Source organism: Archocentrus centrarchus, chromosome 6 (genome assembly GCF_007364275.1).
Source record: "Archocentrus centrarchus isolate MPI-CPG fArcCen1 chromosome 6, fArcCen1, whole genome shotgun sequence".
Lineage (NCBI taxonomy): Eukaryota > Metazoa > Chordata > Actinopteri > Cichliformes > Cichlidae > Archocentrus > Archocentrus centrarchus.
This window is the reverse complement of record NC_044351.1, coordinates 34,833,916-35,119,820: the sequence shown is the minus strand read 5'-3', so window position 1 is coordinate 35,119,820 and position 285,905 is coordinate 34,833,916. Positions and strand designations below refer to the sequence as shown.

The following is a 285,905-nucleotide window of genomic DNA, read 5'->3' as shown; positions in this document are numbered from 1 at the left end:
TGAAATGTCCCACTGATATCGTCCCGACTCGCTTATTCAGGGACGTTTGGGACTCGATCATAAACTGCAGTCTTGTTTCTGGTGTTGTTCCTTCATATTTTAAGCAAGCAGTGATTAAAAAAAAAATCTTGACACCTCAGTACCTCCAGATAGGAACGGTTCCTCTGCACCACTCCTATCTGGAGTTCCACAGGGTTCTGTTCTGGGGCCAGTTCTCTTCTCTTTATAGGATTAATTCTGAAAAGAAATATCTCCTTCCACTTTTACCCTGATGATTCCAAAATCCATCTGCCACTGAAAGGAAATGACAGCAGCTCACTAAAAGTGAGCAAGACTGAAGTCATGATACTTAGATCCAGTAGTTCTAACAGTGATACAGAACTGGGCCTGGACCCTGGACACTTATGTTAAGCCTGTTCTAAATAACTTTGGTGTGAAAATAGACTGTGATTTAAAACTGGGTGGGCTGCCTGTTGACTCTGGTTCTCTGAGGCTCTTTGGCAGTGAGGCTCCATCTGGGACCTCCTTCTTCCTTCTGCTGGGGTGGGAACGCAATTGTGATTGGAACGTGTGGACTCGGAGCTTCAGTATTCTTGGAGTGCTTTGGCATTGCAGGCATTACTAATTACACTTGTACTAATGAAAAGAATGATAAAAACATTCAATGCAGAAAAGAAAAGAAAAAATAAAACTTACAAGTGGAGCCTTTTTATACTTTACAGAACTCCTCTTGGCAAAGCAAATATGTTTGGCACAACACGGCATTCAGATCATGATTCCTATTTGTGAATGCTGGACAAGACAGGATAAAAAAAAAAAAAAAAGACTAAGATAGCAGATACGTGCAGGGAAAATTTGCTTCTCAGGAACAGTGTCAGGGACAGAGAGCCGTGAGCATGTCAGGGTCCTCTTGGGTCCGAGTCATGTGAATTTCTTCATCAGGTGGTAAACATGAGGCTCCAGACAGATGTTTTCCTTCCAATTTTTCTGCAATTATCCGTGGTGTCTGCATCTGTCTGTGTCTGCAACAGGATATAATTCCCACCGTGGAGGTCGAGTGAGGAGCTCAGTCACTCAGCAGGGCCTCCACACAGGACAGAGTGGAGAGATTATCTGTCTTGTTTGGTTTGGGAACACCTCATATCCTCCCAGAAGAGCTGGAGTAGGTGGCTGGGGAGGGGGAAGCCAGGGGCTTATCTGTTTAGACTGCTGCCCTGTGACCAGGACTCTGATAAGCAGCAGAAAATCCATGGATGGAAGGACAGAAGTTCCTGGCCAAGGTGGGGATTTGTCGCTGTTCTCAATAAATGTACTTAAACTTAAGACCAGTGTTGGGTAACAGTACTTTTAAAAAAATGGTTTAAAATTAATTTAACATTACCACATTGCTGCTGTTTAAAGTAGTGTCCTGAAAAGTAACTCATTAATGGTAAATGGACTAGTTCTTATATAGCGCTTTTCTACTCAGTATGAGCACTCAAAGCGCTTATACAACCTGTTTGCATTCACCCATGCACTCACATTCATACAAGCATTTTTATGAAGCTAAGTGCTTTTAATTAACTAACATTCACTCACATTCATACTCCGACAGAACGGTCGGAGAGCAACTTGGGGTTAAGTATCTTGCCCAAGGATACATTGGCATGTAGCCCGGAGTAGCCAGGATTCGAACCGCTGACCTTCCGATCAGTAGGTGACCTGCTCTACCTACTGAGCTACAGTCCTGACAATGCTTCTGCTTTGTCAGGACAGTAATCGTCCTCTGTCCCTGACATCTGAATGGAGCCGTGCTGTGCTGTGGTTGCCCTTATCAGTAAGTTGAGCCTTGCTTGTGGGATTTTCTAAAAGGCAACACTAAGTTTATGAGTTGCTGATTGAACACATGTTCAGGCTAAAGGGTTCAGTGCATAAATCATGAACCTACGGGATTCTGGGAGCTTTCTCTCTCTCTCTGTTTGTCTGCCATGCTGCCATACACTTTCCTTCTTCATATTAACTCTGACAGCCCAATTTATGTGACAGGAGCTAATCCATTAGAAAACAGGGCTGGCGAGGGCGATGGGCGTAATTACTGTTTCAATGATGTGAGGAAGTTGCCTCGTTGATTAAGAGCTTTACAAGAACAGGAAATTATACAGTTTAACCTGGAAGTGCACAATGTAGTTATGTGTGAACAAAGGTGAGGAAGCATCATCACCATCATCAGTGTTCATTGTGAAAAACACAAATCACTGACTGATGATTCAAAGTACTCAGAGTAGGAGTGGCTTTATGAATGGGAGGTGATGCAAAGCAAAGCTTATGAATACATTTTTGCCAACTGAGATCCAAACCCGCAATTCATGATGTAGCTCTGCTGGGTATTTCAATGATGGACTTGAACTGATCTATAAAGCAGTTTTGGTAGAGCGGCCCCACAGAGCATGCCAGCTTCCAAATCATTTTCTCCATATAGCCTAAAATCACTGGAAAACCAGCACTGATTAATATTTTCTTAAAAAAAATGAACAGCTGGATGATTAATTTATTTGATCCTCTTTGTTCTGGAAAGAATCCAACACAAAGGCCACTAATTATGCCACGAACACATCTCTGTACTGAAACCCACTAGATAATGGTGGTAATGTAAATCCCACATTTGATGGTGATTTGTGCAATTGGCTTGAAGTTGGCCTCTAGTGTTCTCCACATCCAGTTCCTGATGAAGGCTCTCAGGGTCCTGTTGATCTTGTATGGTTCTAGGCCTACCGGGATCCATGCATGAGGCACTGAGTCACGGGCTTTCTTGTAATCAATCCAGGTGGTGCACAGGTTGGTCAGTCTGGTCTTGAGTGACCGCTCTGTCTACCAGTAGCTGGTGTTTTGCTCCTCTGGTGTTTCTGCCTATTGCTTTCTGGGCCCTGTTCAAGTATCGAGGAACGCACCTGCTCATCATAGCTGCTATGATGCCTGACAGCCATGTTGTACTGAGGCAGGTTATTGACTGGTAGTTGGGTGGGACCAGTTCTTTCAGCTGCATCTCAGACTCTACAGGCCTCAGTTAGCATGGTAAAGGTTAAAGTTCATGACAGTAAAATTAGAAAAAGACTGAACAAGTACAGCTTGTTCGGAAGGATTGCCGGGAGAACATGGTTTGCAAAGCTGCATCTGAAAGAACCACAAGACGTCTGGAACAACGTCCTTTGGACAGACGAGCCCAAAGTGGAGATGTTTGTCTGTAATGCACAGCAGCATGTTTGGAGGAAACCAAACAGCAGATCAACACAAACACCTCAGAGCACCTGTGTGGTGGAGGGCTGATGATTTGGGCTTGTTTTGCAGCCACAGGACGTGGGCACCTCGCAGTCACTGAGTCGACCATGAACTCCTCTGTATACCAAAGTATTCTAGAGTCAAATGTGAGGCCGTCTGTCCAGCAGCTAAATCTTGGACCAAACTGGATCATGCAACAGGCCAATGATCCCAAGCACAGCAGCAAATCTCCAGCAGAACAGCTGAAAAGAATGAAAGTGCTGCAAACGGCCCAGTCCGGACCTCAGCCTGCTGTGATGGGATGTGAAAGCCTGCAAAGTTCAATGAAAGAAAGAAGAGGGGCCCAAAATTCCTCCATGATGGTGTGAGACTGACAGTCATACAGAAACAGTTACTTCAAGTTATTGCTGCTCAACAAGGTTCTACAAGCTCCTGAATCACAGGGTGTACTCAGTGTTTCTGCATATGAAAATGTAAATATTATTTTACTGTTCTCCAGCAACACTATTCCCAATCATGATATATATTCCACCATGATATAGCTGTTCCATTACAGCAGATAACAACATTGCATATCCCAAAAGGTATTAGACCATGATAGCATCTTATAAAAGGAGCTCTAATTTACTCAAGAAAGTAATTTATTTTGAAAGCGTTGTGTGGTGTGATTGTATTTTGAAATCCAATGACACTAGCTTATGATTTGCACATTTAATCTATTGTATGATGAAACACTGTTTCATTTAATAAAGAAAGATAACGAGAAATATTCTGCAAGTGGCATCAAAAATGAAAAAAGCAGTGCAGCACTGAGCGCCGTGTTTCTATCAAAATACTCCTAATTGTTTCCTGGAGGCATTTCTCCATGAAAGTTATTTTACCTGATCCTCTTCAAGGTTGGAACAACTCAGCCGTGAGTGCAGAAACACATTCCTGATCTCTTCTTTTCAAGCTTGACAAGAAAAACTTTCCTAACTGGGTTACATGGTGTGTAGATGCTGCGTCTCCAGTCTAAATCATCTTCATCCTGACGTGCGGTTCATCGGCCCCTCCGATGATCAGACACTTTCCTTTTCTTCTTCTACACCTTTAGCACACGATTACATCCAGGTAACTAGCACACCTTCCTCCTACTTTACTGCTTTGTATAAATTCAACCTGACGGGTCATTAGAGGCGCTGGTTACCATGGTAACAGTGATGGCACAGGCAAAATATTTGAGGCTGAATATACTTTAAGTTTCTTTTTTTAGCAGATGAGCATTTGTAAAGTGCTGCCTTTTTTTTTCCACAGAGCACATGACATTTGATTTGGATCGTGGAAATTTCCCCTTCGGCGTAATCCGCTCCCCGGGGATCCGCTCACAAGGTGCGCGTCATCTTTGGCTCGACATGTTCTCGATCTGTGAAGCGCTGGGTGTTGGTTTATGTTTGTGGAGGTGTGTGTGTGCATATATAAGAGCCGTATAGTTGAAAGTTCAGAGATGTGATGCTTCATCAGCTGGAAAGTCTTCCAGGCAGATTTTAATAACTTTGTGTCTCAGCTCTGTCCTTTAGCAAGAAGCCTGCAGTTCTTCTGTGGTCTCATCACAATGCACAGCTTGAATCTCCTTCATGTGTGAAAAAGGCTTTCTTAGCAGAGCACTGGTCCAGTAACAGTTCTTTTGTAATAATTAGAAATAATGACTGTGGTGAGGGCAGGATGCAGGAGAGCTTCTAATGCACTGGTGATAATGTTTTATTCACAAGAGCAAAGGAACTTCTCCGCAGCGTGACCTCACCGCCGGCCTGGAGAACAGATTTCACCCACATCATCAAACGTCTCAGAATGACTTCTAGAATTTCAATCAAACTCAAACTTGAAATAACCCAATAATCACAGAGATGCCACAAGCTCCTCGTCCTCACAGGCCTGCAAAGTGTGAAATGACTGCGCTGCAGTAATCTTTGCTGGAATGTGATGGCAGTTTTTCTGATATGTAAAAATGTGCAAAAACTATGAAATAAAGTATCTTTAAAACTTTGCACCAGTCAACAACAACAACAACAACTCACATTCAGGAATCGACCAACAGAATGTGCGATACACAAAGCCAAGATGAACACACTCACCACAAAGTTTCTTTGGTGTGAAAATGTGAGTCTGTGTTTGAGTTTTGCAACCAGTGTGACAACAAGAGAGCGACAGGCTCACTCTGCCTACCTACAGAGACATTTAGGGAAACTCTTCAAATACTTTGAGTATTGTGACTCCTTTCAAAGCCCACCCTTAAATGTAATACTTCAGAGTACAGCTGGGCGATGTGGGCAAAAATAATATCTTAATACTTTTTAGCTGAATGGCGATATATAATATATATCTTGATATTTTTCTTCCCAAAAGGTATAAAGGAAAAGCTACAAGTATGATTGTAACACAACATAGACTATATCGATCTAAACGATATTGTCTCATCTTATATCGTGTATGAAAATATATCGATATTTCCTAAAACCTCAATACATCACCCAGGGTAGAGTACCCTGTGAGTCTCTTGCCTGTAACAACTTCTAGTTTCTTTGTAATAGAGTGATATTAATAAATAAAACATTAGCTGAGGATAAAAGCTGATTTCAGTGTCTTTAGTTACTGTGTTCAGGCGTTATTACTGAGTTCAAAATAAAACCTGGAGGGGACTCAGATGGTGGGTGTCAAAGGTACAGATAATAACACAAAACATGGAATGGGAAATTATAATGTGACAACAGTGGAAATTTTCAAACCTATAATGGAAAAGCAGATAAAAATAAACAACCCGACGAGTCTTTTTACATTAAAACAAACTGTTTGCTTCAGAGTTTTTTTCCCTCTACGTTACACTCTGATGCCCTCCTGCAGACACCTGTGTAATATTAACATGTATAATATTAACTTTGCTAAAACAAATTCCTGCAGCACTGTAGCGTAGTAAAATATCTGTGGCCATTAGGGGGGCAGCAAAACAAACATGTTCTTAGTGTGTAATATTTGACTGCCAAATACTAGATAATTTTAGCCAGGTAGCCACAATTTGTATTGCAATTCAACTTTATTATTGAGAGATTTCTGAGACCAGGAGGTTTTCACAGCTGGTTCAGGGCAATCAGTGCAGAAAGAAAGTCTGCACAACAGAGGAGCAGGAGCTTCTCTGTTGTGCAAACTTTTTGCTCAGTTTTTGCTTTTGTTCCTGCACCCTTTTGAATTTTTTTTTTGGATGTGCGTGTTTCCTCTTCAGTGTTCAGACCAATCAGTGCCCAACTACTAGCCAATAGTGACTACAGACATGTTAGATGTGATAAGAAGTCAAGCTGCTAGATTTTTTTTCTTAGAAAGAAACTTCCTGCAGAAGAAAATGTAAACAGCACTGATGAGAGGGTCATATACAACTGCAGAGGTCTTTGAAACAACGAGTAAAAGGTTTGTGGCCATGAGCAGCTCCTATCACATCCCTCACTGTCATTTGATCCATAGGTAATAGAAAAATATTGATTAGTGCAGCTTCAGAGTAAGATGAAGGAAATTGAACTTGGTAGAAGGGCAGACTTTCACTGGCAGAAGAGATCGGTAGACATGGAGATGGTGTATATTAAAATGTAAATTCAGCTCGCTCCAGCCATGATGAGAAAATTCTCACAGACTTCTCAACTTCTCTTTTCAGCTTGCCAATCACTATTTCATCGCACCCCTGAAGAGGGAGAGAAACTGCAGTCTCACTGTGCAGCACTGTCAGCACTCAGACTACACTAAAAGATATTTCTACTGAATATGTTCATTTGACTTAATGATGTAGCAGGTGACCCATCACTCTAACCTTGATGAGTAATCAGAGTGAAGCCATAAATGAATGTATGTTCATGAAAGCAGCACTTTCATAAGCAAAGAAAACACAGACATGTTTTTTTTTCTTACTGAGGGGAAAGAGACAGGAGAGACAAGAGGTGAATGAAAAGAAACACAGTGCATCATGGGAAACCCCCCCCCCCCCCCCAGCAGCCTAGACCTACAGCAGCATAACTAAGGGAGGGTTCAGGGTCACCTGATCCAGCCCTAACTATAAGCTTGATCAAAAAGGAAAGTTTTAAGCCTAATCTAAAAATAGAGAGGGTGTCTGTCTCCTGAATCCAAGCTGGGAGCTGGTTCCACAGAAGAGGGGGCCTGAAAGCTGAAGGCTCTGCCTCCCATTCTACTCTTAAGTATCCTAGGAACCACAGTAAGCCAGCAGTCTGAGAGCGAAGTGCTCTGTTGGGGGTGATATGGTACTATGAGGTCTTTGAGATAAGATGGGGCCTGATTATTCAAGACCTTGTATGTGAGGAGAAGGATTTTAAATTCTATTCTAGATTTAACAGGGAGCCAATGAAGAGAAGCCAATATGGGAGAAATCTGCTCTCTCTTTCTAGTCCCTGTCAGTACTCTAGCTGCAGCATTTTGGATCAGCTGAAGGCTTTTCAGGGAGCTTTTAGGACAGCCTGATAATAATGAATTACAATAGTCCAGCCTAGAAGTAATAAATGCATGAATTAACTTTAAATAACTGGCTTCATGTTTACCCCACTCTGCATTTAATCATTAGTATTATTAATCTCTGTCCTCTCCCCCTCAGCAGATGACCCCCCCTCCCTGATCCTGGTTCTGCTGGAGGTTTCTTCCTGTTAAGTGAGTTTTTCTTTCCCACTGTCACCAAGTGCTGCTCATAGGGGGTCGTTTAGCCTGTTGGGTTTTCTCTGTATTATTGGAGGGTCTTTATCTTACAATATAAAGCTCCTTGAGGCAACAATGATTTAAGTTGTGTTTGTTGCTATATAAATAACACTAAAGTGAAACAATACAGAGATATTTTGGACATAAACTCAGAGTGGTCGTTTGTTTACATTGACATTAAAATCCTTAGTAAATTCTGGAAGGTTTTAAATTATTATTACATAAATTAATGGACACTAAGTAACTTTAATTACCTCAGAGAGGAAGGGACTCTTTTTTTCTTGCATAGATCAACCAATAAAATTTCACATCAGTTTCATCTCCTACGTGATCAGGTTGTGAATTCTTCCTATTACATCCAACAAGCAGCAACAAGCATTAAATGAATAATGGCTGTCAAGTTGACAAGTGACACTCAGTTAACTTAATTTACTCTGCAGTCATTTTACAGAGATGATAATAGCAGTCTGGATCCAGCACTTAAGTGACTGTGAAAAGTAGAATGACACCTTATGGTCTTCTGATAGATAAAGCTTTGGACATAACACAAAACACATTTTTATGACTTCAACAGTGTAAACATCCATCTTCATCCTGAATTGTTGGCGTCGTGTCCATCTGCCTCGTCTTTCAGAGCCCTCTGTCACAGTGATTGCGGTTGAAGCAGTCTTTCCTAATCACTTTGTGTGATTACAGGTGAGCCTTGATTAAAGGCTGCAGTCACATTTTTTTTTCTTAGGATATCTCCTAACTCAGTGACCCCAAAGTCTGTGTCAAAGGTGCTTCAGCGCTTTCTTACTACCTCCCTTAGCAGAGGATCCACTGGAGCATCCTTCATGAAAGGTAAGAAGATAAAGCTGTCGCACAACTCAGCCGCACACAATCAGGCCAAACTATCGAAATGACAGACAAGCGGCAGCGATCATGTAAATGTGTGTTTATAGTGTGTTTTCAGTCCGTGTCCTGATGTAACCTGTTTTTAACCTTTAAGCCACGTTAAACCAGTGAACATTAGCTGCTGCAATAAAATCTGTTTATTAAGTGTGATAATTAATACAGAACAGGTGAAGAGGAGACTCACAGGGAGAGGAACGGTTTATTAAATAATGGGTACTGAAGGGGAAAGGTGGAGGACAGTGGGGCAGGCAGGAGGGCTTTAGTCCAGGTAACTAAATAAGTACAAGAGGAAGATCAACACAAGAACCCAAAATCTGAACATGTTCTCACCAAAGAAGCTGCAACAAGCTGCCAGAGGACGGTGCTTCAGGTACAGGTGATACAAGGTGATACAAGGTGATACAAGGTGATACAAGGTGATACAAGGGGATACAAGGTGATAAAAGGGGAGTGAAGAGTAGACTGGAAGGAGGTGTGCCAGCAGGAGCTGATTGGAGACCACACACACTCACACACACACAGACACGCGCACACACACACACGCACGCGTGCGCCACACACACACACACACACACACAGCAGAGGAAGCAGAGAGGGAGGGAGAACAAGAAGAGAGGCAGATGGGATTTAAGGTAATTTGATTATAATATTGTTCAACTGATGAATGCAGGTTTAAAAACCCTAAACAAACATTATGAGTTACATTTAAACAGACTGAGTTTAAGGCTCACTGTAATTCAGTCTGCATTAGTCACGCTGTATTGCAGCCTTTAGGATTACCAGTCATTATTGTATCTGCAGTCACAGAAAGCCTTAATAAAGGCAGGAGTTACAGTGGATTATCTGTGCAGCAGGTGGACATACAGGTGGACAGGATGAGCAACTAATCTCAATGTGACTTCATTTCACTTTAGAAGATATAATTTCTTTCCTTTTAAAGTTGCAGCTTTGGTAATGAAGTAGTATTTTTCAGCAGTTGTTTTTTTTTGTATGAGCTGCAGGAAACAAAGAGCCCATGAAGAGTCTGAGCAGTTTGTAGCCAGTCTTCAGGACAGCAGAGCCTCATCAGCAAGTCTCCATCCCGCTCTGAAGGATCCTTGTGTCGGTGCAGCCGGACTCTGAGCGTGAGTCCTTATCAATTCTCTTTCCTTATCTCATAACGTTTTCCATCAAGGTTAAACCTCTGTCCCTCTCCCTGTGTGTGTGTCTGATTACTGGAGTGGACCTCTTGTGGGCTTTCAGCTTGCCAACCATCTGTAATCACCTCTGCTTTTATATCGAAGCCTCCAGCTCCACTAGTCACGACTAAAGTGGTTGCTAAGCCTTTGTCTTCACCATCCAGTCTACACCTGCTCTCATCTGCACCACAGACAGTATAAAAGACGGACACAGCCACCATGTCAGTTTAATATCCTCCCTTTATTATTTTCCCCTCCTTCATCTTTGTTTGTCTCCTCCGCCCTCATTAGTATCACCTGTGTTTAAGCAGGAGATGCTAATAGCAGCTCTTCACGTCCCAGGTACCAGATCGTGTTGTTATTACTGCTGCTTTAAGTTTAGACCCAGAAACTTTCAAACTAAATCCAAGTTGGCAAATTTCCTGGAAATCTTCAATTTCAGGAACACTGAATCCATTTGAGGTGGGAAACGCAGCATCAAGCATTAGTTTTCCAAGTGTTTTCAGAGGCGTTGCATCAATCAGGACGCCCCTGATTTACACCCTGGACTTCAGCTTCATTCAAAAAGGAGCTGGCAGCTCCAAGAATGACTGGGAAGGACTCCTGTAGACACAAACCGTTCACTGTTCACACAAAGAACTTGTTGGGTTTGGTCTTCATTTATCTCATTACAATAAAACAGAGATATTTTTATCTGATATTATGTTGCTGTTTCCTTTGCCTGTAGATTTTCAATGAAAGCATGCAACTGAAGGAAGAGAAAGATTTCTCATAATGAGTCTGCATGAAGACAAGATGAAGTATATCTTTCCTTGCTCGAGCTTCTATAGGATTTTCAGCTTGCTTTGGAGGGCCATGAAGGGCGATGTGTTGCATATTTATTTTATGGTTTTTGTTGATGAGCGGAGCGAGCTGGGATCAATCCACAGTGTAAATAAATGAACCGATTCAGTCTCTGAAAGGACAATCAGAGCTGTATTTTCCCTTGACAAAACTTTAAAGATTCCAAGGTCACTCAGAAAAATACAAAATACTTCCATTTATCATATTTCCATTTTTGTGATTCATAAAAGCGTCTGAAGAGAAGGAATACTAACCAAAAGTGAATTTATGAGCACTTGAACAGAGCAGATTATTAACCCACACTGACCCAACAAAACACATCCAGAAACAAAGATGCAAAGACTGAATGACACGTCTGTCAGGTGAGGCTGAGGCAGGAATCCATGGAGGGATGATAGAGGAGAGTTTGGAGCACAACGAGGTGAAGAGGAGGAACACAGCACAACTGATTACAAAAAGTGTGTTTAATGGTTACATTTGCTTCATGTACTTTTAGGTCTCATCCTTAGTTCTGATTTGCTTTAGTGTAATTCCTCTCTCGGTGTCTCCGGAGTTTTGTTTTGGTGTCCGTGGTGTTCCCCGTTCAGTTGTCGTACTTCCTGTTTTATTCTGGGAGTTTGTGTTCCTTGTGCATTGCCGTGAGCTTTACTTTCTTTGTCTCCTCTGCTGTGAGTCTGTTCAACAATGTTGCGTTCTCCCCTCCTGTATGGTGACCTTCTCTTAGTGTCTCCCAGATCCAGTGCTTCCCAGCCCTAGGGTGTGTTCTCGGTTTTTGGTTTCCTTTTGTATTTGATGTTTCACCTTTTTGCTAAATAAACGGCTCACTTTTTGTTAACTCTGCTGCCTGAGTGTCTGCATTTGGGTCCTCATCTCTACCACACATATGACAGGGGCACAAACACAATATTGAAAAGTAACAGCCGGTCTGAGAGGGAATAAATCAATCACAAAAAGATGGGAGGAGTCCTTTTTGCTCTGAGATGTCATCTGAGAAGAAAGGGCTGTCTGTGCAGGTGAAACTCTGCAGAGCAGCAAAGAGAAGAGTCAGAGACAGAAAAGGAAATGTTTCAGTGACCCCACAGTCACCTCACCTTTCCACCATCAGGCCTTTCTTTATGCATGTCGGGGTTGAGACAAAAATGCAAATGTTTCCATTTCCCAAGTTCTGCCTCAGTCATGTTCTTGCTCTCCTTAATGTTACTCTCTTTCATTTCACTTGGTTCTGTGTGTGCATTCGCGCGGCTTTAAATCCCTTAAACCTCACCAGGAGGTGGTGGTTTAATACCGAGGGCCACATTTCTGATTAAATAAAGGAGTCACCACTTCAGGCCTGACAGAGCGGCGTTGAGAGCTGTGAAATCTCGGTCGAGTGTGACTATCGCTGGGTGGCAGGAATCTTTGGGTTTAGGTCTTCAAGCCTGACTGTGAACGCACACTTCGCTCTGTCAGCGACCAATCGCTGTGTTTGTTTTAGGAAAAGCATCACACAAATATTGTTTGCATTAGGCCATATTAATTGGAGCTGGTTTGAAACACTGTAGTTCTCTGATGCAGAACATGATCAACTCTGATGTTGCAAATAATTCTCTGATTAATATTTGACAGCTCCAAATAATTACCACTGATTAGCACAGAGCAAAACTGCTGCATGTTAGCGCGCAGGAAACAAAATCACAACAGGAATTTACAAATATCGGTTATCAGCTGTTTGAACATCGCGCTTGCAAAAGGTGCTCCAATAATCCACTGAATTCAAATAAATTACAGTCAGATAAGAGGCTGTAAACGGTTTTGCTCCATCAGAGATTATTAGGGAGGCAGCAGAAGTCCATTTCTGTCCTCACAGGTCCTGTCTACACTGAAGTACCCCACACAGCTAATTATTGATTTTCAGTGTAAGCGCCGAACCTTTCTGCCTCTTTCCAAGAGGAAAAAGGAAAAGACGAGACACTGGCTGCAGCTGAATGGTCCGTTTTTCTTAGGAAGGTTCGTAACTGAGTGAAGTGACCCAGAAATATCTGTGTGGCAGTTTTTTAAGAGGGACAAATATGTTCTCAAGCAGTTAAAGGTATATTCGCACCATTTCACCTACATTTTTAGAAGCACTATCTGAGATGATCCATGTTCAGATATAAGCTAGGGAATATTGATTTTAGATTTTACGGCTTATTTAAGTTCAATGAAAAGTGTTGTGACCATGGGGGGGGTTGCAGCGTTTAGCCCATTCTGACAGTTTTTGCAGTGTTTGCAGTCTGAAAGAAACGCCAAAGGCAGACAAACAAGAACAAAAAGCAGAGCAGGACTGAAGACCGGTCGATACGGGCAGGACATTACAGGATCAGCCCAGCAGACACATCTGATTCTGTTTCCTCTCTCTCTTTAAAAGGTGCCACTATAGAGAAAAGCCATTGTTCCCCTAAAGCTACAATAAGATGATTCATTCTGTAGTTGTGAGTTCGTGGTAGGCACATATGCCAAAGTTTGAACAAAGTAAATATGTTTTATAATGTTTCAGATGGTGCGGCCTGTTGGTTCGGAAAGGCGACCGCCTCCCAGGTGGTGCTACTAAAGTGTGGCTCATTGGCTGGTGCAGCATCCTACTATTTTACTCAGCTTGCATTGAATTGTGATTTGAATACTTCTCCAACCCCAAAATCCCAAGGCTGGTTTTTTCTGCATTTCAGTCTGTAAGGCCAAACTGAGCAACCCTGGGGTCTATGATAAGGAGTTAACATGTGTCTCTGCCACGGCACACAGAGAGATTAGAAAAACTACATTTGCCGCATTAAAACTCTAAATTACAGAATCAATAACAGCCTAATAACTATGAGTCTTTCAACAAGATGGCGCCGGTGAGGTCAGCAGCCGTCGTACCTGCTCCTACGCTTTGTTTGTATATATTAGGTTTAGCTCTAATTCTGGACTTTATAATTCCGCCTGCTCTGTGTCATATCACGTATGACAGACAGACTCTTTTAATATCAGAATACAGCACTCTGGCTGTATTCTGACACCTTTTTCTCCCGACCCGGCTTGGCCCCAGGAGATACTGCGTTTCCAGTGGGCCAGCTCAAACAAAGGATGGCGTGGAGCACCCAGGTCACGGACAAGGCCCCGAGGGAAAAGAGCCGGCGTAAGAGAGAGGCTGAGGCGCAGAGCGCACCAAACGCCACTGCTGAGCATCCTGTTGGCTAATGTCCAGTCACTGGATAACAAGCTGGACGAACTCAGGGCCAGGATACAGTTTCAGAGGGACATAAGGGACTGCAACATCATCTGTCTCACGGAGACATGGCTGACCCCCCTCATACCGGACCACGCCGTACAGCCGTCGGAGTTCTTCAGTGTTCATCGCACGGACAGAATGAGTGAGTCTGGAAAATCAAGAGGAGGAGGTGTGTGCCTAATGATTAATAACAACTGGTGTGACAGTAGGAATGTTGTCCCTCTGAAACAATCATGTTCACCTAACCTGGAGCTCCTAACCCTGAAATGCCGCCCCCACTACCTGCCCCGCGAGTTTACTTCGGTCATCTTCAGCGCCGTCTATATTCCACCTCAGGCGGACACAAACACTGCACTATCCGAGCTACATGAGGCTATTTCCACCTATCAGGCTAACCAGCGTGATGCGGCTCTCATCGTAGCCGGGGACTTTAACAGTGCAAACTTGAAAAAGCTGATACCGGAATTGATTCAACACATCGACTGCCCCACCAGAGGAGAGAGGACCCTAGACCACTGCTACTCTCCTTTCAAAGATGGCTACAAAGCAAAGCCTCTTCCGCCTTTTGGGAAGTCTGACCACACCGCTGTCCTTCTCATGCCGAAATACAAACAACGGCTCAGGCAGGAACCCCCTGCTGTGAGAGAAGTGACACGGTGGTCTGATCAAACAGAGGCCGCTCTGCAGGGTGCGTTGGATTCAACCAACTGGGACATGTTTCGCAGCAGCGCGGGCGGAGACATCGAGGAGTTTACGGAAACTGTTGTGGGATTTATTGGGAAAGTTGTTGATGACACTTCACTTAGGAGGACCATCAGGACTTTTCCCAACCAGAAGCCGTGGGTGGATAAATCTGTCCGCGACGCCCTGAGGTCCCGCACCGTTGCCTACAACTCCGGCCTCGCCTCTGGGAACATGGAGGACTACAAGGTTGCATCATACAACGTCCGCAGAGCAGTGAAAGAGGCTAAACATCGCTACGGCCGCAGACTGGAACAGCAACTACAACAGTCTGACCCCAGGGGACTGTGGCAGGGACTACGCACCATCACGGACTACAAAGCACCACACACACACCCGGTGAGTGCCGACGCTTCTCTGGCTGATGAACTCAACATCTTCTTTGCGCGCTTTGAGTCGGGAAGCCGACAGCCCGCTGCGCTCCCGGCCGGAGGGGCGGAGACACTCACTGTGACGGAGCGCGACGTGAGGAGGGCGTTTAGACGTGTAAACACCAGGAAAGCGGCTGGACCAGACGGTATTAGTGGACGTGTCCTTAAGACCTGCGCTGACCAGCTGGCACCTGTGTTTACACTGATATTCAACCTCTCACTGAAACTGTGTGTGATTCCCACCTGCTTTAAAAAGTCCATCATAGTCCCAAAGAAACCACATCCCAGCAGCCCCAATGACTTCAGGCCCATAGCACTCACCTCTGTGGTGATGAAGTGTTTTGAGAGACTCATCAAGACATTCATCACCTCCTCACTGCCCACCACCCTCGACCCACTACAGTTTGCATACCGGCCAGACAGATCCACAGATGACGCCATATCCTTCCTCCTCCACAAGACCCTTTCACACATAGACACTGGTAAGGGGAACTATGTGAGAGTGCTGTTTGTAGATTACAGCTCAGCATTCAACACCATAGTTCCCTCCAGGCTGGTCTCTAAGCTGCTGGACCTGGGCCTGGGCCCATCCCTGTGCAGGTGGGTTCACAGCTTCCTGACCAGCAGACCACAGGTGGTACGAGTGGGTCACCTCACCTCATCCTCCCTCACCCTCAACACTGGATCCCCCCAAGGCTGTGTGCTCAGCCCTCTGCTGTACTCACTGTACACCCATGACTGCGAGGCCACGTCAGAGTCCAACGTCATCATCAAGTTTGCTGACGACACTGCTGTTGTGGGACTAATCTCCCACAATGAGGAGACAGCCTACAGGAGAGAGGTCTCCCGCCTGGAGAACTGGTGCCAGGAGAACCACCTCCTGCTCAACGTCAGCAAAACAAAGGAACTGATCGTGGACTTCAGCAGGAAGCAGCAGAGGGACTACCATCCACTTGTCATCAGTGGTGCTGAGGTGGAAAGAGTGGACACTTTCAAATACCTGGGAGTGACCATCTCACAGGACCTGTCCTGGACTCATCACATTAACATCACTGTGAAGAAGGCCAGACAGCGTCTCTACCTCCTCAGGCGGCTGAGAGACTTCAAGCTCCCACTCAAGGTGCTCAGGAACTTTTACACCTGCACCATCGAGAGCATCGTGCGTGGGAGCATCACCACCTGGATGGGAAACTGCACCAAGCAGGACTTCATGGCCCTAAAAAGGGTGGTTCGTTCAGCTGAACGGACCATCAGAACCACCCTCCCCAACCTGCAGGACATTTACACCAAGCAGTGCAGGCTGAGGGCCATGAAGATCCTAAAACAGCCCAGCCACCCCGACACTCTCTTCTCCCTGCTCCCATCAGGCCGGCGTTACCGCTGCCTGAGGGCTAAGACTGAAAGGTTGAAGAAGAGTTTTTACCCACAAGCCATCCGTCTGCTCAACTCTGAGCCCAACTGGACCATTATTGCACAATGTAAATATTATAATTTATAATTTATAATACCATGTAAAAGTGTGTATAGTGTATAGTATATAGAGTATAGTGTATAGTGTGAATTACTTATTTTTATTTTTATTCTTATTTATATGTGTGTGTATATAAGGTTGCAGGTACAAAATACATTTCACTGTGCATTGTACTGTGTGTAAGTAACCACAAGCATGTTTTATTGCAGCAAAGTGATTGTAGTTTTTCCACTTGAAAATGTTGTAAATTTGCAGGCTTCCGTGTATAAGCTTTTATTTTTGAAGTGCACTTCCTGTTTAGCGCAGTGAGCTGAATGTGACTGTAGCTTGTTTACGCTTCAATGCAACGGACACAGAGACACGGTTTATCTCAGTCATCTTCTCACTTGCAGCCCCTCCGAAGAGGCAAAGGTGAACTAATTTATAAGTTAAAATATGGGAACATTTTTTGCTTGTTCTCTATTTGTATGCATAAATGTAAGACTGCACTTTGTGTTTTCAGCTCTTACGTTGGTTGGTTGGTTGGTTGTTGTTTGACACGGCTATGGTGAAAGGTCGTAGCTCAATAAAAACGCCACAAACCATCAGTAAAGTCTCATCCTTGTTCGGGGGGCATGCTACAGTAAGAGCTTCACCTCAGCGTGCTACATCGAGCTGCCCATGAAGGCTAAGGACAACGGCAACGGCACAGGCAGCGAGCTGGAGCAGCTACGGTTAAAGGCTAACAAGCTAAGGCTAAAGGAGAAGGTGAGCTACAATAACAAGGAAAATGGACGGCATCGAAGAGCACACACATAAGCTACAAACAGAAATAAATGAATCGAGAAGTTTATTATGCAAAGGAGATACAGAGAGTATGTCACGGCAAGAATTAAAGGACAACATTGAACACAAAGAGAGACAATTAGCTGAGCTTAACAAAACGGCGGCTCAGTTAACACTGCCCAGGCATTCAGAGCGGCCTAGCGTGCTAACGGAGAAAATGCTAGCATATAATAAAGACGAACTGATTAAAAAGGACAGAAAACTACAAAGCCTCTATGATCAATGGAAAGTACTAATCAGAACATCCAGGGAAAGCCTCAAAACTGATTTATCCGAGCAAGCATTATGTGCTATGGCAGATGATATTGAAAAGAAATTGCAGGACATGATGAAAGTGTACAGTGAAATAAGGGAGCGTAGTACGCCATCTCCTGACACTAGACGCAGAATGGACTCTTGTGAAGCAGTAAATAAGGACATTATGAAAATACTTAATGAACGTATAGTAGCAATAGATGACTTTGATTCGGCTACAGAAAGGCAACGTCTTCATCAGCTCCTGACACACCAATATGCCCGCTCTATCTACGGTACTGCCTCTCAGTTAAGTGTTGGCAAACAGTCTGATACTTCAAGCATCGCAGCTAAAAGGATTGATGCAGCTGCAGAGTTAGCTGCAAAGGAAGCGGAATATAAAATCGTGCAAGAGGAAATTAGACAAAAGGAAAAAATAAGAGACATAGAGGAGCAACACAGAAAGGAATTGGAGGTACAAAATCAGAGCTTGAGCGTTTGAAGGCAGAAAAGGAAATGCAAGCTGCTCGTGCGAAACTTGAGACCTATGACAGAGAAATGAACGTGGATATGGACAATCAGCAAATGCAAATGATAATATGCTTTCTCTGTTGACCATCAATCCTTTCATGAAGCACCAGCACCCTCTAGTGGCTTACCTCGCTCATCAATGCCACGAAACAACGTGTCAATCCCCGCTGCAAACGATCCGAACCATCAAGTCTTCACTCAAACACCCCCCTACAGACATTTCCCAGTTAGCCCAAGCAATTCAAAACAGTATAGCCATAAACAGAATCCCAATACCAATGCCCACAGTTTTCAGTGGAGATCCAATTACCTACATAGAATGGAAGGCATCGTTCACTTCACTTGTGGACTGCAAAGGAATCTCACCTGCTGATAAACTCCACTTGCTAAAAAGGTATGTCACAGGCTCGGCACAAAAATGTCTAGAGGGCATATTTTATCGCAGTGATGAAGAGGCATATAAGGATGCATGGCAAAAGCTTGACCAACGTTATGGTCAGCCCTTTGTTGTCCAACGAGCTTTTAGAGACAAATTGTCAAAATGGCCTAAAATAAGTTCAAAGGATGCGGAAGGACTAAGGACATTTTCAGACTTTCTAAATGCATGTCTCCAAGCCATGCCCCATGTGAAAGGTCTAGAGATTCTAAGTGACTGTGAGGAGAACCAAAAGTTGCTGCAGAAAGTTCCAGATTGGCTGGCAGCCCGTTGGAATCGTCAGGTCACAGTTGCACTTATGGACGGCAAAGATTTTCCTTTGTTCAAGGACTTTGCACAATTTGTGGCAGTTGAGGCAGAAATCGCGTGCAACCCTGTCACTTCTTCATATGCTCTTCATTCATGCAGTTCATCCTACGAGAAGAGGACCACAAAGGACTTTAAACCAAACAGATCCACTCATGTCTTCACGACGCAAACTATGGTACAAAACAGTAAGGGAAGGACAACCAACACTAAATTAAAGGTGCCCTGCATGTTTTGCAAAGATGAAAACCACCAGCTGTTCAAGTGTCCAAACTTCTCAGAAAGGCCCTTAGAGGAGAAGCGCACATATGTTAAGGACAACAAGTTGTGCTATGGATGTTTAAAGGTGGGTCCATAATGCCAAAGATTGTCGCCACAGACACACATGTGACATTTGCAAGGGAAGGCATCCCACTTGTCGCACAATGACAATCACAATGCCAATGAAAGGTTTCCAAGCCCTGTCAACACAGCTCCTAGCACTCCACAAGAAACTACGGCAGTCACAGCTCTCAATGTTACTAAGGGGGGTCAGTCAAATGGCACATCCATGATCGTTCCTGTATGGGTGTCCACGGTTCAGAGCCCTACTAACGAGCAATTAGTGTACGCACTTTTAGACACACAAAGTGACAGCACATTTGTCAGTGAAGAAGTAAGCAACCAGCTACAAGCAGACACTCACCCTGTAAAGTTAAAGCTATCTACTATGCTGGGTGTCCATTCTATTGTTAAGAGTCACAGAGTATCTGGATTGTGTGTGAGAGGTTATGACTCAGACGTTCGCATCGATCTTCCCCCCCTCATACACCAAGGACTTTATACCAATTAACTATGACAATATACCCACCAGTGACACAGCAAAGCAATGGCCCCACCTGACAGAAATCTCTGATAAGATACCACCTCTTTTAAGTTGTGATGTTGGACTCCTTATCGGATTTAACTGTCCCAGATCTCTAGCCCCAAGACAAGTTCTACTAGGAGAAGGCAATGAGCCCTATGCAATCCTCACGGACCTAGGGTGGAGCATTGTTGGAGGCTCCACATTTGAGCTCAGTGAAACCAAGTCAAGTTTGTGTCATAGAGTCACAGTGAAGGAACTACCCCCTGTAACTCCCATGGATGTGATTAATGTGCTAGAGTCAGATTTAAGGACACAAAAGCAAGCGACAAAACTGTCTCACAAGAGGATCTCATCTTTTTGGACAAGCTCAAGGAAGGAATAAGGAAAATGAACAAGGACACTGCGAGATGCCTCTACCATTCAAACAAAGGCCACACTTACCTGACAACAGAAGGCTTGCTGAAATCAGACTTGAACACTTAAAGCGAAAGTTCAATAAAGACGAGAAATACAAAGAGACTACATAACCTACATGAAAGACATTATTGAAAGGGGTGACATCGAAGAAGTACACAACGAAGGAAAACAAGGTGAACAATGGTACATACCCCATCACGGGATTTATCATCCCAAAAAGCCCACTAAACTGCGTGTTGTATTCGATTGTTCAGCCAAACACAATGGTACAAGTCTAAATGATCATCTTCTTCAAGGCCAGACCTAATCAATAATCTAACAGGCATCCTCCTACGGTTTAGACAACATCCTATTGCTCTCATGTGCGATATAGAAAAGATGTTCCATCAGTTTCATGTCCAGCAGTGTGACAGAGACTACCTGCGTTTTCTGTGGTGGAAAAATGGCAACACAGAGACACAGCCACAGGTTTACAGAATGAAGGTACATCTTTTTGGTGCAGCATCATCCCCAGGCTGTGCAAATTATGGACTAAAGTACTTAAAGTACTCTCTTTCTTTCTTCCGGCGCCGCGCGAGCAGGCAGCCAGTTTCAGCAGCTCCGCACTAATTCCGTGTTTTTTCTCATTTTGTTTAGTATTAGATGTGTTATTGTGTTTCTGTATCTTATGCTCTTTTTCCTCATGATGGAGCAGACTTTTTTCTGGAAAACTTTGTTTTATTTACCCTTTTTATGGTGTTTATGTTTGGAGACTGCGAGAGTGGCCACGCTCCTATTGTTTACTCTCGGGACCAGCTGATCTCCATCGGGAGCTCCGCTGTGCCTACTCCTGCTGAACGCCTCGATATTCCCCGCGAACTGAGAAGGAAGAGACGCGGGAGACGTGCGGGCATAGGTCGTCGTTGCCAGGGGAGAAGGTACAGGCCCGTCATCCCGTCCATCATCATGGGAAACGTGAGATCTCTTCCCAACAAAGTGGACGAGCTGGCGGCGCTAACGCGACATCAAAGGAGCTACCGGGAGAGCAGCCTCATGTGCCTGACGGAGACGTGGCTAACCGAGCTAACCCCGGACTCACACATAACATGGACGGCTTTCATTTGATCCGTGCCGACAGAACCAAGGAGAGTGGTAAGAAGAGGGGCGGGGGTCTGGCTGTGTTTGTAAACGATAGATGGTGCAACTCCAGACATCTAACCATCAAAGAGAAGCTCTGCAGTAAGGACATTGAACTGCTCGCTGTTAGCTTGAGGCCGTACTATCTTCCTCGGGAGTTTTCACATGTTATTGTGATAACTGTGTATGTGCCGCCCTCTGCTAACGCTGCTGCAGCCTGCGATGTCCTCCATGCTACTACCAGCAGACTCCAAACACAGCACCCACAGGCCCTCTTTCTGATCTCAGGGGACTTTAACCACGTCTCCCTGTCCTCCACTCTCCCCACCTTCACCCAGTATGTCACCTGCCACCCCAGGAATACCAACACACTGGATCTACTGTATGCCAACATCAAGGAGGCATACAGCTCATCACCTCTGCCTCCCCTGGGGGGCTCAGATCACAACCTGGTTCATCTCCAGCCTGTGTACAAACCCTTGGTACACAGAGAACCAGTTGTGACACACACAGTGAAGAAATGGTCTGAGGAGACTGAAGAAGCTCTGAGAGACTGCTTTAGCTCCACTGTGTGGGAAGAGCTTTGTGCCCCTCATGGGGAGGACATCGACAGCATCACGGACTGCATCACTGATTACATCAATTTCTGCGTGGAAAACACTGTGCCCACCAGGAGGGTACGGTGTTTTTCAAACAACAAACCCTGGATCAACTCTGAAATAAAGGCTCTCCTGAAGGAGAAGAAGAGAGCCTTTAGATCAGGAAATAAGGAGGAGCTGAGAGCCGTGCAGAAGGATCTGAGAAGGAAAATCAGGGAGGGAAAAAACATCTACAGGAAGAAGATGGAGGACCAGCTACAGCAGAGCAACATCAGTGGGGTTTGGAGGAGTTTGAACTCAATTTCAGGCCACAAACCAAGCCCTAGGGTTGTGGGAGACTTAGAGTGGGTTAACAACCTGAACCAGTTCTTTAACAGGTTTGACCAGCCACCCACCCCTCCCCCAGCCCAGTCCCCCCTGCTGTCAGCCCCACCATCTTTAATGACTGCCAACCTTTCTTCTTCTTGGGACCTCACACCTCTCAGCTCTCAGCCATCACCCACCCCCTTCACTTCTGAGGACTCCATCTCACAACCCCCATCCCCCACCTCCATCTTGTCCCTCTCAACTCATCATGTGAGGAAGGAGCTACGTAAGATCAAGGTGCGAAAGGCTGCTGGTCAGACGGCATCAGCTCCAGGCTCCTGAGGTGCTGCGCAGATCAGCTGTGTGGCATCATGGGATACATGTTCAACCCTGAGCTTGAAGCTGGGGAAAGTACCACAACTGTGAAGACCTCCTGTGTGGTACCGGTACCAAAGACCAACATCCAAAGGATCTTAGCAGCTACAGGCCGGTAGCCCTGACATCGCTTCTAATGAAGACCCTCGAGAGGCTGGTCCTCAACCATCTACGCCTCATGGTGTCGTCTTCGTTGGACCCGCTGCAGTTCGCCTACCGGCCTGGCATCGGGGTGGATGACGCCATCATCTACCTCCTGCACCGAGCTCTGACCCACCTGGAGAAGCCTGGAAGCACTGTGAGGATCATGTTCTTTGATTTCTCCAGTGCTTTTAACACCATCCAGCCAGGACTTCTGAGAGACAAGCTGGAACTGTCAGGAGTGGACCACCACATCTCCGAGTGGATACTGGACTACCTCACTGACCGCCCACAGTACGTGAGGACACAGGGCTGTGTCTCTGACAGGCTGGTCTGCAGTACGGGGGCCCCACAGGGAACTGTGCTGGCACCGTTCCTCTTCACCCTCTACACTGCAGACTTCTCCATCAACTCCCCACGCTGCCATCTGCAGAAGTTCTCTGACGACTCTGCCATAGTTGGCCTCATCACAGGTGAGGATGACTCAGAGTACAGACAGTGGACTCAGGACTTTGTGGACTGGTGCCAGCGGAACCACCTCCTGATCAACGCCGCTAAACCAAGGAGCTGGTGGTGGATTTCCGCAGGCGCAGACCCCACACACGGACACCGGTGAACATCCAGGGAGTGGACATTGAGATAGTGGACTCTTATAAGTACCTGGGTGTTCACCTAAACAATAACTGGACTGGACTCATAACACTGATGCGCTCTACAGGAAGGGTCAGAGCAGACTCTACCTGCTGAGAAGGCTGAGGTCTTTTGGAGTGCAGGGGACACTCCTGAAGACCTTCTATGACTCTGTGGTGGCATCAGCCATCTTCTATGCAGCAGTATGTTGGAGCAGCAGCTTGTCTACAGCTGAGAGGAAGAGGATAGACAAGCTCATCAGGAAAGCCAGCTCTGTCCTAGGATGTCCTCTCGACTCAGTGCAGGTGGTGGGAGACAGAAGGACTCTGACCAAAAATAACATCACTGATGGACAAAGTCTCCCACCCCATGCATGAAACTGTTGCTGAGCTGGAGAGCTCCTTCAGTGACAGACTGCTGCATCCTAAATGCACAAAGGAGCGTTACCGCAGATCCTTCCTCCCAGCAGCTGTAAGACTTTATAATCATCACTGCTCCCAACAAAAACCACAATAACCTACACAATGTAGGATAATATATAATATACTGTAAATAGTCCGGCCTGTTAAGGTTCAACACACAGGCACATCATGTACATTGTATATAGTGTTATTATTAGTAGTATTAAGGTTAATATTGTTTGTTGATTTTATATATATTCTTTTCTTAATAGTGTGAATTATTATATCTTTATTTATATTTATAATAACTGCGGCTGCTGTTACACCCCAAATTTCCCCTCTGTGGGACAATAAAGGCTGTTTCTTCTTCTTCTTCTTCTTCTTCTTCTTCTTCTTTAGCAAAAGAACATGTCACACACACCCTGTGGGATCTGAGTTTATGGAGAAAGACTTTATGTAGACGATGGAGTGACAAGCACAAACACAGTTGAAAGGGCAATACAGCTTGCACAAGAGGCTACAGAAATATGTGCACAAGGAGGGCTCCGTCTACACAAATTTATTTCAAACAACCCTGCTGTCCTACAAAGCATCCCATCATCAGAATGTGCAATAGAGACCAAAACAAAAGACTTAACATTCAAAGACATGCCACAAGAAAGGGCCTTAGGCATTCAATGGAGTATCGTGAAGGACTGTTTCAAGTTTGACAACACTTTAAAGGATCAGCCACTAACACGCCGAGGCATCCTATCAACTGTCGCATCCATCTACGATCCCCTTGGCTTCCTGGCGCCATACGTGCTAATTGGAAAACAGATCCGCAGGAAATGTGCCACCAAGGTATCAACTGGGACGACCCCCTGCCAGAAGCACTGAGGCCAAGGTGGGAGAGCTGGCAACGTGACTTTGCCAATCTAGACAAAGTAAACATAACTCGCTGTTACCTCCCAGCTAGTTTTAGAGACATTAAAGGAATAGAGTTGCACCACTTTTCAGATGCGAGTACAAGTGGTTATGGACAATGCACCTATTTAAGAGCCATAAATGAGAAAGAGGAGATCCACTGCTCACTCGTGATAGCTAAAGCCCGTGTTTCTCCTACCAAGCTGACCACAACACCCAGACTTGAGCTCACAGCAGCTGTAGTATCAACGGCAAGTCAGTAACATGCTAAGAGAGGAACTCTGTTATGCTCAAGTCAAAGAGTATTTTTGGACTGATTCAAGGTAGTTTTGGGCTATATAAACAATGATGCACGTCGTTTCCACACCTTTGTGGCAAATAGAGGTCCAAAAGATCGGCAGTGCACAAGCCCTCAGCAATGGTTTTATGTGCCATCAGCAGAGAACCCAGCCGATAGTGCATCTAGGGGTAAAACTGCTTGCTTGCTCCAGCCTCTGACGGGGACGGTCGCATTCTATCTCTCTCCCTGCCCTCCCTATCTTTCCTGCTTGCTGCTTGCTGTGAGAGCGTCTCTTGCACACTGTTCGAATAAGAATAAGATTGAGAGCAATATGGATTTGGCAAACTGGGCCTTCAAGACCATGGATCGAATTTTTTCCACTATGAGATCTGGGAAAGGGGAGCCTGCGTGTCCGAGTGGAACAGACCCGGGTGGATCCGTCATCGACTCTTGGAGCTCGTGGAGACCTGTGTGCTGCTCGGCCCTAGAGGTGGAAGACGTGGAAGACGCTTACATATTTGGCTATCTGGTAGCGGTATCTTTTCTGTTTGGGCTTGGAGGATACCTGATTTACCGTGAAATCAAGAAAACCTGGACGGCAGTTCGACATCTGCAGAGGCTGCCGACCCAGGTGGATGGGCTGACCAGAATGGTACAGACTCAGACTCAAAGCCTGATGAACCTGAGCCGTAGACTTGGGGAGTAGCAGGTGAGAGGGGTTCGATCTGGAGATAAGGTACGGTTCTGCTCAGTGAGGACGGTAACTAATGAATTTGGATTATTGGATTTATTGAATGGTTTCCCAGTGAGACTGAAGGCTGTTGAAAAAACAAGCAGCCTGTTCCAAACAACACCTGCATTATCAGAATTCGGCTCCCTAGCCGGCCTTGGCTGGCAATCATATCTCTCCAGAACTATGTGTGAAGGCCGCTATCCCCCTCAGCCCTCTCTGTGATTTGTGAAGCTGGATCTGGTGTACCAAGGCTGCTGATGAACTTCCATCACTATCAGCAAACTGTTTGCCTGGGAGCTGGCATCTGGGCTCCACAATGCCCCCACCCTCTCGTCTCCGTCTGCGTCCCCTCCTGACCCTGACCCTACCCACCATACTGCTATCCCGGCTTTATATGTGCAATATGCTTTCTGCTGAGGTGTTTTTTGGAACCTCGTAAGGTGTTCTTTATGAACACAGTATGAGAGATTTTTTTTGAACCTAACTATCCCAATGTATCTCTTTCTGTCTCTCTGCTAAAGGTAGCGCCGTTGTGAAACGGTTGCATGACCTCAGACATCTGTCCCCCCCTGTCTGTGTTATGTTTTTGTTTTGGATGGATGTTCTGTTAACTGCAATTTCCCCATTTGTGGGACTAATAAAGGCATTCTTGATTCTTCTTGATTCTTGATTCTTGAACTGTCACTGAACTTCTCTCTTCTGACTGGTTCACTGGTCCTTCCTTTCTCTGGGAGAGGGACCTGCCCACAATACCAAGTATAGAGCTAGATCTGTCCATTGGAGATCCAGAGGTCCGAAAGACACAGACAATGTTAACTAAAGTTACAGAGACATTCAGCCTTGCAGAACGTCTGTCAAAGTTCTCGTCATGGTCTAAAGCAGTCAAAGCTGTAGCACGTCTCTCAAGAAGGGTCAGAAAGGTCAAATCAAATGCACCTACAACAGTGAATGAACAAGAAAGAGCGGCACATGTCATTCTCCAGGATGTACAAAAACAAACATATGGAAAGGAGATAAAGCTGTTAAGCAAAGGCAGTCAGCTCCCACATCACAACAAACTGTTCCACCTAGATGTTTTTGTAGACAAGGATGGTCTACTCAAGGTGGGAGGGAGACTTTCATCCACCAAAGACTCTTTCAAACATCCTATTGTTATCCCAAAAGAGCATCATGTGACCAAACTCATAATATCTCACTGTCATGACAAAGTAAAGCATCAAGGAAAGGCTTCACCATAAACAAAATCAGATCTACTGGTTACTGGATCCCAGGTATGAGCAGAACAGTTGCATCTTTCATCCGTCAGTGTGTCATCTGTTGCAGACTCCGCAGGGCTCCAGAGGGCCAAAGAATGAGTGACTTACCTGCTGAACGCTTAGAGCCATCTCCTCCCTTCACATACTGCGGTATGGACTGTTTTGGCCCGTTTGTTACCATAGAAGGAAGAAACAACATAAACGGTATGGACTAATATTTACCTGCCTTTGCTCCCGTGCCATTCACATTGAGTTATTAGACGACCTATCCACTGACACATTCATAAATGCATTAAGGTGTTTCATTGCTATTAGGGGATCAGTTCGTCAAATCCAGTGTGATCAGGGAACAAACTTTGTTGGCGCACAAAATGAGCTTAAAGCAGCCCTAAATGGACTAGACACCCAAAGACTGAGCACTTATTTGTCCCAAAAACAGTGCGACTTTGTGATGAATGCACCTCACTCCAGTCATGCAGGCGGAGTGTGGGAACGCCAGATAAAGACTGTCAGAAGTGTACTGAATACAACTCTGTCACTCGCCCATGGTAGACTTAATCATGCTTCATTAAGGACTTTATTCTATGAAGCTATGGCCATAGTCAATAGCCGCCCACTGACAGTTGATAACCTTAACGATCCTGACAGCTTAGAACCCCTTACCCCTAACCATCTGCTCCACATGAAATCCAGCGCAGCACTGCCCCCACCTGGTGCTTTCCCAAAGGAGGACCTCTACGGAGCAAAGAGATGGCGTCGTGTGCAGTTTTGGGCAGAGCAGTTCTGGTGCAGGAGAGGCGCGAGTATCTACACAACATTATCGCCAGGCAGCGCTGGCACTCACCAAAAAGAAACCTGAAAGTAGGTGATGTTGTGTTGGACATTGATGAACTGTCACCCAGAGGTGAATGGAGACTTGCCAGAGTCTTAGAGACCTTTAGTGGCAAGGATGAACTCGTGAGAAGAGTAAAAATCTTCTTTGGAGACAAGAGACTGAATAACAAAGGGCAACGTTCTAATAAGCTTTCTATTGTAGAGCGTCCAGTACAAAAGCTAATCTTGATATTAGAGTGTTCATAAGTTAATAAGTAGAAATGGTTATCTCTTGTTTGAAAATTATTCGTTGTTGTTCGGATGTAAACCAACAAACATTCATAATTTTGGTGGGAGTGTAAGTAACCACAAGCATGTTTTATTGCAGCAAAGTGATTGTAGTTTTTCCACTTGAAAATGTTGTAAATTTGCAGGCTTCCGTGTATAAGCTTTTATTTTGAAGTGCACTTCCTGTTTAGCGCAGTGAGCTGAATGTGACTGTAGCTTGTTTACGCTTCAATGCAACGGACACAGAGACACGGTTTATCTCAGTCATCTTCTCACTTGCAGCCCCTCCGAAGAGGCAAAAGGTGAACTAATTTATAAGTTAAAATATGGGAACATTTTTTGCTTGTTCTCTATTTGTATGCATAAATGTAAGACTGCACTTTGTGTTTTCAGCTCTTACGTTGGTTGGTTGGTTGGTTGGTTGGTTGTTGTTTGACACGGCTATGGTGAAAGGTCGTAGCTCAATAAAAACGCCACAAACCATCAGTAAAGTCTCATCCTTGTTCGGGGGGCATGCTACACTGTGTATAACTGTGCATGTGACAAATAAACACTATCTTATCGTATCTTATCTTATCTTATGAGTCAGTGGGAACTGATGCTGTTGAGCACCTTTAAAATACTCTGATGTGGAGCTCCACCAAATGGAATAATACATGTATGAGAGCCACAGTGATCCTCTCAAAATCACCCTCAGTCACTTAGGGGTTAGTAGGATACAAGGTGATTTAGTGTAACATCTTTCTGCACTGCACAGTAGACTGGTGACCTGCCCAGGGTCTACCCCACTTCTTGCCCTACGGCCTCCAGCCCCACTGTGACCTTAAACTGGATAAGCAGTTAGGAAAATAGATTGATGTCTAGATGTCTGGAAATGAGGGAAACTATCCCACCCAATAATAGCATGGCTGTGGGAGCTGGAGAGCTCAGGTCTCTGTAGGTAAGCCTGGTCCTAAGCTGGGCCCATCCTAGCAGCAGCAGCAACAGCAGCAGCAGATGGTGGCAAAAAGCGGCCGAGGCAGAACTGGACTTGCGCAACATCTGCACTGCAAGCACACAGAAAGGGACGGAGAGCTGAAACTGATAGACACAGACAGAAGCAGAGTGGGTGCAGCTGCATCTTTAATTAGAGGCTGAAACTCTTGGTTCTCCCAGACAGATCCTGTTGGCCAAAAGCCTCTACAGCTCCTAATCATTGGAAGGCAAAATCTAAATTAAATTAAAAATTGATTATTGGTTCAATAATCGATTAGTGTTTCATTATTGGCATACCAGCCTCATACTACAAATTAGCGTGAATATGAATAACATTTCCTGTGAGCCACATTTTGGGACTGAGATGCTAAAAAAGAACCAGCTTGATGAACTGCAGTAAGACGCTGGTTTGAATTCTGCTTTCTAGAAGAGACGGTGAGCCACTCACTTTGGTAAATGCTCACTGCTTCCACAAAACTGTGACATTGTTGCTACTTTCATGTTTGCTTCATAATGTCTTTGTTACTGCGTGGTATAATTGCTGTGGGATGTCACTGATGAGGCGAGAGAGGCTCTTGGAATGGGGTTTAGAGAAAGTTCAATTATCTCATGTTTACACGGTGTAATTAACTCATAACATCAGATACTGTCACAGATGCAGTCATTCTGCTGTCACTTTAAAAAGGTTTTCTTCTGCTTGTCACATTCACGGTGGCGTCAGTGTCCACGGTACGTACGCTGAGCCAAAGGTGCCCATTCTGCCCTCTCCTGTTTTTCTTCATCCCCGCCTCGTCTCTGGATGATTTGTGTAACGTTTGCTCTAAAGAAGGGAGTGTTTTCCTGTTTCCTTTAAAACTTCATTAAGATTGGCTCCTATAGACAAACCAACAAATGGGTGGGGCTTCTGTGCTCACAGCTAGATCTGTGTGCCTGAGGTGACCGTATATCTGCTCTCACTGTTAGCACAGCATACATTTGAAGTGAAGTCTGGCTCTGTCTGCTGCTAGTTGTGAACCGTACCTGGCTGCGGTTTGATGCCACACAGGTGTACAGTTTATCAGATCATGTTCGTGCCCTTAAATGAGTAACCAGCTTTTCTACAGAGTCTGTGGATGAAAGTCCTAAAGAGCAATGCTGCAGCTTCCAGAGATCTGTGCTTAAATACTGAGGAAGTTCAACCTGTCTGCAAGATTCCTTGAGGCCTTTTACCACTGCTGTCTGGAGAGTGTCCTAACATATTGCCTGACAGCACGATACGGAAACTGCTCAGCAGCCGACAGGGCAGTCCTGCAGAGGGGTCAACACGGTGCTGAAAATCATCGACTACCACTCCCACCACCGGACTTCAGTTACTGCTCGCGTGTTCACTGCAGAGCTGAGAGGATTATAAGGACTGCAGCCATCCATTCCACCACCTTTTTCAACTGCTGCCCTCGTGGGAGTCGCGACAGAGCCCTGAAATGCAGCACTACCCAGACTGAGGGCTCTCTCCACCCACAAACACCACAATCAGCCTCAACGCTCTGGAAATCAGTGATTTTTTCTCCACTTTTTAGGGAACATATACATTTTTATTTATTTTCTGTGTGCGAGTTTGTGCGCATGTATGACTGGAAGCTATTTTTCTTTAACAAGAGACGATAAATTACAATAAACACATTCATGCACTAAATATCACACCATGAATGAGGCAATACCAACACTGTAATAACCATGAACATGTTAGCCTCTCATATAGATTCAGTAACTCACAACACGCTGTAATGGACTATTGTATCGTCCACACTGAGAAATATTGATCAGATCACATTGTTGACTGTGTATTTGCATATAAGATTTCCATAAATGAAAATCCTGCACCTGGAAAAAGTGGATAAAGTGTAAATGCACGACTCCATAAAACCGAAAGAATAAGCCAAAGGATGACTTTTCTGTGATTAGCATTATGAATATTAACAAAGGGACCTTTGACTGTGTGTTTTGTATAGTTTCTACATAATAACACACAGTGCACAACAAACTGTTCTCTGGGATTCAGACTAGATGCTAAAGAACTGCAGTTAGACTTCCTGCCAAACTTGGAAAACCTCATTTAGAACGTAGAACTGTGTAAGATTAAAGGTTGATTAAAAATATAAAGAAGAGGGGGTTCTTATCAGGATTTCTGCACCAGGTCCTTGTTTTCCACCATGAGACTAGTAGCAACCCCTTCTGATAAGAAAATCATTGGGTTGTTGTGTCTCCACAGACACAGTGAGTGTTTGTTCATGCTGCTGCAGCTAGCTTCCACCTCCAGGTTACAGAAGTGAAGTGTGTGACATCTCTGGCGGTGACATCTTACTTCCAAAGGCTTTTTGATGGGACTCTGCCATGCTAAAGTAGCTAAATATCTCTCTCCTGTGAGCACTGAATACCTGTGTGTCAGTGCTCTGTACCTAATAGTTTTGCCATCTTTTGTCAGAGCAGCTTTGCTGCTGTGTCTCAAATGTACCTTTCTCGCTGCTGCTCCTTTATCACATCCTTTTCCACTCCTACGTATTCTGTGTGCGCCCTATCAGTATCCAGCAGTGAAGACTTCTACTGTCGAACGATCACAGAACTATGACAAATTTGACAAACAGTTCGTCGCGTTCTGTTCTCATCTGCTGGTCTTGGCAGCTCGTTGACAACACTTACCTTCTCCAGGTCGATTTTCAGCCTCCTGTGCTGTCAGCAGGTGTCCATTCCAACATGCAGTGAACTCAGCTCTCAGCGTTTGATGTTCGTCTCCTTGGAATGCCCAGGAAGTGTTTCTCATCATCCCCCACGCTGACTGCTTCAGTGTTCCTGTCATCTGGTCACCTGCAATTACACGTGTGTGTCAGCTTAGACCCCGCAGTGCTTTCAAAGCTGATCTCACACAATAACCTGCCAGCAGTGTGTACTAGTCACTTTATTAGGTACACCTCATGTTAATCTAATTCAGTCCATAAGACAGCTCTACCAAACGTTTCAGTTTTCTGCAGCTTTACATCGATCAAGCATAACATTATGGCCACTGACAGGTGAAGTGAATAATAGATTATCTCTCGCATGGCACCTGTCATTGGGTGGGATCTATCAGGGAGCAGGTGAACATTTTGTCCACAAAGTTGATTTAGAAGCAGGAAAATGGTCAGCGTGAGGATTTGAGCGAGTTTGACGAGAGCCAAACTTGCAAAGCTCCTGTGGGGTGTTCCCGATCTGCAGCGGTCAGTGAAGGTCCGAAGGAATCGTGGGTGACCGAGGCGCACCGATGCATGTGGCCCGTGTGGTCCGATCCAACAGACGAGCTACTGAAGCTCAAAGGTTCATGCTGGTTCTGATAGAAAGGTGTCAGAACACACAGAGCATCCCAGTTTGTTGTGTATGGGCTGCATGGCCACAGACCAACCAGGGTGCCCAGCTGACCTGTCACCCACAAAAGCACCAACAATGGGCACATGAGCACCAGAACTGGACCACAGAGAACAGAGGAAGGTGGGCTGGTCTGATGAATAATGTTTTCTTTTGCATTACATGGAGGCCGCGTGTGCATGCATGTGTGTGTGTGTGTGTGTGTCAGTGTGTGGTATCAGTGTTAATTTGACAGCAAATTTGATTTATCAAATTCAAATTTGATTCATCTGAATAGTCTTCGTTTAGTCGACTAAGTATTGTAAGAATATGTCGACTAAAATATAAAGGGTGTAAAAATGTGAATGCTTTTTCTTCAGTTCCCTTGAATTAGTCATTATACACACTTACACAAAATTAAACATTTATTAAAAGTTATGGAACATTATTAACTCTTGAAAGACCAACACACACACAAACATATTGACCAAGCAAATCTTTATGTACCTGACCTTGTTTATTGAGCATAACAATACATATTGAGGAGCAGGTCTGCTCGCCTGAAACATTCACAGCCTAGTGTGGCCTTCCTGGGTTTAGATCAAATTTGTGCAACTGGCGTTTGATTGGATGTTTTCCTAATGTCCCACCCTGTCACAAATTGCAGTTCTGACTGGATGTCGTCCACCACGGTTTCATCTCGTTTTTTCCTGACGAAAGAGTCGATATGATTGTTTCCTACTTGTCCCCCTGTCACAAAATTAAATCAGTTCTGACTGGATGTCGTCCCCACCAAGCATTTTCATCTCGTTTTCATTCACTGACGAAAGTGTCAATTAATTTCATCGTTTTTATCCTTTTAGGTAGTTTTTTAAGTTATTGTCTCATTTTTGTCATGAAGAAAAGGGTCGTTGACAAAAACTATGACAAAAATAGTTCGACAACGAAATTAACATTGATGTGTGTGTGTGGCATTTACCTGTGGAACACCTGGCACCGCGACTCAGTATGGGAGAAGGCAACCAGGCAGAGGCAGTGTGATGCTTTGAGCAATGTTCTGCTGGGAAATCTTGGGTCCTACCATCCATATGGATGTTACTTTGACAGGTACCACCTACCTAAGCTTTGCTGCAGACCATGCACACCCTCAGGGGTCTAGTGGAGTCCATGCCTCGATGGGTCACGGCTGTTTTGGCAGCAAAAGTGGGACCAATACAATATCAGTCAGGTGGCCGTAATGTTATGCCTGATCAGTGAGATCTTTAATTATGTTGCATACTGGACTACATTATAAACATTTTGTCCAGTGGATTTCAACACACAAATAATAGCAATGATCCCACTGGGAGCTATGAACCTTGACCATCAATGACTCATTTGTCTGTCCTTGGTTTATTTTTGGTACCAACCACCTCATATGGTCTGAATTTACTCCACTTCTTGGTAGGATGAGACAGACAGCCTAACCGTGTTGAATATGAGGATATACAGTGGAGAAATGAATCCTTTGAGTCAGTCTAAATTGTAAGAACTACTTCAGCCTAACCAAATATACTTAACATACACAAAACACAAACATTTGACAAAATAAGAGTCTTACAAGTTTTAAAGTTCATTAGACCCTACACTACAACCCTGAGGTGAAAGAGCTGTATTCCAGCTTAACGCTGGTTATCATTCAAAATGGACACAAAGTTATCAAGTTGTTAATTTTTTGTCCTCTCGGCCATATAACAAGTCATGTCAAAATACTCAGTGATTATTGCACATGAGAGATTTTCCTTATTGAAGGTAAACATGGTAGCAAAATAATACTTCGTGTATCAAATGCATCTTTTTCTAGACATTAAATAGCTGCAACCATTAAGAAAGTTAGCATAAATGCACCATGTAAATACTCTTACTGCTAACATTTAAGACAAGACAATAGTTAGCTTACCGAGACACATGGACCACCATTAATTACCATTTATCTCAGTATCCTGGAAGTCCTTCAGAAGTCCTGACTGACAGATTTAACTACTGATGTGTTCTTCTGTGTCGAGGCTTCGAAGCGTGTGTCGAGTAATCGAGGGAGATTTTTGTGACGAGCATATCGAGGATTGTGTCGGTGACGTGTGTGGTGACGTTCGAAGTCTCACAAGCCGGCCATACCACGTGACTGATTCAGGGAAAAAAAATTGCGGGTTTAGCGTGCGACTTTGTGGTATTGGGGACTATTGCGCATTTGTTTGCTGTTTATTTGAGCTGGTTTTATTGGCGATGGAACCAGCCAGAAAGAGGAGATTTCCGCTGTCTGGGAACATTTTGAGCTGATCTCTCTTAATAAGGTATGCACATAGTAATAAATTATTACTCATAATAAGCAGCATAATGTTAATAAATGTGACAACCTGTCACATGTATAAACTTGCTGTTGCTTTTCTCAGTATCCCAGCTTCATCTGTGCCCTGAATGCAACATCATCTAAAAAAGGAACCGCCTGAAGCCCAGCACTGTGGAAAAGATGTTATTCTAAAACAGAAATGAATAAAGAAAATGTCCCTAGGGACATAAGCACAGTTACAAACCAAGTAAAACAATCACATTCATATCACAACCCGCTCCCCAATTTGTTTCTACTTTCCCCTTTGACCCCACCATTGTATCCTAAAGACACACACCATGTTAATAAGTTCAGATTTTATGTACTGGCATCGCAATCATCATTCATTCATTTCTTCATTTCAAAGCTTCACACACCAAAACCACATGGTTATAATACTCTGCCTGTTTTACATTTACTGTCCACTTGATGGCGCAGTACAGCAAATGAAGCACCATGAAGCTTCGGCCCATGGGTTCACTGGAAAGCTTCAGTGTTTCATGAAGCTTCATCTCAGCACAGGGCTGGACGGGCAATCGGGCGTACCGGGTATTTGCCCGGTGGGCCGACAGTCCTCACGGGCCGATGCTGTTGAATTTTTTCTTCCCTTTTTTTTCTAAGATACAGGCCCTCAATTTAGAGGGGGCGGCCCATTGGCCCATCTCCAATATAGACAGTGGACGGAACCAATCAGGATATAGGATCAAAGCGGCCCCACCCTTTCTTTGCGTGGTGCAAAGCACTGAAACTACTCCCGCTCAGTGTTGAACGCGTGTGTTAAGAAGAGGCAATATGGAGAAAGTGGCAGAAAGGGGGTGCAGAGAAGTTACATGTAAAGAAATTTAAGACTGTCTCTGTAGATGCTACAAAATGTGGAAAGATCACAGACATGTTCGCTGCTGTAGCCTCCACACCTCTGTAACAGTAATGCTCCAGCAACAGCAGGCTGTAGGCAGAGCCGGCCTGAGGCATAGGCAACATATGGTAAATGGACTAGCTCTTATATAGCGCTTTTCTACTCAGTCAGAGCACTCAAAGCGCTTACACAACATGTTTACATTTACCCATGCACTCACATTCATACAAGCACTTCCATGTTTATACTAAGCTAAGTGCTTTTAATTAACTAGCATTCACACACATTCATACTCCGACAGGATGGTCGGAGAGCAACTTGGGGTTAAGTATCTTGCCCAAGGATACATTGGCATGTAGCTTGGAGTAGCCAGGAATCGAACCGCTGACCTTCCGATCAGTAGGTGACCTGCTCTACCTACTGAGCTACAGCCACCCCAATGCGGTGGCCTATGCGGCTGCATAGGGCCCCCTGACCACCAGGTAGATAATGGCATTCTCAACTCCCAGGCGGGGCTGGTAGGCGAACTGGAGGGGGTCCAGAAATGAGGCCTGTAATACTTGATGTCACTGGGTCGCGGCATCTTCAGGACAGGAACGATGCAAGATGTCTTCCACATCACAGGGAGGGAGGGTTCAGGGTCACCTGATCCAGCCCTGGTCTAAACTTGCATTAAGAAACTGGCAGAGAACCCTGAGAACAAGCTTCCTCTGACATTTTGATAGCTTTGGCAAACAACAGGCACAGAGCCGGGCGGTTCACACAGGTTTGACTCTTTTTACCTCCCAGGATCACTTTAAGCAGCAATGAACAGCACTGATCCAGCAGCCACACACCGTCACAGCTGTGACAATCAGGGAGACCTGGAAGAGAGGGCGAGAGAGAGTAGCTCTCTGTCACGAAGAGGCCAAAAGGTCAGTGGATGTAATAAATACTAGCAGTGGAAAAACACCTCAGTTTCCATCCTTTAAGGGTTTTTGTGTTTCTTGCTTGCCTTGCTGTGGGTGGTGTGTGGTTCAGGCCGAGGTTTGTGTTACTTCATTTGTACCCATCCAGTCATCCATTCTCACATGCACATTTTCAATACAAACACCAATAAACATAATACAAAATACTGAAGAAACCAATAAATAATAATAAAGGAGGACGAGAATCCTTCATCCAGGAAGAGGAAACTAAACAAAGGGTGTGAGTCACTAAGTTGAATGAACCAACCAGCTGTAACTGATGTACTGGGACGCTGCATTCAGCTGTGGTCGATGTCCTCATCAGTAAGAAGACTGTAACAAAACATATTCCCTCCTTCATATTTTCCAAAACCCTCCAGTGAGCTGGACCAGAGTCTTTGGTGGGCCAGTTGTGGCCTCCTGGCCATATGTTTGACACCGATGTGCGAGACGCTACAGTGAAGCTGCTATTAGACGAGTGCAGGATGAATGTAACCACAGCTCTAAGTTCATCCTAAAGGCCTTAAAACCACAAAAACAAACTGAATCTCACAGTCCCTCATTCTTCCTCCAGTCTCAGACACATCATCCACTCATTTAGAGACACTGATTTTTAGTCTGTCTTAATTTTTTAATTTTTAGGACATTTTTTAATATGCACTGGCAGTGATAAGGTCACAACTTTGATGCCTGGTGCTGGGTAAGAAATAATATTCCCTTAATTAACACGTGCTGAAAGAGTGAATGGTTTCAGAAAGAAAAGGCTAATAAGCCTTTTTGTCTTCATCACTTTACCTTGATGATAAATTCTATGCCACAAACAGTCTAAATACAGTAAATTGAACAAATCCTTCAAAGTTTTTCTCTCCTTTTCAAAGAACACCACTTTTACAAAGTAGCCCTCATTAGGAGAACGGCCCTCGTGAGGGAGCATTAGCCCTCACGAGGGCCGTTCTCCTAACTGCTGACTGAGATCAGCTGCTATTCTGTTGTAGATGGTGGCATAGTTGCTGTTGCCTGCTCAGTAAATCATATCATACGTGGATTTTTTCTGCCATTACTACACAGCTATTGTTATGACACAAGGTCATCGCTAATGGCTTCATACTTTAAAGACGATGAGTGCAACGAGGTGTTAAATGGTATTGAGGGCACTGAAGTTGTTGCTGAAATGGCACTGAATCTGCTTCTGCTGCTTTTATCTGTACAGTAAGTGATTGTTGATTAGCTGGATGAGAAAAGTCAGTCGGGGTTGTAAGCACTGCTTTTATTTGCTCAGTGACAAGAGGCACAGTACTTAAAGAGAATGAGCTCAGATGCAATAAGGGAACTTCTCAGTGTCCACTGCAAACCGAATATATCAAACCTCTTTGGTTATTAAAGCTCTGAATGAACCTCGACTGGACCATGGATGTGGTTTCTGTTTAAATTCAAACCTAGCTTCATTTTTTATGTTTACATTGTTCAGCTGAGCCTAATTTCATAGCTCTTCTTGGACTTCCTGAATTGTGGATTTGTGCAGCATTCCCTGTTTTCCCTGGAACAGACTAAGCTCGCAAGCCTGCAGCTGTGGTGAAGTCTGGACATTTGGATTCAGCCACAGATCTGCACAAACATGTTTGCAGGGGATGTGATGAACCTGCTGTCCACAGTCTGAATGACTCACATCGAGGTTTTATCTTCAAACTTATGGTCTTTTGAGTGCCACAGGCCCTCATTGTGTTTCTGTGCTGTGCTGCTATTTGATTCAACCAACAAGCACAGGTGTAATTTAAAGTACTGCATTTCATTCAGGAGAGCTGGTTGTGCATGCTGCTGGTCACTGCCATGGCTGACATGGACTGTAAATGGTACTGAATCGTTGTAAGCAAAAGCTTTGACTTTTTATTTTTGCTATAACGAGCCACGAAAAGGTCTGTTAATGTCAGATAAACACTGGAGCTCGTCTGCACACAAAACATGTTTTAAGTGCTTTAAAAGCAACAAGTGTGTGAACTTAACCGATCCTTTAACAGCCAGTAATAACTGTAAGAAGGGCCAGAAGAAGGGAAGTAGTACTCTCAGATGACCCAACAAACAATGCAACAGGTGGCATCAGATGTTAGCAATTAGACAAATGGAGAGGTGGCCTGGGCAGTGATTAATCCACCTCCTGCACGAGGCTGAATGCATAGTTGAGTAGTGTTGAGCCTCTGCCACCTGGTGGCTACTGTGGGGAAAAGCAGAATGGGCAGTGGACACAAAGCAACTCGAGAAAAGTCAAATGAAAAAGGTGAAACTGTTTGAAAGAGCTTGAAACAAATGACCCATTCCTTATTTTGAGCTTTCAGAGGCTGACTGTGCTGTCCAGGCCAAATGACGGATCCGTTCTGTAACTGAAGAGATTAAAGCAAAAACCTCCTTTTTAACAAGTGTAATCTCTGAGCAGCTTTGTGTAAGCTGTTAATTAGCTCTGACATACAACGATTCCAACCACATACAGAGGAGCAGTTTAACTAATTCAACTGTTTGGACTCAAATTGTAGTCAGAAGACAGACTCAGGAAATCGGCTGCAGTTTGAATGATGAATGAAAGAATGAATTACAAGAGAGAGGTCTCTCTGCAGGAATGTGACCGCGAGCTCCACCAGAGGAGAAAGGAGCTGTTCGAGTGGACAGCGTGAAAAGATGCAGATACAGACATACGTAAATATTTGTGACCTGGCTCTGAGACCGCTCCTGTTTGTGTCTTAGCTGGGAGGTCCTGAGAGGCTGTTGGCAGGCAGGCGGAGAATGTGGAGTTCAGTGATGGAGAGTGGACAGCAGGGTGGCTTACACATGAGTACTTTCCTTTGCAGACGCAGAAGTTGGCTTTCTAAAACATATCAAGTACACAACCATGTTTAAAATCTTACCACCTGTACGAAGGTGCACAGATGCACATGAGCTTGAACATTTCTGTACACCAGTTTCATGCTGATTAAACGGATTTTGATCAGCAGCTGATCAATATCAATTTTTCTGATTTCTGTGGATTTTGCTGTAATTTCTGGGATGAGGATCTCAAACCTGCAGCTCAGCAGTTGCATGCAGCTCGCCCCCATCTTCAGTGCCTCCTCTGGCTTTAACAAAGCTCGATGAAATTGAATATGGAAATAAACAATGATTGTTTGTAATCATTTTCAGTTGTTTTTATCATTGATGTAATTATTTATTTTCTCCAGTTATAAAAATGTGCGGCCTAAACACCACATTTAAATTAATTTGATGTCTCAGCCTCCTGATTGAGCTAAAGCCCATTAACACCCCCCCCCCCCCAACAGCCTTCAGTCAGGCTGAGGTCTGGACTCTGGGGGCCCCCGCATACGTCATGGGCCACTCAGTGACTGCAAGGAGCCCAGATCCTCCGCCCTCCTCCACCATGCTGACAGGTTTAAGGTATGAGTTGTATGAGCCAACATTTTCTCCAAATGTGCTGCTGTGCATTATGGAACAAACATCTCCACTTTGGCTCGTCTGTCCAAAGGACTCTGTTCCAGAAGTCTTGTGGTTTCTTTAGATGCAACTTTGCAGACCTGAGCCGGCTTTCTCCTGGCAACCCTTCCAAACAGGCCACGCTTGTCCGGTTTTCTAATTGTGCTGTTGTGAACTTTAACATTCAACATGCTAACTGAAGCCTGTAGAGTCTGAGATGGAGCAGCACAGTCTGACCTCAGGGTGAATTTTCTGGTACGTCCACTCCTGGAAAGACTTCCAATTATCTTGAATGTTTCCACTTGTTCCTCACTGTGGAAAGATGGACTTCAGACAGGTTGGAAATGACCTTATAACCCTGGGAAGGGTTATAAGGTCATCAGCAATGCTCCCCCAGGATCACTGCTGATGTGTTTCCTCCTCAGCATTGTGTGAGCACACAGCTGAAAGCTCCGACCAGCAAACTGCCAAAATAACTTCTGCTTTTACAGAGGAGCTCACGCTTAATCAAGTTAATCAAGCACGTCTGATTAGCAGCACCTTTTAATTCTGTTGAAGCTGTAAGGGTGGACTCCTGCATTTTAATAAATACATAATGACAGGTATGTTTTGCAGTTCACCTGATGTTGCACGTATTAAAAAGTATTTTAATTATGTTCCTGATATATAAAGGCTTATTTAGACTTTAAAGAATTTTCTCGTAACTTTGTAACAGGCTGTGTCGCCACCATTATGAGGCTCAAATGGTTCACGTACAGATTTTTCTCAGTAATGGCTGTTGTTAAGTAAAGGTTGCCAACACTGCACTGGGAGAAAGGGTGGATGTGGGAGCCTCTTACTAATAATGACAGATTGATTTTTTCAATGAGCCCAACTACAGCTGATTGGCTGGTATTTGGGCCAGATGGTTCACTCGTTCACCTTCTAATTCATGCACAGTTAGCTCTGGATAGACAGCAGCCCATCAGTCAGCTGATAGCAGCCCTACAATTTATCCAAGAATACAACCCTGGTTTCCTGTTGTTTCCAGCTCATTATTCTCTCTCTCTCTCTCTCTCTCTCTCTCCTCACACCACACACACACACACACACACACACACACACACACACACCACACACACACACACACACACCACAACAACACACACACACACCTCTGTGCTGCACTAATCTATAATCCGAAGTCCTCCTCTCTCAGACGGGTGTCCCATGTCGTATATCCCCCCGTGTGTCCCTGCCTCGCCTCTCCGAGAGCATACTTGACATTAAAAAGTTTGAGAAGCCTGTAATTCTGCAGCTTTCCGTCCTGATGACCATTCAGTGTGAAATGACATTTGAAGAGGCCCGGCTTCCTGGACAGGTGGCTCTTTGTCATCATTATTCCAGCGTAACACCCCCCTCAGCCCCGGCCGCTGCAGATGGTGACAACTGCTCAAGCTACAAAAAAAGGCACGAGCCCTCCCGTACGAGCACGCGCATATTGGATTGTTTGAATGAACACAGCCAGCGTGAGGATGAAGTCCTAATCAGTGGAGCAATTAGCCACCGAGTCAATGAGCGCTTTCTCGTAAATACGTAAACAAACATAAACAAAAGCACAAGTTTACACGCGCAGCATCTGAAAATGGAACAAAATGAGGTATTGATTGGCTGTCAGAGGGGGCAAACAGCATCATTTATCCACAGCGGGATGACACAAAGCACAGAGGAATCAATCCGGAGCGGAACGAGAGGGGAATACATATACAGACGGCAGACCGGCAGTAAACAACGTTACAATTTATAGTCACGGGATTTAGTGCGAGCTGCTTTACACAGGAAGTACCTCCAACCGGGCACGTCTATTATTATCTGCGGAAGTAGTTTATATTTCTGACACCAGTGCGTTCATTTGCATGTAATTCAACCTGCAAATAAAAACACAGTTTCCTTCTTAACATTATTATTGTTACCACATCGTTTCATATAGTCATAAACATCTCACTGATCCTTTTTTATGAAGATGAAAATGATGACTTAACATGTAACACTTTCAGCGCCCTTACTTATTAATTAATGAGAAGTCCATAAACAGTTTTAGAAACGTTTCAAGTTTTATTGGACTTTTTGTAATTACCTGCTACAAAATCGTTGGCCACCAGGGGGCAGCCTTTACCAGAAAGGTTTGGTGTAATTGTAGCAGAAAGAAGGAAACGCAGTCTTTGGTCTGACATCAGGACATCTTCTTCCTGTGCTTCCTGTGGACTCTAAACGGGTTTTAGGGGACTGGTTGTTCCTCTCACCTTATTACAGGTGGGACAGCCCCCCCCCAATCTGTGACCTCAGTCTATAAGCAAATGGATGGCTGTGTGTGCTACAGTGATGCCATCTTGTGGAATAAACTGGTATTCCATTAAATAAAGTACAGTTCATCCCTATTTCAACTTCAATCAATATCTCAGAGTGTAAATATTGTTAAATATTATTTACTGTCTAGAAGTGATCATTAGGACCATTTAAAGTACCTTTTATACTGATATCTGTGATACAGAAGTTAATCGTGTGCTAGCAGGCTAATGTGAAAAAAATATTTCAGGTGCCTTAGAAAGGAAAGAAGAAATATGTAGACTGCAGATTTACATGATGAAATACAATTTAAAACTATAAATCTGAGCAAATCTATCTATCGTATTTACTTATTTAATTCTGGAGGGCACATCTGATCTAATGTGGTTTGAAATTCCAGGTGAATTCTATACAGCAGACTCCCATGAAATGAATTTCAGAGCCTCTGGTGACAACATCAAAGCTCGTGTGACCTTATTCATGAAGTCGGTGCTTTTACTCTCAGAGCGCTTGTGGAAGACTGAAACCTGAGCTGGAGACACAGCAGTCCATCACATCCAAGAATAAATCATCTGTCAGAAGGTCAGATTTAAGGAAAAAACAAAATGTGCTTGCAATCTGAACAAAAGCTCGTTATTATCTCATTAATTTAATATCTGAATCAAACACATTAATAATTGTTACTCTGTGTCTCATAAATTGTGATTGGGAAGAAAAACAGTGTTTTAATGTATTTCTCCTTCATTTTATTACAAATTGGATTCCATATCTGCTGCTTTCATCTTAAAACACATTTATATACGACACAGTGATGGTGCAGGGATTTCAGTGAGGTGCTGATGGGTCCCAGTATGTTTGTCATTATGATGATGGGACCGGATCTTAGGCTTCACCTGCAGCTACAGTAAGCAGATGATGCTGTGCTTGTTAAATTCAGACCAGTTTAATCAGGCAGGAAGTCGCTGCTGCTGCTGGCTGCTGCTGCTGCTGCTGCCTTGCACCCTGAGGACAAACAAACTGGCAAAGAAATAAATAAGTAACAAGTCAACACCAGATCCATCATGTTAAGCTGGAACGGTGAATGCACAGCCCATCACGGCAGGAAAGCACAGCCGAGGCCGGAGTTCAATCTTCATGGCTCCGCCAGCTGGCTCGCCTTGTTGTGACTGGAGTACCAAACAGACTGTCGCATGCAAATTTAATTTCATAACATCTGAAGTCGTGCTCGTGCTCTGAGAGCAGCTGCATGGCTTCTTCACGCAAGGTGTGAACAAAGGTTTTAACGCAGTTTGTTGTCAGTTTGAATGAATGAATCTCATTATTCTGTGTGATATTGACACTGATACTGAGTGGGAGCTGGAAGCAGTTCAACATGAAGGTGTAAGATGAAATTTTGATTTGTTCACTCCAAATTTTGACTTAGATCTGCCAATCAGGAAGCTTCGTGAGGGTACGTCATCTCCTTGTTACCTGGAAGCAGGAGGCTGAAGGCATCACCTGTCCAACATGAGGCATCACTGCAGCTGCTTTTTAATCAGTAATCAGCACAAAATCCTCATTTTAAATTATTACATGTCAGTTTTAGGGATCTGGGATTTCTGTACAAGTTCATTTTAATCATTTTGTCATTTCATGTCACACACTTTTATCCACATTGTAAAGGAATGACCTTGGTTAGCCCCCACTAACTGCCCTGATACACCTCTGGTTCAACTTGCACACCTGCATAAATAGATGCTTTTTTAAGATTTGTGTCCCCATCATATCTGAAGTGCTGTTTGGTGCTGCAAAACAAACCATGTGGGAGATTCAGGGTCTGTACCAGCTCAATTCCCAGAGAAACATTTAGGAAAAAGGTTTTTATCTTGATTGCTCACAATCCAAACTTTTAATTAGTGATGTTACCTCCAACACCGAGGCTTCGAAGCACGCTTCAAACTCGCCAGGGTAGTTATGGTGAAGCAGTGGGCCGGAGCTTGCTTCAGTTGACGTCACTGATGACGTTCGAACCACTTCACTGCTTCATTCAGACTGAATCAGCTGACTGGTTTGATTTCACAGGCGGAGCTTTGAAACTTTGGCGCGATACTCAGAGTATTTAAGACGACTAAAACGCCGTTTCACGCCCTGTACCAAACCTGCTGTGCGTCAGTGACGGATGGTTTGTGTGAATTTCAAACTTTCAATAAGAGAGCCATCTCATTTTTCCTAAGTATGGGAATATTTTGATTTGGTGCCACCGAATAAGGTAAAATAATTTCAGCATGTCCATCCATCCATTTCTTTCCAATTATATAGGAAACTTGTGCAGGTAGGACGAGCATGGAAAAAGAAAAATGTTGATGCTTAAACCACATCAATAGCCCAAAAAATATAATGAGGTTACAGCCAATTAATCTCTCCGATCTCAGTCGCCAGGCAATCCGGCGTTGACATCGGAGCATTCCGGGAATTAATAAACTACTTTATGATCAACAAAACATGATGACACTAAGTAAGATTTAAATTAAAATATAAAATCATGCATCCACCTTTAAATTGGTGCCCAAATGTGCGATTAGCGGCCAGCGACGTTCAACGTGTCGAAAAGCAAACAGGTGAGCTCGAACAACGTCACTGGCCGAAGATGCAGTGATCACAACACACCTATTCAGTGTTTATTCAAATAATACTCATAGTGCCACATCATTCAAGAGGTGCTTTTCTTTCTCCCTTTCTTACTTCCTGGTCACACCAGCTTCTTCTGTTCTGTGTGAAAGGATGGTCTCAAAGGCTGGGAAGCTGTCCCTAAAAAGAGAAACCAGTGAAGTCCATCTACTGTGGAAACATTATTCCTGAATGATAATAAAAAACCGAGATGCAAAAGCACACATTTCCTGCACACCAAGCATAATAACAAAGGAAATAACTGTACACCAAAAAAAAAAATAAAAAAAAAAAAGGGGGAAACGGATCAATCTCACCTACTGACTCATTATTATTGAACATCTTCCCTGTCCAGTATGAAATTTAGAATCAACGACAAACCAAACCATTTTCCACATATATTTATTTATTATCATTTCATAGATGGAATTACTCAGGCAGATGATTTTTACATATGGGATACAAAGAACAAATACATAAAACAGGTCATTTGAAGAATTGTCCCAACACACGTTAAGAAGTGTTATTATACACATGAAAGCTGCGTCACATCTGCAGGGCTTCATTTGGCTGTGCAACAACCATTGTGGTCAGCAGATGTCCCCCAGGAGTACTGAATGAACCTTCGAGTAGCGAACCAATTTTTGACACAATGGTTCAAAAAGGTTCAGAGCTTCAGAAAGCCTCGTTTTGCCATCACTACTTTTAATATTGATCTCTAATTTACCACAACATTAAAATCTATAAGAATTTTTCACCTTTCCTGCATGTTTGCTGTGCTGGAAAAGGCAATAATGCATGAATCCATCCTCTCCAGGGGACAGGTAAGTGCTCTCTGCTCGAGCAATCACATCAAGTGGTCACACCTGTGGGGGGTGACCTGTTGGCTGCCTCAGCCCAACTCATTACAAATGCCTGACTGAAAACAGCTGCTGATAGGAAGGCCCCATAAAGACAACAGCATACACTCAGAAGGACTCAGATGCTCGGTGGTGTGTGGTTGGAGTAGCTGGTGTGAGTGCTCTGTGTGTTCAGCTGGAGAGTTTGAGGACACAGTGAGTGCAGCTGCAGCAGTCATGGCTGCTGGGATACTGACTGCCAGGTACTGCATCTAAGTGTGTTTTCACGGTGTGCAGGTCCATGTGTGAACTCTGTAACTGTATTTGTAACTGCTCAACAGGTTATTCCTGCTTTGTGTCCTGAGTGAAGTGAGCTACTCCTCATCTCTTCCAAGAGGTAAGTACCCCCACCCCAAAAAAAAGCCAGTCACTAATAACATTTTAGGCCTGTGCTGAAAGAATTTGCTCCACAGCGAGTTTATGCTAACAATACAGTCTTTCTGGCTGAGTCCTACAAACTTGTGCCTGCACACAGAACCTGCTCCATCTCTTTAGAAAGTACTTCAGACTTCTTTAGAGCTTCCTGGGGAAAGGCTGAAGGCCTCCAGTGGGTACACAGTATAGGAGATACAGCAGCTTGGGAGCATCTAATATACGAGAGCGCAGCATTAATAATTCAGAAATCTTTAAAAGCAGAGATTTTATAGTAACACTCCACAGAATTAATGCTATTTTAGATAAATATAGATATATAAAAAATTACTGCATAAAGTGTTTTAATCAGGCCGTTATCGTTAAACTTGCAGCCCTAACAGCTCTGCAGAGCTTCTTGCTGCATGTGCAGGGTTATCTGCTGCTAGAGGCCTGTTACACTGTTAAACCCTAATCTGAGTGAAGATGACGCTGACTTTAAAAGCAGACTGCATTTCATTATGAAATGGTCCTTCAGTTTAAAAGGTGCAGCGTCTGAAGCTTTGCTCTGAAAGTCCCTTAAATGAGTCCTGGCCCCATGAGGGAAGCACCCCCCCTCCCCCCCTTTAGAAAGCATGCTGTTTTTCTTCTTCAGATTTAGAAAAGGGAGACTGAACTCTGACATTACCACACAGTAAGTTTGAATTTCTGAGTGGACCAAGCTCATTTAAAAGTGACTCCTTTCCTCCTGTTAATGTCCCCCAGTGAGGAAACTGAGTTGATAAAAGCTGCATCTATACAGAACTGCCCCCCCCTTAAATCATTGTGGTCCATGATCTAAACACTAAATGTCTTCAGTGTGACCAAGGCGACTGTAGATGTATTCATGCTTATGTTCTCTCACAGTCGGACGTTCTCTGCACCCCCGAGCATGGCAGGATGGAAGAGGGGACCAGGATGTGCATGCAACTTTCAGCCCTTCCAGTACATGATGGCTCTGAGGCAGACAAACAGAAATCTGCACCCTAATGTGCACGATCAGGTTCAAGTCAGAGCCCCGAGGCCATATCAGCCTCGGTCCAGTGTTGCCACCAGAGGCCTGTGGAAACCTCTGTGCTCCAGCCTCGAACACACCGAAACGAGCCTCTAGCCAAGCCCAGGAGCTTTGATTTGAGCCTGAAGATTCCTTTCGCTCACGGACATCACGATCCTTCTCAGTACCGACCGAGCGGCTTTCATATCCACAACAGTTTTAACAATCCCCTTAGAAACTATGATGCTTCCAAGCCAGGATACCAGTTCAGCATCTCTGTTCCCGTTTCACACGCTTCACCTCCGCACCCACCCAGGCAGCCATCACTCAAGGCCACACAGGCCCAAGTATACTGGATGGGATCATCAGGCACAGCAGCATCTACATGTGCCCTTTGACACAAGGCCGTCCTCTCCATCTTGGCACTCCAGACGGCATTTTGAGCAAACTGGTCGTGAGGACCCCCGTGAGCAGGAATTCGCATTTCGGCAGCCGGGTGTACCAATCACCCATCAAGGCCGCGCCATCCTCCAAAATATGATCGTTACAGTGGATACCACAGCTCCCACAGAATCCTGCACAGCATGACTACTGGAGGCATTACCGGGGGCACTACCATGGACCTCACCGTGGTCCTTATCAGAGCGGTTGCAGAGCATTCATCCTCTGAGCCTTGGCCAGCTTCCATCGGTCAGACTGAGGATGGAGGAGCCAAAGTCACAGGTGGGTCATATAAAGTCTGCAGACTGTAAGCATGTGGTACGATGTGGGCTGTTCACAATGTCTTTCCTTCATTACAGAGCACGGAGGCTGACCTCATCTGCTCGTCTGAATAAAATGTCAAAGCTGGACTCTGTAGTTTGACTCTTTGTGGCTCAAAGAATAATTTAACATTTGGGCTGAGATTAATCTTAGAGCAGCTGATGGCTCAGCTTTGTTTTCTCCTGTGCCTTTGGGCTGCATCTGGCTCTCGATGCCAGGAGGTCATGCTCTCTGGCTCAGTTTCCTTTAGGCAGGCCACAATACAATTAGCTGTAACTTGCATTTCAGTTTTTCATACAGTTCAAAGATATTTGAAGTGTCCTTAAAATGGACATTGATTATTCTAAACCTGAGTTTTTTAATCTTGGAGTTTCCTGTAATAACACTGTAGCCTTTGAATGTGCTTCCCTTTAACCTTGACAGCAATGCTGTCTCAAAGGGCTTCATTTCTTTAGGCTGAATCAACACAACATCCCTCAAAGGCTGCTGGTATACATATTTACAGGTATTCCACTTTATGAAGACCTTACAGATGCCTTTAAATGGAAGTTATAATTCAGAGTTCCTGCTGTTAGCTCTTGGTCATGAGGTTCCCTTCAGTGTTGCCTTCCCTCACCATGAACATCAGTGTGAAGTCTCTGCTTCAGCATCTTGTGACAGATGCCTGCAGTCATTGTGGGTCCTTGCTACCAGCATAAAGACCCCAGCATAGCTTGACAGATGTTTGTTTGGAGGAAATTGTGGGTGTACTTTCTGAAGCATGAACACAAGCTGCTCCATCTCTACCACCCCACCCCCACCCCAGGCAGCCAGGTTTGTCATGTTGAAGTCTACAGAGACCTGAGAATATGGTTTTTGTTCAAAAATGGTTAAAGGAAGTCAAGTTCAATCCAGATTAGATCAAAATGACTTTTCTGAGCTCATGATGGTAATCTGGTATTTCTGTAGCCACATATGACACCACCTGCCGAGTCCACCACCATTCCTCAACACTCAGTACTACAGTTCCCAAATGAATCCACATGGAGCGACTATCAGGGGCATCTCACTGTATCTCACGTGTGAGTCATGTACAGCTGCATCTTCTAATCCTTGGACAGATTTTCAGGGTGTCAGATAAATATCCAACCTAATGAGTCCAGGCAGCAAGTGCGTTCAAAAATGGTAAATAAACCAAAACTACTGATGTCCACTAACAAACATGCTAATACAAAAGCAAGTTGTCCCAAATGTTAAGTCTGCTCTCAAACACCAAGTTTTTTTAATGCACGTGGCTGTGCTGAAAACTTGTACTTTGGACTCCAAGATCTGTTTGAAGTTCCAAACCACACCATGTGTTAACTAACGTACTGCTGCTTATCCTGACAAGGCCCCTCAATAACAGCCATGATGATCTGATGGGAGAAACAAGCTCCTGCAGCGGACTGAGTTTAACGATGAGCCAGTGAAGAACGAAGTATTCCAAATAGCCTTGCAACCTCTGATTTCATCACTTCCAGACATCAGTTTCTCTTCATGGAGACAAACAGATGTCCAGTTTTCAATTTTCTTTCAGGGAATCTGAGTTCCTGTCATTTCTCCATGGAGAGCTGAAGAAGGTGGACTGCTGCTTACTCAAGACACACCCCATGTTCTGTGATGGCACTGTAATGACAAAGTTTGTGAGGATGCCTTTTAGAGGAACTGGCTGACGTGTGCATGCACAGCAGTCCTTGATGCCTTTGCAGTAAGGGGGAACCAGCCACAGGGGACTTCTGCAGACTTAAACATCTGAAAATGTTTTCTCATGGTGGCTAACAAATGTCACAGCCTCCCTTTCTTACAATTCTGCAGCTGAACTGAAGCAGTACACAGAGGTAATCTACTGTTTGTCCAGATTAAGGTGCTGAGCTGCCCCTGCAGCTTGATTCACAACAGCTGCTGAGTTTTATCGAGAAATGGTTTTGCATTTGATACAATGAATTTAATCTGTCTTAGCAAGAGCTAACGAGAAGTCTGCAATCATGTCTCTGCTCTATTGTGCAAGAAGCATCAGCTTGTGGCTCGGTGAATACTGAGAATAATCTCATTTGGCTGAGATGTAGTTTGGCATGTAGTAAAATCAACTGATCATTTAATTTCAGTTTCAATTTTATTTATGTAGCGCCAAACCACAACAAACAGTCGCCTCAAGGCAGACCTGTTCTGCACTGTGTTTTGCTGGAGTGTGATATTTAACTGCTATCCAGTTTTCTAATAAATCTTTTTAGTCTCAGAGAGAATTTATTTCCAAAATATTCCAAATGGTTTCAGCTTTAGTCATCACACCTTCTAAGCTCCTTCCCATGTTGCAGCAACCTTGTAGCAAAAAGAAAAAACATTCTTCAGGTTGGATCAAAAGGTTACATCCTTCAAAAGTTGCCACACACGTCTGCAGCCGTGTCGCTGCGCAGCATAACTTCGCAGAAATGTTTCTAATGAATGTGTGATCAAAGGAGTTCCTCCTGTTAGAGGTTTGCTGACAGAAGTGTGATCATTTCAAAAGACGAGTGTATAGTGTGCATGTTGTGTTGCTGTCAGGACATGCATGAAGCTTCTTCTGCAGTGTTGCTTTTTCTTTCTGGTGCAGATGTGAATATAAAATGAGCTGTTTCAAAAACAGCAGAAACAAAGTCGTGTATTCTACAGGAAGTTGAGCTGCTGAGGTCTGAAAGGAGCAAAAACCTCCAAAAACACGAACGCGCACCCACTTGGACTCCTCATAAACTAGGAAGCAATCAGTTAGCAAAACACCGACTCACTCTTCTGTGTCTGTACGACTGATCTCGACCTGTCGGTCTGTCTGTGACCCAGTGTATAATTAAGATTCTCTGCTATTACATACAATAAAAATAAAAGTCTGTAAAAAATAAAATAAACAATAAAAACAATTAAATGGCATCAAGCAAATAATATAATTTCAGCGATCTGATGCCTTGATGATGTTCTTTAATATGGATCTGAGTTATGAATGTTTCATCACAATGTTTCATCATATGTTTCATCACTCCTCAGGGATGCAGATGGAGTTATGCATCATCCTGCCATCTTCTCCTGGCTGAACACAATCCTCTTCCAGCACGTGTTTCTTGTGGGAATACAATTTCAGACTCTTATGCTTCTTTCTTTCCTGCATCCAACACGCTGAACCCCATGTTCATCACTCACTGCTGTGCTTTCTATTTTAGAAATAAACACTGCTCGGCCATCACTGGGACATCCCTGACCACCGAACCCTGAGCTCAGATTTTGGTGAGAAGGAAAAAGTTGCTGAAAAAAATGTAACTGGTTCTTTATGCGTGGCACATGAAACACTAGGGAGGACTTTTTTTAAAGAGGATATTCAGTGAGCTTAGAGCTATCATCAGGAACGGTTTAGACCTCACAGGATAAAATACCAGTGTGTCTTATTCTTCCTGCTACCTTTTCTCCCTTTGGTGGTCTCCACAGCCAATCATCTGCCTCCATCTCATCCTATCCCAGCATCCTCCTCTCTCACACCAACTCTGCATGTCCTCCTTCACTACATCCATGAATCTTCTCTGAGGTCTTCCACTTTTCCTCCTGCCTGGCAGCTCCATGTGTCCAGTATATCCACCATCCCTCCTCTGAGCCAGTGTGTAACGGAAAAAAAAAACACTCCAGACTTTCAGGCAGATATTAGACAAAGTTCTTCTATTAATATTTTGAGCATAGCTTGATTTTTTTTTATTATTTAGAGCTGTATCCAGAAACTGATTAACAAACACTGTACATGTTGTGTTCTGCCACTTTACCGCTCTCTGTGCAGCTCGTATCTCTTTCACCTTTGACTTTCTTAATAAAATCCAATGCATTAAGACTCAGGTTCACTCGTTGTATATGTAACAGGCCTGCCTGTCCCCTGGCTCTGCAGCTGCTGGCAGACTGAATCCTCCTTCAGTTCAGGCTTTAGTTTGTGATTCAGGGGTTTCATTATCAGTGCTGTCAGTCAGGCCTTGGTGCTGGCAGGACCCACTGTGCCCTCTCCAGAACAATCAGCTGTATCTCAGTTATTTACTAAAAAAGAGAGCGTGTTTGATACCTCTGCCAAATTTATGCCCTCATTTTATTCATATATGATCTCATTTTAATGAAAAGCATTATTTCAAAGAGGTTTCTACTGTAGCAGCTCTGCTAACTGCGGCCCTTTTCTTTTATGTGTTTCATAGTCCTCTCTCCTTCATTTAGTGCACACACATGAACAGCAGAGCCCTGTCTCCTCTCACTGTTCCCCTTTTTAAGGTGTTTACGGTGAAAATTAGCAAAAGCATCACATTTAGCTCTGACATTCATGCTTTGTTTGGAGGTTTGTGTTTTGCACATTTGTGTGGTTTGAAAAATGTGTTGCAGACCACATCAGTGCATGAGCAGACCACCAAAGACCCCATGCTTCCTCTACAGGGTCCGACTGTCAGGAATTAAATGAAGCAAAATGTTAAAACGATAATATGTGTTAGATAACGTGCACTGAGAGAAGTTATTAAGTGGTGGATTGCATGTTTTTGTTTGTATTTTTTAAAACTCAGCACAGACAGACCAATGGGAGGCACTGCCTGGGTTTCTGTAACCATCTCCTGTCACCACTACCCTCCTGAAGGGCACATCAGCCTTAACTGTACGAGTTACCCTCCAAAGCATTATTCTTCATCTCCAGTGCATGACCATCAGCATGCTGCTGAGCAACCTCATCCCAGTCTGTAGAAGATCATGTAGATGTAGAGGATTATAGTTGCTATAAAGCCATCAAGCTTATTTCTCCACCTTCATCCACCCCTGGGCCACCGTTCACGTCTTTCGTGTAGGCGACGGTATTTTGCTAGCTTGACTGCTTTGTTGTTCTTTTTTCGGTGCTCTGAGCTCTTGTCAGAGGGCTCCATTACAAACTGCAGAAACATCTGCAAACCAGAACTGAGTTTGGCTTCAGCAGAAACTCTAAGAAGCTTCAGTAGATCAGCTCACAGCATGCTCGGCAGCAGCCATAACTGCATTTGTTTTCTACAAAACAGGGTTATAATAGTTTTGGATTTTACATTATAGTTTTAGTTAGTTTTTACTTTTTTTTTTCTCTTATTCAGTTAGTTTTAATTAGTTTTCAGAGCAGTTTTTCTTGTTTTATTAATTTTTATTTTTGGTTTCATGCTTAGTTTTAGTTAGTTTCAGTTAGTTTCAGTATTAGTTTGTATTTTCATACCTAATCAGGTGCAAGATTCAAGGCACAAAAGTGACTATTGTGTAATGAAAACTCAACAAAAGATACTGTTTAAAGAAATATATTCAACAACCACAGACAGCAGCACTACATGCTAAATGTGTGTAATATTAAGGACACACATGAACATCAACAGGGAGAAACAAAGAAAAACATGAACTCCCAAACTCAATAAATTCTACAGTAAACTCCACAATAAAGTTCAGCCTCAGTGCAGCAGATTAACAACAGCTACATGTGGTGTTTGACAAAAACAAACTCTTTGAAGGAGTCAAAGCTCAAATCCAGCTGCATCCTGATGTTCTCACCACCTGAAGCTGCTTCTGTTTTGGTGCTAGCTTGGTTAGATGCTCGCTGATTAGACTCGCAGGGTCTTTGCAGCCTCTGTACACAACCTACAGAAGTGTCCGACCTCATGTCCACATTTATGCTTGTGTAGCTGGTGTGTGTGTTAATTACCTTGTGGTCGTGTGCAGGTGTTTTATATGCGGTGCATGCTGGGACTTCTTTTTTGGTCCTCGCTCTTTGTGCTCAGTTTTTTGGCTGCAAACATATTTGTCCCTGTTTTTTTTTCCACTTTCTTCATTCCTTCACGTCCATCCTGATAGTTTCAGCAGTCTCCCTCCAGGAATTTGCTGACAGTTGTGAGTCCTTGTACTGCTGCTTTGATTATTAGTCCTGATTGTTATTCTCTCACTGATAAAGTAGCCGGAAACGCACAAGGACGCAACAGTTTGAGGTGGACTTTGATGTTGCTGGTTTTTCCTGACTGAGAAATGTTCCGCACATTTTTCATCATCCACAACAAGATTTTCGATTCTATCTGTGCTCTTGTACTCAAAGAGCCTCCATACGGGACTCTGCGACTCTCGGCGGACCAGCGCGGTGAGCGCACGCGCATGCGCACTCACACAGTTGTCCTGTGGCGCTCCCAGCTTAAACTCGGAGAGCGGAAACAATGATTTCATATCAATCCACAAGGTTTAAAAAAAAAAAAAAAAAAAAAAACAAAAAAAAAAAAAAACAGAAAATGAAAGTCAGTTTAAAAGAAATATAATAATAATACTATCGATAAGTTCAGTTAGTTTTAGTTAGTTTTGTAAACTCACAATTCAGTTTTAATTATTTATCGTTTTTTTTTGTTTTTTTTCCTTTTTTTTAATTATAGTTTTTATTTATTTCAGTTAACGACAATGTTTTTTCAATTTCAGTTTTCGTTATTTCGTTCGTTTTCGTTAACTATAATAACCCTGTCTAAAAAACAATAAAGATGGTTTAAAAATCAATGATATAATAGTGTGCTGTCAGAGCCCCCCCCCCCCCATCACATCCAGTTTCAGAGCAGCAAGATGGCAAAGAGCTTACATTTGTCTTTAATATGGGTGATATCTTTTACTGTGACCGACTCTAATATTGGTGTCTTATTGAACATCACAATCATGATCATCACAATCTAATTAACATGCATAAATTAAGGAACTGGGCAGCTATGACTGAGCAGTGTACTTGGATAATCAGTGAGCGAGTTAGAATAAAGTGTGTTCTTATTGATCACATCCCCTGTAGGGCATACATGCAGTCTCTGCCTGGCCAATCACATCAAGTGATTGCAGCTGTGTGAGGCAGAGTGTGCTTTGGCCCTCTTGGCTGCCTCAGCTCAACTTCTCATTAGGAAGTTGAGAAATACACACAAAGCCGACCACACAGCTTGAACACTTGACTTTGAGGACTGTGGGTGTTTGGTTGGAGCAGCTGGAAGTTGAGCTTTCTGGATCCAAGCCTGACAGGGCAGCTCTGCACTCGTAGCTGTGAGGGCACAGCAAGGCAGCTGCAGCAGTCATGGCTGCTGGCTTCCTAATTATAAGGTACCATGAAACCAAACTGCTTTTATTAGGTTCAGTTCACTTGTTTTTTGGGAATGCCTTGACTGTGTATTTTTAACTGCTTGACAGATTTTTGCTGGTTTGTTTGCTGAGTGAAGTGAACTACTCCTCAGCTTTTCCAAGAGGTAAGCCTGAATCACCTGTTGCGCTTCTGATTGATATATTGGCTGTGCAGCAAAATCACACGTTGTTAAAGAGGCCTGGAAATTCAAACCTGCTTTCCAGTCCCAAGGTTCAAAACTGACCCAACAACTGTACAGCTGTCCCCATGAGTGTAAGGCTAGCCTGCCATGCAGTCTTAAAACACAATCCTCTAGGATGGACACAAGGCCTACAATTGGATACACAAGACTGACAATTCAGGTTGTTGCTCCAACCAAACTGTGTACTCACTCCACTTCCAGACTTGCAGACAGCTGCTGGCCACAAGATGGCTCTAAAAACCTGCAATAGGCTAGCAGTTCTCAGCCAAACAGCAATCATTAGTATGCTTTTGCATCTATATTGATCAATATGGGCCAGGTTTCTAAATGTAGAAGCTCCTGGCTGACTTTCTTTCAACCTTGCACAAACATCACCACAGAGGCCCAAGAAATTGTTTGCAGCAAATGCAGGGGAGTTTATAACGGGGGCTTGAGGTGGCACTATCCCCCTGAAATATGATTAGTCTATGGATCTAATAAATGATGCAATATTGTCACCAGTTAAATGAAATGAAGTGAGGTGTTCATTAATGATCACTTATCACATGGCTATGAAGTGGGCCATTCTGCACAGAGTATTTTTGATTCAGTCTTTAATGCTACGTAATATTTCCACTTGAGTACAGGACCTCAATGCTACTGTCACACCATGCAAAAAACATGTGATATAAAACCAGATAACAGGCTTCTAATTATGCTGCTTAAATTGTTGCACAGGGAACAGCACAAGCCTTCTTTGTAAACCAGCTTTCAGTGCTGTTTATTCCTCATGTCCCTGCTCTGCTTCATGCTTCATCGTTGTTCCTCCCTGTGAAACCTCATTTTGAAAAAAACTGCCCAGATGCATCCTGAAGCTTTAAATTGCATATTAACTAATTAAAATGCTGATGAAATGGATTCTTGTCGACTCTAGAGATGCAAAATTTTTACATATCTTTTGCATCAAAAATGAACAGTGCAATTTGGATATCAATATTCATGTTTCCTTTCTTAGCCAGAAGTTTTGTGCAACCTCGAGCGTGGCAGGGCAGAGGAGAAGAACAAGTATATGACAACGGGAACTGTCACCCTCCCCATTACGTCAGTGGCCACGATAAAACCTTGCAAAGGCAGGAACGTTTAAGAGTCCATAGTCAGATCTGTAAACAAAATCAACACAGTGAGTACCACAAAGCCCCGAACCCCCTGCAGACATGGTCTGATGTTGCCACCAAAGGCCAAAGGAAACTGCTCTGCCCCAGCCACCACAACAGAAAAAACATCTATCACCCAAGCCCAGAAGCTATGAATTCAGTTTCAACATTCCTTTTGTCAACTTCTTGGTCAGAAATGAAGGATAAATTCAGCCGAAGGACATATGGTGAAAATGATGTCTCCAAGCCAGGCTTTCAGGTCAGCTATCTTTTCCCTTTTTCAACTGCTCCTCAATCTCCCAATGACCCAAACACCAGCCAAGCTGGGCATTCAGCAAGTCTACAAATCAGAAAATACTGATTTTGTAAGTTACAGTTATATAAAACCAGAAAACCCCCAATCAAGTTCAACCCTGATTGCATCAACACATCCCTTCTTAAACTCTGCTGGAACTGATTATACAGAAGCACACAACAAACTTACACACCATTTCATGTTGCCACCGCAATCAAGTTCAAACCTGGCTGGATCAGCAAGGCCTTTCCTAACTCTGGAACAACACAACAGCACACTTATGAGCCATATGCTGTTAAACCACAATCAAGCCCAAACCAGCTCGGATCAGAATGGCCTTTCCTAACTCTGCAGAAGCACATCAGACCTATGAACCAGATCATGGGAAACCACCAAGTTCAACCTTGGCTGGATCTCAATGGCCTTTCCTAAACTCTGCAGCAACACATCAGACCTATGACCAGATCATGGGAAACCACCAAGTTCAACCATAGCTGGATCTCAATGGCCTTTCCTAAACTCTGCAGCAACACATCAGACCTATGAGCCAGATCACGGGAAACCACCAAGTTCAACCATAGCTGGATCTCAATGGCCTTTCCTAAACTCTGGAACAACACAACAGCACACTTATGAGCCATATCCTGTTAAACCACAATCAAGCCCAAACCAGCTCGGATCAGAATGGCCTTTCCTAAACTCTGCAGAAGCAAATCAGACCTATGAACCAGATCACAGGAAACCACCAAGTTCAACCATAGCTGGATCTCAATGGCCTTTCCTAAACTCTGGAACAACACAACAGCACACTTATGAGCCATATCCTGTTAAACCACAATCAGCCCAAACCAGCTCGGATCAGAATGGCCTTTCCTAAACTCTGCAGAAGCACATCAGACTAGGGTTTAATCCCGGGATCCGGGATTCCCGGGAAATGCGATCAGAACCATTTCCCGTTTTCCCGGGAAACGTTAGACGGGAACCGGGAAAAAAGTCGCGCGCGTCGATTTGACTTTCAGAAAGAAAAGAAAGCTTCAGAATGTTAAATTTAAGGAAATATTGAGAGAAGGGTTCGTTTAATGCGAAAAGCATTACTCTTCATTTCAGGCACGTTCAGCCTCCGTTTAAGGCTTCAGCCTTCATCTCAAGCGTTTTAATAGAGGTATTACCCAGTTGTACTTTTTTCCCTCTTTAATTTGTTGAAATCGTAGGCAATGTGTTTACCCTAAGGTATTTTGTATTATATAATTCTATATTATTATATATTGTTATATTGCATTATATAGCCTATAAATATGCCTGCCCTGAACATAAGAAATATCTGTTTAACTTCGAGTGTTTCTTTTCCTCGTTTGCAGCCGCTACTAAACAATCATGAATTAGGATACGGGCCTAATGGGTGAAGAAATTATCATGAAATAGATTGCTTTAACATATTTCGCTTTTAAAATGGAGTTGAGTAAAATGTATATTTTTTAGGCTATAAGGATCAGCCAGTTTTTCAATAGACGATTCACAGCGAACCTACTTAAACCCTCAGACACGGTGTTATAAATTTGCTGTTGCCAGAATGGCAATGACCAAGTCGTGGTGCATTACTCAAGGCCCTGTGTTATGTCATATTATAGTGAAGTACGGTAGTTAACTTTTCAATGACTATTACAGCGTTCCACTGGTGGAGATATAGTGCAACAGATGTCGCCACGACAGCGTGGCTGAGCCTTTATCAATGCTGTGTGGAGATGAACCGTATTGTTTTGCACCAGCAGTTGTAAAATAGCTTGTTATAATTCCATGTACAATGGAGGAATATTCGAATTATATTTGTTAAGGGAGTGTTGAGGAACGATACAACACCGCATAGCTCGAGCACTCCAATGTCGAGATGTAGGTTTTATTGCGTTAATCAAGCCGACGTTGCCCCCTACTGGGCATAACAGGACATAGCTGGAAAGCTACCTCTACAATATCACAATAGGTTAAGGCCGACACAGGCTACAGAAGGCCTAATTAAAATAAAAAAATAAATAACTTTTTCCCGGATTCCCGGGAAATGGCTCGTCATTTCCCGGGATTTGATTCATGTCATTTTCGGGAAAAATATTAAACCCTACATCAGACCTATGAACCAGATCATGGGAAACCACCAAGTTCAACCATAGCTGGATCAGCAAGGCCTTTCCTAAACTCTGCAGCAACCATCATCAGACCTATGAACCAGATCACAGGAAACCACCAAGTTCAACCATAGCTGGATCTCAATGGCCTTTCTTAAACTCTGCAGCAACGCATCAGACTCATGAGTCAGATCATGGGAAACCACCAAGTTCAACCATAGCTGGATCTCAATGGCCTTTCCTAAACTCTGCAGCAACGCATCAGACTCATGAGCCAGATCATGGGAAACCACCAAGTTCAACCATAGCTGGATCTCAATGGCCTTTCCTAAACTCTGCAGCAACGCATCAGACTCATGAGCCAGATCACGGGAAACCACCAAGTTCAACCATAGCTGGATCTCAATGGCCTTTCCTAAACTCTGCAGCAACGCATCAGACTCATGAGCCAGATCACGGGAAACCACCAAGTTCAACCATAGCTGGATCTCAATGGCCTTTCCTAAACTCTGCAGCAACACATCATCAGACCTATGAACCAGATCATGGGAAACCACCAAGTTCAACCATAGCTGGATCTCAATGGCCTTTCCTAAACTCTGCAGCAACACATCAGACCTATGAGCCAGATCACAGGAAACCACCAAGTTCAACCATAGCTGGATCAGAATGGCCTTTCCTAAACTCTGCAGCAACGCATCAGACTCATGAACCAGATCACAGGAAACCACCAAGTTCAACCATAGCTGGATCTCAGTGGCCTTTCCTAAACTCTGCAGCAACGCATCAGACTCATGAGTCAGATCATGGGAAACCACCAAGTTCAACCCTGATTGAATCTCACTGGCCTTTCCTAAACTCTGCAGCAACACAGTTATGAGCCAGTTTGTGTTAAAATGCAATCTTTCCATCCTTGGCCAAATTTCCAACATATGCCAATGAAGTCTCCAATCCAAATAAGAGTTCAAGGAGAGGACTCTGCCAGAAACAAACTAGACAGGAAAACCAAATGCACAAACCCTTTTGACATGAATGGAAGTTATTGTCATGGCTAATATTTAAACAAGTCGGGCTCAACATGTTAAGTCCGCACCTGTGCAAATGTCCAAATCCATCCAACTTCAAAGTGCATATTGTTGCTGTGGCTTTTCACATGTTTTTCATATCCAGCTGCTGCAGTCAAACCACCTGATGTTCTCCTAACCCAGACTTTCCAATTTCATCACCACTGTGACAACCATATCAAGAACATCAGCCCAAACAATCTGACACCTCAACAGTTTATCCTACCTAATGAGACTTTAACAGCCTTGTTGATTTAATGGGAAACAACGGTCCTCCACATCCACTTACCTGAGGTTTAGGTTATGTCTTGTGAAAACTGATGGTATATCAGAATCTCTTGTCATACAGTTATGCACGTGAACCGAATCAGTGCTGATCTACTGTCTACTTGTCTGAATTAGTGTCCATGCTCCATCCTGTTTAATTCTTTTGATTGGCTGCTCTCAAGATGAAAAGACAAGTTACAATTTGTTTTTGTGAGCTACATACTGAAGGCACGTTTCTGAACAAAGGTTCAAAAAATCCAGCTACTTATGCCTCTTAAGCTTACTGAATGTTGGTGGTGGCTGGGTGCACTGAAATTTTAAGACGTCTAAGCCAAATACCATGACTTCCAGGATGCTTATTACTGTGAAGCTGCCAGGAGACCAGCTAAGCTACAGCCTACAGCACAGTAAAATCAGCCTTTAATTTGTTCAATCTGTGTAAATGCTGAAGTGCAACGACACTATTTATGACTTTTTGCTCGAGATTTGTATTCAAATGCTGACATGCTGTTGCACTGAGGTCAGTTCAGTATTAAAGTGATATTCTAGAGCATGAGAAATGTTCCAAAAGGCAAAGTGGAAGATAAAGGAAATGCATCTAGCTGCTAACAGTTGTCTTGTCATGAGGTCAGGAAGAATCATTAGTGTCTGCTACAGTTCACCTTTAGAGGGTTTACAGGTTTGAATTGGTTGTAGAGTTGTAGCCCATGTAGAGCAACAGTCTGTCACCATAAAGCATCTGTTGGTTCGAAGGAAGGCAGTCAGTTTTGCTTCTACTTTTTGGACATCCTCTGCATTAGCTCATACCTTTAATTACCAGACAGATCTGATGGGGTAACATGTGATCAGGTGCATGTTCAGTTGCATGATTACCATGGTTTAACGCTTAGGTCATAGTCTGATAATCATGTCGACCTGTTGTTTAAACACTTGTGGAAAATGATTGTGTGTGACACTGAAAATAAACACTGTGCAAAATCTATCTAGAAAACTGGTTGTATCTTTTTATACAAATTCATTCTTTATTATAATGTTAAATAGCTGATCTCACATTTTATGGTTGTTGCATTGAGTCAGTATATATTGGTTTATTTAACTTTTTGATCTAAAACTTTTGAAGAGAAGGAGAAACTTGCAGTCCCCAGATGTCACCTTTATCCAGCTTGTCCTGTATTACCTCAAACTGGTTCCTGAAGCTTTTTATCTGCTGCTGAGATCCATCACAGAAAATCTTTTGGCTATATCGAAGGAAACGTCACATCCCTCAAAACGTGCTTGTGATGCACGTCTCTACAGGTATGTCACTGTGAATTTTACAGACTGAAATGAATTCATAGGAGCTCCTGCAGTGCACGGTGGTGTCCCGAGCTGGGCTGTTACCATGACCTGTTTGAGGTCATCTTCTAATTACAGACTGGCTTCCTTTTTGACTGTTAACATGAAGTCGGTGTAGATTCCCATTGTTCTACACCTGCTCAGTGCACCACTGGTGATTCTGAGTCTGTTGGAGCCCCAAACCAGCGTTCATTATAATTATCTAAGAAATAAGCTGTCACTAAAGTGCCTGCTTGACTTGGTTGCATTGCAGCTAGTAGAGCTGGATACACCAGAAAGTGTTTTTTTATTTAAACTAAAATATGTATGTATATAGATTCACACTGTGTGTGTGTGTGTGTGTATACATGCATATATATGTGTGTATATAAGAGAGAGACTAACATTATACTAGCGCAGGGCTCTTCAACTCCAGGCCTCGAGGGCCAGTGTCCTGCAGGTTTTAGATGTGTCTCTGCTTCAACACACCTGAGTCAAATATAGAAGTCATTAGCAGGACTCTGGAGAACCTGACTACATACTGAGGAGGTAATTCAGCCATTTGATTCAGGTGTGTTGGATCAGGGACACATCTAAAATCTGCAGGACACTGGCCCTCGAGGCCTGGAGTTGAAGAGCCCTGTTCTAGCGTCTCACCCCAAATGCTGGACTGGCAGCATTTTATTTAGCCATGTATTTAACCTTTATCTGCTCCACACACCACCATATTTTTTTGCTCTCCCAGAGGGAAAGCTCTTCATTTTTGTTGATTGTAAACAAAGCTAATGACAGCCTAAGCCAAAGTGCACACCACTTGCAGTGGAAGTGAGTGGAGTCGGGTGGAGCCTCTCTGGGGACATCAGACCTTTCCAGCTGTCACTGCAAACTTTGCATGTTTCCATTGCTGTAGTTTAAAGTTTGAGTTGGAGCATTTTCTGAATTTCAGAATGTGCTGCGGCTCAACAATTTTAACTTCTAGATTTTTTTTTTTTTCTCTTCTAATCAATTCTAGTTGGTAACTTTGCATTTCTGCCATAAATAATCTGCTCATACCTGCTGTAGCACATTGTCACAGTGTCGAGGTGCTTGTGTTATTTGCTTTGTCAGGTGCCATGAAAACGGTTCATACGCTGCTGCTGGGTCTCCACTGTCTCAGCTGAGTGGTCTTTGACAAATCCCATCAGACTCTTGTGGGCTCACCAGTAAAGTAGTTGAAGGAGTAAGTGCACGAAGAGGGGAAGGAGGCAGCAGAGGAAACTAAGGACCCTCAAGTTGCCCTTGAAATTAGGCTACTCTTTATTTCACCAGATGAGACTGTTTGGGAAATATCTCTCTCTCTCTCTCTCTCTCGCACACGCACACTCACTCACGCGCACGCACGCACGCACGCACGCGCGCGCGCGCGCGCGCACTCAAAATGTCCTTTTCATGGTGACTGCCTTTAGATTATTATTATTATTACTACAACATTGCTCTCCAAATCTTGACGGCTGGTTGAGAACATTAATGGGTCATTTATACATCTATAAATGGACCACATAATGTTTGTATTGAGTACCCAAGTCTCTCGTCAGTGTAAGGAAAACATCAGGTGTCAGTGACCAACTTTTAAAAGCTGATCAGGGGCTGGTTTCACAAAGACAGTATAGACTGGTCTGTAGGGTTAAAGTGATCAACAATTATTCTCAGATGAAAAACTATTCTTTGGAAAATGTGGACCGTTGTTATTCAGTCAGGAACACTGCAGTCAAACGATGTCGTCATCATCTGCAGGTCTTTATATTTGGCGGTGTTTCTCTGTGCTGGGACCTCACCACCACAGGAGATGGTGAGGGAGAGCAGCAAGGGGGAACGGGAAGGTTTACATGATGGTATAGTGTATGTCGGAGGGACAGCTCGGGCTCAGCTGCTTTGGACATGTGCAGAGAGGAGGGAGAGTGGATATACTGGACAGAGGAGGATGATGGAGCTGCCAGGCAGGAGGAAAAGCGGAAGACCTCAGAGGAGGTTCATGGATGTAGTGAAGGAGGACACGCAGAGGGCTGGTGTGACAGAGGAGGATGCTGGGATAGAATGAGATAGATACTTTATTGATGCCGAAAGAAATTAGGGCATCCAGCACCTTAATACGCATAATAAATAGAATCCAGACGATTGATGTAAAATAATATTATTATTATTATTATTATTATTATTATTATTATTATTATTATTAAAAAATTAAATAAAGATTAGACAACCAGTACTAACAACTTATACTAAATATACGAAGCTGTACAGGGCTTAGTGCTGTGAAACAAGAAACAAAACAAAGAACACCGGGATATGAATAATACCAATATGAATTTTATTTATATATATATATATATATATATATATATATATATATATATATATATATATATATATATATATATATATAATTATAATTAAAAAAAAAAATTTTTATTCTTTTTTTTTTTTTTTTTTTTTTTTTTTAATATAATAATAAAGAGAGAGAGAGATAAAAACATGCAGATGTGCAAACAATGCAGTAATATACAGCAGTAAAGTTAGTGTCTGATTTATGGGGTGCCAAATATCAGCATATGTGATGATGATGATATGATGTATGTTATACCCCCCCCCCCCCCCCCAGTGAGGCATTAGTCTGATGGCTGTTGGAACAAATGATTTCTTGAGTCTGTCTGTTGAGCAGTTCTGTGAGAGCAGCCTTCCACTGAACACACTCCTCTGGTTCATCAGACTGGTGTGTATGGTGACCGTCATTGTCCATGATAGAGAGCAGTTTGTCCTTCTCTCTGCCACTGCAATCAGAGAGTCCAGCTCCACTCTGACCTCTGACCCAGCCCACCTGAACAGCTTATGCAGCTCTCTTTCTGATGCTGCCTCCCCAGCACACCACCACACAGAAGAGGATGCTGGCAACTATGGACTGGTAGAACATCTGCAGTAGCTTTCTGCAGATGTCGAAGGACCCAAATCTCCTCAGGAAATAAAGCTGGCTCTGCCCCTTCTGTACAGTGTGTCTGTGCACACCAGCCAGTCCAGTTAGGAGATGGAGGCAAATGATCCACTGTGGCGCCCCCTAAAGGGAGCAGCTGAAAGAAGAATAATTTCTCACTGTTGGAGTGAAGAGGAAGGAAAGGGTTCAGTGCTGCAGTGTCACATTTGAAAGTCATTGTGGTCAGATTTTTTTTTTTTCCAGTAAAATTTATTTGTAACTGCTTTTTGATGACGTTATCATGCCAGCAGGTTATTTTTTTTTAAGTTAAAAAAAATCTTAACTTTATTCATTTATAAAACTTTCCACAGTTCAAGTCTTCATCACCCTCTTTGGTTCCTCCAGTAAGAAATCAGATGGTATAATAAAGGGATCAGATAGTGTGAACTTCAACGTCCACCAAAGTATCAGAGCAGTCATCAGACCAAAGAATCAGATTCATCATTCCAGTTTAACTTGGGCAGTCTATGAGAAACATAACATACTGCTGCACCAGGATGAATACTGTGATAGTATTTATCCTTATCTGCTTTGTTTAGTGATGTCTGCCACTGTCCATATTTTTTCTTTGTGACCTATATGAAGCTAACTCTGAAACAGTAAATATAAAGGTGCCGGTTACTGTCATGCTAATAAGGACAGCAATAAGTTGCATGTGTTTTAATGGGTGTGTGGGCCCATTTCCTGGAAGCTGTGGCTCTGTAATCAAACCAAGGGCAATTAAGCAGACTGCACTGAACCAAACATGTGCTTAGTTACATTTTACGTGAACACTGAAGGATGCTGCACTTATCTTAGACTTTTATATAAGAGACCACAGATAAAACCCAAGGTCTAAAATGAACTGTTGGTTTTTCTGTTTAAAAGAACACGTTTTCAAGGTCAGGCTGCAGCTGCTGAGTAAACAGCCCAGTTTAATCATTGAGCTTCCTGAAAACTGAAGTATTTCAGGGTAATGAGTCAGACCGAGATCCAAGAACCTTCATTCTGGAAAAATTACCACATGATGTAACAGTGATATCACCAAAGTTACCCTTACAGATTAAAACAGACAAAAGTTAACGTTTCAGGTCCAGGTGTTGAGTTTTAGGATCCAGTTTTATGGTGGTCAGAAAAACAAATATTTCAAGTGGCACAGCTTCAGATATGACAGGAACAGATGAGGTGACGACATAGTGTGACAAAGTCATGTGAAGGTGTTGGAGTGAGAGAGATATGATACTTCCATAACATAACCATGAAATGTAAAAGCAACATGTTAAATCTGTCAGTTTGTATCATGTAGTTTGAGATGATCAACACAGTTATTCCTCACTTTTACCCAGCATCAGCATGATCGTTTTAAAATAAGATACTTAGGCACCTTGAGGCACCGGTTTGTTGTGATTTGGCACCATATAAATAAAACTGAATTGAATTTTAATGTAACAAAGTGCAGAATAAAATAAATCTGCCTGCCAAAGCACTGCTGGGTCCTGAGGGAGGTTGTTGGTTCAGTTCCAGAGTTGTAGTAGTAAAGTTTTTGGACATTAGATTAAGTTATGCATATTCAGTTGAATTAATTTTGTTTATATAGCACCAAATCACAACAACAGTCGAGGTGCTTTATATTTTAATGTAAAGACCCTACATAATACAGAGAAGACAAACAACCCCCTATGAGCAGCACTTGGTGACAGTGGGAAAGAAAAACTCCCTTTAATAGGAAGAAACCAGAACCAGGCTCAGGGAGGGGGGGTCATCTGCTGAGGGGGGAGAGACAGATTAATAACTAATAAGCTGTTTTACAACTACTCTTTCAAGAGTCTTTGAGAGAAAAGGAAGGTTGGAGATTGGCCTATAATTAGCTAAGACAGCTGGGTCAGTGATGGCTTTTTAAGCAGAGGTTTAATTACAGCCACCTTGAAGGTCTGTGGTACATAGCCAACTAATAAAGACTGATTGATCATTTTTAAGATTGAAGCATCAATAATTGGAAAGACTTCTTTGAACAGTCTAGTAGGAATGGGATCTAACAAACATGTTGCTGGTTTGGAGGAAGTAACTATTGAAGTTAACTCTGAAAGATCAACTGGAGCCAAAGAGTCTAAACAAATACCAGCAGTGCTGAAAGCAGCTGAACATGAAGAATAATCTTTGAGATGGTTATGAATAATTTTTTCTCGAATGTCTAAAATTTTATTTGTAAAGAAATCCATGAAGTCACTACTAGTTAACGTGAAAGGAATACTCGGCTCTACAGAGCTCTGACTCTTTGTCAGCCTGGCTACAGTGCTGAAAACAAACCTGGGGTTGTTCTTATTTTCTTCAATTAATGATGAGTAGTAAGATGTCCTAGCTTTACGGAGGGCTTTTTTATAGAGCAACAAACTCTTTTTCCAGGCTAAATGAGCATCTTCTAATTTAGTGAGATGCCATTCCCTCTCCAGCTTTCGGGTTATCTGCTTTAAGCTGTGCGTTTGTGAATTATACCACGGAGTCAGGCACTTCTGATTTGAAGCTTTCCTTTTCAGAGGAGCCACAGTATCCAAAGTTATACGCAGTGAGGATGTAAAACTATTGACGAGATAATCAACCTCACTGGGAGCAGAGTTTAGGTAGCTGCTCTGCACTGTGTTGGCACTGAAGAGCATAACAATGAAGGAATTAGATCCTTAAACTTAGTTACAGCACTTTCAGAAAGACTTCTACTGTAATTAAACTTATTCCCCACTGCTGTGTAATCCATTAAAGTAAATGTAAATGTTACTAAGAAATGATCAGACAGGAGGGGGCTTTCAGGGAATACTGTTAAGTCTTCAGTTTCTGTTATATGTCAGGACAAGATGAAGGTGATCATTTATATTATTTTGCTCATACACAGCATGCAGTCAGTTTTACAACTGGTTATTGCTCAGCTCTGTAATAATTTGAAGCAAGCAATAATTTTCTTCAGTATATGAAGGAGGAGTTTGGTCTTGGCTGAAATATTCCATAAATTTCCATGAAATTTTCCACAATCTGTCACTTGTGTGGAGACCCCCTGCCTTTTCTTTCCAACAGTGAGGTTGGCATATGTTCCTGTGAGTGTAATGCCACAGTGGGAGACCTGAAATTCTTCCAGTATTTTTTCTTTTTTGTGGGAATGCATCAGCTGCACGAAACTGTGGCCACAAGCAAGAAAACAAGAAGGCATTTTACAGTAATACATGCTGTCTGCATACTGGATAATCTTCTTCCCAAAGATGCCAGTATCCAAACAAAATATCCAGATCCAGGTTACCTGTTAGTGCCAGGTCTCAGAAAGCACTGTCAAACATTTCTGTGGCAAAGTGACATCAGATCATTATACACTGCTGCGTATAAGCAACACTGTGGTCTGTGTAGTGGGGAGAAGACACTAATACAGGGAAACACAGGAAAGATTATAATCTAAATCCCTTTCATGCTCTGTTGACTGACTTAACAGTCAAGGTTATGCTGCAGGTGCGTATTTGTGTGTAATGATGCTGTTTTACATCTTAACCAACAATCCCCTCAGGGGATGAATAACTGCCAGAAAGTGGGAAATAAGAACTACAGAGAAGCCATAAAACCCTCAGTTCTGCTAACTCACCACCATGAAAGCTTTGGGGAGACATTAAAGCTCTTGAAGGACGTTGTGCACATCCATTGTAAAAATGGAAGGTGCATTAACTGGCCCAGCAATGTGTAATTATCCAAGTCAGGCTTAATAGGTTATGTAATAAGTTGTTCAACTGTTCACTGAACTAGCCCTCCACCATGGCCTCAGGCTCTTCCTGCATGGTTAAGGTCAAATATAAAACCAAGCCTTGCTCATTCATCTTAAACTCTAGCATGGCTCCTGCACCTTCTGTGACTCAGAGACTGGGGTAGGACATATCTGCTCGCTTTCTTCACTAGATTTGTGGCTGCAGACCTTTTTAAAATAAGATAGTTCTGCCTTTTCTGAATGGAGTTACAAGGAGCTAATGATGGCATTCGCCTGGCTGCGTACAGACCCACTCTTCCTGTGTCGGTGGGTAATGGTAAGGCAACATCAGGAGAGTTTGAGTCGAATTACTATACGTGTGACAGTGACGGCAGCAGTGTCGCGTCCCGCGGATCTGTTGCTTTAACTGGCTATGAGACTCTGGATGCCCCCCCACGCTATGACTTCTACACCAACACGGAGGTGTGGGGCCGACGGAAGCAGTTCAGACCGTCTCTGTTCCAGCTGCATGCCAAACCCGAGGTAACGAGCCAGCTTCTTCTTTGTTTTACCCAAACTAAGAATGTTTCAGAGAGCTGATCAGCCAACACTTACAGCTTTATCCCTGTGACCAGTATGATTCCAGACCCCCCATGTATGAAGAGACGACAGCTGGACAGGCAGGAGGGGGGGACAGCTCTGAGGAAGATGAGGATGAGCAAAAGGAGCCGCCATCTGAGCCCACACGTTTTGGATGGGTGCAGGGAGTCATGGTAGGTCGAGGCTTTGACCCGTGTGCTGCTGCTGGTTTTGGACCAGATATTCTGTTATTGCTCCACTGGGGGACAAATGTTCAGTATTACTGTTTTAGGTTTGGGGGGGGGGGGGGGGGTCTTGATTTAACTTCTTATAAAAAGCCTGTTTTTGAGGCAGACCCTCACCACCATCACCAACACTTGTAGATCTTTAACACATGGGAAGCCTTCAACTTCACACTTCAGTCAGTGCCACTCACCTAAACCTTCCTGCCATGCTGGCTCACTGATGCTGGACAAAGACGTTTTGTGTGGTTGTTGATTTGAATGATTTGTCTGAAGTGCTGCTCGATGATTGAGATGCAGCCGGCCGGGTTCATGTCTTCCCCTCTCTCTCCTCACACTTTCCTGTCTATCTTCACTGTTTGCCATCCAATAAAGGCCAAATGGCTGAAATAATGTTATGTCTGATATGGCCTTTCCAAAATATCCGGTGAGAGTCAGGGTATCAGGCTTAGTGTGGTCAAAAAACACTGTTCAGCAGCTTTTGGAAGCTGTCTGCTTCAGAAATCTTTTCTTATGCATTTTGATGGGCTGCATCTCAGGGTGACATTTAAAATGCTCATTTGCAGCTGTTTCCACATCTGTTTACATTTAGATGGGTTTTAATCATAAATTTTGATCTTATGTATCTTTTCTTGACAGCTTCACGTGATAATATTTCACCTTTATTCATAAGAGCTAATCGGAAACATTATTTTAGAAAGCCTTGAAGGGTTGTTTCACCTCAATTCACTAAAATCTGTACTGAATGTATTTGGAGCCCAGCCTGCCAGGCCAGGTGAACATGTGGTGCCTGAGATGTTGTCACATGGACAAACATACGACTTGTGCACCTATCAGGTGTAACATAATGACCACCTGCCTAATATCGTGTTGGTCCCTCGTTTGCTGCCTAAACAGCCCTGACCCATCAGACTCCAGGAGACCCCTGAAGGTGTGCTATGGTATCTTCACCAAAATGTTAGCAACAGACCCTTTAAGTCCTGTTAGCTGCATCCCACAGCTACTCAACTGGATTGAGATCTGAGGGATCTGGAGGCCAAGTCAACACTTCAAACTTGTTGTTGAGCTCTTCAAACCATTCCTGAACCATTCCTGCTTTGTGGCAGGGAGCATCATCCTGCTGAAAGAAGCCACAGCTATCAGCGAATACTGTTTTCATGAAAAGGTGTATATGGTTTCCAACAAGGCTTAGGTAGGTGGTACATGTCAAAGTAACATCCACATGGGTGGCAGGGCCCAAGGTTTCCCTGCAGAATATTGCCCAAAAGATCACACTGACTCTGCCTGCCTCCTTGCCTGATCAGACCACAGAGGTTTAATGACCACATGCGCTCCCCATGTGCATCAGTGCCGTGACCCTGTCGCTGGTTCACCGCTGTTCCTTCCTTGGACCACCTTTGATAGATCCTGACCCCTGCAGAGCGGGAACGCCCCACAGGAGCTGCAGTTTGGAGATGCTCTGTCCCAGTCAGCTAACCATCACAGTTTGGCCTCAAACTCGCTCAAATCCTCACGCTGCTCATTTTTCCTGCTTCTAACAGCGACTTCCTGATAGATCCCACCCACTGACAGGTGCCATGATGAAGAGATAACACTGGTCAACAACAAATTTGTTGTCTGTGTTTTTTCAGCTGATTTAGGACGAATCTGATGCGCTGAATCCAAAAATCACATTGGTTTTGCTCAATCAGGTCAAGTTTTTGAGCTATGGCCACTTGTCGTTTTTTATGTTTTTGTTCACATGTACGCATGTGTGGAGCATTCTAGAAGAAGTTGGTGGGGTAAAATGCGATGTCGAATAATTGTTTTGATTGGAAATGATTATTTTAATGATAAGTATTCAGGTCCGATAGTTCTGGGTGATTATGTTGAAAAGGGATCAGTTTGAAGTCATAAAACCTCAAAGTCTTCCAAAAATTGGTGCGGCAAAACATAAAGTTGGTGGATCAAAACTAAAGTTAATGGGGCAGCCACCCCACAAAGTGTATAGGAAAGTTTGCCTCTGTACCCATCGCTCACTCGACTACACTGAAGGAGAAGTTTGAAGCGGTGAACTATGTGCTGGAGAAAATTGGTTATGATCAGCATAAGTGGTTTATTTGTGTTGACCTGAAGATGGTGAACTTTTTGTTGGGACAACAGTCTGGCTTCACCAAGTACCCATGTTTTCTGTGCATGTGGGATAGTAGGGACCGTGCTCAGCTGTGCGGGAGGAATTGGTGCCTTGCAAAAAAAGGAACATCATCAACGACCCTCTGGTGGACAGAGACAGAATACTCTTCCCACCGCTTCACATCAAGCTCGTCTTAATGAAGCAGTTCACCAAGGCTCTGGACGAGGATGGTGACTGTTTCACTTACTTGTGCCAGGCTTTTCCAGGATTGACCATGGAGAAGTTGAAAGCTGGCATCTTTGACAATCCTCAGATCCGTCAGCTCATCAGAGATCCAGAGTTCGAAAGCTCAATGAACGAAGTGGAACTGGAGGCGTGGAAGGCATTTGTTCTGGTAGTGAAGAACTTTCTTGGCAACAATAAGGCCAGAAACTATGCAGAACTTGTCAACAACATGCTGACCTTTCAGAAACCTGGACTGCAACATGAGCATCAAGATGCACTACCTATTTTCACATATGGACCGGTTTCCTGAGAACCTGGGTTCAATGAGTGACGTGCAGGGGATGAGATTCCATCAGGACATGAAAGAGATGGAGTCCCTGCCGCTGGGCATTTCAGGAGTTCGAAGAAATGGAAGTTCAAGCCCTGAAGTTTGAACAGTGGTGAAGCAACATGCAATTTACGTGTACTTACCTTTATCATTGCCCACCATTCAGTTTACAGTAATCGATGTTTCTATCAGGTAATCAATATATGTTGTTGGAAAAACATTTTTTTTCTCTTAAAAACATATTTAGGATGATGTGTTGACAAAAATCAGCTGATAATGCCACAAAAATGTAATCGATTTTGTCACAAGATCTGATTTTTTTTTTCAAATCAACTTAGCACAAAAACCTAACCTGATGGAGAAAAACGGATGCCATTTCCTGGTTCAGCAGGGCAAAAATACCCTAAATCAGTTGTAGAAATCTAGACAACATTCAAAAAGTAAAAAATTGTTGCCCAGTGTAATCAGTGCGATTGACTCCATCTGTCAGTGGTTGTAATGTTATTCCTGATCAGTGCAGACATGTTTGTTTCATCACTTACTGTAGCTGCATGTCTGAGCACCAATGGAGGAAATGCGAACATCACATGCATTTCACTGGTGCAACCTGCATGAGTCACAGTTCACCCAACAGCTTATTGTAAAACAAAAATATAAAATATAACCTGTGAGATATTTTAATTTGATTCAAAGGACATTCATGTAGATTCTACCTCTGAGGTCAGAGATGGACTTTTCCTGCTCCCCTGTTTCTGACTGTACCAGTACAGTCATAGTGATGTCACAGTGACACTGTTGATGTTACTTAACTAAACAGATACCAGCTGGCTTTACTCAGTGTTGCACCTGTTCTTAGATCCGCTGCATGTTAAACATATGGGGAGTGATCTTGTACCTGCGGCTTCCTTGGATCACGGCTCAGGCTGGTATAGGTATGTCCACTGACAGCATCCTTCCCTCTTTCATACTTTATCTACTGCACATGATGAACCATCTTTAAAATGTTTCTGAGACAGTGAGAATCAGTCACGCTCACGTTGTGCGTCTCTTTCTTCAGGTATGACGTGGATAATCATTCTGCTGTCCACTTGTATAACTGGGATCACTGGTCTCTCGACCTCAGCCATCGCCACCAATGGCAAAGTCAAAGGAGGTTTGATTGACTCACCGACTCGTGCACCAACCTAGTTTTTGACCTTAATGGTGCTGGTTCCAAACACTGTAACCGCTTTGTTTAATCTCCCCTCTCGTTGTTAGGTGGGACCTACTTCCTGATCAGTCGCAGCCTCGGCCCAGAGCTGGGCGGCTCAATCGGGCTGATCTTTGCCTTTGCCAATGCTGTAGCTGTGGCAATGCACACTGTGGGCTTTGCTGAGACTGTTGCAGACCTCATGCGTGTGAGTACCATACAGCGTATTAATGTCTGCACTGATAAAATGCATTAACTAATGTGTCTTCTCTTTGAAACATCATGAAATTTCTCTTTGTTCATCCTCAGGAAAATGGAGCTCTCATGGTGGATCGAACTAATGACATCCGCATCATCGGCATCATCACGGTCACGTGTCTGCTGGGCATCTCAATGGCTGGCATGTCCTGGGAGTCAAAGGTTAGCTCAGTGAGACTATAGTAAGCTGCCACGGTGCTCTGGATATAAGGTTCAACTCAATAACTGGATAAAAGATTGCTGCAGCTTTTATTTGTGTGTCCAGATTTTGAAGCCAGAGTGACCAACCACTCAGCTTCGACTTTTATCCAAAGTTTAAAAATCCATCCAAGCAGCACAAATAGGTTGTTGGGTACAGGAAATGCTGGTGTGGTCGCACACTAGGCTGAAAGGGAGACAAGATTACAAAATTCACTAAACCAGTGAAAAAACTCTGTTTTTAGAACCATCTCAGTCTTTCGCACATTAACACAGCACACTGAGTGTCTTTCCTGTGTTCGTGTGATATGCAGTGAGCATGTTGACCCCAGCCTTTGTGATGAACCCAGTTTGATTTACAACAAGCTGGCAAACCGCAACCAGCAATGATGAACTCTGAGCCGATGTAAAACTGTTAAACAGTTCAATCTAATGAGAACACCTCAGCCATGACATTACCAGGTTTACAGCCTGGAGCAAAAACGATTTCGGTAGCTAACGTCGCTCCTTCACAGCAGCTGTAAAAGAGTTTGACTCACATTGTGGGTTTTAGTAAAACACAGTCAGCAGTGTGGCAGGCTTACCTGTAAGGAGTGCTGGTCCTCTCAGAAAACCTAAAGCACATTTTATTTCACTCTGGATACATAATTAATGCTCTCTTTGCCATGTAAATAATTTATTTTGCCACTTAGCTCCATTCAGCCTACAAACATTAACTTACAAACATACCCTGCTGTTGAACTGCACTCAGTTTCTACACAGTGGCATCAACATGACGTGACGCGGCCCTCCTACAGACTGATGTGATGTCACTGCGGCTGCAGCCACCTTTTGTTTGCACCATCCGGTTGTTGCCTGTGAATCTCTGTCTGCATCTCTTTAGTTTCTTCTGCCCTCCACAGGCGCAGGTTGTGTTCTTCCTGCTCATCATGGTGTCATTTGCCAGTTACATTGTTGGAACACTCATTCCGGCTTCACCTGAGAAACAGTCCAAAGGTTTCTTTAACTACAAAGGTGACTATGCAGTGATCCCGTCACACAGTATACAGCAGTTCTTTATGGTCAAGTTTGCCCACATCAGAGCTCCCCTGTAAACCGACCCTCTGACCTTTAACAGCGAGCATCTTTGCTGAAAATTTTGTACCCAGCTGGCGGGGGCCAGGGGGCAGCTTCTTTGGCATGTTCTCTATTTTCTTCCCCTCCGCCACGGGCATCCTGGCAGGAGCTAACATCTCTGGAGATCTGAAGGTATGTCTTTGTTTTTCTTCAGAAATAATAATGTCCACTGCTCAAAAAATTAAAGGAACACACATCAGATCTCAGTGGAAAAAATCATGCTGGATATCTACACTGATGTGGACTGGTTAGTAATGTGTTAGGAAAGAGCCCAAAAATCAAACTGTCAACATGCAGCATCAGGGCTGACACCAGGAAGCAGAGCTGCAGTCTTACACGCCTCTCTGCAGCTTCTCTCCTCCTGCCATCCCCCCAAAACCCCATCCCCACAGAGTCGGTGCCTGCTCCCAGACCACCAAAAACAAACTGAAAATCAGCAAAAAACTATTTAAGCATAAAAATTCAAAAACAATAAATAATACAGCTTCATCAACTGCACCAAAGAGAAATAGTTAAATGTGGATTATTAAACATTAGGTCTCTCTCTTCCAAGTCCCTATTAGTAAATGATTTAATAATTGATCAACATGTTGATTTATTCTGCCTTACAGAAACCTGGTTACAGCAGGATGAATATGTTAGTTTAAATGAATCAACACCCCCGAGTCACAGTAACTGTCAGAATGCTCGAAGCACAGGTCGAGGAGGAGGATTAGCAAAACAATATGTCCTTCAATGCACGTATTAAACAAATATGTAGGACCGCTTCTTTGCATTTGTGCAATATTTCTAAAATTAGAAACATCCTTTCTCAGAGTGATGCTGAAAAGCTAATTCATGCATTTATTACTTCTAGGCTGGACTATTGTAATTCATTATTATCAGGCTGTCCTAAAAGCTCCCTGAAAGCTATAGTACTGACAGGGACTAGAAAGAGAGAGCAGATTTCTCCCTGTTAAAAGGGAGTTTTTCTTTCCCACTGTCACCAAGTGCTGCTCACAGGGGGTCATTTTGACTATTGGGTTTTCTCTGTAGTATTTTAGGGTCTTTGCCTACAGTATAAATCACCTTGAGGCGACTGTTGTTGTGATTTGGCGCTACATAAATAAAATTGAACTGAACAGTCCGAGCTGCAACCTGGCAGTGTCAGTTGCACAAATGTTGTCCCAGAGGTGTTCTAATGGATTTAGGTCAGGGGAGTGTGGGGGGGACAGTCAATCAGTTCCTTTGTCCTCCAGGAACTGCCTGCATACTCTCACCACATGAGGCACCAGGAGGAACCAGGACCCACTGCAGCAGTGTGGGGTCTGACAGGTCCAAGGATTTCATCCTGATACCTGGTGGCAGTCAGGGTGTTGTTGCCTAGCCTGTAGAGGTCTGTGTGTCCCTCCATGCCTCCCCAGACCATCACTGACCCACCATCAAACCGGTCATGCTGAACGATGTTACAGGCAGCATAACGTTCTCCACGGCTTCTCCAGACCCTTTCAGGTCTGTCACATGTGCTCAGGGTGAACCTGCTCTCATTAGTGAAAAGCACAGGGGGCCAGAGGTGGACCTGCCAATTATGGTATTTTATGGTAAATGCCAATCAGTCCAGGTATGACCTCATGCTACCAGCAGTGAGTCTGACCCTAGCCAAATGCAGAACTAGTGACAAACCATCAGAAAAGATGAGGAGGGGAAAAATGTGAGCATCCTCCACCTGTAACACCATTCCTGTTTGGGGGGTGTCTCATTGTTGCCCCTCTAGTGTTAATCTCATGAACACCAAAGCAGCTGAAACTGATTAACGGACCCTCTGATACTTACTGACCACATCGATATCACAGAGGTTTAATGACTGGATGATGAACTGATTCAAAAGTGTTCATTTAATTTTTTTGAGCAGTGTAGATATAAACCTCCCTGCTTCATTCTTATAAACATGTAAAGCTTTATGTTCAATTCATAAGCCATTGTTTTTAAAGCTTTGGTTTTATTTCTTCTTCCCAGAATCCAGCTGTGGCCATTCCCCGAGGGACGCTGTTGGCTATTTTCTGGACCACGACCTCTTACCTCATCATCTCTGCTACCATTGGTACTGTATGTCCATAGAAAAATCTGTATACTAGACTCTATTTACCACAGAACATCTGCTCTCATCACAGGAAACAATGAGTTTGTTTTATTTGTTTTATTTATGTGTACCCCCACCCTCACACTGCAGCTTCCCAGCTTTTTCACTACATTTACTCACTTTTCAGGCCCGCTGAGTGACCTGAATTATAGCACAGTTTTCCCAGTGCTGTTAAAGGGATTTGGAGACAAAGCAGTCAGACTTCCTACTAAAGATAATTATTAATTGCATTACATATTGTGATATAACTTACAGCTGACAGGAAATACCTTTTGTTGACATCATAACTTATATTTTGAACAAAGTCCAATCTTTTCCTAAACCTGACCCTGTGTGTTTCCTGCCTAAATGTAACCAAACGTGTAAAAAACAGTGAAACGGGGCTCACACCGGTCTCCACGTCCAGTCTTCTGTCCCGCCCGCCTGCTCCAAAGCTGCTGCTGCCTTATTTACATGAGGTCACCATAACGGGTCGCTCCACAGCTGGGGTTCTTTCACTCATTACCCAAACATATAAACCACTACAGCGTGCCATAAACACTCTTTAAAACAGGTATCAGAAAGATAACTTCAAACATCCAAGAATAAATGTTTACAAATTATTTTCCTATTATTAAACATCAGCTAAAAAAAAAATGAATTAATGCAACAGTCATAAAGTGTTACTAATAAAACTGATATAATTGTATTTTAAAAGTAGGTGAACAAAACTGTTCTTCACTCTGTGAAGGTTTTATGACATGAAATCCAGAGAGTTGAAGCAGCCTTGACTCTGACCCTGTTTCCTCCCAGGATCCTGCGTGGTGCGCGACGCGTCCGGCCTGTTGAACGACTCGCTGCCTTCCTCCTCACCCTCTGAGGGCTGCACTAGTATAGAGTGCCAGTATGGATGGGACTTCTCTGAGTGTATGAACAATAAGACGTGCCCCTACGGGATCAGCAACTACTATCAGGTCAGCACAGGATCTCACACACCAGACAGAAAGATCAGTTCAGTGTTGTCAGAATAACACAGTTGGTGTGTGTGTGTGTCTGTGTCTTCTTTGTCATGAAGGCTTTTTTGGTTCAGCAACAAGAGCAGTTTGTCACATTGATAACTAATTAGAAATCTAATATTGTTGGCAAACGGCTTAAATGAGAAATCATGAAGTCTGCTGCACCTTACTCAGGTGTTCAGGTTCCTCCTGCTGCCACTTGGGGGCACCAAAGTATAAAGTTGCCTTTCCTGCTGTCTGTCCAAATACACACGTTACTACTTTAGTGCGCTTTTCCTTCACTGTCAGAGCTACAGGCTAACACCACAGTCCCTTTATTATTCAATCACAGTCGGTTCTTCTGCCCTTTGAGAGAAATGAGCTCAGTAAGTGAACATTTCTGTCTGCAGTCACTGAGCATGGTGTCAGCCTTCGGCCCTCTCATCACCGCTGGTATATTTGGAGCAACTTTGTCCTCAGCTTTGGCCTGCCTGGTGTCTGCTCCCAAAGTCTTCCAGGTACATGTACATTCACTCTGCACAGTGTCTTAAAACTGAGATTTTTCCTTGTGACTTTTTAAATATTTTATTGTAAATTCCTGTTTTTTAAAATAGTTCAAAATAAAATAAACAAAAATTCAAAACTTTCCAGAATTTTCTATAGCCGTCAACAGAATGTGAAGAGACAACTGTTATGACTATATCCAAATCTGTGTATTGTGTTGAAGGGATGTTGACTGAAGTTGAATTAGGGCCTGGCTATACTTTTATGTAATACCAGTTTTTGCCACAAGATGGTACAATGAGTCAACGTAGTGCTTCACAGCTATCAGCCAAACTGTGACGTGAAGAATCTGAGACCATACATTTTCTTATGCAGCTTAGGGTGACAGGGGAAGGGGTTTGAGGTGTTGGAGCCTCTCAGCTGTCATAGGGCAGGAAGAACAATCATTAAGCCTCCCATCCATACCAACAGGAAGTACCTAACATGCTTGTCTCAGAGTATGGGGGGAAGCTGGAGTACCTGGAGGAATCCCACTGAGACATGGGGAGACCAAAAATTGCATTTTCTTATTTCTTATTATAGGGGTGGGGAAACACCACTAAAACATTCTGGTAAAACACTGCCCCCCAGTGATGAAACCTTTAGTTAGATTTTGTATGGATAGTTACCAAAAATGCCTTTAAAGATTTCAGTTTTTCCAGCATGTTTCTGTTCTTGTGTTTATTTTGTCTTTTTTTTTCCCCAGTGTCTGTGTAAGGACCAACTCTACCCTTTCATTGGTGTCTTTGGCAAAGGTTATGGCAAGAACAATGAACCAATCAGAGGCTACCTACTCACATATGTCATCGCTGCTTGTTTCATCCTCATTGGTGAGACTGAAGAGAATCTTGTGCTGTCTGACTGTGCTGTGAATGAAAGCTGCCTCCAGCTGAGCGTTTTTCACTCACCATCTCGATGTTTTGTGTGATAAGACACCACACGCTCAGAGCGCTGCAACAACTGGATCATAAACACAACAACCCAAAAGTCTTTTACAAACCAGAGGAGTCGCCCCCTGCTGTCTATTAGAAAGGATGCAGGTTTAAAGCACTTCTGCACTGGCTTCCTTTCTCAGACCTGGAAGCTGCAGTACCTTTCAGCATCTTAGAAATGTGATTTAATATAATTCAGCTGATTAAATTAACCAAATGGCAGAAAATGAAGGTAAAATCTCAGGAACTTGACACTAGAACAGCTAACTAGAATAGGCTGGCTAATACGAGAGCAGCTACCATCCCATTATTGTTCATTTCACAACTTGGCACATGTGATGAAGCACATGAACTATAGTGGGTCAATGACCACCTCCAAGGGGACCCCCCCTCCACCCCCACCCCCACTGGGGTTTAAATACCTGGGACTGTCCAGCTTTTGGTTTTAGAACTGAAGAAGCCTTTTGGATGAGACGTCTTTAAAAACTTAAAGAAGTCCAGTCGCCTCATTCAGGCTCAGAGACCACGTGACCTGGAAGAGAACCTACAGCCAAAATCAAAACTGTACCAAGTTACAGTTCTTCACATTAAAAGCTTTTAATCACGGCTGGTTTTTAATGTGAAGCAGTTCCAGGAAATATTTACACTATTGCACATTTCCTCTTGCTCCTCATCTTCTCTTCTTTTGCATCACCAGCTGAGCTGAACACCATCGCCCCCATCATCTCCAACTTCTTCCTCTGCTCCTACTCTCTGATCAACTTCAGCTGCTTCCATGCATCAATCACCAACTCACCAGGTAAACACTTCAGGTCTGCCTAATGTGGCTTTAATGGAAAGATAAAAAGACCACACCTGTTTACAGCCGTGTGTGTGTGTGTGTGTGTGTGTGTGTGTGTGTGTGTGTGTGTGTGTGTGTGTGTGTGTGTGTGTGTGTGTGTGTGTGTGTGTGTGTGTGTGTAGGCTGGCGTCCATCCTTCAAGTTCTACAGTAAGTGGCTGTCTCTGCTGTGTGCTGTGATTTCGGTGGTGATCATGTTCCTGCTGACGTGGTGGGCAGCCCTCATTGCTTTTGGTGTTGTCTTTATTCTCTTGTCATACACACTCTACAAGAAGCCAGGTAAACACACACACACACACACACAGTGTGTAAAATGTGCCAAAAGCAGTGCAGAGTCACGCTGATGCTTCATTGCCATTCTGCTGTGTTTAGAGGTGAACTGGGGCTCATCAATGCAGGCGAGCTTCTACAACAGGGCTCTGAATCAGTGTGCAGGTCTCAACAATGTGGAGGACCACGTCAAGAACTACAGGTGAGCATCTAAACTCCAATAAAACCCTAAAATGCTGAAGGTGCCCTGTCAGCGTGCACTTGGTGAATCCCCTTTTAAACCTAACATTAACACTAATTTGAAGGTTGGATGAGTGTTTTTGGAGATGATACATTAACTTATTTTAACCTCAGAAGAATGAGGGATTCATTTTTTTAAATCTCTTGGCAACAGTGGGAAGAAAGAACTCCCATTTAATTGTTATCCATTCTTTAAACTAAAACTAAGCTATTGGATCAACATTCACATTATTTTCACATATGTTACAAGAAAACTTCTTAACATTTAAGTTATTTTCAGTGACCTCATAAAGACATGGGATGATTGTTTGGAGATGGTGGGGAGGAAGAACTCTTTTAAAGCCAAGCTCCTTTAGCACTAATTCTGAGGCTGGATCAGTGTTTTTGGAGACACTTGAGATTATCTACCTCGTTAGCAGACTTCACGAGTTAACAGGAGAATTGGGCCCAGTATGGGAGCACCCCACCCCTCACACAGAATATAAGGGCCTATTTCGAGTGACCACTACCCCTAAAAGCTCTCTGAAAGAAGCAAATGGACTTCTTGGTCAGTGAAGATGTGACTGTAAACCCACACAAACACACCCCTCAAAAGGACATTCTAGCTTATGCAAGACTGAGGGCGGGGCCGATGGGGAGGAGTTAATTAATGTAGGTCTGTTTTTCCAGAAAAGGACAAAACTGAAGCGTGTGACTAAGTTAGTGAATGTAGAACAGACAGAGGTGCATTTAAAATGGATGGAGACTGAACTGCTCCTTATCAAACGGTTTCAGACCCCAGTGTTTGGTGCTGACGGGTCCTCCCAGCACCCGTCCTGCTCTGGTGGATCTCGTCAGCTGTTTCACGAAGCATCTCAGTCTCATGTTATGTGGAAATGTGGTCACTGTGAGTACTGATCCCACAAAGGGTTCATTTTTTATGGCGTGAAGATGATAAGATCAATGATTACATGTTTGAAATGTTTCAGCTGGGTAATGAAGCCATGCTCCATTCCTCCCCATATTTGTCAGGACACCCCCTCTCCTTCAGCCCTGGAGAACGCAGTCAGTGACAGTCACCTTAACTGGCTGAACCAAAGGAAGGTCGGGTCCTTCTACAGAGGAGTGCTGGCTGCAGATCTGCGATGTGGGGTGAACGTGCTGCTACAGGTCAGGATTGCACCTCGTCTGTTGTGACTGATGATCTGACAGTGCTGTTGGTTTCTCAGAAGCTCAGCCTGAGTCCAGAAACGTGCAGGGAGCCGGATCTGTTCAGGACCGGAACACGATGCAAACCTCAGTGTGTCAGGCTCCTTTAATTCAAGAGCGTTTTATTGTCATGGTCACAGTAAACGGTCAGTTACACTGAACAATGAAATTCCTGTTCTGTGCTTCTTCTGCTCAATAATAATAATAAATATAAAAATAGACAACTTGTATGCATGAGGTAGACTGTATAGAGGAAGCTGCAGTGAATGAAGCATGTTTGTGCAGTGGTACAGCAATGGGCTATTGTAAAGTGTCTGAGGTGTAAAGTGTCATATGCATATAGTGCATTTTGCAGTCCAAAGTACAAAGCAGAGCACTGTGTGTGTATATCTGTGTATAATTATATTCTGTATGTACCTGCAGCAGTGTTAGCTATTAGCATTTGTTAACTGTTTCGTTTTTACCTTCTGGAGCCACTGATGTGATGGTGATGTGGAAACATGGAGATGGAGGACCGCTGATGTACAGGAACTTACTGTGGGAGATGACTCCTAACTTTTTCCTTACAGGTCCACAGAAGCTTCACGCATAAGCATTGCACTAACATTTGATGGTAGTACCTGACATTTTGGGAGGGGTGGGGGGGTGTCTCTGAAGGCTTAATCATCATCGAGCGATCGCTCACACGGCAGCCAAAGATGTTTGATTAGCAGTTACATGAGCCATCTTACCTGCCTGTTACTAAAATGTTTTCATATACAACAGGATGAGTTCTCACCTCAGTGAATGTCTCCGTCCACCTCGTGCTCTCTGGATAGTTTCATAAAATGATTTGATTGGCTAGTGGCAGCGCTGGAGTTTGATTGGCCGGCACCTGCATTGGTGCTTCAATAGCTGAATTTTCTCAACTTTTCAGCACAAGTAACGTAAGAAACATGAAGTAACTGCTCCGTAGTTTAGTTTAGTTTAGTTTAGTTGTAGTGACTCAGAGGTCTGTAACACACACCTGTGAATCTGCCCCGCTCATGTTCTGACTGTCCACCAGGGGGCAGGTTTGGGCCGAATGAAGCCAAATGTTCTGCTCATGGGCTTCAAGAAGGACTGGCGAAGTGACACACCTCAGGCTGCTCACAACTACATAGAAATACTGCAGTAAGTCTAAACTTGTAGGACCATTTACTGCAGGATGTCACTAATAATTTATTGCTTTTGCAATCTTATTTATTATTTAAAAACTCAGAAACTGAAGCTTAATTCCATAAAAGGCTGCCCCTGCCCCGTGTGTGTGTTTGTGTGTGTGTGTGTGTGTGTGTGTGTGTGTGTGTGTGTGTGTGTGTTTGTTTGTGTGTTCATGTGCATGGACATTCATTTCAATTTCCCTTTCAGTGATGCATTTGACCTGCAGTTTGGTGTGTGCGTGCTGAGAATGAAAGAGGGATTAGATGTCTCCCATCCATCTCAGTCACATGGTGAGAGCCTTAATGCCTAGTAGAGCCGGCTGCACTGAGACTCAATTAATTTGACACCATCAATAAACCCATGCATGCTGCAGCTGCTGCTACGTTTGCTTGACATTAACAAGGGGCATGGTGATGAGTCCATATTCATCCTTCATCTTTTAAGTAACTGACTGCAAGTAAAGTCATGTGCAAAGATATTTCCTCTGTTTTTGTTTCAGTTAATCCAGGTTTTGATGCTGGGCCAGAGAACATGAACGCTCCTTCCTGCATTCAGACCAGCGCTGCATGTATGTAAATGCATGATGATATCACAAGGAAAATGCTCGCTTCAGTACCCAAAGATCCGACAGTAAAATGTAATGAACTGTTTGCAGCTTCTGTGTCCATCGAGCCCGAGCCTCAGCACAGTACGCAGTTTCAGAAAAAACAGGGAAAGAAGACCATCGACGTGTACTGGCTGTCTGATGATGGAGGTCTGACATCTCCATTAGTCACCTGCTTTATATCTTAATTCAAAAATATCACCATGTGTCCTCCTCATTGTGTGTGTGTTCCCCAGGTCTGACCCTGCTGCTGCCTTACCTGCTGACCCGCAGAAAGCGCTGGGCCAGGTGTAAGGTCCGAGTATTTGTGGGAGGAGAAACAGACAAAAAGGAGGAGAAGAGACAGGAGTGAGTATCATTCACAGGTGTGAGTTTCCAGATGTGCTCGTCTCAGGAACACAGCTCAGAGAATAATATCCAATCATCATTATTATTTTTGCTGAAGGCAAACAGGCTGTCCCTTCATTCAAAGTGTAACTGAATAAATATCATTAGTGTCATATAATCAAGAACTTTTATGGCAGAAACTGAAATATGAAAGTTTTCCTCTTGTGGAAAAAAGGGGAGACTTCAGGTGTAAAAATCTCAGGTTCGGTAGAACCAAAAGCCCAGACAGAGTGAAAAATCACATTCATGTCACCAGATTTGGTGTCTGCATGTTTTACTTATGTTAGAAAGGAAAACATATTTGGTGGTGGTCTTTTTTATTATTATTTATTTGATTGGATAATTTAAAATCAATCATCCATTTAATCATCAGATGGATGAATTTAAAATAAAACCTGAGAAAATGCTTCTTACAGCCAGCCAGGATGGGCCTGTTGGTGGAAATGTTTGGACTCAGGCCCCTCAGGCCCACCCACAGCCCACCAGCAGCCATCTCCAACACTTTTCCTGTGGAAACCAAAGTGATCCCACTGAGCGCCAAAAACTCAGTTTGTTCATGCATCAAACAGATTTTCCGAGTTTAGTATAAGATCATATCATATAGGTTAGGCAGAGTGGCGTGTTGTGAGCACTGTCGCCTCAGCACGAAGGTCCTGGGCTCGAGTCCCCTTGTGTGGAGTGTGCATGTTCTCACCGTGCCTGCGTGGGTTTCCTCTGAGTCCAAACACATCCACGTTAAATTAATGAGTGATTCCAAACTGACTGTAGTCGCTGATGTGAGAGTGAATGGTTCTTCCAACATTATGACAGCTGCAAGAGGCTTCAGCACTTCAGACACCCCTTCCTCAAAGACCCCAAGAAAATGAGCTCTCAGATTAACTATGAAGCGCTACACTGACTCGCTACAGCAGTTCCTGATACAAACTGTTATTACCTGAAGGCATGTAGACATCTTGGGAATCAAATCATGTCACTGCAGCCTCACGTTCTCTTTCCAGGGTCTTAGAGCTCATCAAGAAGTTCCGTCTTGATTTCCACAATGTTGAAGTGCTGCCTGACGTCTACCAGACTCCTCAGCCGATGAAGTAAGCTTGTGGATGATGTGGAGGATGGAGGATGTTTGGAAATATGAGCCACCAAAGCCACCATCCACTAACATAAGAATCGTGAGCATGAAAAAGCTCCTTGTGTCACGTCTTGTTTTAACTTTTGTGATTTTAGTTTTTTAGCGAGGTATATGATGCATATGATGTGGCCAAATTCACTGTAGGACGTCGCTAACTTTATTACTTTATAAACTCGGACAGGTGAGTTATAAAACACGCCTCTGAGGTTTGAAGGCTCTGAAGCACCCTCAGGTGGCCATTGGAGGAACTGCAGTCTTTGGCACTGCCGCGCTGAGTCCAGCCCAGAGTCGCTGAGAACAGTGGTACAAAAAGACAGAACCCCCTAATGCTGAATTAAGGTGGAGGTCTCATCCTCTGCCTGTCTCTGTGTGCTTCAGTGTCCATCAGTTTGAAAAGATGATCAGTCGCTTCAGGCTGGATACAAAATCTAAGCCGGACTCCGATTCTGGACCTGCAAGCCAGCATGAGAAGCCCTGGATGATCACCGAGCAGGACTTGGAGAAGAACAAGGCTAAGGTCTGACACACGCCGCTCAAATATGTTTCAAACAAGCCAAACATCTTTATTTTTTCCTCTCTGGCATCCTGCCGTAAACTGAACGGCTTTTCTTTGGAATTCAGTCTCTGCGCCAGATCCGTCTGAACGAGGTGCTGCTGGATTACTCCAGAGAGGCCGCTCTGATCATTGTGTGAGTAGTTCTTCTGCTTTTTAATGCTGCTGAGTGAGCGCTCAGTCTACAGGTGTGGTCGAGCCATCACCTGGGAGATCTGGAGCTCATTATTGGTGGCTGAAAATCGTCTGTTTGCCTCATTAAATCTGCTTCGCCGTGTTTCCTGACAGCACCATGCCAGTGGGGAGGAGAGGAGTGTGTCCCAGCTCTCTCTACCTGGCGTGGCTCGACTTCTTGTCACGTGATCTAAGACCTCCAGTCCTATTGGTCAGAGGAAACCAGCAAAACGTTCTTACCTTCTACTGCCAGTGAACACTCCGAGACCAGTGGTCACACGATGAAACGGATGATCCTGACACAGCAGCACCTTATAGATCACAGGAGGGGTTTATTTGTCAGATTATTTGTAATATTTTTTCCAATAGCCTCTCACAGTTATGAGCACATGAAGTGATTTGGTACCTTTGATCAAAGCTATGAACACAAAGTAGTTACTTTAATTAGAATAAAAGATGATCTCTGCTATACAGCGTGCTGCATGTTTACCGGTTAGGTCCCCTCGTACTGATTTTGCACTCTCCACTTTAGTTCATTTTGAGTCTTTATTGTATATTATAGTGACTGCCAGCGTCTGTGCTTCCTGGCAGCAGAGTCTGTATGAGCTGTAGAGTCCATAATCACAGGTCTGTGGATCTGAATGGGCTGAAAATGAGCCTCAGTGTCTTTATTCACTGAAACAGTAGAAATGCTAAAATCATAATAAATATAAACCATTGAGAATACTGACACTTCCTGTGACTGGGATCATTACGGTAAGAGCTCGAGTTGGAGATTCCTTCATGACCACTCAGCTCCAGAGCATGTTAGCTGTTATGAGTTACTAGAGTGACTAACGAGCTATTACAGACTCATCAGCACACCCTAAGACCACGTTTATCTGTCAGGCTGTTTGTAAGTATTTTTTTGGGGGGGGGGGTTGGAAACTGAAAGCCAAATTATTAGACTAATTATAACTGTGTAAGATTTTACCTCAAACATGTGGCATAATTTTTTCATCCAAAAAAAAAATAAAGTGAAATAGTTAAGAAATGTTTTTAGGTTGAAGACATTTTGGCATATGGGAGGTGATGTGTATGATCAGTATGTGACTGACACCGCAGAGCTTTGTGGACTTTAACTGACCAATCTGTGATTCCTGTGTTAGGGTTTCTTTCACCTGGATTTTAACTACTGATGATAACTGACATGTTTATTACTGCACATAAAAACATGTCCTTCCAACCTCATAAGGAAGAGAGGACGGTTATTTTACTAGGCCTTAAAAAAGCTTTGCTTCCAGTGACCCTGCTGGGTGAGAAGCAAACAGAATTAATTAAGCCTTAATGTATGAATGCTCTTAATCACACTGTATTCATAGCTGCATTGTCACAACCAAACAGTGGTTACACTTCAGTGTCTGTTGTCAAAGGTCAATCAGATCTCCTCATTTGTAACTGTAACCAATAATGACATCCCTAAATGTGTTTCACCACCTGAGTCGGTCCTTTGACCTCATCATCATTTTGACTACAAACTGCAGCAACATTGACATCAACACCAGCAACAGTAAATCTAGAGAAGTGAGGTCCATATGAGAGTCGTATTAATGGAAATACGTGAGGTCCAAATAATTATACAAGTCTCTGATATAATTGACATTGCTAAAAATGCTAAATATGCATCTGAATCTTTGTATCTATCTATGGATTTGTGGCAAAGGTGAAGTGTTTTAATTTTAATCAAGATGAAAATAAAATGTTTTAAATATTTCACTTTACATGTCATAAATATAATGTAATGTTTGCCTTTTGAATGAGATTATTTTTTTTAATTCATTTTTTGTTTTTGAGATGCACAAGTGTGTGCACTGTTTGCTCTGCTGTGTGTGTGTGTGTGTGTGTGTGTATTCTGCTTCACTACACTCGGTGAAACAGACATACGTGTGGAGCAAAGGAGAAACAAAGGAGGGGTTTATAAGGACCTCCTCCTCCTTTCAGCTGCTCCCTTCAGGGGTCACCACAGTGGATCATCTGCCTCTGTCTCCCCCTATCCCAGCATACTCCTGTCACACCAGCCTTCTGCATGTCCTCCTTCACTACATCCATGAATCTTCTCTGTGGTCTTCCTCTTTTCCTCCTGCCTCCTCCTCCACATATTCAAACCATCTCAGTCTTGTCGTTCTAACTTTGTCTCCAAGCTGCTCAGCGTGAGCGGTCCCTCTGATGGACTCGTCTAATCTTGTTCATCACAGCAGGTCTCCCTACCATCCTGTAAACCTTCCTCTCACTCCTGCTCTCCTTCTGTCACACATCACCTCTGACACTCATCTCCACCTGCTCCACCCTGCCTGCACTCCCTTCACCTCTCTTGCATTGCTTTGGATGGTTGACCCCGGGTATTTAAACTCATCATCCTGCGTTACCTCTGCTCCTTGTAGTTTCACTGTTAAATGATTTTCAAGGACCTGAAGAGGAATTTAGGTTCCTAACTGTAGCATTTTCCCCTTCAAAAGGGGACACAGGTCTGTTTTTATTTCAGGTTTATTATTAAGCAAACTCAATATAAAGGCCTTTTTTTATAGTATGTGTATATAATGAAGACCTTGTACAGTATCCGCCAGACTCTTTAAATATGCTGTGGTTCAGTCGTGTTTCACTGTTTCTAATTTGAGGTTTTGTCCGTGTAGCTACTGTTACTGTTCGTGTTTCTGGATAAATCTTGTGGGAATATCTGAAAGTTAGTTGACAGCTGATGTAACAGCCTGATGTAACTTCAGCTGACAAAGTTTTGCTTTCTTATTAGAGACAAGGAACCTAACAGGAGCGCTCACTGCGACTCGATTTAAGAGAACAGAAGACGTGAAATGCCGAAGAAAAGTTACCGGAAGTGATTATGAGTAAAACAAAAGGACGCTCATAAGTGGTTCGGATGTATCTTACTTTGCTGGTGTACGTTCACTTTTTACTTAGAGTTTAGGTCAGGTCTCTGTGTGTTTAAGGCTGCTTTTAGGGACCCTCTAAAATCACACGAGTGTGCGCTAGTTCTTAATACACGATCTCGTAATTATCACTGCGCATGCTCAAGGGGCCAATGTTCCGCAAGCCTCCACGTCTAAGCACGAGCGGACGGTAGCCAATCCGGAGCGGCCACCGTGTGTTTGGAAACAACATTCCGCTTCTGAAGTCCGGAGCGACGCTAGCGGACGCTTCCAGATCCGACTGACCGAGCGGGCAGCAGCAGCTTCTGTTTAGGCGGAAAAGGCCCTCTTCCGGCTGTCTTTCGTAGCAGTGAGCGGGTCACGGACAAGTTTCCTTTTCTGCCGAGTATCAGCCCGAGCTCGAGACGACAGACAGCAAAAATGGACGTGGAGGATTCTCAACAAAAGACAATCACTCTTCTCATAAAGACGCCCAACCAGGCTCAGGAGGACCGGACCATCGAAGGCGTGTCCGTGGAGTGGACCATAAAGGACCTGAAAGCGCATCTGTCCGCCGTCTACCCGACCAAACCGGTGAGTTTGTAGTGGAGGGAGCCCGAGGAGTGCGCTGTCAGCCATTTCTATGTGTATGTGCGTGCGCACACCAGCGCAGGTAACGCGTGCCTACGGGTCGCGTGAGCACCAACTGCGAGCAATTTAATAAATTTTTTCATGAATTAATAAACTTAACTGTGAATATACACACCTGCTGTATACACGTGTGGTAGTTTGTGTGGTAGTTAGGAGGCCTGGGGGCAAAAAGTTCTCTGGACAGGTCTGCCAAATAAATAAAACTGCACAGGAACGCTCCTTGTGTTATTCAGACCAAATCCAAAGGTGTGTTTGGAATAGAAATAGTTTGATGATCTGTTTATAAAGTGTTCTGCAGCTTATGTTGAGTCTTCCAATCAGACTCCGTCTCATAGCAGCAGGTCCCAACTCCAGGCACAGATTGAAGCACAAACCAGCTGTAGCTGCTGATTTACGGGGAAACGGAGGTGGGCTGCACCCGTCAAGCATGATCAGTTCTTGGCAGAAGAGGAGCGAGGTGTTTGGGTGGGGGTGGGTAGCAGCTGGGCAGTAGACCAAGAAGCCAGGTTTCAGAATCACTCTGTTTACAGAAATGTTGTGGGAAGCTGGCTGTGTTTCTGGCTCACCCAGCAGTTAAGAAATGCTCTCATGAACATGTTCCCAGCCTGCCTGGGTAAGGGGGGGGGGGGGGGGGGGCTGAGTCTTCATCCTCTTTAGTTCGGAGAGAAACAGTGTATCCTTGGCTCTTGTGCTAATTAAAACAAATAAAACCTCCCCACACATTTTTAAAGTTGGGACATCCCCTAATGTTCCTCACATTTCACTGTAGGGATGAAGGTTTTTGTCCTGGACGTCAGCATCGTCTTGGTCCCCTCAGCTAAATCCAGTGAGGTTTTTTTCCTCAGGATTTTGGAAAATCACTGATGTGTGATGCTTCCTGTGTGGACGCCTCTTAAGGCTGCGGCTGAAAGGCTGACTTGGTTACTCTGTACAAGTCAGCCTGGGAGGGCATCACAAGTTTTAAGAGTCAGCTCTGACTGACAGATATGTCTGTCTCACAGAAAAGCTGAACTCCCTGGCAGGTTAATGACTAATTTACAGAAAGTTGATCAAACACATACAATAAAAATAGCAGAATAAAACCAAAACTCTCCAAGAAAGCAGATAAAGGCACATTAGCACAAACGGTAACATGTTGTTAATCAGTAACAGACGTGACTGAAGCCAAGTGCTGTTTTTATTCTCCTGATACTAAGAATCTATTTTTCACTGCAGATGAAAATAATTTCCAGGTATCTGTCAGTCTGCTTCATCTACTGGAGACAGAATAAAACCCTTGGACCAAAATTTTAGGGGTTCAGTTTAGGGACCCCCCCCCCAAATATCTGATCTGTCTGTGACTTTATTCTGTCTGTTTTGTCCAGGCTGTGAGTGACCAGAGGCTGATCTACGCTGGTAAACTGCTGCCTGATCACGTGCACATTAAAGGTCTCTTCAGACAGGTGTGTATGAGTGCGCTCGCTGTGACATCAGTAAACCTCACGAGGTGATTGATCATGTCTCACTGTGCTGGTGACAAACTGGAGGAAGAGGCTGAATCAAACCTGTTTTTTAATCACTTGTAGAATAATAATGAGCAGGGTAATTACTGTGGAAAGACCAGGACAGTTTATTTCATGTTTGCTTTGTGGGCTTGGTTTAAGAATCCCAGTACAGGCTCATATTGCTGGAGATGTAATAGATGTAAGACAGTACCAGCAGTGAAAAGCAGTCCACAGAGAAGCTGTCAGTCACGTCACTGACACGTATTCTGTAAACCATCCAACCCGCAGCTTTAGAAAACCTGCACCGGCAGCTTGGACACAGAGCCGATCAGATCATTTACAGACATGTGGATGTTACGTAACTCTGTCCTTCTGTGGGGCTGCCCCCACTTCCTTATAACTCGAACAACAATCAAAGCTCAGTTTACCAGCTCTTAGTATTAGGAGTGACCAGAAGGGTCAGAGGAGGGGGGGTGGATATATGGACACAGGCAGGAGGAAAAGAGGGATCGAACTCCACCCCCCAAAAACTATCTAAGCCCAACAGCACACATGCAAAAGAAAAAAGAGCAAAATGTCTCAGGGTCAGTCTGAGCACTGAAAAATACTCCAGAAGGCATCAGGCACAGGCGAAGGCTAGCAGGCTGCTATTAGCTGCCGGTGCCTCATATGGGCATCGTGGCAAGTCAACGTGGCCACGCCCCCAGCTCTGGTATTCAGGTTATTAAAACAATTTCAGAGTTGTTATGAAGGAGCAGACTGTTCATAGAGGCTGTAAACATGTTTTCAATGTTACAAAGTATCATGAAAGTCTGAGGAGTGTCTCAAAGACTGACTCAGGTGGTCAGAACTTCCTCATTGGTTTCATTTTTCAGCCTTTCAGGTTCCTGCGTATGTGTTGCACAGGTATTGTATTAACTGTTTATCTCCACTTCCACAGATGGACTGCATTCCCACAGTGCACCTGGTGTGTGCTTTTAGGAATCCAGCCCAGGGACCACTGGGAGCCAGACCCAAGGTCAGAAATGTCTGAATACTGAGTATCTGCGAGCTCACAGTGAAGCTCCTGTTGGTGACAGATTTGAATTGAAATCCTGTAAACAAAGCAGCTGCTTTCACGAGGCCCTCTGGGCTCTGTTTGCATACAGGCCTGTTTCACACACTCAGCTTCCCCGTGTGCAGCCTGTTCCTGGCTCAGGTCCGCTCTATAGTTTGCAGCTCAAATGCATTTCTGAGTATTCTGAGTATTATGTTCAGTTTTAGAGGATATTTTCTGTCAGACTGAGTTGTTTTGGCTCCGCAGGTCACAACCTCCAATCAAGACATCAACATGAGTTTTTGCAAATAACCTCAAAAAACATTTTGATTCAAATTTAGAGAAGCTGCCTGCAGCAGGTGTGCTTCTTCACCCCCTCATTACCAACTCGCTGTGTAGTGAAACTGTTCCACTTCAGCTGTCATCTACCAGAAGTCAGCCCTAAAGATAACATGCATTAGTTTCACAATGTGATCGGAGCATCTCGATCTGATGAAACCTCTCAGCAGCTGTGTCTTGTTGTGTTTGTAGTAATATCATCAAACTCTTCTTTGCTCTGCAGGTCAGAGAGGCACAACAGTCCCACCCCTCCGGTCCACAGCCCATCCCAGCCCCGACTCCCAGCCCACCGGAGCTGAGGCAGAGGAGGCCGACCTCTTCAGCTCCAGCCCACACACAGACTCCAGCGTCTCCTCCACAGACACCTGTGTGGCCTCCTGCTGCTGCCGCTGCCATGTAAGCAGTAAAGGAGGAGCTTAGGCAAATGTTTCAGTGCATTTAATCAATTTCAGCAGTGGCTTCGTCAGGGGGAATAACCTCTACACACCCAAATCACTTTATCTTATTATCCAGGTTTAATGTAATAAAGATATGACTGCTGAACACACAGTGAGCCAGCACCGACTTCCCTTCCTCACTTCCCTTTGGGGGAATCCCGTTTTCAATGATGGTTGCATTGAAAAACCAGTGAGACTAACCTTTAAAAGCTGAAGAATACTTCACAGTCAAATCGTGATCATGTTTTTACTGTCAGCAAGATTCAACAAAAACCCCAAAGCTGAATTTCATAAAATGTGTTAAAGGAGGAACATAAGGAAGGGCCCGTCAGTCATTTGTTTTAAACTGACCACACAGGGCCGTGGAGGATGTGCTCTCTGAGAGTCCTTCTAGTCTCCATTGTTTTCTGTCAGGACTCATTAAAATTAGAAGCTGTAGCCAAAGATGTAGCTGGTTTTAAGGGGGTTTCAGGTACAACTCTGTCAGCTGCTGGGCATCTGCAAGCTGCTTTGCTACCCACCTCCAATCCGATCTTTCTGCTACTCTTCCTGCCCTCTGTATTCCACATATGGGATTGGAAGGGCAACAACATCCCATAAATAAGCTGTTACAGATGGAAATGAGTGTTCCTCACTGAAGCATTCTAGAGTAAAACTAGATCTGCTCCAGATAGGCCAGCAAAGATTAACAGTGTCTGTGTCATCTCCCCTGCAGGGCTGCAGCACCTCAGATGGCCCAGCCAACCTTTCCCACCTACTCCCTGTACAGCCCTCAGCAGCTGCTGTGGCTCCAGCATGTCTACGCTCGACAGTATTACATGCAATAGTGAGTCTCACTTCACACACTGAACAATTTCCACTCGCACTCTTTTATTTGTCTGACTAGTCTCCGATTCTCCTTTCACACCAACAGCCACGCAGCTTTAGCAGCAGCAGGCAGCGTTCCCACAACAGCTCCAAGCATTGGCCAGTACCCTCCTGTCCCCGCCCACCAAGTACCTGTCCCCGCCCCGTTAGCTGATCAGAATCCCATCAACAACCTGCCGGCCAATCAGAACCCAGCGCAGGACGGCGCTTTCATCAACCCCGGGGAGGCCAACCAGAACATGCGGATGAACGCGCAGGGCGGGGCCGTCGTGGAGGACGAGGAGGGCGTGGAGCGCGATTGGCTGGACTGGTTGTACTCTGCCGCAAGATTGGGCGTCCTGCTCACGATCGTGTACTTCAACTCCAACCTGAGCCGCTTTCTGCTGGTGATGAGCACCCTGCTCCTCATGTACCTGTGAGTGCTCCCGTTTCTGCAGCTGTTTGCATGTTTGGAGTCTCTGCTGTTCAGAGAATGGCTTTAATCCATCGGCTCACTGTGTTAATCACAAAAACACCTCAGAGGGCTAAACAGGAGTGAAGGCTGCTGAGTCGTCCCCCTGTTAGTGAATTACATAACACCAATTATGGTGTATGCCTATTTAAAGCACAGCGGCTTGTCATGCATACAAAAGTAGCTGATGGGTGTGTGCGCACAGAGCCCAGCCTTCAGGATGTGCGTCCTTCAGTCCTGTTACACAAACAGGTGTCCTGACATTGCAGTATTCTTCTCTTTGACCATGTCCTACATGAGGGTTTGTACGTGACAGCTGAGGGCTTACCGGTCTGTTACAAGACACAGTAACAGCTCTAAAATCAGTCGCCTAACAAAACAAAAACTTCACAGGAATTCAATTAAGTGTCATTTCTTTTGCAACATCAGTGTATATCAGTCAGTCAGGTTGCTGCGTATGTATTAACTGTTTCCAACATGCGGTCAGTCAGAAACCAGTGAATTAGCAGTATATACCCAGCAGTTCCTCGTACTCAAAAAGCTCAGCAAAGTCACAGTGTGAACGAGGCTCCAGTTCAGGTACTTCCTCGTGCTGTCAGACTGCCACACAGTCGTTATCCTGCACGAAGCTTTGAAATATGTGCACGCGTAAGGCTCAGCTGCTTTTACTGCTGAGTTAAAGTCGTGTGGTTTCGTTAATGATAGCAGTACAGATAGCCTAACAGGATGTATGCGTGTCGGTGTAATTGACGTCCATCGGCCACATTAGCAGGACGTCCTGCCTCACTTCCTTAAACGAGTTTTTATTCAAACCTGGAAGGTGTTAAACAGAGAAACACCCAGAAAAGGCTTAGTTTGATCAGCGTCTGCTGCTCGTGGTGCTTATTCAGCCCTGAGCTCATACTGAACTGTTGAGACTAAGCTGGAGGAGATCGCACTGCCCTCATCAGCTGTGAGAGATCAGCGCTGCCTCCACTTCCTTCTCACTGACCGACAGCCTCACCCAGTCTGCTGCACGGCCTGAAGCAGCTGCACTGTTTACATTCACTTCTTCTTTGTTTCCTCTTCCTGTAACTACGGTGTAAACTCAAGCCTCACAGATGGAGTTCAAATGTGCTGGCACTCAGCTGGATTAGGATGAAGGTATAAATCTCAAACTCAGTCACAGCCAGAATGGGATTTAATCTGAAATCTCTCCTTGTTTTCCATCCGGACTTTTTTCTGTGTTTTGGTCTCTGCTGACGCCTCATTGGTTCCTGCAGCCTCCGCTCTGTCTTTAAATGGTGATGTGTTCAAGTCCCTCTGACACACCAGCAGCTCGGCCTGTCCTGGTGTTAGCCTCTGTGTCGCACACACGGCGCTGACACTACACTGACCTCGAAGGGAGTTGTTTTGGTGTGAAGGCCGGTTGAGTGTGAGCAGATATTTGGATAATGATTACAGCAGGAAGGTTAATGTTCAGCTCTTTCTGCTCACTCTCGGTTCATGTCAGTTACAGCTGCTTAAATCAACCTAACTTTATCTTAAAATGGATCAAATATCTGTGCCAACTTATTGAGCCTTTGGATGTCGTGTCTCAGCGTCAGAAATCTGATCTGATGAAATCTGATCTGTTAGTTTTTTCACTAAAGGCCTCCTCACGTTTTCTGAGCTCCTGCTTTTGAGCCCCGTGCTGTAACTGGCTGTCCACTGCTGACCCCTAGTGTTAGTGATGTAACAGTGCTGAACCACAGCGGTTCGTGCTGCAGGGAGCAAAAAACGGGAATCTTTTACTCCAAACTGCATCATTCTGATGTTTTTCACCGGTCAGTGGATCAGCAGTGAAACCCGGCACCACCAGCTCCACCCGGGCCTCTCGCTACAGGACGGTGGAACCGCGATGCGATCTCGCCTCATAGTCTGTTTTCAGAATTGAGACACCCTTCAGCAGATACAGCAGCTCACACAAAGCAGTTTTTTTTGCTATAATCTTTGTATTTCCTGCCTTGTTTTCCAGACACACTGTGGGCTGGTTTCCCTTCAGAAGGCGGGTGCAGGTCCAAGAACCCAACCATCTGCAGCCCCAGGAGAACCAGAACAGGAACCCGAACCTGAATCCAGTAAGAAACTCTTATGGCCAGTTTCCCATTCATGGATTAAGCATGGTCCTAGACTAAAAGGAAAAAGTCAATGAAGACCACAATAGGAAAACAGATTTAGTCCAGGATTAGACATAATCCCTGTACGGGAAACTGGGCCTTAATGTTTCCCTCTGATCTACCTGTACTTGTTTTTAAAACCTGTGAACAGGGAGGGTGTTAAGTTATGTATCAGTGACACACTTTCTGACGCTTCCTACAGATAGGGCATCTTTTTCAAACGTTCAGGTTATGGCCTGCACGCAGGCACAGATGTTCCCTTTAATGAATGAAGGGCTGTAGGCTGATGTGTGACTGTCTCCTCAGGCCGGCGAGGACCCCGCAGCTGAAGGATCGGAGGCAGTGATGACGGCGGTGTTGGTGCCTCCTCACCGTGTGTCGCTCATGTGGACGGTCTGGGTTTTCTTCAAAACCTTCTTCTCCTCCCTGATACCGGAGGTCACTCAGGCTCTGGCCAACTGAACATCAGTGGCAGAGAACGGATGGAGACAGCAGACCTCCCCCCACTCCTGTCACCTGTTTCTCGACGCGTGGGTGGAAGCTTCTACTGATGGATAAATGAGAGCAGACGGCACAGACCTCAGGGCTCCCACCTCCTGATCTTTCATGTGAGCGGGAAGCAAAAAAAACACACCAGCAAAAATGTTAAGAACTGCCAAAAAATGTGGACAAAGAACTGAAAACATTGTAACAATAAATCCTCCAGCAGGACCCCAGCTCACCTGACCACATACGTCTACTGCCTGCCCCCCCAAATCCTCATCTTTCTCTCTTTGTATCCATGAAGCAACACAAGGTGGCAGCAGAGGGTGACTGTGGTCACGGCACAGCCGGCTCCCAGAATCAGGATTCTGATAATCCAGGGATGCGGGGTTGGTTCCGGGCTCAGACTCTGAACAGACGATGGAAGAAATGCCTGAAAGTTTGCCTCTTTTAGAAAAGTGTAATTTCTCATAAAAGTCAATCAGGTGGCTCGAAATGATGAAAAATGTAAAAGATTCTTTTTTTATTCATATATATTTTGGGGCCCTTATCCGTACAGTTATTATAGTCAGTCAGAAACAAGCTGGAAAACTGTCCAAAAATCTAAATTAACAAAACTGATAATGACGCTTTACTCCTCGTATTATTTCGGGGGCTTTTCCTTTCTTGTGACCAAATACAGTTGAAATTAATCTGTAGAATAGTGATGATGGTGTGGTTTAAAAATGTATTGTATGTACACAAAGCACTTTACAACATGTATCTTATGCAAGCTTCTTAGCGTAACGAGGGCTGTGCTTCATATTCCTGCTGAGAGGGCTCATCGTTGCTTTTTATTTTCAGAGGATTAAGTTTGAATTTGAATCTGCGTCCAAGCGAAAACCTTTTAAGGTGAAAAATTGAGGCAGCTGAACGGCGTTCCTGCTGATTACGTCTCACCGTACGGAGCGGATCACGCCGTCGCCACGGCGACTCAGATCCTGATGATTGGGACTCGAGTCCTGATGCGTTCGGAGTTAATCACCTGCATGCTCTTTGGTCTGCAGCAGAGAATAAGAGGATTTTAATATCATAACGGTGCCTCTGAAAAGAAGCAGCTTTTAGTAAAGAGGTTAAAGGTCACACTGCTTCCTGTAATTCGGCTGTTAGCGCTCAGATTCCCTTTGAGGGAACGACAGTAGCTTGTGGCGTTGGTCACAGTATGATTGAAATGTAATTTTTTTCATGTGTTTCCATTAGAAATGGATGGATGCTGTTCATTGAAGTATTTTCAATAATGGATGCAATAAACATTAACTTTAATGATTCCTTATTGAGTTTGATGACTGCATGTTTAAACAGACTGAAGGTCTGCAGGACACACGAGCTAATATCCTGACCTTTAGTGAACTCAGGAGCAGCCTCTGCTAGTGATGGGAGTTTCTGCTCAAGTGGCTCCTCAGATTAAAAAATGTTTAAAATGAATTACTAATGTAAAAATATATGTTACATCAAATGGTTCTTTATACATATTCAACAGAGTCCTCCAAATACAAATTGGAAAACAAAAGACTGATGCTCAGAAAAACCGAGGGCCTTTGTAGGGCTGCTCCTGTTTCTCCTTCCTGAAATGATTTGATTTGTTCTTCTAAATTGCACTGATGGATGGATGGATGGATGGAGTTCTCTGTTCTTCATGCTGCTGATCAGGTGGTTGATGAAGGACCTCCAGCTGTTTCCCAGTAAAGGTTTTAAGGTGGTTACAGGTAAAAGCGCTGCTGCTTTGGATGCTAGAAAAACGCCTCCGTTCGCTCCACCTGAGCTCACCATCGCAGTAGTAGCTCCGCCTTTTTTGCGCTTACTGCACATGTGCAGGCAGACTGCACAAAACAGCTGCTGCTGTTTTTTGTTGAAAATCTGGGTGCTGCATGAGCTTAATGCTGTAATGCTTTTTATTCAAAAGCATCCTTCAAGCACCCTTCATTGGGGTGGCTGTAGCTCAGTAGGTAGAGCAGGTCACCTACTGATCGGAAGGTCAACGGTTCGAATCCTGGCTACTCCGGGCTACATGCCAATGTATCCTTGGGCAAGATACTTAACCCCAAGTTGCTCTCCGACCGTTCTGTCGGAGTATGAATGTGTGTGAATGTTAGGTAATTAAAAGCACTTAGCTTCATAAAAATGGAAGTGCTTGTATGAATGGGAGTGCATGGGTGAATGCAAACAGGTTGTATAAGCGCTTTGAGTGCTCATACTGAGTAGAAAAGCACTATATAAGAACTAGTCCATTTACCATTTCAAATTATGTTTCTACTGCAGCTCTATTTTTAGTCGTTAATCAGGGATTAAAGCATAAAACATTTTGATAGAGCCCCTAGGTAATTTGGGGGGGTGCACCCACGCCAGTGCTAATGGCAGCCTCTGCTAACAAACTATGGTTGTAGCGATCCGTTCAGGGCCCTCTTCCAGGAAGCAGGTTAGGCTCCATCTCCGGTTTGTTATCCCTAAAATCAGGAAACTCAGGTTTTCAGTTCCTGAAAGAGCTAACTCCATCTCTGAGTCAGTTACCATGGTAACAGACTCTGTGACCCTAACCTGGCAGGTTTTATCCAACAACCTCTGAGTGTCTCTCTGACTCCGCCCCTCCTGCTGCACCTGAACCACCTGTCTGACACTCCCATTCATTTCCTCCTTCATAAAGTGGCTGTCAGTACGTCAGAGGAGCGAATTCATCTGCAGACGTTTATGTTTCTACGATCACTGAAATCCCAGTTAGACGTTAGTTTGTTATTTTTGTAACATGAAGCTTTTACAGTCGTTCACTCGTCAACAGCCTGTAAGGACGGAGACGGCGATGATGTCACGGATTTATAATGAGGCAGCTGCAGCTGTCAGACTGTCAGTCAGTTCCTCTGAAACATTTACTGCAGTTACTGCAGCATCACTGTTACATCACACTGATCTGGATGAAGCTGCTGACACACAACACACTGTGGATGGAAACATGTCCGGATCAGATGATGATGTGAATGTTTGAGTGAAGATGAGGCTGAAATGATTTGAAGACTTGAAAACTGAACTAAATGGATTTAAAGTGACTGAAATCAACATTTTGAAAGTTGTCTGTAACCAGTGGTGGACAGTAACGAAGTACAAAGACACCCCACACAGTATGGCAGGTCGTTTTAACATAAAATCTGATTCACCACACTTACATTCCAGATATCTGAAATTGATTTATGACTAGACGTATTAGTAAATTGAGATATCTCTAATTATGTTTTGACTAGTCAAAATACCTATTTGAGATATCTCTAATTACATTCTGACTAGTCGAAATGATGTCAGATTTAACATTCATTTGTTTGGCGGCTTCAATTCAAGATATCTTCAATGAATTTCTGACTATCTGAAACTCACATTTCAGATATCTACAATTAAATTATGACTAGTCATAAAGTTAATTCAAGATATCTTGTTTTTTATTCTGACTAGTCATAATTCTAATTAAAGATATCTAAAATGACACCATATTTCAAGATATCTTAAATGTATTTTTAGATAGGTGATATATAATTTTGACTAGTGCAAATTAAATTCTAGATATCTTGAAAGCAAATAATGACTCGGCAAACTAAATTAGAGATATCTAGAACTGTAATTTTGACTAGTCAAAATGCCTTTTAAGATATCTCCAAATGAATTACAGACATCTTGAATTGGACGGCTTTTCTATTTAAGATATCTTAAATTAACATTCTGACTAGTCAGAATGACGTTTGAGATATCTTGAATTACGGAGCATTTTGGCAGAATGTTTATGAGGCAGTTTATTAAAACGGCCATAAAATCAGAGATTCTGTGCAGATTTCTGAAGCAGTCTTTAAGCACACGATTCTCGCGCTCTCCGCATATCCCATACTGAAGAGCTCTTTCTATATTGTTATATTTTATTACAATTTTGTCCACAGCGGCCAGCACCATTGCAGCCACCTGAAATTCTACACAGGCAATTGTTTGGACAGCTCAGTACAGCTCATGCAATCGTCAAATTCAGATATCTAAAAGGTAATTTCGACTAGTCATAATTACGTTTTAGATATCTTAAATTGTAATTACGGATGTGTGACCCGTCAAATGACGAATCCGGTGATGTAATTTGAGATATCTTGAATTATTATTCTTACTAGTCAGAATGTAATTGCGGATATCTTAAATTACCATTCTGGATAGTCAAAATGTAGTTTTAGATATCTGAAATGTAATTACGGATTTTATGTTAAAACGGCCTGCCATACACATGGTAGAGGGAGAGTATGGGACAAAAAAAGTGTGAGCAGTTTGTCAGTGTGTCTGCAGCTAAAAGAACAGCTGCTGTGTTTCCAGGGAGAGCAAAGAATGAGATAACTTCACTCAGATGGAGAAAGATGGAAGAAAGAGGTAGAAACGTCCTCCAAGGAGCTACTTTTACTTTCTTACTTTGAGTAGATTTCAGAGCCTGTACTTTTTTACTTTTACTTGAGTACAGAAGGTGAACCAGTACTTCAACTTTTACCAGAGTAGTTTTTAACACAAGTACTTGTACTTAGGTACAGAATGTCAGTACTTTGGCCACCACTGACTATAACAGATCAGCAAACCCTGTCCGAGCCCCCCTGAATTCTCCGTTAAAAAAAAAAAAAAATCAATAAAGTGGGGGTGCTATTCCATCAATAGATTCCATTTTTACTGTATAATTATTTAAACAATTAAATGGCCATAAACTAAACTGTCATAAACCGAACTGTCATGAACTGCAGTAAAAACAGTTTTTATTCAGTAACAAACTGACCTGAGGTCAGCTCCCCCGGGTCTGCTGCTGTCTCAGTCTCTAACACACAGGTCAGTCAGTAAACTCAGTCTGAGCTGTTTCTCCACAGTTTTATCTTCTCTTTCTGTTTCTGCAGTTTGTCCGTCAGGCCGCAGCTGAAGAATTAGATTTGATAAATCAAATGTAAAATTAGGATTCAGCTTCATCTGATGGAACTTTTATTATTATTATCATTATCATTTTATTCTGACTATAATGACCTCAGAGTTTGTTTTTAAGCTCAGAGTTTGTTGAACCTGCTTCCTGGAATCCCCCCCCCCCGCTCCCTATCTGCTGCTGCAAACAGGAGCTGTGACTCACCAACAGTCCAGTTCAAAATAAACACCATGAAAACCAAAATTTTCTGTGACTTATTAGACAAGAGAAAGCAACAAATACTCTCATTTGATTAGAATGAAACAAAACATGATTGCCATTTTTTAATCTACAAATGCACTTACACAAACATCTTGAAAGTCACATGACTTTAAAGAGGTCACATGACCTCTTTAAAGTCATGTGACAACTTAATGGAATGTTATGGTTATGTTATGGAATTAATTATAATTATGGAATGTTCACTTTAAAAAACTGTTACATTAGACTATTTGATGTCTTTGATGTTTAACCTATAAGTAGGAAGCGATACAGTTTAGAAGTCAGTCTGTTTGCAGCTTCTATGTTCACAGCATTCGATACTTCAGCACCAACTAAGCGAGATTTGAAAATATTTGAATTGTTATCAGCCATCAAATCAAGATAACAAAATGTCTAAATGCTCAGGAAAGAGAACTAACACCGACCTCTCTGACAGGAGTGATCAGTTAGAATACCCCCGTAAATGGGATGATTACCCCGTTTACAAGGGTGATTGGGGTGATAGCTCACCTCTTCCCCTCGATCCTGAAGTCGACACTGAATACTGGGGATTTTGTAAAGATGTTTCACTTGACAGTGATGCCAACCCCGATGACGGTGATGATTATCCTGAATCCCTCAGATGTGCATCTGATCACAGTATGCAGGAGGAGGAACATCACGTCGACAAATACAGATTCAGTGATGTGTGCAGCGAGCTCCAAGTCGCAGAGACAAAAATCCAAGAGCTGCAACTAAAGCTGAATGAAACAATGGAAAAAAATGCAGAGATGGTGAAAGAGAAGGATACAAAATACTCAGAGTTAGAGTGCAAGCTCCAAGAAATGGAGAAAAAAAATAAAGACATGGTGAAAGAGAAGGAGCAGCAGGATACAAAATACTCAGAGTTAGAGTGCAAGCTCCAAGAAATGGAGAAAAAAAATGCAGACATGGTGAAAGAGAAGGAGCAGCAGGATATAAAATCCTCAGAGTTAGAGTGCAAGCTCCAAGAAATGGAGAAAAAAAATAAAGACTTGCAAGAAAAGTTTGATGAAGTCCTGACTAGAAACAAGCAGCTGCTTATACATCAGGAACAACAGCACGCAAAAGGCTCAAAGCTGGAATCAAAGCTGCAAGACATGGAGGAAAAAAATGGCTTGCAAGAAAAGTTTGATGAAGTCCTGGCTAGAAACAAGCAGCTGTTTATACATCAGGAACGACAGCACGCAAAATGCTCAGAGCTGGAATCACAGCTGCAAGACATGGAGGAAAAAAATCAGACCTTGCATGAAATGCTTGATCAAGCATCAGAAAATAAAGCTGTGATTCTGAAAGAGAAGAAAGATTTGAAAATCAAACACACAGACATGAAATCAAAGCTGGAATACAGTGAAAAGAGGTACAGGGAGCTGCAGGCCACAGTAGAACACCTGAAGAAACAAATTAAAAGCCTACAAGGATTGCTTGCTAAAGCCCAGCAAGGTAATACATCTGTGGTCAAAGAAAAGGAGGCTAAATACAGAGAGATTCTCCTAAAGATGGAAGCAAAGATGCAGTGCAAGCTTCATGAAGTCGAGGACAAAAATGTCCAAGTGCTTAAGGAGAAAGAACAACTGGCCAGATCTCAGGGAAAGCTCCAAGATGTTCTCCAAGACTCTAAAAAGAGAAACAGAGAACTCGAGGAGAAAAACAAAAACCTGGAGCACTGCAAGGATCAGTTGGAGAAAATGTGTGCAGAGATGCAGGGCAGGATGGACGCTATGATGAGTAAAAATGCACAACTGGAAGAGCTGTGTAAGAACGCCCATCACAAAATAACGGAACTGCACGACGAGAAGCAGCAACAAGACTTGCAGTGCAGGCTTCAACAAGTGCAGAGTCGAAGTCAGGTACTAGAAGACATGCATGGCCACTTACTGCAGTGCAATAAAGACATGCAGGAAGCTCAGGAAATCCTGCAAATGAAATATACACAACTGGAACAAAGGCATGCAGAAAAGAATGGAAAAATTGAAGATCTCGAGCTAAAGTGCAAGGAACTCAAAGAGCAGAATGCAGAAGCTCTCAGTGATCTGCACACCATCACACTGCAGTACGAAGAGCTGCAGGAGCGCTACCTCAGGAAAAAGAATCGCTTCAAGCGCCTTTTCTGCTTCTTCGGCTGAAACACAGCTCGCCTCGTCTGCCACCATCTTTGATCGATCTCCTGGACCGTGACCTCGCCTCGTCCATCCTCCAGCCATCCTCTCTATCCCTTTCTTCTCTCTCCCTCCTTATTCTTTTCCTTGCACCCCCCCAACCAGCCTCGGCAGATAGCTGCCCCTCCCTGAGCCTGGTTCTGCCGGAGGTTTCTTCCTGCTTAAAGGGAGTTTTTCCTCCCCACCGTCGCCGAGTGCTTGCTCACAGGGGATTGTTGGGGGTTCTCTATCCCTTTCCTCTCTCTCTCTTTTTTTTGTAATTTAATTGGATACTCTAAATTTTAAGATAATAACAAAGGCAATCATATTGTAATTGAATTTATTTGGATTCTCTAAAATAATAATAAAGGCAATCACATGCCATCTAAACCTAATTCTGTTTGTGGATGTTCACTTATTTCTTTTTGCTTACAGTCTCTGTGCACGATCAGCCTAAATGTTTAGCACACAAATATGAAAGCTGCATAAAACTTGTGGTTACCTTTGGCCCAGAAAGCCAATATACCACATCATCAGTGGGGTCAGGTTAATGATGATGCTAAGTTGGCCGTAGGTGTGAATGTGAGTGTGAATGTGTTAGTGTGAATCAGTGTTTGGAGCTGAAGTCTGTCAATGATGGCTCTGGAGGACTGTTACAGAGCCGGCCCAAGCCTCGAAGGGGCCCTAAGCAACATGTGGTTTCATACCACTTCACTGTCTACTGAACCTAACCGTTATTAATGTTGGAGGGTTAAAGTTGATTCATTTTTTAGGATGCATGGCTGATTCAGCCTCATGCACATAAGCCCACTGAAAAACTGTGTATTTTAAATTCAATTCAATTTTGCCTGTCAGACTTGGCATGAATAACTAAATAAAAAGATAAATAAATAAAAATAAAATTGCAAACATTAACAAGAAGAGCCTATAGGAAACATATAGAGCTGTTCTTGTCAAAGCAAATATGTTTGGTACATCAGTGCATTCGGATCATTCCGATCGTGAAAGATGCCAGACATGACAGGCTAAAAAAAAAAAAAAAAAAAAAAAATTCAATTCAATTTTATTTATACAGCGTCAAATCACAACAAACAGTCGCCTCAAGGTGCTTTATATTGCAAAGTAAAGACCCTACAATAATACAGAGAAAACCCAACAGTCAGCCTAATCTTACAAATAGAGAGGGTGTCTGTCTCCTGAATCCAAGCTGGAAGCTGGTTCCACAGAAGAGGCGCCTGAAAGCTGAAGGCTCTGCCTCCCATTCTACTCTGAAGTATCCTAGGAACCACAAGTAAGCCAGCAGTCTGAGAGCGAAGTGCTCTGTTGGGGTGATATGGTGCTATGAGGTCTTTGAGATAAGATGGGGCCTGATTATTAAAGTGAGGAGTATAATAATTTTAAATTCTATTCTAGATTTAACAGGGAGCCAATGAAGAGAAGCCAATATGGGAGAAATCTGCTCTCTCTTTCTAGTCCCTGTCAGTACTCTAGCTGCAGCATTTTGGATCAGCTGAAGGCTTTTCAGGGAGCTTTTAGGACAGCCTGATAATAATGAATTACGATAGTCCAGCCTAGAAGTAAAAAATGCATGAATTAGCTATATATTACTTACATATTTGTTTAATATGTGCATTGAAGGACATATCCTGGTCAAAAATGACTCCAAGATTTCTCACAGTGTTACTGGAGGCCAAAGTAATGCCATCCAGAGTAAGAATCTGGTTTGACACCATGTTTCTAAGATTTGTGGGGCCGACGGTGTTGTAGTCAAGACCACCTAACCTGAGACTGAGACCAAGCCCAGTGCCCCACACTACATAACACAATAAAATATGAAACCTGATCCAAATCACTTCTTAAATTGATCTGAATCTAGGTGTTTCCCATAAAAACACCTGGATATTAAACACTCAGAGCTGAAATTAATGTAACCATCTTTATTTAATACTCCTGGGTGACTTCCATCATTTATGATTGGGTATGTCAGCCTACGGCGTAGGATTCAGAGGGGTTAGAGGTTATGGTTGGATCTCCCACTGAAGCATGAATGTAAGGCCCCCTCTGGAGCCAAAACACACACAGCAAGGAAGGAACAAAAAGTGCAGTTCCTCTTGTGTCCACTTGAGGCTCCCTCCAAAAGAGAGTCCATCCCCATGGATTCATTTAAAATGACATTCACAGCATTCAAAGCATATTTACAGCCTGGTACAAAACTGGTACCAACTTCATAACATCTGATTGGAGGGCATTTTTTTCCTAACTCATCCACCTGGATACTGTAGTTAAGAGCGTAGATGGAGTGACTGACAGGTGTCCAGACACACATCCAGTCACTGTTTGTAAGACTCAGTTCCACTCCAGTTTTTATACATTATGACTGTTGTTTCTCCATGGCGGGAGCTAAGCTAAAGAATTAAGCACACATTTCTTTTAAACAGTGCACGGCTACAACAGGGTGCTACAGACAGACAACCGTGCTGGATCAGGAGAGGAGGAGAAGGGGAGATGGGAGCAGGACACACCGTGGGTGGAGGCAGTGTGATGCTCGTGTGGACGCTGTTTTGGCACTTTGTTTCAGGCCGCAGTAGCTCCTGCAGGTTACCGCGCCCCGCTGCAGAGCCGACATTTTTTCAGGAGGAGATTGAGCAACAGGCCAGCAGCAGCAGCCTCATCTGCAGCCTTTGGAGACACTGAGATCCCTTCTGCCCAGTCCTGGGGACCCTCTGCCCACTGCAGGACCTCATTTCTGTGTCAGGCCCATGTTTTTTAGAGAGGAGGACGAAATCAATAAAGTCAGCTGATGCAGTACTTGTAGTACTGTCACCACACATAAACAAACACACACATTGATTTCTGGTTAAGCCCCCACCTAGATCAGTACCCCCTTTGCTGTTAAGTCCAGTCTCTGTCAGCTGTACCTCCCCTTTCGCCCCCTCCAACAGGCAGCTCCTGTGTCCGGTTTCATTGTAACTCTGCATTGGTTCAAACAGCCTCTGCCTACCTGAATATTTGTCTCTCAGTGAGACAAAGAAAGGCTGGAATAGATTTTAGACAAAGGAGCGTCTGTTCTGTTTTTGCCCACTTTGAAGGCAGCTTCATAGGGTACGTATGCAGGTAGTATCGGTCTCTGGTTCTTGTTTACTGCCGTTGGAAGGATGCATTCTTTGTCAGTACTGCTGCAGAGCCTGTGTTCGTACCTGAGGTGATAGGACAGGTTGTACTTTGATCAGTTTGCTTTAAGGGGACCAGACCTGAGTCAGTGTTTGTCCTTTCATCAAGTGGGAATCACACACGGCGTCTGTCCGGTCTTTCCATGTGCCGGCTGGTGCGTTAGTAAAGCCAAGATCGAGGGGATCGAGATTTACCTGCCTTCCTCTTTCAGAAGCACCCGCAGGCTTAAAAAGCTCGCCCATTCTCAGAGAGGCAAAACAGCCACGTACACGATGCCTGGAGAGGTCCCACCGCTGCTGCTGCTGTTCCTGTCCTGGTTTGGGACATCCAGCTGCTGCCTGCAGGACCCCGTTTCAGCGTACAGATCCACCGGAGTTGTGTGCAGGCTCACCTACCCCGCTGCTGTTGTGTGTGAGTTGGATTTTGATCCTTTTTTTTCTTTTTTTGGTATTTGTTTCATTTATTGATTTAATCCAATCATCCATTCAAATGACTTTAACCAAACACCTGAGCTTCTTCTAACTCAGTCTCTCACAGAAGCTGTCAGCTTCCCACTGGCTCCTGTTTGCAGCTCAGCGTAATGAGCAGCAGCAGCCGGCAGGCTTTCTCAGCTTTAAAATACTCACATTTCAAATAGGAACTGTGTTGTGTGAGTGCCATTTGTGTGGAAGCCTCTTTATTCAAAAAAACTGCCATCCATAACTCGAAATTTCAAGTAATGTGTAGCAAAATTTCGAGTTAGTTCTGCCAATCAGGAAGCTCCCTGAAGGTACGTCATTTCCTTTTTAGCCAGAAGCAGGAGGCTGAAGGCATCAGCTGAGCGGGTCTGCACTGTAAACTAATACAAGTACAGTATTATTATTATTAATATTATTACACAAAACTCAACTACTGCTCAACTCTGAGCCCTAAACTGGACTATTATTGCACAATGTAAATTATTATAATATTCTATAATTCCAAGTATAGTGTATAGTGTGATTACTTTATTCTTTGTATTTATATGTGTGTGTGTGTGTGTAAATGGCTGCAGGTACAAAATACATTTCACTGTGCATTGTACTGTGTATAAATGTGCATGTGACAAATAAACATTATCTTATCTATCTTTATCTTAAAAACGAGGGGCCAAGAAGCACAACTGCAAAAACAGACTCGTGAGCAGACAGCAGCAAACAGAAGGTCTGGAAGATCTTTATTTGTTTCGGAATATTTAGTTTGCAATGAGGTTAATTAAGATTTTCACTGTTTGGAGGCTGGTTTCACTACGGGTCTATATATTACCTGCAAATTATGTTTCCAAAATGTTGTAATTACCAGATACAATAAAAAAATAATAATTGTGAATTCTTACCTGTGAAAGGTAAGCCCACGTGATCCAGTTTCGACTGTAAAACGGTTTGAACAACTCCAAGTACCACAGTGAAGCGCCTCTCTTGCTGTCTGCTCGATTTTGAGTACGCATGCGTCGGCGTCATCTACTTCCGGGTAACATGGCTGTGACCGCTTTCACGGAGGCCTCTGGAGCTTGAAAAAGGCGACTGGACTTCTTTTTGTTTCTTGAAGACGTTTCACCTCTCATCCGAAAGGCTTCTTCAGTTCTCAACCAAATGGTGGAGAGACCCAGGTATTTAAACCCCTGTGGGCGTAGTCCCCTGGAGGTGGTTATGACCCTCTATTGATCATGTGCGTGAACACATGTGCCCAGGTGTGAAGGGGGCGTGGGTCATATTTAATCAGTGGTTTCAGTTGAAACCAATTTAGGACTCCGCTCCATTGTTTCCTGTGGCCTATTGAGGTCACTGGAACAAAGGTGTGAATGGGGGTTGAGACGTCTGGGAAGGGAGCTCAGGACAGCACTGTAAGCGGGGGAAAGTTGGTGACATAATCCACCTCCTCTGTTCAATGATGGTTGTTCACAGTGGACATAGATGGCTTCTTTCACTCCTCTTTCAAACCATCTGTTTTCCCTGTCCAAAATGTGGACATTGGCATCCTCAAAAGAGTGCCCTTTTTCCTTCAGATGCAGATGTACTGCTGAATCTTGTCCTGTCGAGGTGGCTCTTCTATGTTGTGCCATTCGTTTGTGAAGAGGCTGTTTGGTTTCACCAATGTAGAGGTCCGAGCACTCTTCACTGCACTGAACAGCATACACTACATCGCTGATCTTGTGTTTGGCGGGTTTGTCCTTGGGATGAACCAGTTTTTGTCTTAGGGTGTGACTTGGTTTGAAGTATACTGAGATGTCATGCTTGGAGAAAATTCTTCTGAGTTTCTCTGACAAGCCTGACACATATGGGATGACAATGTTGTTCCTCTTGTCCTTCCTATTCTCTGTAGTTTGTGTTTGGCCTTCATTCCTGTGCATCTTAGCTGATTTGATGAAGGCCCAGTTGGGGTAACCGCATGTTTTGAGGGCTTTCTTAATGTGTGTGTGTTCCTTATGCTTCCCTTCTGCCTTAGAGGGAACACTTTCCGCACGGTGTTGTAGGGTCCTGATCACCCCAAGTTTGTGTTCCAGAGAGTGGTGGGAGTCAAAGAGGAGATACTGGTCTGTGTGTGTGGGCTTCCGGTAAACTTGTGTGTTCACGCACATGATCAATAGAGGGTCATAACCACCTCCAGGGGACTACGCCCACAGGGGTTTAAATACCTGGGTCTCTCCACCATTTGGTTGAGAACTGAAGAAGCCTTTCGGATGAGAGGTGAAACGTCTTCAAGAAACAAAAAGAAGTCCAGTCGCCTTTTTCAAGCTCCAGAGACTACTATGACCTGGATGACTGAGAATCTACACAGACATATTGCTTTCACGGAGCGTTGCGATATTCAGATTCTCAGTTACAGATAACAAAAACATTTTTTTCAGTGGCAGAAACTGCGCTACATTTAAAAGGCTTTGTGCTGCTAAATGTTAGCAGTGGCTAACACAAAAGGTATTCCGCATAGAGGAAGCAGTGGGTTTTCATACCTCAGAACATGGCGGCACATTAGGGGCATTCTAGTTAGAAACAGTACAGAGCCTGGGTATGAGGATGGAACAGCCAGGTTAAAAAGGTTGGTTACCCAAGTAAACAGTGGTTAACCTAAACCTAGAGGAGCTATAGCTGCAGGTTAGCTGTGGGCTCAGCAGGGGGCGCGTACCTGCTCGTCCTCAATGACAGACCGAATGGAGATGAATAGCTCAAATAAATATTTACACTAACACAAACATTTTATTTTAATGGGAACATGTCAAGTAAAATCCACTATGTAGATATCTTTATATTCTTTTTGGGTCATAATTTTCAGTCTGTTCAGTTTTCTCTGTTCCCTGTTATGTTTTCTTTCCTCTTATGTCACAGTATTTACTGTGGAACTGTATGCTGAAGCTGCTGGTATACAAGTCTAAATGTTCGGTTGTTGGGTGTATTAACCCACACGATTCCTTACATTTTATTCACAAAAGAATATAGAAAACATATCAAATGTGGCATCTCCTCTTAGTTTAACAACAGTCCGTAAACATCTGGGAACTGAGGAGAGCAGCTGCGGAGGAATGATGTCCCCTTCTTGTCTGATGGAAGATTCTAGCTGATCTTTGTCATATTCTTCAGTTCATGGTGCTTTCAGCTGGTGAAAGGTCTGGACTGCAGGCAGTTTGGCCAACTCAGTATCAGGACTCCTGATACTCAGCCGTGCTGATGGGATAGGTGCAGTTTATCACCGTCCAGCTGAAATATGAAGACCTTCCCTGACAGAGACGTCTGGATGGGAGCATATCAGAATCAGAATCAGAATCAGAATCAGAAGGTTTTTATTGCCATATGGGTGAACAGGTTCACAGCATTAGGAAATTGCTGCGGTACTTCGTGCTTACAGAAAAAAAACAAATAAGTATAAAAACTATAAGACAATATACAAGTATACAAATTGCAAATATACAGAGATATTAGAGCTATAACTATAGCACAATATTACAAAATTACAAAATATACAGTGCAGAGACTAATTAAAAGATAAAAGAATGTAGACTATATTCCACTAATATGTACATCAGTGCAGTCAGACAGGTGCATAGACATAGGGTCATCAGCGTTTGTGGAGGGTGGTGGTAACAGTCTTAGGGTAATTGTTCATGAGTCCAACAGCAGAGGGGAAGAAACTGTTCTTATGGCGGGAGGTTCTGGTCCGTATGGACCGTAGCCTCCTGCCTGAGGGGAGAGGGTCAAAAAGTCTGTGCCCAGGGTGAGAGTGGTCGGCTGTGATCCGACCTGCACGCCCCAGTGTCCTGGAGGTGTACAGGTCCTGGAGAGATGGGAGGTTACAGCCAATCACCTTCTCAGCAGAGTGCACAACGCGCTGTAGTCTCTGTTTGTCCCTAGTGGTGGCTCCAGCGTACCACACAGTGATGGAGGAGGTGAGGATGGACTCAATGATGGCAGTATAGAACTGCACCATGGTCCTTGCTGGCAAGTTGAATTTCTTCAACTGCCGCAGGAAGTACATCCTCTGCTGGGCCTTTTTGATGACAGAGGTGATGGTGGGCTCCCACTTGAGGTCCTGGGTGATGGTAGTTCCCAGGAAGCGAAAAGAGTCCACTGTGGTGATGGGGGTGTCAGTCAGGATGATGGAGGGTAGAGGGGCTGTGTGCTTCCTAAAGTCCACTATAATCTCCACTGTCTTCTGGGCGTTCAGTACCAGGTTATTGTGGCTGCACCAGGACGCCAGACGTTTGACCTCCATCCTGTAGGCCGACTCGTCCCCGTCTGAGATGAGTCCGATGAGAGTCATGTCGTCTGCAAACTTAATAAGCTTGACAGACTGGTGGTCAGAGGTGCAGCAGTTGGTATACAGGGAGAAGAGCAGAGGAGAGAGGACACAGCCCTGAGGAGTGCCAGTGCTGATGGTCCGGGAGTCCGAGACATTCTTCCCCAGCCTCACGTGCTGCTTCCTGTTCATCAGGAAGTCAATGATCCACCTGCAGATGGGATCTGGCACGTTCATCTGGGACAGCTTGTCTTGGAGGAGATCAGGGATGATGGTGTTGAAGGCAGAGCTGAAGTCCACAAACAGGATCCTGGCGTAGGTTCCCTGGGAGTCCAGATGCTGTAGGATGAAGTGCAGAGTCAGGTTGATGGCGTCGTCCACAGACCTGTTGGCTCTGTAGGCGAACTGCAGGGGGTCCAGAAGGGGGGCTGTGAGGGACTTGAGGTGGGACAGCACCAGACGCTCAAATGACTTCATGACCACAGAAGTCAGTGCCACAGGTCTGTAGTCATTTAGTCCAGTGATCCTTGGCTTCTTGGGGACAGGAACAATGGTAGCGGTTTTAAAGCAGACAGGCACGTGGCAAGCCTCCAGTGAGGAGTTGAAGATGTTCGTGATATGTCTGTGTAGATTCTCAGTCATCCAGGTCATAGTAGTCTCTGGAGCTTGAAAAAGGCGACTGGACTTCTTTTTGTTTCTTGAAGACGTTTCACCTCTCATCCGAAAGGCTTCTTCAGTTCTCAACCAAATGGTGGAGAGACCCAGGTATTTAAACCCCTGTGGGCGTAGTCCCCTGGAGGTGGTTATGACCCTCTATTGATCATGTGCGTGAACACATGTGCCCAGGTGTGAAGGGGGCGTGGGTCATATTTAATCAGTGGTTTCAGTTGAAACCAATTTAGGACTCCGCTCCATTGTTTCCTGTGGCCTATTGAGGTCACTGGAACAAAGGTGTGAATGGGGGTTGAGACGTCTGGGAAGGGAGCTCAGGACAGCACTGTAAGCGGGGGAAAGTTGGTGACGTAATCCACCTCCTCTGTTCAATGATGGTTGTTCACAGTGGACAGAAGCCATCTATGTCCACTGTGAACAACCATCATTGAACAGAGGAGGTGGATTACGTCACCAACTTTCCCCCGCTTACAGTGCTGTCCTGAGCTCCCTTCCCAGAAGTCTCAACCCCCATTCACACCTTTGTTCCAGTGACCTCAATAGGCCACAGGAAACAATGGAGCGGAGTCCTAAATTGGTTTCAACTGAAACCACTGATTAAATATGACCCACGCCCCCTTCACACCTGGGCACATGTGTTCACGCACATGATCAATAGAGGGTCATAACCACCTCCAGGGGACTACGCCCACAGGGGTTTAAATACCTGGGTCTCTCCACCATTTGGTTGAGAACTGAAGAAGCCTTTCGGATGAGAGGTGAAACGTCTTCAAGAAACAAAAAGAAGTCCAGTCGCCTTTTTCAAGCTCCAAAGATGTTTGTGAACAATGGGGCAAGCTCGTTAGCACAGTGTCTCAGTGTGGCAGGTGAGACACCATCTGGACCTGGAGCTTTGCGAGCTTTGACACTCCTGAACTGCTTTAGCACCTGGTCCTCCTGAATACAAAAGACTGTGGGGGTGGGGGAGGAGGGGGACTCTGGGGTGGGAGTCCTTGATGATGTGGGCTTCTCTGAGGTGTGGGGAGTGGGGGAGGTTGGGGGGTGAATATTTGTGTTGGCTGTATTGTAGTTGGGACTGGTGGAGGTGTGAAGGCTGCTGAACTGACCATCAAAACGACAATAGAACTCGTTCAGTCTATTTGCAGTTTGTAGGTCGTCTGTGGAGTGGGGGGTTTTAGGCTTGTAGTTGGTAATCTGCCTAAAGCTTTTCCATACAGAGGCCGCGTCGTTCTCTGAGATCTGCTGCTGTATATTCTCAGAGTGATGTGATCTAGCAGTGGCCACTTCCTTGCTAAACCTGTACTTGGCCTCTTTGTAGCAGTCTTTGTCCCCACTTTTAAAAGCCTCCCTCTTCTCTATCCACAGCTGCTTCAGTTTGGGAGTAAACCAGGGTTTGTCACTGTTATAACACACCCTGGTGCGTGATGGCACAATGCTGTCCTCGCAGAAGTGGATATACGAGGTTACAGTGTCCGTGTAGTCATCCAGACTGTCACAGGCAGCCCTCATTGAGTCCCAGTCTGTAGTTTCGAAGCATGTGCGGAGCTCCTCCACAGCCTCACGGGTCCACTGCTTTGTTGTCCTCACCACAGGTTTTGAGAGCTTCAGCCTCTGTCTGTACGCGGGGATCAGGTGGATCATGTCGTGGTCAGAGAGGCCGAGTGCAGCGCGGGGCACTGCGTGATAAGCAGTGCCCCGCGCCTGTACATGCCTGTGCAGGCTGCCAGTTCCATAGACACTAATGCACCCCCAACCAGGGATGCAGGCTTTTGAAGTGAGCGCTGATAACAAGCTGCATGGGCCCTCTCCTCTTCAGTCCGGAGGATGTGGTGTCCATGTTTTCCAAAAAGAATTTCAAATTCAATTTGTCTGACCTCAGAACAGTTTTCCCACTTTGGCTCAGTCCACCTTAAATGACCTTTGGCTCAGAGAAGACGGTGCTGTTCCTGGATCAGTTTTGCACGTGGCTTCTTCTTTAACCAGCATTAGTGGATGGCACGGTGAGCTGTGCTCACAGACAGGGATTTCTGTCCCTGAGCCCATGCAGTGACTGTTTTTGCTGCAGTGCTGCCCGAGGGCCTGAACATCACAGGTACACTGTCCCCTGCTCACAGAGCTTTCTGCAGACTCTCAGAATACTTTGATGATATTGTGTACTGCAGATGAGATGTATGGTATTTCTCCCCACTGTCACCAAGTGATTGCTCATTGTTGTGTTTCCATACTGATGTTGTAGAGTCTTAACCAACAATGCAAGGTGCTTTCAGAGGACCAGTGTGATTTGGTGCTACATTAATAAAGTTAAAATGTTGAAATAAGACATGTTGCCAATTCTGAGTGTTTTTCTTAGCGGGATGTATTTATATTTCTTCTAAGCATCCACACTTTTGACCAATCTGCCTGGATGAGGTCAGCATACCGAAGCTCATAACGCATATTTGTCCTTGTGTGTTTGTCTGTTGTTGGCAGTGAATCAGAAAACCACTAAAGTGATTGAGGCTGCTTTCCAACATGCTCGATATCCGAGCGTGAAGGGGGAGAAATCCCTGCTCTTCGCTGGAAAAGTCACGTATGGCCTGGACAAGTGAGCGGACACACATGAACACACACACACACACACACACACACACACATGTATGTGATGCACATCATGAAAAATCATGTAATGATCCTTCACCGATGCATCCAGTTTAGAGATTCACAACCTGTCGATCGGTCGGAGTGCCTTTGAGCTGCGCCCAGGTGAAGGCATTGCCATGGAGATAAGCAACGTGTCCGCAGTGTTCAGGGGGACCATCCAGTACGGATACGGCAGCTGGCTGTGAGTGTGTGACCGGCGGGGATGGGAAATAGAAAAACACCTGAGGCACACGGTGGAAAACAAACAGTCCGCCGAAGCTGACCTGAAAATCATATTTAAGGCCTCCGTTTACTCTGCGGGTGTCACCTGGAGTACAGACAGACAAAAAAAATTATTAAAAGTAAAAGTAGCACAGGCCCATAATGAAGACCATATGAGGTTACATTTATATATAAAACAGATAAAATGAGGTCAAATATAAAAAATAAGAGAACTGTAGGCTAAAGCAGTGCAAATGGCATTATTAAGAATAATAATATTTAGACTATGAAACAGCAGCAACATGTTTGATGCAGAAATGTCTGCAGAGTATTATGGTCCTAATTAGCTTGATGATCAATACTTCATGAGATCACAGATAAGATTTAGTGATTTACTTTGCATTTCATAAAATGCACGCTTGCATATTTAAGTAACATTTGGACTCTCCTCAGTTTGAGTGTGATGCTGCTCGCTGGTTTAAATTTGTGGGTTTTTCTTCTTTTCACTGATTCAAACTGTTAAATCCTAAACGCAGTGAACCGTGTTTCCCTCTCATTTCTTTCTTTATTTAGTGTCAACGTTGCGCATTCGGTCGACTTCGAGGTCGACTCTCAGATTGATCTTGTGATCAACCCCAAACTCTGTAAGTACACCGTTACCTCCCACCCTGCCACCGGCGGCTCCAGGAACATTTTTCTGCAGGTGCTCAGGGGGTGCTATGACTTTTAATGTGAAGGATCATTTGTTCTTTCAACACACACAGACACAAGCCATTTTCTTGGGGCTGCTACAGGGGTGCTATGACTTTTCCAGGGGGAGGTATAGCACCTATGGAGCTAAATTGGGGCCATAAAGTTTGTTCGAAAAAATAATTTTGAAACTGAAAAATTATTTTGAACCCGAAAAAAAAAAATTTAAACAGGAAAAAAAAAAGTTTTGCAACTGAAAAAAAAGATGTGAAAATAAAAAAAAATATTTCAAAACTACATTTCAGATTCTCTGGAGCTTGAAAAAGGCGACTGGACTTCTTTTTTTTCACGCACATGATCAATAGAGGGTCATAACCACCTCCAGGGGACTACGCCCACAGGGGTTTAAATACCTGGGTCTCTCCACCTTTTGGTTGAGAACTGAAGAAGCCTTTCGGATGAGAGGTGAAACGTCTTCAAGAAACAAAAAGAAGTCCAGTCGCCTTTTTCAAGCTCCAGAGATACTATGACCTGGATGACTGAGAATCTACACAGACATACATTTCAGATTCAAGGTTGGTTTTTTTCGCAGTTTTGTGGTGGCCACATATATGCACATTTCACACCAGAATGCCCCAAGCTCTTATTGCGAAGAGAGAGACCGGAATAGATCTGGAAAAGGCGGGAGAGAGAGGCCTGGGATAAAAGGGCTTGACTCCTCCTTTTGCAGGAGTTATATTTGGAGTTCTAGTTTGTTGTGAGTTTACCGAATAAAGCTGAGACTACATACCTGCTCGTGTCTCCTTCCACCGACTCCTACATTGGTGACCCCGACTAAAGAACATGTCTGCTGACGACAGCTCAACGGCCGCGGCCACTGTTTCCTCACCAGCCGCCGCCGTTTCCTCACCAGCCGCCGCCGTTTCTCCCGCTATTTTTGCGGCCACGGTCAAGCTCCCGGAGTTCTGGCAGCACGATCCAGAGCCTTGGTTCCAGCATGTGGAGGCCCAGTTTCACCTCCGCGGGATCACCTCAGACGACACCAAGTATTACCATGTCGTCGCGGCGCTGGACTCTGCTTCTACCCGCCGGCTGATGGGACTGCTCCGGGACCCGCCGCCTGCTAACAAGTATGGAGCGCTGAAGGAGAACCTGCTGCGGATTTATCAGCTTTCAGACGAAGAGCGGGCTGATCGCCTGTTGTCCCTGAATGGCTTGGGAGATGGTAAACCCTCCGAGCTGATGGAGCACATGCTGGCTCTGCTCGGCCCGGGCGACGCTTCGTTTCTCTTTACGCATCTGTTCCTGCGCCAGCTCCCCCCTCCCGTGCGCACCGCGCTAGCCAGCTCCGCTCTGATACGGGCCAAGGATTACCGCGGGCTAGCTGAAGAGGCAGACAAGATTTTGCTGGCATCCAGGCATTCCGGTGTGCATGCACTTTTACCAAGTGCGGCTCTACAAGGGACGGAGACTAGAGAAGCTGGTGCTGTGGCCGCCGTCGCGGAGCGCCGGAGGAAGGAGAGCGTGCTCTGCTTCTATCATCGCCGGTTCGGAGTGAAGGCGAAGCGCTGCATTCCGCCGTGTACCTTCCAGCACCAGGGAAACGAGAGGGCCAGTGCTCACTAGCAGCTGTGTGCGCTGGCAGCTCGGACAAGCTGCTCTTCATTGAGGACACTGCTTCGGGACGCCGTCTGCTTGTGGACTCGGGTGCTCAGCGTAGCATCATGCCGGCTTCAGCTGCGGACGCCTTGGGACAATGTCACGGACCCCTGCTGGACGCGGCGAACGGTACCCCCATTCGCACATATGGAATGAGGTTGGTGACTGTGTGTTTCAAGGGACGTCAGTTTAACTGGGACTTTGTGATAGCGTCTGTGTCAGTACCTATACTCGGCGCTGATTTCTTGTGTGCTTTCAGGTTGTTGGTCGATGTAGCTAATAGGTGCTTGATAGATGCTGTGTCTTTTGATACCTACCCCTGTACACTTGGTAGTCCTGGCCCCCTGCCCCTCGCTAACATGCTTGCCACAGGTGATGAGTACCAGCATTTGCTGGCCGAGTTTCCCACCCTCACGGTTCCCACCTTCTCTGCAGCCGTAGCTAAACATGGTGTGGAGCATTACATTACCACTGTGGGTCCGCCGGTTTTTGCGCGTGCGCGCCGTCTCGATGCCGCGAAGTTAGCGATAGCCAGGGAGGAGTTTGCAAACATGGAGCGCCTTGGTATTGTGCGCCGCTCAAACAGCCCTTGGGCGTCCCCGTTGCACATGGTCCCTAAAGCTGACGGTGGGTGGCGCCCTTGTGGGGATTTTAGGCGCCTTAATAATGCGACGACTAATGACAGGTACCCGGTTCCCCACATTCAAGATTTTTCGGTTCATCTTGCGGGGGCAACTATTTTTTCAAAGGTGGATTTGGTGAGGGGATACCATCAGGTTCCTGTCCATCCGCGTGATGTGCCCAAGACCGCGGTTATCACTCCTTTTGGCCTTTTCGAGTTTTTGCGAATGCCCTTCGGTCTGAAGGGCGCGGCACAGACGTTTCAGCGCCTCATGGACTCCGTTTTGCGTGGTATGCCATTTTTGTTCGTCTATCTGGATGACATACTGGTTGCCAGCCCTTCCGCCGCGGAGCATTCAGTGCACCTCCGCCAGTTGTTTGAGCGTCTCAGTGAGCACGGTTTGATTGTGAATCCAGCTAAATGCCAGTTCGGTCTGCCGGCCATAGAGTTTTTGGGACACCTCGTTTCGCCCCAAGGGGCGTTTCCCCTGCCCGCTAAGGTGGAGGCGGTTTCTGCTTTTCCGCGCCCTTCCTCAGTGAAGCCCCTGCAGGAGTTTTTGGGGATGGTGAACTTTTATAACCGTTTCATCCCCCGGGCTGCTCACCTCATGCACCCTCTGTACAATGCACTTAAGGGCAAGAAAGGCAACCAAGAGATAGAGTGGACACCTGAGCGGGTGCAGGCATTTGACAGTGCCAAAGCTGCTCTTGCCAACGCTGCCCTGCTGGCCCACCCGTCTCCCGAGGCGCCTGTTGCCCTTACTACCGATGCCTCCGATTTTGCAGTCGGGGCCGTGTGCAAACAATGGGTGGGTGGTGCTTGGCAGCCCCTCGCCTTTTTTAGCAGGAAGCTTCGGGATGCGGAGAGAAAGTACAGTACGTTTGACAGGGAGCTCCTTGCCCTTTTTCTCGCGACGCGTCATTTCCGGTTCCTGCTTGAGGGCCGTGACTTTACCGCTTTTGTAGACCACAAACCTCTCACATTTGCCATGGCAAAGGTTTCAGAACCATGGACTGCACGGCAGCAACGGCAGCTTTCTGCTATTTCAGAGTTTACCACTGACATTCAGCACGTCGCCGGCAAGTGTAATCAGGTGGCTGACTGTCTGTCCAGGGCGCAGGTTAGCTCTGTGCATTTGGGAGTGGACTACTCTGCCATGGCTGCCGACCAACTTACGGATACGGAGATTCAGGCTTTTAAGGTGGCCGAGTCCAGTTTGCGTTTGGAAGATGTCTCATTTCAGGATAGTGGCGTAACCCTACTTTGCGACGTCTCATTGGGCAGGCCTCGCCCCTTGGTTCCTGCTTGCTGGCGTCGGCGGGTTTTTGAGGCAGTTCATTCTCTTTCGCACCCAGGAGTTAAAGCCTCAGTTAAGTTGGTAGGGGCCAAGTTTGTGTGGCCCGGCCTCCGGAAAGAGGTCAGGGCGTGGGCTTCCTCATGTGTTGCTTGTCAGCGCGCCAAAGTGCAACGACACACCAAATCCCCTCTGGAGCACTTTCCCATACCCCAGAGAAGGTTCGAACATGTCCATGTAGACCTGGTAGGTCCATTTCCCCCTTCCCGGGGTTTCACCCATCTCCTGACAATGGTGGACAGGACGACTCGGTGGCCTGAAGCAGTTCCTTTGGCGTCAACCACCTCAGCAGATGTTGCTCGTGCGTTCGTCTCCTCCTGGGTATCTCGGTTTGGCGTACCGCTTGACTTGACATCTGGCAGGGGTCCTCAGTTCACGTCTGAGCTGTGGACTGCTGTGGCGGAGAACCTTGGCGTCAGACTCCATCGCACTACCGCGTACCACCCGCAGGCCAATGGCCTTTGCGAGAGGTTCCACCGTACCATGAAGGCTGCCTTACGGGCTGCGCTGGTGGACAGCAGCTGGGTTGACCGCCTTCCTTGGGTCCTGCTGGGCCTGCGTGCGACACCTAAGGAGGACCTGCAGTCTTCTTCAGCCGAGCTGGTCCTGGGCCAGCCTTTGAGGGTTCCAGGGGAATTCCTTCCTGGTGCATCTGCTTCGGGGGCCGACAAAAGGAGCGGGCCGGTTTTCCCGGGGAATGATAGGTTTTTGGCCCCAGTAGCGGCGCATCACTGCCTTCCACAGTCATATGTGCCAAAGGACCTGATGTCTGCCAAGTACATTTTTATCCGCCATGACGCGCACCGTTCTCCACTTCGACCTCCTTATGATGGTCCATTCCGTGTGCTAGAGGTGGGACCTAAGGATTTTTTGGTTGAGCTGGGAGGTCGTCAGGAGCGGGTTTCGGTGGATCGCCTTAAGCCTGCTCACATGTTTCCGGATGGTCCTATTGAGTTGGCCCAACCTCCGCGCCGCGGTCGTCCTCCCGTTTCTATGCCTCACTCGGAGGACCTGCCCCCAGCTGCTGTTTTTTCCCCTGCGAGGGGGCAGTCTTGCCGTAGTCGGGGCTGTGCCCCTCCCTCGTTTTCACCACCTGTGGTCGCCAAGCACAGCCGTAGCGGCCGCCTTGTTAAACCCCCTAGGAGATACTCTTGATGTGGTATTTTATTTTTGCTATGTTGAGTTGAAAATGGTTGCTGTTTTTATTATGGTATTGTTTGCCATTCTGTGTGTTCAGGGGGGGCCTGTGTGGTGGCCACATATATGCACATTTCACACCAGAATGCCCCAAGCTCTTATTGCGAAGAGAGAGACCGGAATAGATCTGGAAAAGGCGGGAGAGAGAGGCCTGGAATAAAAGGGCTTGACTCCTCCTTTTGCAGGAGTTATATTTGGAGTTCTAGTTTGTTGTGAGTTTACCGAATAAAGCTGAGACTACATACCTGCTCGTGTCTCCTTCCACCGACTCCTACAGTTTCAAATTTTTTTTCGAGTTCAAACTTTTGGCCCTGTTTTGGCGTGGGGGGCGGAGCCTCAGATAACGGGGGTGTGGAATCATGACTGACAGCTCAACACAGCGGCTGAACAACGTAGTCCCAGCTGTTGCATTCAGGGACCGTGGGAACTGGAAATGTCTTTGATGCAGCGTTGATATTCTATATGTATGTGATTGGTTTTGAAAGATAACATGCTTCACCGATACAAGCAGCTTATATGATACATGACTCGAATCTCAGAGGAAAAAATATGAGCTTGACAGATTTGCACAGCATTTTAAATCCATGTTGGAGATTTCCCATGCTCTCAAAGTAAAGCAGAAGCCTCGTCTTCATAGACATATGCTCGTCTTCGTCTGTGGGCGCTAGCAGTGATCAGGTAATAAAGAGAGATGGAGAGATGGAGAGTGAGAGGGCCGCTTCCCCGGGTCCCATTTCCCGTTCAAAATGCTCTCATTCTGGCCCTGGGGGAGTTCGGAGCTCCAGGGCAGGATGCTGAATGATTTCGCCCGGCCACGGCTCACTTCGCTCAGATACAATGTGTGGAGGAGGTGCTTCTCCCTCCGGCGGAGGTCAGGGAGGCGGGCCCGGGGCCATGCGAGTGAACGGGCCACTTCTCTGGGTCCCTCATCTCCTCTTTCCCTTTGGAAGGGGCCGTCCCGGTCCCTTATGTCGAGGGACCGGGACGGCCACACACTGTATCCGAGGATGGTGAGCCGTGCAAAAAAAAAAATCAGCATCCCGCCCTGGAGCCCCGAGCGCCCCCAGAGCCGGTGTTACGTCGAGCCGCGTTTCCCCATCAGATACGGTTTCCCCAGCGTCTCTGCGCCGCCCACCAGCGTCTCTGCGCCGCCCACGCGGCAAAAAACGCGCCTGCTTGTTCAGCGCTCGTAACCAGCGCACCGTGCTTGCGCCGCAAGAAAACTACGGACACCGTGAAAGCTCAAACAACGTGTTTCGGCGAAGTTGTCCCACTTTTTGCAAATGCGCTCCCATCAGATACGTGCGCTCTCTCTCTCTCTATGTTTAGATGTTTATCGATAGATAGATAGATACTCCATATAGCCCATGCGGATAGCTCTATATAACCCAAAACTGGGTAAACACATCTTGATAGCCTAATAACAGCCATCAGATACCATTCCCCCTGTTTTAAACTGGGGGAACGTTTCCTGATGGCTGTCCCTGGGCCATCAGGAAACGTTCCCCCAGATTAACACAGGGGGAACGGTATCTGATGGCTGTCCGTGGGCCATCAGAATGTGTTCCATGCCCTGGTCAGACCAAGCAGTGCATTTTATTGGTTAACTACACCAAAGCCATAAAAGGCTGCCCCCTGGTGGTGAAGGTTTTAGCTACAGTTTGAGGAAGGCAATTGCATAAAGTGAGAAATCAGTGTGCAAATATTGCACAGTGCGCTGCAGCTTCCTTGCTCAAATCACACAGAATATTTACAGCAGTTTCATGAATCTGAAGCCGGCTTTTTTCTGCCACACATGAGAAAAGACAAATATATCCCAACCTGATTCTCCCCAAATTTTCCAACATTCACGTGTGAAAATGGCAGTAATACATGAGTCAGGGAGATTTATATCACCTCCAAAATGCTTCATAAAACTGCTTTAGAGACAGTTTGTTTCATGATCATCCTGCAGCTAAAATGCATAGAAACAGCACATGAAAGCCTCTTTTGTTCTAGCTGAGGCACAATGTAGCATAATGAAAATGATCCATACTAGCTATCCTCCCATCTGCTCTGGTATCTGTCTCCTCTGTCAGACTGCGGTGATGGAAAGGTGGCAGCAGACACAACAGACTGTTATTTGACCTTTCACAAGCTACGTCTGCACCTGCAGGGAGACAAAGAGTAAGTGACAGCACTGTGAAAGTGTGAGTGCGCGAATCTCAGCGTGTGACCCTGTTGATGTGTGTTTGGTCAGGCCGAACTGGCTGAAGAAGCTCTTCACCGACTTCATCACTCTAACAGTGAAGCTGGTCATCAAAGGACAGGTGAGCTGTGGCTGTCATCGCTGTGCTTGTGATGAGAAGAATAAAGCAGTAACAAAGTGTCTTCTCAAACAGATTTGTAAGGAGATCAACAAGGCAGCAAATATACTGGCTGACTTCATACAAGAGAGAGCAGGCACGTGACGGCCGCACAGGGAGTGTTTTACTTCAGTTAATAGTGTGTGTCTTTACGGATTTGGCCAAATTATTGGTACCCTTCTACCTAAAAGATTTTTGAGGTGTGAGCTGCTGCAGCTCGTTTGGTTTTGAGGTTTTCAGCTCTTCCCGTGGACATCCTGTTTGATTGAGGCTTTTTTTTTTTGCTTTTGGATTTCTTTGTATCTTTTGTCTCTTCCAACTCGTTGTATGCTTGCAGTTAGTCAGGGGCCTGTTACTCACGGTCCTGATTCAAATGTATAAAACAGATTGCAGACAAATGGGCTTCGCTGGTGTTCACGGTGTTCCCGGATGCCTAACCGTGGTAGCCAAAGACTGTGCTGAAATGATTTACTGCAGAAAGCTTCTCCAGGATTTCCTGGGTTACCACAAACTATGATTTCCTCCTAACTGAGTAGCATCAGTGCCTAAACCTATCAGACAGAAGAGGCAGTCAATAACAAAATTAAAGATCGGTGAACAAAGTAGACTCAAGTGCTCATGGTCAGGTTGAAGGTCCCTTGAATTTTGCTACCTGCCTCCTACACGTATTAGAACTCTTGGAAATCCTTTGTAAGGGACTATAAGGATATTTTGCTCTGTTGCTGCATTTCCTCTGAAGGGTGGCTGGACTCTCCCTTAGAGACAGGGTGATGAGTGCAGTCACTGGAGAGGGACTCGGAGCAGAGCCGCTGCTCCTCCACATCGAAAGGAGCCAGTTGAGGTGGGACTAGGATGGGTGTGGTGAGGTGTTCTGGGCACGTCCTACTGGGAGGAAGCCTCAGGGCAGACCCAGGACACACTGGAGAGATCTCAGCTTTGCCTGGGGACGCCTTGGTGTTCCTCCAGATAAGCTGGAGGAGGTGGCTGGGGAGAGGGAGGTCTGGGCTTCTCTGCTTAGGCTGCTGCCCCTGCCACCCAGCCCCGGATAAGTGGAAAAAATGGATGGATGGATGGATGGATGGATGGATGGGTGGATGGGTGGGTGGATGTTTCAATAATCTGATTTAGTTTTGCCTTGAACAAATTTAAGACAAGGCAGCTCCATGTCACACCTGAGCCTTCTTTATGTTTTACTGTAGGATTATCCTTTAAAGTTTCAAATGTAGTCTCTACATTCATTCAGACAGAGGCAGCACGACAGACTCTGCTGTATCTTCATCTTGGAGCTTTCCTTCTGTAAATGCCATCAGTTTCCATGTTCAGGGAAGTCAGCGATGTTCTTTCTGACTGTCTTGCAGGTCAGACTGCAGTCAGGCTTTAACTCCTAAGACAAACCTGTTCTGTTGTCCCTGTTCATACATGCCAAGGAGAATGATGGGCACTTTCTAAAATAGTCTGTTTGAACTATCACTACACATAACTTCTCAAAGAGAAGAGGTGAAAAGGCATCTCTCTCCACAGCATTCATCGGAGTTCTAGGACAATCCAAAACAGATGCAGGGATGCCAACAGCACCTCAGCGGAAGAACAAATCCTCGTTTCAGTGAGATACCAGGGTACCAGTACTTTGGCCTCATCTGTATGTGACCGTTTTGTTTTAGTTCAAGAATTCAGTTTCCTATTTTATCCATTTCATTTGGAATGTCTGAACATTACAGAGCAGTTCGTCAGAGACGGAGACATCAGTGTGGATATTGGTCTAACAGCTGCTCCTGTTATCACGGCAAACTACATCGAGTCGTACCACAAGGTAAACTGATAGCTGTAGATGCAAAGTGTGATACGCCACAATGATGGATCTGCTTTAAATTATGTTTAAAAGGGCTTTCCTGTTCAGAGTTGATTGCTGTTGGATATGGTTGCTGTCACGGATCAGCTGTGTGGCAGGAAAGAAGGGGACCCCAAGGCAGACGAGGTAAATGGAAAAGACAGTCTTTAATTGGCAAAGTGCAGGACAAAACCAGGAACAAAACCAGAACTCAAAACCAGGACAAAACTGAACCACAGAGGAACACAGCAGGGGAGCGAACGACGACGACGCGACGAGGACAAAGTGAAAACACCGACAATATAAACACAGCAGGTAATGGGCAAATGGGAAACAGCTGGGAGGGAAACACAGGAAGCACAATTAAACCAAAAGCGCACAGACAAAAGACCTACCAAAATAAAACAGGAAAGAACCTAACAGAGTACACACTGGCTGAACACCTGGGAATACAGACACCGAAGGATAACAGACACCAGCACAACAGAGCACAAGGGAACAGAAACAGTGAAACCATAATAAAACAGAACTAAATCACCGGAACATAGAATACTGGGCCACCGGCCCAGGACCATGACAGTACCCCCCCCTTAAGGGCCGGCTCCCGACGGCCCACAACAAGAACAAAGAAAAACCAAAACCGGACCAGGGCGGGAGGAGGGGGAACCGGACGGAGGGACCGAACCAAACAAAACCCAGGAGACAAAACAAAACAAACCAGTCCAGGAACTAAACAAAAAACAGGACCAAAACAAAAGGCAGTGGCACAGGGCCGAAGAGCGCCAACGCTCAAAACAGGGGTCAGAAAAACAAAAACACAGGGCCCAGGAAAACAGTACATAGTGTCCAGGAGGACCCACTGGGAAATCCCAAAACAAAAAAAACACAGTTCAGGGGCCACACAGGCCAAGGGCCACAAAGCAGAGTCCAAACGAGGGAGGCTGACCGCGCTCCCAGCAGCGGCGGCAACGACGAGGAGAAGGCACTGGAGGCCGACCGCGCTCCCAGCGGCGGCGGCGGCGATGAGGAGGAGTCACTGGAGACCGACCGCGCTCCCAGCGGCGGCGGCGGCGGCGAGGAGGAGTCACTGGAGGCCGACCGCGCTCCCAGCGGCGGCGGCGGCGGCGACGAGGAGGAGTCACTGGAGGCCGACCGCGCTCCCAGCGGCGGCGGCGGCGACGAGGAGGAGGAGGAGGAGTCACTGGAGGCCGACCGCGCTCCCAGCGGCGGCGGCGACGAGGAGCAGGCACTGGAGGCCGGCCGCGGGGCATGCGGTGGCGGAGACGGGTGACCTCAGGCTCTGGCGTGGAACCCTCGGGCTCTGGCGCAGGACCCTCGGGACCCTCCGGACGCTCGTGCTGAGCGGAGACCCCCAACGGCTCGGACTGAGCGGAACCCCTTGGCTCCGGCGCAGGACCCTCTGGCGGCTCGGACTGAGCGGGACCCCCTGGCTCCGGCGCGGGACCCTCTGGCTCCGGGCGCTCGGACCGAGCGGGACCCCCTGGCTCCGGCGCGGGACCCTCTGGCTCCGGCGCGGGACCCTCTGGCTCCGGCGCGGGACCCTCTGGCTCCGGGCGCTCGGACCGAGTGGGACCCCCTGGCGGCTCCGACTGAGCGGGATCCTCCGGATGCTCGAACACTGGATGCGCAGGCTGGGGCTGCTTTGCAGGGCATAGGTTAGGTGAGTCTGATGGCGACAGGGGAGCTGACTGGGACTCTGACTCAGAGACCAGGGACTCTACAGCAGTCGACGGGAGAGACTGGGGCTGAGACAGAGACGCTGCTGAGACTGACTGGGTACCTGACTGGAAAGGAACTGGAATCGGGGAAGCTGACACTGGGGAAGCTAAGGGAACCAAAATTACAGAGGGAGCAGGAGCTGAGCGGACTGTAGAGGGCCATGGTGCCGGCTGAGTGGGCGTCATCCTGGGCAGCAGGGGCTGCTCAGGGAACAGTTTGGGTATGTCAGAAGATGGCTGCGTGGAAGCAGGCCGGGAGACGACTGGCTGCGTGGAAGCAGGCCGGGAGACGACTGGCTGCGTGGAAGCAGGCCGGGAGACGACTGGCTGCGTGGAAGCAGGCCGGGAGACGACTGGCGGCGTGGAAGCAGGCCGGGAGACGACTGGCTGCGTGGAAGCAGGCCGGGAGCTAGGGAGATCTGGCTGCGTGGAAGCAGGCCGGGAGCTAGGGAGATCTGGCTGCGTGGAAGCAGGCCGGGAGCTAGGGAGATCTGGCTGCGTGGAAGCAGGCCGGGAGCTAGGGAGATCTGGCTGCGTGGAAGCAGGCCGGGAGCTAGGGAGATCTGGCTGCGTGGAAGCAGGCCGAGAGACAGAAAGAGCAGACTGCGAGCTAGAGAGGGCAGACTGCGTGGGAGCAGGCTGCGAGCTAGAGAGGGCAGGGAGAGCGACTGGAGCTAGAGCTGACTGAGGGCGAGGGAGAGCTGCTGGCTGCGTGGGAGCGGACTGAGGGAGAGCCGGCTGCGTGGGAGCGGACTGAGGGAGAGCCGGCTGCGTGGGAGCGGACTGAGGGAGAGCCGACTGCGTGGAGACTGACTGAGAGCTAGAGAGGGCTGACTGCGTGGAAACTGACTGAGAGCTACAGAGGCTGACTGAGACTGAGCGGTGACTGAGAGCTACAGAGGCTGACTGAGACTGAGCGGTGGCTGGAGCTACAGAGGCTGACTGAGACTGAGCGGTGGCTGGAGCTACAGAGGCTGACTGAGACTGAGCGGTGGCTGGAGCTACAGAGGCTGACTGAGACTGAGCGGTGGCTGGAGCTACAGCTGACTGAGAGACAGGCTGAAGAGGCACTGTGGACGACACTGAAAACTGCTGTGAAGGCTTGGACCTGGCTGCCCCCACCCGCGGAACAGGAACGGGTGCAGAGGTCAGCCCGTCCGTGGCTGCCCCCACCCGCGGAACAGGAACGGGTGCAGAGGTCAGCCCGTCCGTGGCTGCCCCCACCCGCGGAACAGGAACGGGTGCAGAGGTCAGCCCGTCCGTGGCTGCCCCCACCCGCGGAACAGGAACGGGTGCAGAGGTCAGCCCGTCCGTGGCTGCCCCCACCCGCGGAACAGGAACGGGTGCAGAGGACAGCCCGTCCGTGGCTGCCCCCACCCGCGGAACAGGAACGGGTGCAGAGGACAGCCCGTCCGTGGCTGCCTCCCCCCGCGAAACAGGTACGGGTGCAGAGGACAGCCCGTCCGTGGCTGCCTCCCCCCGCGAAACAGGTACGGGTGCAGAGGACAGCCCGTCCGTGGCTGCCTCCCCCCGCGGAACAGGAACGGGTGCAGAGGACAGCCCGTCCGTGGCTGCCCCCACCCGCGGAACAGGAACGGGTGCAGAGGACAGCCCGTCCGTGGCTGCCTCCCCCCGCGAAACAGGTACGGGTGCAGAGGACAGCCCGTCCGTGGCTGCCTCCACCCGCGAAACAGGAACGAAGCCATCAGTCTTTGAACCCCCAGTTCTTTCTGTGGCTAATTTCTTAGGAGCCAGTTCAGGGGTGTCAGAATGACAGACCTCTATGACAAAGGCCCTAACTAGGGCAGGAAGAGAGTCCAAAAGCCAGGGATGTACTGACAACAGATTACGTAGCCTCTGCACTATAGCTTCCTTTTGCCTTTCACAATGAAGTTCAAGCCACAGATCACACAGCTTATAAACAAAGTTACACACATCCGACCGGGAGCCCTCAGCAGGGAAACCATTCTTTGTAGACAAACACGAAACGTCTTTATCCTTGGCTGTCAGTGAAACAGGGAATTTGGGGCTGGGTTTTACAGCCTGCTCAAAAAACACATGTCCTTTAGCGGCTCCTTTGTTCAGCCCAATGTCAAGGAACTCAGTCTTTACATTAACAGGCATGGCAACAGAGTTACTCACGGAACCTGGTGACTGAGTATGAAGCGGCGACGGCTGTGTGGAATCTGGAGGCTGTGGTGACCGTCTCCGCGGCGTTATCCCGCTCTGCTCCCGCGGCGATTCTCTACGATGCTGTCGGGAGCTTGGCCTTCCTCCCTCAGCAACAGGCAGCGGTGAAGCAGAAGTGCTGGGAGGCCAGGGACCCCTGTGTCCCAGGAATCGGAAAAATGACTCCTCCGGAGTCATTCCGGGCGGCGGCTCCGGCGAAAAGTCTCTTTGCTTCCTCCGGGATCTCGTCCTCCGTGGCTGCGGCATGGAAAACCGCGGCGTCATACCGCACGGCTCCGGGGACGAATCATGCAGCTGCTGCCAGGGATTCCCCTTCCGCCATGGCTGCGGCGCCCGCTGAGGAGGGGAGGGACCAGTGAGCGGAGTGACAGGTGAGCGAGCGGCAGGAGACAAAAAAATTCCGCCAGTGCGGATAACTCGTGGCTTAGGAGGAGGAGGTGAGTGGCGTCGCCGGGGACCGTTCCAAAAAGCAGGTCCCCCCAGCGCCAGGCGAGTGCCACTGTAGGGGTCGGAGTCTGCGGGGTCCATTCGTGGTCGCGTCGTACTGTCACGGATCAGCTGTGTGGCAGGAAAGAAGGGGACCCCAAGGCAGACGAGGTAAATGGAAAAGACAGTCTTTAATTGGCAAAGTGCAGGACAAAACCAGGAACAAAACCAGAACTCAAAACCAGGACAAAACTGAACCACAGAGGAACACAGCAGGGGAGCGAACGACGACGACGCGACGAGGACAAAGTGAAAACACCGACAATATAAACACAGCAGGTAATGGGCAAATGGGAAACAGCTGGGAGGGAAACACAGGAAGCACAATTAAACCAAAAGCGCACAGACAAAAGACCTACCAAAATAAAACAGGAAAGAACCTAACAGAGTACACACTGGCTGAACACCTGGGAATACAGACACCGAAGGATAACAGACACCAGCACAACAGAGCACAAGGGAACAGAAACAGTGAAACCATAATAAAACAGAACTAAATCACCGGAACATAGAATACTGGGCCACCGGCCCAGGACCATGACAGTTGCACAGTGCAGTAATACTGAAGTACTTTAGTGCACATCTCCAACATAAAGATATTCATGTTCTGGTCCAGTAATAATGATCTCTTTGGTATGTTTGTGTTGTAAAAGCTCTTTAGGCCTATTTTCTCCAACTCTTGCAGGGACTGACCAACTACAACAACACAGTTTCTGTCATCAATGAATCAGTTTTCCATCCAAGTCAGCTGACTGAAAACAGGATGCTCTACTTTTGGGTTTCAGGTCAGGAGTTGGCACTGTGTTTATCTTGTGTATTTTTTGCACCACCATAGATGGTGAAGTCAAAAACTCCACCAACCATAGTCAAAAAAATATCTTGGGTACTAGAGGAGGCAACAACCATGTTTGTGCCCCCCCCCCACCCCCGAGCCTGGGCCTCCTGGAGGTTTGACTTGTATAAACACAGTAAAGACAGTGCACTAAAGGAATGTCAAGTTCCCGTAGCTGGAACATGGAAAACCTTCCAGAAAATGCTGAAGCTGACCTCTGAGTAGTATACCTTCCATGCACCTCGATAGCAGCAGGCTAGTTCGTGCCTCTCTTTGTAATTTAGAAGATTATTTGTGCATGAAGTGCTATTAATATAAATTATGTTTTGACCCCAGACCAGTTCTTAAACCCAATACTTAATGCAGCTCACCAAGATGGCCGCTTTCAGCTTAATATCTCTGGAGAAGAGGTCACGGTAAGAACTTCAGCACAACCTAAAACACTCGTGGAAGGTGCATTTGACATGACGCCTGTACGGCAGCCTGTTGGTCAAACTGGGATCAGATCTTTGAACTTACAGCTGTGAATTGTAAATGTTATTTCAGACCCTTCTCAGGACAGACCTCTCCAGTGGCGTGCCTGAATTTATTAGGAAGGTAGGAATGAAAGCTTCCTTGTCATACATGTGCATATATACATGCATCTTTTTCAGAGAAGACATAATACTTTCATGTGCTCAGTGTCTGCTGGAATCAGCTTCCCCACAGCTAACAGTGTGGAGTTCATCTGTTCCTCATCTAAAAATTTCCACCCTGGGAGTGAGTGTCTGGGTGCAGGCCTCCGGGCAGCTCCGCTGTGACAGTCAAAGCACACCGATCCTCTCCTTTCAGACGGTACGTTTTCACTCTGTGGCAGCAGCTCGCCATGAAGGTGACAGAAAGCAGAGATTGTTATGGACTTACCAGCTGCCTGTTCATATACTGAGGCGGGCTGAGAACTGACACAGTAACTCTGAAAGGCTTTAAAACTGAAAACATGGCTACACAGAGTCTGTCAGGCTGTTCAGCCCATTTGAAGTCGTGGACCACAAAGGCTTCTTTGTTTGTGACTGATGAGTGTTTGTCTGTTTTTGATGTGTAGGACACGACCGTCGATGTCACAACTTCCTATGAGAACAAGAACGTGTTACTGCGCGGCGGTCCCACAGAGTAAGGCTGACTCGCTGATTTCCCTTAGTGTGCAGGGACGAGGGAAATGATGGAGCCGTGTACAAGCTGTGAGGAGTGGAAATCTGGACCTTCTGTTTCTATTGTCACAGAAGGATGAGTGCACAACTGCACTATGCTGCTAACACAGTGTTGGCTCTTTGCACACGTCTGCACAGGCAGCATGCTAACACAGAGCCAGAGAAGAGGCCAGAGTGATGTTTGAGCTGAGTGCAGCTCCGTTCTCACCTGTACCTCACCTGTACCTGTTTGTACAGTGGAGTCACTGTGAGGTACTCTTTGGACTGGTTTCAGCTTCTCTGCTGGCTTTATCTGGTTATAAAGTCCTGATTAATTACAACCTGAGATGAGAAACATGACACTGTGTCATTATTATCATTGTTAGAGCCTCCTTTAGCGGCGATAAGTCGAAGAAGAGCTTTTCTGTATGTTGTGGAGGAGTTTTTCTCCTTTCCAGCGTTGTTCAGCTCATTGAGGTTTGCAGACATTTGTTCATGCACAGCTCTCTGAAGGTCGCAGCTCCTTAAAGGTACAGTGTAATATGGCAGATGTTGTTGCTCATCAACCAGACCAGATTATTTTTATGTCCTTACACGTAAAACCTTAGAACTGATAGAGGGTGTACTTTCTTTAACCAAACATCCTCATTAGGCTGTAGGGGTGTGTGTATCCTGTGTCCTCAGCTTGATGTAGTTAACTGGTAATTAACTCATGTTCTCGTTCATTTGCAGGCTCTCAGTAGTCAGAGCAGAGCTGCCCTCACAGGATCAGCTGGTAGGTGGTCAAAGAATAACACCTGCTCCACTTCCCATTATGTTGGCTCTGTTGGGTTGTGCTAACTTTGTACTGCTTACATTATATAACTTCAGGGAAACAATGTGTCAAACTTCATTCTGACTTAAACAATTAAATCACATCTTTTCATTTCCACTTATCTGGATGCATGATGGAGCTCTGCATGCATCAGATCAGTCCTCAGTCTCTAAAACACGAGTCAAAGTATTATTATTATTATTTTAGATGGATTTATTTTAGAGCACCCGCTCCAGACCAACGAGAAAAAACCTGCTGCATGTTCTCCAGCACATTTTTGGGTCTCAGGCTGGAGCCTCACTTCTTTGGTGCATAGCAGCAAGAAGGGTGGAGTCCGAACCCAAGTGAAGCGAAAAGTAGCAGTTTTTTGGTTTTTGGTAGCATTTGAGCTCCCCCCTGTTCATCAAGCACAGACGCCGGTCCGCTCCCACAGTGCTGTGTTCCACACCCAGCATGAATCCTGCTGTCTGTATGTAGAGAAGACCTCACATGGATCTACACACTTGTGAGCTTAGCTACAGGCCGAGACAGCCGTCAGTATAACAGCTTTGGACCGGCCTGTCTCCCTGTCGTCTCTCTGCCTCTGCCTTTACTCTCTGAGTCTTGTTTTCAGCTGTTATTATTACAAATTATTATTGATGAGTTTTCTGATATCAGTGTGAATCATTCAGTTGTTTTTGGTTCTGTTAAGCTGATGCAGATCATGCAGTACATTTAATCTCTTTCTTTCCAGCTGTATAATGAGACACTAGAGTTCATAAAGGAAGCCGTGGCGAAAATTGGCACTCCCAAAGTCCTGTCTGGTAAGAGATGGAGCACCTTATAAAGCATTCCTACAATGGACATAAGTTTTTAATTACTTAGGAAACCATTAGTATGCATTCACTTCAGTTTTGAACATAGGTTTTATGGACCTGTTGAATTACCATCAAACAGCAGATCCTGTGCTGCAGCTTGAACAATACTTTAAAGAATGTTCTTGTGTTCCAGTTCTCGGGGCTGAGCTCACCAGGCTGCTGGACAAACAGGGATTATACCTGTTTGATCTCTTTAACCCTGAGGTGCTTCCCCGGGACGTGAGTGCCCTCATTTCTCTGTTTGGCCTCTGCCTGTGCTGCATTTCTGCTCACACAGCTTCCATCTCTCCTCATGCTGCAGGGCTTTGTGCTGATTCAGATGGATTTTGGTTTCCCTCATCACCTCCTGGTTGAGTTCCTCAAGAAAACACTACAGTAGCCTTTCAATACCCGGCCTAAGAGTGTGTTTCACGCAGAAAACGTACTCAGAGACGTCAGTTAGAACATAAGCTATATTGCCAAAAGTATTCACTCATCTACCTTCACACACATATGAACTTATTCTTAATCCATAGTTTAATATGATGTCGGCCCACCTTTAGCAGCTACAGGGTTCATTGCCCAATGCAGTGCTGAGCTGAGGTCTGCGCTGCTCTAGAGTCCAGTGGCGGCGTGCTTTACACCACCTGGTGATGTAAGGCTTGGATGCAGCTGCCATAGAAACCCATCCATGAAGCTCTCTCTGTTCCTGAGCTGATCTGAAGGCCACATGAAGGTTGGAGGTCTGTAGTGATTGACTCTGCAGAAAGTTGGTGACCTCTGTGCACTATGACCCTCAGCATCCACTGACCCCACTCTGTGATTTTACGTGGCCTACCACTTCATGGCTGAGCTGCTGTCGTTCCCAATCACTTCCACTTTGTTATAATCCCACTAACAGCTGACTGTGGAATATTTAGCAGTGACTGGACTCTGTGCACAGGTATCATCCTATCACGGTACCACGCTGGGATTCCCTGAGCTCCTGAGAGCGACCCATTCTTTCACTGATGATAGTAGAAGCAGTCTGCATGCCTAGGTGCTGGTTTATACACCTGTGGAAGTGACTGGAACACCTGAACTCAGTGATCTGGATGGTGAGTGGATACTTTTGGCAGTTTAGTGAACTTCTGTTGATTCATTGTAGAACCTTCTGATTGCAATCAATTTAATTCTTTTTTTGAATAAAATAACTTCTGTGAATATAAATCAGGCTTATCAGTGGTGGTATTATTTGCAGATCACAACACTTCATTAGGGAAGAAAAACAGATCTGAAGGTGGTTGAAAATGAAGGCAGTAAAACATTAAACAATGCCCCACAAACCTGAGGGGAGCCACAGGTTCACTTTATTTTCACATTGTTCTGATAAAAAATAAGATTACAGAAATCTGTGTGAACTTTACAGAGATGAAAATCCACCATTGTTACATGTGGTTGTTTTTTTGTGCCTGTAAGTCCAAGTTGACAAATTAAAATCATACTTTACATGGAGCACTGTAATACCAACGCACTGGAAGGCAGCCACAGGCCTGGACTCTGGTTTATAAGCATAATTTCTCACCACATTGTTATATTGTATGGAATAATAGAGACATTATTTCCAAAAATAAATTGCTTTTTCTTGAATCTTGGTTTCAGAATGAGATTTAGTTGGTGAGTCAGTTATTTAATGAGGAGGGATCACTGCTCTGTTATCCAGACATAACTTTCCTGTGACTCCTGAGGAATTCTTCTCTGTCATTGATGCCATTCCTTCAGGCGCTTTAATGTTGTTTAGGAACAGACTGACACCTCTGGCTGCACAGGGATCTCTCCTCTGTATAACTGACTGTCCAGAAGGGAAAATCTGCTTTTCATCACAACCCCGAAAGAAAAAGAATAAAGAAATATGTGCTTTATTCCAAAAAGATATTATTACCATCCCTTATATAATTGCATATTGGAGTTGCCTCACCATTAACATTGATTGGGAAAAGTTTGGATGCTCCCTCATACATTTTTAATTACAAACAAAGTTAAGGGGGTATCATATAAAATTTTACATAAATGCTACCCCGCCAACCATTATATGCAAAAGTTCAAAAAAGACATCAATACAAATTGTTCTTTTTGTAACTCCCATCCAGAAACAGTGGTTCATTTATTTTGGCATTGTTCGCAGACCAAACAGTTTTGGGGAGACCTCAGCAGATTCTTCATCGATCATCTCCTCAAAGATTTTGTTTTACACTGGGAAAATGTTGTCTTTGGTTTTCATAAGAATGCCAAGAAAGAATGTAAATGCTATTGTTTAATAAGCTTGATTTTGTTTCTAGCTAAATTCTTTATTCATAAAGGTAAATTTAGTAATAAAGCCCCTTGTTTTGTAGTATTCAGAAAGGATATGGAGCATTATTTTAAATTGCTTGCTGATTCAACAAACAAGAAGGCTGTCAAAACTTTAAATGTATGTTCCACTTATAACTTTTTCTTTAATGTAGATAACCCCTGGCTCACTTGGCTCATTTGTATGTTGTTATGTATTGTATACTGTTTATTGTATACTTATATTTATGAAACTTAATAAATTCCTTAAAAAAAAAAAAAGATACACAACACAATCAGAGGGGAGGAAGTAAAACTCAGGAAGAGCTGCCATCGGGATGTGTGGCCTCAGGTCTTCTGAGCTCCTGGGCTGTGGATGGCCTGGGTCCCATGGGTCCTTCCCTATTTGCCTCTGGGTCGCGGGGGGCATGGTTGCAGTTTCTTGCCCTCATTATTGAGTACATTGCATGACAGAGGCGCATACACACACATTACTACAAACAATAAAATTGTGCATGTGTGTGTGTGTGTGTGTGTGTGTATATGTATGTGCATGTGGGTGTGTGTATGGATGTGAGTGTGAATATATCTACTTTTCTTTGATTTCTTTCTTTTTTTTTTTTTTCCTTTTGCCCCCCCCCCCCCCCCCCCCCCCCCCCCCCTTCTCCCCCCGACCTCTTTTTCTTGCCCCTTCCTTGTTGCCTGTCAGACTTAACTAAATAAAAAGATAAATAAATAAAAATATAGAAACTTATAGAGCTGTTCTTGTTAAAGCAGATATGTTTGGTACATCAGTGCATTCGGATCATTCCGATTGTGAAAAATGCCAGAAATGACAGGCTTAAAAAAAAAAAAAAAAAAAGGAAGAGCTAGCTAGCAAAATAAAACAGGAAGTGAATCAGTAGGACACGCTGCTCATAGACGTACTTTTTTTTTTTTAATTTATTGGTAAAACATACACAAAACCACGACTATACTCATAAAAACAGGTCAATGCCTAACAGGTAAAAAGAACAAGAGACCCAACTCCTATACAGTATACAGTAACCAGTAACATATCGTAAGTATTTAACAAAATAGAGAAAAAAAATAATAAAAAATAGACTAAGTCCAACTTCTTAACGCTTTCCAGGTGAAATTTCAGATGGTTCTGATAAACCACCTTGGAGCTGGACCTCGAAGTGTAAAATATGACATTTCCTGTTCCCACTAGGTGGCGCTGCGACTGTTATTAAATATTGTATGTGTTCAGGGCCGGCCCCTCATCCTACTGAAGAAGTTTGATACAGATTGGATAATGTAGGTATGAATGAGAGGCAATCAAAATTTGATGGGGAATGATCAAAATTCACAGGGGCATAATGACCCCGCCCCCTTGGCAAAAACTCACCATTTTTTTGATTTAGATTCCCCTGGGGGTGTAGATTAAATAAACCAAATATGAAGTTGATAACATCTAAAACCTCTGAGTTATTAGAAAAAGTGTGAGAGGTGCAAATCGCCAAATTTGCATAATTAATTCAAAATGGCGGACTTCCTGTTGGGTTTAGGGCATGGCTCCAAGAGGATTTTTTGTGCGTCTGGATATGATATACGTGCGTGTCAAGTTTCATACATGTACGTGAAACACAGCGGTGGGGCTCCAGTTTAGGGGGCGCTAGAGAGCCATTTTGGATGGCCCTTGCCCGAAACTATTAAAATACTTAAATTTTCACCAGGTGTGATGCATGTGCAAAGTTTCATGAGTTTTTGAATATGATAAAGCCCCCAAAAAGCCAATTCATTTGCCTGAATAATAAAAAATAAATTAATTAAAATAAATAAAATATACAAAAATGAAATAAAATAAAATTAGGGGGTTACAATTGAAACACTTCCATTATCTCGTACAATTTTATGGCATTTGTTTTATGCGCTCATATACATATATATATATATACACATAGACGCCGCATTGAGCGCTGACTCGTACGTCAACGTCGCCGCCATATTAGATGTGGCAAAAGCAGCCAACATAACATGAGAGAGATGCTGCACTTCGGTGCTGTGTGGAGATTTTCGAGCCATTTTACAGTCAAAACGGGATCGAATGGGATTACCTTTCACAGGTAAGACTGGCGAATTGATTTTGATCGTATTTGGCCATTCTAATATTTTGAAAACAGAATTACTGTTTTGTGCCTAAAAGCTTCCCAGTGTATATTAGTGCATATTCGAATGTGCGAATGAGCGCATTAACTTAAATACCTTTGTAAAAAGGCGCTTTATGAAGTTCAGTCCATTGACTTGCATTGTTTTACACCGCAGATCTATCACATCCAATATGGCGGACGTTCTAACCCTGCTGTGATACGTTACGTATCACAGCAACGGGCCGCCCCGCCCAGTCTATGGTCATTTGTGTGCGCGCGCTAGTGGCGTGTTCACGTGTGGAAGCCGCCGGAATTCCTTTGAAGGCTGTAAAGTCTTTAAATTTAGCAATGACGTCACGAAACCGAAGGCTTAAATAGCTTCGAAGCCTTGCGTATTTACGACTCTCAGTGTGCGTCCGTCTGTAAACATCGGCACTCAGCATTTTGTTATCTTCGGAAAAGCAACGAAAGAAAAAAAATTAAACCCAGAAAATTAAACCCAGAAAATCAAACGTATCGAAGCAGCAGTGTCCACAATGGCAGAACACAGCGCTGAAAACCCAACCTTGGTCACATCACAGGACCTTTTACCAGCCATTAATAGCTACCTCGGGAAGCTCTCTGAATTACAGTGGACCATGATAAAAGATGGTGCTTGGGACTCGGATGTTCAAGCACTTCTGGCTGATATGATTTCTGAAATCATTCAGCGAGCCTCTGCCAAAGTCCTCAGACTTGCTCTGCCTCTGACTGAAATTCAGATGAGGGGAGAAAGCCCAGAGGATTTAACTGAGAAAATAAACTTATCACTTGGAGACTCCATCTCAGACAGCATTGCCGGCTCTCTCAATGTCCTGAAACAGACATGTGAGAGCGCTCAAAAGCTGACGCAGATGATTGAGGAGGAGGTCTCAGAGAAGATCAACCTGGCCACCTCTCTGCTCACACAGAGCCCAGATTTGCCGTCAGACCCTGCGATCTACATCAGCAGAAAACTAAACACAAAAACCCTGCGTCATATGGTTTCTTGCGCTGCCTCATGCCTGAGAAAGTATGCACGTCAGCTTCAGCTCAGCTGCGTGTGTGGAGATCATTCAGGCCCCTTTCATTCCTGTGATGAAATCAAAGCAGAATCAGCCACCCGGGTTTGTAAGATTCTCTCAGGAGGGCGTGGAGACGCAGGCATGACAGAGCAGGACGCTGAGGGAGAAAGCGTGGGCATGGAGCTCACAGAAGCAGCAGAAGTGGAGAAACCTGAAGAAAGCCAGGACTTCACACACACCGAGGGACAAACAGAAAACTTCCACGGTCCAGTCTTCGTAGAAAAGGCTGCGTCAGAAATGATCAAAATAGCATTTGAAATCCTGGATTCACATTCTGATGAGCTCAATGACCCACTTTACTCACGCAAACCTCATTTTAACACGAGCTTAATGGTCAGTCGGTTGAGAGACTTGTACAGCTTGTGTTCCCCGTCCACAGACTGTGGCAAGCAAAACATACGCAAACAACAGTTTTACGTGTTTGCCAAAAAACAGTTTGTGCAGATGAGAAAAGGGCTGAAAGAAGGCATTAAATTAAATAGGAAATATTTGATTTCTCTGCTAAACACGGCCAAATCCCCTCAGGAGGAGAGACAGGCCTCCCCTGAGAGTGTTGATTGCAGCCCCCCAGGATCAGTGCCTGACACTCCTCCTCGTCCTGAGTCTTCTACGTCCTTCCGGGCTCCTTCTAGAGCGACACCAACCCTGGAGAGCGTAGTTAAACATCCTTGTCCACTCAGCTTTGACACCATCAAGTCAGATTTGAGTAATTTGTATAACAAAGTGACAAAGGAGGGAGAATTTTGCATTTCCAATATTCTGGAAAACAGTGCAGAAGTCAGAGATTTTTCAAGGGAACTGACAAACCAGATCTTTGAGCTTTTAATGGTCAATGACATATATGAAATCCCAGTGCCTGTGATGGGGAGATCTCTCTCAGACTCGATCATCTCCAGGACACCACATCCAGTAGGCGGTTCAGTGTGTCCCATTACTCCTGAAGTCCTCTATGTTCTTATAGAAGACTTAGTAGAAAACTTCTTGCAGAAGATTGTCATCTGGCTGGAGAATCAAGAGGTAGATCAAACAATTCAAGCTGACAAGGTCTCTCGGGCAATAATAGACATCCAGGACTTTTTGACAACAGCTCCAACCCTAACACAGGAGGGCACTGAGTCAGATGTTTGGAAACAAAGTGACAGAGAATCTGCAGCATCCTCTCCTTCAAGGCCAGCATCTACTTTGAGTACAGCAGAGCAGAGCATCTTTCTGGCAAAAAGCTCTCCTACATCCTGTCACTCTGCGCCAATATCGAGGCCTGAGTGCACATCGCTGGAACAAAGGTCCCAGTCTGAACCAGCCTTTTTTCCTGGGGCTTCACATGGTCGCATCAGGCAGCCGTCACCCTCTGAAAAGTCCGAGCAGGGACTCTCTCAAGTGTCATCGTATGGTGCTGAGAGACTATCCAAAAACCTCAGTTCCTTTCTGTTAATCCGGATCATCGCAAAATCCAGGAAGCCACAGCTTCTGACTAGCGCAGAAATAAACATGCTCATGGACCATCTGGAAGCTTTGGTGAACCAAGAAATCAGCAACATAGAGTTTGCTGGAAATCTCAAGGACTCCATGTACCAGTTCACCAAATCCTTATCTAAAAGACTCATCAAGGAGTTTGGATCCCCAGACAAGGTGTTGAAGGCTGCTATGGCCTACGATTCATCTTTTGACGAAGCTCTCCTGAGGAACCTGAAACTGGATCTCAGTGTCTTCCCCAGTCCTCCCCCAAAGAAGTCCAAAGTTTCCAGATTCTTTTCAGCAGTGGGAAGAGCTTTTCTTAAGCCGTTTAGGTGCTGCTTTAAGGGCAGCGATGATTAAATTAGCCTTTTCCCCACTGCCCTGCTTCTTTTAAAATCCCGAAGCTGATCATTTATTAAAAAATTAGAATGAATTTTAGTGCCAAATCAAAAAAATGTAAAAAGTGTACTTCGGCATTTTAAAAATTACAAAAACTGTAGTCCATACTTCACCCCGTCTCCTTTTTGAGTCCCAACATCCCCAACCGGTCGTGGCAGATGGCCGCCCCTCCCTGAGCCTGGTTCTGCCGGAGGTTTCTTCCTGTTAAAGGGAGTTTTTCCTCCCCACCGTCGCCGAGTGCTTGCTCACAGGGATTTCTGATTGGTTGTTGGGATTTCTCTCTGGTCCTGTAGGGTCTTTACCCTACAGGACTAAACAAAGGAGACGGAATCTTTTTAATTGGCGCTTTCTTAATTTGAACTGAATCTTAAAACAAATCAAGTCAGCTGAAGTCAAAGGATTTGACTGGTGCTGTACTCACTTCTGTTTTAAAATTGGCATCAATAAAAAACCAAAACAAAAACTTCTCTTTTGTTTATTTTTTTCTTGTGTTGTCAAATATAAAGTGTTACCATTATGCTCAAACTTCTGTAAGTGAGCTATTTTTAATTCATGAAAAATGATGAAAATGTGTAACTCTGACATACCGTGCTTAACAAATTTATTAGACCACCTGTGATTAAAAACATTTAAGCAGAAATATTTTAGACAAAGTAAATTCATGCTTTTATACACCCGGCAGCTCAGAGCTGTTTGGGTTTGAATCCGGCTGAGCTGAAGTCATCCCGTCGACACGGAGGAGCTGAGATGGAGCTGAGATGGAGCCATATACAAAATATGACTGACGGTTCTGAGTGTTGCATCTTAAAAATACAATCTATGCATTCTAGTAATTTCTCAGTGCCACTGAACGCCACTGCTGTAACACTAGAGAACACAAAATGTGGATTAAAACACAAAAACTTGCAACATAAAATCCACAGCATTTCTGAAAGCTAGCTGGGGAGATGCTTCCATCCACTTTCAAGGTGACATGAAAAATTTCAAATTTCAGCTCCATCTTCATTGGTTTTCGTAATTAATCGTTTCACCACCAGGGGGCACCACTTGTGTTCACATTTGTGCTGCTGTGTGTCCCGAGTGCACGGCTCTATTTTAAAGTAAGAATACATCCTTAACTACTAAGTTTACATGAACTCACTGCACCGTCCTGTGATGTAAGAAGTATTATATGAAGGTGGTTTAAGGTGACGTGTCTTCATCAGCATACACAGGTGTTTTTAGCATGAAGTCAGAACTGTGTTTCTTCTGTTGATATCATTTATGTGGAGGGTTTTAAATGACTTTTAAATAAAAAGCATCTTTCAAACGCAGCGGCAAATGAAAAACCAGAGACCAAAATCTCAGATGTTCTTCTTATGAAGCTGACGCCTTCAGCTTGTTCATTTTTCATACTATCGGTGAGTTTTTATGGAAGCTGCTGGAAAATACAAAGAGCAAAATATGAGAAACAACACTGAGTCTCAAACCAAAAAATCCCTGGTGTGACGTGCAGCTTGGTATTACTCAGTCGCGACCTGACTCGTGACCTGTATATTGCAGGGCTTAAAGGAGTGAGAAACGGGTCGTGTAACAGCAGAGTTATTCATTTCTTTTTAATCAGGTTGGAACAAAGTGTCCACATGCGCCTCAGAACTGAAACTATTCTTCAGGAGGAGTTAATCCAAGCAAATCTGCAGTTATTCTGAAGTTGGTGGAGCTCCACTGAACTGTATGGGCAGTGTGAGGGGAGAGGGTGAACAGGTCAGTTACACCTGTTAAACAGTTCCCTTCATCTGCACAGGTACAAATTGTTTGTATTTATATCTCATCCATTTGGATAGTGTCAGGGGGATGCCTGCTTTAATAAGTCTGTCAACACAGGCAGCTGTCGGCAGCGAGTGTCTGCAGGGCCTCACCTCCACTAATCTGAGCCCCTGAACTGGACCTCCTCAGAGTTTGAGCTCGTGGTGCCTCCTGGAGCATTTTTAATCAAATGATCTGACTATGACTAAATCTGACTAAATGATCAGTTTTTTTTTTTTGTTTTTTTGTTGGATTTGTTTTGTGTGCCAACGGTGAGGCGACTGCCGAATGTGGAGTGAAGAAGACACACCTCCGCTCTGCACCATGGAAACCGAAGGAGGATGCTGACACTGCCCCTGCAGGGAGCAGGTTCCAGTCACGGAGAACACCTGGAGTCCAGGTAGAGACACTTTCCCCCCATAGCCCAAAAGGACAATCTGCAGCAGCACCAACAAAAATGCTGCAAACAACAAGGAATTAGGGAAGAAGTACACACGGACTGATGTGTGAATGTGTGTTTGGTCATTTTTGTGTTTAGTATAATGAGAAGAGGTTATTTAAAATCTCAGGGTTGTGCAGGTGTGCAAATTTGGAAGGGCAGTAAGGACATCCAGGGTTATCAGCACCAGAGGGCGCTGTAGGGCTGCTGTTGTTGCAACATTGTACCTCAGTACTCTAATTTAAGTTACAGTTGCCTTTTTATCAGCTTGAAGCAGTCTCACCGTTCCCCTCTGACCTCTGACACCAACAAAGCACAATCCGAGTAGATCAGCAGTCTCTGAAACACTCCCAGCAGCTCACCTGGTAGCAAGAAGCACGCCGCGTTAGTAGATAAGATAAGATAAGATAGTGTTTATTTGTCACATGCACAGTTATACACAGTACAATGCACAGTGAAATGTATTTTGTACCTGCAACCATATATACACACACATATAAATAAGAAGAATAAAAATTAAAAAAAGTAATTCACACTATACACTATACTCTATATACTATACACTATACACACTTTTATAAATTATAATATTTACACTGTGCAATAATGGTCCAGTTAGGGCTCAGAGTTGAGCAGACGGATGGCTTGTGGGTAAAAACTCTTCTTCAACCTTTCAGTCTTAGCCCTCAGGCAGCGGTAACGCCGGCCTGATGGGAGCAGGGAGAAGAGAGAGTGTCCGGGGTGGCTGGGCTGTTTTAGGATCTTCATGGCCCTCAGCCTGCACTGCTTGGTGTAAATGTCCTGCAGGTTGGGGAGGGTGGTTCTGATGGTCCGTTCAGCTGAACGAACCACCCTTTTTAGGGCCATGAAGTCCTGCTTGGTGCAGTTTCCCATCCAGGTGGTGATGCTCCCACGCATGATGCTCTCAATGGTGCAGGTGTAAAAGTTCCTGAGCACCTTGAGTGGGAGCTTGAAGTCTCTCAGCCGCCTGAGGAGGTAGAGACGCTGTCTGGCCTTCTTCACAGTGATGTTTATGTGATGAGTCCAGGACAGGTCCTGTGAGATGGTCACTCCCAGGTATTTGAAAGTGTCCACTCTTTCCACCTCAGCACCACTGATGACAAGTGGATGGTAGTCCCTCTGCTGCTTCCTGCTGAAGTCCACGATCAGTTCCTTTGTTTTGCTGACGTTGAGCAGGAGGTGGTTCTCCTGGCACCAGTTCTCCAGGCGGGAGACCTCTCTCCTGTAGGCTGTCTCCTCATTGTGAGAGATTAGTCCCACAACAGCAGTGTCGTCAGCAAACTTGATGATGACGTTGGACTCTGACGTGGCCTCGCAGTCATGGGTGTACAGTGAGTACAGCAGAGGGCTGAGCACACAGCCTTGGGGGGATCCAGTGTTGAGGGTGAGGGAGGATGAGGTGAGGTGACCCACTCGTACCACCTGTGGTCTGCTGGTCAGGAAGCTGTGAACCCACCTGCACAGGGATGGGCCCAGGCCCAGGTCCAGCAGCTTAGAGACCAGCCTGGAGGGAACTATGGTGTTGAATGCTGAGCTGTAATCTACAAACAGCACTCTCACATAGTTCCCCTTACCAGTGTCTATGTGTGAAAGGGTCTTGTGGAGGAGGAAGGATATGGCGTCATCTGTGGATCTGTCTGGCCGGTATGCAAACTGTAGTGGGTCGAGGGTGGTGGGCAGTGAGGAGGTGATGAATGTCTTGATGAGTCTCTCAAAACACTTCATCACCACAGAGGTGAGTGCTATGGGCCTGAAGTCATTGGGGCTGCTGGGGTGTGGTTTCTTTGGGACAGGGACTATGATGGACTTTTTAAAGCAGGTGGGAATCACACACAGTTTCAGTGAGAGGTTGAATATCACTGTAAACACAGGTGCCAGCTGGTCAGCGCAGGTCTTAAGGACACGTCCACTAATACCGTCTGGTCCAGCCGCTTTCCTGGTGTTTACACGTCTAAACGCCCTCCTCACGTCGCGCTCCGTCACAGTGAGTGTCTCCGCCCCTCCGGCCGGGAGCGCAGCGGGCTGTCGGCTTCCCGACTCAAAGCGCGCAAAGAAGATGTTGAGTTCATCAGCCAGAGAAGCGTCGGCACTCACCGGGTGTGTGTGTGGTGCTTTGTAGTCCGTGATGGTGCGTAGTCCCTGCCACAGTCCCCTGGGGTCAGACTGTTGTAGTTGCTGTTCCAGTCTGCGGCCGTAGCGATGTTTTGCCTCTTTCACCGCTCTGCGGACGTTGTATGATGCAACCTTGTAGTCCTCCATGTTCCCAGAGGCGAGGCCGGAGTTGTAGGCAACGGTGCGGGACCTCAGGGCGTCGCGGACAGATTTATCCACCCACGGCTTCTGGTTGGGAAAAGTCCTGATGGTCCTCCTAAGTGAAGTGTCATCAACAACTTTCCCAATAAATCCCACAACAGTTTCCGTAAACTCCTCGATGTCTCCGCCCGCGCTGCTGCGAAACATGTCCCAGTCGGTTGAATCCAACGCACCCTGCAGAGCGGCCTCTGTTTGATCAGACCACCGTGTCACTTCTCTCACAGCAGGGGGTTCCTGCCTGAGCCGTTGTTTGTATTTCGGCATGAGAAGTACAGAGGTGTGGTCAGACTTCCCAAAAGGCGGAAGAGGCTTTGCTTTGTAGCCCTCTTTGAATGGAGAGTAGCAGTGGTCTAGGGTCCTCTCTCCTCTGGTGGGGCAGTCGATGTGTTGAATCAACTCCGGTATCAGCTTTTTCAAGTTTGCACTGTTAAAGTCCCCGGCTACGATGAGAGCCGCATCACGCTGGTTAGCCTGATAGGTGGAAATAGCCTCATGTAGCTCGGATAGTGCAGTGTTTGTGTCCGCCTGAGGTGGAATATAGACGGCGCTGAAGATGACCGACGTAAACTCGCGGGGCAGGTAGTGGGGACGGCATTTCAGGGTTAGGAGCTCCAGGTTAGGTGAACATGATTGTTTCAGAAGGACAACATTCCTACTGTCACACCAGTTGTTATTAATCATTAATCTTAGTAGTCGCTGACATCACCTTTCTTTCCCGTCCTGATGCTCGGATTGAACTTCAGCAGGCCTGAATGAATGTGTAGCTCCCATATGATTCATATTAGCACCAATGAGCAGCTGAACAGATGTACCTAATGAAGTGGGCGTACAGTCCGCTCCTGCATGCATGCTTCAGTCCCAGTGAACGTCTGTCTTACCTCACTACACTTTGCACCTCAGTAACTATAATCCAGGCTTTGTGTGTGTGTGTGTGTGTGTGTGTGTGTGTGTGTGTGTGTGTGTGTGTGTGTGTGTGTGTGTGTGTGTGTGTGTGTTTGTGTGTGTGTGTGTGTGTGTGTGTGTGTGTGTGAATTCTGTATCCACCAGTTAAAAATGTCTGCCAGTGTTACCGTGTTAGTTGTTATCCAGGTCAGGTTTGTTGCCCCTCTCTGTGTCCCTCTGGTGGGTCACAGAGATGTAAACACAGCCAGGCCTCCTGCTGCTCTTTGTGGTAGCATTCCTCTGCCCTGCATGCTTACCGCCCCACTGTCAGCAGTGGGAACCAAGGCCTCAGCACGACGAGCTCCAGGCACTCAGTGTCAGCACTGAGAGATGTGAAGTAGGGTTTAATATTTTTCCCGAAAATGACATGAATCAAATCCCGGGAAATGACGAGCCATTTCCCGGGAATCCCGGGAAAAAGTTTATTTATTTTTTTATTTTAATTAGGCCTTCTGTAGCCTGTGTCGGCCTTAACCTATTGTGATATTGTAGAGGTAGCTTTCCAGCTATGTCCTGTTATGCCCAGTAGGGGGCAACGTCGGCTTGATTAACGCAATAAAACCTACATCTCGACATTGGAGTGCTCGAGCTATGCGGTGTTGTATCGTTCCTCAACACTCCCTTAACAAATATAATTCGAATATTCCTCCATTGTACATGGAATTATAACAAGCTATTTTACAACTGCTGGTGCAAAACAATACGGTTCATCTCCACAGCATTGATAAAGGCTCAGCCACGCTGTCGTGGCGACATCTGTTGCACTATATCTCCACCAGTGGAACGCTGTAATAGTCATTGAAAAGTTAACTACCGTACTTCACTATAATATGACATAACACAGGGCCTTGAGTAATGCACCACGACTTGGTCATTGCCATTCTGGCAACAGCAAATTTATAACACCGTGTCTGAGGGTTAAAGTAGGTTCGCTGTGAATCGTCTATTGAAAAACTGGCTGATCCTTATAGCCTAAAAAATATACATTTTACTCAACTCCATTTTAAAAGCGAAATATGTTAAAGCAATCTATTTCATGATAATTTCTTCACCCATTAGGCCCGTATCCTAATTCATGATTGTTAGTAAGCGGCTGCAAACGAGGAAAAGAAACACTCGAAGTTAAACAGATATTTCTTTATTGTTCAGGGCAGGCATATTTTATAGGCTATATAATGCAATATAACAATATATAATAATATAGAATTATATAATACAAAATACCTTAGGGTAAACACATTGCCTACGATTTCAACAAATTAAAGAGGAAAAAAGTACAACTGTGTAATACCTCTATTAAAACGCTTGAGATGAAGGCTGAAGCCTTAAACGGAGGCTGAACGTGCCTGAAATGAAGAGTAATGCTTTTCGCATTAAACGAACCCTTCTCTCAATATTTCCTTAAATTTAACATTCTGAAGCTTTCTTTTCTTTCTGAAAGTCAAATCGACGCGCGCGACTTTTTTCCCGGTTTCCCGTCTAACGTTTCCCGGGAAACGGGAAATGGTTCTGATCGCATTTCCCGGGAATCCCGGATCCCGGGATTAAACCCTAATGTGAAGGTTGTTAACACTGGGATGAGTCATTTTGTATGTCCTACACATAATCTTTAAACATGTGAGACTGATGCAAAATCATTTGTAGGACTTTTAATCCCAAACAGAAAACTTCAAATCCAAACCTTCACTCTCAGTCCTGATCTTCATCATCTGAGAAATGCTCTCTCCTCCTCATCGTCACGTCTGGGTGAACAGGAACGTTTATAATAGAGAACAGAGAGAGGCATAATAGACCCCATTGGAAATCAAATAAACACCCCTGTCCGTGGGGTCCTTTAGCTCCCCGTTGAGCTGTAGGGGGACACCCAGTACAAAGTGTCTTTATTACAAGATGTTTCACTTCCTGAGAAGTGTGCTCAGATTGATGTTTGCTGCCATCTGCTGACTGAGATGGAAGCCTGAACCCGAGCTTTAAACTGGGGGTGACAGAAAAAGAGATTTTACTTTTCTGTGGTCTCTGTTATTCCAGGTCTGATGTTTCCGTAATAAACATTTTATCTTAACTAAATCTGATGTGCTCTGAGCCAACTGTGGTATTTGTACATTTCTCAACAGGGCAAAGTGCAGAGCTAACCGCTGATAAATGCTCCAACGATGCACACCATCATGTAAACACGTCTCCACTGCGTTACACAACGCTGTATTTAATCAGCTGCCAGCAGGACCGCAGAGCTGCGGTTTACTAATATTAAAGACACAGCACATGATGCACATTTCTCTAAATGTTTTATTGCTTTAGCTTTCAAATGTAGGACCTGATTTACGATGCGAGCCTCATTTCAGCCGTTGCAGAACTGTAGTATTGGCAGCGCGGTGACGCCAGCTAAGCTGATCGTGATTATGAATGGTGCTGGCTGCAGCTCTGAGCCAAGTGTGACTCATCACTGTTCTCAGTGCATGCTGCATAAATCTGCTGCTCTGCAGCGTTCTTCCCGGACCAGCACGCCCCATCGCAGCTCAAACTTTGTTTATCCAAAAGGAGAAAAGGTCGAGTCTGAAAGTAGAACGGGAGGGCGCGATAAGTCGAGGACGATCTCACCTAGGATGTTCAAATACCCACCACAGATTTGAGCCAGACCCATCAAACTTCACACACTTGTTCACTGATTTAACTGCCTAGAACTATTTTAATAATGGTATTTAATGTTAATTTCACATATTAATTTTTACATAATCTCAAAATCCTCGTTCATTTATATTTTCTATGTCTTATATTCTGAGCCTCTGTACTTCTTTATGAAGTATTCTGCCTTAGCTTTATTTTGTATTCCATCAGGATGCAAGCTGAGCGGTTCCTGTCAAATCTTAAAATCGGTCTAAATTAAAATGTAGCAGCGTAAAGCCAACTCTCTCCTCACCTGTTTGCATCCATCCTTCGTGCTCTGTCGTCTCTATGGCTTCCTGTTGGTTACAGGACTGAGGTACCTGCTGTGGAGGACTCCCAGCTTTCTGTTGGGATGTAATGAGGCGCCCGAGTTGGTTTTCACCCATCCTGACCAACATGCATGACACCCATTTTTGCTCGTGGCCCAAAGAGGCGTCTTAGGTCACCCGTATGTGTTCGGTCTGTTTTTGCCCAGCAGAAAGAGCTTCAGAGGCACCGTGACTGCTCTGTCAGCCATATTTACCAAAAACCACCAGAGTCAGCTGTTTTCTCATCTAACTTTATTTCTGCAAAGCAGTAAATTTACAGCCAAAGTCATTTCTGTGCTGCTGCAGTTCACCTGAAACCTTTAAGTATGTTATGTGTACATATGCATTCATTACAGCTGCATAGATAGCAAAGGTTATCGCAGTGAGCCACATGACAGTGTGGGTGGGGCTGCTCTTCACCAAACAGAACATGTTTTTAATAAAAAGTGTATTTAATACAAAGTACATTCACAGTAACAACAGTAAGGTACATGTTTTTCAGTATTTATAGCAGATTTAGTGAATATCGCCAACAAGAAACAGGAGTGAAGGTTTTTGCTCCTCTCCTGGAGACTAATTCGATTTTATTAGAAGAGCCAATCAAAGACTTGTTTTAGGTCCTTTGGTCCAAAGTGTTTGTAATATTTAAAGTAACAAGTATGGAATGTAGTACATGTATACACTGATGTCCAGTTTTCTATAAGGAATGTAAGAAAACACAATAATAAAAATGGTAATGTATGTACAGCAGTGAAAGGTCAGGGCAAAAAAATCAGACAACTTCAAGTTCAGACTGAGTACAAGAAATGATACAGAATACAGCAAAGTACTGTAATACTTTTAATAGTTATTGAGTACTGCACGTTCTAGTGGACCTGCAGTCTCAGTGCATCAAAATTTAACTGCACCTAAAAACATTTAAAAGGAAATATAAGAATAAACTATACAATAAAATACACGTGTATGTAAAATGAATGTAAAAGTCACAGTTCAACACCCCCTTAAAAGAGTCCTCCAAAGTGCCACAGTAGACATTCACAGCTCTTCATGGTTCGTCTAACCTTTAGTGTAGAGCTAAGTTTAGTTTCCTCCACCCAGAGAGACGGCATTCACACCGGGCACAGCCGCCCTGTGGCTGCTAAGTCACATGTTAGCCTTTGTAATGGCTTCATCTGTAGCAGCACAGTCACATGACCCATTCCAAATTTGGGGTCCAACATGAAGAATAAGAGAAGTGTAGTGAGATGTTTAGCGATGCCCTCGGGTCTGCTGACGATGACATATTGAGCTGACTTTGGTAAATGCCGTCATTCACACAGTAACTATTCAGTCATGGACAATGACCCACTTATTGATGCTACTAATAGTCTCTAACGAGGCCAACAAAGGCAGCCATTAACCTCAGCCACAGAGTCTGGGGTCAGGGTTTGGTCTAGCCACAGGTGTGAGGTCAGAGGAATCATCAGTGATCCTAATTTTTCTTATTCTTGAAATTGTCGTCCACGTTTCGGGAATCAGGAGACGGAGAAAATAACCACTTTAAGTGGCACGCTTCAAAAACTATTTACATTTTTTCCCACTTTGCTTTTCTCCAAAACAGGGGTTTGGACCTGGGGCTGGGGTCATCACCAGTGATGATGGAGACTTGAGACGGCTAATTTTAGAAACTAGTCGATGATATATTTCAGATTAAGTCTCTTAGATTTTAGGACTAAAATGAATCTGTTAAATGAGGAAGACTGCTATGAAGGGGAATTAGCCAGCTAAGTGGAAAATGAGCTGCTGGATGTTAAAAGCTTTAGAAGGTCAGTGTAGTAATGGCTGCTAACAAGGCCGATAGCACGCCTGGCAGCTATGCCCGATGTTAGATATAACATACAGAGTGTTTTTCAATGCTGCCGCAGGGCAAACTGAGAGGCGTGTCTGTGGTAAAGTGTAAGGAAATAACAGGCTGTCACCTTTCACAATGCCATTTAAAGGCAGGTGATTAATTGGAGCACAATAACACTGTAATGACAGGGTGAGGTAGAACTTAGCTGGTCTCAGGATATTTGGATGATCAGTTTGTATGAGTCAGTTTTCACTCTCATCACGTCTCGATATCGAACCGTTATCCTCTGCAGGGCGACAGCAGAGCCTGACGGACGGAGGACAGAGTTCCTGTCCCGCTGCTGCCTTTCTTACTTACATGTGCACGACGTCAGAGTCCACATGACCATCAGCATTATTATTCTGGATTCGGGCTATGATGATGAGGCAGCATGGCAGCAGGCACCAAAACACCAGTGACATCACCAAAGAATCCATTCCCACAATAAGGAGCCATTGTCGAGTGTGAAGCTTTCGTCAATGCAGCAACAACAAGGCTAAATTAGACAATAAGACCCACTGTGTGCGGCTGTCACAGTGATCCATAATCACATAAAGCCACCACACCCCCGTCCCTTAAAAAACTGAGCAAAGTTAAAGAATTATCAGAAGAAGCTACTCGGTGTCAGTCCTATTGTAATGAAGACACCTGACATTAGATATCGCGGATTTTATGAGAACTATTCACATGTTTAGAAATTCAGAAGAACTGTATTTGCCCTGGCCTGAAGATGATGTAAACCACAACCATTAAAAGAAAATCAAATCAAACATCAAGTGTGAAATATCTATCTGAGCCGGCCCATCAGTAACAGGACCGGGCTGCTGGGAGGCTGAGCTCTATATCAAATATACAACTGGTGATGATCAGTTATCGATCTCCCCAGAGGAGTTCCGGTTCGGAGCCTTTCCCACGCAGCACTTCCAGCAGGGAATGATGGTACATACACACTGATCAATGCTAACATTTTGTGATCTCCGGCTCAAAACCTCAATATTAGTGATACGGTTCAAACTCTGCAGAAGCAAACGTCTGACCACTTATGAAGGTTAGTGCAAGTCAGTGTTTTTCTTTTTTTGGCCTTCAGATAGTTACACAGCGTAAACTTTGAGCTGCAATGATTGTGGGGCATATTTGAAGCACCTACTAGCCACATGATCAAGGTTTGGCTTCAGTCAACACAACACCAACAGGAGCCAGCAGATACCAGCGAGCAGGGAGTGTAAAGCGCAGATCGCCGAAACGTGATTGGCCCGTGCGTCCTCCGCCCGACGATATGGCCGAACACGCCGTCAGAAAATTCGCCGCCTCCCTTCCTTTACACGGCCCAGGTCTTCTTCTGCTGGAAGTACGCCTCAAACCTGGCCTGTGCGTAGTCCTACAACACAATTAAGCACACATGGATGTATGTACACAAAGACAACACTGAGTGACTTTTCACTATCTGAATGAAATGTTTGTAGGTTTGTTTCTAATGATGTGGATGAGCAGGTTTTCCTGAGTTTATCAGCATCTGTGGGCACGTGTTGAGTTTGTGGGAGCAGAGGCTGCTTTCACACGACGCAGATATTTCAGAATAAAAGCAAATATATGACAGTAAGAGATTATATGTCATCGAAATGACAAAATAAATGCTTCCAGATCGTTACTAAAAATTCACATTGATCAGATCCAAGTATGGAGAGGTCATTTTAACCTGCACGTATCCCAGAATCTGTGAAGCTTTCCAAACACACTGCAAAGCTTCCTGTGAAAAACTGTGACCCTTTAAAAACAGCCATGGTGCCACCCAGGACACCGACACCCTCCCCCGACAGGTGGTGTCAGCCTGACCTGACCTCTGACCTGAGGGGTGCACTTCAAAGGAAGCTCAGCGCAGCCAGGCTTTCTGTGCGTTAGCTCGCATGAGTGAGCCTCAGTCAGCGACGCTGGTTACTGTCTCTGCTTCAGGCGCTCACATAAAAAGGGCAGAAACATTTTAATCTCTAAGATGCCTTTTCTTTCTTTTTCTTCTTAATGACTGCTGTTGATCTTTTTGGACACAATGGTTCCTTCCTATATTTTTAACCAAGCACGTAAAGCCAGCAGCCACATGCTGCCATTACCGTGCTCACCGCTGCTCACATCTGTTAAAATGATCAGCATCCGGGAGCTGCAGACTGAACTGCAACTGTGCAACTGAAAAAGTTTAATTGCCAGCGTGAGGAGGTGGAATGAATGTGGTTGCATGAAAAACATGTTTGAAAACCTATATTAATAATAAAAAGGTAAAAGAAGCCCAAAGGTAATAAGCATTAAAACTTACGAGGTATCCAAATTTGATGGTGGACAGCTGAGCCTGGATGATGGACCACAAACCCCAAAAGAAGTGAGACGCCAGAGCGAACCTGCAAATAGAAACAAAGAAACAGGGTTTCTATTTATATTCAGCTTTCTATTGTATCGATTTATGCCGAGTCGCTGTGTTAGCGTCTCTTTGTAGCCCTGAGCTCACCTGTTGACCTCCACGTACAGCTCTTCCTTCAGCTTCCTTTGGTCCTCCACGCCCAGGTTGTCGAACCCTTGATCGAACTCACGCAGGTAGCTTTCAATGAAGTGAAGCTGCAGAGAAACATTTCACGGCGGTCAGCAGTCCATTAGCAGATCTAATAAATGAGCTCACAGACGTTACACACCTGCTGGGGCTTTGAAGGGTAGTTCTGGGCGCTGACTTTAAAGAAAGGAAACTCATCGCAGTTGTAGTCGTACATCCACTCACAGAAGTGGTTCCCAATGTCGAAGCCCCTGCAAAGGTCACAGGAACAGTTACAGAGCGATGAGCGCAGAGTTCGGGCTGGAATAAAGGAGGTCACACCAAATACTTTCACTGGAACTGTACGCACTCTGTTCTGACTCTCGCACAGTATCGTCAATGCTAATATTAGCGTGCTAACGAGCTTACAATACTAATATGCTGATAGCAGCTTAGTTTAGCTTGTTAGCCTGCTAACATTTACGGCTCGGTGCCAGACAGTCCTGTTGCAGGTGGAAGTCGATACACAGTGTCGAGTACTGAGAACATGAACGTTTTTACAGGAGGGAGTCGGTGGATTCAGATGGTAACAAAAATAAATAAATGTCTTTTTTTTCCTGTCACCTTTTATATGTTCCAGCACAGACGGCGCTGGTAAAAACTCACTAACAGTGACTCTGTCAGTGACTCTGTCTGTGATCTACAGCAGACAGCAGCTGCGTGTGTTTTTGCCCTGAAGTAGCCCCTGCATGCTGTTCCCACACTGTTATCAGGAACAGGACCTCCCTCTGCTCCGGGGAAGGCCGTGACCTGGGCTCGTCCCTTTGTTGTCACTTCCAGTTAAGCATGCCAGTGAGAAAAAGCAATATGTTCTTCCTGTGCATGCCTGATACCAGACTGTGACAGCCCACCTGTGCCTCACAGGTCACATGATCTGTGTTATCCATGGGGAGACTTAAAGGGGCCTTGCTGAGGGGAGCTGAGAGGAGGAGGGGGGGGGGGGGGTTCTCAGTAATCGGCGATGTTTCCCATAAATGTAAATACTCAGAGGTGCAGAAAGTAAACACCCCATCAGAAACACAAGCAGATCATTGTTTTCATTTCTATTCTCGTCTACTTCTGATCTATTGTGCACGGCTGCGGTGGAGCTGTACCATCATCTTTGTTACTAACAGTGACAGACCTTTCCGCTGCCTCCTGCGTGCCCTCGCTAGCCTGCCAAATTCTGGTTACATAACGGCTGCAGTTAATATTTCAGCAGACTGGGGTGGGCATGAATTATGACTGCCAGAGTCTTGAAATATTATTAAAACACAGTGAGAAAAATGCAGCAATAAGCCAAGCTGCAACATTTTTCCTCTGATTCTGCTCCCTTCATATTTGGGTTACTCTGTTTCTCGTTCCTGTTACAGCCTGGTTACAGTGTTACTGCAGCAGAAAGTAACTGAGGAAGAGTGATGGTGACGCAGCAGCAACATCAGCACCGCCTGCAGTCTGGAGTCAGCACTCAGGCTCTGCTCGCTACACAATTTTCTCCAAACCATTAAAATCACTTTGGTGTCTGACGTGAACCAATCGAATCATTACTCCTGAGACTGTGCTGAGACACAGCAAACCTTCTGCCAATGGCACGTATTGATGTGCCATCCTGGAGGAGCTGGACTACCTGTGCAGCCTCTGCAGGGTCCAGCAGTGACCCTGACCCTACCAACTGCAGAACTAGTGAAAACGAGTCAGAAAAGATGAGGAAGGAAAAATGTGAGTCCTTCGAGTTTCACTGACTCGATGCTAAACTAAACTTTGCCCACTGAGTGTTTCCAGGTTAAACGATGTTACTACAGCTCTGTGATGCAGTGCTTGTGTACCTGTAGTTGTAACTGCTGTATTCAAAGTCAATGAGCATCAGCTTCTGTTTGTCTGAGCTCTGGCGGCCCTTCAGCAGCAGGATGTTTCCTGAAAGGAGGAAACATACACAAGTGAGCATCCTATAAAAGACAGAAATGAACGATATAAAGGGATCAGTGTCTTCATGTTTTACCTTCCTGACAGTCGTTGTGGCAGAACACCACAGGAGAATGAGTGGACTTCAGCAGAGACCTGGGCAGACACAGAAATGTCTACTTATTTCACTTCATTGGCAAATTCAGTTTCCATTTCCAGTTCATTCCAGTGAGAAATGCAGTGAAATCGAGGGCACGGTTTAAATCCTGGAGCAAAGGCTCTTTAGATATGCAACAGTGTTTTCTTTGGATTAGTGGCTCACATGATCGCTGCTGTAAAGGCCTAGAAGCTAAGTACTGTGTAATGACTACAGTCAGTCTGGGTTCATGCTTAGTAACATCTGCATAACTAGTTATCTGCTGTTGTGTAGTTTAAGCAGGACTGAAGAACCAACACAATCATTGAACATAAATAGGAAATTTTACTGGGAAAATTCAGGAAAGAATGTAAAGAATGGCCTTTTGAAACCTGACAGCGAGGGGCGGAGCTGACTGTGACGCTGCGTGCTCATTGGCTAAAGACTTGACGATCACAGCCGACTTAACTACTCCCACCCAGAAGCTACATCCATTCTTTACAGAGGCTGCGATGATGGAAGAAGACTACATCTACAACAGTTTATTAAAATATCACGTTTTTATCATTTTGGCTTTTCACATCTCATAGTGGATCTTTTAGTTTCAGTCAGTGTTTAACGGTGGATGAAAACAGCATCCACAGACCCTTCAGTACACAATATGACAGTAAATAATATAAAGTTTATCAAACTAATAACTGCATAAACAAGACAGATCCTGTAAATCCTGAATAAAAGAACACACTGACCTTTAAACTATGTTTTTCTGGTTCTGCACATATAAACAAACTAAAATATATATTTTTGATCCCAAAACTTTGCTATATATATTTATAATGTATCATTTTCCCATATAATTCCAGTTACTAGTGGTTTTCCTTTAGGTTTGAACCTTTTTTAAGGTGTTTTCTCTTCAAAAATTATCTATAAAAAGGTAAAATTGTTCAATAAAAAATAAAAAAACAGATGTATTTGATGTGTTTGTGTATCTCAGGACAAAAAATCATTCTAAAGTGATCAAACTGATTTTCTTTAGTTTTACAATAAGGAGTTATAAAATAAAAGACAAACATCATGTTATTAACTAAAACTGTTGCAGTTCATAATCTTTGCCTGTGAGCATCACAGTGTCTGTGGAGCTTACAGGATGATGTCGTCTTTCCCAGTAAACGACAGAGTTGATGGTTATGATTATATCGTTATGACTGTATGATGGGCGTGGCCTCTGCACCTGTGTGCATGTGTTCTTACACCCCAGCAGCACCGCTCTGTGCTGAAACCCTCGTGCATGCGTGCTGCATTTTATAGCACGTGTGCAGGAACGTACTTGAGCATTTCCATCTCCTGCGGGAGGTTATAGCTGAGCAGGCGGTTGAAGCGACGCAGCTGCGACTCTCTGGTGAAGTTCAGCCTCATCACCTGGCTCAGGTACCTGGTCACAGTGTTACAAAGACATGCATTAATAAAAAGAGAAAAAATGCTGGTATATAGTAAAAGTTAGGTTGGAAATTCAACACATTTATCTGCATCTCCTTTGAAAAACTAAAAAGTAAAAAATGTAACCACATCTGCTCTGTGAGCGTACTTTCATCACTGCACGCTGCTCTCAGGAAACAAAAAGAATGACAATAACTCGTGTTTTTGCTCCTTAACTCAGGAAGCGAGCAGCCGGGTATTTAAGTACCTGCACATCGGTGGAAACAGACAGCGGACTTTATCAGCGCACGCGCACAAACATTGAGCAATGTAAACCTTGTAAACATCCAACACATAAAGCTGAAGGCACTTTAAGGGGAACTGCGTGATGATAAGAGGACAGCCACCTGGACGAGTCGATAAGTAATCAGTGCTGTGACACGTTATCTGGAAAAACCTGAACTATTGACTTGACAAAACTTTTCATGTGCTCACTTTCTAACATGGTGACGCACAGCCCCGAATGACTCACTTGTCCATAGTTCCAAAGAGCCACTTTGGCTCCTTGTTGAAGGGCATCCGCATCCCATGAAACCTGGCCATCTTCTCTGCAACCTCTGCAGAGATGCTGGAGTCGCTCAGCTCGCAGGTGTCCAGTTTACGGCTCTGTCGGCAGGACATCGGACACTTAAACTGCATGAATCACAGCTTTTGGCAAAAGTTTGGTGGTATTATAACTGGTAATAACTGGTAAATAACCAAACCCCAGTGCATATGATGGACAGCGCGGTGACTTACAGGGACGTACTGCTCCAGGCGACCCTGAGGGAAAATGCCGTAGAGTTTTGGTCCGAGCTCCCTCTCAGCCAAGATGGCAAACATTACACTCTCCAGCACCATGGCTTCGGCCCCCTGAAAACACACAGAGAGCAACAAACTCAACATTTCAGGTAACAAAGAGCGCCAGGATTACCCATCAGTGCTACAGAGTGCAGCAAGAGCAGAATAACAAATGAGACAAAGAGCTTTTTCTGGTCACACAGGCTAAAAACATTAAAGTTAGAGTGAATGAATTGTGCCTTCAGCCCCTTTCAGACTCGGTTTGATCCAAAAACAATGTCTGCTAAACCTCAGAAGGAATCCGCAGGCCCGAATTATTGAAGTTAACACAGTCACAGCTCTCTGTAACCACCTCATACAAGCGTGTTTGAGGACACACCCATCTGAGACACTAAATTAATGAATTTGGGAAGAATGAAAGTAAAGGGAGACTACCCTTGAAAAGAAAAAATGTGTGCTTTTCAAGGTTTGGAGGTAGGCAGACTGCCAAAGCTGCTTCACACGAAAAGGACGTTCAGTCTGACGTGTGAAAATGCCAGAGCTTCAGCCGGGTGGAGGGCACGTCTGAAAGGGGCTTAAGAGGAAATCAGGAGGTGGAGGAGAAAGATGGATGAGTCTGAATGAGGAGAAATGTTGTGGTCAGGGTTAGTGGGGTTTGCCTGTCAAAGCGGTGAGGGGAACACAAGAGGTAGATTAAAATCTCCAGGAGGACTTGGCCCGGCGCGAGCAGCAGTCTCCGTGGAAGCAGAGAAGACGGCCTTGTGTTTTCTCGCTTAATCTGAGAGACACACAAAACTCCCACGCCAGCACATGCAGACCGGAGCTCAAGGCTGACGGGGAGCCCGTTCTCATACCAACGCAGTCACGTCTCCTGGAGCCCGAAAGACCAAAACTGCCTGCTGGCCTGATTGCACTCGTCTCTATTGTGTGAGGAAGACAGAAAAACAGGCTCCTCACCAAACAGGCTCGAGGTCTCTGGCTGAGGATCGCTAACTAACAGCAGGTTAATTCTGCTGCTGCTTTACTTTGTGGGAAACTGAACTTAAGATTTGTGAAAGTTCCCACTAGGATGGATGGATGGGTGGATGGATGGATGGATGGATGGATGGATGGGTGGATGGATGGACCACCCATCCAATCTCCAATCTGCAGTATTTCTGCCTACATCGGTTTATTCCATGTTTCTTTGGTCAGGAAGCATGGAGCACAACAGCCATCAAACCTTTCTTTTCGTGTCCTGCTGTATTTATATGTGTAACATTCACCACACCAGTAAATACCTGAGTGAAAGACAGAGCTGCATTATGGGAAATATACCAGGAACGAAAACATATCCTGGTCCCTGTCACTTCAATCTCAGCTGTTATTTTCTTTAGTCATATTAATAATGATAACCTTGATAATCTCCAGCTCTGTGTTCCAATGAAACCCAGCAGTCTTGCATTAAAAATCATTAATATTTTGCCATCTGCAGACACTTGTGTGAATAACCTTCAGATAAATTGCTGCAGAGGTTTGGATCTGATCGTTCTGTGGCTAGCAGCCAGAGGAATGTGTTTCATACTGAATACCCAACAGGAAGCCGGCTCAAAGCAAACAGTACTGCCCACTTTGTGGCCTCCTAAACATTATGAATTATTATGAACCCTGCTGAGACCGTACAGTGCTTTAGGGGATATCTGAATCTCTGCTGTGACCAAGCTGCATACTGCCCGCCTGCATTACAGTCTAAACAAAGGAGGAAATTCAGTAACCAGTTTCTGTTTATGATGTAAAGAAACTCCTGGGAGTACCTGAGCTCGGTAAAGCCGTCCACGAGGATTTGGGAGGATTTCTCTCGGTTCTCATGTGTTAAGAGGGCAAAGGTAAAGTCCTTTCCCATGTAAAGGTCTGTAAAGGACTGCTGGTAGTTTGATAGCTAGCCCTGTCATCGTCCCTCCGTTTCCACTACTAAACCAAGATGGCAGGAAGAGTCCAGCATTCCACACGTGTTGACCCTTATGGGTGCATCATACAGTGCTCTTCATGCAGCCATACTTCTCAGTATGAGCACAGTTTAAGTACAGAAGAGTGAGTGAACACGTTGGCACCGTGTCCTCAAAAGTGAGCAGCTCGTTCCCGTTTACTTTGTTACCATTTTGCTCTGAGAATACTGGCTGTGGTTACATAATGTCTTATCTGCAAAGAGCTGATCACATGCATTTTCAAATCTCCAACGTGAATTATCCACATTATCATAATCATCTTGACACACATACTGGCAGAAAACTCAGCAGCTGGCAGCCTGTGTGTTAAGACCAAAGCATCCAGAGGGATCTGCTTAAAGCCCCCCCCCCGGGCCACACAGTATTCCAGTGAGTCAGCAAATACATCATCTCAGGCAGGTGTACTGACTCACAACAGCTCAGACACACACACTAAAACTTGTGTATATAAAATGCTCAGTGCAACAGTTTCAGCAGTAATAATGAGAAGCTGCAGCATAGCAGTAACAAACACATCTTTACTAGGAAGCCCCAAAAATCATGAGGTGAGAATTTGCTCACAGTTTACATTTAAATCACACAGTTTGTGTTTTAAATTAAGTGTAATTTAATTTACAAAGCAGGCCTTCAGTTTTAGTTTTGCTGTTCTGTAACTCTTTTATGGTTCATCTTTACTCTGATACATACACATACCTCTGAACATACTCAGCATACTCTCAGCTTCTGTTACCTAAACCAAAGACTGTATATAAAAGATGACGTTAAGATTTTAGCACCTCAATGTTAGCATTTTTGCCACTGCCGTGTTGGTTTTCAACAGACAGGCATGATGAGAAGCTGCAGTGCTACATTATCAGCCATCAGCAGGTTTTTTATACTTTCTGTACTGCATACAGTACAAAAGCACTGTGCAAAAGTCTCGAGTCTTTCAGCCAGTGGTGTTGGTTGGTACTCAGAAAAGTACCATCAGATTTTGATCCACCATTTAATACCATGTGGGAAGCATCTGATTGGCAGCAGCTTCATTTTTCAGTATGACTGCTAATGCAGTGAAAACATACCTGGATATAAAAACACACAGTGGAACACTACTGGTCATGGATTGGCCTCCCCAGAGCCCAGACCTCAGCATTATTGAAGCATTATTAATCATCATTAAAACAGCCTGGAGAAGCTTCAGAGAGTTCAGACTGTGATGAAGAATAAAGGCGGTCACACCAAACACTGACTCGTCACAACTGGACAAACTCTGTTTTTGCCCTGTATCCTGTATTTACATGTATGTTTGCACATGTTCAAAAAACTCTCTGCATCTACAGCAGCAGCCAAACGTCATATGAACCAGTAAGTGTGTCCAAACCTTTGACTGCTACTGTAGTTCTCATTTTCCTGCAAAATATTAAGAAATTAGGGTTAGCTCAAGACTTGTGCACAGTGCCTTATAAGGGTACAACATGCAGATACCTGTTAAGTATAGATATATAACACGCTAATAAAATAAAAAACATTTCTCTCATCAAAACGGCAGTACAGACTTTGTTCCTCACAGCAGATTTTTAATTAGGTGTTTAATGAAGTTTGGTGTTTTATCATGGTGGGCTCTAACGTTTGGAGCCAGTCCTTCAGAGAAACTGCTGATTTTGGTGCTTCTGTGCTGGTTTAACGTTTCAGCCCCAACGTTGCTGCTCAGTTATTTATGGCAGGTGGAGAAACAGGTTCTCTGATTTAAATATGAGCACATGGTCGACTGCACTCGCTGCCTGTCTCTATAAAGTTTCTTTGTTCCACACACAACTATCGAAAGCAGCAGGTTTGCTTTTAAACCAATAAAATTTAGTGAAACCCTAAAAACAAATAGCAGCAATTTCAACTCTGAAATCAGGGCGTCAGTCTGTGTGTGAACATTAGGAGCAGCTGAGCACAGTTATGTCAGAAATGCTGTGCCATGAATTCACTGAAATGAAGCCACAGTGATAAAGTGAAGAAGGGTACATTTATGTGAATGCAGTGGCCCAGTACTGTTTGATGTGCAGCAGCCCACACAGTGAACCTGGTTGGTATTGACTGTCTCACAGCCCGCAGTCCTCCATCAGCCTCCTTTCACTTCCTCTGACCTATTTTACATGCATGTTTGATTTGGCTAACTCTCCCACTTCCACTGCTTCATTAATTATCCACCAGTCAAAGCTGAAATGCTGGCTCGCCGCTCGGACGCAGAAGAATTTAAACATTCCTGATGAAAACTCCTCTCTCAGTTTTCGGTTACTGGAAACAGAAACTTCCTGTGCTGCTGTTCCTCTTTGAGGAACATTCAGAGTAATGTACACTCTGTCCCTGCTGCATATTTGATTACAACTGAATCTAAATTGTTACACCGGTCACGTATCAGTGCTGCGTCTCTGCTCAGAGGTATTTAGCAGGCTGGCCTTGGAGCAGGTGTCCTGTGAGCTTCAGAGAGCTGCTGCTCTAACCTCAGTGCTTATCCCCTCTGCTGTGTGTGAGCCAGTAAGCAGGTGGATTCATAATGTTAATAAAAATTATAGGACACCAAAAAGAAAAGCATATTTTCTCTATTTATGTAAATGAAACAAACTATAGTTCACAGCCGAGTGTGAAGAGGCCGGCATGAGAATCAGCACCTCTGAGGCCATGGTCCTCAGCTGGAAAAAGGGTGGCGTGCCCTCTCCAGCTCAGGGATGAGTTAATGCCCCAGGTGGAGCAGTTTAAGTATCTCTGGGTGTTGTTCGGGAGTGACGGGAGCAGGTGATCGACAGATGGATCAGGGCTGCGTCTGCAGTGATGCGGATGCTGCACCGGGTCGGAAAGGGAGGGAGGAAACCGAAGAGGGAGCTGAGCGTGAAAGTGAAGCTGTCGATTTACCGGTCAATCTACGTCCCTACCCTCACCTGTGGTCATGAGCTTTGGGTCGTGACTGAAAGAATACAAGCAGCAGAAATGAGCTTCCTCTGAAGGGGGGCTGGCCTCTCCCTTACAGACAGGGTGAGGAAGTGCAGCCATCCAGGAGGGGCTCAGTGTAGAGCCGCTGCTCCTCCACATTGAAAGCAGCCAGTTGAGGTGGCTCGGACATCTGACTAGGATGCCTCCTGGGTGTTCAGGGCATGTCGTAGCAGGCCTCGGGGCAGACCCAGGACAGGCTGGAGAGATTGGCCTGGGAACACCTTGTTGTCCCCCCCAGATAAGCTGGAGGAGGTGGCTGGGGAGAGGGAGGTCTGCATTTCTCTGCTTTGGCTGCTGCCCTCATGACCCAGTCCCAGATAAACGGAACAAGATGGATGGATGGATGGATGGATGGATGGATGGATCAAACTAAAACTTCCTCTTGAACGTCATGTCGTCATCCTCTGAGTCGTCCTCAGTGACAACTCTGACACTAAGTAATCAGACTATGATGATTTATTAAACTGTGCTGGCATGTAAATAATCATTCTAACACAGATTAATAACTATTCACTTTTTTTTTCAAAAACTATCTGTTTGGTCTTCTCCAAAAATAGGGTTAGGGTAGGACTGGGGCTAGTGTGGCCACCTTCAATGACTTAGACCTTAAAGGAGTAAAGGAGATGCACAAGCCTCCATCATTAGATAGACAGATCATGGCATGATGAATGTTTTCATACCAAACTACAACACAGAGTTGTAACCCTAAATGGGTCACTGTGTCTTCTTCACTTGGATGTAAACTCGGTCTGACATGTGAGCTACTGTGACGTCTGAAACGTCCCCAAGGAATTAGGTCAGTGTCATCCTTTCTAATCCAAATGGGATTTACCTTGGCCAGACAGCATTGTTAGGGAAGGTGGATCTAGACAAGGTTATCCTAAGATACTCATTCAGCCTTTGCCTCATGGCGGGGGGTGGGGGGGTCAGCCATCTTGATGGAAAGATGCCTCTGTGGCAACAATGGCTAACTTGCTGATGACCTAATCTTAATCTCATGACAGAGTCATGATTCAGCTTTGTAATCCAAAGGTCAGCCGTGGTCACATGACGGGTAAAATAGGTTCTAGGTCAGTGGGTTTGAGGCTTGGCAGCGATTCCCTGAACGCATCGTGCGCTTCTCACTTTGAACCGTGCCAGTTATCTATTTTTCTAAAATTAGTCTTTTTATTGGTGTAATGTGTAAACTTCCTTCACTTGTGCATTTCAGCATTTTATCTTCCTGGCTCACATTAGGGGACCCTGTGCAGAGTCTGAGCGCACCGCCTGTAATTACACAGCACCTGCTTCTGGCAGGTTTATAACACACATGCTGTAAAACATAGAGCTGGAGGATCGATGGAGCTTTAACTAAACACCGTTCTGCAGCATTCTGACAAACACCAAACGTATCACCGAGACCCAGCACCCGTGGGGAGCTCCGCCCACCATTAATGAAAATAAATCTACAAGTCTGGATAACATTACAGGCTCATTTCAGAAAACCTTTCATCATATTGTAGGTAAAGACCCATCAATAATACAGAGAAAACCCAACAGTCCAAACGACCCCCTGTCACTTGGTGACAGTGGGAAGGAAAAACTCCCTTTTAACAGGAAGAAACCTCCATCAGAACCAGACATCTCATTACTCCTGCAAAATGATTTTTCCCACATGGACGCAGGAATATCATGGTGCACATCTCTGAAGAGCTCGTTGGTGGTTTTGGAGTCCATCGACCACAAAGCTAAAACCTGACGGACGACAACGTGCTCCCGCTTTATATCGAGGAGGATAAAAAGCCATCTTTAGCTGGTTGTTGATTAATTTAGCTAAAGTGAAGACTCATTTGGTCAGTTTCACTGTTACACACTGTCCAGTTTGTTAAAGACATACTGGGTTTTTGCAATAAATAACTCCTGTCTTCATCAGTGTCCTGATGTTCAGTTGTAGATGTAACAGTCTTGGTGAAAGGTCATTTAAAGGTCAGTCTGCTCTGCAGTGTTTCTTTATCTGGACTATTTAAAGCAAGATAACAGCACAGTTCAAACTACAGTCTCCAAAATGACAGCACAATGGAACCAACACATTAATGGAACCAACACATTAATGGAACCAACACTTTATGACCTTCATGAAGTGACTGTGTTTTAGGCAGATGTTCTCAACAAAACCCTCAGACTGCACTTATTGTCATACACTGAGGTGAAAGCTGCACTTTAGTTACATTAGCTGGCTGTGGGCTGGTTAGCACCATATAAGGCAACAAAATAATTCACACCAACAGTATTATTGTAATAAAAACATTTGAAAAAACAGATGTTGAGTTAACCTTTAACACCTTTCTGTGCAGCAGAGCAGAGTGCAGCCTGTTAATGCCTGCATTGTCTTCTTTGTTGTGTTTTTAGATCGTGTGTCAGCAGTGCTAAGGTGTAATATCACCACCTGTTATGTTGTCATGCCAATCAGATCCATGCCATACGTGTATTACTAACATGACATCATATTTCAGTTTTTATGGGGGTGGTTCCTCGTTACATCACAGTGAAATGAAATGTGCTTTGTTGCCTGTAGCTCTCGTTAAAGCTGCTGTTCTGATATTTGCTCTCCAGTTTTGCAGATATGGGCTTTTATTGGCCGTTTCTGGCAAATAATGGAACTAAATGTCTCAAACCTTTGTGGTGCACAAAGCAACAAAAATACATCTGAAAATTTCAGGAGCGATGTCAAGAAATGACGATGATTACTTAAAGAAATCCACAAATCTTTGTTAATTACACCCATTTCACATAAGTCAATCTAATTTGTTTTAGAATATCAAGGTTGCATAACTGCTAACAGTGGTAACATCTGATGAAGGTGTGAACACACCTGAGCAAAGCCTCTGCAGAGACGTGAACGTGTGGCATTCGCAGGCAGGTTGGAGGAGGCAGCTTTAATGTTCCCAGGTTAGGTTCACATTTTCACCCACCTGGGGAACCTCGGGTCATCAGGGACCCGTGGATGTTATGAGGTTAGTGAGGAACTACTGCTTCTGCTTAAAATAAACAGCTTATCTCTTTTCAAATCTCGTCTAAAAACCCATCTGTTCAAACAAGCTTTTGGCCTGTGACTGGGTGGGTTCTAGGATTTTATCTTGGTCTTAACTGCTGTTTTGCTTTTCTTCAATTTTTGTTTATTGTGTAATTGTGCTTTCTCTTTTGCTGTTTTCAGGCGCCTATAAATAAAATGTATTAAAATGGCCGAGGGCATTTGAAGCTTTGCTGCTTTTAGTTTGAGTGTTAAAAGACAAAAATGGAACAAATAAAAACATCAGCAGCGTTTTCCATTTGCAGTCATGCAGTGTCAGGCAGCCAGGTGTTAAATGCATGTGAAGCTGAAGCTCTGAGAGGCTACAAGGATTCATTCTTCTCCTGTGAATTCCCCCAAAGGCCCGCCGTGCTCAGAGGAACCAGCAGATCCTCGTCAGGTTCAACGGGAGTTAGAGGAGCGTTTAAGGAAGCAAAACAAAGGTTCTCAGAATCAGTGAGGGGGAGGGCTGACACATGACAGGAGTCGAGTGTTGACACTCTGAGCAGACAAACCGTCAGCTGTTACTTACTTGGAAGTGATTTTCTTTGTTTGACTCTCGAGAATCTCCTTTATTACAGGACATCTATCAACAAGAGAAAAAGGGAAGAACTATCCATGAGTACATGCCTTGCTGCCCGTGAACATCAAAGCCTAGCTGTGCCTGCAGTGCAGACAGTACAGTATGAGCTCAAACACACGGCGAGTCTTTCGGACCGATGGCAGACGGAGGGCGCAGAGACGGGAACCCTGCGGTTTTACTGGGAGCTATCAGCATCACATATCTGAACTGCTCAGAAACAGTCTCCGGTGCACTCATGGTTGGTTTAATCATTAGTAGCTCTGCACTCAGACAAAGGCATTCGTCCCTTAATCATATTAGCTTTTTGATTAGACATCTTTAATGCCTCCTTTGGCGTGGCGGAGGTGACTGCTGTTACCTTGGTAAAGGACACTGATGTGCTGCTCTCGTACAAACCTAGCAATAAAAGCTAACTGCTTACATGCCCATTAATAAGTACACAGACCTGAGTTAATACTTAATGCAGGTCTCTTCAGCCTGTGGCTAATGCGCACTTAACAAGTGCAGATGCCGACTTTAGCGTTGAATGTCAGTGACTTTGTTCTGGCTCTGACCGCAGCAGGAGATTAGAGGATACTCTGCAAACATCTTGCTGTCCTTGAACTCTTGTTGCTTGTTATTTGCCAGCGAAACCAGTCCGATGTGGCGGTGATTAAGCACTATCTTTAGTGTATCTGCTGATGAGTCTGAGATCATGAACTCTGGACTCAGTGGCCACGTCATGCAAAGACATTTTTTTTAAAAAAGCACCTGATGGGCAGCAGCGATCATCTATCTGAGCTATCTGATGAAACGTGCAGTCACCATCGGGCTCCCTGCTTGTGCGCTAGCTTGGAAATGAGGCTGACTTCTTAATGATTAAAAATCACACGGCTGGGATTTGGAGGAGAAAAAGCACAGGCGGCAGCACCGTGTTCTCCCTCCCAGCCGCTGCGCTACATGAGTGTGTGTTATATCTGTATTAGGCTGAGGCTTCATAGATCTCATACTGTACCGTGTTTTTGGGTGGGTTCACCTGGGAACAAGAGTGCCCAAGGCACGCTCCTTTGGGAAGCCTACGGCAAAGAACACATGCATGTACAGCCATGGGGGTACATCACCATGTACAACAATGGCTAACACGCACACGCACACACACGCGTGAAGGCATAACTGCATGCATACTCTAATATAAGCATATGACACACACACACACACACATACATAATGGAACTTTCACATCACATGTTGCCTGCATCATCTGTTTCATGTACCTTTATGTTTCTGCTCTTATCTGTGTGGGAGTATGGCAGCACTTCTCATTAAAGCAGTAATTACAGACTAGAAACTACTGAGGGGGAACTACTTTCTTAAATCCTTGTGATAAGTCTGGGTTGCTTGTGGCACTTTGTTTGCACTTTGTGATGCGGCTCCCACCTGCAGGATGGCCCCATAGAGGCGCAGCAGGATGCTCCTCGGCTCGTCCCCAACACAGTCCAGGCTGTCGGGGAGGCTGCACAGGAAGAGCTTGTTGCTCAGACCACCCCTGGAGGACAGACAGACACACAGCCACTGAATACGGGGACACTGTGACTCACAAATACTGCACGCAAAGCACTTCATGCAGCATGTCTTCATTCATACGAGCACGTTTTACTACATCTATCTAACATTTGATGCCAAGGATACTTTGGCACACAGACTGAAGCAGCCAGGGATCAAACCACCAACCTTTAGATTAGCAGATGAGCCGCTCCACCCCGTGAGCCACAGCCACCCTGAAATAAAGCAGCTGTACTTCCTGAGAGACTCTATGTGCAGTCAAAAAACAGAAACCTGAGTTTTATGTGCTGCGAGAGACACGAGTGCTGCAGTCAGTCAATAAAAAAGTTTACACAGCAGCTCTGGCTCAGGAGGTCGCCTACTAATCAGACGGTCGGTGGTTCGATCCCTGGTTCCTCCAGTCCCCACGTTGCAGCATGCTTGGGTAAGATGCTGAACCCCGAGTTTCCCCTGATGCAGCCGATGGTGTGTAAGTGTGTGTGTGAATGTCAGACAGCAGAACAAACATGCTGCATGGATGTGTGTGACCGGGTGAACGAGGTGTGCAGTATAAAGTGCTGTGGAAGTACCTGTTGATTTAACTTAGAGATAAACCGGTTACAGCAGCATCCCATCTGAATAAGGGTGTGGCAGAAAGTAGTGTTTTTGAGGCAGTATGGATACACACTGACGTCTGCATTGTTGTCACAAAGAGAAATAAATTATGGCTACAGAAATATTGGCTTCAGCTACGAGCCAGATTCATACTGGTTAAACACAGACTTACATTTCTAATTTTAAACAGATGGCACGAGGACTTCCTCTTTCTGTCAGCCACCCATAATCCGCTCTGACACCAACTAAAACGGCAGTTAGACCGATCTGAATATTGTTTTCTTTTGTGTGTGTGTGTGTGTGGGTCCCACTTCCTGCTAAATGCATCACACAGAAAGGAAAAGTCCCGTTAAGAGTCCATGTTGCACCTTAGTAACAGATTTGTATACAGACGCATGAGATGAGCTCCCCTCTCGGTCACATGGCGCGTGTGAGATGATCTCATCGCTACAATTTAAAGATATACGCAAAATAAATGAAAATAAACCGAAATAAGGGTTTGTATCCCGGCCGCAGCCGCAGCAGCGGTCCGGATGAGCTCTCCGTACCTTATGATGGTGATCTGGAACAGGTCCTCAGCCAGGCTCTTCCAGGCTCCGTGCAGGAAATCCCTGCACCACAGATAAGCCTTCCTCCGAGTGTCTGGGTCGGGCTGATCGGAGCAGACCAGCTCCTTGCAGTCCTCCTGGGTGTCTGGCTGGACCTGCAGGGCATTCTCGGTCACCAGCAGACCCAGCGACATGGAGGGGGAAGAAGAAACCCCGTTGATGAATTTAGTTTTCATTTTTTTTTTTTTTAAGAAACAGAGAAGGCAAACGCAGCCCCGGGAGGGTGTACTTCGGTTATTTATCTCAGTATGGAGCACGGAGGGGGGGTGCCGTTTTCGTTTTTCGTTTACTGTCGGTAACGCGCGGGTGTCGCAGGAGCTTCGCAGCGGACGCAGAGCAGCAGCAGTCTGTTCGCGGGCAGGCGGCGGGTCACGCTGCGGGAGGCGCTCACAACATCGGGGAGGTGGGCGCGACGGGCAGGGAGGGGTCACATGACATGCCTGCGTCCCCTTCTCTTCCCTGATTGGATGGCTGCGACACAGCCCCTCAGGACCCAAACAAGCCCGGCGTTGCCTTCAGGGACCATCGGACAGAAAAACCGGAACCTCTCCCTAGAAAACAATGCTGTTTTATCTAATGCATCACGCTGACGGCATACAGAGCACAGGCCTCCCACGAGTGTAAAACGATAACCATAAATAAACATAAAATCACCGGGAAGAGACAAAGGGACTCAAAAATGACCACAAATGCAATTTGACTACAAAGAGGCACACAAAGTGACTTAAAGATGATCACAAAAATACACAATCACCACAAAGTGACCAGACACAGACAAACACACTTAATCCAGAATTAAGAAAGAAATAATCCCCCAGATCAACTGATCTCAGCTGCATGTCCCAGAGACCATCTCATATAAGTGTGCGGTTTAAGTTTCTGTGTACCCTTTGCAACCCCGCTTCACCCCAGATCCTCATTTTTCTGCTGTTTCTGCTGTTTTCTGATGTAATGAGTGGCTACTCTGACCTGCAAATAGAAGAAGTTCCAGAGCAGAGCCACCAAATGCAAATGACTGCAGATGGAAATTGCATGTTAAGTGTTTCAGTGCACTTCCTGCCTCATGAAGAATATTTGTAAATCAGCTGTTTAGTGGCTCGTTGCTGCTGGTGGGATTTCCCCACATTCTGAGGAGTCGGTGAAGGCGCCGTGAACATCTGTCTCATTGTGTCGTCAGCTCGGTCACGTAGCCCCGGAATCTGCTCCGTCCCGCTGGAAGTCCGCCACAGTTTCCCTCATGCGTTTGGGCTGGAGCTGTTTATTTGGAAAGCCGCTGCCACCCTCCATTTTTGCATAAAGAGCGCGCGCGCGCACACACACACACACACACACACACACACACACACACACACACACACACACACACACACACACACACACACACACACAATGCAGGTGGCTTCCACAGCGTGTAGCAGCAAGATGAGGTGATATGCAAATGATAGTCATACTGTCAGAGAGGAGTGAGATCTCTCTGCCAAATGTGATTGTGCATCTGCCAGTGATGCTGAAAGTTATGTTTACACCGGATATGTAACGTGAATGAATGCTTCACTGTGTGATCTGAACAGTGTAGCTGTGCCGGAGGTGTGAAAGCGCCACAGCAAGTTTCTCTGAAGTGAACAGGAAGTGACTCATACTCAGGCTAGTCCTGGCAGAGGAGGCAGCGGGTGGGGGAGGGGGGGGTGCATTCCCAAAAAGAGGATGTAAACATGCTGTGTGAGAGAATTTCGCTGTTTTCCCTCTGACTGCTTGCATGTGTGTGGAGAAGAAGCTTCAGGAAGAGATGCAAGAGAATAACCGCCTACTGTGGGGGGGGGGGGTCTCCTCGTTTTTCACTTCTGCCGTGTTGGATTTAACCTGACTGGAGTTGAAGGACTTTGTACGAAGTTGCTGCTTCCCTATTTGGATTTTTTCAGGCACGGCCTAAGTGGAAATACAGGCCTGGGCGGTCCCCCCCCACCCCCCCCCCCACCCCCCACCCCCACCCTCTCATTCAAGCACAGTATTTTTAGTCCATCTTATTTGATTGAGCGTGTGCTAACTGTCCTCTCATCGGCATTTAAAGCCTAAATTGTGGAGATTCTCTCTGAAGGTGAACGCTGGTGTACGAGGACCCAGGGGCCCTGTTGTCCTGGCCACTAAAGCATTTTAATGGGGAGTTTATACATCCAACAGTACTTGTTGGGATTGGACTTCTGAAAAAAGCCCGATCCCGGTGTCGTGAATATGGATGTTCAACAACTGCTGCATTCAAAGAGCTTTGGGGACTGAGTGGGCAATTTTTTTTTTGGTTAAAAATCACCAATTTTATTTATATGGCAGCAGTTCATAAGAAAAGCACCATAGAAGCTCCAGTCCACTGCATTTACCCAGACTGACTGTGGTGGCCTACAGCCCTGCAAGAACTCACTGTCCAAATACTCAAACGCAAATTAGTTACAGATGTTAGATATCCAAACTGACATGTTAATATTTGCTTTTTTGTGGGTTACAGAACATTTATTACCATGGGACTGTGTTCGGGCAGCATCAGAGGTGAGGGTGACTCGGTGTGGCTGGTATACGCTGGTTTCACAGCAGGCAGGATGTGTGCTCAGTCTGACAGGATGTGATGGTTTTCAACCTGAACAGAAAAAACTTCATGCATTGCTGCAGCACTGAGTGGCACGCTGAAAGCTCTCTGAGCCCACAGCAGCACAGACACACTTCACAGTTTTTGCATTCTTTGCCCTGGTTTTCGAGCAGGTTCCCGCCCTACTCTTTTCTTCTGTGCTTGAACATATATGAGACAGCAAATCACATCAGCCCATTCATTTTCAAAAGGTAGTATAGTTTTACACGTACACAGAGGATGTGTCTGTATCAGAGGCAGAGAGCGCTCCGCGTCTGAAAAACTGAGCTGTGGGATCAGACAGCTGTGAGCACATTCATGATCATCATTTATAGTTTAAACCTGAAACAACCACGTTTTTTATCCATAGTTTATATCAATCATCTCACAGAAACTCTGATTTATATGTTTAACATTGGTAATCAGTAAAAAAATATACAATGAACACAGAAACTTACCTGTGAGGCAGCAGCGCCGATGCACTGTCAGAAAGGCACTTTTGGAAGGTACGACAGTATTTATATCCAATCATGTGACCAGTCTAACTCCTCCCCCTTCCCTATCTGATCATTTTACAGCGATATTTAACACAAAGGGCCTTAAATCTGCACTACAGTCATAAAATGTGTTACATGTTTACATCTTCTGAAGGCGGCTCCATCAGGCAGGAGTTCATTTTACCTTCTGTGAGCACCAGCAGCTGAGCCAGGAAACAACACTCACACACACACACACACACACACACACACACACTGAAATCACTGCCATGGTCTCCCTGGCCGACTCGCCCATCTCTCCCCTCCCCCTCTCCTCCGTGTGTGTGCGTGTCTGTACCTGCCTGTGTGTTTCAGGGGCGGAGCTCACCTGGCCTCCCACTCATTTGGTGTCATGTTGATCATGCACCTGCTTGTAGTTGTGAGTGTTATGACTGACCTCCAAAGATGGAGGCTTTTGCTCATCTGATGCTGGATTGTTGCTCCACAGCAACTTCAGCACCTCAAACTTGTGAGTATGACGGTGGAACCTGAGCCTTTGGACTCACCTGTGCTGTCTGGGTTTGGATCCCCGCCTCTGAGCAGGGAAGGGCTGTTTGTGAAGTCAGGAAACAGGCTGTTTAGAAAGAGGCTCGAAAGAGGGACTTCCCTGCCCCTCCCCTGCCACAACACCCCTGGGGATCCAATTCCAAGAATTGTTATTCACCAATAAACTGTTTTCCTCCAGCGCTCGATGCGCTGCCATCGTTACTGCGCCGGTGTGTGTGTGCACTGATGCGCTTTGTCAGAGAGCTGAAAAGTGTTTTACAGCTTTGATAAAATCAACTTTAGAGTCAGGAGGGAATAAAAGACTTGTTACAGTATCACTACTGCAGTGCTTAATAGGTTAATAAGTTAGTGGGGGTGTCCCCTTTGGAGGAGGTTGTTGACCCACTATTAATCACGTGGATCATCACATGAGCCAAGGTGTGAAAAAAGGTGTGTGTCATTACTACCAGGAGTTTCAGAGACCTTGCCTGATCCTATCATGTGACCTTTTGAGGTCACCTGAAGGAAGGTGTGAGTGATGTGTGGTCCAGGAACGGTAACCTGTAATCCTTGCAGCGCACTCGCACCAAACACTATATGAATATTTTGGATGTGAGGGGAAGGCCTTAACCAGATTATGGAGCATCTGTCACTCCTCCCACACACCTCTCTGCTGTCTCTCTGTCCTCATACATGTCCTGCACCACCCTCACATACCTGCCTGCCACTCCTGACCTCCTCATGTAGAAGCACCCTTCCTGTCTCCTCCTTTGGTGTCCCACCTGAGAGGCATTGGCTGCTTCAGATGGAGGCTTTTCCTCGTTTGATGCTGGATTGTTGCACCGTATGTGGTACCGCAGTTTGGCTCCTCCTGATAGTGATCCCTCCTGTGACATTAAGATTGTGGTCAGAGTTCCTGCAGAGCCTAGGCCTATTGCAACATAACTAATTCAGCCATCTCTACAGTACAGGTTACACTGGTTGAGCTGGTGGGAGCACTTCGTGTTTGCCTTTCAGAGTCAGAAGCTGCTTCCATCTTATACTGTCAGTGTGCACAAAGGTCAGATTTTCAAGGCACACCTGGACTTGTCTCAAGGACCAGCATGTGGCTACCACTGATACGTTAGTAGTGATTCTGTGACGGGCGCCAGCACGGCCACATCCACCCAGCGGCGCCCTGGACATCTGGAGCAGCGGGACATTTCCTGACCTGCAGCGAACAGTCGGCCTGAAAACGCACACAGGCTGGAGGTGAGAGCGAACAGATACTGACCAATAAGAACAAGTCAGAGACCAGAGGCTGAAACACACCTACACACTGAGCCTGTGTGTGTGTGTGTGTGTGTGTGTGTGTGTGTGTGTGTGTGTGTGTGTGTGTGTGTGTGTGTGCTTAAATATATTTATTTTTAAGGTCACATTATCTCACTCTCTGATTAAAACTGAAATACTAATTGTGTTGTGTGTCTGTGTGTACATTTGTACAGTGTGTGCTCTGATTGGTGTGTTTTTGATGAGATTTGGAGATAGCAGTGTTGTGATAGGTTGGTTAGTCACACACACAAAATTCCTTCCAGGTGAACACAGTGGACAAATATTAACAGAAGGAGTGTCTCTGATTCTTCTTGCAGAGTTCAGGATGCACCGTCCTCAGTTCATCCAAATGTTGAGAATCAGAGCCTGAACAAGTGGTTAAAACAGTGGATGGATGGATGGATGGATGGATGGATGGATGGATGGATGGATGGGTGGATGGACAGAATGTTGTCTGAAGGAAGCTGCGATCAGTTTTTACTTTATTGATCTGGGTAGAAAGTTTGATTGACATTTAAAATTTCCTTTTCAAGACAGATCTGACCAAGAGAGCAACGAATATAACATCATGGTCCTATAAAGATATTTTAAGTGGCCAAAAAGGACTGGATTGATTATAACGCAGTCGTAAAGGTACAAAAAAGGTCATTTCTTTATTTTACATATGAGGTCTTCATGAATCTGCTGACTTCAGTCTATTTACCAATAGAAGCAAATTTATTAAACATAAAAACCACAGAGAAACAGAAAATGTGGGTCCACCTCCACTTCACAGCTGCTAGCTGCTATGAAGGCCTGCACTGACTCACGGCGCCATCTAGTGGTTCAAACCGGTATCACAGTCACAGCGCCCGTTTCTCCACATTCAGTTGAGATCTTTAATAAAGTCAGGAACCGGTTTTTAAAAACAATAATTTTCCTTTAGAGGAATGAAAAGTGGAGCTCGAGGGCAGTTTAATCATTTAGAAGCTTCATATATGTGTGAAATACGTAGAGATTTATGTGAGATTTATGTGAGATTTATGCTGGAGGAACATACAATTTTTCATTTTTCTCTCTGTTGTATGAGCAAATATTACTGGCTACACTTTATAATAATCACTTATTAAATGCTACAGTAACAGTTAATTAACCTTTAATTAGTTTTTACATTAACAAACAATGAAACAATAATGAATAAGGTTTCACAGTTATGATCATTTAGATTTATTTGTGTTTTTATAAAAAATAATGATTTCATAGGTTTGATATGTGATGTAATTATATATATTGCTGGTGCAGCTTGTTCCACATGAATTTTTCCCCACGTGCAGGATTAATATTTTAACCCTGAACCTAACCGAGCAGCTCTGGAGCCTGAACCAAAGGTGTGTTCTGGGATTTTTGCCACTTACACACACTTAGTAATAAGAATATTATCATCTTTATGCTAACTGTCCAAATGCTGTTGTCAGGTACAACACACAGCATTTATTGACGATTTGTAACATTAAATATATATAAACCTATTACACATTAACTGTAGTGTAAAAGTAAAAATAACCATTTAGTTTTATTTATAGCAGCAGTTCACAAGGAAAGTGGCTTCTGAGCACTTTATATATGAGGTAAAAACAATATTACAGAGATGGAGAGAAACCAGGTGGAAGCACGAAGTCTGGGAGAGGCAGCACCAAAGGAGAAGACAAGCAGCAGAAGCATCTGCAGGAGGAGCAGAGACGCCGAGCGAGGTTCATGTCTCTGTTTTATTTTGGGATTCTTGAGTTTTCATAGGTTTTTCTTATAACAGATATTTGGTTGAATTTATATTTTATTCCCTGAGTCTGAGGTTCTCCTGCCTCCCCGTGGTTCTCATTCTGTGTCTGTGTTCATGTTTTATTTTGGTGGTCTTTAGTCCTTCCTGGTGTTTTCCTGATATTCCCAGTGCTTGTAATCGTTGTGCTGTGTTCAGTTTTGGTTTAATTCCCAGCCTAAATAACTGTCTCTCGTTTTGTTTTGACTTCGCCTCCTCCATCTTTGCATGTGGGTCTTGTCTTCATCACCCCCCCACCATGACAGCTCAGTGCAGCATGCAGGAGCAGAGCTAAGCCCTGAATAGCCACATGAACTCGTGTAATTTCACAATAAAAGCTCTGGTACATCCTGGACTGAGTGTGTCAGTGGACCGAGGCTCCTGATGCGTTGAGGACAAAGAGCCCCATAAATACTGAAGTACCATAGGCATAAATTTAAAGTATGTTACTGAACCAACAGTAAATATGATGTGTGACTGTATCAGGTGGAGTCAGTGTTTATGTCACAAAGTGTGTGATGTGGTCTGTGTACAACACAGGTGTGTGAAAGGAGTGCTTTAATTAAATGATCCGCCCCCATTACTTCATTTATGCTTTTACTGTTATACTGTTAAACTACGTGAGTGATGTGTGGCTGTGTCAGAGCCTGCAGGAGAGTGCTGAGTGAACTTTGTGTGATTTCACTGAAATAAAAGCCTTCAATGATTATTTACATTCTGACTTTTGTTGTATCATTTTGTATCTCGTCCCTTTGAACTTTTCACCTTCATGGTCTTAAATGTAACTCAGTTTGTGACTCACAGTGTTGCCATATTTAAGCAGAGCAGGTGGACTCAAATACAGACTCAGACGACTGACAGAGTTTTAATGGTTTTTATTGTAAGTAAAGGTGGGCTCAGCACCAGAGGGTCCAGTCCAGCACACACACCAGGTAGGAGTAAATATGTGATCTACTCCTGCTGGTGCCCAACAATCCGGTCTTTGGGAACGGGTCAGCGAGCAGGTGGAGAACAGGTGCGTTGACTGGACCTCAGCAGCAGCTCGTGGAGCTGCAGAGCCCTGCAACTCACTGACACACAGACCAGCAGGAGCACAGAGAGAGAAGAACAGGGTCAGCATATTTTTATTAGCAGAAATGAAATTCTGCTCCCTCCCAGACTGCACGACTCACTGACCCACCTGTGGTGTGAGCGGCCTGTCAGTGATCAGCTCTGCTGCCTCGCAGGAATCTCCACTGAAGCCTCGGACTCGGAGGAATCAGTGATCGCTGCTCCGGATCCACACCATCCGCTCGGCACGCTGCAGTCACCAGGCTGGAACAGCTGGAACAGCTGCATGCTCTCAGAGATTACTGACTACCTGACAGCAAACGAGCTGCAACCTGCAGCTGTTGCTCTCTATAAATAAATAATTAAATTATATATCTTATGATATATAATTTATAAAATTTATTTAAAATTAAAATAATGTATAGTAAATTATTTTTATTTTTAACTGTTTTTTAGTTTTAATTTTTTTTTTTCATATATGTGTTGCCTGCTCCACCACTGAGCTACCTGGGTGCCCTGTTATTATAACTTTTGGCTGCTACTGTACATTTGACCATCATTTTGAATAGTGCTGCTGCTTTACAGATTGGGGGGGGGGTCTGATAAAGCTTTAAAGGACAATTGGTCCCACAGATGGATTTAAGCTTGTGATTAAGAACTTCAACAACTGCAACATTGAAATTCTTGGTTATGTTGTTTCTAATGATCTTCATTGCACTGCTGTAAACCAGGTCACACCAGGCCTCTAAAAGACACTCGACACATTCTTTTTGGATGGTTGGAGGAAATTTGAAAGAATCAATTGTCTTTTTGCCACGACGCAAATGTTCTTGAAGCGGACAAACAGAATTTTTTGCCAGTTTTTGAAGTTCAGCCACACAGGATTTGATGATCTTATTACAACCAGCTCTTTCATTTCTTTCAAGTTTCTCGATATTACAGAAGATATTTCCTGCTTTAAAAGCGTCCAGTGTGAAGGGCTCACACTCACAAGCTCTCCTAGCTTCATTAAGCACATGACACGGACCTAACATATCAAGAGACGAGTAGGTGATATTTTTAAAAATCTCTTTAGAGCTCAATCCATAAAAATTTCTGAAGGCTACAGTTGTTGAAAATGCATATTTCCTATACCAGTAAGATGCTTTCTCTACAAGCAGAGAAAAACAATCTGGACACGGACTGTTGAATGTGTAAATTAGAATACTCTCCACTAAATCTCCAAAAAAGTCCAAGTATTTTTCAATTTCTTCACATAAAAGTGGCTCGCTGTGTTTGTGATTTTCATAATCTGACTCAAATTCTGCAGACACAAAGATGGTCTTACTGTGTTTCATGAAAAAAATGGCAAATGCATATTGCTTTTGTTTATGTTTCCACAGGTAATCTTTGAGGAATGGGAGAAATATGTTTGGATCAACAGTCTGAATTTTTTCTGCCTCTTTCTGCATTTCTTTGATTTGAAGATAACGTTCCACTTCCTCTTTCTTTCGGAGGTCACGAATCAATTCACACTCTTTCTTAAACAGATCCACCAAATTAGAGGTGTTGGTTTTATTGTGGTGCAAATTTTGGGAAATATTAAAACATTTCACTTTGGCTGCTTTGGGTAAAACGATAATCTGATATCCAGATATGCTGGGAATGTTTCTATGAACATGAATGAGAAAGTCTGAAAGATTTATTTTTGGTTTCTTAATTCTGGGGAAAAAATTTGGAAACAAGTGTTTGTTTTTAATTTTGGGTGCATTACGAACCTGAAAAGATTTATGGGTGGATATAATTAATTCAAATTTACTATCATTTACAAAAAAATTAGGAAAAAGATTTTCAAAAAATTTTTTGTGTGTTTTTTTGTTAGGATATATGCAGATACGTATAGGTTTATTTAATTTAACAGATAAAGTGATATTTGATTTGATTTTCAGGAGCATGGGTGCTGTTCTCTTTGCTAAAAGAGAGAGAAGGAAAAGTGAATTCACAGCTGATCATAAGTGATTATGACATCAGAGCAGTTACAAACACAACAAACAACTTTCTCCAAAACCCTCTGAATATAAATAAAAACACAATTTATCGATTTGGAAATCATTCAAACAAATTAAACTGAAAATAGCTTCAAAATCAAGGTTTGAAGCAAAGATCTGTTATTGTTATTATAAAACATTTGATCACGTAGTGCTATATCTACAAAATTAAAGCTGGATCTACCATTTTAATAATAATAATAATAATAATAATAATTAAAGCCGCAAGCGGCGATAATAGGCCCTCGCCGGCCGCCGCCCAGGTGCTGGTGCCGATTTGAACCCAGCTTTTCCAGCCGTGCCTATTGTAGCGGGGTTTTTTTTGCTGCCACATATGAAAAACTGCAATGGATGTATTGACTTTCTCAAAGAAAAAGATGCCATATTCAGGGCATCGCCATGGCAACGCCTTACACACTACAGTGTTTTCACATGTAGGTTTTATGTTCAGGGAGATGTGGACAATGCGTGTACCAAATTTCAGGCATTTGTATGCATTTTTGAGAAAGCAAGGGTCATTTTTCCATCGCAGAAATTTCACATTTTTGCCCTCATTGGTAAGTACGTTCCATGACACAGACACAAACATGACACAGACACAAACGCCCACTCAATCACAACTCAACAAAATTGTTGGTGTGCGTAACATGCTTTGTTAGTTTTGTTTTTCACACACAAATTTATTTTTGCAAGTATTGATAGTATTTTTTTATATGTTAAAGTGATGAAGTATCTGATTAATAGACTTGTGCTCTTTCCCCTTTTTTTTTTTTTTGCTCCCTTTCTCTCTCCCTTTTTCTTCTCTTTATTTTCCTCTTCTTCAGCCTGTCAGCTCTGGCTGTTACATAGTATGTGGAAAAATAACTCAGATAAATAAAATAAAGGGTTAAAACATCAACAAGAAGAGCCTATTGAGAACCTATAGAGCTCATCTTGAAATAGCAAATATGTTTGGCACAACAACGCATTCAGATCACAGTTCTGCTTGCAAGATCTACCAGACATGACATGCTTTAAAAAAAAAAAAAAAATTAAAAAAAAAAAATAAAAAAAAAAAAAAAAAAAAAAAAAAAAAAAAAAATTTCACATTTTTTCCCATAGGGATAAAATGGGGCAGTTTTGGCATCGTCATGGGAACAGCGTCCAAAATATGACATAGGTGTGATTGACTTTTTTGATCAGGCTGACATCAGCAATCTGTGTACCAAATTTCATGTTTTTCGGGCAAACTAAGCAGAAACTTTAGTATGGGGGATTTTTCGCTTTTTCCCATTAGAATAAAATGGGGCATTTCGGGCTCCGCCATGGCAACGTGTTAGAAAATAGAGTATGGGTGTAATTGGCTTTTTTGATCAGGATGATGTCATGAATGTTGACACAAATTTTCATGCGTTTCAGATAAACTAAAATTCTGGACCTCAATACAAATTTTCGTTTTCTTCTGTAGGGGGCGCTATTGCACCTAGAAACTTGATTCCATAATTGTTGGTTCAGGCCGGTTCAGTAAACAAGTTATTAAATTTTGAGGCTGATCGGCCAAAGATTGTGCGAACGAATGGCGAAACAATATTGCGGCGAGAGACAAAAACGAAGACCAAATTAACGCGGTTGCCATGGCAACACCGTTGAATATTCTATAAAACCTCGCAGATCTTTTGATGCCCAACTTGTGAAGATGTTCCTGAGCGATTTTGGTGCCAGTCGGTTTAATGCCCTAGGACAAGTTAATTCATTTACGAGGTGTGCAAAAATGCTGAATCGGCAAAGGTCAAAATTCAGTCCAAGATGGCCGACTTCCTGTTTGTCAGGCGGCAACTCCATAATGTAATTTTTTGTCACACTTTTTTGAGGTTTTTAATGGCGCCAATAAAAAACAAAATGTTTCACCAGACCTGGCTTGCATGCAAAAATTGGTGACTTTTCGTATATGTTCAGGGGGTCAAATTAGCGATCGTTTACTCAGAAAGAATAATAAGAAGAATAATAATAATGAACAATTCTAACGATTCCAATAATGCGCCAATCCAGTCACCTTCATATATACGTTTTCGGAAACGTCTCGACGCGACCCACGTTTTCGTGAGGTCCATTGTCGACGAAATTGGGTCAATGACGAGCGCAACGCGCTCGTCATTGACCCAATTTCGTCGCGCAAGCTAGCTCATGACGCTAACGATTTCAATTATGGGCTGCTCCATTCACCCCCATATATACGTTTTCGAGAAGCGTTCGACCTGGCCTACCTTGTTTGAGGGTCCGTTGTCAAAGTCGAGCGCGAAGCGCTCGACTTTGACCCTTTTTCGTTTTTCGCGCGAGTGAATACAATAGGCTCCTCGCCGATCCCTTCGGGAGGCTTGGGCCTAATAATAATAATAATGGAGTCCACTGGAATACCCAAACAGCCCAAGTGACCACAATCTCTAATTATTTTAAAATTAGATTTTCCCCTCTGACCCACCTTTGGTACAAACAGCCTTGTGACCGTAACGTGCCGACTTTCTCTTTTCTATCTTGAACTTCTTTGGCCTGAAACATGACACATGATTGAGATCATTAACAATTCAGCTTCATTTAAGGAAACAGAGTTTATAAAGTGATTTCACCTTAGCATGCCACCAAGTATTAAAATGACTGTAATTCCTTAACAGATAATTAATACTGTTGTTAAGCTCTTTAATTAAAGCTGAAAGTCTGAACTTCAGGCACATCTTGATTGTGTTTGTGGTTCAGGAGGGAGAGCAGTCTGTCCTCTATCCTATGTCCAAATATGTCATTGCTGACATATTTGGAGTGTGAATGTGTGAGTGTTGGATAAAAAGCAGTCAAACAGAAAAAAATTGGTTGTATAAATGAGTGAATCAGACGTGCTCTGAGAGCTCAAGTAGAAAATAATAAATGTATGAGAAGAAGTCCACTCCATTGACCAAGTCTGTGTACTAATGTGAATAATTAAAGAAAGACAATAAAGGGAAAATAATAATAGGAGGAGCTGCAGCTCTGAGCTCTGCACATGTGTTTGACCCAACATGCAGACCGTAGTGTTTCCTGCTTACGCTGCTGGTTAAACAAATGACTGAGGTGGTGCACAGAGGCAACACTACTCTCACTGTCCAAATACTGCAAATTATTTAGTTACAGTTAATATACAACTGAGATGTTGTTTTTTTGTGGGTTACAGAAGCTTTGTGATGAATTACCATAGCATTGTGGTCAGGCAAAGATGAAGATGACTTAGTCTGGATGTACACTGGTAGAAGAATGTCATGAATTTTCAACCTGAACAGAAAAATATTTGATGCATTAATGCAGCACTGAATGGCACAGTGAAAGCTCTCTTTTATAGTTGACTTTAAACCTGAATGTTTTTTTATCCATAGATTGTCTCATCTCACAGAAACTGATTTATGTCTTTAACCCTTAATTCCCCATTAATTACAATCACAGGAAGGAATCAGGAAAAAAATGTAAAAAGAACAAACTTACCTACGAGGCAGCAGAGCTGATGCACTGGCTGACAAGGGAGTTTTAGAAGGTTTGACAGCATTTATAACCAACCCTGAGCATCCGCCCAGTCTAACTCCTCCCCTTTCCTATACGATCATGATTAGCTCTCTGGGAGTGTCAGCACCTGAACCAGGAAACAACAACAACACACGCACACAGACTCACTTTCAGTTTTGTTTCTCTGAGATCACTGTGATCCAGGAGATAGAGATGAGGTGAAAGCCTTTTTCAGGTCCAAAAACGTCTGGTGGTTCCACAAGAACATCGAAGTGGAGGAGGTTGCCACAGAACTGAAGTTTCTACCAGCACATCTTTAGAAACTGGCCAATCCCAGAAACCTCTGCAACTCCTGGTGAGAGGAGGGAGTGGGCTAGCCAGCAATTGCTTTAACTATGTCCACCTCTGTAACCCCGACTGACACCAGAAAACTGTGGAATCCTGTATCTTAGTGCTCTGTCACAGTGCAAATGATGAAGTGATTACAAGAAAGGGGTACCTATTCTTAACGGTGACGCTGCTGAGACTCCGGGAGTCGATGAAAGGGTGCAGAAGTTTGTCCTCCTCCACAAAGAAAAATCCAGTTGTAGCTGGTGAGGAGGATGGGTGAGCAGCTACTAAGGATGCATTGGTGTACTTAGCCATGGCCTCATCTTCATCACCTGACAGGAAATAAAGACGTTCTTTGGGTGATGACACAGAAACAAAAACAAAGCACAAGAGTCCACACGGGCCAAAAACAAAACAAAAAGCAGCAGCACAAGGCCGGGCAAAAGTCCATAACTCCAAAACACCAGGGAGGAAGCAGGGCAAGGGTCAAACAGTTCAGGAGGCCAAGGAGCAGAACAAAAACAAAAACATAAGGCCAGAACAAAAAGCGACGGCACAAAGCCAGAAAACAGTCCAAAACGGGCCAGGCCACAGAGTTCAGACAGTTCAGGGGGCCATCCAGGCTGAGGAACCAGACCCAAAGGCTGAGGAACACCAAAGGACCGAGACAGATCAGGGGGCTGGCTGCGATCCCAGCGGCAGTGACAAGGCGAGGCAGGGGGCCAATGATGGAGGCAATGTCACACCTCCAGGCGAGGCTCAACCTGAGCTAGATCCTTGGGACGCTTGGACTGAGCAGATGCCTCAGGACAAGGTGCAGGATGGGGTTTGGGCTGAGCGGGACCCTCCGGCGTGGGCTCGAGCTGAGCTGGGCGCTCGGGCTGAGCTGGATGCTCCAGACACTCCGGATGCTCGGGACCCTCGCGATGCTCAGGACGGCACTGCATTGCAGGGTGTGCAGCATTCTCCTCCTCCGACTGGGGCCGGGTTGGGGATTGTTCAGGTGAGTCTGATGGTGGCGAAGACAGATGGAGTGCAGGTGCAGACTGAGGCGCTGAGGGATGTGGTGCAGGCTGAGGCGGTGCTGGGCGTGTAGCCATGACCTCCAATGACTGGAGCTTCTCTCCAGGGCACAAAGCCATTTTAGATGACTCGGGCTGCTTATAAGAGCTCACAGTGGTCTCCTGAGCCTTAGCTGGCCTCACCCGAGGCATAGGTATGGGTGCAAGGATGGGCCGGTCCACAGTTGAATTTAATTAAATTTTATTTATATAGCGCCAAATCACAACAAACAGTTGCCTCAAGGTGCTTTGTATTGTGGGTAAAGACCCAGCCGTTCCCACCCGAGGAACAGGTACAGATGCTGAAATGGGCTGGTCCACGATTGTCCACTGTTATATTATCCATAGTTTTATTGTCCATAGCATGAAAAACAGTCTTTGTGAGAGTGAAAGGAAAGGAAGCTGGATTTGAGAGCTGATTACTGGGTGACAGAAAACTGAAATGTTCTTTATGAATACTTGGGTCTGAAGATAAATGTTCATTTTCAATGTTCAGTTTTGCCTCCGGAGTTCTGCATTCGTGAATCACGGAACTGCTGGGAGGTGGTGTCGGGGTGGAAACGCTGCACGAAGTGGAGACAGAATATCCCCCCAAAAACGGCAAAGGATTCCAGAGGAGTGAGACCAGGGGCTGGCGGTGAATAATCCTTTCTCCAGCGCTGCGAGCCCCTCTTTCTAAGATGAGAAGCAGGCGGCAACGAAGGAGAGAAGCTGGAGAGAAGCTAATCCCCAGCTGCACGGGCGGTGGCTGAGTGGCTGTCGCGATGAGGCTGGTGAGTGAGGCAGGGGCTGCTGAGGAGAGCGTGGCGAGCGGTGACGCTGAGGTCCCTTTCCCCAGCTGGGACCTCCCAAGGCGAGGCGGGATCCATGGAACGGCGACTCATTCTCCTGATCAAACCACGGCTTCTTCCCACTCTAAAGCCTGCAGGTAAACACTCACGGCCCGCTGTCACTCAAACCAGATTGAGTCTGCTGGGTCCATTGTATGGTCGCGTCCTTCTGTCATGTGTGGCGAGCAGGGTGGACCCGAATGCAGAACTCCGGAGGCAAAACTGAACTTAAAAGGTGACTTTATTGAAGATAAAGTAAAATTAAACGCAGATGAATGGCACTGAAACAAAACTCAAACTGAATGGAAGCCAGGACAGAACCACACCTTCATGAGGGAGGACGCGACAGAGAACAGGAGGAAATGCACTCCATAAATACAGGGAATGATGAGGAATCACAGGACACAGCCAGGGAGAACAGGTGGACAAAATCCTACTAATGAAAGCACAGGAAGCAAAATTCAACACAACACACAGGGAGCACAGGACTGTCTAACTAAAACAGGAAGTAAACAAGGACACAAATGCAGACTAAGCACAATGCGAGGAATAACAGACAAGAGGCCAGGAACTAACAAAACACTGAACACTGAGACGTGGGAAGACAAGAAAAGGATACAAAACTCAAAAGCATAACAAACTAAAGACCCACATGAAATGCACATAACCAAAAGAACACAAAACACTGGACCACCGGCCCAGACATGAGCATCAGTGGCAGCAGGTCTGATGGAGTGATGCATCTGAATTTGAAATGTTTGTGTCAGTATGTACAGAGGAGGTCACAAGAGGTCCAACAGTGAGTGTCTGCAGCCATCTATAAAACACGATCGAGGCTCTGTCATGGTTTGGGCTGTGGTGTTGGAGATCTTATCAAAATTAATGGAACTCTGAAAAGTACATCAGATTTGGAGCCACCATTTAATACCATCTGAAAAGCATCTGATTGGCAGCACCTTCGTTTTTCAACATAGCAGTGATCCCAAACACACTGCCAGTGCAGTAAAAGCCCACCTGGCTTTATTCCTGAAGACTGCTTAAAGAAACTACAGGAAGTTGCCTCAGAGAGTTCAGGCTAAGCTGAAGGATAAAGGAGATCACACCAAAATGACTTTCAAGCCCACTGGAACTGTACAGACCCTGTTTTTTTTGTTTACCTCATTTACAATATTTCCATGTATGTTCAAGCTCAGAGGGGGCAAAAGTACACACATTCTCTACTTAATTAGAAGTACTGATGCTTTATTAAAAATACTCTGGTAAAAGTTGAAGTACTGATTCTTCTTTACTGCAGTAAAAGTTAAAAAGTACAGGCTCTGAAATGTATTCAAAGTAAGAAAGTAAAGTAGCTCTTTGGAGGATGTTTCTACCTGCTATTTTTGTGTAAAGCTAACTGAACCTCATGCTGTATCAATATAAAAATAAAATATTATTACAGGGGAATAAAAACTTTATTTATTATTAAAACTCGTCCCTTTGAACTTTTCACCTTCATGGTCTTAAATGTAACTCAGTTTGTGACTCACAGTGTTGCCATATTTAAGCAGAGCAGGTGGACTCAAATACAGACTCAGACGCCTGACAGAGTTTTAATGGTTTTTATTGTAAGTAAAGGTGGGCTCGGCGCCAGAGGGTCCAGTCCAGCACACACACCAGGTAGGAGTAAATATGTGATCTACTCCTGCTGGTGCCCAACAATCCGGTCTTTGGGAACGGGTCAGCGAGCAGGTGGAGAACAGGTGCGTTGACTGGACCTCAGCAGCAGCTCGTGGAGCTGCAGAGCCCTGCAACTCACTGACACACAGACCAGCAGGAGCACAGAGAGAGAAGAACAGGGTCAGCATATTTTTATTAGCAGAAATGAAATTCTGCTCCCTCCCAGACTGCACGACTCACTGACCCACCTGTGGTGTGAGCGGCCTGTCAGTGATCAGCTCTGCTGCCTCGCAGGAATCTCCACTGAAGCCTCGGACTCGGAGGAATCAGTGATCGCTGCTCCGGATCCACACCATCCGCTCGGCACGCTGCAGTCACCAGGCTGGAACAGCTGGAACAGCTGCATGCTCTCAGAGATTACTGACTACCTGACAGCAAACGAGCTGCAACCTGCAGCTGTCGCTCTCTATAAATATTAATTAAATTATATATCTTATGGTATATAATTTAGCTTAATATATATAATTTAAATTTCTTTAAAATTTAACATGCCAGGTCATGTTTCTAAATGAGAACTAGTTCTCAAACAGTTTACCTGGTAAATTAAAGGTTTTAAAAAAAAATAATTAATGTATAGTAATTTTTTTTTTGCCATAGAGGCTTTTTATTGACAGTGCAGAGAGACAGGAAATGGGGGAAAGATTCGGGGAAGACACACGATGGGTTGGGACGCGAACCCACACCGCCTGCACCGCAACGTGGTATATGTATGTGGTCGCCGGCTTCACCACTAAGCCACCCAGGCGCCTTTTTTTTTTTTTTTTTTTTTTTTTTTTTTTTTTATAACTTTTGGCTGCTACTGTACATTTGATCATAATTTTGAATAGTGCTGCTGCTTTACAGATTGGGGGGGGGGTCTGATAAAGCTTTAAGGGTCCGTTGGTCCCACAGATGGATTTAAGCTTGTGATTAAGAACTTCAACAACTGCAACATTGAAATTCTTGGTTATGTTGTTTCTAATGATCTTCATTGCACTGCTGTAAACCAGGTCACACCAGGCCTCTAAAAGACACTCGACACATTCTTTTTGGATGGTTGGAGGAAATTTGAAAGAATCAATTGTCTTTTTGCCACGACGCAAATGTTCTTGAAGCGGACAAACAGAATTTTTTGCCAGTTTTTGAAGTTCAGCCACACGGAATTCGATGATCTTACGACAACCAGCTCTTTCTTTGCTTTCAGGAAGTTTCCTGATATTTTGGTAGATATGTTTTTTTGCTACAAAAGTGTCCAGTGTGAAGAGCTCACGCTCACATCCTCTCCTAGCTTCATAAAACACACCACACGGACCAAACATATCAGGAGACGAGTGGGTGATACTTTGAAAAGACTCTTTAGAGCTTAATCCATAAAATTTTGTGAAGGTTACAGTTGTTGAAAATCCATATTTACTGTGCCAGTAAGATGCTTTCTTTAGAAGCAGAGAAGCACAATCCAAACACGGACTGTTGAATGTATAAACTAGAATACTCTCCACTAAAATTCCACAAACGTGAAAAAAATTTTCAATTTCTTCACATAAAAGTGGCTCACTGTGTTTGTCATTTTCATAATCTGGCTCAAATTCTGCAGAAACAATGATGTTCTTACTGTGTTTCATGATAAAAATGGCAAATGCATATTGCTTTTGTTTATGCTTCCGTAGGTAATCTTTGAGGAATGGGAAAAATCTGTTTGGATAAACAATTGGAATTTTTTCTGCCTCTTTCTGCAGTTCTATGATTTGATGATATTTCTCCCCTTTCTTTTTCTTTCTGAGGCCGAATCGAATCAGTTCACACCGTTTCTCAAACAGATCCACCAAATTAGAGGTGTTGGTTTTATTGTGGTGCAAATTTAAACGTTCCACTTCAGCTGCTGTCAGTACTTCTGAAAAAATAGAAGTATTGCTAGTTTCAACTTTGGGTAAAAAGATAATCTGATATCCGGACATGTTGGGAATCTTTCTATGAACATGAATGAGAGAGTCTGAATGATTTCTTTTTGGTTTTTTAATTCTGGGAAAACCGTTTGGAAACGAGTCTTTTCTTTTGAGGAAGCGACTGTTTTTTATTTTGGGTGCACTAAGAACCTGAAGGGGTTTATGGGTGGATATGCTGAATTCAAATTTACTGTCATTTACAAAAGATTTAGGAAAAAGATTTTCAAATAAGATTTTTTGAAAAAGATTTTCAAAAAAGATTTGTTGTGTTTTTTTGTTAGTAAACGTGCTGATATGTGTTGGTTTGTTTAATTTAAGGGTTAAACTGATATTTGATTTGATTTTCTGGAGCATGGGTGCTGTTCTCTTTGCTAAAACAGAGAGAAGGAAAAGTGAATTCACAGCTGATCATAAATGTACAAATAAGATATTCTGCAATCACGAGATCTGTGCATTTACAACCACATCAAAAAACTGTCTCCAGACACATAACAACACTCTGAATATAAATAAAAACACAATTCATCGATTTGGAAATCATTCAAACAAATATTAAACTGAAAATAGCTTCAACATCAAGTGTTGAAGCAGAGATCTGTTATTTTTTTTTTTTTAAATATTAAGTCACTTTGAATTTGATGCCAGCAACAGTGTTCAGTCCAGATGTAGCATCAATGAGTTAAAAAAAAAAAGCTGCAGACAAATTGTTTTCCTTGCATCAAATTCAAAATAAGTTTTTTGTTTTTTATATATATATTTAACGGAACATTGTAGGATCTGTGCCTCCATGTAATTTAGTTTTTGGTTGAAGCTCAGAACTTAAAAATGTAAACATTAAAAATATGGATTAAAACAATCTTACATACACTGGCTCACAGATAAACTCGAGTCCTTCTGGTTGCAAGTCTCACCACCCTTCACTCCTCTGGGCTCAGACACATTTCAGAAAGGTCGCTGAGTGGTGAGACTTTGCATCCAGGAGCAGTTGGTAAAGAACCAGTTCTACATCGATCAAATTAGGCTTCGAGCTAACATCGATATTCCCCTCTGACCCACCTTTGGTACAAACAGCCTTGTGGCCATAACGTGCCGACTTTCTCATCTTTATCTTGAACTTCCCTGGCCTGAAACATGACACATGATTGAGATCATTAACAATGCAGCTTCATTTGAGGAAACAGAGTTTATAAAGTCAGGTCTATGTAAGTATTTGGACAGTTAGACAGTCTTTGTGATTTTACCTTAACATGCCACCAAGTATTAAAATGACTGTAATTCCTTAACACTTAATTAAATACCCCCCCCAATATTAAGCCCCTTTAATTAAAGCTGAACGTCTGAACTTCAGTGACATCTTGATTGTGTCTGTGGCTCAGGAAGGAGAGCAGTCTATCCTCTTTCCTCTGTCCTATTTCCTATATCTTATATCCTATACCCTTTATCCTCTATCCGCATCCTCTATCCCAGGGATCCTCAAATCCAGGCCTCAAGGTCCAGTGTCCTGCAGGTTTTAGATGTGTCTCTGCTTCAACACAGCTATATCCTCTATCCTCTGTCCTATATCCTCTATCCTAGATCATCTATCCTATATCTTATATTCTCTATCCTCTATCCTCATCCTATACCCTCTGTCCTATATCCTCTATCCTCCTATATCCTTTATCCTCTATCCTGTATCCTCTCTCCTCTCTCCTCTATCCTCAATCCTCAATCCTCATCCTCTATCCTCTTTCCTATATCCTCTATCCTCCTCCTATATCCTTTATCCTCTATCCTATATCCTCATCCTATATCCTCTATCCTATATCCTCTATCCTCAATCCTCATCCTCTATCCTATATCCTCTATCCTCCTCCTATATCCTTTATCGTCTATCATATATCCTCTATCCTCATCCTCTATCCTCTGTCCTCTATCCTCCTCCTATATCCTTTATCCTCTATCCTATATCCTGTATCCTCTATCCTCAATCCTCCTCCTATATCCTTTATTCTCATCCTATATCCTCTATCCTATATACTCTATCCTCTATCCTCAATCCTCCTCCTATATCCTTTATCCTCATCCTATATGCTCTCTCCTATATCCTCTATCCTCAATCCTCCTCCTATGTCCTCTATCCTTTCTCCTATATCCTCTATCCTCTCTCCTATATCCTCTATCCTCAATCCTCCTCCTATGTCCTCTATCCTTTCTCCTATATCCTCTATCCTCTCTCCTATATCCTCTATCCTCAATCCTCCTCCTATGTCCTCTATCCTTTCTACTATATCATCTATCCTCCTTTTGTTTCTACTAGTGAATGATGATGCAATACCAGTAATAGCTGATGCAATCACAGTAGGCCTATTTCATTTCTGTATGATGCAATAGGCCTACCAGTAAAGGATGATGCAATACCAATAATAGCTGACACTATCACACAATGCCTAGCTAGAAGATGATTTAACATTTATAAAATGTGAGCGATGCAATTCTGTTTTTATAGCAATGTCTGGAAATGATGTATGGATGAGGATCTTTGAATTATGTTGGAAAAAGAGGGATAATAGAGGGCGCTTTAGGTAAAAAAAAAAAGCCTATATTTCAAATGATTATAAAACAAAGAAGGAGATGAGAAAACAAGTAGAACTTTTGAGGAAATGTAGTTAAGATATGTAAAATTGTGTTGACCAAGTGCCATTAACTTGAGCAATTGCCCAGGACAGGCAACTGGACAGGCAAATACAAGCAAAAAAGTCTTTTTTTTTTTTTTACCCAGAACCCTTTTCTAACTCCCTTAATTCCAATTTTATGCTTTCTACAGAGCTAATCTTCCCAAAACACACACACCTGTCCTGAAATAATAGGAATATCCTGTTAATATCCTATTATCTATCCTTTATCCTCTATCCTCTATCCGGACAGGTTATAAAAAATGACTGTGGTGGTGCACAGAAGCAAAACTACTCTCACTGTCCAAATACTGCAAATTATTTAAAATGAGTTAGAGTTAATATCCAGCTGAGATGTTGTACAATAATTGTTTTGTGGGTTACAGAACATTTATGATGAATTACCGTGGCATTGTGGTCAGGCAAAGATGAACATGTGGATGGTATGTGCGGATGTACACAGGTGGCAGGATGTGTGTGCGGTCTCTTCCGGCAGGATATGGTGGTTTTTCAACCTAAACAGAAAAAAATTTCATGCATTGCTGCAGAACTGAATGACAGTGAAAGCTCACTGAGCCCACCACAGCACACTCACACCTCATGGTTTGCATTCTTCACTCAGGTTTTTGAGCAGGTTCCCGGCCTACTCTTACTGACATGTCCTGATTCACCTTTTCTTCATTCTTCATTCACAAAAACTAAATTAATGAGGCGACTGTTGTTGAACATATGTGTGACTCATTCCCAGCAAATCACATCAGGCCTTTCATTTTCAAAAGATAATATAGTTTTACTGTATACTGAGTATGAATCTTTATCAGAGACAGAGAGAGCTCCACGTCTGTGTAGAAAAACTGAACTGTGGTGACAGTGGACAGGTTCACTTCAAACATGCTTAAAACTGTCTGAGATGGCTCAGCGTGATGATTCATGATCGTCAGGCTTCTTTTTCTCTTTTATAGTTGAGTTTAAACTTGAATGTTTTGTGCTGAAACAACCAAATTTTTTTATCCATAATTTGTTATGTTGATCATCTCACAGAAACTCTAATTTATGTCTTTAACCCTTAATTACACATTAATTATAATCAAAGGAAGGAATCAGTAAAAAATGTAAAAAGAACAAACTTACCTACGAGGCAGCAGAGCTGATACACCGGCTGAAAAGGAAGTTTTAGAAGGTTTGACAGCATTTATAACCAACCCTGAGCATCCGCCCAGTCTAACTCCTCCCCTTCCTACATGATTATCTCTCTGTGAGCACCTGAACCAGGAAACAACAACACACACACACATGAGTGCACTACACTGTGTGTACACATTGTGCAGCTCTCATTTATTAAGTGTTTCCTTATATGAGCTGCAGCCTGATATCACTACACAAACTGTGTGAGCACCATTTGGTCCCTGTTTCTGGTTAAGCCTGGTAAATTATTAACTCCTGTTTCTGACATGAGGGCTCGCTGTGGTTCACCCAGAACATCAGGATGATGTTCAGCAAGAAGAAACTCTAATATGTATTAGTACAAGTTTACACAAGTAATTCTACTTTAATTTGAGTAAATTTCCCTGTTATAATATCAGCAAACTGATCCATTCTTCTTATCAAATTCTTTATTGACAAAGTATTCATTAATTATTTGACATGACAGAAGCTGCAATTACTGCAGTTAGTAAAATATTTGTATAGATGCTCCCAGAGGCATACTCTCAAACTGGTGAAGTGCAGAGAAGCAGCAGATCTGCTGAGATGGTGGATGAATCGTGATGAAGCTTTCTGTTTGCATTGAGCTTTGGGTCTTCAGATTCAGCAGCAGCACACTATGCTGTAAATCTGGATAAGTTGAATCTATGTAAAAAAAAACCCCAAGATAACTCGTTGCCTTAAATTTTTTAAGTAATGAAACATTAGCCTGTCCCAGCTGACATAAGGTGAGAGGCAGGGTACATCCCGTACAGGTTGCCAGCCTGTTGCAGAGCTAACACAGAGAGAGGCAGTCAACCATTCACACCTGTGGGCAATTTAGAGAGACCAATTAACCTAACCCCAGTAAGTGTATGTGCTCAGATTGTGGGAGGAAACCCACGCAGACACGGGGAGAACACACAAACTCCACACAGCAAGACGCCCGGGCCACGATGGAATCAAACCCAGACTATTAGATAGTTATTCTAGCTGTGAGGCAGCAGTGCTAACCACCACGTCTTTTGAAATCGGTATCAGGGTCAATATCACCAAAAAGTGCTTTTGGGACATCGTAATTCATCCCAAATTCCCAACTAATTTCATATCCATTGTATCAAGTTGACCTCAGGCTGCTGTAAATGCATGTTGGTCAAGCTCCCACACTTTTTATGAATTTACTGCAAGCAGATAAAGAATGAGCACATTGTAAAATATGTCCACCCTGTCGTGGACAAAGTCAAATGAAAATAAATACATTTTCATACCAATGTGATTGTACAGTGCACATTATCAGAGAGCTAGTTTGTCCCTTGCTCAATAATATTTATTTGGTAAAATAAGGCTTTTGAAAATAGTGAAATAATTGCAAATTGCTCGTGTCTTCAAAGAATCTGTGATAGCTGTGTTTTCCTTTTCAAATAAAATCTCTAAAAACCACAGTCTGATCACTTTTTCAAACAATATTATTTGGCAGTGATTAGTTTATTAAGAAAACGTGAAAAGCTTTTACTAACCTGTGACGATAACTTGATTATTTTCAAAAAACTGAAAAATTACAGGGTGGACAAAAACGTGTTAACTGCTGACATGAGTAGATTTATTAAGAGCTTTCTCAACAAAAGTGAACATTACAAAATATAAATATGAACATTCATAAGCTTTTTGCATCACAGTTAAGATCTATAATAGGGTCTAAGGTGGCAAAAGGAAGTGTGTGACTAACTGCTTCTCTGGGAGTCACTGGGTGGCATCTTGTAGCAACAAGGATGTTACTTAAAAAAAAGGCTCAGTTGTACTGATGCATTTCTCCCACAGCAAGTTAAGGCAGCAGGATACCCCCCCCCATTTCCCCCCCTTCTCTGTCTCACTGATCTCAGGGATACCCTTCTTCTTTCCAGTGTTTCTGTCTTTATCTCTTCCTCCGTCTGGAGCAGCATCTTGGTGTTCCCAATAGTGCTGTCTCTGCTCCACCTGCACTCATTGCTCTAAAAGACAACACAAAACTCACCAATGATTGACCTTTTTTTAGCAGTATGAGCCTTATGTGAGGAAAAAAAGGTCAAAGAACTCTTAAATTATCACCATCTCATCAAAATATGTAAAAAAAAATAAAATAAAATCCCAACTATACAATACAGAGTCCACCCGGTCATGTGGGGTTTGGTGACAGCGTGGACATTTTTGGATTAATTTAGTATCTAAGAAGCACACGGTGGACCATCAGCTACCAAAGTTATTGATTATTGAAGGAGACCACATGCTGTTTACAAAATATATTTAAACTTTCTGAAAACTTTTTCTATTAATCAGCTTTTCCTCTGACAGGGTGGACATGCTAAGGTTGACCACACCTAACTACCAACATAATTACATGAAAATTAGGAAATATAAGTGTAGCTGCTCACTGTAGCTGCTGCAGCTGTTTGAACCTCCACTGAAGAAAGACAGATTCAGGCTGTTGATGTTACTGATTTCATTAGTTGGTCTCTTAAAGGGGCGATTACTCCATGATGACAGGGTGGACAGAAGTTTTAGGGACGCGCACAAAATGTTAAATAAAATAATAAAAATGGAGACAAAAAAATCAAAATGGTTTGTTTTGCCCAATAATTTGCTAAGAGTAATGAGAACATTTAAAAAGTATTTTCATTTTGTGCCATTTGATACCTTATTACACTGCCTGAAAGGAGCAGTGTAATAAAAAAAACAGATCCATCCAACCAAAGAAAATAAATAAAATTAGTGAAATTCATTTTAAGAAACTTGTTCTTGTACTGATGTGTGTGTCAGTGTATCCACATTTAAAATAATACCTAAAGTTTTCATTATTTTCAAACATGTTAACAATAATTTAGTGATTCTGATGAGGACACCAAAAGGCACTTTATACTGATATTGACCCATAAAATAGATTTTTTTAGTGGGTGCAAAACCTGATGATATTAAGTTGTTTGAACTCAAACACATAATTACAATAAGATAGACCATCAAAAAGTACAGTCTACTCAGCATTAACAAGTAATGTTCACATACTAGGCAATTTTAAGTAATATGAACTCAATATTTTTAAGTTGAATCAAAAGCTGGGTTTACAGTGTAACATCTGGTGCTTTGATAAATTTATTATAACTATCCATCCATCCATCCATTTTCTTCTGCTTATTTGGGGCCGGGTCACAGGGGCAGCAGCCTAAGCAGAGAAGCCCTGTCCTCCCTCTCCAGCTCATCCCGGGGGACCCCAAGTTGTTCCCAGGCCAGCCGAGAGATATAATCTCTCCAGTGTGTCCTGGATCTGTCCTGGGGCTTTCCCCCCAGTAGTACATGTCCAGAAACAGCTCACCCAAGAGTCGCCCAGGAGGCATCCTGGTCAGATGCTCGAACCACCTCAACTGGCTCCTTTCAATGTGGAGGAGCAGCGGCTCTACTCTGAGCCCCTCCCAACTGGCTGCACTCCTCACCCTATCTCTAAGGGGGAGGTCAGCCACCCTTCAGAGGAAGCTCATTTCTGCCGCTTGTATTTGCGATCTTATTCTTTCGGTCACTACCCAAAGCTCGTGACCATAGGTGAGGGAGGGGACACAGATTGACCGGTGAATTGACAGCTTCACTTTCACGCTCAGCTCCCTCTTCACCACGACAGACCGGTGTTCACATCACTGCAGATGATCCAGCTCCCGCTCCCTTCTCTCGTGAACAACACCCAGAGACACTTAAACTCCTCCACTTGGGGCAGGAACTTGTCCCTGAGCCGGAGTGAGCACTCCACCCTTTTCCAGCTGAGGACCATGACCTCAGACTTCGAGGTGCTGATTCTCAGGGTGTTCCTTTGATGTATCTGCCATAAAGTTCATTGGGATCACTCTTTGTCTGGCCCCTCACCCAGGACCATTTTGCCATGAGAGACCCAACCAAGACACCAAAGCCCCTGAGATCACTGGGGCACACAAAGCCCTCACCACCACCACGATAAGGTGGTGATTCAAGGAGGGACCATTGCAGTAGTGATAATGTGATAACTGACCCATTCTTTCCCCTCTGACTCTAAAGTGCAGATCATCAAGGCTATATAACACTCATTAGTTAGCTGATAACGCACTTAAGTGCACACACACTCATGCAGAGATGTTCCTATAATGATGACCGTGCTCTCAGAGAAACAAAACTGAAAGTGTGTGTAGGTGCCAGATTTCTACTTTATATTTTTGGGGTTAATATTAAGTTCATGTTTGACTAATTTTTAGGATTCTTTGGATGTTTATAATATGCATAATTGATAATTTCAAGATTAATAATTTAAACATTTGTGTTATGTTTGTTAAGGTTATAACCTAAGGTAACAATTTCTAATGTTTGTAATTAGAAGCTAAAATGGGTCCCTGCCACTTTAAGCTTATAAGGACAGTTGCAGCATGGGAACCTGTGTGGTTTGATGAGAGGAGCGTGGGCTGAAGGATGTGGAGTCTCACGGTTTCCTGACCGTGTACACGAGTCTGTAGTGGATGACTGAGTTTTGGAATGTTCAACAAGTAAATAAATCAAGTGGAAGACATTTCTTTTTTGGACATCAGGAACACGTGCCAGCCATAGACTCTTTTTTTGTACTTGGTTTATTGGAAATGCCCCTGCATCTTTAGTGTGTGTGTGTGTGTGTGTGTGTGTGTGTGTGTGTGTGTGTGTGTGTGTGTGTGTGTGTGTGTGTGTGTGTGTGTGTGTGTGTGTGTGTGTCTTCCTGGTTCAGGTGCTGATGCTCACAGAGGGCTGATCAATGCCTCACAGGTCAGAGTTCAGCGGCCAAAATAAAAAACATTCCTCTCAAAGTGGTCAGGGACAAGGACTGGCCTTCAGGAATCCTCGAGAACCACAAGACAGTCTGGCTGGTGGCTCAAGACTTTTGCACGGTGCTGTAGTCCTCATACAGACTGGTCTACAGAGAAGGTTTCCAGATGAAACAGAAAACAGAACAGGAGCAGGACTCTGATAAACTGCCCCAAACCCTGAGGAGGATGCAGACCTCCTTGACATCTCTAAGGTTCCCAGCTGCTTCATGCTTACCTTCACAAAGTATTTAAGGCAAAAGGTATCAACCTGCTGCCAGGTGCCTCACCTGAAACAGCGGCTTTATTTCCTGTCAGCTGATGAAGATGAGGTCATGGATAAGTACATCAATGTATCCCTGGAAGCTGGCATCATTCATCCATCCTCCTCACTGGATTCTTCTTTGTGGACAAGTTTCTTCACCCTTTCATCGGCTCCCAGGGTCTCAGCAACATCACCATTAAGAACAGGTACCTCCTTCCTTTAATCTTGAACTGTGACAGAGCTCTAAGATCTGCATTAAATTAGATCTACGCCCTTCAACACTCTCAGTGGTCATTATGAATATTTGGTGATTCTGTTTCTGGAGAGCAGCCATGAAGTGAAAGCAGAGAAATGTGTTTCATGTCAGTCGGGGTTGCAGAGGTGGACAAAGTTAAAGCAGTTGTTGAGTGGCCCACTCCCTCCTCTCACCAGGAGGTGCAGAGGGTTCTGGGATTGGCCAGTTTCTAAAGGTGTGTTATTAGAAACTTCAGTTCTGTGGCTGCTCCTGCTCCATAGCCTCTTCCAGGTCGAGGTTCTAGTGGAAGTTTCATGTTTCCACAGTTTTGTGGTGCCAGCAGAGATGGACAAAGTTAAAGAAATGACAGGAAGCTCCTGAGAGAGTCCAGTCACACCAAAGTTTGACTCATTAGAACTGTACTGTTTTTGCCTCATGTGCTGTTTTTCCACGTTTCAATAACTCTGCACCTGCTTGCCTTTTTACTTCCAAAACGCAAAGAAGTGAAGGGTGGGTCAAGACTTTTGCACAGTATTGCATCTTTCAATCTGTGTCTGACACACACACACACACACACACTGCGCAGACTCCTGTCAGTACTTGTGCATCCATCAGGGGGCGCTTGTTGTCGTCTTTTCTTTGAAGGCAAAGCTTCAAATACTCAAATGAAAAAGTAGCTTCGTAACTTTATTGTTTATGTTTCTGATTCAAAAGATAACATTTTTAATGTAATTCAAGAAGATTCTTTTTTCTAGTCTTCTTTCTCGTTTTTTTTTCTCTTTTACATTAAGCTCCGACCGGCGGTGCAGCGCCGGTGAACAAAACATGCAGCCGAACGCATGTTGATGACGACATCGTCGACGAACCACAACAAAAACAACAACAGAGCTCAGCTGTTCGGAGCTAACTAGCCGGCCTGGCTGCTCGGCGTCTTCTCAGCGGTTTGCCGTCGCTTTGTATCCACAGCAGAGGTTTTAGCGCTGCTAATGCGCCCGGCTGTGAAGGCGCGTTTATAAAGCCTTCAGTTATGCGTCGCAGTTGGGTTTAATTTTAACCCCCTTTGTCTTCCCAGCTCTGGATCGAGGGAGCCTGCTCGGCGTAAAGGTAACCGCCCGGACTCTTGTTTCCGTAACGGCGCAAAAACAAGTGCACAGTCTCCGCTGCAGCGCACAGACTATTAAAGTGTGCGGAAACTGGCCGGTTACACTTGAGGGAAGCTGCGAGCGAATAACGGAGCGGTCAAAGCGCCGCCGCTCATGTTACACCGGCACGTTTGAGCCGCGCTGGAACCGCACACCTGCGCGCGACCTGAAGGTTTCTAACGTTACAAAAACCTCCAGGTTGTTGCGCTGTGAGTTCACAGGAGAAACACTAAAGCTGCACTTTTCTTCTTTTCTTGGAGTCCTTTCCCCTTCAGGCAACCTTCTGCTGATTGGCTGCCCTGAGCAAACAGGAGGTTTGAGCGGCAGGTGGGTGGGGCACACGGATATCCCGTTTCTGTGACACCATACAGAGCCAAGAGTAGCAGACACAGGCTGAACTCTGACCTTTTGGCTCACAGGAGTTGCTTGTTTGTACACTGAGCTTAATCCATCCCTGAAGGTGGATACATTTACATAAACGATAGATAACAGGACCTCTTTAAAAAGTGACACACATGGTATGATTGTTTGTATCACCAGAGCTCTGTTGACGTGAAGGAACGGATTGACTTTATGCATCTAATTACATGTTACTGTTTAAGCTGAACCAGATTTTAGACCTCCATTTGGTGCAAAATCAATGCAGACAGTGAGGCAGCATAGCTATCTATGGATCTGTGTTTCAGTTTATGCCTTGATCAAATTGTAGCTTCACATTCATCCGGTTTCTCGGGCATTCATGAGCTGTTTCCTCACTTTATGTTTCTATATTTAATGCTTATTAAATACCTCATGTAATCATCACAGAGCCACAGTTAAGGGTTTCAAGTCAGCTTGAAATGCCCCACTGTCCATTTTCTACACGTACAAAATAATCAGACAAATCATTAAAAAAGGGTGTTTTTAAAAGCTTTGTTTTCAGCTGAGAGCTGTCCTCCTGCTGTGCTCTCTGCTGAGCTGAGTCCACTCTCAGTTTTCAGGTTGATGTATAGAAGTGACGTGTTTCAGAGTGAGCATGATTCACTTATCCTTAAAAAGACAGCAGCAGGCACGGCAGTACTTCTAAAACTCTAATGTTACATATTTGTAGTGTGTAAGCTGCTAATTATTTTGAGTTTGTATCTTACAAGCTTTGGTTCTACATCAGTCACACAAGTGTAGAGACGAGTCTCTGACCTTAAAGGTCACTGACCCGAGGTGTGTATTCCCTGACTGGTTGGCAGCTGGTTGCTGGAGGTTGCTGTGAAGTCTCTTGTAAAACGCTCTGTACCAAAAAGCATCCCTGTGATTGCTTTGGTCACTGGGAGCAGTTTGCATGGAAGACGCTGACTGGTCTGCAAACACGGCTTTAGTCTGTTCTTTCAGAGGCTGCCCGCAGCAGACTCACGGGTTTGATTTAGAAAAATGAGATGATGTTTTACAGTAAAAACACAACGCTTTGTGAAGGCAGTGAGCCACAGTCATGTAGACATCCTAAGTCTCAGTAAACCTCTGCAGGAAGCCTCAGCAGGCAGGACAAGACTACAGCTGAGGGCATCTCCATGACATTAACTGCAAACAGTCAGTGTGGTAAACTGCAGGGAGCTTCAGCATGCAGTGAGAATCATGAATATTGACGATCGGGATAAGTGATGATGCACCGTTTAGTGTAAAAATGACACATAACTACTGAACTGCACGTTACCATGGGGAAGCTGAAAAAATCTGAAATAGTTTTTGTTTCCTGTCTTTATTTTAAGGCACTGATGCAGCAATGTTTAAGGCAGAGTCTGACCAGAACGCCACCCGGTGGAGACTCTGACCTCCACCAATGACCACGAATATTCTTTCTTCATCGTTCATCATGTCGCCACGAAAGAGAACCCTCGTCCCGGTGAGCAGCCGGCGGAAAGCAGCGGACGACTACTTCCCCTTCAACTTCCTGCCGGTAGAGTGCCAGCTGCACGTCCTGTGCTTCCTGAACGAGGTGGATAAGTGCAGCTGCGCTCTGGTCTGCCTCAGCTGGAGCCGCCTCGTCCGCTCGTGGAAGCTGTGGCGGGTGGCCGACTACTCCCGTCGCGTCGGCTTCCATCTCGGTCAGGAGGGGCTCCTCGTTTCCAACCGGGAGTTTGAAAGATGGAAATCGTGGGTCCACCATTACACCTACCACCTGATCTCGCGCCGGGCCAGCCTGCTGACGCTGAGGGCCAGCTTCGACCTGGGGGATCGCTGCAACAAGTGGGGCGAGCTGCTGAGCCACCTGCTGGATAACGTCCACTGCAGGGACCTCAGCCACCTCGACCTCAACTGGACGTTTACTCTTCTGGAGCCGCTCGACCTCAGGGTCCACTCCAGCTCCAGTTCACACCAGGACAGCATCACCAAAATGGACAAGGTACTGGTTTCATTTTCTAAGAGCTGCAGCTTTACACAGTAGTTCAGATAGATCTCATATGATCTCAGAGAGCTCCGATGGATCTGATCTTGAATCCTTTTAAATCCTTTAGAGGTCTGAACCTCAAATATAGCATCTGCTCTTCCTGACACACACACACAAACACACACACACGAGTGAAAAGTTTGTCTGAGGCTGTCTAAACTGAGACAAAGACTGATGTGCTTTACATTCAGAATGCCCGTCCACTTTTCCAAGAATAAATCCATGGAAAGAGGATGTTTTAAACCGCGTGATTCCATTCGAGCTCAGTGAGAACATCATAATATCCCGGCTGACTGATGTGAATGCAAACAGCCGTGACTGACGGCACTAATGTGTCACATGTTTGTCTTTGTCAGGTGACTCGCTTCCAGGAGCTGCTGAGCAAACTCACCCAGAGCTGCCCGCGCATCTCAAAGATGCGCCTGCATTTTGACTGGTCGGATTTGTCCGTGTCGCTGCTCACTCAGTTCCAGCAGCTCAGAGTCCTCGAGCTCAAATACTTCTGGGTCTTTAAATGTGTGACTCCCTCAACGCTGCACATGCTCATCAAGTCCCTGCCTAACCTGAAGTCTCTGACTCTAAACATCGTGGTGCCGCTGAGGAACCTCGGCATCTCCTACACCCTGGAGTCTCAGTCTCTGGAGTTTTTGGACGTGTCTCCCAGCCGAGGCTTGGTCTTCTCCTGCCTCAAGCTGCCGACCCTGCGTGAACTTCGAGCCAAGAAGGTGGTCCTGCGTGTCACGCTGGACCGCAGGACCAGGCTGCGGATCCAGAGCCGCTGGCCCTGCCTGTACCACGTCCTCCGGGAGGGGACGCCAAAGCTTCAGGCTCTGAACAACGAGAGGCTCCTCCCCACGTGGAGAGACGAGCGTTACGGGGAGCTAACTGCTATCCTGGAGCAGTCCTGTTACTGTGTTCAGCATCTAGACAGCTGGCTGTGGTAGTCAAACAGTTTATGAAGTTCTTACATTTATCAGTTGGTAAATTCTATAAAGAAGCTAAATGTTGTTTTTACACCATGTTTTTACATTTTTTTTATTATTATTATTTGAATGAACTGAAGACTCAGAAGGAGAAACTCGCTGCTCGTAGATGCAGCGAGTTTCCAACAGTTACTGACAGGCTAATCAGCCACAGCATCGTTTCGATATTTGTTCACAGCTTAACGTCAGCTGCGCTGCGCTGTGTGTGCACATAGCTGCATCCGAGGCCCCGGACCAGGAGGCCGCCTGCTGAGAGAATAAAGGCAAAATGCTTCAGATGAGGTTTTAATTTTTTTACTTCCTAATAGAGAAAAATCATCAAGAAATGAGGATCTCTGGAGTTTGGCTCATTTATGAAAACATCCACAGATTAAAATATGACAAAATTATTCTGAAACTTTTGGCAGGGAAAGAAAAAAAAATCTCTAATATAAAAATATTTTGGCTATTTCACAACATTTTTTCTCAAAAATACAGTTTTTATTTATGTTGTGTAATTATTATTTGTTCCCTTCTAAAGAATAAATGTGAGGGTTCATTTTGCCTTTATTCTCTGCCTCAGATCGCCATCATATTTCCTCCTGTGTAGAAACAGATGTGCACTGTATTTAGAACATCATCATCAGTTTATTGAATTCAGTCGTATTTATTTCCAGAGTCGGTTATTAAGGTAAACTGACGGGCGGAGCTGCAGAGACGTGGAGCCCTTCGCTGTGTGAATGCAGATATTTGAAAGTGTGTGGAAGCTTTTCAGCTGCAGGACCAGAAAAGCTGAAGCTGAAACCCATCAGCCGGCTCGCACTCCGAATGCTTTCGTACAGCCGGCGTTAAGCCGGAGTAATTCCAATCTCAGCCGTCCAGGAATGCAAGAAGAGAATTATTCCATTTTAATCTGTGTGGGTTTTATTGTTGTGTGCATGACGTAAAGAGGAAAATTTTAACCTGCGCGTCTTTAAAGTGAAGGAATCCTGATGAATCCTGATGTCTGGAAACATTTTGCACATTTTCACTGCTGTCACAGAAGGCTGATTATTTCATCTTCATCTTTTATCATTACTCGCCTGCTTGTGACGGCAGAGGCGGGCGAGTTCGTGCACCTGCAGTTCTCCTCCTGATCAGCAGAGGTCCTTATTGTCAAAGATTTGTCCCTGTAGGTTTAAACCTGCTTCAGTGGAACTGCTGCTTTTACCTCATGTGCTCTTTCATGAAAATGAACAGTGTGGAAGTACCAGGATTTTTCACTAATCAGCTGTAACGCATCTGATTTCAGTCCAAGTTACAATCTGAATAAATGAACACACAGACAGCCCTGCTGTTTAGAAAGTAAGTGAACCCTTGAGTTTAGTAACTAATTGAACCTCATGAGAGACTTAAACACTTCAGGGTTTCTGGGATTGCAGACAGTCTTAACTGAAAGTCCTTTTTAAGGTCACGCCCGTTCTTTGAGTTAAAGTTCACTCGGACACCCTGAAGTTTCTGCAGTTTGCTGCAGCGTCTCTTCGGTGCTGCCCTGTTCAGTTTCTTCATGCACGTTTGTCCCCTGAATGTGTTCATGCCCTGAGGCAGCAGAGCAGCCATGAAGCTTCCCTCACTTCACGGCCGGGTGGAGGTTTTGGTGTTGGTGCACGGCACCGTTTTGTCTCATCTGTCTGCGAAACTGTCCCAGAGGGTTTGAGGAACATCCAGGTGGTCTTTTGCGAGCTTGAAACATGAATGAATATTTGAGCCAGCAGCAGAGATTTCCCCTCTCACCATGTTTATTGTGCTCACAGGATGATGTTTGCAGCCACTGTTGTAAAGAGACTCAGTTTGTGGTCACTGGTTCTTGTTGGACTGATGAACACTGAGGTGTTTAGAAACACTTCTCTCTCTATAAGGTCCTGTGAAGGTTCACATTATGGTTCCATGAATCAGACCTCAGTAACACACTGAAGCTCATCTAATAACTGCAGCACCTGAGCTGAGGTAGGAGGTTCAGCACAGCTGTTTGTGTGTTCTTAGTTCAGTCACAGTGTGTTTGTAACTGTGAAATGAATGGCAATCGCAGTTTACCGTGTTTATCAGAAAATGGGATTATTGGCTTTAAAATATTCGTCTACCAAGTCGTGGCAATCAGATTACAAAAGAAAGAAATCACGCGTCAAAGAGTTTTTACCTTTTTTCCTAAAAGTGCCTTTTTCTCTCCCAACAGCAGAGGTGGGGGTGCAGTTACCCCACCCCCACCTCTGTGCTGGGGTCAAAGCATTAATGAGTAATAAGTGCAAAAATCCTCATAATTTACCTTTTTTTTTTTTTTTTTTTTTTTTTTTTTTTTTCCTTCCAACTGTGCATGCGTGTGTGCGTGCGCGTGCGCTTGTGCGTGTGTGTGTGTGTGTGTGTGTGGTTTGTCGACATTTCACAGGTTTGTGTTGTTCGTATTGACATTTGTAACTTCCTGCTGCCGCCTTGTTTCCAGGCTTCACATTAAATGAGTCGTGAAACTGATGATCTGCCTCTGGCTCTCTGAGGAGTAACTCTTCACTGACATTCAGACAGATGTTACAACATCTGCTCCACTTTTATCTCAGAATAAAAATGACTGAGTCTTGGTGTTTGTTTGTTGTTATTGTTGCTGGGTTTTTATTTGCTTTGGCAGGCTCGTTACCGCCTCTCATGAATCAGACGCGATGCGGTTTTAATGTGAAACGGGAATGTGGCATTGCTCCCTCAGCTGCTCCTCCACCTGACTCCAGCCTCCAGTGTCAGAAACATCTGTTCTCAGGACAAATAACCAGCAGCATTCCCAGCTCCGGCTCTTTTCCTGCCTTATTCCCATTTTGCCTATCCGTCTCCCACTTGTTTCCTCTCCTGAGTTGAGGAATGTGCGCACAGTGATCATGGTGGTCACCGTTCCCCGAGGTTGGAGCTTTCCAGGAAGTTCAGTGATGTACAAATCCCGATGTTCTATATTCTCCTCCTCTTTCCTCCCTTTCTGTGTTATCCAGCCCACTCGGCAGTCCTCTCTTTATATTCTTCTCCTGGTGGGAGTTTATCAGTCTTGCAGGGTCTGTGTTTAAACACGTCCCCTCCTGCTGCAGTTGAAGGAAAGGAAGCTGCATTTTGAAACTTTGAACACCTTCAGCAGGGATGATGCTGGCAGCGTTCCCCGTGGAGGATTTTATTGCGTCCAGGGATGTGTGATTGTGACGGTTTGAGGAGTGTGTGCTGTGTTCACGGAAAGGGAATGTGAGGAAGTGTGAGATGGGGTAGGAGAGTGCAGCGGGAGGATTTAGTATTCCTTGGTTTACCTAACCCCCGCATTAGCGGCATGACCACAGTAACCACCTCCAGATGTTTGAGAGCACAATCTGATTATTTACAGTGAACGTCGCCCTCTTCACCCTGCAGTGTACTCTTTGCTCCTTTGGCAGTGTCAAAGTTAATGCTTAATCCAAGTACAGACCCATAATTGCTAAGGCCAAGCCCTGTTTATTGGAGGGAGGTTACGTGGCTGTGAACAGATCAGTCGGCACAGACCAGAAGCAGACAGACTCACTCAGGGATTCAGATCCACCGGTCAGGCACCAGCACCGAAGGACCGACCGAAGGAAGCAGCCGCGATGCCGCTGAAGTTCGGAATGTCCAAGGCGTTCGCCATCGCCTTTGGCGTTATGACCGTCTCTGCCATCGGCGGCATGTTCACCATGATTATTCTGTACAAGACCGAGACCCACAACATGACCATGACTCCACCTCCAACCCAACCGTCCACCACCTTGCCTCCACCGCCAGTCATGCGGCTCCCAAAGACCCTGGTACCTCAGAAGTACGACATCGTTCTCTGGGTTCACCTTTACACCAAAATCATAGTGGAGGGGAACATGACCAATCCCAACATTACTACTCCCAACCAGACCATGCTCTTCACCGGAAACTCCACGGTCCACTTTCACTGCGTCCAGAAGACTATGAGCATCTTTCTCAACAGCAAGGACCTGACTGCTGATGCTCCGGTGGTGAGGAACAAAGATACGAACAAGAACGTTCCCGTTTCTGGACTGAAACACTACGCTGATGAAAGCGACTTCCTCGAGGTCCAGTTGAAGGAACCCTTGGAGGCAGGAGGGAACTATTCTTTGCTTCTGGCTTTCCGAGGAGACGTCTCGGATAATCTCGAAGGACTTTACGTAAGCAGATACACCGAAGGTGACTTTGACTATGAAGACGATCCCAATGCAGACAGGTAAGAAATCTGATGCTCGGGGGAGAGAAGCAATATTAAAATGGCTCATACGTCAGTATTTATGTTGGAATTATAGCTTAAAAAATGATTTCAAAGCTTTTAATTACAGAAGCTTAAAGATTAAGTTATTCCGTAGGATAACATTAGACATTAGAAGTGAGGGATTCTGAGAAAGTGAAAGAAATCTTATTAAAAAACACTAATGGTTATTTTTCTGTCTATGAAAATTATGTTTGCAAATCTTCAGTTTTAAATGTTAATTTGGGAAAAATATTTATATACTTACTTTCTCCTGGGAAAAAAGTCTAAAATTAAAAATTTTCTTTTTCTGTTAAGAATTTTAAGAAAAACCTTTTTTAAAAAGGTTTAAAGGAAAATCCCATAAAATTAAGATGATAAGTTCAACAACAAAATAACTGTAAAAGTGGTTATTTCAAGATTATGTAATTCTGTAGGAAAAGGTCACGCTACTACAGTTTATCCTGATAACCCACCTCTTAGTACTGGACAGTGATGAAAATGGAAACTGTCCTGTTTATTAAAAATAAAATCTTTAAGAATAAATCTGACGACTAGCAGCTTAAACTATCGACTATATGTACCAAATGTAATGAAGAAGCATTTAATGGAAAAACTGAAATATAGAAACTTTTAAAATAGAAAAAAAATTAAATGCTCATGAGTTTGCATGTACAGGACCCACATACACACACACACACACACACACTTTTCAGCTGGGTACTCGTGGAGCACTCGTAGCCACCCTCGATAGCTTTTATGAACGAATGTATCCCACGAGTCACAGCTCTCGTGTTTGGACACGTTCGTACTCGTATAAGTTAGTCAGTAAAAAGGTGAACACGGGTCACTCATGTTATATTTCAGTGGTTTGGAGCTGCTGTGTTTGCTGTCTTCTGGTTATGGACTTTGTGATGAAGGACTAATTTAAAACAGACCTGTACTAAGCCTACAGAGGCCTTACCCGGTGAGCAGAAACTGTATCAGCTGCACCGGGGGTGCCAAACTGAGTCTCAGCCGTGGCCTTGAGTTTGACACCTGTGGGCTGTCCCTAACCCTGAGCAAAGCTCCACAGTTTCCTTCTTCATGGACCTGAAGTCTCTCTCTCTGTGTCCTCTGTGTCCAAAGATTCATTGCTGTCACCAATCTGCAGCCAACAGATGCCAGGAGAGTGTTTCCTTGTTTCGATGAACCCGACATGAAGGCCGTGTTTCAGCTCACCGTCATCCACAGACCAGAAACCAAAGTTGTGGCAAATGCAAAAGCTCTTGGTAAAAATAAGCTCCTGTGCTGATATGAGCTGTCGCTCATCTGGAGTAAACCATGAACTTTGATAACAGAATTAAAACATTTCCTCACTTGTGTTTCTCCCTGGTTCTCCTTCTTTCAGGCGATAGCACAGATGGATGGAAATATACTTGGTTTGAGCCGACACCAAAGATGTCGACCTACCTGTTCGCCTTCATGGTGGTCGATAACACCTTTGACTTTACCACCTCTTCAGCTTCAGAGGGTCGTGTGACCATAAATGTAGGCTGCAACATGAATTTAATGCACTGTTTTAATGGCCATACTCGACGCATCACTCAGCACTGTGATTCTGAACTGCTGTTTGTCTTTGACCCACGGCTGGTTTAAGCTAAAATGAAGAAAATAAAATGTGTGTTTGGTTCATGCAGACGTACGCTCGCCCTGAGGCTGTCGGTGCCGGACACACTAACTATGCCAAAGACATTGCAGGAAGGATCCTCGACTTCTACGAAGGGGAATTTGAAATTAAATACAGAATGAGAAAGCTAGGTAAGACATTATCTACCTACAAGTCATTCTTCTTCTTCTTCTTCTTTCAGCTGCTCCCTTTAGGGGGCGCTACAGCAGATCTGCCTCCATCTCACCCTATCCCAGCATCCTCCTCTGCCTGCGCTGTCCCTCTGATGGACTCGTTTCTGTTTACTCGTTTTTCTTGCTCAAAGAAAATCAAACAGTTTGATTTGAAAAAGACATCATAAGTACGTCTTTATTGACATATTCAGCTGGTGCTCAGGTCACCCCTGACCTCTAACCTTTGCCTCTTTGACTGCGCTGGAGGGTTTTTCTTTAGTCTCAGCTCAGTTTAAGCTCAGCACGATGCTTTTATTGTGCATAAACGTACCAACAAACAAAATCTGTTTGTCATTTTTAGATGCATCACTGACTGCAGAATCAAAGTGCCGTATTTAGTAGCCCATACAATCATGGCACAGGTGGGACGCTGTGCTCACCTGGTTAAGGGATGAGTAGATGGCTGCTTGTACAGCTGGATGTTGTCTCTTCCTGTTGAACGTGACTTGCTCGTAGGGGGGATCATCCGATTGCTGGAGTTTTTAACATTGTAGGGTCTTTATGTTATAATGTTTAGCACCTTAAGGTGAATGTTGCTGTGAATCCGTGCTGTGAAAATAAAACTGAACTGAACTGTGTCCATTTCTCTGTGATCCCTTCAGACCAGATTGCGCTGCCAGACTTATATCCTGCAGGGATGGAAAACTGGGGAATGATCACATACCAGGAAGGAGTCCTGCTCTATGAGGAAGGAGTCTCCTCCTTGTTGCACAAGGAAGAGATTGCCACTGTCATTGCACATGAACTGGCACACCAGGTGGGTCTGAGTGGTTTCCTGGTTAAACCACTGACAGAAACGCTAACATCAGCAGAGGAAGTAAAGATCATTCAAGCCTGTCCTGCAATAAGAAACACAGTTTTGGATTGAACAACATTTAATAGCAACACTTTTCCTCTTATGGTGATTTATATTGATTTGTTGACAGTGGTTTGGAAATCTGGTGACGATGAAATGGTGGAACGACCTTTGGCTGAACGAGGGCTTTGCCACCTACTTTTCATACTTTGCTGTGGACGAAGTCGAGCCAACATTCAATATAGTAAGTTTTATATCACGTGTGGGGTCATACTAAACATTCACAGCAGTAACATTTCTCATTAAAATGGATAAAAATCAATTAGACTGCTGGCCTGTGTCACAGATGTTTCCAATCAGCTTCAAACTCTGTAACTTTATTCAGTGTAAAGTCCACTTCAGTGGCATCACGCCAGCCACCAAACTGCCATTTTAAACTTTAACAGGCCCCCATTCATTAATTCTACAAAAAATATTATCACAGCATGTAAATAAGATCCACAGAAATCAGAGCTTCATATTGCATGCAGTCTCATTCATGTTTGTTTCCCACAGAAAGAAATCGCCATCATGAATGACCTCCACGACGCGTTTAGAGCGGACTCTTTGGCCTCATCCCACCCTCTCAGTCCCGCACCGGGCGATATCCAGACGACCGATGAGATCCTCGGGTTGTTCGATTCCATCAGCTACAGCAAGGTGGATGCTCGCAGCTGCTACTGTACGGTTTTCCCCGCATCCCTGTGTGTGCTTTACTAACAGGAACATTTGTGTTCTTCTGTCAGGGAGCAATGGTGCTGAGGATGCTGGCAAACCGCGTGGGACAAAATATTTTTGACAAAGGGATCAAAGTAAGCAAATATTATTTTCAGAGTGACTGAAATATGTGTGTCAGGCGCTTCCTGAGGTGTCACTGGGCTGCTGGTCCGGAGTCAAACTTTTCATGATGAAATGCTTTTGACGATTTTGTGACTCATGCATCAAACCGTGACTAACAACATGTGTGTGGAAGTGAAGTTGGACAGTTTGAAGCTTTGATTAGCAGAAGGTTAAAATAAACATCTTAAATCTTATAAACCCTTTTTTTTTTATATGCATTCATCTTGTTTGGAGAATATAAGAAAATGGAATATTTTCATTGTGTGTTACGAAACTGTCAGCACCTCGTGGGCGTTTGGATGAAAAGGAACGATTGATCTGTGCTACTGTAATTGGTGCCATATTTTAACACATAGTCTTGTGCAGCCACAGTTTGAAATGAAGTCGTGATGTTTGTGTGGGGGGCGGAGCTTTGCCCCCTGTTAATCTGATTCACTGAATGAGACCACTGCACCGAGTTTCTGCTGTTGGTGCAATTTGCAGCATTGTTAGTGGAAATGATACATGCTTACGCTCTAATATTTTATGTGCTAATTGGATATGACAGGTGATGCATGCAGCTTGCTAACAGTGCTTGCTAGCACAAGCTGATGACTTAGGACTCCACCCTTTTATCCAAATATGGTAACTTTTAGTTTAAAAAACAGCAACACCAACAACATGGCAGCATGAGGCAGCAGAATCTGGCATCCGAAGCCAACGAGCGGCGTCACAGTGGTTACCTCCATCGTTTATATACAGTCTTTGATCCAGCTGTGTGTTGTTTCGGTTTCGTTGTGCAGAATGGTCTTAACCCCTGAACATCCACCAGGTTAGGGTTTGGTTAAAGTCCACCCCTCTGCAACATCCAGAAAGAAAAAACTTTGAACAGGAAGTTGTGAAATGTATCAGACTTCCTTTGGACCGTGAAACCGTGTAGGTTTCTGTCTGCACGGGACGTCACTAACAAAACCCGACCCTAACCGCAGACAGGCCACGGGTAACCTGGTGGATGTTAACTTTACTGTTCCACCAATAAACACCAGTTTCTATCATATATCCAGATCTAATCTGTTGACAGTAAAGTCCTCACTGCTGGTCTGAAGCCAGAAATTCCAACATCTGGTTTCCGTCTGCAGAAACAGGGAAAGTTTTTGTCCACTTTTGTTTTCCAGTGCTTCATGCAGAATCAGTCAGGGTGTTGTACGTTCCCTGTCAGATCGACAGAGGTATTGATTACTAAAGGAGTGGCCAAACCTTTGTCGATGTTCATGTGCATCCAGCACACGATCGATCTCCAAACATTCATTTCAACATCCCGTCTCTGACTGCTCACAGCTGCATTGTTCTCCCAGCTCCCTTCAAAGGCTCCTCCGGGAGATAATTATTATTTTGGTGTGTGATGAAAGTGTGCTCACTGTTACTCAACTGCTCTGTTTTCACAGATGTATCTCAAGGCTTTTGAAAATGGAAACGCAGAACAGGATGACCTCTGGAAGTATATAGAGATGGTAATATAAATTATTCAGGCTGTTTCAGTGAGCTAGATTTCTGTTGCTTCATTTGTGTATTTACATTCCAGACCTGAAGTATTTGGATGCTTCATGGTTTTTGCTCTGTGTTGTAGCACATTTAAAATAATGGCTGCCACATTAAAATGCCAAACAGCAGCTTTAAGCTAGAAAGACCCGTGTGGGAGATGTGGCTCTTTTATCACGCAGGGTTTCAAGAAACGATCAGATGCTCATGAATTCAGCCATCATCATATTTCCAAATACTTCAGATTGTAAAATATTAATTGGCTCGTGTAACGCCGGCAGGCTGAGAATGAGAACCGCGCTCCCGGCGAGACTGCGCGCAGCGCCAACAGCATCGCCGAATTCATGGGCCGTTGGACGAAGCAAAGCGGTTATCCTGTCGTCAGCATCAACACCACCGACGGGCGAGTCTTCCAGAAGCAGTTCCTCTTCAACAGCTCTGCTCAGTCACAGTAGGTGTTACAGGCCCCGCAGATCTGCTCAAAACTCTCCCACAGCATGAACACGAACACATTGTTATTTTTTCCAGATGAATGTGTAATAAAATCCTGCAGCCTGAGGTTACATCATGGACCAGTTTCAGTGATACCACAAACTGAACAACAGCCTGTGGTCAACAATGAATAACTGACGCTGTTAACTAAGTACTGGCCTGCATGAAATCATTGCAACAGATTTGAGGAAATTATACTTCAGGACCTGCTTTGTGAACTGGGGAGGTTCACTTGGTTTTAAGTCTCAGTGGCCTCATCCGCTGGACCCCCGCGGACATGATGGCAGCACCAATTAGTTCATTAGGAGATCAGACCTTCAGATCTTTACTCGCTTTAGTTTCTGGAACATGAGAAACCCTGACATGATGTGAGGCCTTTCTGTTCTTCTGCTCTTTAGGAATTCATGGATAATTGAGATCCACTTCATCTCCAGTGCTTCATCTAAAAATATGACAGTGTATTTGTTTGACAATACACCAGGTAAGATGCAGGAAGGCACAGAGCCTCTGAATAAACACACTGACTCTCTAAAATCTCCATAATTCATATTTGATTTAAAAAAACTAATTTACTTTTTCATCTTTTGTTTCAAAATATACAAACAGGAACTCAGATCATTGTTATTATTATTGATTTGTGATCAGACTTAATGAAGCCTTTGATGTGAAAAACCATAAACATTTGTTTATTTACCGTTAAGATTCCCAAACGAGCTCCGAAGAGTAACGAAGTTCCTGGAGCTGATTTGATTGTTGTTTAAATGAGAGGAAAAACGAGAGCAGCCGACTGCTCCGAGGGACCGAAAACCCTCAGAAAGCTTTTCAAACCGAGCTCACAAATATTATTTTAGGAATTCCACGAATCCATTAATCACGCTCCTCGTTAATCAGTTCCGATTAGTCTGCAAATCTCATCTCAAAATGACACAAACCGACTTTAAAGACACATAAAAAGAAACAAAATGACAACAAATGAACACACATGAAACCACAACGACACCTGAAGTGACCACAAAGTCCAGAACTAAAGGAAGGAATAACAACACAAAGCAGACGTGATAACACAATGAAAAAATCAATGATATCACTGCAGTGAGGTGCAACGAACTGAAACATTAACAGAAGAAGACAAAAAACAAGACACACAAACATAAACACACACAAACCACTGTGACTGCAGAAAGGCAGAAATTCATTTACCGAGAAATACAAGAGTTACAAAGAGACACAACGTGATTACACAAAGACACAAAACAACAGAAAATGAGCTCAAAAAAGCAAAAAATTTACCAAATGATAACTGAGAAACAAAACAACTTTTTAGAGATACAAAGTAACTACAAAGGATGCAGAATGACTACAGAAAACAAACAAACAAACAAACACTATATTCAGTGATCATGAAGAAAAATAAAACAATTGCATAAAGACCTCAAAGAAAAGCAAAAATCTGCCAAAATAAACAAACCGGCATCAAGGAGAAATGAAACAACTGCTCTGTTTGGTTCTCTCCATGTTTTTATATCATCTGTCAGCGAACACACACACACACACACACGTTTCTCTCTTCACTTCATCAGAGCTTCATTTTACTCACTTTGTAGTGAATAAAGTTTCATGTTTTCTGAACAGTAAACAAAGAAGATTTCACGGCCAAGAAAGGTGAATGGATCCTGGCTAATATCAACTGTACTGGATACTACAGAGTCAATTACAACCCCGAGAACTGGGAGCGCCTCCTGACTCAGCTGCAGATAAACCGACATGTAAGTACTGAGCCGCTCCGGTTACAGTTTACAAGCTGATTTTTACTGGAAACATTACAACAACAGAGTCTTCCTTCCAGGCCCGGCTACAGCTGCAGGGCATTTGTGAGTTATTGGTTAATCATCAAATTAAAATCTAATTAATTGTGTAAAAAATTGGCCCGATTATATTAAACAGAAATAAGTCATTGCAGAGTGCAGATTCACTGGCACGCTGTGGACTGTGAACCTTTTCTGAAGGCTTTCATAAGCAACAATAAAACCATTCAGGTTTGCTTCCTTTATCACACACCGAAGTTTCATAACTGCTGTTAGAAGGACGTGTGGTTTTTATCAGAGTGACTCGAGCAGTTGAGCAGACCAAGAAGCTCAGAGGTCGGCTCGACCCCTCCCAAACATCTGTCATCATAGACCCCCTCCCCGCTGTGGTCTGGATACTGACTCCGTGTTTGTGCCATGTCCTCAGCATGTTTATGGACCGTTTGGCTGCTTGAGTCTATGTGATGTCTTAGAACAGCTCTGTGGGTTAAATTCATGGTCCCCAGAGGACGGTGGCCTGTGACGTTCCACATGGTACAACCAGCAGGTCAGGGGTCATTACTGTTTCTGCTAGAACGCACACAATGACTGAGGCGGCCCCTCTTACCTTATTACGTACCTGCGTCCTCCAGGCCACTGTTTGGGGAATGATACCTGTTTGAGAACAGTGGAGGGAGAAAGTTTCCCGTGTAAGCGGAAGGGTGTGGGAATCTGGTGGCAGGGAAAGTCCTACAAAGGGAACTCTTAGGTCAGGAAGAAGATCATCAGGGACAAAAGAGGAAAAGAAGGGAACAGAAATCACTGAAGAACTCGTTAGGCTCCATCATTTTGTGACTTCCTGGTAAAAGCTCAGACAATCAGAAGCACGAGTAACTGGGTAAAGTTTCATGGTGATCCACTGAAACTCTGGATCTGATGGCAGCTTGAGACTCTTAGAACTGCAGCAAAGACGCTTTAATTAAACCAGCAGCTCTGGTCACTTTCTAACTTTCTTTTTTTCCAGAGGATCCCACTGATGAACCGAGGGCAGCTCGTTGATGATGCTTTTAACTTGGCAAGGTACTGACTGTGACCTGTTCTTCCATTTTATTAAAAACAAATCATGCTCTGCTATTACTGCTATTGAGATCAATTAAGCTTAAAGCTGTCGTACAGGAGTAAGAAAACCTCGTAGAAAAGTCCTCTGACATTCAGAACGTGGCTGATCGAGCCTTTTATCGAGACGTCTTCAGGATGAAAGTTTGGATTTGTCCTCGGGAAAAACTCCCCCAGTTTTTACTGGAATTGAAAAACAGTTTCCTTTAAGCTCTAGATGTTCATCACAGCAGTGAATGAATGAAGACGTTAGATGTCGTGACTGTGGTGAACCAGGTGACAGTGAGAGGTCACGTACCCCCTCCCAGACAGAAAGTGTCTGTTTTTCTACAATTTCCAGGGACGTTTAGGAGCATTTACTTCCAGTCTGTATCACAGATAATGAAATCCTCGGAAAGGATGAGTCAGTGTGAGATTCATTATCCGTGTTTTATGGACCCGTTGGATGGGCCGGAGCCTATCCCGGCAGGGTACGCCCTGGTTAGGTTACCGTGCCATCGCAGCTACTTTTACATCTATCTGGACATTAAACCCTGCGAGCTCTGAGTCATCATTGGTCATCATTGGTAATATTCCTCATTTTTTTAATTGCTTTCCAAAGCCTCATAAATCAGGATACAACAAAAATAATCACTGTGACAGTGAGACACTATTTATTTTACTTTTGATTTTTTATGACTCAAACCTCAGAGGGTTCAGTTTGCAGGGAAAATCCAAATAAACACTTTACATTAGGCAGCAATATTTTCCAGCAATCATCATTTAACCTCTTAACAAGTTGAAGGGTGAGTGCTGAGCTTTGTTCTTCACGAACTAGATGTTTTATTTGAAATGAAGCTGCAGACGTTTTTGCCATCGCAGTGATAAGAAGCTATGATAAAGCTAAAATATGCCTGAACTGATCTGAGATCCGTTTCCTCCTCAGGGCCAAGCTTGTCAATGTGACTCTGGCTCTGAACTCAACCCTCTTCCTCAAAAATGAGACGGAGTTCCTCCCCTGGGAGTCAGCGGTCATGAATCTGGAGTACTTCATCCTCATGTTTGACCGCTCTGAGGTGTATGGACCCATGCAGGTGTGTGTTTATTATTTAACAGATGATTTAATCTCTGGAACACTGTACAATAAACATTTTATAATCCTGAATATATCCCTGAGACTCTGCTGTCGTTTCCTCCAGGCGTACCTCCAGGAACAGGTGAAGGAGCTGTATAACAGCTTCATCAACTACACAAACAGCGCCACGGTGCCGCTGCACGATCACTCCTTACAGTAAGTAACAGATTTTACTGGTGGCTTATTGTTAAGGCGGAATCCGTCCTGCGTTAATCACCAACAGATTTACACGTGTTTGCAGTTTACACTTCATAAAATCCCTCCGCTCCAAAGGTGCCAACGCGAAGCAGATGTTTTTAGCTTCATGCTGGAGCAGATGTGTTTGTGCTTCTATGGGAGCAGCTCTCATGACATCAGGGACTGCTTGAAATGATTCTCAACTCTGGAAACATTTTGGCAGCCATTTCATACCCTTGCATTTATCATCCTAAGGCACACCCAGCTCCTCGCCATACAGCTGGCATGTTCCAGCGGGCTCCCAGAGTGCATAGAGATGGCTACGGAGAAGTACGCCGACTGGATGGAGAGCAACACAACCAACAGGTGTGGGATTTTCTAGAATAAGTAACTTTTCTGTGTCAAACTTTCTGTAATTATCATCTAACTGCAACAGCTTTCCTTGTATTCTGTAGCTTTACTTACCAGCAGTGATTTAGTGAAGGTAGGTGTGGTCTAATCCCTCTTCCACTGTCGGTGTATTTAAAGCTGCACTTGGCAGGATTTTCAAACACTCTCAGCTCCAGCACGATCCCCTCCCTGCAGGCACTCTGGTGCCTTCACAGGTAACAGTTTTCAGTCGGTAATGTGAGACGTTTCCAGGTGCAACTTTAAATTACCAACATAGACTGTATATAAAAGATGGACGTAGCCACCCTGACATCATTGGTTAATGAAGTGCCGCTGTGAAGCCTTGTGCTGAGTGTTTTCACTGTTGCCATCTCGGATCTGATGAGCGAGCGATGGATCTAAGAAGAGACGACACACACTCATACTTGTAACGCACACTGTGCTTTATCCCTCTGTGACGCTAACATAGACTAGATCAATATCCAACCCCATCATGAAAGTGTTTGCTGAGGTCACACACACGGCAGGTGAATGGTTTTTCCTCACACACTTCTGTACAGCTACAGTTATACTGGCGGTCTCTTCCTGTTAAAAGGACGTTCTTTCTTCCCACTGTCACCACTGTTTGCTCAAAGGGACGTGTGATCGTCTCTAAGATTGGACAGCAGGGTCTTCAGCCTCGAGGCGACTGTTGTGAATCAAACTGAATTTCAGAGTCAGAAGCTACGTCTGTCTTTTATTTATAACTGAATGTGTGTGCTGCATGTGTTTGTGACTTTGGTGTGGAAATGCCTTTGTGCTCGACAGTGTGTGGACGTGTCCGCTCGATGTCATACTGTACGCAGAGTGTAAAATAGCTAAATTCAGGACTCGCTTTGATTTTGTCCAAAAATACTGAGAATCAGGCCGTGTGTACGTCTTTGTTCAAAAGTAACAAGTCAGCAGAAAGTCAGAAATGTTGCCAGGTGAGTCAACAACTTGAATAGGTTAAAGGTTAAAGGTGAAAGGTCCTCTTTTTAGGAACATTTAGGAAAAGGCGTCCCTTTAAAAATAAACTCACTGAATAAAGTCTAGAGCTCTGCATTGTCAATAATCGAGGATAAAATTAGACTTTGAAAGTTTAGTAAACATTAGATCAGTTACAGTGTTTCATCTTTATATTAAAGAGCAGAAAGACACAGACGTATCTGAAGCTTGTCTCACACTCGTGACCTCATCATAATCAACCCAACACTGAAAGCTCTCGACCTCATCACAACGCCACTAAACACACGATGCCTTTTTAACTGGGGGGCGTTGATGGTGCAGAGGCCCGAATAAATGTTTGCCCTGCAAAACACGCTGAAATAGGAATATGATTTATGTGTGGATGGAGAGCACAGAAACGGCACAGAACATTTTTTATCGAGATTTATGGTGGATGCAAATATGCAGTATAATAACGGTGGAACAGGCCTGTCTCCAGCCTGCACCACAAACATCAGGAAATGGTTTATTTTATCCCAGTGTTCAGACTTCAGGTGTGCGTGTTACATAACCACAGCTGCTTAGATATTAGAACGAGTTAAACGGCCAGAAGTGGTTTATATTTGCTGTATCGGTCCCTCGTGCTTGGCTGGCATGTTAGTGCAGTGGTTGTAGGTTTGAATCTGCTGCTCTGCATGTGGGTCTCAGTCAGTGGTGACATCTTCTCTTTGTCCCAGCAGGAAAATATCGCTGTTTGGTTTTTGGATCTGATTTGAAGTTACTGATGATTCTCAGGAACCACTGAAATAAAAACTAGCCACAGACTAATGATGGCTCTCCGTCACACTGCTGAGCCATTTCTATAAAGTCTGAAGGACTGAGTTTACTTTTGTATCTGCTGATGACGATTCCTTCCTGTGTTTGTAGTGCTGAGAGAAAAAAACATGATGTCATCCATCCAGCACCAGCAGAAAAATGTGAAAATTATATGAAGGAGGGAAAGTAAAGTGTGTGTGTGTGTGTGTGTGTGTGTGTGTGTGTGTGTGTGTGTGTGTGTGTGTGTGTGTGTGTGTGTGTGTGTGTGTGTGTGTGATTCAGCATCCACCCAAATCTGCGGTCTGTGATCTACTGCCAAGCCGTGGCTGCTGGTGGGAAGGAGGAGTGGGAGTTTGCCTGGGACAGGTATCTGACCTCCAGCGACACCTCAGAGAAGGAGCAGCTCCGGCGAGCTCTGTCCTGCACCAGGAAGATCTGGCTGCTCAGCAGGTGAAGCATAAAATCCTGAAGTGTCTCACACAGAGTGGACATTCATTACAGACACACCTTTGATAAAGCGCTTCCTCGTGCACACAGTTTCCAGTAAGAGTTTCCTTATCTCGCAGATACCTCGATTACACTTTGGACCCTGAAAAAATCCGTCTGATGGACGTTGCTTCTACGATTAACTACATCGCCCAGAATGCAGCGGGGCAGGCTCTGGCCTGGAACTTTATCAGAGCGCACTGGAACTACGTCAGTCAGGGGTAGGCTGCAGTTTCACTGTGGATCAGACAAACATACATGTTTTCTTGTTTATTTAGCCATTAATATTCCAGCAGATTTACAAGAAGAGGATAAGAGTAAGAACTGACGGTTAACCTCAGGGGTGGAGAAGTCTCCACACGCACCGGTCAGACGTGTGAAGACGTTTGAGCTGCTTTCTAAAAATCTGAATGTGGTTTGTTTGGTTTCAGTGCAGAGCAGCAGGAGACATTCCTGCTGGGTTTTTTTCCCTCCTATTGATTTAAGACAAGAAGACAATAGAACGCAGCACTGCTGCCTCCCAGTTTTTACTGTTAATGTGGGTGGAGGGTCAACACCAACAGATACAGGTGTGGACTCACCTGGCTCAGTGTGGACATGTTCTCCTTTGCTGTTTGAGGCACAAAGAGGTGGAGCTGCAGAGTTGTGATGTTTTAAGGGTAAAAATAAATGAAGCTTACGGTTCCTCTCAGCTTTAAGGCCACTCGCAGCCTGTTTGTTCTCAGCCTTATCTTCGACCCACTGTGGAGCACCAAACAGGCCAAACGTGATAAGATAAGAGTTCAGCGATGCCTGCAGGGAAATTCAGCCCTGCTGAGTGCAGTTAAAGATGGATTTGGTTGTAAATACTGATTATTTCTAGGAAGAAGGAGGAAAAATGACTTCTGGATCTCAGCAGCAACTACTGAGTGATAAACAACTCGCTGTAATCACTGGAAATATGCGGAGGGGTAATATGGCAGCATCATGAGTGACCTTCACCCCCATCAACCTGACGGATGGCTCACCGCGTTTCCTGCTCGTGTTCGACTCGGCTCTCAGCTCTGTCTCTGCTTTATGGCGCAGCCGAGGCGCCGCTGGCACGATCCCCGCTCAGGGCGTCGGCTCGTCCGCGGGCCCGATGTTTATAGAGCATCTCGACTCTTTATTGACCTGTTGTCACGTCACTTGGACACACAAGCAGAGCCATAAAAGATCAGACAATAATAAACATTCGCCTGTAAAAATTCTGCACTGTGTCATCAAGTACAAAGGTGCTGTTATTTAATCAGTTCTTATCATTGGCTCTGCTGTTTGTGCTGTTACCAGGAAGCTAAAATAAACTTTATCAAAGTTTTAATGTGGGCAGGTTTGATTTCATGAGCTCGCTGACATGCGAGCTTTATCTAAAGTAAATGACCTAATCAGCACAGATTTTAGGCCCATGCGGCTGAAACTAACTGACTTCAATCTGACATCTGTGAGCAGATCAGCTGACTTTTACTAAAAGCTGTTCCTAATATTTTGCCAGGGATGCGACGGCGCTGATTGCAGGAGTGACCCGCAGGTTCTCCACACAGTTCGAACTGGAAGAGGTAATTTATGAGGTTTTTATCTAAGATCCACCCTGATACTGTATCAGAGGCCTGTGTCATCCTGACAGTGTTTATGAGGAATTATCTGCTTCACCTTTGAGACCCAAAATTCATGCAATTAATCTCGTTTCTTTGTCCAAATCAGCGTTTCTCAGGCGGCTCCGGGCCACGCCTCCTCAGCTCTGCGTGCTCATGTTTATCTGATTTACTGTAAACTCTTAATTTTATTGAAATTTTTTTCATACGTGTTACAGGATTTTGTTTCCTTTAGTTTGATTTTTTTTTTAACTATATTTCAGCTCAGATATTAATTTATAAAACTTTCAACATTTAATAACTTTCAGCTACACTTCAACCTTTTTCAGCATGTTTTACTTTTAATCACTGAATATTAATATTAATCACATTAGCTGTTTTATCCAGTTATTTACTTAGAGCTTATTTAATATTTATGTTTAGCTACATTTTATCAACGACGACAGTTTCATTAATCGTTTATAACGTCAACATTTTCAGGTATTTTTGACATTTTTCCAGCCAAATACTCCAACTTATCATTTTCAACATTTTTAATATAGTTAATATTTCATCGAAGCATTTTTCATACTTACGAAAATGATATTTTCTTTTTTTTCACCTTTACAGGTTAATTTTAGGGAATTATTTGAACTGTTTGCTGATTATTTCTGACCTTCCAACATTAATAAATTACATGTAGCTTATATTGTAGCATTTTCATTATTATTGCTACTTTGTTGTATTTCATCTGCTGTATTTTTAGTATTTGTAACATCTCTAAACCGCTCCCCGTCAGCAGCTAACCTTGTGTTTCCCGCCCGTTTTTGTGCACAGCTCACGCGCTTCGAGGCGGATTACGACCTGCGAGGCGCCTACAGGGTCGTGTCTCTGGCCATCGAGCAAACCCGAGTGAACATCCAGTGGGTGAAGGAGAACAAAGACGTTGTCCTGCAGTGGTTTGAACAGAGAGCGCCCCCTGCAGTATGATCGGAGCTGCTGCAGTGTGTTCAGCTCCGGCTGCAAATTCTCAGTGAATCGGACTCAGTAAATCAATTCCTCTGAAAACTGAAATGTGACCAGTGCAGTACATAGTATAGTATAATAAGTACTACATAGGTCACATTTCAGTACTGGACATTTCTCTGAGTATAATAGAACTAACAGAAATGTACAGTGCTCATGTATAAACTTATATGCATTATTTATACAGTATATTCCATGAAAACAGTCAAATTAAAACAAATGACTTCCATGTTTGTGAATTTTGCACATGAAGGATTTTAACTGTAAAAGTGCATCTTAAAAAATTGTATTTCTCTACAAAATTCTTCTTTGTTACTTTGCATAATAATTTTTAGGAGTTAATGACTGAAACGTCTGATAACGTCTGTGCTGCCAGCGCAGGCTACAAAATGTGTTCCATGATTGTAATCGGGAAAATGTTCTTGTTCTGTTGCTGAAATTGTTATTTTTAATAATAAAATACACGTGAGCCTTTTCATTCTGCTGCTTCGGTTAACGGGAACTGCAACAATGTCTCAGCTGGGATGGCGTCGGGCTGCGATTACAGACCGCCGCAGTGATGACGTGTCTCCTTCCCCGAGGAGCTGCCTGCTGATTCAACCTCCACAACACGTCTTAGAGACATCTCTGCATTACAGACACACTGAAGCGTCTCAGCGCGTCTGTCCTGAAAATATTTAGAAAATATTTAAAAGAAGCAGCTCATTAAACTCTAATTAAAACTTAATCACTGCATTAAAATTAAAACTTTGAGACCAAAACAAGGTGCAGTCTGAACATCCTGAGAAAACCGACTGAAAGGAAGACAGTGGAGAAAAACAGGTGTGATATCTGAGGGCTCTGCACCCACCTGTGCTGCACACTGTGGACTTAAATGAGCAAACCTGATTGGTCGAGCTTTGTGCTTTAATATAACAGAGAGTAGTAAACATGATGTATACAAATGTGTACAGGTAATGTCACTTTTTTCCTGTATTATGATTAAAATAAGCTTAATTACTGCGATAAAAAAACATGAATTCTAAATGTGGCGAAGCACACGAGAAGAGACGAGCACGTTCTCCAGGACGGTGACGCGAGGGTTCCAGCTCCACGCCAACATGCGTGAGGTACAAATGTCCAAATCCATCCCGGAGACCGGAGCCGGGCCGTGAGTCCAGGCCGATGGGAAACGTCTCAATCATCCTGTGGGAGAAACAGAGCGCGCTCAGTGAGAACTTGCTGATGTCACCTGCTGTGTTTAGATTCTGAATAAGAGCCAAATCATAGCTTAAAGAGGAGGAGTTCCCCCACCCAGGCCTGACGCCTTATGTAACTGACTGCTTCTTTCACTTCCTTTCATGAGCTGATGTCACGCAACCATGAAGCAGGAAATCCAAAACACAAGTTCCAGAAGTCTCCTGAGTTTTCCATGTTTTATGTGTTTTAATGACTGATTTATGACATGTTTTTTAAAACGTTTCATAATCAAGATCTGAGGCGATAAATGGAGTTTGAGACAAAGCCGGCTTCGAGCTGTCAGCTCCAACAACAGCTTCTGTTTGTACTCATTGTGCCAAACAGGCGAGACGTTAAATATGGATCTGATGTGAAGGAATGCCTGTTGTGTCCACGAGGCCACGGGTTGGGATTGTATTTCATTAACCTCCAGCCCAGTGACACGACTGGTGTAAAAAGGTTAACAATGAGTAAAATAACTGCCTGATGAAGTACAGTTACTGCATGTGCCAAAAGTCAGGCTACTAATACCCGTTTGCCACCAGGGCGGTGCTAAGCAGGCGGCTCCAGCAGAGCCACACATAATTATGGGACTCAAACCACTGACCTCGGTGGTGATGGGAGAGGCGTCCGTAACAGGGGCGTCCTACAGATTCTTTCCAACATAACTTTGTTCTCACAGAAATGATTTCAACTTTTTCAGCACTGAGTTCTCAACCCCGCTGCTCCTCAAAAGTTACCGAGACACAGCCGGATCTGTACCAGCAGCGTGTCGTGGAGACCGCGGCTGAGAGGCTAAAGATGCTTATGAAGAAACCAATGACGTAGCAGCGGCGAGACGGCCAGTGGAAACTCACCCTCCTTGAATATTCATACACCTACCTCAGCAACTCCATGGATACATAACCAATAGAGAGGTGTACACTGCTGCTTCAAAAGTTAACAATCTAATGTTAAGTGCTAAAGACAGAAAGATGGCCCACAGCTTCCTGCTTGAGCAGCCTTTCATTCAAAGCCCAGCTGTGACACCTGTTGGCAGTAACACAAACTGCATTTTGCCATCTGCACAGACTCACAAGGCGTTACCCACAGGACAAGAATCCAGTTGATCTTGGACGATACTTTAAGGAAGGCATGGGGTGCTAGAGACAAGCCACTCCACAGTTACAGCGAGGGAGGAAGAGGAGGAGAAAGATCTTTCCAGCCTCTCAGTTCTCACCAGCAGCAGCAGCTGAATGTCTGACCTGTAATTTCCTTCATTTATACCTGAAAATCAGCTGACTGAACAATATCTCTCATAAATTTCTGTCATAAAATGATACATTAAAATGTATCATAAACAGAGAAAATGTAAGTAAGTAAAAAAGTAACTCGACCTTTTAGAACTCTTTTCAGTTAAGAAGTTCCTTCAGACCGAGAGTTTAGGCAAGATTAGGTCAATCACACCAGTGACCAATCAGAAATGTTCAGCATTGCCAGCCCCGCCCCCAAGTTTTAAGGGGGAAAATAACTCCTGGAAGTTCATTTATCCCCACAGTGGAAGGGTCCCGGCCCCTGGGGAAATATGCTTGTTAAGGGTTGTGCTCTGTAGTGTGTATGTATATGCCTTTACTCCCAAAAGTCAGTTATGGGAAGTGACGTGTTAGACACATAGCCCAATGTTAAGTGGTGTTGTTCTGTGATGCAATGTGGAAATAAAGTGAAGCGAGCGCTGGCGGGAAGCTCTCTCTCTGCCCGCTCCGAGTTGGACTTCAGAGTGTGTGATCTGCTTATTCCTCCATCAAAGAAATGACATGTTAAGAGAACCGCATCTGAATACCGCTGCGCAGTCTCATCTGCTAACAGGTTATGGGCCCAGTCCCGATACGAGACCCAGGCAAGAACGAGAATGAGCACCTGAAGTTAAGGGTAGGTACCGCCGAGAAAAGTCGCAACGTACTGCGTGCCCGGCGAAGATAAGTGCTAAAGCTAAAAGGACGCCATGAGCCGGAGGACCACAGAAACGAGCAATCGCTGGTCACGGCTAGTTTTTGATGGAGATGCTGAGAAGTACGAATTATGGGAGACAAAGTTTTTAGGACACCTTCGACTGCAAGGCTTAAAGGAGGTTATTTTAAAGCCCGAAGAAGAATGGGAAGAGGAAGACGGAGACGACACAAAAAATGCGGACGCATACGCAGAGCTTATCCAGTTCCTCGATGATACCAGTCTATCGCTAGTAATGCGTGAAGCTGCCGACAAGGGAAGAAAGGCTTTAAGGATTCTAAGAGACTTTTATGCCGGAAAGGGTAAGCCCCGTGTTATCAGCCTATATACAGAACTGACTTCGCTACAGAAAGCTAACAGCGAGAGTGTGACGGACTATGTTTTGAGAGCGGAAGCCGCCATTACAGCATTAAGAAACGCTGAAGAAACTTTGAGTGATGGCCTGCTCATTGCTATGATTATGAAAGGACTACCGGAGTCATTCAAACCATTTATCATCCATGTCACACAAAACGAAACTTCAATGACATTCACTGACTTTAAATGTAAATTAAGGAGTTATGAAGACACCGAAAAAATGCGCGCGGTGGCGACGGAGGACAACGTCATGAAAGCGCGAGCACAGTCAGGCACGAAGTATGCACAGATAGGTGTGGGTGAACGAAGAGCAGATGGTGCCGACTTAGTGTGCTTCAGATGCGGACAAAAGGGGCACAAAGCTAAAGCATGCCACCGCAAGAAATGGTGCAACTTCTGCAAAAGCACCACACACCGAGAGGAAATGTGCAGGAGAAAACAGCGACTGGATGAGGCGCGGAAAGCTACTGATGAAGAGGATGACAAGGAATATGCTTTTCGGCTGAGCGAAGAAAACCAGGAGGTATGGACGAGTGGTAAAGGTTTGATGGTGGACACGGGAGCGACCTCGCACATCATCACAGACCCTGGAAGATTTAAAAGATTTGACGACAACTTTAAACCCGAGACACACTGCATTGAACTGGCTGACGGCACCCGATGCAAAGGAGTAGCGAAAAGAAGAGGAGAGGCAGAGGTGACTTTGATGGACAGCAGAGGGCGACATTGCAAGACGATCCTAAAACAGGCGCTGTACATCCCCTCTTATCCACAGGACATATTTTCTGTGAAAGCAGCTACTAACAATGGTGCAACAGTAACTTTCAAACAGGGAGAAGATGTTCTGAAACATCAAGATGGAACAAAGTTTCCCATCAAAGAGTACAATAGACTGTACTATCTACAAACTGTGAGTAATGAATGGGAAGATCAGTGTAAGGGTTCTTATGATATCCAAACATGGCACAAAATTTTGGGACATTGTAATTACGATGACATACAAAATTTACAGGATGTTGTTGAAGGAATGAACATTAAGGGTAACAGTGATAAACAGGTGAAGCAATGTGAAGTGTGTATTAAAGGAAAGTTCACTCAATGGAGAAACAGGGAACCAGACAAGAGAGCTAAAGCTGCATTAGAACTGGTTCACACAGATTTAGCTGGACCAATAGACCCAGAGTCTACTGAAGGTTACAGATTTGTGTTATCATTCACGGATGATTTTTCCAGTGCAGTTTTTGTGTACTTTCTAAAACATAAGAGTGACACTACGCAAGCAACAGAAAAGTTTATTGCAGACACAGCACCGTACGGCAAGATTAAGTGTATACGGTCTGATAATGGCACAGAGTTTACCGGAAAGTGTTATCGAGCACTATTGAACAAAAATGGCATCAAACATGAGACCTCAGCACCATACTCGCCGCACCAGAACGGCACAGCCGAGCGAAATTGGCGCACACTGTTCGACATGGCAAGGTGCATGCTGATAGAGAGCGACTTACCTAAAACATTGTGGGTTTACGCGGTTCAGACAGCTGCCATAATAAGAAATAGATGTTTCAACAGACGTACAGGGCAAACCCCTTACCAAAAGGTGAGCGGTAAAAGACCAAATCTATCCAGAATGCAGAAGTTTGGTTCAGCCTGTTACGCTTACAAACAAGACAAGGGAAAACTAGACTCAAAATGTGAGGAGGGAATTTTTGTGGGATATGACAAAAATAGCCCAGCCTACCTAATCTATTTTCCACACAAAGGAAAAGTTCAAAAACACAGACTAGTGAAGTTTGTGTCCAAAAAGGTGGTAGAGCAACAGACACAAACTGATTTAATACCAGAAGATGAGTTTGACATACAAAACAGGTCCAGGAAAGAGACAGAAGAGCCTAAGACACCTGAACAAAATCAGGATCCCGTCTCCTTATTGGAGTCGAACAGCAAAACTGATACTATCAGTGACACAGAACCAGCCACAACAGGCTATCCCTCTAGGGTAAGGAAGAAACCAAGTTACCTGAATGAATATGTGATGGATGAGGAAATCAATGATCAGGTGTTAACAAATATTGATTATTGCTACAGACTTGTATGTGGTGTACCTTTAACATTTGAAGAAGCTGTACATTCTCAAAATTCCAAAGAATGGAGAAATGCAATGGATGAGGAAATGTTATCGCTCAGAGAAAACAATACATTTACCCTAACAGCCCTTCCTGAAGGCAAGCAGGCAGTGGGGGGAAAATGGGTTTATGCAGTGAAAAAGAATGCCGACGGAACTGACAAATTCAAAGCTAGATATGTGGCAAAGGGGTTTTGTCAGAAAAAGGGAACTGATTATGAAGAAACCTTCTCTCCTACTGCCAATCTAACTAGTATTAGAGTCCTGATGCAGAAAGCGGCACAGGAAAACCTTATCCTACACCAAATGGACGTCAAAACAGCGTATCTCCACGCACCAATAGATTGTGAAATATACCTGGAACAACCAGAAGGTTACAAAGAGGGATCAAATGGAAAAGAACAGTTGGTGTGTAAACTGAACAAATCATTATATGGTCTCAAACAGGCAGGTAGAAATTGGAACAACACTTTGCATAATTACCTGTGTGAAAACAATTTTGTACAAAATCCAGCAGATTATTGTGTGTACACCAAACAGACAGAACATGATAAAATCATTCTTGTAGTATGGGTAGATGATCTGATCATCGCTGCTACTAATAGAAAAGTACTAAATGATGTCAAAAAGGTTCTGACAGCAAGGTTTCAAATGAAGGATTTGGGAAAGCTGAGATATTTTCTCGGGATTGATTTCGAACAGAGTGAAAACTGTGTAAAAATGTCCCAAACAGGGTATGTAAAGAAAATACTCGAGAGATTTGATATACAGGACTGCAAACCTAGAGTTACACCTTGTGAACAAAAACTGGACTATGATGATGAAACAGAAAGAATGAACAATGTCAAAAAATACAGAGAAGCTGTTGGCAGTCTTATTTACTTAACTACATGTACCAGACCGGACTTAAGCTTTGTGGTGAGTAAGCTGTCACAGTATTTTGCAGAACCTACAGAGCAACAATGGACTACTGTAAAACATGTGTTAAAGTATCTTAAAGGTACTTCTGGAAAGGAGTTGTGTTACAAAAAATGTGAAAATGAGAATCTCAGACTCCATGCATACAGTGATGCTGACTGGGCAGCTGATGTGAATGATCGCCACAGCACAACTGGTTATTGTGTTAGTCTGTCTGAAAAGGGACCACTGATTTCATGGAAGACTAAGAAGCAGCCCACGGTTGCATTATCCACATGTGAAGCAGAATATATGGCTTTAGCTGCTACCATTCAAGAGTGTCTATACTTGATGCAACTACTTAAAAGCATTGACTCTTATGAATATGCATCAACTATGCTTTATGAAGACAACCAGGGTACTATAGCATTAGCTAAAAATCCTGTAAAGAGACAGCGATGTAAACATGTCGACATAAAGTACCACTTTGCCAGATCAACAGTGAAGGAAGGAAAGGTCATCCTAAACTATTGCCCAACGGACCAGATGGTGGCAGACATAATGACCAAGCCTGTGACAACAGTTAAGTTAGCCAAGTTTAACAGTTTTGTTTTTGGAACCCAGTATTAAGAAGGTCATTTTGGTTATGAAGCAAATAACCTCAGAGCAAGTGGGGGTGTTAAGGGTTGTGCTCTGTAGTGTGTATGTATATGCCTTTACTCCCAAAAGTCAGTTATGGGAAGTGACGTGTTAGACACATAGCCCAATGTTAAGTGGTGTTGTTCTGTGATGCAATGTGGAAATAAAGTGAAGCGAGCGCTGGCGGGAAGCTCTCTCTCTGCCCGCTCCGAGTTGGACTTCAGAGTGTGTGATCTGCTTATTCCTCCATCAAAGAAATGACATGTTAAGAGAACCGCATCTGAATACCGCTGCGCAGTCTCATCTGCTAACAATGCTCGTTAGAGTAACTACTGAGCGGCTGAAATTTTAAATAACATTGGTATTTTTGAGCATCCACTAAAAACAGACATTTCCACTGCAGCTGAAAAAAAAGGGATCACAGCATTGCTTCAGACAAGCCCCAGAGCTCAGTCTTAGCTGCATTTCCGCCAGACCACAGCTTAATGCATCAGCTGACTGCTCGCCTCATGTCCTGGAAACCTTTACAGACGCTGTTTAAGCTACTTCAGCCTGCACACAGTTGCTGCACATCTGCAAGCAACTTTTTTAATCTGCTTCCAGCCCCGCTCGTCTTTTCGTGCTGTATCTGACTCCACGCCGAGCCTGTAGTCAAAGATACTGCTCTGTTCTGTGTGTGTGTGTGTGTGTGTGTGTGTGTGTGGGGGGGGGGGGGGGGGGGGGGGTTTGCAGCTGCTCTTTATTTTGGGCTAATTTTCAGGAAATTAAAAGGAAGTCTTTCAGCAAGTTTTTAGGAAAAGGAAAAAAATGGCAAATCACTGATCTGGGCTACATCCCTGGGATTATGTGAGTCATTTAATTTGTTTACAGACTCTGTCCTCACCCATTCGTCCTCCTCTGCTCCCTCGCCTCCTCCTTCAGGCTTCTGAATGGCATCGGCCTTGTTGGCCATTATTTTGTCTGTCCACGAAGCTCCAGTCTTCTCGTCTCCAGCAAAGTTACACTTGGTCACCGCGCCGCCATCAATTTTGGCCAAAGACGCTGGAGGAGAACATAAATGTTTTTATGCAGGACATGAAGCACAGAAGTAAATAAGATAAAAGATTTTTAATGTTTTTAAAGGAGTTCACAGATCTTAAAAGAAGTGAACTATGAACTTTTAAACCTAAGGCACCTCTCTTTAAGCTTTGCCATCACTGTAAGGATGTCTAAGTGACTCTGATACAGAAGAAATCTGAGAAAGTGTTCAGTGGCTTAAATCTAAACAGACTGAAATAACAAAGCAATAAAAAAACAAGATAGAAACGTCTTTTAATAAATGTCCATCACATCAGAATGAATCCCGGCTAAAATGTGAAAAGCAGAGGCCGTGAAAGCTCAAAGGACACATATTGGATATCAAAAGGATGATGAGTGCTCTGAATTAGTTAAACTCTGCTCTCTCCTCTCGAGGAGAAACTTTCCTCGACTCCCCGCTGCTGCTGAGGTCGGAGCAGGGTCCAGACTCCATCAACTGTGAAGACCATGAAAAGCAAACAGAGCCTCGGGCTTTGAAAAACACAAAGGCAGACCTCAGACCAGCTGCTTCAAACTCAAAGGTTAAACAAGGTTCACAGTCTTAAAGATCCTTTACTGTTACAGCTGAAGGTGATCCACAGGTACTGCACCATAACCAAGTAAACACATCGATGCCAGTTCAAAAAGAGCAGGAAGGTAAAAGCATTTAAAAACATTATCCAAACCCCTGATGAAGGCTATTATGTGGTTTTTGGCTTTTAAAAATTGCTCTTCCAAGTCTTGGTGATCAGGGACTGAAAAAATAATCCTTGTAAACGACGCACATCAAAAACCAGGACTAAACCTTCTCTTCTCCAGAACGTACGAGGGGACCGAGCATCAACCCTGTGATCAGGGTGACCCGAGTCTGAAACACCTTTGACGTACAGTTTCCAGCACCCCCAGCACCCACCCACTGTTACATTTCTGTGTGCCAACCTTGCATCTGCCCGCTTTAAACTAGTGAGCAGGCCGGTGTGGTGGAAATCTGAAACAAGACTGTGAAGCTCCAAAGTGTATTTTATATGATTTCATCAGCAATAAGGTCTTAGAGCGTCTGATCACAAAGAAAGAGAAACCCTTTAAAGCACGTGTTTCACATGCACAGCACGTCTGCAGTTCAGCAGCGACAGAACAAAGTTTAATGAAGTCGACATAAAAAGGTGTAAATCAGAATCTACTGAAAGCTCAGAGTCGTACTTCCTGTGCACTCATAAAGAAAGTTCAAGTCACATAAACAAAGACAGTTACAGCATCTATATGTGTACACTAGGGCTGCAACGATTAGTCGACATAGTCAACAATAATCGACAATAAAAATAGTCGACGACGAATTTAATTGTCGACAATAGTCGTTTATTATTACTGGTGATTTTTTTTTTTACGTAGTGAGACATCTTCCTGTCCGTCTTTCTCTGGCGAGCTTCACACATGCGCAATCCGGCTGTTAAGTGATGACGTAGAATTCCATTTCCTGGTCCAAACTGTCACGTGATCAAGTTGCCGCAATGCTGTGTCCCTGGTTGCTATAACTCGAAAAAAACACACTCAGGTGTGATTTTACTGATGATAAAAAGAGAAGCGGAAATAGCTGCAGTTGATAAGGTACGTTAGAATCATCTTTAATAGTGACCAGTCATTGGTTATACCAGGGGTCGGCAACCCGTAATCCGGAAAGAGCCATTTGAACCCGGTTTACACGGAAAAGCCGCAAATAATAGCGGAAGCCGGTAGCCGCTACCGGAAGCCGGTATAGGTTACCGCGAGTGACGCATATATTGAGAAACTAAAATAAATAAGTAAAATGATTTTATTGTAACGTTGTAAACACACTTCCACAGTCGGCGATGTTCACAACAAAGGTCGTCTTTATTAGCAGAAAAACGGCTGCTGTAGGCCACAGCCACGCCAACCACAACTACAACAACGGAACAGCAACACACACACCAGGCAAGCTCTCGGTCTTTTCTCTCTCTCCATGCTGCCTTCACGAACCTCCCGAACAGTCCGAAATCCCACAACATCAACACGCTCTCTAACTAAGAGAATCGCTACATTGCCCCCCCTCACTAAATCCCTCGCCCCGAGGGATCCCGTACAAAGTCTCTGAGGTGACCTGGGGGTCTTCTCTGCCTCTGCAGCCCCCTTGTAGACGACACTTGGGGCTGTGTCTGCTGTCCTGCAGCACCCTGCTTTTGATCTGGGATGGGGTGCAAAAGTGGAGGAAGCTGTGGGGCAGTAGAAGGGGGCACAGTCAGTGAGTCTGGGGCTGTGGCTGTTTCATTTCTCAGGGGGGTCGACTGGACCGGGCGCACATCACCCTTATATGGAGCCAGCCTGTCTCTATGAAGGGCCACTCGTCTCCCCCTAGTCGGCAGCTGAACCCTGTACACCACTTCCCCCAGCTTCTCTACCACTACACAAGGCCCCACCCAGTGGCAGTCCAGCTTAGGGCACCGGCCTTTCTTCCTCCTCGGGCTGTACACCCACACAAGGTCACCGGCCCTGAAGTCTTTCCCTTTTACCCTCAAGTCATAATTCCTTTTCTGTCTCATTCCCGCTTTCTCCAGCTGATCACGGGCAAAAGCATGGGCCGACTCCAGCCGGTCCTGCAGTCTCCTGGCGTATTCCGGACCCGGTACGACTACCGGAGCGTCCGGAGGCCTCCCCAGTGCCATCTCCGCTGGCGTCCGTAGCTCTCGCCCCAGCATGAGCAGGGCAGGCGTACACAAGGTGGAATCCTGCACAGCGGACCTATACGCCAACAAAACAAGGGGGAGATGCATGTCCCAATCACGCTGGTGCTCTGCAGTGAGGATGGCCAGCTGTTTCGCCAGGGTCCTGTTGAAGCGCTCGACGAGCCCATCACTCTGCGGGTGTAACGGTGTCGTCCGGGTCTTTCGCATCCCTAAGCGCTCACACATGACAGAGAAAACAGCCGACTCAAAGTTCCTTCCCTGGTCACTGTGAATGGTTTCTGCCATCCCGAACCTGGCAAACATGCCCTCCACCAGCCTGTCGACCACCGTCTCCGCCTCCTGGTCGGGTATGGCATATGCCTCCGGCCATTTTGTGAAGTAGTCCATGGCAACTAAGACATAACGATTTCCTCTGTCTGTGCGTGGAAAAGGCCCCATCACGTCCACTGCTACTCTCTCCATCGGGGCTCCCACTGCTAACTGCTGTAGCTGGGCCCGGGACTGGTCTGAGGGACCCTTGTGCGCTGCACAGAGGTCACACCGGCGGCAAAAGTCCTCAACATCCCTCCTGAGCTGCCCCCAGTAGAAACTCTGCCGGAGCCGCCGAAGGGTTTTGGAAACTCCAAAATGCCCCACCCCGGCAGTTCCGTGGGAGGCCTTCAAAACTGCCTCCCTCAGGGCCCTGGGGACCACCACCTGCCACCTCTCCTCCCCCGTAGCTGGCTCCTTCCAGGCTCTCTGCAGCACTCCGTCCTTTACTCGGAGAGCTGAAAATTTCACAAACAGTCCTTTAGTTGCAGGTGAGTATCCAGCCACTCCGCTCCACTGCGGTCTTTGACCAGACTCCACCCATTGTAGCACTGGCCGGAGGTCAACATCCTGCTCCTGTTGCGCTCTCCACTCGAGCGGGTCAATCACCTGTGCCACTCTGCAGGCCAGCTCACCTCCGCTACACCCGGAATCATGCTCTCCCCCAGCCCGGAGCTCCTCCTCCCGGGCTTCCCGCTTTTCGCAGTACCGGCAACCAGCTGGAGCACAGGGGCGGCGGGACATGGCATCTGCGTTGGCGTGGTGAGCCCCCGCTCGGTACTTCACTTCGAAGACGTATGGCGCTAATTCCTCCAGCCAGCGTGCAATCTGCCCCTCTGGCTCCTTAAACGCCATTAGCCACTGCAAGGCTGAATGGTCTGACCGGACAGTGAAGGGCAGGCCACAAAGGTAGTACCTGAAGTGACTTATTGCCCGTACTATGGCCAGGAGCTCCCTTCGCGTCACACAGTAGCGTCGTTCAGCCTTATTAAAGGTTCTGCTGAAGTACGCCACCACTCTCTCCCCCGCTGGCCCCACCTGGCTCAACACTGCCCCCATTCCGACATCGCTGGCATCTGTGTCTAGAATAAACGGCAGACTGGGGTCCGGGGTGGCGAGGGTGGGAGATTCTGTTAGGGCGTTTTTCAGCCGCTCAAAAGCCTGTTCACATCCTGCTGACCAGTCAAAGTCACTATCCTTTTTCTGCAGGCGGAACAGGGGCGCAGCAATACAGGAGAACCCCCTTACAAACCGCCTGTAGTAGGACGCCAGACCAAGGAAGCTCTTTAAGTCCTTCAAGTTTGTGGGGGTTGGCCAGTCCTTCACCGCCTGCACTTTCTCCTCCAGCGTACTGATACCCTCACCCCCGATTTTGTGTCCCAGGAACTCCAGCTCTTTCCTCATAAAGCAGCACTTATCAGGGTGGAGTTTCAGGCCCGCTGCCGCTATCCGCTGTAGAATCTGCCGCAGGGATGCCAGAGCTGCCTCGAAGGAACTTCCGTGGACCAGGATGTCGTCCAAGTAGACCAAACATTCCTGTCGGGGAATATCAGCCAGCACCTTTTCCACCAACCTTTCAAACGTGGCCGGCGCATTGCATAGGCCGAAGCAGAGAACACGGAATTGCCACAGCCCCCTGCCTGTGCTGAAAGCAGTCTTTGGTCTGGCTGCGGGGCTGAGGGGCACTTGCCAATACCCGCTACGCAGGTCCAGCGAGGAGAACCAGGAAGAGCCGGAAACCAAATCCAGGCACTCATCGATGCGGGGCAGCGGGTATGAGTCTTTCTTAGTCACACTGTTCAACGGCCTAAAATCGACACAGAATCTCATTTTGGGGCTCTTCTTCTTTTTAACCATCACAACCCCCGAGGCCCAGGGGCTGTCGGAGGGTTCAATGACGCCAGCCCTGAGCATCTCCCCGATCGCACTATCAGCCGCAGCCTGATGCGCCAGGGGGAGGCGGCGAGGGCGTGACTTCACAGGCCGTGCATCTCCCGTGTCAATGTCGTGCTGCAGGAGGTGAGTTAAGCCTACCTCGTCTTCTGACAGAGCAAAAATGTCCTTGAACTCCAGCAGCACCTGCCACAGCTCCTCCCGCTGTGGATGATCTAAATCTTGGCAGCTACGTGTCCATATGTCCCTCACTACTGCCAGTCTATCCCCCTCCCCCATTACAGTGTGCTGGTCTGAGGCAGGAGAACCCACCACGGTGGCTAAATCAGGGTCAGGGGACAGGGGTGCAGGGGGGTAGATCGGGGGCGGAAGGTGTGCCCCATGGTGCACCCCCGCTGCTCTCGACTTTGGCGGGTGTAGGTTCGGGGCCTGTGCGGGGCGCACCAGGTCAACCATGGGGCCCCCTGGAAAGGTCAGCGTGTTATTCCCCAGGTCTAAGACACTCTGTGAGGCCCGCAGAAAGTCCAGGCCTAATATGCAAACGTCCTGCACCGCTGCCACCCACACCTCCAAGTTCACTCCCAGGCCCCCCACCTGAATAGGGACCAGTCCTTTTCCCAACATCGGGGCTAACTCACCAGTCACTGTACGCAGTTTTACTGTAGTTGGTTCCAACTGGGTTCCCACCGGCACCACGTCAGGTCTCATCAAGGTCGCAGTGGAGCCAGTGTCGACCAGAGCTGTGCACGGAGCCCCTGCCAGGGTGATGGGGATGTGACAAAAATCCCCTGCACGCGTCCAGCCCACCACCCTCGCGGACTCTGTGCTGTCGTCTGCTTCTGGGGGGAGCTGAGCCCCGCACCCCCAGCTGTACCGTTGGGCTCTGTCCACCGGCGCCCCGGCGGATTGGGACACAGAAGAAGGGGCCTGCGCCGTCCCGCCTACGCAGGCCCTGAGGCGTTTCCCTGAACACCGGCACGGTCTGGGCATCGCACGCTGATGTGGCCCAGCTGTCCGCACGTCCAGCAAACAGGAGGGTCTCGGCGAGGACGAGCACCGCGGCGTGAAGATTGTAGAGACACGCCTCGAACCAGTTCGGTCAATTCGGCCGCCCAAGCTGGCACCCCCTGGCCCGGGGCCTCCGGCACCGCAGCCCTCACCACCGGGTCATACTCGCTATGGTCGCACCCCGCAGAAGCCACCACAGCCTCCCTCTCCAAGGCCATCTCCAGGGCCTCATGCAGATTGCGGGGGTGGGAAAGTTGAGTCTGGATGCGCAGCTCACCAGGGATAATGGCGCGGATGAACTGGTCTCTGGCCAGCTCGTTCTGCACGTCGATGGGCATGTGGGCATATGCTTTCTTCGCTAGCATCTCAATGTCATTAGCCAAAGCGCGAAGCGGCTCACCCGGTTGTCTCCGTCTACTCGTCAGTTCGGACCGCAGGACAGCAGGCTGGCCACACTGCCCAAACCGCCGCTGCAGAGCACCAACCAGAGCCCTGTAGTCACCCCTCTCCGCTGGGCTAAGCAGCAGCAGGCATGCCAAAGCGTCGTCAGTGAGGCACAAGGCTAGCTGGAGTGCTTTAGTGTCTGTGGACCAGGCCGCAGCATGCGCTAACAGTTCAAATTGAGCATGGAAGGCCTCCCAGTCAGCCTTACCGGAGTACTTGGGGGTTTTCACATTTGCCTGGCAGGGCCGGGCGCCACTATCGCCAAGCACGGGCCCCGCGCTGTTCGGGGCGGGCGTCTCCGCGCCCGCGTATATTCCTGCAGTCGATGGGCTAAAGCCAGCGGCGGCCGCCAGGCCTCCGGCAGTCCGTCTGAGGCGGGCCAAATGCTCTCCGGCACTGTCCGCTCCCTCAGGACCCAGCGTGCCCCCAAAGTCACTGTCCATAGCCTCTCTCTTGATCTTCGGGCGGGCCCCGGCCACATCTCGCTGCGCTGCCATAGTTAGCGCAGGCTGTCAACTGAGGTAGCCGAAGCAGGGCTAGCCGACGGTTAGCAGTTTGACTTCTGACACCAATGTAACGTTGTAAACACACTTCCACAGTCGGCGATGTTCACAACAAAGGTCGTCTTTATTACCAGAAAAACGGCTGCTGTAGGCCACAGCCACGCCAACCACAACTACAACAACGGAACAGCAACACACACACACAGGCAAGCTCTCGGTCTTTTCTCTCTCTCCATGCTGCCTTCACGAACCTCCCGAACAGTCCGAAATCCCACAACATCAACACGCTCTCTAACTAAGAGAATCGCTACATTATTTTAATATTTCAAGATCACACTAATGTTCCAATTTAAAACTACAACAAAAACCGAACTGAGAAAAACAAAATGCACTTCAACTGGATACTGATAATTTACTTCCACGACCCGCAGAGCCGCACATTAAGCCTGGATGAGCCGCATACGGCTCCGGAGTCGCAGGTTGCCGACCCCTGGGTTATACCGTTGCTGCTTATTTAGAATCATTTGGACCCAGAAACGACGTCAGAGTTAAAGATCGGATAGCATTCAGCCGCACGTTTAGTGATGGGGGACACTGGTAAAACTGTGCAAACTTTGTTTTACAGGGACAAAAAAGTACTATATATATTTTTTTTATGGTTGGAAAAATGAACCGTTAGTCATATCAGCAGCAAACCTGATTAAAGGTTTTGAATGAAGTATGTGTTACTACCACATTTTAAATAACCTAATGCTAAATGTAAAAGCTGATAGCTAAATAAGTGCCATTTCATAATTATGCAATTCATAATCCGACTAGTCGACTAATTGTTTCAATAGTCGATGACTAATCGACTATCAAAATAGTCGTTAGTTGCAGCCCTAGTGTACACAGTTAGACAGCAATGATTCACTTGTATTAACTTATATTTTTCTACTATACTGGCCAACATTTGTCAGGTCAAAGCATCAGTTTTATTTTCTTTAGAGTTTTTTTCTTTTTTTTCTCGAGTTGCTGATGACCTCATGGATGTTACGAGTTTAAGGACGACAGTCCTGAATGATAAAATCCACACTCGTGTCAGCACAATCTGGATACCTCAGTTATAGATGTACAAAAAGCAGGATTATAGATGCAAGTAGCAAACAGTAAGTTGGACAGACTCACATATGAAAGGACTGTTTCCTCTGGTCTTCAGCCGTACTTCCTGTCCTGTTTCTAGTTCTGTTTTTTCCATGTCCGACTCTGCATACCAAAATGCCCAGGTCCCAGCAGGCCGGTGCTTGTCAGTTATCTTCACCAGCTCGGCTTTGTTCACCGCCGCTGACAGCTGTTCCTTAGACAAACGGTCCGACTCACCTTTAGCTTCCACCTCTGTAAAGAAAGAATACACAATGAAGCCAATTAAATTTGATGGAATTAAGAGCTCCTCGTCCACTTCTTATTAAATACCAGTCACATTCCAACAGGGTAAGCAAAGCAGGGAGTGCTTGCCCAGTAAATTTTACAGACCAGAATTGAAACCTACCAAAGTGAAAGTGATTTCTCTTGTTATAACTCAATGTTCTGTCATAAAGCTTCTTGCCTGTTTGCATCCATCTTGTAAATTACTGCCGTCTTGTGTAAGTAAGTAAGTAAGTAAAACTTTATTTATATAGCACCTTTCACAGATAAAATCACAAAGTGCTTTACAATGTGCAAGTAAAATAAATAACAATAGCCGATAAGACAAAGTAAGACATTTAACTAAAAGCTTGTCTGAATAAAAGTGTCTTGAGCTGCTTTTTAAAAGAATCAACAGATTCGGCCATACGGAGAGACAACGGCAGGGCATTCCACAGCCTGGGAGCTACTACTTGAAAGGACCGGTCACCCCGGGTTTTAAAATGGGTCTTAGGGACCCTCAGGAGGTTCTGGCTTGAGGACCGAAGAGTGCGGCCTGAAGAAAAAACGGTCAACATTTCGGTGATGTATTGGGGGGCCTGTCCATTAAAAGCTCTGAAAGTCAAGACTAAAAGTTTGAAATCAATTCTAAATTTTACAGGTAGCCAATGTAGAGAGGATAAAACAGGTGTGATGTGTGCCCTTCTGTTGGTTCCTGTCAAAAGCCTCGCTGCAGCATTCTGGACCAGCTGCAGATGAGTTACAGCAGATTTATTAAAACATGTAAAAAGAGAATTACAATAATCTAAACGAGAGGAAATAAAAGCATGAATAATCATCCCTAGGTCACATTTGGATAAAATTGACCTCAACTTGGAAATATTCCTCAGATGATAGAAGCAACTTTTTACCAGATGTCTGGAATGTCTGTCCAGACACAAGACTACTGTCTTATCAAGCAGAGTTAAGCCTGGAAGCAGGCTTAACTCTGCTTGGCTACGATTCCATTGGAATCTATATGGGGCCGGCATTTTCAGTGGCATGTCCATGTTTGGTTAAATTCTGGAGCTGGGCATGTTTTTTCTGGTTGTTTGTGGATGCACATTATGGATGAACTGGTCTCAGACGGGAAACTGATGGGACACTAGTGAGCTAGGCAAGTAGCTGTTGGCAACAGTTAATATCTGTGTAATTATGGAAACAGAGCTAGCATTAGCATATAAACAAGCTTCTCTGATTTATCATCTTAAAAGATACGCTTTTTCTTACTGCTCAACTTGGACAATGTGATGCAGACGAGTTAGAGTGCAGTCTAAAGCACAGAGAAATCCTTGATGATGGAGAGAAGACATCTGTTTCTGCCAAGTTCAGTTTAATAAAACAGCCATATTTTTAATCCCCCTGCAGATATTGATGGTTAACCACATTACACACTGCTCAAGCCTTTTAATTCTTTGCTATTTTATTATTATATTGTAATATAGAATCCAAAACAGGCAGAGAGAAGATATTCAAACATAAACACAAATGTCTGTCACTGTGGACTCACTGTAGGAGGACATGAGGAAGCCAGTGTTGACCTTTCTGGTGTCACTGAAGTTCGGTTCGACCTCATTTCCACTGGCATCAAACTTCCTCTGATGGATGTGGCTGGGCTTGATGTACAGAACATAGAAACGTAGCTGTGACAGTGACAGAAGATAAAAGTGTCATTTGTGCTTCATTTATCTGTGACATCTCTCTCTGTGTTTGCAGGGAAATCTTTGGAACTTTTCTCAGTCAGTATTTTGGTTATTTTGCTGAGGTTTGCATTCATATTTTAAGTTCATCACTTATATTTACATACACTTATAATTCATTTGTGTTTAGTCAACATTTATTAATTTATAAACACTTTTGAAAAGGCTTTTTCACGCACCATTTCATTTGTGCCTTATCTAGAATAAAGTATGATTTACTTCGACAATGTGCTGACTACAAATGAAACTACAAATAAACAGAGAACTTCCACTGTACAGTGGTTCTCAACTGTTCTTATTTCTGCTGAGTATCCCCAATGCATGCTCCTTTATGACAAGAATTTAGATCTACTGTTGAGAAATGAGAAGGTCATGCCAGACTCTAACAGACTGTACCTTTTGATTGTTGCTGTCGGTGATCGCATGTCTGGAAACATCGAGCAACTTTCCTTCTAGCAGAACTCCAGGGCCACTGTGTAGAAACATAATACTGAATATCTAAATTTGTACTGGGAGAACAAATTGCTGTCTTATTGAGACTGAGTGCTAAATGTGGATTCAGTTAAATACAGAACCAGAACTCTAGGCTGGATCATTTACTGTACACATGAATCTAATAAAGGAAAACATAAACATGTTTTGGATCAGTTCTACTGTCCTCTGAAATCCAGACTCACCATTTCCACTGGCTGCTCACACAACAGTGTTTCTTTACTGGATCTAACAAAGACCACAAACTGGGAGCTCATCCACACAAAGTCACTTCACTTTACATCCGGCCAGCAGCAGGCCTTCATATATCTAAAATCCCTGAAATTTACCACATTAGCTGTTCTATAAAATCCCTGGAGATCAGTCTGCAAGCCACTTCTTCTATCTGCTGGTGGTACATGCCGTGCAGAGGTCTGTCCTTCCATGCTGGTTCCTGTTCTTCCTCCTCTTCTTTCTCGGGTTTCTTTTGCCTGAGGTACTCAATAAGCACATGATCCTTTGTGGCCATCTTCCTGATGTACTCATGGATCTTCATTGTTTCATCTAGGACAGTGGTTCTGACACTCACTAGTCCTCGGCCTCCTTCCTTCCACTCAGCGTACAGTCTCAGGATCTGGGGTGAAACCCTCCATGCATGGTAAGGAGCTTTCTTGTCAGTAGCTTCTATCTCCTCCTCTGGCCAGCATATTATCCCAGCAGGATATCTGATAACTGGCAGGTTCCCTTTTGGCTGTGGGATTCCAAGGTACTTACAACTGTAACCCCCCCACCTTATATATATATATATATATATATATATATATATATATATATATATATATATATATATATATATATATATATATATGCATGCTGCATTTCACTGGTGTAGCTGGTAAGGTGGGGTTATAGTATACATATGCCGACACTGTGTTGCATATACCCGAAATAATTCATTAAAAATGTTTTTGCAGCGTGTGACTGATCTGCTCAGCAGGTCATGAAAAACCGACGGATTTATGAATGGAGTTTGGCGCTGCCTCCACACTGTGGGTGTCACCTGAACACTTACCTTTCAAACGCGGAGGGATGCCACGCACGGTCAAACCTTTCATTGTGGACCGGTTTGTTCTGCAAAGACGTGTTGTGATAAATTCGACTCATCTTCTGAAAACTTTTCCCTTCCCTCAGATTTTTCCTTTTTCCGGACTTCCTGTTCGTCCCTGTGTGAGAGGTGCGCTCGGTTCTTCACACAGTAGAAGCCGGAGTCTGCGGACAACCCGCTCCCTTATTAATGCAGACATTTACTGCAGTTCACCGAGAGGGCGCCAGAGAGCCAAAGAATAGCGGTGAATGGCGCTAAAATACATGTATTTTAACTAATTAGTAACTAATGAGTGTTCTTAATGTTAGTGTGGTCGTTTATTGTTTGTCATGCTCATCTTTGTCATGGATCGTGTAAAAACCATCCTCTGTAGGATACCAGTACCTGAACAGGGACTCAAACCAGCAACCTGCAGGCTGTCCTAACCTTTGGGCTTTGCCTACACCATTAGAATACATGACCACCCAAACACAGGAGACTGGGTCCAGCCCTGATGGACTCTTTATTTCTGCCCACAAACCTTTTACAGTTCTCTGCTGATGATATGTCAGAAATCAGAAATGCTGACATCCTTCTGCGTTCCTTACAGACAGTATATATAATAAAATGCCTTTATTGTCATTATACAGGATGTACAATGAGATTGGAGACTGGATATGCAGGACTGCACAATTTTTGAACAATAGCTGCAAAGTTTGCATTGTAGTTCAAGGATTTCAGCATTTTTATTCTTATTCCAACACATGTATTCATGAAATTTTGCCCTCAGGTTCCTGTTAAAAGCCAACAACAGCAATATGTACACAACAGGGAATAGAAACCATATTTCCAGTGTCTTTTATTACAGATAATGCAGAACATGACCTCGTGTGTCTGCGGCTCCTTTGATGCCTGAAACCAAACTCCTAACAAAAGCTTCTCACAGCCCCAAAAACCCTTCATCTTGTCTTCACTCATGAAATTGCAAGAAAAAAAATTCTGCAACATGAAATTTACAACCGGAAAAATAAACGTGACGGGAGGGATAATCGGATCACGCTGACACACACAAAAATAAAAACGCTCTCGCTTCCTGCAAACATTTCACTGATCTGACGCACAACCTTTGACAGGCTGCACCGAACCTCAGAACAAATGTACTTGTTTAGGTACTCACCCTCTACCCTTCACTCAAATTTGACTTTCCACTGTGATCTGTGAAAAGAATACAGAGTCACCTAAATGAAGGTGGATGTGGTTTCAGTTAAGGGTCTGAACGGCCTCTGTGGGCTCTGCTGCTGAATGCAGTCTTTGTCCGTGTTCCTGTTTTAACTCATGTATTCTGGCTCGTTTGGGAATGTTCTGCATGTCCTCTGGTTCCTCTCTGTGGTGCTTTGTAGATGGAGAGGCTTTGGATTTCAAAGCCTGTGTTGTGTTTGAGGGCTGAGTGGGAGGTCCAGATTTCAGATCGTCGGTTTGGGCTGCGGGGCTCCATCCTGTACCAGGGAGCTCGCCGCTCAGGGACCGTCCACCTCGGCTTGGATCGCAAGATTCAATTTGTTGCTCAGTGGCGCCCAAAAGCACTGCAGTGTTTCCATCAGGGGCTCCCAGCATGCTCAGGTCCAGTAAACAAGTCTGCACGAAGGTAAACAGAAGTGACTAAATTATTCCTGCTGACACATTTGATTCATTTCTGGAAACAAAATAACTACGAGACATAAAAAAACCACAACATGAGCACAGAAACACCAATTCACCACAAAAAAGAAACCAAAGGCTCACAAAGACACACACTGAGTACACAGAGTCACAAAATGACCACAAAAGCTACAAATGGACCTCTGAAGTGGATCAGGTACATTCTCAGGGGGGCCATGAATGTCGGTGTGAAACCTCATTTCACAGCACAGTATGATGTTCAGATCCTCTAAAGCAGGGGTCTCAAACTCGCGGTCCGTGGGCCGCATCCAGCCACGCCCCCTACTTCCGGTCCACGATTTGATATCAAAAATATGACAATTTGGCCCTTTAAGTTACTTTTTGGACATTTTGCTAACTCCTCTTAATTGGAGGGGAAAGTGAAATGTCAAAAAAAATCACATAAAGGGGTCACACTTTAGACGCCTGCTCTAAAGTGTGACGCACGTGGTGTGAACCTCCTAATGCTGGAAGTCTCGCGCTCTCATTGATCCAGAGGTTTTGACTGGATCATGGAATCACTTTCAGAGCACGAGTTGTGGCTTGTTTGACGTATATAAAGTATAAAGGCGGTGCTTTTAGTGTGCGAGCATACGGCCCTGTCCCGGTCCCAGGGCGTGGCATTGGTGGTTCAGTGGTAGGATTATCACCTGACACGTGGGACACCCGGGTCCAATTCCCGGCCAAAGCACCAACGGTTTATAACGGGATTAGTAAAGTGTGTGCACATTTACACACTCAGCTGGAACAGGTTACAGCACTGAATGTGCCGATGCAGGATATGTCTCTCAGAGAATATTACATAATAAAGTCAAGAGCTCACAGTACTGTAGACAAATAATGGAGCACATCATGTGTCTAATGTGCAGACAATAAGTAATGGTGACAATATCAGGAATAAATAAGCACGTTTTCATGTGACTGCAGCTCAGGAGACGAGGAGGGAGGTGAGGAGGCTGAGGTGAGGAGGCTGAGGTGAGGATGGAGGTGAGGAGGCTGAGGTGAGGAGGCTGAGGTGAGGATGGAGGTGAGGATGGAGGTGAGGAGGGAGGTGAGGAGGCTGAGGTGAGGATGGAGGTGAGGATGGAGGTGAGGAGGGAGGTGAGGATGGAGGTGAGGAGGGAGGTGAGGATGGAGGTGAGGAGGGAGGTGAGGAGGGAGGTGAGGATGGAGGTGAGGAGGCTGAGGTGAGGATGGAGGTGAGGAGGCTGAGGTGAGGAGGGAGGTGAGGATGGAGGTGAGGAGGGAGGTGAGGAGGGAGGTGAGGATGGAGGTGAGGAGGGAGGTGAGGATGGAGGTGAGGAGGGAGGTGAGGAGGCTGAGGTGAGGATGGAGGTGAGGAGGCTGAGGTGAGGATGGAGGTGAGGAGGGAGGTGAGGATGGAGGTGAGGAGGCTGAGGTGAGGAGGCTGAGGTGAGGAGGGAGGTGAGGATGGAGGTGAGGAGGGAGGTGAGGAGGCTGAGGTGAGGATGGAGGTGAGGATGGAGGTTAGGAGGGAGGTGAGGATGGAGGTGAGGAGGGAGGTGAGGAGGCTGAGGTGAGGATGGAGGTGAGGAGGGAGGTGAGGAGGCTGAGGTGAGGATGGAGGTGAGGATGGAGGTGAGGAGGGAGGTGAGGAGGCTGAGGTGAGGATGGAGGTGAGGATGGAGGTGAGGATGGAGGTGAGGAGGGAGGTGAGGATGGAGGTGAGGATGGAGGTGAGGAGGCTGAGGTGAGGATAGAGGTGAGGAGGGAGGTGAGGAGGGAGGTGAGGATAGAGGTGAGGATGGAGGTGAGGAGGGAGGTGAGGATGGAGGTGAGGAGGGAGGTGAGGAGGCTGAGGTGAGGATGGAGGTGAGGATGGAGGTGAGGAGGGAGGTGAGGAGGCTGAGGTGAGGATGGAGGTGAGGATGGAGGTGAGGATGGAGGTGAGGAGGGAGGTGAGGAGGCTGAGGTGAGGATGGAGGTGAGGATGGAGGTGAGGAGGGAGGTGAGGAGGCTGAGGTGAGGATGGAGGTGAGGATGGAGGTGAGGAGGGAGGTGAGGATAGAGGTGAGGAGGGAGGTGAGGAGGCTGAGGTGAGGATGGAGGTGAGGATGGAGGTGAGGAGGGAGGTGAGGATGGAGGTGAGGAGGGAGGTGAGGATGGAGGTGAGGAGGCTGAGGTGAGGATGTAGGTGAGGAGGGAGGTGAGGATGGAGGTGAGGAGGCTGAGGTGAGGATGGAGGTGAGGATGGAGGTGAGGAGGCTGAGGTGAGGATGGAGGTGAGGAGGCTGAGGTGGAAATGATGGAGGAGAGAGAGCGGTGGGGGAGGAAGACATAACGAGAAAGAGATAATGAAAATATTCATGTGCAAATGTGAAATGGTTTCAAAGAGCCATTTGTGATATTTAAATTGAACGTCCTGCGTATGTGGCCGGTCTCTCGTCGCATGAATAAAACGCGATTTAGCGGAAAGACGCCGTCCACAGTATCCAAGATGGCGGCTTCCACAAACCGGCACACCCTCCTGAGTGTCTGTAATGGATTCATTCTCAGTTTATGAGAACCCATCAACTTATTAGAAAACACAATTACACAATAATCAACGTGAGAATATTCTTTTTTCTATTAAATAAGCTCAAAAATGACTGACTGTACCTTTAAGATATCTTTGGCACAAATAGATGAGGCTTAGTTTTTACAGTTTTATTGATAATAAATTTAACTGACTTTCATTCGTTGCCGTTTTGACTGTTTTCAGAGCTCTAAAGCTCAGAGGGACCTGCTCAGTGACAGACTGAGCTGATACACCTACACCTGTCCAGGAGGAACTGCCATCCTTACCCTCTGGGAGTCAGGGTCAGGGTCAGGGTCAGAGGCGTCCTTGAGGGGATTTCTCTGGGTTTGTCCTGATGTTGGGCTGCTCTCCTCATCAGTGCCTGAAGGACACAGTCAGAGGTCACACAGCCTCTTCAGTACATTCCTGCTTTAGCACTTCACTGTGAATGCAACGTTCTTCTTAAACCCTTAAAAACGAATCCAGTGTTTACCGAGCGAGTAGCGTCCCAGCTGGATGTTGAGCCAGATGTTTCGCCGCTGAGTCCAGCCCCCTGGAGCTTCCACCTCGTACAGACGCTCCCGATGCTGCCGGTGCTTCTGCAGGAACCTTCTGAACACTGAACACACAAACACAGGCCGCTGTACTTCTCTAGGAGGGAGGAAGAGTCTGAGGGTGAGTACACGGGAAGGCTTACAAGTATTTTTATCGAAGAAAGTGGGGCCTGCAACTAAGTTTGGGAACCACTGTTTTGCACATGATAAAAACTGTGCAAACGCTCTGTAATATTTCAACTCGAACATTTATTAGTTAACATTTGGCACTTAAAATGAGATCTTTGTGACCTCATAAAAACCATTGTGGTTAATCATGCCCGTAGCTACTAAGTGAGCTGCAGCGACTGGCGAGTCTTCAGGCTCCAACTCCTCCACAGAGGACGTTCTGGTCGGATTCGGAGCTCTTTCCACCTCCTGACACTGTCCCCAGTGCTGGTCAGCAGGTTTAAATACAGGCTCAATCAAGCCCTGCTTTCCTTTCCTGAGTTGATGGAAGGCTTGTCAAAACTTCCACGATGCCAGCTCAAAGTCCTCCTCCACGGCCGTCCCAAACTCTAGTTTGAGGAGACCTCTGGGCCAGCCGAGCCCAGAAAGCCTCCTTTTCAGCCCAGTTTCTTCCCTCACCACCGAGGTCGCCCCCACAACAGGAACCATCAACCTTATGACCACAGCTCTTGAACACATGCATTCAGACTCCGTGTCCACAAGCACCTCTGCCATGCAAGAGAAACACTTATGCTCAGACATGGTGTTTGTTATGGCCACGCCTGGCCTGACTTGCTTTCTGAGCACGCTCTGATAAACTCTATTTGTTTGGCTTCACTTTCAGCCCTGGAGTTTGCAGCTCGGTTTATTTTCAGTCAGACTGAGTCAGACTTTTAAGCTTTCAGCCCAGTCTACAAGTTTCTCTGCACTCTGAGAAATAAAGAAGAGAAAGAAGCGACGTGGAAGGTAAATAAGCAAACAAAGCAGTTAAAACAGGACCTGAGCTGACCTGAAGCCATGCTGGGGGATAATGGAGAGCTGACTCCCAGAAACTCCTCCGTGGAGAACGAGGAGCAGAAATCCTCCAGCATCTGAAGGCCGAAGCCTCGCCTCCTGCAGCTCCTCCTCACCAGCACGGTGTCCAGGACAGGCAGCAGGTAGCAGCGGCTGCTCCGGCCGTCGCACAGGCTGCCTGAAACAGCAGAGCGCGGACAGGGTGCTTTAACCACAGACTGCATTCAACAGGTGGACACAGTGAAGCCAGCGTGACTCCTCTGGTTTCAAAAAGACGTCTGGCTGTATAGAAGCTCCCTCAATCCATGACCTCAGTAAATACTTCCTGATCAATTTAAGGTCTCAGTCTCTCATTTCACGTCTAATTAGAGCCAAAACGAAGGATAGAGGAGGGTACGCTTTATCCACAGTGATTCATGAAGTTCACAGATGAAGCTCCAAAGTGAACATTTTCCTCCTCGCCATCTGACTGGATCTGACTAGGAAACTGAGGAATTGTTCAATCGTGGCAGATCAGCTGATCTTAATGCTGGATTAAATCAGCTCATGGCTCAGCTGGTACACTTCTACACATATTCTACACACTTCTACACATTGATATGCTATTTGCCATTTCGCTCTCAGCCCCCTCCACCCCACCTTTGTGTTTGACGGTGTAAAAGCCGACCGCCTGGCTGTCTCTCCACAGCACTTTGCAGCTCTCTGTGGGGGGATGCAGGGAGAACAGTGAAGGCCTCTCCATTATCTGACTGAGCAGGAACACAATCACCCTCTCCATGAGAGACTGCACCTGTGGACAACATGCAGGCTGAAGAAGATACTGGCACAGATGGAAAAGAGGTCACCGCAGAGCCAGCTCTGGGAGAAAACCACTCAGCAAATCCTTCATTTATAAATTCATACAAAAAGGTTTTTCTATGAATTCAGACACTTTATGGATGAACTCTGACTCCAATCAGGGGCATCTGCAGCTACAGTAACAGATGAGTAGCTGAGACAGAATGAAGGAGTAATAAGCAGCAAGCGCACTGATCAAAGCTTCCATTTGTTCACACCTGTGCAGGAGCCACCGAGTGACATAATGTCTAGACAAATGCACATTAGCACACTTACCGACACCAGACCACTTCTGGATCTGCTCGACGTCCGCAAGACGTCATCCAAAAGCCACCACTTCCCGTGCAGGTAGAGGGCAACCACTGGAAGGTAAGATCAGAGCGGCGAGCGTCAGTCTGCGTCTAAGGCTGGAACATGTCAACAGAGCAGCTTGTGGAGCTCCAAACCTTGTGTTGGATCGTCCGGGGGGTGCAGGGCCAGCACCGCGCAGCCAGGCTGCCCATCCTCAAACAGCTGCAGCTGGCTCACATTTGCTGCTGTTATTGCCACCTGAGCAGACGGGAGGATAACGTCAAGCCAGTAAAATCACTTCCACTGTGGCCCCACTGATGTTCACAGTCACCACACAAGGAATTCATTCGCGGCATACCCAAGTAAAACGTAAGACTTCCAAGGATCTTTTTACATGATGCACTTCAACTGTATTTCAATATCAGAGCTTGTGCACTATAAGTAGTGGTATTACTTCTAAATAAGAGTCTAAATATTTGTTTCACCACTTTGGAAAACAGTTATTCAATAAAAAAAAAAAACCTGTCTGAACTTGCTGAAAATGATGTTTTCAGGTGGGAAACCTGCTAACTGCTGTACAACCACAGCCAGAGTTACGACCATCAAATCCACCCTCGCTCTTCACATCCAGTCCCGAAACACCGGGCACTGGCAAAAATGCTCCTCTCGAGGCTCCATGACACGACTTCACTAACCAGTGGGTGATGTCACGAGTCTGCGTCCATCTCTCACACTGTTTTTATGCTGCTAATGTACCCAGCCTGGCTTTAACGATGCAGCTGCATTACAGGATAAAGTGTGTAGGGGAGAAAACAGCAGCACTGGGTGGGGCAGGTTTTACAAATTTAAGATGCATCGAAACTGAGGACATTTTCAGACTTTTTTTAGGTATTAACTAAAACATTTATGAATAACAGGGGATTAAAAACGGTATATTTAGTATATTTATTTCCTTTTAACTCCTTCCGTTTGTTTTATATGCACACGGGTTTGATTGTGATAATCATCTGTCATACAAACGGTGGTTAGATACCTTTGAGGTGTGTGATGAGTGAAACCACTCATCACCAGGAGGCCTGGACTCCAGAGAGGACAGGTACCGCTCAGATGCAGATGTCAGGTCTTTGTGATCCACAGCGGGCAGGTCTACGGGGTACATGGCCTCTGGGAGATGTTTGGTGTAGTTATGCATTTACAAACAGCTGAGATTACATCAGCACTGACTGGGATCCACTTCCCTAACACGGAGACCTTCTCCGACCAGCAGGTTCCCTTTAAAACAGCAGGACTTTAAAGCTGCTTCTCCTTCCTTGAACACTGCAGATAAAGGAGAAGATGAGTTATGAGTTCTCACGTGTTTTTAGCTCCCTCAGGTAAAATGGGCGCATAGTTTATGGTAACTGACGCAGGTGACGCAGATTTCTGCTAAACATTAACTCACGCAGCCAAACTGTCCCGTGAGTCAATGAATGACTGCATCTGCAGGGAAACAAATCAAAGCGTGTCTCATTGAGGCGTTTCATAAACAGGCTGTATAATAATCTGAGCTGCTTTCTTCCTTCTTTTCCTACCGAGGTGAGGGTGCTGCAATAAACAGCTGTGTGAACTTTGAACTGCAACACAAAACAAAAACACGTCAGAACAGCGGCTTCATCACAAACACGCTTAGCTTTAATTAACTCGGGTAACTTTATTAACTTACTTTCGGTGGATCGAAGTAGCCTTAAAAAGTAAGTTTGAAGAAACTACACCAACCACCGCCTTAACGTCTACTTTCCTTTGGCCCGCTGCGCCATCCTCTGGTCGCAGAGAGAATTACAAAAATACGCTAAAAGTAGGGCGCTGACACGGATCGGCCTCGAGGTCTCACTCCGCTAACCAATCACAGCAGAGCGTCCCACTGTGTCCTTCCGAGCGCTGTAATAATCTAGCACCGGCAGTCTACTGCAGGCATGACCGGAAACACACGAGCTGGACTTCAGAATAAAAGCGCAGGTTTTACCAACAGTTAAAAAGGACGTTTTTATTTTGTAATTGTTAAAATCGTTCAGTGACATTTGTCTTGAACTAGAATGGTGACAGGCCATCTTTTTATTTATTTGTTTTAAATAAAAAACTTGGCAGGTAACACTAAACCCGTTGTAGCATGTCAGCAGTGCAAACCCTTCAACACAACAATTTTACATCATATCCTTATATAAAAATTCATTATTTATGCAAGATTTAATCTGAAAAATACATCACATTACTCTCTCATTTTAAAATAAGTGCCTAGAGGCGCTGTATAAGTAAAACTGAACTGAACTGAAAATCATTAATAGTTTTAGTTGCACCTGTAACAGACCTGAAGTTAGCTCCATGTCCTCAATCAGTTTGTCTAATGTGGCTTGAAGCTGCTGCTAACTGAAAATAGGATAAACTGGATAAAAATAGATTAATACGAAGGGCTGGATCCTTCATTTTCACTTTTGTTGTTGACTAGATTTTTAAGTTTAATAATATATATATATATATATATATATATATATATATACATACATACAGTCAACTTTATTCTCGTTCTTCTAATAAATGCACAGGCCCTATCTTTTTTTGTTTCTCATTTTTTAACAATGAGAATACGTCATTCTCAAAAAAAAAAAAAGGGGGGGTTGTACCTACGATTTGTTTTATTTTGTAGCGGAAGTGGCGTGTTTGCAGTAGCGTTTGTGTTTGCAGCGTTTCGGCAGCGCGTGTGTCCGTCTGTTTGTTATTGAAACACGCCGTCGGTGACATTTGCCCGGTGCAGCGTAAACGATGCTTCTCGGACGGAGCCCAGGCCGCCTGCTACCGGCTCTGCGGCGCTGCCTCCTGCACTGCCGCTGCATTAAGTCCACAAACACCGCCTCGGTAAGTGCTTTTCAGCGTTCTTCACCTTTAACTTTGAAGTGCCGGCGAGCACGAAGTAACGTGTGGGCGGTGACGTCGCGCCCGCATGCTCCGTCACCTTAATTAAGCGTTAATTAGCGGAGTGAGACCTCGACCACGCGACCCAGTACCACCGTGCTGATTATTCACTCCGCACAATAATCATGTGAAAGGTCTCGGCGTCTTTGCGAAGGTGACACCGGGGTAAGCATTAAAGTAAGTCAGCCGACGGGGCAGGTAAGATATTTACCGCTGAAGTCTCCCAGCCTTCTGGGCTGTTTATGAAATATGGCGACCCCAGAATTAGAGGCAGCGTTTCTCAGATGGGCTCAGCTCAAATCGTCACAAACGTTAACTGAATTTTGAAGAGTCCTTCATGCATGAGCACAGAATTTTTCGGCTTATGTTTTTAGACTGTTTCTACGCATTGGTGGTTCAGTGGTAGAATTCTCGCCTGCCACGCGGGGGCCCGGGTTAGATTCCCGGCCAATGCAACATCGTTTTTCCCCTCTGTTCCATGAACCATTCAGTTGTAGCGCCCGGTGGACTGACAGTCTGTCCTGATAGGGGTGGTGTCACTTTGAGTACACTCACTACAGATGATCGGCAGCTGAAGTTTTAGAGGTAAAAAATGTTTAATAAAGTGAAATATTTAATTGTCTCACATCATGTTTTATTCCTGATTTATAACTAATTGTTGATGTGATTCAGATATGTTGAAGTATAGTGTGTACAAAGATACTTTTACACACAGATGGTAGTAGAAACATGCAGGCCAACCACAGCCATTATAGGGTACAGTAAATATAATGTTTTTGATCTCCCTTGGCTGACTAAAACATGTTTGTCCTACAGTGGCCACCGTAGCTAGGATTATCAATTTGAATTGGGAGGGACAAGAAAACAGAATTTAGTTGAATGCAATGTACAATTTACTGACATGCAGAGGTGAAAATATTGTGCACTATATATGGATTAGTCAGTGGAGCCACTTTCTGTTGTCCATGCACCATGGCTGCCATCAAGCATTGGTGGTTCAGTGGTAGAATTCTCGCCTGCCACGCGGGAGGCCCGGGTTCGATTCCCGGCCAATGCAATCCTTGTTTTTTTTTTGTATTTGTCCGACAGACACGCAGCTATAACAACAATATACAATATACCACGTGCAGAACATGTTTAAATTCTTTAAATCGGTTGAAGAATTCACACCTTGTTAGCTAGAAATCAAACGTGTTGTGCTCCCTGAGTGAGAGGCCCCTGTGGTGCACCCGTACTGCTGATTGTAATAACACTGTTGTGTAATTACGGCAATGCAATCTGTATCTGACTCCTTTCACAAAGTTTTCCAGCCACCTCCAGGATAAACAGTGAAAGACTCCGGGGCGGATTCGCTCTGCAGTCACTTTGTTTGTCCTTTTTTTTTGTCCTACAGAGGCCACCATACCTAGTGTTATCAATTTGAATTGGGAGGAGTCAGAAAGTAGAATTCAGTTGACTGCAATTGGGAATCTGCAGTGGGGAAAATTTTACAAACTCTAACTTTAACCAATGATGTCAAATGTGCAGTAGTGAGAGGGCCCTCTTTCTGTGCAAAATTCCCTTCATCAAGCATTGGTGGTTCAGTGGTAGAATTCTCGCCTGCCACGCGGGAGGCCCGGGTTCGATTCCCGGCCAATGCAAGACTTGTTTTTCTTTCTTTTGACATGCTACTGTAGCAACTTTGGAAGACAGATGGTTTGAAAGAGGACTCAAAGAAGCCATCTATGTCCACTGTGAACAACCATCATAATTTTCCCCCACTTACAGTCCGATCCTGTGCTCCCTCACTGGCCTCTCAACCCCCATTCACACCTTTGTTCAGGTGACCTCATTAGGTCACATGAAACAATGGAGCCAAGTCCTTTGTTGGTTTCATCTGAAACCACTGATTGTAATGACCCATGCCTCCTTTCACACCTTGGTGCATGTGTTTACGCACATGAACAATAGAGGGTCATAACCACCTCCAGGGGACTACGCCCACAAGGGTTTAAATACCTGGGTCCAGGGGCGTGGTGGCCATCAGGAGGTTTCCCGAAGGGCCAGTCGTTTCCAGGCCGAACTGGCCGGTGATCAGATGTTTTGTTTTTTTTGTTTTTTTTTACCCAGTTAAGCACAGCAGCGCTCGCGCAGCCACAGGTGCAGACAGTGATGGTCGGTCGCGAACGTTTCGGCTCTAAGAGCTGGCTCTTTTTTCATCAGGAGGGGCTACAAACACAACAGCCCAGCAGTGTTAATTTCGTTGACGAAATATTTTCGTCAATAATTTCATGACAAAAACGAGACGATAACTAAATTAAAACTACCTAAAAGGATAAAAACAATGACGAAATTAATTGACACTTTAGTCAACGAATGAAAACGAGATGAAAATGCTTGATGGGGACGACATCCAATCAGAACTGATTTAATTTTGTGACAGGGCGGGACAAGTTAGGAAAACATCCAATCAAACACACAGTTGCACAAATTGCTCTAAACCCGGGAAGGACAAACTAGCCTGTGATTGGTCGTTACTTCCGATAGAACCAAGTTATGTAAACAATGTCAGCAGGGAGAAAGAGAAGAGCCGATGTATGGACACATTTGTCCTTTGACGCTGTGACAAACAAAACGATGTGTAAACCATGTGGGGCGACTATCTCGGGTAAAAACACGACAAATCTTAAACGACATCTGCAAACCAGTCACCCAGATCTCCATGCAAAGGTCAGCATTTTAATGTCATGCAGGGTAAAGTGTTTTTCCCAGTTTGTGTTTAGAGAAAATCTCCACACCGCGGTGGATTAGCCTTTATAATCTTAGTCCTGAACACTGCCCTGTACCTTTCAGAGCGTCCTGCTGTAAAACGCTCGGATTATCTCAGTGAGGTGGTGTTAATGATCAGGTGTGTGGGAAGCAGGTGAAACGCTAATGTTAATATTATTAATAATATTCCATAACTTTGAATAAATGTTTAATTTGGTGTAAGTGTGTATAATGACTAATTCAAGGGAACTGAAGAAAAAGCATTTACACCCTTTATATTTTAGTCGACTAAATCGACTGTAGATTTAGTCGACTGTATTCTTACGATAATCTGTCGACTAAAACTAGACTAAAACTAAAACTATTCAGATGACTAAATTATGACTAAAACTAAATTACATTTTCGTCAAAAGACTATGACTAAAACTAATCAAAATTTGCTGTCAAAATTAACACTGCAGCCCAGCCAGCACACCATTAGGAGAGGTGAAGGGCGAGACGCCGGCTAAGGGGGGATTGACAACTTTTTCCCCCTTTTGCTGCTCAGTTGTACGATCGGATAAAAGGTAGCTCCAAACCAAGCTCCCGGGCTGAATTTCAACCCCAGCCCACCCCTGCCTGGGTCTGTCCTCTATTTGGTTGAGAAGTGAAGAAGCTTTTGGGATGAGAGGTGAAACATCTTCAAGAAACAAAAAGAAGTCCAGTTGCCTTTTTTGAAGCTCCAGAGAGTCCTGTGACCTGGATGACTGAGAACCTACACAAACATAACAGCAGTAAAGTGATAAAGTGTCTGATTTACAGAGTGCGTAATGGGTGACTGTGCACCGACCAGTCCTGTTTGTTGTCCAGCTCCACAAAGTCATCTCCTGTCCCTTCCTGACATGCCTGACGATGGCCGTGTCATCTGAGAATTTCTGCATATGACACGTTTCCGAGTTCTACTGAAAGTCAGGTGTGCACAACGTGAATGAGAAAGGAGACATGACAGTCCCCTGTGGTACTGCTGATCACAGTCTCAGATGTACAGTCCCTTAGCCTCACATACTGCCGTCTACCAGTGAGGTAATAAATGACTTGCACCCTTTTTAGCTTGTCTCTCAATAGAGGGAACTGTTAATTATAGCCCTGCTGCCTGTCCAGGGTGTACCTTTCCTGTATGACAGCTGGATTAGGCTCCAGCCCTCCATTACCCTGAAAAGGATAAGTGGAAGAGAATGATGGCGGACGATTCTGGCCTCCACAGCTGCACTGGAAAAACTAGATTTGTCGTTATACACTGTACTAATGTAACCCAGTTATGGGTCTTTTTTCTGTCGGGAAATTTTTTTTTTCTGTGCCGTTGCTCATTTATCAAGCATTGGTGGTTCAGTGGTAGAATTCTCGCCTGCCACGCGGGAGGCCCGGGTTCGATTCCCGGCCAATGCAGACCTTGATTTTCTTTTTTAAGATAAGATAAAACTTTAATGATCCCACGATGGGGAAATTTGCGCATTACAGCAGCTCAGTACAGAAAACTAAAAATAGAATAGAATAAAATAAAATAGAAAAACACTATACACATATACATAAGCACTATATACAGAAAATATATAGTCAATACACACATGTACATATACACACATATACACACACATCAAAACACTATATACAGATATCAAAATATTATATACATTTGTAGCCGGTAAGGTACACAGCATACACGGTATGCATTATATGGGTGAGTGTAATAAATAAAATGTATCTGGACTGTAAGGATAAAGTGATGGCAGAGGAGGTAAAGTGTCCAAGTGACTCAAGACATTATGAAGTGTTATACAGTCTAACTGCTGTTGGGATGAATGACCTGCGAAAGCGCTCCTTCCTGCAGCGAGGATGTTTCAGTCTCTGACTGAAGGAGCTGCTCAGTTCACCCACGGTCTCATGCAGAGGGTGATGGGGGTTGTTCATGATGGATGTCAGCTTTGCTAACATCCTCCTCTCACCCATCACCATCACAGACTCCAGAGGACATCCCAACACAGAGCTAGACCTCCGCACCAGTTTGTCGATCCTGCTTCTGTCCCTTTGGGTGCATCCACCCCCCCACAGCAGGCCACTGCATAGAAAAGGGCAGATGCTACCACTGTGTCATAAAAGGTCTTTAACAGAGTCCTGCAGACACCAAAGGACCTCAGTCTCCTCAGCAGGTGGAGTCGACTCTGGCCCTTCTTATACAGGACATCTGTGTTTGTAGTCCAGTCCAACTTGTTATTGAGATGAACACCCAGGTATTTGTAGGAGACCACTATCTCAATATGCTTTCCCTGGATGTTCACCGGTGCTGTAGGGGGTGGCTTCCTCCTGAAGTCTATGATCATCTCCTTCGTCTTGCTGGCGTTGATTTGGAGTGCGTTGTTCTCACACCAGCCGACAAAGTCACTGATGACCCCCCTGTATTCCTCGTCATTCCCATCTGATACACATCCAATGATGGCCGTATCATCTGAGAACTTCTGTAGGTGGCAGTGGTCCGAGTTGTACCTGAAGTCTGAGGTGTACAGACTGAACAGAAAGGGTGAGAGGACCATGCCCTGTGGCGCCCCCGTGCTGCAGACTACCACATCAGATCTACAGTCATGGCACCTCACATACTGTGGTCTGTTGGTGAGGTAGTCGATGATCCATGCCGTCAGCTGACTGTCTACTCCGGCTCCCTCCATCTTCCCTCTCAGTAGTGCAGGCTGGATGGTGTTGAAAGCACTGGAGAAGTCAAAGAACATGACCCTCACAGTGTTTCCTGCCTGCTCTAGGTGAGAGAGGGATCTGTGCAGCAGGTAGATGATGGCATCGTCCACCCCAATGCCAGGCTGGTAGGTGAAATGCAGGGGGTCCAGCGCTGAGCTCACCAGTGGGCGGAGGTGATGAAGGATGAGCCTCTCCATGGTCTTCATCAGGTGAGAAGTCAGGGCCACAGGTCTGTAGTGGTTGGACTCCCTGGGCTGTGCGATCTTTGGCACTGGAACTATGCAGGAAGTCTTCCACAGTTCAGGAACCCTCTCCAGATTCAGGCTCAGGTTGAAGATATGCAGGACCACCTGACAGAGCTGGTCTGCACAATCCCTGAGCAGTCTGGGGCTGATTCCATCTGTACCCGCTGCCTTCCTGATCTTCGTCTTTCTGAGCTGACTTCTCACCTGGTCAGTTGTGAGGTGGATGTGAGGCTGGGTTGGGGTGGGTGATGGGGCTGGCTCCGCTGTGGGTGAGGGTGAGGAGAGTACAGGCAATGATGGCATTGCACCAGGAGAGAGGGGGGTCAGCATACGGAGGGGGGCAGATGGGAGCTGAGGGGTGGGGGAGGTGGTCAACGACCCAGAGTCAAATCTATTGAAAAACAGGTTTAGGTCGTTAGCCCACCCATGGTCAGCAGACACTGTGGCTCCTCCATTGTCCTCGAAGTGGCCAGAGATTTTTTTCATGTTTCTCCAGACTTCTCGGACTTTGTTATGTTGGAGCTGTTCCTCCATCTTCCTCCTGAAGCTCTCTTTGCCTCTCCGGATCTTGTATTTCACATCCTTTTGCACTCTCCTCAGTTCCTCCTTGTCTCCAGATCTGAAGGCCCTCTTCTTCTCGTTCAGCAGGGCCTTCAGCTCTGGGGTCACCCACGGTTTATTGTTGGAGAAGCACCGTACCTTCTTGGTTGGCACAGTGTTCTCCACACAGAAGTTCATGTAGTCTGTGATGCAGTGGGTGAGGGCGTCAATGTCCTCACCGTGAGGCCTGCAGAGTTCCTGCCAGTCTGTACATTCAAAACAGTCTCTCACTGCAGTCCTCAGACCACAGTCTTATTATCTTCTTGGTGGGGGGTTTCCTCTTCACAATGGGGGTGTAGGTGGGGTGAAGAATGACCAGGTTGTGGTCTGAGTGGCCAAGCGGGGGTAGAGGTGATGAGCTGTAAGCCTCCTTTGTGTTAGCAAACAGCAGGTCTATAGTTTTATTGTCCCTTGTGTGGCAGTCAACATATTGGGTGAAGTTAGGGAGAGTGGAAGAAGGTGAGGCATGGTTGAAGTCCCCAGAGATGATAATCAGGGACTGCGGATGTGCCGTCTGTAACTGAGAGACGGTGGTGTGGATGTCCTCACAGGCTGCTGTAGCGTCGGCCGACGGCGGGATGTAAACAGTTAACACAATAACATGTGAAAACTCCCGGGCCAGGTGGTATGGTCGAACGCTAACCGCTAACAGTTCAATGTCTTTGGTACAGCGCTGCTCCTTCACAGTGATGTGTCCTGGGTCCCATGTCTGTGTAGTTTCTTAGTCATCCAGGTCACAGTACTCTCTGGAGCTTGGAAAAGGGCGACTGGACTTCTTTGTGTTTCTTGAATATGTTTCACCTCTTATCCCAAAGGCTTCTTCAGTTCTAAAAAAGAGACCCAGGTATTTAAACCCCGGTGGGCGTAGTCCCCTGGAGGTGGTTGTGACCTACTACTGTTCATGTGCATAATCACATGCACCAGTGGTTTTGGGTGAAACCAATTTGGGACTTGGCACCATATCAAATGACCTATTGAGGTCACCTGAACAACGGTGTGAATGGGGGTTGAGGGGCTTGGGAGGGAGCTCAGGATCGGACTGTTAAGCCTCTTTCCCACCAACAGGGTTCTGGAGCAGGTGCCTTTATTTGAACCGTTAAGCAGGTTTTCCACCGCCGAAACACTCGGTGCTCGGCCGAAAAACGAGTTCGACTCCGGCCCCGCAAACTAGCTGGTCTCGAACCAAGAACGCCTGACCAAAGCGGCAGAAGGGCGTGACTCTGCTGTCTCAACATCAAGTTTTCTACCATATTACATGTGTATTACATGAGAAAAGTGAAGCGATTTTCACAGCTGTGAATTAGGTTGGGCTCTAAGGCTGAACCTGCTGCTTTGTGTCAGTTCATATCACAGATAAAAGGACACAAAGTGTGTACTTGTTGTCTTGCACTAATCGCTGTCTGTATTTCCCTCTGTGCTGCACACAGATGCTGCAGTAGTTTGGGACACACCCATTTTAGCTTCACTCAAGCATTGGTGGTTCAGTGGTAGAATTCTCGCCTGCCACGCGGGAGGCCCGGGTTCGATTCCCGGCCAATGCAAGCAGCTGTTTTGAATTGTAAATCAACTGGTTTTCAGCTGGAAAGCCACTGTGACATTTTCACATATGATTGTTTCTAAACTAGCAATCTAAATTTTCTTTTATGATAGTAAGCTGTTCAGGCCCAGAGACAGCAGCGCTGCACTGATAATGAACCTGTTCTCATTCTTTCACCTTTGATAGAAAAGATATTCCTCTATTGATCTCCAGACGGGGAAATTCAGGTACCACAGCAGCTTAAGGGTGGGGCAGAATGCAGGTTAAAGGCACTTTCCATTTGGCTTAAGTTTTCCAACACAGAAGCTTCAATACCTGCCTCTTCACTTCATCCACAGAGACACAGTTGTTCTCTTGTACACCCTGACTTTATCATAGGTGATTGTCCTGCAGTGTGTGGAGTATCGTAGAAGTACTGTGTTGTGATGCTATCATGGTAACAGGCAGTGTGTGGTGTCGGTATTGTGTGTAACTGTGTAATGATTTGTGTGTCTGCACAGAGTGCTGTTGGGGACGGCGTGGTCTCTGCCTTCAGGTCTATATGTGGCGAGGATGGAGTCTCACTGGGTGATGCTGTTAGAGAACAACACGGCAAAGATGAGTCTGTACACAGGTCAGCATCGCGGTGTTTGTCACTGACGCACACCAGCAATTAGGAGTGTAACAATTCTGAAACTGCAATACAAATACAACATAATCTAGATGAGCAAAGTTATGTGGAGCTGCTAATGGCTGGTTGAAGCTTGCTGGTCTGAGCAAAGTGTTGTTATTTCACGTGTTCATGTGACAAACATTTGTTTTTGTTATTGATCCCCTCTAAAGCTGTGGCACACATACTTTATGAGCTGTGGTTACTGCATACTTATAGTGTTTTCATTGCCATGGAAGTATTTAAAAACAGCATTTAATCTATAGATTAAGATTAAGATAGTGTTTATTTGTCACATGCACAGTTATACACAGTACAATGCACAGTGAAATGTATTTTGTACCTGCAACCATATATACACACACATATAAATAAGAAGAATAAAAATAAAAAAAAAGTAATTCACACTATACACTATACTCTATATACTATACACTATACACACTTTTATAAATTATAATATTTACCGTATTTTCCGGACTATAGAGCGCACCATACTATAAGCCGCACCTACAAATTTTTTGGAAAAAACTGGAAACGTACATATATAAGCCGCACTGGGCTATAAGCCGCTGGTATCTCCGCCGCTCTCGGTTTTCCACAATTACTCGGCACTCAGCAGAGGGGGACAGACAACCCCAAATTTGAGTTATAACAAGTCAATTCACCATTGATTCGTTCACGCCGAGCTTACGTGCAGCGGCTCTATTTCCCTCCTGTAGTGCCAGGTCGATAGCCCTCAACTTAAAAGCGGCATCATAGGAAGTTCTTTTTGTGGTTTCCATGATGAGGGAGTTTGAAAAAAATCTCTTTTGTGCCTGCTGCTAGCACTTGTTGGCGCTTTCTTCTTTGATTTCCAACTTTGACGTCCCATGATTCATATCCTGCTAAAGAGCCCCCTGGTGGTTAAAGAAAAATCCACAGAAACGCCGCACCGGGCTATAAGCCGCATGGTTCAAAACGTGGGAAAAAAGTAGCGGCTTATAGTCCGAAAAATACGGTACATTGTGCAATAATGGTCCAGTTAGGGCTCAGAGTTGAGCAGACGGATGGCTTGTGGGTAAAAACTCTTCTTCAACCTTTCAGTCTTAGTCCTCAGGCAGCGGTAACGCCGGCCTGATGGGAGCAGGGAGAAGAGAGAGTGTCCGGGGTGGCTGGGCTGTTTTAGGATCTTCATGGCCCTCAGCCTGCACTGCTTGGTGTAAATGTCCTGCAGGTTGGGGAGGGTGGTTCTGATGGTCCGTTCAGCTGAACGAACTCTTTTTTTAAATGTATAAATGTAGTAACTAGTAGTAATGTGATTTAATACTGTTACTTTGAGCTATCTGTACTTTCATATTTTATCAATGAGGTCTTAGAAAGAGCTGGAGAATAACAATCATGAGATTTGTTTTTAAATGTATTGGTAGAATTGGATGTTAATTTCTCATAGAAAGTTAATTTACCTTTTATCTTTGGGTAAATTATTGTACACTTGATTTTAAAAAATCAAATGTGTATTTCAACCAAATACGAAAACAAAAAAGGAGGTCGAAAGATGTCGTTGATAAATCCCTCTTAGGAGGGTCTACATGTACACACCTGAAACTCTGTTACCAAAAGCCTTGGATATGATGTACTGGGATTGATAAATCATAATAGGTAATTCTACACGATGACTCCACACCAGACATCTGGATCTTCATATGACCTAAACTCACGTGACTTATGGGTACCTTGTGGGTAGTTTCTCCAGCCGTTTCGTATTCTTGCAGTATCAGTATATTTAGCATATTTATTGAAACTTCAAAGAATAAGAACAGGTGTATTTAAGAATTATGAGTGACAGCGTTGCATTGTTCCTGTCCAGATGCCGTCCTCCAGATGTGGTGGTGTTTCCACGTTGCGTGGAGGAGGTCAGCGCCTTGGCCAAGGTCTGCCACAAGCACCGCCTTCCCATCATCCCTTTTGGCACTGGGACTGGCTTGGAGGGAGGGGTTGGAGCTGTGAAGGTGGGATATTAGTGCAGTGATTAATATCATTAGTTACAGCAGTATGTAGTTTAATATGTGAACTGTCATGTTACAATAAAAATACACTTACTTCCAGGGTGGTGTGTGCTTCAGTTTAAGGAACATGGACCAGGTTCTGGACCTCCACCCAGAGGACTTTGATGTGACGGTGGAGCCCGGTGTAACTCGAAAGGTCCTCAATGCATACCTGCGAGACACGGGCCTCTGGTTTCCTGTTGGTCAGTCACCTGGGGGGGGCTTGTGAACAGTAACCAATCATCACACATTATTTAGCATTAGCCAGCCTAGCTGCCTGTGAGTAATTTTTCACATGGGTTGATCCATAACGTGATTCCACTGGCACATGGCCGGTTGTGCTAGAGCACTTAAAATAAATGCGATTTGATTGGCTGATCCATGCACTGGTACTTAAACAGAATTTTTCTCAACTTTCAGAGAAAGCAGCATGAGCAACACGAAGCAGGGGATGAGAAGCAGTGTTAATTTCGGTGATGAAATATTTTCGTCGATTACCTTTTTTTTCATGACGATAACGAGACGATAACTAAATGAAAACTACCTAAGATGATAAAAACGATGACGAAATTAATTGACACTTTCGTCAATGAATGAAAACGAAACGAAAATGCTTGGCGGGGACGACATCCAATCAGAACTGATTTAATTTTGGGACAGGGCGGGACAAGTTAGGAAAGCATCCAATCAAATGCACAGTTGCACAAATTTGCTCTAAACCCAGGAAGACCAAACTAGCCTGTGATTGGTCGTTACTTCCGATAGAACTAAGTTATGTAAACAATGTCAGCAGGGAGAAAGAGAAGAGCCGATGTATGGACACATTTGTCCTTTGACGCTGTGACAAACAAAACGATGTGTAAACCATGTGGGGCGACTATCTCGGGTAAAAACACGACAAATCTTAAACGACATCTGCAAACCAGTCACCCAGATCTCCATGCAAAGGTCAGCATTTTAATGTCATGCAGGGTAAAGTGTTTTTCCCAGTTTGTGTTTAGAGAAAATCTCCACACCGCGGTGGATTAGCCTTTATAATCTTAGTCCTGAACACTGCCCTGTACCTTTCAGAGCGTCCTGCTGTAAAACACTCGGATTATCTCAGTGAGGTGGTGTTAATGATCAGGTGTGTGGGAAGCAGGTGAAACGCTAATGTTAATATTATTAATAATATTCCGTAACTATTAATAAATGTTTAATTTGGTGTAAGTGTGTATAATGACTACTTCAAGGGAACTGAAGAAAAAGCATTTACAATTTACACCCTTTATATTTTAGTCGACTAAATCGACTGTAGATTTAGTCGACTAAATTCTTATGATAATTCGTTGACTAAAACTAGACTAAAACTAAAACTATTCAGATGACTAAATTATGACTAAAACTAAATCAAAATTTGCTGTCAAAATTAACACTGATGAGAAGCAAGAGAAGCCCTAACCCTAACCGCGTCCTGGTTTAAACACAGCGCGCACACGCTATACATCAACAAACGTGTGCACGGTGAGCACAGTTGTAAGATCCCTGTCAACTATAGAAATATATACAGATGTGGGATTTGTATAAAATATTTGTATATGCCACACAGATGTTGGGAATCCATTGGGCAATGTTTATGCAAAGTTTTATCAAGATTGGTCCCCTCATCTAAGAGGAGATAGGAGCATACAAACACATACAGTATGATGATTTCTACGTAATACGGGCCTCACAACCACTCAGGGTCCCTCATTTACATTTGAGGCAGAAACAAAGTGTACCGACTTCAGATCTCCGTCTCTCTTTTTCTCTGTCTGTATCTGTGGTACAACTTTCACATTTTCTCACCATAAATTCCAGCTTCAATCTAAGTAGAAGTCCAGTCACTTAATGCTTTTATTTGATGTTTTGGCGGTTGTGCAGACTTCCAGTCCCCTTATACATACTTAACATAATGATAAAAATTCAATAGGTGTGTATGGAGTTTTCTGGGAAATTGTGTCATTGTAAACCCTGTGCAATTAAATTTTTAATCTTCCTGATACAGCTGAGCGGCCACTGATTATCGATCAATTGATCTAAATAAGCCACTTTAAAATGTCTGCAGCAGAGCAGATGACAACAACGTGGGGATAAGAAGATGAAGGTTGGGTGAACATCATGATGACATATTTATATGCATATACTTACCGTCCATCCATTTTCTTTGCTTATCCGGGACCGGGTCGAGGGGCAGTAGCCCAGCCAGAGAAACCCAGACTCCTCAACGATGACCTCCACTGAGGAGCACTGAGGCATTCCCAGGTTAGCCAAGAGAATCTCTCCAGCGTGTCCCGGCTCTGCCCTGGTTCCAGGTAGGACATGCCTGGAACACCTCACCTAGGAGGATTCCTCTAGGAGGATTCCTAGTCGGATACCTGAACCACTTAAACTGGCTCCTTTTGACGTGGAGGAGCAGCGGCTGCACTCTTCACCCTATCTCTTAGGGAGAGGCTGCCCACCCTCCAGAGGAAGCTCATTTCCACTACTTGTATCCGTGATCTCGTTCTTTCTGTCACTGCCCAAAACTCATGACCGTAGGTGTGGGTAAGGATGTAGGTAAATCTCTCTCTCTTTACCACGATGGATCACTGCAGCTGTGGCCCCAATCCATCTGTCGATCTCCCACTCCCCTCACTCATGAACAAGATGGCGGTGGGTGTGGACGCAGCGGCTCGCAGCTACCGTGTTGATGTTTTTGTTTTCTTGTTTTTACTCGTGTTTATGTTCACCACGTTACTGGTAGCTCAGATACTATACAGCCGGTCTGAATTGTGGAACACTGGGGTACAGTTCGGACTCCATACACCACCTGAACTAGACTTTATTCCTACAGAGTTGCTACGGACTCCAGTGCCCATGATGACCATCCACCCCATGCTGACAAAGCGACGGAGGAGACATTGTAAACAGAAAAGGGGTAAAAGAGCCGGCATACGGGCTAGGCTACAAGCTAACCCCTACAGACCGGCGCTCCCCAGTCTCTTCCTTGCCAACGTCAAAATCGACGAGATGCGTCTGAGGATTATCTCGCGCCGGATGAACAGCTGTGTGACCGTTATCACAGAGACGTGGTTGCACAACAACATCCCGGATGCAGCGGTGGAGTTAACGGGGCACTCTCTGTTCCGGGCGGATAGGTCTGCAGCTTTGGGTAAGAGCAGAGGTGGAGGTTTGGCACTGTATGTACACAATGCCTGGTGTACTGTCACACACCCTGTCGGCACATCCTGCTCTCCGGATCTGGAATACCTGGCGGTGAAATGCAGACCCTTCAAGCTGGTGAGAGAACTCAATAGTCCATAGTAATAGTAATAGTAATCGTGGCTGTCTACATATCACCGCGGGCTAATGCTAAGTCAGCTTTAGAGGAGTTGTACTGCCTGATCAGTGAGCAGATGAACGCCAACCCAGAGGCGGCCGTGATTGTGGCGGGGGACTTTAACCATGTTGAACTGAAGGCTGTGTTTCCCAAATTTCACAAGTTTATAAACCTTCCCACCAGAGACACTAACATTTTGGACCAGGTCTACTGTAACATCCCAGGTGCTTACAAGGCTGCAGCAGCCCCACACCTGGACATGTCTGACCACATCTCAGTGGAGCTGATTCCTGCCTATAAGCCTCTGGCCTGCAGAACAAAGCCAACCACCAGGACAGTGCAGGTTTGGACTGAGGAGGCCTCCTCTGCACTTCAAGACTGCTTCGAACACACAGACTGGAGTGTGTTCAGGGTAGGAGCAGACCTGGAGGAGTATACATTGTCTGTACTGTCTTATATTCAGTTCTGCACCGATGATATTCTCCCTGTCGAGGCCATCAAAGAGTTTCCCAACCAGAAACCATGGCTGAACAGCACAGTACGGTCCCTCCTGAAAGCCCGGGACACTGCCTGTAGGTCTGGAGATAGGCTGGCTTATAGCAGGGCCCGATCAGAACTGAAGAAAGGAATTAAGCAGGCCAAGCTCCGATACAAGCAGCACATTTTCAATCTGCCCCTGCGGCTGACAGTGGTTCCTGAGTGCCTCAAGTCCTCCATCATCATACCGGTACCGAAGAAGAAGACGTCCATCACCTGCCTGAACGATTACCGGCCTGTTGCTTTGACCCCGATAATCATGAAGTGCTTCGAGCAGATCCTTCTGAGGTATATTAGAGACTCCATCCCTGCAGACCTGGACAGCCTTCAGTTCACCCACAGAGGGAATCGATCAACAGAGGATGCTGTCTCCATCACCCTGCACACAGCCCTGACCCACCTGGAGCACCCCAACATCTACGTCAGGATGCTATTTATAGACTTCAGCTCAGCATTTAACACCGTCATCCCACACATGTGAGGTGGGTCTGCCTGTGTCACTGTGTCACTGTGTCACTGGATCAGAGACTTCCTCACCAACAGGTCTCAGGTGGTGAGCATAGGTGAGGCAACATCGTCCCCTCTGGTCCTTCACACAGGCGCGCTGCAGGGCTGTGTGCTCAGTCCAGCCCTCTTCACCCTGTTCACACACGACTGTGTTGCCACCCACCCCACGAACACAGTGGTGAAGTACACGGACGACACCACAGTAGTGGGTCTCATTTCGGACAACAATGTGACCCACTACAGAGAGGAGATCCAGCAGCTCACCCAGTGGTGTTCAGCCAACAACCTGGTGCTGAACACAGGAAAACCAAGGAGGTCATCGTGGACTTCAGGATGTCCAGGAAGACAGACCACTCCCCCCTCCTCATAGACGGAGACTGGACTCTCATCTCAGCTGCTCCCGAACTTCTACCGGGCCACAGTTGAAAGCGTACTCTGCCTTAATGTGATGGTGTGGTGTGGCAGCTGCATGGCACTGGAGAGGAAACAACTGGCCCTGGTATTAAGAACAGCACAGGGCATTGTGGGCTGCCCCCTCCCAGACCTGGACTCTGTATATGCAGGCCGGGTCAAAAAGAGAGCCAGAGCCATCGTCACGGACCCCGGCCATCCGGGCCACAGGCTGTTTGCACCACTTCCATCAGGAAAGCGGTGCAGGAGCATACGGACTACCACCAACAGACTGAGGAACAGTTTGTTCCCCAGAGCTGTCAGAGCCACCACCCCCCCACACAAACCTCACACAGCTCATCTCCCTGCAGTTACTCACCCTCAGGCCCCGTTTACACGATGCCATTTCAGAAACGATCTGCGTTTACACGATGACACGTGAAACGATGAAAACAATGTCGTTCCCATGCCAGGCCACAAGTTGGCGTTGGTTTTTTCTTTGCAAAGCTTGTTTACACAAGACGCGCATGCCTGGAGTGACACAGTAGGAAGCACGGCAATTTGTTCATTACAAAACGGCCGATGTGAGAGGTTTTGTGTGGACTGACGATGAGGTTGGATCGCTGCTGCACACAACGCTGAATTACGAAATGGTAAAAACACAAGAAAAGCACAAGAAGCACTCGTGAATCCGTGAGTACTGTTTATCAATTTGCACATGCGCGGAAAACTGTGGCCGTCGCAACCATAGTGCGCATGTGCGAGTCACCCGTTTTCAAATCACCCCGGTTTCAAGCGTTTCTGAAACGCTCCCCTCTGGACCCCGTTTCTGAAACACATCGCATCAAAACGACGCCGTTTTCATTTTGAAACGGTGTCATGTAAACACTCACACACTCACCCCCCCACTACAGCCACACACTGCACTCACACTCACACACCCCCTCCCCCCTGCTGCCACACACCTACTCCCCTCTGCAGCCACATACATAATCCCTCCCACTTAATAAGGGGGAGGCTGGAAATTACTTCCTTCCTGCACTATTCTGCACATTTTAAGTTATTCTAACTTATTGTGTATTTTACTATTGTTTTTGTTTATGTATAGTGTATATATGTCTTTTTAAATGGTAGCTGCAATGGAAAATTCCCTGAACGTTCAGTGACAATAAAGCAATCTAATCACTAATCTAATCTAATCTAATCTAATAAGACCTCAAGATACTCAAACTCCTCCACTTGGGGCAGGACCTCATTCCTGAGTCGGAGTGGCACTCCACCTTTTTTTGGATGAGGACCATGGCCTCAGGCTTACAGATGCTAATTGTCGTACCAGCCGCTTCACACTTAGTTGCAAACTGTTCCAGTGCGAGCTGGAGGCCACCGCCTGATGAATACAACAGGACCACATCATCTCCTCTGTATACCAAAGTATTCTAAAGGTTGAACGAAACTGGATCATGCAACAGGACAGCGGTCCCAAGTAGTATGTGTAACGCTTTCACCTTTAACCCTTAGAAGACAGGGATGACAAAGCGCTTCTCTCAACTTGGACCAGATCAGAAAAAGTAGGGGCTCTCAGGGAGGACAAATGAAACGTGGACAGAGGTTTGAAAAAGGTAACACCTAGGAAAAAAATTTATTAACACTGTAACAAGTTGGAAAAAAACAAGGATTCAGTAACGACTGAATTTCTCACTGTATATATAAAAAAATACAATATCAAATTTATAAACCTTTTGAAAGAAAACTGGAAAGATATACCTGGAAACAAGATATACCTGGTTTTTCAGAAAATACTTTATGTGGTGTTTGTACTGCTATGCTAAAATTCTATGTATGCATATGTGTTCTCTTTCTTAAAGTCTTTACTGGAATGTATGTATTGTCTCTTTCCTTAAGGGCTCAGGCAAAGGAGATGTGATTTAAACTTCCCCCACAGAAGGAATGCATAGAATGTCTTTGTAGGATCTCTGGCTGCCATATAAGGGATTGTCCAGATGTCCAGCTATAGGTTAGGAGGCTGGAGCTGTTTCTTAGCCATATATGGAAAGGCAGGATGTGGGGGTTTGCCAACATTATGGTATATAACCTTTGTCTCTTCTTTTGTCTCTTCTGTCCCCCGATGGCTTTACAAAGCATCGGTTTTGACATTGTCTTATTTGTAAATAAACTTTATGTTATACATTAAGACTGTCGGCGAAGGATTTCTTCAATACACAACATTATGACATCAAGATCAAACAACTACACTCGCACAAGAAAATCAGAACAAAAATTGAACCGCCACTGAACATCATACAATAAATCTGGCTCCGATTGGTTTTGTTTTTTTTCTCTTTCCATCACAGAAACCTTTTGACACATACAAAAGAAGTATTTATATTCAAAGAATAAGTAACAATATAGTCAAAATGGCGGTGACTGGCATATTAGTTTACGCTTTTCCACTCAACAATATACCAATCTGACGAGGCGATGTCTGTCAAAGCGGCTCATTCCCAAAATGAAAATTTCCAAACACTCAAAACAACATTTAAAAAGTATTGAATGTTGAATGTTACACTGTTTATCCTGAAACTTAACAGGCAGTAGAGCGAACGACTCCCTTCCTCTCCGCAGATTTATCATCTTCTAAATTACTGAGCAAACCCTTTGTTTATCTCAGATCCTGGAGCTGATGCATCTCTGTGCGGCATGGCTGCCACCAGTGCATCTGGCACTAATGCAGTTCGTTATGGGACTATGAGGGAAAACGTTATAAACCTGGAGGTGGTGCTGGCCGATGGGAGCATTGTGCACACCGCTGGGAAGGGCCGGCGTCCCAGGTACTCATGAGCCAAATGTGATGTTTCATTCTGCAGCTTAAAGGCTCAGACCTTTGTGTCCATCTTTGTTTTCTCTCTCCAGGAAGACTTCAGCTGGCTATAACCTGACAAACCTGTTTGTAGGCTCAGAGGGTACCCTGGGGATCATCACTAAGACCACGTTACGCCTGTACGGCATCCCAGAGGCCACGGTGTCAGCCGTCTGTTCGTTTCCTTCCGTCCAGGCTGCCGTAGACAGCACGGTGCAGACCCTACAGGCCGGAGTCCCCATCGCTCGCATCGGTGAGGAGGAACCCTGGAAATAATGCATAATAACAGAACGCTGTGATTAGGGCTGCAACGATTCATCGATTAACTCGATTAAATCGATTCTAAAAATTTATCGACACAAATTTACTGTGTCGATGCTTCGTTTAAACTCTGCCGCGCTCAGCTGTCTCGGTGTAAGCGGCGCTCCTCACTAGCATTAGCGGCATTAGTGCTGACATTTTTTTGTGGGTTTATTGGGGGCTGGCAAACCAACATAGAACTGCATTACCGCCACCTACTGGACTGGATGTGAATCACTCACGTATACACAAGCACACACTCTAAAAAGCTCTCCGTCGCTGCGATGGATTTCATTTAACACAGAGTGGATCATCACTAGAGTTGCCACCTGTCTCGTAAAATACAGAACCCCGTATGTTACGGGACTCCGTGGAATACGGCTCCGTAACATGCCGTGTTCCGTACTTTACGGGACGGGTGGCAACTGTCGCTGACATGCATTTCCACGCCTCCACTGCTCTCTGTGTGTCTGTGTGTGTTGTGCTCGCTGAGAATTTCAGCTGCTATTTTTGTCTTTACTTCAGCTGTAGCTACCAGAACTGGTTTGCTAGCGAGCGCGGGCCATTAGCACTAGCGATGGTTCGGTACCGGAAGGCCCGCCCCCCAGGACCGAGGGGCTCCTTCAAAATATTTTTTATACTTTAATCCCTTATTAGTGACTAAATATAGACCTGCAGTAGAAACGTATTTTCGAGAATGCTTGTGAATACAAAGCATTACACCATTACTCACACATGCGCCATGGCTCCCGCAGCCACTAGTTTTTCAAAACACTCATAGCAGGCAGCGGTTTTAACTGCGCAAGCGCAAAGAGGCGAAGCTGTGACGGTGAGCTCAAGTAGTGAAAAAGGAAACGTTTTTCCAGCGTCCAAAACAGCAGCTTTTTCTTTTAGTAACCACCATTAAATCTGTGAAACAGCTGGAGGTCCTTCATCAAGCACCTGATCAGCAAGTGTTAAGGTGAAGAAAAGAGAACTTTGTAGCTGCTCCATTCACCGCTGTTTGTTCACATGGCGAGAAACTGCATTACGGAAGTTAAAATATGCAGATAAACTGTTAATAAAAAAAGTATTTCTTATCCGATTACTCGATTAATCGCTGGAATAATCGATAGAATACTCGATTACTAAAATAATCGTTTTATGCAGCCCTAGCTGTGATACAGAGGGCTCAATGTTAGGGAGCAATTTTGGTTTATTTTGACCTTTTAAAATAACCATCAGTGAGTCATTTATCACCAAACGGAGACTCTAATGATGTTAGAAAAATGCTCACAAAAACATTTAAAGGGGGAATATTCTGCTTTTCTTTGGTGGATGGAAAGTTTCACATAATAAAGTCAGTGTGTGTACAATTAATCCATTTGAGCCTGAAGCTGCTTGTTTTTAATCAAGCATTGATTGGTTTCATATTGGTTTTGATCAGACATCAGTCCTCCACTGTAGGCACACAGAATAGAGCGTTAATACAGCGAAAATATATATTTTTTGTCCACAGCAGCTTTATTGACAGCATAGATATGACAGGAAAGCAGGAGGAGAGGTGGGGGAGGGAACGCAGGAAAGAGTGACAGGCCGGGACTTGAACAAGCGCTGCCCGCCTTCAGCCTTGCAGCAAACATGGTTGCCGGCTTCACCACTGAGCCACCCTGGCACCACCAGCAAAAATATCTTAAATACAAAAACCATGTTTACAGCATTTATATATTTCTACATGTAAATCATGGTTCTGGGTGTTGTTGTGTCTTATTGTGTGTTCCATGGCGAGTTTGGTATGAGTCTCTGGTCAAAACATATTGTTCCCACAGGCTAATGTGACATGGTGGTGCAGTTGTTGTATTCATGGTGGTGCAGTTGTTGTATTCATGGTGGTGCAGTTGTTGTGTTCATGGTGGTGCAGTGTCTTGCTAACCTCGTTAGGGCTAAGCCATCATCAGTAATGATCCCAACCCCAACACTAAGGCTGTGGTCCAATAGTTTTTCTGAGTGAAGTGACCTGGAAGTATCTGTGTGACAGACATAATAAGATCTGGTAAATACAGATTAGAGGCGCTTCAGTGCTTCCTTTATTACCTCCTTTAACAGAGGATACAGTGGACGTATCTGGAGAAGTTCACCAACTGACCGTTCAAGAAAACGATCAGCAAATACTGACAGACACCACAGATGATGTTTGTTATCAGTGCATTTCCTGTTTCGTGCTATAATTGGCTGATATATTCTGAAAAAGCCAGCTGGCATTGGCAGCTGCCATCTAAAGTCGATCTTCCTCATCATTAGCTGTGCCGTACGTCATGTAAACACATCATTTGTAGCCTCAGTCGTGGAGAAAGACACATTAAAACTAACGGAGGGGAAACGATGAACTGGATTTTGGGGAATTGGTTTTATAGACAAAATGAGGAAGACAAGAAACTTTATTGATCTTTCTTTTTAAAAGTAATTGCTGCAGTGGGACGGTAATAGAACCCAGGAGGGAGGAGCTTATCCTCAGCCAGCTATGAAAAAAATAGATGAATATTAACTATTGATATCTGGGAAATATGCAGCAATGATGCAAACGAATGACCTACTTAGAGTCATCTTACTAACATTTCCCTTCATCTTTTGTTTGTCGTGTGTGTGTGTGTGTGTGTGTGTGTGTGTGTTTTATCCAGAGTTTCTGGATGATGTCATGATAGATGCGTGCAACAGGTTCAGCTCTCTGTCCTACCCCGTGACCCCGACTCTCTTCCTGGAGTTCCACGGCTCAGAGAGGAGCCTTGAGGAGCAGGTCACCACAGCCGGTGTGTGAGCGTGCAGACATCAGACCAGATGTTCTCACATCTCTGAAAAATGTTGATGTTCAGTGTTGGTGTCCCACATCTGGCCAGCATGACACGTGCAGAGTAATGGGTCATGGGGCCAGTAAAGGATTCTTGGATATTTTTAAGGATTTTTGATTTATTGGAGGCTGTAACAATAACTATAGATACTTGTCTGTTAGGGGATGATCCGACATCGCTCTACAGGGATTTTAGCTAAATGTGCTTCACCTGAGTCCAGGACACACCAATCAAAGCTTCCCCATCAGTCATATCTTCATATCTGCTGCTGCTCACCTTAGGCTTTAAACTGCACGTTGGGGAATTGAATGATTTCAGTTGTGTTTCAGGTAATGTTCATTATTTTAGTAGCTACCACACTGAACTGCATAACTATGGTAAGAGAGAGCAGATAGCATGTTATCTCTGTGAGGTGTTTAGTAGCCTTTTAGGCTTCAAGCTCCAGGTTTCTCTTTTCAAAAACATATTCAGAGTGAAGTCAGCAGGTTTGATGGGAGCTCCTTCAGGGAGCCAGTCTTATTGTTTCCTTAGCTCATGTGAAGATTTAAGGGGACAGGCTGGATGTTCCTCTGCAGGAATGAAAGCCCAACATTTGGTTGGAAATGGAAACAGGCATCCATTTATACTTTTACTGAATAAAGTTATAATTTTCCCCTCTTAGGAAACAAATGAAGCTGGTGTTTTAACCCATCAATCTATGAGTCTGTTAATGATGAAAATATTAATTACACATCAATTAGTAACTGTATGACTTTGCTACGAATGCAGCTGCTGTGATATTCACATGATGGTGGTGGTGTGGAAGTGGTGGCAGATTTTGGTTCATGGTGATGGAAGCAAACACTGCGGGGATCTCACCTGTGTGTGTTCCTACAGAGGACATCACTCAGAGTAACGGAGGGTCAGACTTCCAGTGGGCTCGAGATACGGAAACACGGAATCGGTTGTGGAAAGCTCGTCATGACGCCTGGTACGCTGCTCAGGCTCTCAGACCGGGCTGCAAGGTAAACAAAGTCGCCCGATTCACTGACCCGGCTTAGAGCATATCACACTGCACGTCCACGAGGTTCAGATACATATCAAGTCCAAATAACAGGCAGAAATATGAGAGTAGAGGCTGAGCTGCTCCACCCTTGTGCATAAATAAGAATCAACAGTCGGATCTCATTGGCTGCTGTGTTTATTTCGCTTGGTTTCTTGGTACTTTGGGTTTCACCCATAATAAATCCTGAAATGGAGAAAATTTTAACCTAATTACATGTGAGTGTGAGTCTGTTGTGCTGTTTCACTTCGTCTGTGGCGTGCAGAGTGGAGCAGACTCAGATGGCGACCCCCAGCATCGACCCTAACTGTGAAACCCCTTCAGTTAAAGCTGATTGATTTAAAATCCACTGTGACGTATACAGAAAATGTGTCATTGTCCAAACACTAACACACACTCTTCAACTGGCAGTATCACATTATTCTAACTTATCACTGCTGTTTGAAAACTGAATGCCATTAGAGCCGAGGGTGTTGGATGTGTTGCTGGTGAGGCTTTGTGTGATGGGACTGTGCTACACCAACACAATCACTGCTCGCAGGCACTTTTATGTCTCACTTTATTAACGCTCTAAATCCTAAAGATTGCAGGAGACACCCAGTTGATGCTGTTCAATACTGTGACCTTATCTTCCTCGTGTGTGTGTGTGTGCTTAGGCCTACTCTACAGACGTGTGTGTCCCTCTGTCTCGACTGCCTCAAATTATTGTGGAGACAAAGGAGGACCTGATTGAGAACAGACTCACAGGTGAGCACATATCAGAGGAAATATACTGAAATAAACTTGGTTGACCGTGTTGTTCATTTATGGCACTTCAGTCTCTGGGACTCCTCAAAGCATTTGTCTTTATTGTTAGAAGAAAATAACAGAAATGCATGAAAATAAAATAATTTCTGTCATTTCAATTGAAAGTGCAGAGAAGTCTAAGTGATCAGTGACTGAACCCTGACTCCTGATACGAACCCTGTGTTTTCAATATGTGATTTTTGGCAGTTAGGGGTTCAGTTTAGGGTATCTAGGGTAGTTTGACCTTTGAACCCTGCTGGCATCCTATAGTTGCTTAGAAAATGCTGCTCCAGCTGGAGGCCCAGTCACTGTCTGGATCACATGATGTACCAAACTTTAAAAATGGCTTCATAGTAGTTTGGTGCTTAGCTCCACTATGACTCCACAGTGAATGATAGTTTGGGCACCATCTGTGGCCAGCAGATGATCTGGGTTTAAGCTTCACTGTAACTCCAACTTCCTGCATATATTGATAAGAATATCAGCCATTATAGCAGATCTCATCAGCGTATTCACTCCCCATAAAAACCATCATTTTCTCGACTGTGTCAGAACGACAAACTTTAAACCCGAGTTTCATTTTGAGGGGAAGAGAAAAAAACTTGCAGGAAGTCCAAAACTTAACAGGTAAAGTGGGTGGAAACGAACACGTTCTCATGGATCGTACCATCATCTGTCTCACCACCTTTTTTCAACACACCTGGTTAAAAAAACCCAAAACGAAGCAGGAACGCTGACACATCAGAAGAACATAATAAAATGCTTTCTGCCTCCAGGTCCCATAGCAGGTCATGTGGGCGATGGGAATTTCCACTGTCTGATGGTGGTGGATCCCAGCGACCTGGAGGAGATGCACAGAGTCCACCTGTTCACCGAGAGACTGGCCAGGTAACGTGTCACTTCTTACTTTCTCACAAATCTTCCACCAATAATGTTTGTGCTGTCACAGGAATTTAAAATTTTATTCTTGGGAGAAATTCTGTAGTTTGAGTTGGATCTCAAAGGTGGGTGTCTGATGGCAGGAGCAGGCTAATTATATCTTTGACCAGTTTAATCATTAGAGCTTGTGTCTGTGCGTAAAAACACAACAACCAAACAACAGAAAATTCCCTGCTCGGGGTCATTGGGCGCCAAAATACTGACCTTAGCAATGACAGTATGTCCCATCTGCATACATGTATATAAGATGTAGCCACAGTCATGGCACCCATTTGAGTTTGTACTTCCCAATTTGAAGCCTCAGTGTCACTTTTTGGGCTGCGGCCATGTTAGTTTGAAGTGACCGTATTTGGACAAGTGGGTGGGGTGCTAAGATACACTACGCCCCTAACTCCAGTATCCAGGTGGATGAGTTATAAAAAAGATTAGTCTTCATACAGGTGTTGTGGAGGGCGAAGCTATCCATAGAGATAAAACTGTTTTAGGTAGCGGACTGTAAATATGCTTTTACTGTAAAGCTGTAGAGCTGGGGGGTTTAATATGGGAGTCTGTGGGACTGACTCACTGCTGGAAATCAGCCTCGAGTGGACACTGGAGGAACTGCAGTTTGTGGCAGTTCCATATTGGCTTCACTTTTGAGCATTAAGCAGAGGAGAACCCGTGTTGTCATGCTGGCTAAATGATTCAGAATCCCCTTCTTAACAGCAATAATCATAATGATACTCATGATTATATTTGTCAGCAGTTTTCTAAGTCTGCAGGTGAGTCAGATCATGAGATGAGAGCAAATTTCAGATCACACTTATACTCTCCGGCAGCCGCTTCAGTCGCTTGCCTTGACGTTGAGAAAAGTTTAAGTTGGGATGGTCCACTTCTCATCGCCCAGACGAAGTGGCTGAATACCATTGGCTGCCTGTGGCCTCTGGTCACCTGAGCATCACTTCCTGTGTGGACTCTACCACGCAGCACGGTTCATACCCACAGCAGTGCTGGGATTACGAGTAGAAACCAGCCCTGCTTGCCGTGCAGCTCGGAGCAGAGTCATCCTTTTAAAGCTGCGTCCATCCCCGTGACCGAGCTCGTAGATGGCATTAAGGCGAGCAAAAACGATTTCCTGAGGATCGAGGAAAAAAGTATCTTTTTTTTGTGACCACTGCTGAAAGGTCTCAGCAGGTTAAAGATTATTTGACTGTGTGGTTTCCGACATGTAATCACCTATATGACAGCAGCCATCAGCTTTTATTTACATTTAAATGTCTTTCAAATCCCACCAGACAGACTTACAATGTTACTGAATACCAGATGTTATTACTAACAATAATCTACAATTTTTTAAGTCTTTGTTGAGTGCGTGTGCCTCGTGCACCTGCCGGGCAGCCTGACCTCACTGCTCCATTTTAGCACCTTTTCCTTATTATTACCTTCTTTGTCAGCCTCTCTTGGACACGTTTCTCTTCACTCTAATCCTCCTCACACTCCTCCTAATCCTTCTCACTCCGCTTGCTTATCTTCAAACAAATTCCTCCCCTTTGGAATCGCGCTCTCGCCCATCGCTCTCGGCTAATATTGATTCCAGAAGGCCAAACGTTTAAGTCGTGGGACTTGCAAAGACTTGTGGGATGTCTGTCCATAGATGGAGGGTTTTAGCTAGATACCAACACATTTTTCAAAATCTGTTTTAAAAGACTTTGAACACCAGCAGCTATGTCAGGGTCAGGCTAAGACCCATAGGGTAATGGCACAGAGGATTAGATGGAAAAAGGCCACAGCTGTGGTTAGCAATGCTCAATGCTATAGTAGAGTTTAAAATAACCCTTACTGACCTTACATGGACCTGAGTGAAGGCAGCAGTTCATCCACCGCATGAAACTTTTTTAATGTGCAGATGCTGCGATCTGCCCCCACTGCTCTGCGCAGCCTTCTTCTGATTGGCTGCCCCTTTTTAAACAGAAGGTTTGGACAGGGCGGGGCTTTTGTGCTCACAGCCAGAGCTGTGTGCCTAGATGACCATATTAGGGATATCCGCTCTCTTTGACATCATACAGAGCCGAGAGTAGAAAAAAAAAAAACAGCCTGAAGCTTTTGGCTCTCAGGGATTACCTGTACACACACTGACCTCATTATTTGTAATAGGTCCCCTTTTTCTAGTTACATTCCCAGTGGACACAGTAAGTGAACTCTTGGATTTATTAAGGTCGAAAGGATGTTTCCAGTACCTGAATATCAGGCCGGCCTCAGGCTACGTCCACCTGTAAATGGACCTTTTCTTCTACTCACGTTGTCAAAGCACTTTACACAACCTGCCTCATTCACACCTCATTCATACAAGCACTTTTTTCTGCACCTCATTGCTTTCTATCTAACATTAACACACTAACGAACGCATCAGAGAGCAACCTGGGGTTCAGGGTGTTGCCCAAGGATACTTTGGCACACAAACTGGGGCAGCGAGCGATTGCACCACCAACCGTCTGATTAGGAGGTGACCTGCTGAGCTGCAGCCACCTTTATCTCCTTCTTAGGCATCAGATTGTGCGCCATGAGTTTGTTTTTTGCATTTTCATGTGGATGGAGATATTTTTCAAAATCAGCACAGAAAAATCCCCGTTTTAAAAATACTCGTGTGTGTGTGGCCTTAGACTTGAAATGATCTTGCCAATGAGGACAAAAACAGCACCAGTCTGGGTTTAGGAAGGCGGGCGCTGCTGTGGGAGGAGATGGGACCTGTGGGTATCCAGGTCATGCCGAGGACAGTCAAGGCTGTTCTTGGAGGGGGTGTGATGAGCACTCAGTCACCCTGATAGGTTGCAGACATGCTGGCAGTCACTCTAATAAGACCTTGCACCAGAGTGATACGGTGTGTTTATAGTGGAAGATGTTATAAAAGTATTCAAAAAGTCCTGAAATGACATTTTTAAAGACAAAAACTGCAGTTGTCCAGTCGACAGTAAACCTGGAAATGTGAGTGAGTTGTGTTGTTGCGCTGACACGTGCACAGTGCAGGTTCACAACAGATTTAGCTTTCTGGCTGCAGGCATGCTGGCATTGATAACACCAGCCAAAGTGCATGGTGCTGTTCCACTGAGTGTCTGGAAGACCACACTGCTGTCACACGTGTGACTAAAGCAAACTGCAAAACTTTCCTTTTTGCTGCTCTAAAAAAAGTGTTTTCCTCCTGCAGGCGAGCCCTGGCCGTGGACGGTACGTGTACAGGAGAGCATGGAGTGGGTTTAGGAAAGAGGGCGCTGCTGTGTGAGGAGATGGGACCTGTGGGCATCCGGGTCATGCAGAGTCTCAAGGACACCCTCGACCCAAACAACTTGATGAATCCTGGGAAAATCCTGCAGCGAGGAGAGCTGTGAGGAGTGCGTCCGTCTGAGGGATCACGGCGGGAAATGAAAAACACGCCAGAGGGAAGTTTTTAGAAGCACTTCCTGTTAGGACACCTGGTTCAGATAGAGATCAGTGAAAAGTGAAATCATTAAAACAGTGATTTACAAATTCAGTTAAATCAAGAAGTGTGGGACTGCTCCCTGTGTGGGATTTCCCAGGATTTCCCACATGTACCAGAAAATCCGACTGCTGTAAAATGAGTGAACTGTTGTGAAAGGTGTGAGACATCGTTTGTAAAAGGAAAGAAATCTCACTGTTTTTCCTCCTTTCAGACGGCAGCAGGTCAGACGCCCTCTCACAAACACATTAAAATCTGTGGGTGAGGTGTGTGACGGTCCAGTGAGGTCTGAACGGGGGAAATGGAGTGAAATAGTTTTTTTTTTTTGGTGTTGTAGAAAAAAATAAAGATTTCACAGATCTGACTGTGTTATAAGCAGTTCCTGCAGAGTGCTGAATAAATGTGGGTTTTTAAGGTAGACCTGGTCTGTTGTTGCAGATTAGCATCTATTATTTAAAGGAGAACCCCCCACCCATGTCATTAAAGAGTCCTAATAATTGTCTCAAAGCGTGAGATCACTGCAGGGGTTTTTTACTCCACATGCTGCCTGTTTGCTGTTATTAGCTGAATACGCTGGAAGGATAAAATGAGAAATGTGAAGACATTCAGTTACAGTTTGGAAACACTGAGCTGAGCTGAAGCTTTTTAACATAGGAGTGGCTGGCAGTGGCTGGCAGTGGCTGCGTGGTGTGGTGGTTAACACCAACATGTGAAGAGACCCAGTTTGAGACCTCATGGAGAACCAGATCCATGGGGAGGTTGTGTCAGGATCCATCTACTGTTGTGACCCCTCATTAGCAAAATAAACTTCCCAGCCGACGGGGATGATTCTGATTTCACACGTCAGCTTAATTCTGCTGCCCTGGAGGACTAACATGGATAACATGTTAATGTGGACTTATTCATGGGTAACTGCTTTTTTTTTCATCCACCAGAGTTAACACAAGAACAGTTAAGGTTTAAATACTTAAAGCTGATATCTGTCATTGTACACAGTAACCATGGACAGGCTGTTAAAAAGTGTATCTGGAGTGAGGACTGAAGAGACAAACCGGGTGTTTACGAGCTCCCAAAGGAGCACTTAGATTCTTACTCAGACCACTGAGAGCCATATTGATCTCCTGATCTAACCCAGACTACTGTAACATTACAGCAAGCTTAAAGGTTGTTATTTGCATATTTGTCAAGAACAACGTGCATTGAGTCAGAGTTATTTTTCTCCTGCACAGTTTTGCTTCATGGACAAAAATACTGGACACATCACACCCACAGGAGCTGCTCGGCCTGAGCTGAGCTGCTTTTCTCAACACTTTAATAACATCGCTTACAGTTGAATGTGAAATATCCAGGACAGGAGATTTACACACTGACTTGTTGCAGTGGTCTATGGATAAAGGCAGACTGCATGCCTACCTACCTGATTTTACACACCTGTGGCAAAGGGACTGAAAACCCCTGAATGCAAAGATTTAGAGGCCCAGTGTAGTATATTTAATGGGCACATCTTTGAAAGCTATTTATTTTTACTTGCACTGACAAATGTTTACTTCAACAACTGCAAAGCCAACAAAAAAAAAGATTTAATCTCTGACACAAAAATTGGAAACTTGGAAATGTGTGAGTCAGTTGTGTTGTTGCACTGACACATGCACAGTCTGTGGATGCAGGCATGTTGGCCTTCAGTGTGTGGTACTTCTGCTCCACTGAGTGTCTCAAAGACCACACAGACTAAAGAATAGAAAGTGAAGAGTTTGGAAAAATCGGTGATTCCTCTGCTGTCACACGTGTGGCTTCAGCCAACTGTAGAACTTTTTGCTCATGCAGGTGAGGATAGAACTAACATAGATCACTGCACCTGTGGGCAGGCTAAAGTGTGTCCACGGCCCTGGCCATGGATGCTACGTGTAAGGGGAGCATGGAGCAGGTTTAGGAAAGAGGGCGCTGCTGTGTGAGGAGATGGGACCTGTGGGCATCCAGGTCATGCCAGGGACAGTCAATGCTGTTCTTATAGGGGGCACTAAGAGCACTCAGTCACCCTGATAGGTTGCAGACATGCTGGCAGTCACTGTAATGGGACTTTGCACCAGAGCAAACTACATGGTAAAGGAATGACCCAAGGATAGAGCAGCTTGTTTCCACCACCAAAAAAAAAAAAAAAAATCACCATCCGTAACTCAAAATTTTGAGTTGACGTGAAAATTTGAGATACGTAACTCGAAATTTTGAAATTTCGACATAGCACTGCCAATCGGGAAGTCCGTGATCCGTACATCATTTCCTTGTTAACCAGAAGCAGGAAGCTGAAGGTATCAGCTGTCCAACAGATCAACATGAAAACGTTGATTCCTTTTATGCAGCTGGTTTTTGCTAGAAGGCATTTTATTCTTTGACGGTCAAAAAGATAACGACAATTTGTTCACGTTTGCTAGAAACCGCTAGCTCATTGATACGGTCACTACCCCATTTTGAGGCATTGGCATCATCTGTTTCCGGGTAACAAGGAAATGACCTCTTTCTTGGAGCTTCCTGATTGGCAGCGCTAACTCGAAATTTCGAGTTACAGATGGTGATTTTTTTTTTTTTTTTTGTGGCAGAAACAAGCTTCCATACAAGGACGTCCTCGGCAGCCATTAATATAATGATTCAGTTTTATTTATGTAGCACCAAGTCACAGCAGTCGCCTCAAGGTGCTTTAAGGTAAAGACCCTACAATAATACAGAGAAAACCCAACAGTCAAAACGACCCCCTATGAGCAGCACTTGGTGACAGTGGGAAGGAAAAACTCCCTTTAACAGGAAGAAACCTCCAGCAGAACCAGGCTCAGGGAGGGGGGGTCATCTGCTGAGGGGGGAGAGAGACGGGACGAAATAAGATTCAACAAATGGAGATAAAAAGAACATTAGGATATGATTTAGCATGAGTAGCTGTGATAGTTGGTTAATTTTTAATGCTAATTCATCATAAGATGGCAGGTGGTTTTAGCACTTAAGCTGTGGTATGGTCAGACGACTTCAGGTATCCTGACTTGAATTCATAAGTTGGATGAATGAGAGTCCCCTCAGCTCAATTAATGTTGCAAAGAAGCAACGCTAACATATTAGCATTATCTGAGAGAGTCATGAGGGACATTATGACAGTATGTGAAGACCTGATGTTATGATTGTTAAGCTATAAATCAGTTGAGTTCCATAATAATAACATAGAATGATTTGCATTAAAAAATAAGCAAAGGCACTTCTAGAAAGCACAAAGATGTGATTTGTATGATACAGGCTACGATATGTACATGTTCAAGTTCCCACACTTCTTGACCACAACTGTACCAAATTCCACACTGATTGTGAAAAGAGGTAATCCTTCACAAGGTAATGAGTCTTTACATTAGAGAGCAGACCATGATGGTCAATAGAAGAGTGTTTCATCCGTTAGCAGTAATTATCTGTGGGGGCATGGCTCTGTTCTGGGCCTTCTAACTGAGAAGCCGACTGCAAAACAAAGAAGGCATCAGTGACAACAGGTGCATCAGGTCAGGTAACGTATGAAAGGAGTAGTTACGGTGGAAATGGGTTGCAAAGCAGCTTGCAGATGTCTAGCACCTGTGGGCAGGCTAAAGTGTGTCCTGTATGAGATCAACCAGATGGATTTCTAGTAGGTTTCAGCTGAGCCATCAGCCCATGTGAGCCGGCACTGAAATCAGCTGAACTAATGCTTCATTTCTGCAGGTGCTCTTAACACCTGCTGCACTGACAAAAATGAGCATGCACAGGGGGGGGTCATTATTGATAAAAGTACAGTAGCTCTTATAAACCTTTCATTTGTACACTGGGAGTTGTTAATAACTTTGAGAGCTGCATTTGAGTTACACAGTTTTTTAAGAAGCTTAAAGTTATCTGCAGCATTGAAAAACAAAAAATGTTGCCAGCTGATTGTAACACTGTTTCTTCTGAATGTGACCTCAGGGTGATTTGACTCATTGGTTTTTACATCGCAGTCTCACAACCATTAAACAGCATTCAGGCTTCTTAGTAGTGTTTTTTTATGAAGGAGTATTAGGACCACATTGAGAAAAAAAAAATTGTGCACTTTGACAATAAAGTCAAAATTTTGAGATTAAAGTCGTCATTTTAAGTCAAACAGCTGCCACGGCTGCTAAACCCACTACAAAATGCCTGGTGTAGATGAAACGGCTCGATCAGCTTTATTGTGCTTCTACATGTCTGTACTGCACGACGGTGTAACTGTAGATATTCTTGTATCTCTCTGCTGCCAGTTTGTGTGGTTTTGTCCTTCTGAGCAGATGCAGCTTTCTGCACCCTCTCTTTAACGTCCTCATACTCATCACTGCATCGTGTTTATGTACTAAAAGAGAAATCATTTCCTTGTTACTAAAACTGGTTCTAAAGTATAGTTTCACTAACTCATCGCCGCAAGACATTCTGGAGGTTATAGCAGACGTAGCGTGGCAGCTGTTTGACTTGAAACAACAACTTTAATCTGCACATTTTTACTTTTTTCTTGAAATTTTGAGTTTATTCTCAAAATGCATAATTTATAATTTATTGGCCCTAATACTCCTTCGTAGTGTCTGTGATGAAGCAACCCTCTGCTCCACCACACGGTGTCAGTGAGAGACAAACCTCAACACAGATCCAAACATGAAGCCCGTTTGTGCCTCTGTCCCAGCTCGCAGCCATTAGCTGAACATTAAGAATGAAACACACTCTCAGCGCCGCTGAGCTACAACAAAATCCCCTTTAAATCAAAACAGTATATGACCTCAGTTTGTGTTCTGCTTATTTTATTCTTATTGACTTGCAGCAGAGTTCAGTGACTATTTCCTGCATACTTTAAATAAATCATAATGCAATGGTTGCAGTGAAATCCCCCTGACCCTGAGGACGGGCCGGAGGCCTTTAAGACAGAAACATCAAAACTTAGAATTAGTACCAAACACAAATTAACCACAAAGAAACCATAAATTAATGTAAAACAGCTTCAGAAGGAGACAAAGTATCAAAAACACACAAAACAACAACAAAGTGATCCAAAATATTGAAAGCAACTACTGAATGAATCAGATGATAGAAAATCCCCTTAAAGAGTCGCACACACACGCATACACACACACACACACACACACACAATATCAAAGTGACCCTGTGTCTGTGTCTGTGGGTCGCCTCACGAGACGACAGTGAATTATAAACTGTTCACATGTTTTATGGCTTATTTGTTCCTTCTGTTTATGTCACGTGTGTGAAATGAGTTTTCTAAAGGCTGTGTGTGTGTGTGTGTGTGTGTGTGTGTGTGTGTGTGTGTGTGTGTGTGTGTGTGTGTGTGTGTGTGTGTGTGTTGGGGGGGGTTCAGAGCTTATATTTCACATTACTGTGAAAAAATCCACACATACATAAAATCCCTTTGTTCCTCCTTCCCCCAGATTAGATATAATCTATATGAATACTGTACAGAGTAATGAAGGTTTCACCCCCACCTTGATTAAGTTTATGACTGCTTTATAAGCTGTAACTATGATGCTGCATTGAGGATGTTATTAAGGATGTTGGTGAATCATTACTGTTGTGTTTGGTTTATATGCTAATAAATGGATTCAGAATCTCCACGACCCAAATATGTCTTATGGTGTGAACTTGGTTTTTAAATAATTTGTTGACATTAAATAAAGTTAGAAGTCATAATTTCTTTTTGTTTACGAGCGACTTGTTTAAAGGTGGCACTAAAAATTCACTGGAACTATTTAAAAAGCCGTCTGTGAACCTGCTCACACGTCTGTGAGTCTGTGAGCTCGTTTTAAAAGTTATGTTGGTGCTCGGTGTGTGTGTGTGTGTGTGTGTGTGTGTGTTGAGGAACTGTTTTAGTTTTAAGTTCATTTCTAACCGTCTGCACACTTTCATATGCGCGTCAGATCAGAGCTGCTCGTTATTTTTACCTTTTTTCACGTTGGTAAATGTTTGATTCCACGACCGCTTTTTTAACCATATATTCGGTTATCTCCATAATGATTTTAAAGGTTTACCTTCACTGGCATTAACACTTAAACTACTGCAGACTACTTTCATCTTACAACTGAATGTAATATTTCATACTTTAGGTGGACAGTTTAATCCTTGTCATTTATTTATTAATACTGCACTGGTGCCTGTGCCTGCAGTGGCCATAGGCTGGGGAAGGGGGGGGGGGGGGGGGGGGGGGGGGGGCAGTCTGAGATTAGTAAAGGAAATAAAAATCAAAAACCTCTGAATTTGTAAGCTTTAAGTAAAAATTTATACATTTTAGATTTATCTGAATTTTTATTGCTGTTGTTCAAAGACCCATATTCTTCAACTCTGCATCATTTGTAATGTTAGAGAATATTCCAGTTTTTCCCCCTGGATAAATTTATCAGTGTTTCTCCAAATATTACTCCCACTTCCACCTGCTCTGTATTTCTTTCTTTTTTAAATTATTTGATCTCAAATGGCCCCAATATGTCATCTGGTACCTTTAAATAATTATTTATAAATAATAGCTGGCCATCGAGCTAGCATTATCCTTCATTTGTTATCCAGCTGCTGCACATTAACATTTTTTGCCTACTTTTTGATTCAAAGCCTGGCCTGTTATAACCTGGCCTTTATTTTATTACTTTGAGTGGTTTCATGTTTCCATTATTTCAGTATTCTAATGTAAGCTGTATTAGATCAACTAGAGCTGATTGTGTGTCTGGTTTTGTGCGTGGCAGCATGTGTTTACATGCCTGTGGAGCAGAGAGGGGCCCATTTATAGGCTTGCTGTCACTATAGCAGGATAGATTAACACCTACTGTACTACAGTAAGTACTTAACAATAGTTTACCTTATTGGGTAGAAAGGCTGCATGAGCCTGTCTGTGTTACTGAGCCAGAGAGAATAAAACCAGCCTAATTACACGCACAGACACACACACATGCAGGATTAGACCAAGTGGGCCTAATCCCAAACCAAACATGGTAACCAGTAATCCCAATAATTTAGCATATGGTGGAAAAATGGCTTGGTAATGACATTAATTGCAGGTTTGGGCAGCAGAAGGAAGCATGGATGATGCAGAAGAAGATTTCTGCTCCTCAGTTAATGAGTTCATTAAGGAATAAATCTGAGAGATTAATCACCAACCCGTCACTCTCTTAATCCAGATTTGATAATACCTGTGACAGTTCACCATCTCAGTACGTCACTGTAAACTATCATCATAGGATGGAAAATATGATGCACAGTTCTTGAGTTAATTTTAGATGCCAAACGATGATTTTTTAAAGTTTTGCAAAGGTGAAGGATGTGTGAGATGTTGTTCACTGACTATGAATTCTGCGGGCTCCGGTTCCTCCGTGGTTTCTGATGCAGCTTTGAGGAGGCAGGAGGTCGGTCCATGATGAGAATCATCATAATTTCATTTCTAAGAGATTCTTTTTAGATTTCACATAACACAAAGTAATAAATTAATTGGCTGAAAATATAGCAGCGATAACCCTGAAGAGAATCAGATCGTTTTCTCTGTGAGAGGCCTGATACACTGACCAACACATCAGCTGGTCTTCAATGTGAAAAATGATCCTGTTTCTTTGTCTGTGTTTGCTTTGCTTCCTCTTTTGTTTCCTTTGTTTTTGTTTTTTTCTCTCCGCTA

The 285,905-nt window shown here is 44.7% G+C and overlaps 11 protein-coding genes, 1 long non-coding RNA gene and 5 other non-coding genes across 26 annotated transcripts; 13 read left to right on the top strand and 4 right to left on the bottom strand.

The window, feature by feature from the left end:
- Positions 1–46,008: 46,008 nt before the first annotated feature.
- Positions 46,009–48,261, top strand: LOC115782250 (uncharacterized). The gene is made up of 4 exons (XR_004020124.1): positions 46,009–46,164; positions 46,243–46,298; positions 47,219–48,068; positions 48,146–48,261. It is a non-coding gene; the product is annotated as an uncharacterized LOC115782250 (long non-coding RNA).
- Positions 48,262–68,486: 20,225 nt separating this feature from the next.
- On the top strand, positions 68,487–87,424 carry slc12a3 (solute carrier family 12 member 3). The gene is made up of 26 exons (XM_030731244.1): positions 68,487–68,869; positions 68,962–69,099; positions 72,670–72,745; positions 72,871–72,966; positions 73,071–73,210; positions 73,312–73,422; positions 74,361–74,472; positions 74,576–74,706; positions 76,570–76,654; positions 77,486–77,646; positions 78,078–78,185; positions 78,917–79,040; positions 79,840–79,941; positions 80,106–80,261; positions 80,355–80,454; positions 81,267–81,378; positions 81,504–81,641; positions 82,726–82,832; positions 83,067–83,149; positions 83,359–83,427; positions 83,515–83,613; positions 83,700–83,811; positions 84,849–84,935; positions 85,355–85,493; positions 85,598–85,665; positions 85,818–87,424. The coding sequence occupies exons 1-26, from the start codon at positions 68,588–68,590 to the stop codon at positions 85,957–85,959; spliced, it is 3,078 nt and encodes a 1,025-aa protein (XP_030587104.1). The 5' UTR covers positions 68,487–68,587; the 3' UTR covers positions 85,960–87,424.
- Positions 87,425–88,812: 1,388 nt separating this feature from the next.
- herpud1 (homocysteine-inducible, endoplasmic reticulum stress-inducible, ubiquitin-like domain member 1) lies at positions 88,813–97,788 on the top strand. Its single transcript, XM_030731960.1, has 8 exons — positions 88,813–89,197; positions 90,619–90,696; positions 91,679–91,756; positions 92,337–92,509; positions 93,266–93,376; positions 93,464–93,832; positions 95,865–95,967; positions 96,313–97,788. The coding sequence occupies exons 1-8, from the start codon at positions 89,045–89,047 to the stop codon at positions 96,466–96,468; spliced, it is 1,221 nt and encodes a 406-aa protein (XP_030587820.1). The 5' UTR covers positions 88,813–89,044; the 3' UTR covers positions 96,469–97,788.
- Positions 97,789–102,646: 4,858 nt separating this feature from the next.
- Positions 102,647–104,044, top strand: LOC115782289 (girdin-like). Its single transcript, XM_030732388.1, has one exon. The coding sequence runs from the start codon at positions 102,688–102,690 to the stop codon at positions 103,837–103,839; it is 1,152 nt and encodes a 383-aa protein (XP_030588248.1). The 5' UTR covers positions 102,647–102,687; the 3' UTR covers positions 103,840–104,044.
- Positions 104,045–106,770: 2,726 nt separating this feature from the next.
- Positions 106,771–133,776, top strand: cetp (cholesteryl ester transfer protein, plasma). Of its 3 annotated transcripts, none has more exons than XM_030730669.1 (18): positions 106,771–106,953; positions 107,237–107,433; positions 114,910–115,024; positions 115,130–115,261; positions 115,855–115,925; positions 122,882–122,969; positions 123,043–123,112; positions 123,185–123,245; positions 124,867–124,958; positions 130,077–130,176; positions 130,560–130,639; positions 130,770–130,820; positions 130,905–131,057; positions 131,305–131,372; positions 132,122–132,164; positions 132,937–133,006; positions 133,194–133,279; positions 133,362–133,776. In XM_030730669.1, exons 2-18 carry the CDS (start codon positions 107,295–107,297, stop codon positions 133,437–133,439), a joined length of 1,497 nt encoding a protein of 498 aa, XP_030586529.1. In that variant the 5' UTR covers positions 106,771–106,953; positions 107,237–107,294; the 3' UTR covers positions 133,440–133,776. The 3 variants fall into 3 exon arrangements, with proteins under 3 accessions (XP_030586529.1, XP_030586528.1, XP_030586530.1); XM_030730668.1 differs by having other exon boundaries at positions 107,234–107,433; XM_030730670.1 differs by lacking the exons at positions 130,077–130,176; positions 130,560–130,639 and having other exon boundaries at positions 107,234–107,433.
- A 15,368-nt stretch (positions 133,777–149,144) lies between these two features.
- On the bottom strand, positions 149,145–172,040 carry chka (choline kinase alpha). 4 transcript variants are annotated; one of them, XM_030732181.1, is made up of 14 exons: positions 172,014–172,040; positions 171,451–171,567; positions 168,882–169,048; positions 167,614–167,722; positions 166,147–166,200; positions 157,581–157,694; positions 157,315–157,448; positions 156,694–156,798; positions 155,328–155,386; positions 155,155–155,242; positions 153,453–153,561; positions 153,272–153,378; positions 153,083–153,164; positions 149,145–152,155 (listed from the first exon to the last, which is right to left on the bottom strand). In XM_030732181.1, exons 2-14 carry the CDS (start codon positions 171,472–171,474, stop codon positions 152,096–152,098), a joined length of 1,212 nt encoding a protein of 403 aa, XP_030588041.1. In that variant the 5' UTR covers positions 171,475–171,567; positions 172,014–172,040; the 3' UTR covers positions 149,145–152,095. The 4 variants fall into 4 exon arrangements, with proteins under 4 accessions (XP_030588041.1, XP_030588043.1, XP_030588040.1 ...); XM_030732183.1 differs by having other exon boundaries at positions 168,882–169,036; positions 172,014–172,039; XM_030732180.1 differs by lacking the exons at positions 171,451–171,567; positions 172,014–172,040 and having other exon boundaries at positions 168,882–169,476.
- A 4,548-nt stretch (positions 172,041–176,588) lies between these two features.
- Positions 176,589–191,941, bottom strand: LOC115782197 (uncharacterized). Of its 2 annotated transcripts, XM_030732263.1 has the most exons (6): positions 191,903–191,941; positions 191,177–191,286; positions 189,174–189,241; positions 186,586–188,488; positions 176,861–177,062; positions 176,589–176,750 (listed from the first exon to the last, which is right to left on the bottom strand). In XM_030732263.1, exons 2-4 carry the CDS (start codon positions 191,182–191,184, stop codon positions 186,762–186,764), a joined length of 1,803 nt encoding a protein of 600 aa, XP_030588123.1. In that variant the 5' UTR covers positions 191,185–191,286; positions 191,903–191,941; the 3' UTR covers positions 176,589–176,750; positions 176,861–177,062; positions 186,586–186,761. The 2 variants fall into 2 exon arrangements, with proteins under 2 accessions (XP_030588123.1, XP_030588122.1); XM_030732262.1 differs by lacking the exons at positions 176,589–176,750; positions 176,861–177,062 and adding an exon at positions 186,064–186,273 and having other exon boundaries at positions 186,384–188,488.
- Positions 191,942–198,137: 6,196 nt separating this feature from the next.
- Positions 198,138–201,900, top strand: LOC115781190 (uncharacterized). Of its 2 annotated transcripts, none has more exons than XM_030730695.1 (3): positions 198,138–198,374; positions 200,152–200,786; positions 201,188–201,900. In XM_030730695.1, exons 2-3 carry the CDS (start codon positions 200,223–200,225, stop codon positions 201,773–201,775), a joined length of 1,152 nt encoding a protein of 383 aa, XP_030586555.1. In that variant the 5' UTR covers positions 198,138–198,374; positions 200,152–200,222; the 3' UTR covers positions 201,776–201,900. The 2 variants fall into 2 exon arrangements, with proteins under 2 accessions (XP_030586555.1, XP_030586554.1); XM_030730694.1 differs by having other exon boundaries at positions 198,138–198,739.
- Positions 201,901–204,495: 2,595 nt separating this feature from the next.
- Positions 204,496–221,543, top strand: anpeplb (alanyl (membrane) aminopeptidase-like b). The gene is made up of 20 exons (XM_030731931.1): positions 204,496–206,036; positions 207,183–207,325; positions 207,445–207,584; positions 207,734–207,854; positions 208,538–208,692; positions 208,862–208,975; positions 209,287–209,430; positions 209,517–209,582; positions 211,035–211,100; positions 211,410–211,579; positions 212,019–212,101; positions 213,253–213,386; positions 214,429–214,484; positions 215,446–215,593; positions 215,699–215,790; positions 216,067–216,177; positions 218,266–218,433; positions 218,550–218,690; positions 219,980–220,043; positions 220,896–221,543. Exons 1-20 carry the CDS (start codon positions 205,414–205,416, stop codon positions 221,046–221,048), a joined length of 2,892 nt encoding a protein of 963 aa, XP_030587791.1. The 5' UTR covers positions 204,496–205,413; the 3' UTR covers positions 221,049–221,543.
- A 429-nt stretch (positions 221,544–221,972) lies between these two features.
- Positions 221,973–241,053, bottom strand: arpin (actin related protein 2/3 complex inhibitor). Its single transcript, XM_030731932.1, has 6 exons — positions 240,884–241,053; positions 239,737–239,812; positions 239,151–239,283; positions 237,386–237,592; positions 229,190–229,347; positions 221,973–222,269 (listed from the first exon to the last, which is right to left on the bottom strand). The coding sequence occupies exons 1-6, from the start codon at positions 240,973–240,975 to the stop codon at positions 222,261–222,263; spliced, it is 675 nt and encodes a 224-aa protein (XP_030587792.1). The 5' UTR covers positions 240,976–241,053; the 3' UTR covers positions 221,973–222,260.
- Positions 241,054–241,401: 348 nt separating this feature from the next.
- On the bottom strand, positions 241,402–249,652 carry fam169b (family with sequence similarity 169 member B). 3 transcript variants are annotated; one of them, XM_030731690.1, is made up of 11 exons: positions 249,498–249,652; positions 249,367–249,408; positions 249,201–249,274; positions 248,829–249,112; positions 247,951–248,053; positions 247,781–247,866; positions 247,307–247,457; positions 246,663–246,845; positions 245,605–245,730; positions 245,399–245,493; positions 241,402–242,530 (listed from the first exon to the last, which is right to left on the bottom strand). In XM_030731690.1, exons 4-11 carry the CDS (start codon positions 248,985–248,987, stop codon positions 242,156–242,158), a joined length of 1,278 nt encoding a protein of 425 aa, XP_030587550.1. In that variant the 5' UTR covers positions 248,988–249,112; positions 249,201–249,274; positions 249,367–249,408; positions 249,498–249,652; the 3' UTR covers positions 241,402–242,155. The 3 variants fall into 3 exon arrangements, with proteins under 3 accessions (XP_030587550.1, XP_030587549.1, XP_030587551.1); XM_030731689.1 differs by having other exon boundaries at positions 249,237–249,274; XM_030731691.1 differs by lacking the exon at positions 246,663–246,845 and having other exon boundaries at positions 249,237–249,408; positions 249,498–249,650.
- An 853-nt stretch (positions 249,653–250,505) lies between these two features.
- On the top strand, positions 250,506–280,365 carry ldhd (lactate dehydrogenase D). The gene is made up of 11 exons (XM_030732334.1): positions 250,506–250,684; positions 259,096–259,208; positions 261,094–261,235; positions 261,333–261,474; positions 268,714–268,873; positions 268,956–269,155; positions 271,860–271,988; positions 272,904–273,031; positions 273,726–273,816; positions 274,632–274,743; positions 277,976–280,365. The coding sequence occupies exons 1-11, from the start codon at positions 250,592–250,594 to the stop codon at positions 278,154–278,156; spliced, it is 1,491 nt and encodes a 496-aa protein (XP_030588194.1). The 5' UTR covers positions 250,506–250,591; the 3' UTR covers positions 278,157–280,365.
- trnag-gcc (transfer RNA glycine (anticodon GCC)) lies at positions 251,127–251,196 on the top strand. The gene has a single exon. It is a non-coding gene; the product is annotated as a tRNA-Gly (tRNA).
- trnag-gcc (transfer RNA glycine (anticodon GCC)) lies at positions 251,728–251,798 on the top strand. Its single transcript has one exon. It is a non-coding gene; the product is annotated as a tRNA-Gly (tRNA).
- On the top strand, positions 252,311–252,381 carry trnag-gcc (transfer RNA glycine (anticodon GCC)). The gene has a single exon. It is a non-coding gene; the product is annotated as a tRNA-Gly (tRNA).
- trnag-gcc (transfer RNA glycine (anticodon GCC)) lies at positions 254,844–254,914 on the top strand. Its single transcript has one exon. It is a non-coding gene; the product is annotated as a tRNA-Gly (tRNA).
- On the top strand, positions 258,529–258,599 carry trnag-gcc (transfer RNA glycine (anticodon GCC)). The gene has a single exon. It is a non-coding gene; the product is annotated as a tRNA-Gly (tRNA).
- Positions 280,366–285,905: the final 5,540 nt, after the last annotated feature.

Bases quoted from the DNA above. Each gene is read 5' to 3' on its own strand.
- slc12a3 (XM_030731244.1), top strand. From the start codon at position 68,588: ATGGAGTTACAAGGAGCTAATGATGGCATTCGCCTGGCTGCGTACAGA. The intron at 73,423-74,360 runs GTTAGCTCAGTG...TGCCCTCCACAG, and splicing joins GCATGTCCTGGGAGTCAAAG to GCGCAGGTTGTGTTCTTCCT. The intron at 79,942-80,105 runs GTAAACACTTCA...GTGTGTGTGTAG, and splicing joins ATCAATCACCAACTCACCAG to GCTGGCGTCCATCCTTCAAG.
- herpud1 (XM_030731960.1), top strand. From the start codon at position 89,045: ATGGACGTGGAGGATTCTCAACAAAAGACAATCACTCTTCTCATAAAG. The intron at 93,377-93,463 runs GTGAGTCTCACT...TCACACCAACAG, and splicing joins CGACAGTATTACATGCAATA to CCACGCAGCTTTAGCAGCAG. The intron at 95,968-96,312 runs GTAAGAAACTCT...CTGTCTCCTCAG, and splicing joins GGAACCCGAACCTGAATCCA to GCCGGCGAGGACCCCGCAGC.
- LOC115782289 (XM_030732388.1), top strand. From the start codon at position 102,688: ATGGAGAAAAAAAATAAAGACTTGCAAGAAAAGTTTGATGAAGTCCTG.
- cetp (XM_030730669.1), top strand. From the start codon at position 107,295: ATGCCTGGAGAGGTCCCACCGCTGCTGCTGCTGTTCCTGTCCTGGTTT. The intron at 115,926-122,881 runs GTAAGTACACCG...CTCCTCTGTCAG, and splicing joins TGTGATCAACCCCAAACTCT to ACTGCGGTGATGGAAAGGTG. The intron at 122,970-123,042 runs GTAAGTGACAGC...GTGTTTGGTCAG, and splicing joins CACCTGCAGGGAGACAAAGA to GCCGAACTGGCTGAAGAAGC.
- chka (XM_030732180.1), bottom strand. From the start codon at position 169,117: ATGAAAACTAAATTCATCAACGGGGTTTCTTCTTCCCCCTCCATGTCG. The intron at 157,695-166,146 runs GTAAGTAACAGC...GTGTGTTTTCAG, and splicing joins ACAAAGAAAATCACTTCCAA to GGGGCCGAAGCCATGGTGCT. The intron at 153,562-155,154 runs GTACACAAGCAC...TGACCTTTGCAG, and splicing joins TACAGCAGTTACAACTACAG to GGGCTTCGACATTGGGAACC.
- LOC115782197 (XM_030732263.1), bottom strand. The intron at 188,489-189,173 runs GTGGGTCAGAGG...TCTCTGTTTTAG, and splicing joins CAAGGCTGTTTGTACCAAAG to CAAAGAGAACAGCACCCATG.
- LOC115781190 (XM_030730695.1), top strand. From the start codon at position 200,223: ATGACCACGAATATTCTTTCTTCATCGTTCATCATGTCGCCACGAAAG. The intron at 200,787-201,187 runs GTACTGGTTTCA...TGTCTTTGTCAG, and splicing joins GCATCACCAAAATGGACAAG to GTGACTCGCTTCCAGGAGCT.
- anpeplb (XM_030731931.1), top strand. From the start codon at position 205,414: ATGCCGCTGAAGTTCGGAATGTCCAAGGCGTTCGCCATCGCCTTTGGC. The intron at 209,583-211,034 runs GTAAGCAAATAT...CTGTTTTCACAG, and splicing joins TTTTTGACAAAGGGATCAAA to ATGTATCTCAAGGCTTTTGA. The intron at 220,044-220,895 runs GTAATTTATGAG...TTTTGTGCACAG, and splicing joins CACAGTTCGAACTGGAAGAG to CTCACGCGCTTCGAGGCGGA.
- arpin (XM_030731932.1), bottom strand. From the start codon at position 240,975: ATGAGTCGAATTTATCACAACACGTCTTTGCAGAACAAACCGGTCCAC. The intron at 239,284-239,736 runs GTACAGTCTGTT...TCACTGTCACAG, and splicing joins CCGACAGCAACAATCAAAAG to CTACGTTTCTATGTTCTGTA. The intron at 237,593-239,150 runs GTGAGTCCACAG...CTTTCTTTACAG, and splicing joins CTTCCTCATGTCCTCCTACA to AGGTGGAAGCTAAAGGTGAG.
- fam169b (XM_030731690.1), bottom strand. From the start codon at position 248,987: ATGCATAACTACACCAAACATCTCCCAGAGGCCATGTACCCCGTAGAC. The intron at 247,458-247,780 runs GTAAGTGTGCTA...TGTTGTCCACAG, and splicing joins CCAGAAGTGGTCTGGTGTCG to GTGCAGTCTCTCATGGAGAG. The intron at 245,494-245,604 runs GTAAACACTGGA...TGTGTCCTTCAG, and splicing joins GCTGGGACGCTACTCGCTCG to GCACTGATGAGGAGAGCAGC.
- ldhd (XM_030732334.1), top strand. From the start codon at position 250,592: ATGCTTCTCGGACGGAGCCCAGGCCGCCTGCTACCGGCTCTGCGGCGC. The intron at 268,874-268,955 runs GTACTCATGAGC...TTCTCTCTCCAG, and splicing joins GGGAAGGGCCGGCGTCCCAG to GAAGACTTCAGCTGGCTATA. The intron at 274,744-277,975 runs GTAACGTGTCAC...TTCCTCCTGCAG, and splicing joins TTCACCGAGAGACTGGCCAG to GCGAGCCCTGGCCGTGGACG.